Raw genomic sequence first — 249,006 nt, 5'->3', positions numbered from 1 at the left:
CTGTACATTGGATGTGTGTCTATATTTTCACAATGAGCCTTTACACCGTAAGAGAAACTGAATTCAAAGAGCCCAAAATGAAAACTGAGCAATTGAAATAGTTCTGCTCCTGACTTTTTGTTCAGCAAAAATGTGATTGTTTTGAGTTAATCTAAATGGTTATTCTTGGAAGCGGTTGAGAGGAGAGAGCAAGCAGTAGTCCAAGACTCCATCTCTATGTTCATGCCAACTGCTCTGTATGGATTGCAACAATCGATGCACCTGGGAGAGCCGTGTGTGAACGGTTCACGTGATGGATCCTGTCAAAACAGTCCACGGGAAAGAGACTTTATTGTGCCACTGTGAGAGCCTGACTTTCTATTGTCTCCAACAATGTGTGGGAAGAAAGGGCAGAAGAGACTAGGTCTGCCTAGAGACAGGAAGTCTCAATGGCTTTCAAATGGCCCTCAACGACCTCCATTGTGGAGCTGCAGGCCAGACCTGTTCCTGGCAGATGGATTAACAGTGGGAAGAGATGAGTTCTGCGTAGGTAGAATTCTGTCTTTTCCTTGAGCTGATGTGTCTAAACCACTGCAGCTGCACCACAGGAGGGCCTGTGATGGGCACTGTACTGGAGGGGCTCATGCAAATCAGCACAGCCTCCCTGTGTTAATGGGAGAGGCCACCCCGCACCTGAAGGGTAGAAAGGGACAGCAGTATTTTGAGTCCAGGTGTTGCATCTACCACAGAAGCCCCTGCTGGATGTACACCCACAAGTGAAGAACTTGGACTAATCCCATGAGACATCACTGGATCCAAGGGTGGTGATACCTTTCTTTCTTATCACCTCTCCTTATTTCCCTTTCTTCCAACTAAGCGTCCTTAAGGCACAAGTGACCAAAAGCTTTCCTAAAAGACTCCTTGATTCCAATAAACTGAACTCATCAGCCCTTTGGTGTTGGGTGACCTTTATTTACTCCAAGGAAATTTATGAATCAAGCAAGAACATCTCCATCCCCTCTCCCCACTGCCCAGGGTTGCTCAGGTGGTCAGTTGGTCTGAAGAGACAAGGCCTGCCTGGAGTCGGGAATCTTAGTGGCTGTTGATGGCCCTCAACTACCTCCTTTCCTGGAGCAACTGTCTTTTCTGATGTCTGATGCAGCTGGGCATTGCAGTGGAAGTGATGCCAAAATTTGGGATGTAAGAAAACCTTGAAAGCAGGGGGTGCAGGGGGACTCATGTCTTAAAGTAGCAGCTTTTTGTTCCTCAAATGCGGGCATGCACACTGGATTTCCCAGAACAGCCATCCATCTTTCTGTTGTGTCCTGGAAATAATCACCATATTTACATACCTATTATCTGTGCCAGTGCATCTCTGGTGGTGCCTGCGGGTCTCCAAGAGGTCTCTGGTGGTTTTTGAGGGGTCTTACATTAGTACTGAGTTTCCAGCAAACTCTGCAATCTCATAACTTGTTTTTGGCCTTGATGGGATCTAAGGATGGCTTTTAGGACACTGCTTCATTATTAAAGAATCAAGGTTCCTTCCCATCTGTTATTTGTGGTGAGAACATGTGTTTCTTGTCCTTGGAAATGCCTTCTGCACAGTGGCTCTGTTAGCAAATCTTGACATCCCCACTTCAGGCTTTTCAAAATGCCTCATCTACTGTTAAATTAACCCCTGATGTTTAAACATATTTGATTACAGCAATTACACACAAGAATGCAGACAGTTACAACTGTCATTCCTAGAGTCATAGAAGGGGTTGGGTTGGAAGGGAGCATAAAGATCATCTTGTTCCAATTAGTGTCCTCCACCAGGGGACACACACCGCCCACCAGCCCAGGTTGCTCAAGGCCTCATCTAACCTGGCCTTGAACACCTCCAGCACAGGGGCAACCACAGCCTCCCTGGGCAACCTGTTGTGGTGTCTTACCACCCTCCCTCAAAGCCATTGCCCTTTGTCCTATCACTACAAGCCCTCATAAAAAGTTCCCCCCACCAGCTTTCTTGTAGGCATCTTTCAGGTACTGAAAAGCTGCTCTAAGGTTTCTCCAGAGCCTTCTCCAGGGTGAAAGCCCAAACTCCCTCAGCCTGTCCCTTCAGGGGGAGGTTCTCCAGCCCTCTGATCATCTTTGTGGCCTCCTCTGGACCTGCTTCAGCAGTTCCATGTCCCTCTTGTGCTGGGAGCACCAGAATTGGACACAGTACTGGTGGGGGTCTCACAAGAGCGGAGGGGCAGAATCACCTAGCTCATCCTGCTGGTCACTCTTCTTTGGATGCAGCCCAGCACATGGCTTCCATCTGGGCTGCCAGTGACTGTTGCTGGCTCCTGGGGACTTTGTCACCACCTGACACCCCCAAGGCCTTCTCCTCCAGGCTGCTCTCCAGCCACTCCTCACCCAGCCTGGCTTTGTGCTGCACCTGACCCAGGTGCAGGACTTTGCACTTGGCCTTGTTGAACTTGATGAGGCTGGCCTAGGCACACCTCTCCAGCCTGCCCAAGTCCCTCTGTATGGATCCCTTCCCTCCAGTGTGTCAGCTGGGCCACTCAGCTGCTGTCATCTGCAAACATGCTGAGGGTGCCTCAGTGCTGCTGTCCATGTCACTGACGAAGATGTTAAACAGCACTGGGCCCAGCACCAACCCCTGAGGGACAGCACTTGTCACTGGTTTCCGTTTGGACATTGAGCTGTTGACTGCTACCCTCTGAGTGTGGCCATCCAGCCAATTCCTTATCCAGCCAGTAATCCACCCCTCAAGTCCAATTTGGTGACCAGGATGTCATGCAGGACGTTGTCAAACACTTTACACAAGTTCAGGTAGATGACATCAGTTGCACTGATGCTGTAACTCCTTCATAGAAAGCCACCAAGTTCGTCAGGCAGGATCTGCCCTTGCTGGAGCCATGTTGGTTCTTCATTTTCCATATGGCTTAGCAGAGCCTTCAGGAGGATCTGTTCCATGATCTTGCCAAGCACAGAGGTCAGACTGGCTGGCCTAGAGTTTCCAGGGTCTTCCTTCTTTCCCTTGTTGAAGATGCGGGTTGTGCTTCCCCTTTTACAGTCAGCAGGGATTTCAACAGACTGCCATGACCTTCCAAATATGATGGACAGTGGCTTGGCTCAGGACCTGTGGGTGAACCTCATCGGACCCCATGGGCTTGTGCACCCTCAGGTTCTTTACCTGGTCTCCAACCTGATTGTCACTTCCAGTGGGTGAATCTTCCTTTTCCCACTCCCTCTCCTTGCCTTCTTGAGTCCTTGCTGGTGAATACTGAGGTAAAGTAGTCACAGAGCACCTCAGCCTGCTCTGTATCTGTTATGACAAAGTCTCCATTTTCCTTTTGGAGATGCCCCACATCTTCCCCAGTGTTGTAGTTTGAGCTGGGTGCCCCCCTGGTGCATTCACTTCCTGTGTCCAGAAGTCCAGCCCAGAGGGATGGACACAGGAAATTGTGTATTTCCTACCATAATTCTTTGCACCACTATAAGATCCAGTGCGGGGTCTGGCACTTCCTCTTTCCTTCCCTCTCCGAGACTTGGTAACTGGGGGAGAGATCTCCCGGCCATGGGCCTGACTGGGCCCAAGGCCACAGGGGGATGGGCAGTCTCAGGCCTGGCCAGCTGAGACTAGCCCAGCAGAGGGAGGGGGAAGAAGGAGCCCTGGGGGTTTTGGATGCACCCTCAGGTGGGGATGGGATCTTTCTTTGTCACTGCGCTTTGGGTTTTCTGTAACATTCACTGCTTTCTATTTAAACTTTCATCACTTTTGCAATCCGTTTGCCTGAGTCGTTATTTCTGCCTGTGGTGGGGAGGGGACCTGCCCCAACCCATTACATTTTGGCGCACCAACGTGGGGCCAACTGCAGCTCGGATTGCAAAAGATGGAGAGTTTAAATTTAGTTCTGGGCGTCGGTTTGGGTTTGGAAAGTTGGGGCTCAGGTTTTGTGTTACCGGGGCGACTGTGTGAACTCCTGTGGACTGCAGAAGGATAGCTGGTGCGTGGCTGATGGCATGGAATTCCCTACTGTTGTTTGGGAACAGCGAGGGGTGGTTCTTTCTGTGACTTTCTGCCCAGGGTAGCTTAAGAATGCTCGAGTAGCCTAAGAAGGCGAGACCTGCCTTCTCCTCGTTCCCTGCGGAGCGGCAGGGAGTGGAGGAGGGGCAGCGGCAAGCAGAGCGTGGTCGGCCTGCGGCCGCTGCGGGAAGCGGACACCCGCGGCGAGCGGGCAAGCGACTGCTGGAGGTGACTCGGACTCTGCATCGCGGCGACAGAGACGGCGGGGGCCGGGCCGGGCCGCGTTCAAGCGGCGGCGGCGGCACCGCCCGAGCCGGGCTGCGTTCAGGCGGCGGCGGCAGCTGTAAATCTTTCCCTGGTGTTTTCGGACGTGTTCCGAAAATGGCGCCGAGCACCTGGCTCCGCCTCCCTGCTTCTTCAGCGGGCTGTGGCGCAGCTCCTCCCTCTGCCGGGGGTGGAGGTTGTGCAGCCGGATGCTGTCCTGCCTCGGTACGCGAGCGCCCAGCCGGGGGGTGCGGAGTGCCTCTGACATGCATCCGTGTAGCTTTGGTCCGCGTGAAAGCGGTTGGCTGCGGCACCCTGGATGGATTGAAAAAGGCAGTCGTGGAGCCGGATTGTTCCGACTGGCCTGCCCCAGGGGTGGAGAATTTGCCGCTGAATATGAGAGTAAAGGCTTGGCTGAGAAGTTGTGAGGTATTTCCAGGTGACCAGGATGTCCCAAGGAGTCCACAAGGAATTCACGCTGCAGGAGAAGGACTGCGTCGCTGGGAGGTTCCATCACATGAGGAAGAACAACTGGAATGGACTGATGCTTGAGCCTGAATGAGAGACTGTTTGGGTGGACGCCCAGATGAAGATATGGACTTCGCCGGACATGTCATCAGAAGTTTTCTGATCTGATGATGTGTTTGGGTGCAAGGATTATGGTATGAAATACAGGGGTGGCATGTTGTAGTTTGAGCTGGGTGCCCCCCTGGTGCATTCACTTCCTGTGTCCAGAAGTCCAGCCCAGAGGGATGGACACAGGAAGTTGTGTATTTCCTACCATAATTCTTTGCACCACTATAAGATCCAGTGCGGAGTCTGGCACTTCCTCTTTCCTTCCCTCTCCGAGACTTGGTAACTGGGGGAGAGATCTCCCGGCCGTGGGCCTGACTGGGCCCAAGGCCACAGGGGGATGGGCAGTCTCAGGCCTGGCCAGCTGAGACTATCCCAGCAGAGGGAGGGGGAAGAAGGAGCCCTGGGGGTTTTGGATGCACCCTCAGGTGGGGATGGGATCTTTCTTTGTCACTGCGCTTTGGGTTCTCTGTAACACTCACCGCTTTCTATTTAAACTTTCATCACTTTTGCAATCCGTTTGCCTGAGTCGTTATTTCTGCCTGTGGTGGGGAGGGGATCTGCCCCAACCCATTACACCCAGCCACCTTTTTGTCATTGATGTACCCGAAGAAATTCTTGTTCTCCTTTCTGTCCCTGCCCAAGTTTAATTCTCTCTGCCCTTTTGCTTTGCTAAGATGATCCCTGGCTGCTTGGACAATTTCTTTATAGTCCTCCCACATACCCCATTCTCAATTCCATTGCTTATAGACTCTCCTTTTGCACCCAAGTAAGTCGAGCAGCACCTTGTTTATCCATGCTGGCCTCCTGGCACTCTTGCCTGGTTTCTTTCTTCTTGGGATGCACTGCTCCTGGGCTTGGAGGAGATGGGCCTTGAATAATGACCATCTTCCTTGGGCCCTTCTTCCCTCGAGGGCATTATTCCATGTCTCTCTGCCAAGCAGACCCCTGAAGAGGATCAAATGTGCTCTCTAGAAGTCCAGAGTAGTGAGCTTGCTTTGCACCCTCTTTGATGCCCTGAGGATCTCAACATCTTTCATTTCATGGTAGTTGCAGCCAAAGCTGCCCTTAATTTTCACATCACTCACCAACCTCTCCTTGTTGGAGAGGACAAGGTCCAGCATAGCACCTTTTCTTGTGGGTTCCTTTACCACATGGAGGAGGAAATTATCACCAATGCACTCCAGCAACCTCTTAGATTGCTGGTGCCCTGCTCTGCTGCCCTTGAAACAGATACTGGGGTGGTTGAAATCTCCCATGAGAACCAGGGCTTGTGAACATGGAACTGCTCCAGTCTGCTTACAGATGGCCTCACCCACTCAGTTTCCCTGGTCCGTAGCAGCCTGTAGCAGACCCTCACTATGATGTCTCTTTCCGTTTAACCCTCACCCATAAGCTGTTTGTCAGCTCTTCATGTATCCCCAGGTGGAGCTCCATTGATGCCAGGTGCCTAGGGCAGCATGTCCTCCCTTTCTCCCCTTCCTGTCTTTCTTGAAAAGCTTGGAACCATCTAATCCCATGCTCCAGTCATGGGAGCCATTCCGCCATGTCTCTCTGATGCCAATGACATCACAGCCCTGCAGTCATGCACACGTCTGCAGCTCTTCCTGCTTGTTCCCTATGCTCCCTGCTTTAGTGTTCGGAGGAATTTAAGTTGGGGCTCTTTGGTGACAACGGAGATTGGAATCAATACAGCTGATCAGTATGATCTAGTATTGTCCCTTTATTGCTTCAGTGTTGTTCGATTATAATGCAAGCCTAGTACAGAGCAGACAGTAGCGCTGACAGGCTAGTAAGAAGTGCATAGAAGTGCGCAGTAAGAAAACCCTTATATAAAGTTGGAGGGCATTGCTGGCATGGCTTCACTGGCCCCTCATGAGTGACCACACACTACCACTATTGATTATTGGTTAAACTAGTAATAACAGGTGAGGTTGTTGATGCACGTGTGCATCCTGTTATTCCAAGATAACTCTCTGTATTTATAGCTCCCAGTGCCCTGCTTTGGTCACACAGTGCAGGCACAGCACAATTCTGCTATACTGCTAGCTACTTCTGCACCCATGCTGGACACGGCCTACCACCATGTCAGGCTCTAGGCCTACACTGCCAGATTGCTCACACTGCTTATTGCAACCATTACCACAGGGCTCCACTGAAGCTGATTTACTGACTGGGGCTCCCTTTTCTTGCTCTTTGTGGCCTCCTCTGGACCTGCTCCAGCAGTTCCATGTCCATGGGCTCTTTTCCCAGCCTGCTGTCCAACTGCAGGCTCAGGGTGCCTAGTGGTGTCATTGGCTTTGATGTAGGGTGGATCAAGGACCCCTTCCCCCAGCAACCCTACTTTAAAGCCCTCCTCACTACATTGGAAAGCTTGTGGCCAAAGATTTTTTCCCCTTCTGTGAAAGGTGCACCCTACCAGCCCCAGGTTTCGGAAAGGAAGTCCCATGGCTGAGATGGCGGAAGACATGCCCATGACACCACTTCCTCCATAAGTGATTGATTTTCCCAGTTGGATCAGACCTTTCCTCTTTCCCCTAACTGGCAGGACTGATGAAAAGACAACCTGTGCTCTCAAGTCCTTCACTGCTGCTCCCAGGGTCTTGTAGTCCCTCTTGATGTCCTTCAGATTGCTCACAGCTGTGTCACTGCCACCCACCTGAAACAGCAGCAGACAGCAGTCAGTGTTATGTGCAAGGTCTGGCAGACTCTCTGTTCTATCCCTGCTGTAGCCCCCTGGAAAGTAGCACACCTCTCTAATTTGTGGGCTGGGACACCAAATGGTGCCTCTGTGCCCCTCAGAAGAGTCCCCTGTTGCTTTTTCTCGGCACTGCAGTCGTTACACATCAGGGTGCTGATCCGGCTGCCTTGCTCAGGTCTGAGGATGTAGCAGATGGAGGCTCCTTGCCCCACTCCTCCATCTGCAGAGCCATGAATCCGTTCTGCAGCGATGCTTCAGGCTGTGAAGGAGGTTTCTCCCTCCTGCTAGTCTTTGCCCTCCCAAGTCGCCGTTCCCCAACCACGCTGGCTTTCCCTCTTTCTGGGGGTGCTGGTGGGGCAGTTTGGGGCTGTTTGGCCACGGGCTGTGGGTTGAGTGCAGTGCACTTGGATCCAGCTCTCTATCTCCATTTCTGCCCCCCTGATGCCAGGCAGCCTTCTGCCTGTTTCCGGCAGCTCAGCCCCGCGCTGCAGGAGCCCTTCCACCAGCGCAGCCCTTCTCCAGGCCGCTCTGCCGCCGTCTGCGCCCCAGGAGCAGGGTCCCAGAACTGCCCGCGGTCCGCAGAGCCGCGGCAGGGCGCAGGCACCGCGCTCAGCCCCCGCCAGTGCCGCAGCTGCGCCCGGCCCGGTGCCCGCGCCCCAGGTTCGCTCAAACCGCCTCAGCGCCGCCGGGGCGGGCTGCGCGCTGAGCCCGCGCGGGACCGGCAGCCGCTCCCTCGTGCCTCGATCCGGCGGTATCCGCACCGCCGGCGGCTGCGGCTGCGGCGGTTTCTGCGGCCGCTGCTGGGAGCGTGCCGCCAGCGCTCCGGAGCGGTGCGCAGGGGGTGATGCTCCGAGGACAAGAAAGCGCAGAGGGATCAGAGAGGAAGCGGGTACCCCATGCGAACCGAAGGGATACCGCCCACGGAAGTGAAAAAGATGCAATGTTTCTCCTTCACGTAAGATGTCCGGAGCACCTGGTATCACTGGGACTGACCGGCAACGCCTGATTCCCTTTCCTACGTCCGTATACGACAGATAGAGAGACGCCTAGGGTGCTCCATGACTACTTTGCCTCAGTATTCACGGTCAAGGGCTCCAGCTGCACCACCCAAGCTCCAGAAAACAAAGATGGGGAACGGGGAAAGGAAGATCCACCCACTGTTAAGTGAAGATCAGGTTGAAGACCATCTAAGGAACATGAAGGGCGGGTTGGAACTAGATGATCCTTGTGGTCCCTTCCAATCCTGACTGATACTACGATACTATGATAGAAGTTCATGGGGTCTGATAAGATCCACCCACAGGTCCTGAGCCAAGCCACTGTCCGTCATATTTGGAAGGTCATAGCAGTCTGTTGAAATCCCTGCTGACTGTAAAAGGGGAAGCACAACCCGTATCTTCAACAAGGGAAAGAAGGAAGACCCTGGAAACTCTAGGCCAGCCAGTCTGACCTCTGTGCTTGGCAAGATCATGGAGCAGATCCTCCTGAAGGCTCTGCTAAGCCATATGGAAAATGAAAAAGAGGTGATTGATGGTAACCAACATGGCTCCAGCAAGGGCAGATCCTGCCTGACGAACTTGGTGGCTTTCTCTGAAAGAGTTACAACATCAGTGGATAAAGGAGGAGCAACTGATGTCATCTACCTGAACTTGTGTAAAGTGTTTGACAATGTCCTGTCCCCCTGCCATGGGCAGGAACACTTTCCTCAAGGGCTCAAGGCCCCAGCCACCCTGGCTTGACACACTTCTAGGCTTGGAGCCTCCCACAGCTTCTCTGAGCAACCTGAGCTCACCACCCCAATGCCTTGACTGTGTTTTCCACGGGTGGGATACTTGCTGTTTACCCAGTAACACTTCACATCTTTTGAAGCTCTGTGCTGCTGCCAGCCCCAGAAGTAGCACACAGCTAGCTGCTCCAAGAGCCACCACTTAAAACACTGAGTAAGCTGAGACTGAAGCTGGTGTGTTCTGTCAGGAGACAGAACTGCTGGCAAGTTGGAGGCATGGATGCAAACAAGCATCAGCTGAGTGACAATGCTGCCGGTTGTCTTGGCTTGTACTGTTTCCAGTCATGAGATTCTATACTTAGAAGCATGTGTGAGCAATGCTGTAGTGTTGTTCCTGTTGACCATGAGAAGCCCTTTATGTTGTTTACTGATTCACGTTTACAACACTAGTAACTTCTGAAGCTTTTTTGGGGCCCTTTTCTGCAGGAAGAGTCTGCGTAATGCTGTGTACAGAGAATTTCTTTCAGGCTTGCTGTTTAGCTTCATCCAAAATCATTCCTGTTCCAAGAGAATAATAATTAAAACCCTTACTCATTTTATATAGCTTTAATTTGCTGTATAACAGTATAATCTTAACCAATTGCTTTATGTTTGTTGGTTTTTTTTCACTTCTAAGAGGTGGTAGAACTCCAAGACCTTCTCAATTTGTGGCAGAGTTTTTCTACTGTCCTTCAATAAGGAGTATTTTAGGAGGGTAGGGCTTTGCTTGTCTAAACTGCCCTGGTGTGGTGCAGAATATAAGATGGGAAGTGAGAGATAGAAGGTGTTTTCATAGAATCATAGAATGGTTTGCATTGCTCAAAGCCATGTTGAGCCTGACCTGGAATATCTCCAAGGATGGGGCTTCAGCTACCTCTGTGGGCAACCTGTTGTAGTGTTCCACCACTGTCATGGTGCAGAATTTGTTCCTAACATCCGATCTAAATCTCCTCTAATTTCAAAACATCGTCCCTTGTCCTAGGACTACAGGCCTTTGGAAACAGTTTTCAGGTCCTTAGTGACTGTGAACATCTGTGATGGCTTCTTGCCAGTTACTTCCCATAGTTACAACACAAATATGTGAATATGAGACAATGGGGAAAGTTATGCCTTGGATTAGTGTCTCTTTATGTGGAGCATTTCCTATCAGATGGTGTGATAGCATAGTGTCTGTCACCTTTCTCTTTGTTGCTTGTTCACCTTGCAGCTCCATCCAGCTATGACAAGTATTCATGATGAGGAATATCATTGAGTGCTCTTCTCACCTTTGCTTGAGAGGATTAGTAGCCAGATGAATCACAGAATCACAGAATACATCTGCTTGAAAGAGACTTCAATGATCACCCAGTCCAACCCTCAACCCAGCATGGAAGGGTCAACACTAAACCACGTCCCCAAACACCAGGTCCACAAGCTGCTTAAACACCTCCAGGGACAGTGACTCCACCGTTGCCCTGGGCAGAACATTCCAATGTTTGAGAATACATTCAGTGAAGAACTGTTTCCTGAACCTCCCTTGGTGCAGCTTGGACCCATGTCCTCTTGCTTGACACCAAGGAAGAGGCTGCCCCCTGTAGCAATGTAACTTGCCTCACTGGGTGAAAAGCTCTGTTCCAGTCTGCTGCTTGTGAAGCTGTCTGATCAGGTACAAGGTGCCAATAAATTGGCTGGAATTGATCCTGATGTACAGCCTGGTGCTGTTCCTGGGGTAGCTTTGATTGCGTTTGAGGGGCGCTGCTATGCAGTGAGAGGCAACAGTGGGAACCACTTCAAGGTGGGTACAATGCTTTTATACAACACTGTGCTGTGTCTGGGCTGGTGTGAAGGTGCTTTTGTGTAGTCAGAATGCTATCAGTAAAGCAGAACCCAAACAAAAGAAAGCCCAAACTACAGGAATTTGATATTACAGAATCTATTCCTTCTTTGGCTGGTAATTACACTTTGGCATTCCCATGCTTCTCTGCACTCCGCATTTCTGGAATCTTGTTGGTATATGCCAACAGGGTTCATGCCTTCATTTGTCACCCTGAATTAGGAGAACAGCAGTGTACTTCAACTCCTATACCATACTATACACTATGCCAGTGGAATAGTTAAATTTAACTAGTATTATTAAAAGGGTAAAGCTTTTATTTAGAGAAGACATTACTACTCCCAGCACTGATGTGTGGGAGGGGAACAAATACAAACAAATGCAGTTCTACATACAACGTGATCTGAATTTGGGTCAGTGAGCCAAGAAACGAAGGACTAGCTTTGATACCTTGATGACAAGAGATCCAGTTATAAGCTGGAAGTTGCAGAGTCAGCACATCATCCTGGCTGAATTAATTTTGGTGTGTTCTGAAAAAAAAGGAAAAGTACTTGCTAAAGGAGCTGAAAGTTGCACAATGTCCTTAGCACTAAGAGTGATTTGAAGTGATGGAAAAGTTGAGTATGTGCTGACGAGCAAAAGTTCTAGCTTACTTCATTTAGATTCTTGAAGTGATTCATCTGATGTAGGAAACTCTCATTTTAGAGGTGAATCATGACAGATAATGTGTTATGTGAGTTGTTAAAGCTCAGTGCTGTGAGTCTTCACTGGAGAGTAAAGAATAAATGTTTGCCATTGCCTGAGAAAGCTCAGTGTGGGTTTTACTCCTAATTTTCATGTATTGTGCCTTGTTCATGTCTCTTCTTCCACCTACTGCATAAACACAAGGTTTTAGTCCCATGCATTGTAGTCAACAATCTGCTTTCATAGCCACAGCTCTGCACCTGTAGGTGGGGAGAGCAGTGATCTGCTCAGCTGTAGGTTTATTAAGAATACTGGAATTTAATAAAATGTAATGCCAAACTCTCAGCTTTTGCTTTTCCAGTAGCTTGTAGTTGTTGGGAAAATATTCAAACACGAAATGCCCTCTGCTTCGGATGTTAAGTGAGAGGCTTCAGCTGAGTGACTGATACAAAGTCTCCACCTCATGTCAGTACATTATGGGGACTCCGTGTTAGCTTCGTTACTCTCCCCACTTAAGTATCAAAATAGCCTTGAAGTTCTTTAATATACTTTTTAAAAAGTACAGATCCAAGGAAACTTGAACAAACCCTGGAAGAAGTAAAATCTCCATCCTTGGACATTTTCAAAAGTAATCTGAGCAACCTGTGAGCTCTGAAGTCAGCTCCAGCTTTAAAGTTGGTCTTGCTTTGAGTGGGCAGGGAGGGTGGTGGGGCAGGTTCACTCAGAGGTCCTTTCCAACCAATCTTTCTGTTTCCAGTGCGTTGATTTAAAAGCAGGCTCCTACTGCTGTGGTTCTGTCACTCTCTTCCTTGATAAATACATCACTGTGCATCTTCAGGGATTCCTTTGTTTTTGTTTTGCTGCATGAGTGTGTGATTGAGGAGTGGAAACTTAAGAAAAAAAATAACTACAATTGTAATAATAAAATCTATCAGGAAGCATGAGAACATTTGGATTTCTGCAAGCCAGTTTGCAAGTGACAACTTATTTATTCTCAATCTGCAGCCAGAAATGACAAAGCCAAACATCTTCAAGTGTCCTATGCTCATGTACACAGACCAAGTGGATTCCTCTGCCCCCTTTCCCCCAGTGAAGCATTTCTGCTGGCATTTCACCTGTACTGTGGCTTTTCCCCCTTCCTTTTGTTCTCAGACTGAATTAATCACTCCTGTTAGTAGCTTCCCTACTGAAACTAGATTACTGGGCAAGTCACAACACTCTGTTGCTCACTACTAGAGTAAAGTGGAGGCAACTGTTCTCTGGTAGTGGGGGGTTGAACCTGTTCAGAGGTCCCTTCCAGCCCCACTGTGCTGGGATTCTGTACACAAGCTATGCAGCTCATCTCAAAACCAGAGAAGGTTTTAGGTTCTGTTCAGCTGCTCTTACTGGAGGTACTGACCAGCCTTTAGACCATAACTCAAGAGCAGGAGAAACAAAACATAAATATATATCAAATCTATAGAGTGTTTAGTAATGCAACCTAGTTGTCCTTGTGTGTAAAGCTCTGATAAACACAAAACTTACTAAAAAGCAAAACTGTCACAGGCTAAAAATGCTCATAAAAATATTTAATCCTTTGTTTTACACCCAGACAAAATTGGACCCAGAAGTTCTCAGTTGTCATATATATATGGTGAGTTTTCAGATACAATTTGCTCTTCATGGTGAGTTTTCCTTTCAGCACAAAGTATCTTGAAATTGAAGCTTTTGGCTGTGTAGTAACAGCAATTCCATAAAAATATTAGAGGTTGGAATAATGGCACAGACAGGACATCTTAGAGCTTTTCCAATTCATGTTGGAATTCTATCTGTGTCTTGCAGAAGGGTCAGAAATCCTCCCCACTAGCCCAATGCTGACATTTATAGAAGGTGTTACACCAATAGTGTGTGCTGCACCACAGGGTTGTTCTTCAAACTGCTGACAGTAAGCTAAAAGGAAAATTTGGCATAAATAAATCAACCCACAACAAACTAACCCCCCCACATACTTTCATAGCTACAGCCTCCAATTCGGCACCCAAAGGAACTTTTACTCATGCAAAAACTTGTAGTAGGCTAATGAAAAGTATTTGCATTACTATCAGTTGTTAAATTCTATCAGGACACCCAAGGAATGGTATTGTGGTGTGTGCTTCTGTGCTGGGCTCTGGAAGGAAACAGAAACAAGGATGAGGAGTATGAGCTGGAGGAGTGAGAAAGGGAGGATGGTTACTGCCTACCACAGCTGAGTACAGGGTGTGTAGAAAGCTGAGTTCCCTGAGTGTATTTAACCAACTTGTAAGTGCCACATTGGTGTTCTGTTAGTGAGAGTAAACCTTGCTATCATACAGATAACTCATCCCTAGCTGAGTGTCCATTCATCTACCTGGTGTGTAAATTGTCTACAATACACCTAAAGCCCACTACCAAAGTCCACTTGGGCTATGTGCTGTTGGAGGGCATCTGTAGCATGAGTGTTGAGAGATCCTGTTGAGCTGCATCTTCGGCTCAGATTTCACACTTGGCTTCGCGTGGGAAATCCATGGAGTAACAGGTGCTGGAGGAAACTTGTGTGAGAAATTGTTGCATTTGGCTTTTGCAAGGGGAAGGTGGGTGCTGGCATTGCTGGGACCGTGGGGTTCGATCCTTACGCTGATTGCCTGGCTGTAGTCTGTGTTGTGTAGGATGTGTATTGGGAGAGAAGTGGAGGGAGGGTGAGGCACTGAGGCGCCAGAGTTTGTCCCAGCCCTGACCGCAGCCAGCAACAGGCAGGACTGGGAATGAAGAGGGGTGGGAGCGTGCTTGGGAAATACAAAGGGATTTGTGGAGACATTTATGAATATGTCTGAGTTTGAGGTCTGTATAGGCTCAACTTGTGTGGTTATAGCGCACCTCTAGCGAATCTGCTCTACACCCAGCGCTTTGCCTTTATTTGATCATAAGCTGATTGTATTTGAAATTCAGCACTGAGCTCCCTTCTCTCAATGTGTTGACTCATACGTGATTACCTTGTCTGCAATGGCTTCAGGGACCCTTTGGATTGGGGGGGTGCCCCTGCTGATTTCGGTGGCCTGGAAGGAGGATTCTGGAAGCCTCTCAGAACACTGTAAGTGACTCAGTGAATATTACAAGATAAAGGCAAGGGATGGAGCTGCTGGCTGCTGTGGCTGCCTGTAGTTCTTGTGCACAAAGATCCGGGTAAGAAAAGGACTGTGAGTATTGTCCAGTTGGGTGGGAATTGAGGTCGTGGAATGGACAGTCCAGAGTCACGAAGTGAGTGCGGAGTCCTCCTAACCGCAGTTCCAATATCCTGCGAGGGACTTGGCTGGGGAAGGGACGAAACGGTTGCAGAGTGGACCTCGGGAAATGGGGCAGGGGTCAGGTAAATAGACCAGCCCTGGGAATCATGGGAGCAACAAGGGTACCCAGGGATATACCCCTGGACAGTCCTCTGGGGTTACAATTAGCATGTTGGAAGGATAATCCTAATACATGGGATAAGAATAAGACAAAAGTGATACATTATTGTATGGAGGAAGGGGCTAGAGAGAAAATGAGACCAGAGAATTTATTAGGATAGCAGAAATGAGGATTTGGGAAAGGGAAAATCAGCAGGGACCTCCAGGTGACCAAAATGAATGAATATTGCACCCTGATTAAGCAGCATCCAGGGGGCAAAATACAAATAAGACATTTGACGTGCATAGAGATGAGGAAAAAGCAAAAGCAAAGGCCAAAATTAAAGCTCCTCAGCCTTACTGGGACCAGGGGAATGCTCAAGCTGGAGGTACCGAATATTACTATAGTGGGAAAGTTGGGCATTTTAAATAAGATTGCCCAAGGAGGAAGAGAGATTTTAAGGGTTTTGAGGAAGATATAATATTTAGCTTATATAAGGAAGGAGCAGAGAAGTGATTCTGCAAGCTCAGATGAGTTTTGCACTGCCTGTTCATGGGCTTGCAGGCATTACCTTTCAAATGCAACAGCCTGGGGTTTTCTGAGGTGGTATTTTTGGTTTCTCCTCCCCTTTCCTGGAAGCTTTGCATGCATTCGTGTGCCAAGCATGCATAGGAGGGGGAGAGAGAAAAGTCATTGTATAAAAGTAGGACCCCAGAAAGAAATGTTAGAAATTTTAGTAGATACAGGAGCTGAACATACTTGTGTTACCAAGGTTCCTAAAGGGTGTGTGGAGAGTAAAAATTCTGTAAAGGTTTTGGGGGAAAAAGGGGAAGGGTTTAAAGTCCCAGTAGTTAAGGATGTTAGAAGAGAATAGAATAGAATTAACCAGGTTGAAAGAGACCTTTGAGATCATCGTGCCCAACCTATCATCCAGCAACATCTAATCAACTAAACCATGGCACCAAGTGCCTCATCCAGTCTCTTCCTAAACACCTCCAGTGATGGTGACTCCACCACCTCTCTGGGCAGCATATCCCAATGGCCAATCTCTCTTTCTATGAAGAACTTCCTCCTAACATCCAACCTAAACCTCCCCTGGCGCAGCTTGAGACTGTGTCCCCTTGTTCTGGTGCTGGTTGCTAGAGAGAAGAGACGAACCCCTTCCCGGCTACAACCACTGCTGGCTCATGTTCAGTCTACTGTCAACCAGTACCCCCAGGTCCCTCTCTGCCTGGCTGCTCTCCAGCCACTCTGACCCCAGCCTGTAGCTCTGCCTGGGGTTGTTGTGGCCAATGTGTAGAACCTGGCACTTGGATGTGTTCAATCTCCTGCCCTTGGACTCTGTCCATCTGTCCAGCCTGGCAAGGTCCCTCTGCAGAGCTCTCTGACCCTCTAACAGATCAACTCCTGCCCCCAGCTTGGTGTCATCTGCAAATTTACTGATGAAGGACTCAATCCCCTCCTCCAGATCATCTGTGAAGATATTGAACAGGCTGGGGCCCAGCACTGATCCCTGGGGCACACCACTGGTGCCTGGCTGCCAGCTGGATGTGGCACCATTCACCACTACTCTCTGGGCTCAGCCTCCAGCCAGTTCCTAACCCAGCTCAGAGTGCTGCTGTCCAAGCCAGGGGCTGACAGCTTGGCCAGCAGTTTGCTGTGGGAGATGGTGTCAAAGGCCTTGCTGAAGTCCAGGTAGACTACATCCAGAGTCTGCCCCACATCCACCAGGCATTTACCTGGGCATAGAAGGAGATCAGGTTGGTGAGGCAGGACCTGCCCTTCCTAAACCCATGCTGGCTGGGCCTGATCCCTTGGCCATCCTGCAAGTGCTGTGTGATTGCACTCAGGATGATCTGTTCCATGACCTCGCCTGGCACTGAGGTCAGGCTGACAGGCCTGGAATTCCCTGGCTCATCCAACCTGCCCTTCTTGTGGATGGGCATCACCTTGGCAGCTTCCAGTCATCCGGGACCTCTCCAGTGAGCCAGGACTGCTGAAAAATGATGGAGAGTGGCTTGGCAGCTCATCTGCCAGCTCTCTCAGCACCCTAGTATCACAGTATCACAAAGGTTGGAAGAGACCCCAAGGATCATCAAGTCCAACCTGTTCCAACAGACCTCACAACTAGACCATGGCACCAAGTGCCACATCCAATCTCCCCTTGAACACCTGCAGGGACGGTGACTCCACCACCTCCCTGGGCAGCACATCCCAATGACGAACGACTCGCTCAGTGAAGAACTTCTTCCTCACTTCGAGTCTAAACCTTCCCTGGCACAGCTTGAGACTGTGTCCTCTTGTTCTGGTGCTGGTTGCCTGGGAGAAGAGACCAACCCCTTCCTGTCTACAACCACCTTTCAGGTAGTTGTAGAGGGCAATGAGGTCACCCCTGATCCTTCTCCAGGCTAGGATGGATCCCATCCGGTCCCATGGACTGTGGGGATCCAAGCAGCTAAGGAGGTCTCTAACTACTTCCTCCTGGATCACAGGGGAACTATACTGCTCTAAGTCATAGTATAATAGATCTTAAGGATGCCTTTTGGGCCTGCCCATTAGCTGAAAACAATAGAGATATCTTTGCCTTTGAATAAGAAGATCCAATCACCAGGAGAAAGCAACAATGGAGGTGGACAAGATTACCCCTATGTATTACAGAATCTCCAAATTTATTTGGTCAGAACTTAGAAAAATAACTATTGTCATTTCCACAGGAAAAGGATGTTTTAATCACACAATATGTAGATGATCTATTAATCTCAGGAGAAGGGGAGTTTTTATATGAAAAATTAGTAGGAGATGATAACTTCATTTGGACAGGGGAAGACAAGGAGATATTAGAAACAATTAAAAAGGCTTTGACTACTGCTCCAGGTTTTGGCCTCCCTTCCCCGAGTATGTGGAGGGAGGGGTGGTTTATGGAGTGCTGACTCAAGAATGGGGAGGGTCACATAAGCCAGTAGCACACTTATCAAAGTTTCTAGATCCAGTAAGCCAAGGCTGGCCCGTGTGCATTCAAGCAGCAGCAACCACAGCACTAATGGTGGATGTCTTCACGTTATCTCATTTTACACTGCCTTGACCAGTAATGGGGGTATCAGGGGCTCTTTCACCTGGGGCAAAAATACCAAAAAGAGCCCTTGATAAATACAAAGACCAAGAAGGTTTTATTCTGACTTGCAAAGAGTTCCTGCTGTGCTGGCTCCAGATGTCTCTGTGATGTGGCTTGCTGCAGCCACCTGTATGCTGCCTCCCCTGTACTGCCTGTGCACGTGTCTAATGCCCTTCTCAAGAGTGGGGACTTGTTCCTGAAGCTGTTGCTCTGGGTTTCTGTGAGGTGCTGAACAGATATCTCCACAGAGGAAACTCACACCAGACCTGCCTGTAACAGTAAAAAGGGAGGAATGAAGTGAAGAGCCAGCAGCTCAAGGAGCAGGTTAGCACAGAGGTCTGAGAAGCCAATCAGCAGAGCACTCTGCTGCAAGCCCATGTTGTGCTGTCTTGGCTCTCACAGTGGCATTAGCAGCAAAGCAAGGTGCAGTCAAATGCAGAATTTCTTTCCCTGTAGCTGGCTGAGCTGTTCGGTGTGACAGGTGTGCGTGTGGATGCTCCACTGCTGCTTGCAGAGCTGCAGGTGCCTGCCCATGGCTTTAGTGGGGATTAATCACTGCAGAGGGCCTGGGGGAGAGTGTGTTTGTTCTGTGCTCCAGCTGTTGGGGCTGACAGTCACCCTGATTTAACCTGTTAACAGCTGGGGGCAAGGCAGAGTGTCCTCTCCACACATGCAGGGCAGGCCTTTCTTTTTCTGGAACCTGCTGCACCACAAAAGGCTTGCGGTGAAGACAGCAAGGCTCTGGCTGTAAATAAATCTGTTCAGGTTCCAGTTGCACAACCAAAGGTCAGCAAATGGGAAACATTGGTGTATGCAGTAATTGATGGGCTAAAAATGAAAAAATATTGGGAAGCACGTGGTCCAACAATTAATGGACAGTTTGGGTATACATTGGGACGTCACTGGGAAGGTCCCTTTCAGGTCTTGCTTACCACAGAGACTGCAGTATGGATGGCTGAGAAGTATGGACACATGTAACCAGAGTTAAAGGACCTATGGATCCAACCACTGAATGGAATGTGGTACCCCAAATGGAGGATCTGAGGATGGTTATCAGATGAGTTCCAGTATCGGAGTAGGAGTGGTAATGGTCCGTGCCTGAAAACATCACAAACTAGAAACAGGTTGGGAAGGGAAATTGGTAAAACCTCCCTGGACAAAGGAAGGGGACAGAATCCAAGCAGAGCATTGGTGGGGATTGAAGGAGGCAAGTCCAGGTAGACCTCTGTAACTGCCAGGAAGAAGATCTAGAACCATCACTGTGGGCAGCAACCCCTTAGGCCGTGTGAGTGGAGTTGCAAGTCAAACTGGACTCCTGATTCCCAGGATCAGCCACTTGGAGGGAGAAAGTTGTCACCCAGACATTGGTATATATACCATACCCCCTCCCTGTGTATGGTACCTATTAAAGTAAATATTCTCAGGCAAGGAGCATCAGTTGTTATCTTACTCCTTTTACCAGGAAGTTGAAATGAGAATTGTTTTGCTTGTTTAGCCAGGTTATGTAACTGTACCCCCCCACCTTTGAAGTGGTGGTGGTGGGGGATGACTAAAAGGGATCCTCTTGGGTGGATTTCTTAGGTTATTATGGCTCAAGCCAAACGTAGTAGAAAGAAGGGGAGGGATTGTGAGAAATTGTTTTATTTGGCTTTTGCAGGGGAAGGGTGGGTGCTGGTGGGTGCCAGCATACTGGGGCTGTGGGGTACGATCCTTATGATGATTGTCTGGTTGTAGTCTGTGTAGGATGTGTATTGGTAGAGAAGTGGAGGGAGGGTGAGGCATCGAGATGTCAGAGACTGGCTGGGTCAAGAGTACAAACTTTTGTCCCAGCCCTGACCACAGCCAGCAACAGGCAGGATTGGGACTGGGGGGGGGGGGCTGGAAGCATGCTTGGGAATTGTAAAGGGATTTGTGGAGACGTTTATGAATACGTCCAAGTCTGATGTCTGTATAGGCTCAACTTGTGTGGTTATGGCACGCCTCTAGCGAATCTGCTCTGCCCCCAGCGCTGTTTGCCTTTATTTGATCATAAACTGATTGTATTTGAAATTCAGCACGTGGATTCTGGTTTCACTCTGATCCTGACTTAAGTATCTTTGCTTTTAAATTCTATTTGCTGTACCAAATGTTCTCTCACAGGTATTATTAAAATCCCAGTGCCTAGCAATGTCTTGTATTTCCTCCCCTTTTTTATTGGTGTGTCAATTTCTAAGCTAGAGGAAGCCTTACAGAGGCCATTCAGCCTTTCATGTCGGTACTGCGCACCCGCTCGCACTGCTGAGCACCTCTGCCCAGCTCTGCCTGCTCCCGCGGATCGGCAAAAGTCTGAGCGATGGCAACGCGACCGATGTGCTTCGGTGATAGCAGCCGGGGGACTGGTACTGGCTGGCAGGGCACGCAAACAGGGCTGGCCACAAACCCGGCACCGGCCGAGCTCCTGCTTCGTCTGGCTGCGCCCCGGCTGGCAGCAGTCCCTGGCCCTGGGGAGCGAAGCCGAGCTGCAGCGAATCCACCGGCTGAGGCAGGCCCAGCCGAGCCCCGCAGAGGAAGCGAAGCCGCAGCGGGGCCGAGGGTGGGCGGAGCGGGCCCAGCGCCGCTGCTGGGGGCGGGCCGGGAGCGGGGCGCGGACGGGGCCATTCGCTCCCCGGGAGCGGGGGGGAGTCAGGCCCTGGCCCGGCGCCGAGAGCCCTCCGCGAACAGCGGGACGCGGCGGGAGCGGCTGCGGCCGGGCAGGGGGAGGCCGGCACGGGGTGGCAGGCGGCGCCGGGGCGGCGAGGAGAGGCGGGGCGGCGGGAGGCGGGGGGTGGGGGCGGAGTGGTTGGGGCCGGCGGCGGCCGCTGCGGCGGCGGGGTCAGTTCTCTGTAGTGTTTGCCGATCTTGGAGGCGTCTCCAAAGTGTCCTCGGGAAGCAGGTAACCGGGCCCGCGGGGGCGGCTGTGCGCCCTGCTGCTCAGCGGGGAGGCTGCGGTCCATGGGGGAAGCTGCGCAGGGCCAGGCCAGGTCGGAGGGGAGAGGGCTGCTACAGCCATGATGTCCCGAGTGTTGTACCGTCTTCCCCGCCTCCTCCCGCCGGGGAGAGGGCTCCGCTGGCCCTCGTTGCTCTGCCCCTGCATCCCCGCGGGGGCCGGGCGGGCCCGTCTGCGCCACGGCGCTGCCGGCCCGCTGCTGGCCCGCTGCTCTCCGGCGATACACGGCCGTGGAGGAGGCTCCAGCTCTGCCATCCACCGCGGGGCCCGGCAGCAGGCGGGGCACAGATGGGCCGCCACCCTGGTGGGCTGCGGAGGAGCCCCCGCCACATCTTCCCTTCGCCCCCTCGACTCGTGCTGCTGGTGGCCGCCGTTGCACCGAGGCCGGGCCGCGGCCAGCCGAGGCGGGCCGTACGGTGGAGCTGGACTCTGCAGGGTCTGCGCTGGGCCTGCCGCGCGTCAGACCTCGACCAGTGGTTGGGTGCGATCTGAGCTTGCCCCTCGTCCTTTGGCCTCCGCCCCAGCCCGGCGTGCCCCGGCCGGGCCCGGCGGCGCTGAGTAGGTGCGCGGCCTCGGAGTCGCTGGGTGGCAGCCGGCCGCCGCCGGGGCGAGGGCCGCGGGCGTGCGCCGCCCGCTCTGGGGCGCGGACTGCCCAGCTCGGCCCTTGTGTTGCTCTCGTTGCGCGGAGCTTGCGCTGCCGGCCCCAAACTTAGTCCACGGCCCCAAACTTTGCCAACAGGACCAGGCTTTCCCGTTCCCAAAATGGTCGGCCTCTCTTCCAGGAAGCCAGGGGCAGTGCAGTGGTTTGCTGGCCTTGGCCCCACACGGGACTGCCGTGGGGGTGGGACCCAGGGAGGCACCGCTGCTAACCGGCCTGGTCCGGGCATAGTTTTCAGGTGTCTGCCTTCTGGGAAGAAATTCCGTCTCGATCTCAGGCAGGCCTGAAAGTCATAGCCGTGCCCCGCTAGGAAGCTGCAGGGAAGGGCAGTCCTGCAGCCGAGCAGTTTGCCCTGTGGCGCAGAGAGCCCGCAGGCCGAGCCACTGATACCCAAATGAGAAATGTCCCCATAGTGCATCTGCTCGGTGTTGCCTTACGGCCAGCAAGATGTTTCTGTGGATACCAAGACGTAAGCTGCTCGGCCGTTCTTGGAATGCTCCCCGTGCAATTGCCACGGTGCTAAAAAAAAGTTCATGTTCTACAAAAGAGTAGGGGAAGTGCTGCTGTCAGAGCCCTACTCTCTGTGTGAAATGCTGTCTCGAGCAGCACCGAGGAACATAACACCAGTGAGTGGTGCCACCAGAGCACGGCACAGGACTCTGGTGTAACTAAGTGTAGTTGCTTACCTTTGTAGTGGCATAAAGCTGTGCAGGAGTAAGACTTTCCTGAGCTGTGTGTTAATTTCAGGTTAGCAATCTGCACCAGTGTAGCAATATTAATGTAAACTGTTTACTCAATACAGGAAGGTTCTGTCAGGTGCTATTGTGATGCTGCTGTCTCTATAAACTGCTGGTCTGACACATTGCTGAATGTCTGGGCTGTTTTTTTGGGTTTTTTTTTTGAAAGCCAGCAGCGTAAGATTTCCAGTACTGATTTCCAGTCTCTGAGCCTTCGAAAAATTAATGGAGGGAAAGATTTCTATTGCTGACAGCTAGGAACAGGGTTGAGACTGCTATCTTGTTCATAGTTTGTGAGGGAAAGAGACAATTTTACAGAGAACTTTTCAGCATCATTGCTTAGCTCTAACAGAGGCCATCATGGATTCAGGCTGTAGCTGGGAAGCCAAGGTCTTTTACGTATCTTTTTGCCAGCTTAAGATACCTTGTCCCCTCAAGAATTATGTCAAAATAAGAATAAACTTGAATATCGTCTTACATCCTGAGTTGTGAAAGTAGATTGTGAAGGAACTTCCTAATTTTACTTGTAGGAAAACCTGATCAGGGTAATTTAATTGACAGCTTAAATGCACATTAAGATCAATCACTTGCTTTCTTGGGGTCAAGTATCAGCCCTGATTTTCCTGCACAGGTTTATAAACACAGCTCTGCTTTAGATGTGTGTGAATGTTGGCAGGGAATCAAATACTATCTGTTTTATTTGTGAAGTGTCATGAAAAATGACCTTGGGGAGGTTGGGTGACAGCCGTGGCAAAGCAGATCCTCCAATTCCAAGACTACTTCTCCAGCTGTTAGCAGAGCTGCACCTGTTGAGCTGTCTCAACGGTTTGTTTTGACCTGACCAAAATACTTGGCTATTGATTTGTCTGTCTTTGCAAAGACTGAAAAACATCATTAGTTATCTCCAGTCCTTTAGCCCAAAATATATCTCCTAAAATCATACCACTGGGGAGCAGGTCTTACAAAGTGTGCAGGTTTGAGTGCGATGGGTTTTGGTTTGTGCTTCATAAATGCACCTGTGCACCTGCCCAGATTTTCTCGCAGAGGGGAGTCAAGTGTCTGCTTCCTCATATGGGTCACACTGAGGGAATGGGGAAGGACCTAACTGCATCTTTTCAGGATAACTGTAACTATGTAACTTCTATTAATAAGCCACTGAAGTTTCACTTTTCCTTCTGCTGACACTGATTTCCTATCAGCCACAGCAAGATCTAGAAGATAAGAGCTAGGCCTAATTTTGCCAGAACAGATTGCTTTGCATTTCTAATCTCTGGGTCAGGCATGGCCTGTATTTTTCACAATAGTTCTTTAATTTTCTATCTGTTCCAAAAAGAAAAAGACAAAGAGAACATCTCTCTTAAAGCTGCTGTGGGTACCAGTGTCAAGATCCACATGGGAAACCAGCAATCCCTGGTACCCATTTCTGCTTTTTTGCTGCTCAGCTGTTCGGTTGTTGATTCCGCTATGTTAAAAGCCTCGTGAATGCAACACATAAGGGTCTGAGCTGCTGGTGGTCCTCCTGCTCTCACTCCCTTTTGGAGCCAGCAGGCCAGATGGCAGCGGGGTTAGGGCATCAAGCACAAGGCTGGGATACTGTGAAGGCAGGTCAGGGAACAGGGCTGGCAGCTTCGAGCAGAGGAGGGAGGATAATGATGCAGGATGGGTAGGAGAGGTGGTGGGAGCATGTGCCAGACTCCAGGAAGACACATGCATAGCATGGTCAGTATAGGGACTTTAAAAGTAAAGGGCTCTGCCTTCTGGGGTCTGCTTGTTGTCAGCCACCAGTCATGGTTGGCACTGTATGAAGCATACAGGAGCTCAGTAAAAACCTGAGAGATGTCATCAGGTGTTCTGGAAACTTTACAATAAAAAACCCTGCTTGATAAACTCCCAGTCTGGAAAAGAAGTTGGAGAAGCCATCTCTGGTAGTGGGTCTATGTGCCTGTAGCTGCTCAAGCTTTCTCATACTTGATGGCAACTGGTTTTTGAGTTTTATTTTATTTTGGTTGGTTGGTTTGTTTTTAAGCTGGTAGCACTTGGGCAGTTCCCCAGCACTGAGATGTGTTCAGGGTCAGTGTGCTCACCTGTGTCATGCTGCATGCTTGCTTTGCTTTACTCAAGTGCACCTCTGTGTAGTACAGCACTGGTATGTTACAAATTTATTGATACTTGACCAAATAAAATCAAACTGAAATCTTTATTCTTTTTCCCTGGTAAACCATGCTGCTCTTTTTGCATATTACTTACTTGTTGGAAGTACTTGTGGCTCTGGTGTAGTCCTGTACGTGGACCATGGGCAGGGACACCTTCCACTAGACCAGGTTGCTCAAGGCACCATCCAGCCTATCTCAGCACTTCCAGGCTTAGAGCCTCCATAACTTTTCTGAACAACTTGTTCCAGTGCTTCACGGGAATTCCTTCCTCATGTCTCATCTGAATGGAGTGTCTTCAGTCTGAAGCCATCACCCCTCATCTTGCCACGCCATGCCTTTGTAAAAAGCCCTTCTCCAGCTCTGCGTGGCTCCCTTCAGGTACTAGAAGGTTTGAGCTCTCCCTGGAGCTTTCTTCAGGCTGAACAGTCCCAACTCCCTCAGCCTGTCCCCATAGGAGTGGTGTTTCAGCCTTCTGGTCATCTTCATGGCCTCCTCTGGACCTGCTCCAACAGTTCCACATCCTTATTGTGTAGGGGATTCCAGAGCAGGACAGTACTGCATGTAGGGTCTCACCAGAGCAGAGTAGAGGGGGAAGAGGCTAATTAGACTAACTAGAGATTGGTTTAAACTACTTGGAAATTGGTGCTTGAGCACAGATTCCCACTGGTGTTTGAGGAAGTTCCCAGTGACAGCAGCTAAGTAGAATCATAGAATTAACCAGGTTGGAAGAGACCTCCAAGATCATCCAGTCCAACCTATCCCCCAGCCCTATCCAATCAATCAGACCATGGCACTAAGTGCCTCAGCCAGGCTTTTCTTGAAGATCTCCAGGGAAGTGACTCCACCACCTCCCTGGGCAGCAGATTCCAGTGGCAAATCTCTCTCTGTGAAGAACTTCTTCCTCACATCCAGCCTGAACCTCCCCTGGCACAACTTGAGACTGTATCTTCTTGGTCTGGTGCTGGTTGCCTGGGAGAAGAGACCAACCCCCACCTGGCTACAACCTCCCTTGAGGGAGTTGTAGACAGCAATGAGGTCTCCCCTGAGCCTCCTCTTTTCCAGGCTAAGCAGTCCCAGCTCCCTCAGCCTCTCCTCACAGGGCTGTGCTCCAGGTCACTCACCAGTTTCATTGCCCTTCTCTGGACACATTCCAGTACCTCAACATCTCTCTTGAACTGGGGGGCCCATAACTGGGCACAGGACTCAAGGTGTGGCCTAACCAGTGCTGAGTACAGGGCAAGAATAACCTCCCTTGTCCTGCTGGCCACACTGTTCCTGATACCACAGCGTGTAGGAGTTAACCTGCTTAGTTGCTGGGAAAAGACAGGTTGGTGAGATGCTTGCTGTGGTTCCACACAGGCTGGAAGACTGTTTTTACAATCTTGCCCTGAGAACTGGAAGTGGTCACACTTCCAGTTTTGCTGCTTGCCAGCTCTGAGGAGGCTGTTTGCCTTCAGGCTGAGGGAAGTGATTTTGAGTGTAGGAGATCAGGGTTTCTGGGGATGTTTCTTGTAGTGGAAATGCTCACCTGTTGGAACAAGAAAAGTTCTTTAACAGTTGAGGAGGTGCCTAATTTTTATTGCTATACTTAGTTTCTTGAGTTTGGTAGCTATTATGTATTTGTGGTTTCTCATACAATAACCACAGTTAAAGTCCTGTTGTGCAGAAAGAGAAGGAAATACCAGTATGCTAAATGTGCAGATGGTTGTCAGTAGCTGGTTACCTGGGTAGGTTATGGCTTCTAAGTGACAGAGAACGTCTTCTGTCTTGCCCAGCTGGCCACTTGGGGTCAATTTGTAGCATACCCAGTTGTACTGATATAACATACAAATGAATCAACCAAGTCTGTAGGAGCTTTGGCTTTGTTAGACAAGATACAGAATCGTAGAATGGTTTGGGTTGGAAGGGACCTCCAAAGGTCATCTGGTCCAACCCCCACTGGGGCATCCTCAACCAGCTCAGGTTGCCCAGAGCCCTGTCAAGCCTCACCTATCTCCAGGGATGGGGCCTCAACTACCTCCCTGAGCGACCTGTACCAGTGTTCCACTAACCTCATGGTAAAGATAGGACAGTGAAGTTGGTAAAGGGTCTAGGGAATGTGTCTGCTAAGGAACAGCCGAGGGAACTAGCATTGTTCATCCTGGAGAAAATGAGGCTGAGATGAGCTCTCTACAACTCCCTTAGACAGGTGGGTGTTGATCTTCTCTCCCAAGTAACAAGTGATAGGACAAGTGGAAATGACCTTAAGCTGCCCTAGGGGTGGGTTAAGTTTGGTATTAGAAGAAGCTCCTTTGTTAGAAGTATTCTTAACCACTGGAACAGGCTGCTAACCACCTGTGGTAGGTTGAGAGAGGGCCTAGCTCTCCCTCCCCCACAGAGTAAGGAACCACAGCTAAACTCAGTTGGAGAAGCAAAGCTATATTTAATAGCATATATGGAATGCAGGTTATATATAACACAGTATATACAGTATTTTACAATATATATACAGAAATATACAGCAAAGAAAAATAACACAACAAAATTCCCTCCTCGAGAGGAGGGTTTCCCTCCCTGTAACCCCCTCTCTCACTCCCTACCTCCCTTTTTTCCCAAAAAGGGGTTAGAGAAAGAAAGGCAGTTAGTAAGGAAAGGAGATGTTATAAGGCTTCAAAAGCACATGCAGGAATTAGTTTTGCTTATCAAGGTCAGCTCCGGCTAGTGTGCTGCGAAGCAGACAGGCTGAGAAGCAGAACAGGCTGGAACGGCAGAACAGGCTGAAACTCAGAAAAATTCCATCTGCCCTAAAACTTAAAGTTGCATTCTGCCCATCTACCAATGAAATTCGTTTAGAATATCATGTTTTCATTTTGATACAAAAACATTCAGCCAGAGTGTTCCCAACACTGTCTCTTTCTTAAAGGCACAGCCTCAAATGGTCACAATCCACCCCTTCTAAACAATTTCATTGGCTGTTTGTACTGTCCATCCAATCTAAAACAATATTTACAGTTTGTAAGTAAAGTTCATAGTCCGTTCCAGCTATACTCAGATGTAGATGATTCAGAAGTCCAAGAAAATCAGAAAACAAGAAAATGGAAAACAGTTTGTCTCTCTGCACACAAAGCAAAGAAAAGGAAACAGGGAAACAGGGACTCTCAGTTGACTCAGGGCTCTCAGGGTTCTCAGGGTTCGTGCACCGTAGATTCCTCATGGATTCTTCCTCTGGGCACGATGTAGCTGTACAACAGTCTGAAATTAAACTCTCTCAGCTAAAGTTAAATTTCTTAGTGGAATGCACTGAATTTCACCATTCTCTTGCATTACCCAATAAGTATGACCAGGACCTTCAGCTGAAACCACCCCTTGGACAGGTTTAGCCTCTCCTGAGGGTGAAAATACCCAAACAGTTTTACCTAACAGGTTCTTTTCTCTAACAACAGGAACTCTGTCACCTTCTACTTTATGTAGCAGATCTGAATGTGCCGGTCCAGCTCGGTTCACTGAACCTCTACTAATCACCAGCCAGGTTGCTTGTGCTAAATGTTTCTCCCAGTTTTTCAAAGATCCACCTCCCATGGCTTTGAGAGTGGTCTTCAACAAACCGTTGTAGCGTTCAATCTTCCCTGCAGCCGGTGCATAGTAAGGAATGTGGAAAATCCACTCAATACCGTGCTCTTTTGCCCAGCTCTTTACAAGGTTGTTCTTGAAGTGAGTTCCGTTGTCTGACTCAATCCTCTCTGGAGTTCCGTGTCTCCACAGGATCTGTCTCTCCAGACCGAGAATGGTGTTGCGTGCAGTTGCATGTGGAACTGCATAAGTTTCCAGCCATCCGGTGTTTGCCTCTACCATAGTAAGCACGTATTGCTTACCAGAACGAGAACGTGGTAGAGTGATGTAGTCAATCTGCCAGGCTTCACCATACCTGTACTTGGACCATCTGTCACCATACCACAAGGGCTTAATTCGCTTTGCCTGCTTAATAGCAGCACAAATGTCACAGTCATGGATGACTTGTGTGATGGCATCCATGGAAATGTCTATGGATCTGTCACGAGCCCACTGATATGTTGCATCTCTGCCTTGATGTCCTGATGAATCGTGAGCCCACCGAGCTAAGAATATCTCACCTCGGTGTTTCCAGTCGAGATCAAGTTCAGAGTCCTTGTCTACTTGAGAAACTCTTGCAGCTAAATCTGCCTGATGGTTGTGCTGCTGTTCCTCAGTAGCTTTGCTCTTAGGAATGTGAGCATCAATGTGTCTCACCTTCACTTGAATTCTCTCGATTCGATCAGCAATGTCTTGCCACAGGTCGGCTGCCCAGATGGGTTTTCCTTTCCTCTGCCAATCATTCTTTTTCCAGTTCTTTAGCCAACCCCATAGAGCATTGGCTACCATCCATGAGTCGGTGTAGAGATAAAGCTTTGGCCATCTCTCACGTTCAGCCACGTCGAGAGCTAGCTGGACAGCTTTTACCTCTGCAAACTGACTGGATTCTCCTTCTCCATCCTTCGCCTCTGCAACTCGGTGTGTTGGACTCCACACTGCAGACTTCCACCTTCGCTTGTTCCCGACGAGACGACAGGAACCGTCTGTGAACAAAGCATACTTCTTCTCATCATCTGAAAGGTCATTGTAAGGAGGAGCTTCCTCAGCACGAGTTACTCTCTCCTCTGGAGGTTTAGTACAGTCGGTACCTTCAGGCCAACTTGAGATCACCTCCACCAGACCAGGTCTTTCAAGATTTCCCATTCGGGCTCTCTGTGTTATCAGAGCCATCCACTTAGACCAGGTGGAATCTGTGGCATGATGTGGTGTGGAACCTTTGCCTTTGAACATCCAATTCAAAAGTGGTCATCTGGGAGCTAACAGAAGTTGTGATTCAGTCCCAATCACTTCAGAAGCTGCTTTCACTCCTTCATAGGCAGCTATTATCTCTTTCTCTCTTGGAGTATAATTTGCCTCTGAACCCCTGTAACCTCGACTCCAGAAGCCAAGAGGTCGTCCACGTGTCTCACCTGGAGCTTTTTGCCACAAGCACCAGGTTGGACCATTGTCACCTGCAGCCGTGTACAAAATGTTCTTGATGTCTGGACCATCTCGGACAGGTCCCAGACCCACTGCTTGGACTACTTCTTGCTTTATCTGGTCAAAGGCTGCTTGTTGTTCAGGTCCCCAGTGGAAACTGTTCCTCTTTCGAGTCACATCATACAGAGGTTTCACAATCTGACTGTATCCAGGGATGTGTAGTCTCCAAAATCCCCCTGTCCCCCAGAAACGCAGGGTTTCTTGCTTGTTGGTGGGATTTGCCATGGTAGAGACTCTATTTACCACATCCACTGGAATGTGTCAGCGTCCATCCTGCCACTGCACTCCCAGAAACTGGATCTCTGTGGTAGGACCTTTCACCTTGTCTCTCTTGATGGCAAAACCTGCGTTCAGGAGAATGTCCATGATTTTGTTGCCTTTCTCGAAGACTTCCTCAGCAGTTTTACCCCAGACGATGATATCATCGATGAACTGGATGTGTTCTGGAGCACCCCCTTCCTCCAGAGCATCGTGGATCACTGCATGACAGATGCTGGAGCTGTGGATCCAGCCCATTGGCAGTCTGTTTAAAGTGTACTGGATTCCTCTCCAGATGAAAGCAAACTGAAAGCAAAATTCCTCTACTATGGGAATAGAGAAAAATGCATTAGCAATGTCTGTGGTAGCATACCATTTGGCCTCTTTGGATTCCAGCTCGTACTGGAGTTCCATCATGTCTGGTACTGCTGCACTCATAGGCGGAGTTACTTCATTCAGGGCTCGGTAGTCCACTGTCAGACGCCAGTCTCCATTCGGCTTTCGCACAGGCCACACTGGACTGTTGAAAGGTGAATGAGTTTTGCCGATGACTTTCTGACTCTCCGACTGATGAATCAGATTCTGAATGGGCAACAAAGAGTCAGGGTTGGTTCTGTATTGTCTGTGATGCACAGTCTGAGAAGCAACGGGCAATTTAATGTCCTGAATCTTGTGTTGTCCCACAACTGCAGATTCATCAGAAAGCTCAGGTCTGACAGACAGCTTCAATGTTTGTCCATCAACTTCTACAGATGCTACTCCAAAAGCCCATTTGTAGCCTTTAGGGTCCTTGAAACGCCCTTCTCTCGGAAAATCAATTCCCAAAATACAAGGTGCATCAGGTCCGGTCACAACTGTATGCTTCCTCCACTGTTTACCAGTTAGACTTGTATTAACCTCCACCTTACTTAACTCTTGAGATCCACCAGTGACTCCCAGAATAGTTATAGGCTCTGATCCCTGATAATTTGATGGCAATATGGTGCACTGAGCTCCTGTGTCAACCAAGGCCCTGTACTTCTGAAAGTGTGAAGTGCCAGGCCACTGGATGTACACATCCCAATAGATTCTGTTATCTCTATTACCCCTCTCCTCCCCCTGGCGGGAGGCAGGGCACCCCTAATTATGGGGAACATGTCCACAGGTGCAACGAGCACACTGTCCAGTGTTAGAAGTGGAGCCACTGTTGGAGCTACTAGAGTTGTTCTGGGGAACTGCAGAAGTAACAGCTACCCTTCTGGTATTGCTACCTCGGGTTCCCTCAGTCTCCTGAAAAGATCAGAAGTTTGTTGACCATCCCATCTGTTCATGTTCTCACCAAACTGATCACGCAGAGTTATCCAAATAGTCTTCCATGATTGCCTTGGTGGTCTGTTCTGGTTTGGTCTGTTTTGGAATGACCTCCTTGGAGGACGTCTGTTCCTCACAGCTGAAACTTGTATCCATCTGGAGGAAGCATTGGAATTATTCCCTTGTGTCAATTGGGATATGGAATTTCTGAATTTATCTTTCAGCTTCTTCATGCAATTCTCAATTTTTCCAGACAGAGTTTCAATGGCTGAAACCATTGAAACAGGTGTCATGCTATCATCCAGTTGTCTCAGTTGATCAGTGAATTGGCCAACCATAGGAGGATCTCCACCATAATTTCTTGCCACAATTCTGCTTGCCAGAATGTTTGCATAATTGGAAGGAGCATGTTTGATGAGCTTTTTAGCAAGACCAGTTTCTATAGGAATTTCATCAGGATTCAGAGATTCATGTTCACCATAGAGTATCTAACAGCAAATTCTCTCAGGCGTTTAATTCCCTCATCTATGGTAGTCCAGGGCTTAGGATTCCATGGAAGATCATCTCGGGAAGGATATCTCATGAGAACTGCCATTAAAAGGCAGATTAACATAACCGAGATTACAGATTAACATTACCGAGAGACCTGCCCAGATGTCTCTCTATTCCATTATCCTTCGAGAGAGTTCCTAGCTGAGCTGCTGACTTGTCTCCAACCATTAGAGCTGGAGCACCTGTATCGAAACATCTACCAAGCCAAGCTAGAAGTGGCTCCTTATCTGCTCTGATGTAATCCTTATGCACGTTTCTCAGCTCTTCCCAGGAAGAAGAACATTCAGAAATATCTTCTTCTTCTTCCTTTGCCTCCTCTTCCTCAACTTGTGGTCCAAATAATCTTTCTGTCACTCTCTCAAGGATCCCTTTAAGTTGAGAAGCACCACCACTAGCTGCTGTCCTACCAAGAGCTGCATCTCGATCCTCTGATGATCTCAATAACTCAGCTATATTTTTAAGACAAATTTTCTCTTCCTCCCCAGCTGAAGTACCTTGCTGTCTTCCCCCACCAGCTCCTGGATTGGCTTTGGCCTTTCCACCCCTTGTTGTTAAAAGTGCTACTTGCTTAACTGGAGCTGTGTTTGGGTTTACAGCTGCCTTATCAGAAGCTGATAAGCTTTGAGACAGATTAGCTGCTTTGAAGGACGCTTCCGCTCCTGCCATGGAAGAAAGAGGCAATGACTTTGCCTCGTTAATGGTGGCTGCCGGGGACGTGGGAGCCGCCATGTTGGGGGCTGCCGCAGCCCCTGGCTGCTTGCCAGAATCAGGAGCAGTACCGTTCAAAGCTGCCTTTCTGATTGACTTTTTAGCTTTATCTTTAACTGATACAGATTCTCTGCTCTCCTCATCACTAGAAGTCTCTGGGACAGAGCCAGAGTGGTGCTTCTTTCTCTTTGATCTACGCTTCATAATAAAACAGGCCTTAGATACTCTTTTCTCCCGGTACAGTGTTACTAACAAATACACATTAGTTATCACCAGCAGCAGGATTACACACATCAAGAAAATCAGCTTTGGATCCCAGCCATCACTTAAAATTACTCTTTCACCTACTGGAATCTTAAACTCCCTTATCTCAATTGGGAGAGTGCTCGAGGTTACATTCCTGTATCTTCTAAGCCAAAAGAATGCCAGGCACTGATCATATAGAAGCTGAATCCTGTACTTAAACCACAAATATAATTTTTGCATTGTATATTTACCTATTTGATCGATTATCAAACCCAGACAATATTTGTAGATCAACACACTGAAAATTGAAAAGAACAATTGCTTAAAAATCCAAAACACCTTCATGTTTGCTTCTCTGACTCAGGCAAGCAATAAATCAAGCTACTTTATCACAGGCCCCACGTTGGGTGCCAATAATGTGGTAAGTTGAGAGAGGGCCTAGCTCTCCCTCCCCCACAGAGTAAGGAACCACAGCTAAACTCAGTCGGAGAAGCAAAGCTATATTTACAAGCATATATGGAATGCAGGTTATATATAACACAGTATATACAGTATTTTACAATATATATACAGAAATATACAGCAAAGAAAAATAACACAACAAAATTCCCTCCTCGAGGACGGTTTCCCTCCCTGTAACACCACCTCCATCTCTGGAGGTGTGACAAAGAGGCAAAGATGTGGTGCTGAGTGCCATGGTTTAGCACCAGCCTTGGGAGAGTTAGAGTGTGTTTGATCTCAATGATCTGAAAGGGCTTTTCCAACCAAAAGGATTCTATAGGAACAAGAAGTAATTAAAATTTCTTGCTGAAATATGAGACGTTCTTTTTTTTTTCCTGTTTACTTTGCTTTCCCTCTTATGGTCCTTCTCCAGGCCTTGGTACTAGGTTATAGAGCTTTTTCTTTTTAGACTATGGAAAATATTTTCTCTGCTTTTTGTTGCAATCTTGTGTATCTGCTAGCACTTCAACCTGCCTGCTTTGAGCCATGCTCCAGCTGTGGTGCCTATGTCCCTCAAGTGGACATCACCAGTGGGTATTTTGGTTAATAGTATACTACCCAAAGGACATTCCCATCACCCTTAAACTATGTGTAAACCTTGGAGTTTCTGGTTCTCTTCAAACTCCACTGCAGCCAAAACCCTTTAGTCCTTTGCAACAGTCACCCTCACTACAGGTAGGCATGAGAGCACACTGCTGCAGTGGCTGCTGAAATCCATCTTTAATACCCTAGGTTTAATGCCATGCTTCCAAGTATTTCAAGCAAGGTGCAAACACCAACTTACCCATTCTGGACTTGAAATGAATTTGGGGTTTTATTTTGGTCACAGTACTACACTGAACTTTTCCAAGGCTTTAAAAACAACTCTGTTCACTAGGGATTTTGATATCTAGCACCAAAAAAGAAGGAAATTTTATTTGCTGTCATTGCAAATACTGTTTGCTTAAGCACCTCTTAGCTGACAGGAGCAAGGAAGGCATAGTTACTACCAAGTTAATATACCTAGTGTGTCCCCAGGATAGGGCAGGACAGAGCACTGCAGTGAGACAGGGTTAGCCAAGGCTAACCAAGTTCTAGCCAAGCCAAGTTCTGGTTCCAAAGCTGCCTCTCCTTTTCAGGTGTGTGTGTCTTTACAGGTGCGCTGGATTGCAGACCTCTGCTCTGCACCTCTGAGCTCAGCACTTCCACCAGAGCCTCTCTTCTGTGTCATCACAGCATAGATTTTGGAGGCCCTTTGGACTAGGAGCATTCCAACACCTTTCTGCAGGAGGTGAGATTTCATTAGGCATACATATGTGGCTAAACAGCACATGTTCTGTTGGAGATCCTAGAAAATTTGGTCTTTCTTCCCTTCTGAAGTGCTCTTTATTGGCTTGCTTTTGGTTTTGAAGGTAGTCTTAGCTTAGTAGTGAACAAATGCATTAGCTCCCTGTGAGTTCAAAAGCAAATTTGTTTTTTCAGTCTCAGTAAGGGTGCTTCCAGAGTCACAAATGCTGTCTTTACCCTGCTGAAGTTAATGGCCTTTGGAATCTTGAAAATACAGCTAAGTGGTGAGAAAGACATTTCTTTGAGGGACAGCTCAGTGCATAACCCCTCCATCCATTCTGTCTCCAGGTAGTCAAAAACCTATGCTGTTGTGGTCAGTGTTGTCTTTCCTCAGCTGTGCAAAGTTCTTAGAGTCACAGAATCATTTTGATTGGAAAAGCCCTGTAAAATCACTGAGTCCAACTATTCTCTAACTCTCCCAAGGCTGGTGCTAAACCGTGGCCCTCAGCACCACATCTCTGCCTCTTTATAACACGCCAAGGGATGGGCATTCCACCACCTCCCTGGGCAGCCTGTTCCAGTGGTTGAGAATATTTCCAATGAAGAGTTTCTTCTAATATCCAACCTAAACCTATTAATAAATAATAAGCATTTTCAACTTCCACTCATTTCTAGGTGTTAATTCCTTTTATTTTGATTCATTTCATATTACCACTGAATCCTGCCAAAGTTATGCTTTGTTTTATTTCTGGCTCTTCATCTGTGTTAAAATACTTGAAAAAAAAGTCCAATTTTAAGTCAGAGTGTGCTTACAGTTTTTCCTCTGCACTAGTTACAACTTCCTTTGGTGTGGGGAAACAAGCCATTCTGAATCCCCAGCTGGGTGGATGAAGAGCTCTAACTTGCTATCTTACCTTATGTATCTCACAGCTTTTTCTCAGTGTTTTCTTTGCTAACTCTGACAGGATCTGCAAGCATGTCACTAGGATTTTTTCCTCTTCCTGGATTGTCAACTGTAGTTCCTTCTGAAGATAGAGCTTTGTAATTTCTGCCCTTAGCATGGGCTCACCACAAGGAGGCGAGAGGTGACCGCTGTCCTTGTGTGCTGTGCTGTTGGTGATTCTTCTGGTTCTCAGGATGTTGACTGGTCTACATTGCTAGCTGCTTGCTGCATGTGGCTGGACTGTCTTTGGCTTTCTCTTAAACTCTTCTAGGCACATATCTCTTCCCATCTTATTAGAGCCCAGTGTTAGCGGCCCCAGGTCACCACTGGCTACATATGATCTGTCCACTTCCTTAATTTCTGGACTCTGTCTTCATTGTTGTTGAGCTGTGCTTGAGTCATAAATTTTGCAATGGTTCACGACCTTGCCCCCTACCATAGCATCTCTAAACTGTCCATTTTGTCCAGATTTTGTGCTTTTCTTCAGTCAGAGGGCTGGGAACTCTTGAGTCGAATACCTGGTCATTATTTTCCCTTTGTTCAGCGCCCGAGAGCAGCACTTTAAAGAGGGAGGAGGCTCTTCAGAGGCATTGCATCTGACAAGGTACTCCATGTCTGTGGGCAGAGGCCCCATTCTGTTCCCCAGTGGGCAGAAAGCTAGAAAGTTGAGCTGGATGTTGAAATTACCTTGTATCCCATGTCACAAAACATGTTCTGTGGGAGAGCTGAGAGAAAGGGGTATCTCCAAGAGTGATTCATGAACAGGAGATGGCAGTTTGACCCCAGCTCTGCCTGGGAGCGGCAACTTCTTGGAAGCTGGGTGAGACTTCAAGGTAGGCATTCGTCACTCTAGTTGTGAAGTGGTGTTTTTGTTTCAATACACTTGTGGAAAACAAAACACACAAACCAGAATTTTATCTGACAACAGACCATGATACCTGACACTTAGCCACTGAAACCACTTTTCCTGAGGATCTTGGAGCTGTTCATGACAGGGGAGTGAGCACACCATGAGGAGGGCTGGTAGCAGGAGCTGTAACTTTCGGCAGAGAAAATGATCTGCTTCTGCCACTTCTTCATAGTAGTTTGTCACAGGCAGACAAGGGAAACCAAAGTAATTTGTGAATTTGTGGAATGGCTCAGGTTGGAAGAGACCTTAGAGGCCATGGGCAGGGGCACCTCTCAACCTGACTCAGCTGCCCAAGGCCTCAGCCAACCTGACCTTGAACACCCCCAGGGAGGAGGCAGCCAAAACCTCCCTGGGCAGCCTATTCCAGAGTCTCACCACCCTTGTACTGAAGAACTTCTTCCTAAGATCCAGTCTAAACCTACTCTCCCTCAGCTTAAAACCGTTCCCATTGTCCTGTCTCTAGACGCCGTTATGAAAAGTCCCTCTGCAGCCTTCCTGTAGGCTCCCTTCAGGTATTGGAAGGAAGCTGTAAGTTCTCTCTGGAGTCTTCTTTTCTCCAGGCTGGACAACCCCAGCTCCCTCAGCCTATCCTCATAGCAGAGGTACTTGATTAATGATGTGCAGTTTCTAGTCAGGGAACACATTTTTTAGCCAAGAAGTCATTTTTACCTCTTCAGAACAAAATAACAGTTGGAGTGATTCCAAAATACTATTTAATATTAAGTATTTTGGATCACACAGTATTACATATTATTTAATATTTTGCAATTTAAAATCAGTCGAAGCTTATTTAGGAATATAACTTACAGGAATATTACCTGCTAGCTGCTAGCACAGATTGAAAAAAATGACAGCTTTTAGAAATACATAGGAGAGAAGTTAAAAAAGACTCGTTAGGTAAGAAGCTGGGCTCTTAGAAAAAGCTGTGATCAGGTTCCAGTACCACCAATAAGAAGCCAGTTCCAGCTTTGGTGCAAACCAGTCTGTAGCAGGTGTGTGTCCAGTCTGAGTTGTGTTTCTTTCATTTACTTAATCCCTGTCTGCACTTTTAAGGTGATGATTGATTGCTAAACTCATGGTTTAGGCTTCCCTTCTTTCTGGCTCTTCTTCTTAGGGAGAAAGCTTAGTAACCCTTTTTCACTTAACCTGAGGCAAATGTGGTTCTACCTGCCCAGCATCTGGGGTGATGTGACTACTGTGTGTGGTGGCCACCAAGAACCTTTTTGTTGTAGTGCTTCGAGTCTCAGTGGAGTACTTAAATGCTTGCACTCGAGTGACTTATCTCAGAAAGTGTAAATAAATAAATCTCTAACAATTCATTCCACATTTTTCTAATCTCAGCTTCTGTGTTGACAATTTCTGAGGTCACTAAATTAGTGACTTGTCTCCTTGAATGTCCTTTGATGTGTTTAGTGAGGGTAAATTTTGAGGTGGCCCTGGAAATTTGGCTTAACTTGTGTCAGTGTTTCCCAGGGTGTCTCTTGCCTGTCCTACTCTCCTTTCTTAAAGGGGCTGTGAGGACCAGGTGAGGTATTCTTTCCAAGAACATAACAGATAGGACTGTATTGCAGTGTCTGGCAAGAGAGAGGTTTTCAGTTTTGAAGAAGTCACAGGTAGATGACAGTCAGGGAAGAGATCTGAAGAGTTAAAACACTGGACAGCCAGCTTTTGTCCTTGGGTTAGTGGCTGCTCCCAAATTCGGTAGACTGACACAAGGAAGGGTATTGCCCCCTGGTGTGTGAGGTCCTGTGAGGTACTGCTTCTCATCTATAAGACTGAAAGGAAGCAATAAGTTTTTGGGTGTGGCTCAGACCATGGTGGGTTTTGGAGGTGGAAGGCCTTCCATAAAGGTGGCTCTGATGATCACTTTGTTGTTTCATGGTAGAGTTTCACATTTTCTTCTGTAACAAGAAGGTGTTCTGTCTAGGTCAAACTGATGGCTGTGTCTCAACCAGGTTCTGGCTGGATGGTTCTGAGTCTTTGCTGGCAGCATGAGGACTGGGTTAGCTCAATTTGGCCGCTGGAAATTTCCATGGCTTTTGGACCATCTTTTCTGTTTTTTGTACAGCAACAGCAAATGCAGAGAAACTTTCTGATGAGCTTATCTTTGTAAGGTAGCAAACATTGATATGAAACATCCCAATCTTTCCCCCTTGGGCTTTGTGTGATAAACATGTTGAAAAGTGTTGAGATGCCAGAGTGGCTTGGTTCCTGATGCAAGTGATTGACTTTCCTTATCTTTTAGGGTTTTTCTGGTATTGAAATCTTAAAGCTGATAATCCAGTTGATGTCCCCTGTCATTCAAAATGTTGTAATTAAGTTTCCCAAACTGCCCTAGTGCAACTGTCCCCATGCAGTGTTTGCTCTGGCTGCAGACTGTGCAAAGTATTTCTAGATGTTAACTTTTTGGTGTTTTTCTCAGCCTTTGCTGCAGCGATCTTTGGTATCAGTGAGGTTGGTTGGTGAGAACAGCAGTCCTTTTTTCCATCACAGAATGGTTTGCTTGGAAGGGACATTAAAGATCATCTAGTTCCAACCCTCCTGCCATGGATGGGGACACCTTCCACCAGCCCAGCTTGCTCAAGGCCCCATTCAGCTTGGCCTTGAACACCTCCAGGGAGGGAGCATCCACAACCTCCCTGGGCAACCTGTGCCAGTGTCTCACCACCATTGCTGTAAAGAATTTTTTCCTAATCTCCAGTCTAAATCTGCCCTCTTCCAGCTGAAAGCCATTGCCCCTCATCCTGTCACTACAATCCCTTATAAAAAGTTACTCCCCATGTTTCAGGTACTGGAAAGCTGCTCTAAGGTATCTCTAGAGCCTTCTCTTCAGGCTGAAGAGCCCCAACTCTCTCAGCCTGTCCCCATAGGGGAGCTGCTCCAGCCCACTGATCATCTTGGCTTCCTCTGGACCCACTCGCAACAGTCATGGTTCCAGATGAATACTACTAAAGTTTCTCTACATAGGAGTTCTGCTTCATCTTCTTCTGAAGGCTGTACTTCAGTCATTATGTGGCCATCCAGTACACTCAGGACCTGACCATAATTTCTCTGCAGAAGAGAAAACTACCTACTTGTGCAGGCTAGGGTGGTTCAGTGCTGCTCTAGGCTGTCAGTGAGCGCTGTCCTGGCCTGGGTTGCTCATCTCAGTGTTTTCAGGACAGCCTCACCGCTGCCAGGAAAGCAAGGGAAGAGCTGCATTCCTGCCTGTCAGTATGCTCCACTTCCTCTTGTTAGGAATTTCTGGGCTCTTGCCCGTGCAGATGTGCACAGTGACGGGCAGTGCCCTGGCAGCTGCGCTTTGCATTCCTGCTTGCAGAAGGCCTCGTCCTAGGCAGATTCGTTCGGAGCCCCTCTCTGCAGGGGCTCTTGGCCTTCTTGCCTGCTGGTTTCAGTGAGGTGTGCGAGCACTTGGCTCTGGAAGGCAAGCTTGCCAGTAGGCTTCACATAGGCTTCATTTGCCTGTGTTTTGGCATCTAGTGCAGCTGGAGATGCTCAGGCATCACATCTGGTCTTTGGCCACGTGGTTCAGCTAATCCTGAATTAGGAGGCCACTTGCTGATCACCTTGAGTAGCTCCCCAGGCTGGCCACGTGCTGTGTAACACAGTTATAGAGCCATAGAATTGTTAGGGTTGGAAGGGACCTCAAGGCTCATCCAGTCCCAACCCTCCTGCCATGGGCAGGGACACTCCACACTACGGCAGGTTACTCACAGCCACATCCAGCCTGGCTACAAAATCCTCTGCAGATGAGGCTTCCACCACCTCCCTGTGCAACCTGTGCCAGGCTCTCACCACCCTCATGGGGAGAACTTCTTACTAACAGCCAATCTGAATCTACCTATTCCTATTTTTTTCCATCCCTCCCAGTCCTATCACTCCCTGACACCTTAAAAAGTCCCTCCCCAGCTTTCTTGTAGGCCCCTTTCAGATCCTGGAAGGCCACAAGAAGGTCTCCTGGGAGCCTTCTCTTCTCCAGACTGAACAGCCCCAACTCCCTCAGTCTGTCCTCATAGCAGAGCAGCTCCAGCCCTCTGTTCATCCTTGTGGCCCTTCTCTGGACACCTTCTAGCACCTCCAGATCCTTCCTGGAACAGAGGCTCCAGAACTGGACCCAGAGCTCCAGCTGTGGTCTCAGCAGAGTGGAACAGAGGGGGAGAATCCCCTCCCTGGCCCTGCTGGCCACACTTCTCTTGCTGCAGCCCAGGCTCTGCTTGGCTCTCTGGGCTGCAAGTGCTCCCTGCTGGCTCCCTTTGAGCTTCTCCTCCCCCAGCACCCCCAAGGCCTTTTCTTCAGGGCTGCTCTCACGCCAGTTCCTGCCCAGCCTATATCGGTGCTTGGGATTGTCCTGACCCTGCTGCAGGACCTTGCCCTTGGTCTTGTTGAACATCCTGAGATTGTCCTGGGCCCAGCTCTGCAGCCTGTCCAGATCCCTCTGGATGGATCCCTTCCCTCCAGCTGCCAGCTGCACCACACAGCTTGGTGTCATCAGCAAACCTGCTGAGGGTGCACTCAGTGCATGTTGCCAACAAAGATGTTAAACCAGACTGGTCCCAGTACTGATCCCAGCTGTTGGAGCACAGACATTATTGCCATTTCACTGCCTTTCATTGTCAAGGGTTTTTCTAAGCCATCTGCCACGTGCAGCATCAGATGTGGCATGGGTCTTCTAGGAGCTTGTTGAAGCAGCAGCGGATGGAACATGCAGGTATCCAGATGGGATATTCTAGGACATGGCGCTGGTAAGCCATGGGTGAATTGCTGAGTTCAATACTGTATTTCCCTTGGCTCCAGTGGCAGTTTAGACACTTGCTTTAGAAACCTAAATTATGGATGACTTTAATCCTTCCCTGAATCCTGCTGTCTCACTGTACAGCAGTGCCATACCATGTTGGGTAACTCTTCTCGTGTGAGATAATGCTGTGCGTGTAGATGTCCTTGGGGATCACATTTCTCACACTATTTACTTGTGTTTTTAACTGGAGTGGCTTGAAGCAAGTTGCTGCATTCAGAATGTTTGGTTATTATGTTTGCTCTGTGACACACACAAAGTGTTCCAAGTTGTATGACTCTTACCTTGAGTGCAGGATAAGCCTTTTTGTAGCCTCCTTGCTAACACATCCTAATTAAACGCCAACAAAAATTCCCCACCTTTGACCATTTTGTTGAGTGAGAAGGTCTTAGTTTTCAGTCTCTGCTTCCAGAGTTAGTTGCCATAAGGCAACTAACTAATTTGGATTTGTTTTCCTCTCTTCCACATGACACAAAGCTGTTGCAAAGAGAGTTGTTAGAGAAGGGCTGGACTGGTAGCAGGTGTCACAAATATGTATTCCCCAGTAATGGGAGCCTGGGAACGAATTTAGAGCTCATGCTTCATGTAGCACCTCGTATTAACATAGTATTGGAAATTAGGGAACCCATATAGTTGCATGATGAAAGAAGTCTGTGGGAAACAGTTTCTAGCTTGGTCTTCTGAGTCTTAAGTCCTTTTGTTGCTTTATTTCCCTGTGCGTGTCCTGCTCTGTAATTCCAAAAAGGCAGTGGAGGTGACTGCTGTTTGAAGCAGCACCTGAAAACGATGAGGAGTGCACATGTGTCAGCTCTTCAGTTTCCTGGCAGATAGTTTTGGTTTTGTTTTATTTCCCCCCCGCCCCCTAAATACCTTCCTGCCTCTCCTCAGAAAGGTTCTAACAGATTGTGTACAGGAGTTGGCAAAGGGTGTTCCCCTCTGGCTGATAACTCTAACAAAACCAACTTGTGCTTTTTGGAAGTGTGATGAGATCTAATGCTCTGAGCTGGTGTTCAGTGCAGGTGCCTGGCCCTGTCTTGCTTCCCAGGGCTTTACCTGCAACTTCTGCTCCACTCCAAGAGCAGAGGAAGCTGCTTGTAAGACACTAGTATTTAGTCTGTCCTCAGAGGCTGGTTATGACACTCACAGGGAGGGGAGCTTTCTTAAAAGCTCTGCAGCTCCTTGCTTTTTGACTTAGTCCTTAATGTTCTGCATCAATTCACCTTCATTTTTGTGTGTTTTTGTCTTCATTTTTTAGTTATAATTTGTTTTATCAAAGCAACCAAAATAAAATTCAGTGATTCTTCTCCCTTATAGTTCAGGAAAGTAAAATGCTTTTAAGGACTAACTGCTCTTGCTGTCATTTATAGAATCATAGAACAACCACCTTGGCCATTAAATAGTGTACTGAAGTGCCATGTCTGCATGCTTTTTGAACACCTCCAAGGGATGGTGACTCCACCACCTCCCTAGGTGGAGGCAGCCTGTTTCAGTGCCTGACCACTCTTTCCATAAAGAAGTTTCTTTCTTAGAATAGAATAGAATTAACCAGGTTGGAAGAGACCTTTGAGATCATCAAGTCCAACCTGTTATCTAACACCACCTAATGGGGTGCTTGGTGCCGTGGGTTAGTTGTTTGGGTGGTGTTTGATTGGTTGATGGGTTGGACGCGATGATCTTGAAGGTCTCTTCCAACCTGGTTTATTCTATGTATTCTATGTATTCTAATCAACTAAACCATGGCACCAAGTGCCTCATCCAGTCTCTTCCTAAACACCTCTAGGGATGGTGACTCTGCCACCTCCCTGGGCAGCACATCCCAATGGCCAATCTCTTTCTATGAAGAACTTCTTCCTAACATCCAGCCTAAACCTCCCCTGGCACAGCTTGAGACTATGTCTTCTTGTTCTGGTGCTGGGTGCCTGGGAGAAGAGACCAACCCCCACCTGGCTACAACCTCCCTTCAGGGAGTTGTAGACAGCAATAAGGTCTCCCCTGAGCCTCCTCTTCTCCAGGCTAAGCAACCCCAGCTCCCTCAGCCTCTCCTCACAGGGCTGTGCTCTAGAGCCCTCCCCAACCTCACTGTCCTTCTCAGAACACCTCAACATCTTTCCTAAAGTGAGGAGCCCATAACTGGACACAGGACTCAATGTATGGCCTAACCAGTGCTGAGTTGCTAATTAGCTGGTAGCTGTGTCCAAAGTCCTGCTGAAATTAAGATTCTCTAGGGTAAGGCACTGTGAAAAAGAAAACCAAAGAAAAACAACATCAAAAAATCACATGCCCCAGGTTTCTGGAGATGAAGTGGTTGAGGGTGGGCTTCTGGGATTTGTGCTGAACACTGTGGAGGAGCTGAACTTGGGTGTGGGTTTGGCAGCAGAGCTAAACTGATTAGCAGGAGTTGAAAGGGCCAATTCCTTGCATTCACTCCAAGTCAGGAGTTTATGGCCCTCACTGTGCAGACATGGACACTCCTTCGATCTTCCTTTCCCAGGGGTGGGCTGGTTCAGTGGGGCAAACACACAGAAAGTCTTAGCTCTTTGCTGTAGGAGAGCAAGGACACAAGATTGCCCAAGCTGTGCCAGCAAGTCATTAGATCAGTTTGGCTGTTGAAACACAACAGCAAATTGGTGGAGAGGAAAATGGGGAGGATGAGCAGTGGGGACCATAAGTAGCATAGAATATGTAGAGAGACCCTTTGTCATTTCATGTGTACTTTGTCAATTTGGCCTATTTAAAATGTAAAAATGGGATACATTTTGTTGGTAATTCTAAGTAACCACCTGCTGACTGTTGCTTTAAGTCAAACTCCTGCTAAGCTGCTGCTGTGGGGCTGTCTCATTCTTTGATTTTATAGAAAAGAAAAGATTGAATTAATGGCTGCTCTGAAGTCAATGCAGAGCTGTGTGTTTCCTGTCATCCCTGAACCATCTGCTAGACATAATACAGTACAAAAATTACATCAAACTCACAATTTCTGTAGTGTGTTTTATGTTAACTGTACATATATGTAGAAATATTTACCCTAAAGGTGAGAAACAACACTCAAGAAATAACATTTTATCATCTCTGTTTTTGTGTAACTGAGTTGAGTGAAGTCATACCAGGAGAAAAGGATCACAGAATCATTTAGGTTGGAAAAGACCTTTAAGATCATAGATTCATGGAATGGTTTGGGTACTATAAAGATCACCAAGTTCCAAACCCCCTGCCGTGGGCAGGGATGCCTCCCATCAGCCCAGGTAGTTCAAGGTCTCATCCAGCTTGGCCTTGAATACCTCCAGGGAGGGGGCATCCACAGCCTTCCTGGGCAACCTGTGCCAGTGTCTCACCACCCTCACAGTCAAAAATTTCTTCCTAATTTTCAGTCTAAATTTGCCATCTTCTAGCTCAAAGCCTTTGTCCCTCGTCCTGTCAGTACAATCCCTTGTAAAAAGTCCCTCCCCAGCTTTCCTGTAGCCCACTTCAGGTCCTGGAAGGCTGCTCTGAAGTCTCCCCAGAGCCTTCTCTTCTCCAGGCTGAACAGCCCCAACTCTCTCAGCCTGTCCCTGAAGGAGAGGTGCTCTAGCCATCTGATTATCTTCATGGCCTCTGCACCCACTGCAACAGTTCGATCCAGATCATTATCGAACTCTACCAAGTTGGGGGCTAAACAGAGTCCCTCCGTACTAGAAGAACAGAAGATTGGAGAAATTAATTGAATTTTAAAGGTGAAAATAAACCCAAACCCTCCTTACTTGGGAAGTTGTTCACTCTATTAGGGGCCTGCAACCTGTACGGAGCATTAGCAAGCTGCTACCAAAAGCAGGAGTTGGTCTGGAAGCCCCTGCCCCCAGTCTGTTGTAATGCTGCTCCTGGCAGTATTTTCATCAACGGTATGGATAAAGCAGTGCACTGATTAAATTTGTAGATGCTGTAAGGCAGGCTTCTGGGAGACTGCAAGCATATTAGGACTGGAATTGGAATTCAATATGAGATTGAAAAATTGTTTTATCTTTTTGCCTTTTTTTTTTTCCTGTAAGGAAATTCAAGGAGGACAAGAGCAGTGTCTCATTAACTGCAGACCAGATTCACAAACAGCACAGGCTACAGCTTGCAGAAGAGGACTTGGGATCACTAATGTGATACTGTGAAAAACAGGCCCCGACCAGCATGCGTGAGCAGATGCGTTGGGTGTAAGAGATGGAAGGTGGCTGGCCTTCACTTGTTACCTTTGTAGAGCTCTCCACAAACACACAGTAGGTACTGTGTGTTACATGCCTGCACACAGAGGGGGTCTGGTGTGCTGGGTTGCATGAGGGAGCAGTGTGGCCATGTGCAGACACCCCACTGCACACACATTGTCACTTTCTGCACAGGTGAAACCCAGCCTTCTGACTATTCAGGTCATTAGTTTCTCCAGCTGTTGGTTTTCATACTGCTACTTCTTTTTCTGGTCAAGTATTGCTGCTGAATAGAACAGTCCTCTCTGCTCTTGATGTCCAAGGGAGCAGCCCAGGACTTTTCCCTGGAGGGTTGGGAGTGACTGCACATGGATCTGAGGGGATTACCTGCGGTGCCTGCTGGCCTCTGAGCTCCTGGTGTGGGGGGACTGTAAGAGCTTTTTGTCAGTACCTAACATTTTGCCAAGGAGCAGACTCAGCACGTGGTATGAAGGAGCCATTCCCTGATCTTGGTTTGTTTCAGTATAGACTTGGCCAAGGAATGTGTTGGCGATCACAGTCTCACAGTATAACCAAGGTGGAAGAGACCCCAAGGATCATCAAGTCCAACCTGTCCCAACAGACCTCACGACTAGACCATGGCACCAAGTGCCACGTCCAGTCTCCTCTTGAACACCTCCAGGGACGGTGACTCCACCACCTCCCTGGGCAGCACATCCAAATGACGAACGACTCGCTCGGTGAAGAACTTTCTCCTCACTTCGAGTCTAAACCTCCCCTGGCACAGCTTGAGACTGTGTCCTCTTGTTCTGGTGCTGGTTGCCTGGGAGAAGAGACCAACCCCTTCCTGGCTGCAGCCACCTTTCAGATAGTTGTAGAGGGCAATGAGGTCACCCCTGATCCTTCTCTTCTCCAGGCTAAGCAACCGCAGCTCCCTCAGCCTCTCCTCACAGGGCTGTGCTCAAGGCCTCTCCCCAGCCTTGTTGCCCTTCTCTGGACACCTTCAAGTGTCTCAATGTTGTTCTTAAACTGAGGGGCCCAGAACTGGACACAGTACTCAAGGTGTGGCCTAACCAATGCAGAGTACAGGGGCACAATGACCTCCCTGCTCCTGCTGGCCACACTATTCCTAATACAGGCCAGGATGCCATTGACCCTCTTGGCCACCTGGGCACACTGCTGGCTCATGTTTAGGTGGCTGTCAATCAGCACCCCCAGGTCCCTCTCTGTTTGGCAACTCTCAGCCACTCTGACCCCAGCCTGTAGCTCTGCATGGGGTTGCTGTGGCCGAAGTACAGCACCTGGCACTTGGATTTGTTGAATGCCATCCTGTTGGACTCTGCCCATCTGTCCAGTCGGTCGAGGTCCCTCTGCAGAGGCTTTCTGCCCTCTAACTGACCAACATCTGTTCCCAGTTTGGTGTCATCTGCAAATTTACTGATGACTGACTCAACCCCCTCATCCAGATCATCAATGAAGATGTTAAAGAGGATGGGGCCCAGCATTGATCGCTGGGGGACGCCACTGGTGCCTGGCCGCCAGCTGGCTGTGGCACCATTCATCACCACTCTCTGGGCTCAGCCTCCAGCCAGTTCCTAACCCAGCACAGAGTGTTGCTGTCCAAGCCACGACCTGACAGCTTGGCCAGCAGTTTGCTGTGAGGGACGGTGTCAAAGGCCTTGCTGAAGTCCAGGTAGACCACATCCACAGCCTGCCCCACATCCACCAGACGAGTCACCTGATCATAGAAGGAGATCAGGTTGGAGAGGCAGGACCTGCCCTTCCTAAATCCATGTTGGATGAAGAAACACATCTGGACAGGTGGAGAGAGAGAGAGTTAGTACCTGGTAAAGGCTTTAGGTGCTAGGTTAAATGTTAATTGAGGAAATCCTGATACCTGTGGATTCAGGGCTGACTGGATAAGCAGTGATTTTCTTTGGCTGATCTTTTGTTGTAGGTTCTTTTTTTTCTTATTTTTTCCTCTTGTCAGTCTTGGTAAGAGGCAGGAGAAAGAGGAATTTTCTCTTGGGGCTTAATTGATGTTATGTGCGCACTTTACTGGAAAAAAACCTATGGCAAAGGCTTACTGTGGAAGTTTGTGGCAAAGCCTTGGAAAAATTGGCAGGTGTGAATCATTATCTGCAGAGTAGTTATATGGAATTCTGTTCTAGATTGATCATTCTTCCTGCTGTCTTTTGGGCTGGGGCAGTCCACAGCTGAGTAGCAGACCCTGGAGTCAGGGCACATGGTTCTGCTCTGGTGACTCCCTTTGGCTGTGAGCTCTGTTTCTCCATGCATCAGTTTGAAGCAGTGTGTGGGGAGGCCTGATTTATGTGGATAGCTCTGTGACGCTGATATTCCAAAAGCAAAGTGCCCTGCTCATAATAATCTCCTTGTTGCAGTGATAGTCAATGGCACAAGTTAAGATGCAGCCTACAGCAAACCTGTCTGGACCTACCATGTCCCCTGTGGTGCTACCCCTACCAGTTACAGCTCCAAACACCCTGGGTCTGCCATCCTCAATGAACGGATCCGTTTCAGAATCAGCTGCCAGCTGCAGCAGTCCTACTGCCAGCCTCCTGGATCCTGAGCCTTCTAGCAACTCACCAGGTCAGTTGGTCTGGTATATTTCTTTGATGTTCAAATGAATATTTTTGATAATGTAGGGGAAAAAAAGTTAGGTCTTCAGGAGGATAAAAATTAAGAAAAGAAAGAAACTCACAGAAAAAAACACCGTTTTGGCTACATAGATTGTTTGCTAAATTAATTTCTTTAAACTGAGCTCTGACTCAGAGTGAAGTGTTGAGCAATGGGATAAAAGCTCAGCAAAGAGCATGTCTATTTTGTCAAATTCTGAGTACATCTTCCATAGAGAAGTTTTAGTAGTGCAGAATGGTCTCCAAGTATATTTCTCTTCCCTAGAACAGTGTGTCTTCAGGTTGCTTGGCAGAATTTGGTGTTCCCTTTGTAGCTTAGTAAATGCTGTAGTTTCTACACTGAACTGGCTGTAAAATACAGAAATGTTATTCTGAGAAATGAGGGAAGAAATGGCAGTGTGTATGTGTTAGGGATAAGTACAAAGAGGTTCAAAAAGAAATAACATCGTTAAAAAATAGTCAGTATGCATGGCCAGGAAAAGCAGAGCAAAGTCATCAAAGGAGCAGGAAGGCTGTCCTTTGGGAGTCCTCTGAGAGTGGTTTCTCCATTGTGACAAAAATCTCAACACCGGGAAGAAGCGAGGAGCATCAGGTGGGGACCACAGGGTCTAGCTGTATTATTTATCTTGCAGCCCTCATGTTACACACTTCTGCTTCCAAGTGCTGAGGAATCATTCTGAAAGAGCAGTCAGTTCCAGAACCAGAGCATTGCTACCAGTAACTTTGGTGCTGGAGAAAATGTAGCACATGTTCATGTCCTCCTGCACTGTCATCTTCTACTGAGACACTCTAGATGGGAAGAAGTGTATTTCTTCTGTTGCATGTCATCAAAGTGGTTGATGTAAAATGTGTGTTCTCCTGTGATTTGTGTGTAAATGGTGTTTAAAGGTTGTATTTAGCCACGTGCAAAAATCAGCGGTTTAGCCAAAGTGTTTTCTTTTCTGAGCATGCTGCTGCTTTTGCAAAGCTTTGCCAAGTGGTGAAGAATACATTTCTCCACAAAAACTTTACAGACTCTTTGTTTACAGCTCTTCTCCAAGATAACATGGCAAACCCCAAAGAGAAAACTCCAATGTGTCTGGTAAATGAGTTAGCACGTTTCAATAGAATTCAACCCCAGTATAAGCTCCTGAATGAAAGAGGGCCTGCTCATGCCAAGGTAAGGTCACAGTTTCAGGTGATGAGCCATACCTTAAATGCTGAACAGATGATGCCATAGTCTGGACAAGTGTGCTTGTAACCACAGCCATGTTTCCAGTGGGAAGGGTTTCTCACTGGTGTTTATTGTGCTTTCAGAAAGTGTGTCTGTATTTCTGCTGAAGCCCTGGGGATCATTTTGCACCTTACTTTGACTTCCACCTTTAAGTTTATATTTGTCAGGTTCTAGAGAGACCTTCCCAGGGGTATCACCACCCTTTCTTAATCATTGTGGAGCTTTTTTTTTTTTTAGCTGCATGAAGCCTTCTCCCCAGTCAGCATGGCTCTCATGACTGCCTCTGTGTTTGTTTATGGTTGCACAGATAACAACAAAGCTAGTTTGTGTCATCCTTTAAAGTGCTTATTGATAAGATTGCGTGTCCATAAAGTTGATTGGATCTTGTGTTATGGGACACAGACTTTATTGCTGGCCTTTCCTTTAAGTTCTGTGTAGCTGTAAGATTTACAGTGACACTAAGACTAGCATTAGAGTTTCTAGTAAATTAACAGTGAACTCTACTCACTTCTCATATCAATTTGGATATCAAACTTAATTTCTTAAGTACAAGTTAGGATGCTTGCAGATGACGGAGAACAGAGACACTCTCCTGATAATAATTTTCAGATGTAGTTTTGAATTACCTCTGTAGTTAGGAGCAATCTAGGGGAGGAGAAACAAACTTGAAAAACTCTTAACCAATTGGAGAATGAAGAACTGCTTTGGACTCAGTCTTTCTGGAGTGGCAGAGCTGTGTAAGACAGTAGGGTCACACCACTGAGTGATTTACTAATGTTTCAGCTCTTAGCTGACAGAATGTGTGAAGCAGAGCTGAGCTTGTCCTAGAAAGCATGACCTGAAGGATGTAATGCTGCCACTGCTCTTTGCTATTTAAGGAGCATCTCACATTGCTTTCCTCCTACACATAGTCTGTTCCTGGCCACTAGTGGTTTTCATGGTTTTCAGAGCCAGGTCTTTGTGTTGTGACCACAAACACTAGTAAATTTTTGTGTCCTTGTTTCTAGTTGTCTCTGGAAGTTTAGTTTTGATAACAGAGGTGAAATGGGAAACTAGCTGGGAGAGAGGTGGTGCTTCCTGACAGTAAGGCTTTCTAAGAGTCTGTCCTCCAGGGAAATTCTTCAACATAAGAAAAATCAGAAAGTCTTTGTTAACATAAAGGGTATTTTTGGGTACCTGAGTCAGACTGATTCACAGAATCAACCAGGTTGGAAAAGACCTCAGATCATCAGGTCCAACCTATTACCTAATACCTAACACCCCCTGACAACTAAACCATGGCTTCATATGCCACATCCAATCCTTTCTTGAACACCTCCAGGGATGGTAACTCCACCCTGGGCAGCACATCCCACTGGTCAGTTACTCTTTCTGTGAAGAACTTTCTCCTCACCTCCAGGCTAAACTTCTCCTGGTGCAGCTTGAGACTGTGTCCTCTTGTTCTGGTGCTGGTGTCCTGGGAGAAGAGACCAACCCCCACCTGTCTACAACCTCCTTTCAGGAAGCTATAGAGAGCAATAAGGTCTCCCCTGAGCCTCCTCTTCTCCAGGCTAAACAACCTATGCTGGTGGCATCTCAGGAAACAAATTTGAAAGAGTGGCAGAAGACAGTGGTGGGTGGTGCAGTGAAGAGGGAGAAAGGGTAAGGGATGTAGCAGAGTGAGAACAAACCCAAAGTGTGGTGGCCTTTGCATTTCTGCTCTAGCCATCAGGTAAATTACATTGGACATAAGCTTCCTTGGAAAAGTGGTGAGAAAGCTTCAGTCGATAGCAGAACTGTCAGCTCTGGTCTTGCAGAGCTTGAGTACTTCCTTGGCTGCTCCAGATTTTGGGTTTAGGCAGTTCTAATCCTTTAATTAAATTTCCACCTACTACTGTGTGTGGTTTCTTGCAGGAGTTTTTCTGTCAGATGTGCTAAGTAAGGTTAGAGCTCTGGCTATGGGCATTTCCTGAGCAAGCCCTTCATTATCCTGAATGTCTGTTTATTGCTCTAAGCACTGGGAGGAGAGTTAAAAGTAGCAATTAGTTATCGTATTTTTATTGACATTCAGGATTGTTCTGCTATAAAAATGCTGCACTGATACTTTCTTGCAAAATATAAAATAGATTAACTCCAGATCCAGAACCCCAAATTCAGTTGTTTTGATAATAAAGATAGGTGTTTATAGGTGATGCATATAATTATGGGTATTTAGCTCTAATACTTAATACCAGCTTAGCCTTCAGGTGGGGCTAGGGTTTGACAGAGTGGAAATGCTGAGACTATGCTGTCTCATCCCCCATGACTGCTCTGGAAAAGAAACAGCATGGGGACACGGGGACTTGCCCTGTGCTTCTGAGAATAACAGTGGGCTAAACCTCAAGCCTGTAGCTAAGACACAAGCCTGTATTTGAGCATTCAGGTCATATGCACTGAGTGCATGTGTATAGGGCTGAGTCCTGAGGCACACATGTGTTCATGTGCTTGTTTGCAAGTACGCACTGAAGGAAAACACATCTAAAGGTTGCCCAACATGCCCATCTTTGGGCACCTGCTCCTGGGTCTAGCAAGGTGAGATAATTAAAAACATTCTGGAGAACAGAGAATCAGTTTGCAGTTATCATTGCTTGGTTTAAATCTAATCTGTTCTCTGATAGCTGATGTTGACGTACTGGTATTTTGCCATTTGAAAGGCCAGGTGTTGCCCACTGCTAAGGACTCGCTGAGCTCTGAGAGTCAAATCCGGGAGTTGAATAGAAAGAGAGCAGGTTTTCTCTTCAGATTGGTCTATCTACGGTTATCATCTTGCCAGTTTTTACTTGTTCTTTGTCTTTGAAGATGTTTACAGTGCAACTGACTCTTGGAGAACAGACATGGGAGGCTGAAGGAAGCAGTATTAAAAAGGCCCAACATGCTGCTGCCAGCAAAGCGTTGACTGAAACCACCCTTCCCAAACCGACGCCTAGACCACCCAAAAATAATGTTAACAATAATCCAGGTATGACATTTTCCTCTCTGCATTAACTTGTAGAAGGGTTGGAATATTGTACCATTAATAAATCAGTTCAGCAAGATGTAAGTTCAGCTGGAGGATGAGAATCAGCCTAGCTCTCTTCTAGGTGTGATGGTACAATAATGGACCTCGGGTGAGTTTGCACAGGGCATTTTTAATGCAGACGCCTAAAATGGTTTAATTATAGGTGAATTTACTATGTTGGTGAGGCTCAGATTTGTAGAAAGTGGTTGTATGTAATCAGCAGGCAGCAGACAAGAAAAACCAGATGAAATTGACCATTATTACTCTAGTAAAACATTTTTTCCTGAAGAGTTATTTAAGCTGGGTTGGGAAATAGTCCTGTGCTGTTGCACTGAGATGTGAATCAGGTCAGGATTTGGCATGAGAATTTTGACAGTAGGTACCCTGCATTGTACGTTTGCTTTGATAGAAAACTCTGCTTTTGAAAAGGTCTCAGGTGACTTCAGAAACTGTTTTGTGACTAGTAGAAAGAATGGACATTGTTGTCCTGCATACCTCTGAGTTGCCTTCTGTGCATGCAGTACCTTTTGAGGTACACATCTCAGCCACATGCTCAGTTCTGTCTTCTTCAATAAGATAAATAACATATTCTTAAAAGAAACTGTCTTTAAGAGAATTCATTAAAAAGTATCACTGAACACTGTCGTTTTGCTCAAAGAAGGATGTGTTCTGTACGCATAGAATGCTTCTCTCTGTGAAAATGTTTTGCCTGTATGTGGTAGAGTCATAGAAGCATGGAATTGTTTCAGTTGAAAAAGACCTCCAAGATCATCCAGTTCAACCATCAACCTAACACCACCATGGCCATTAAACCATGTCCCCAAGTGCCATGGCCACAGGTTTCTTGAGCACCTCCAGGGATGGGGACTCCACTCCACTCTACTCTCTGGGTAGCCCCTGGCCACCGTTGCAGCAAAGAAATTCTTCCTAGTCACTGACATAAGCTTCCCCTGGCACAATTTCAGGCCATTTCCCCTTGTCCTATCACCTGATACTAGGGAGAAGAGACCAACCCCCACCTCACTCCAACCTCCTTTCAGGGACTTGATTTCATAGCCATACATAGTCACAAAAGAAGGGTCCCTAACCCACTGTGCAAAGGCAGGTGACACAGAGTGGAGAGATTTGCTCTATGTCTGTTGTGCAGAAATAGGTGCTAAATCACAAGTGCAGCCCCGTGAGCTTGTACAGCAGCAGTTTATGTACAGTTCTAGTAACAAAGGAACTGGAGAGGGCTGGTCACACATCAATGTTTGTACAAAAACTTCATCAATTACCCAACTAATTTTACTAGTATCTAATTCATTATGCTAAGGTGAACCCCCATTTGCATTTAAATACTCCTGGAGGTGTGGGTTTTGGTATTAAAATCCCCACAAGTTCTGGAGGGTACACCTCTTATTTTGACCTCTGTCCCTGTCTGCCTCTGCTTTATGTAAAGAAGTCGTAATGAGAAGTCATCTGCAAAAGCTGACACAATTTGATTCTCTTTAGATGCTGCTCTTGTATCCTGTGTCTCATTTCTGGTTAGTTAATTTTCAAGGTCATCCTGTCTTTTAGTCTTAAGTGCCTTCCATTCTTGCTATCCTGGTTCCAAACCAGTTCATGATATGCTTATTCATCCTGAAAGAGTTAAACTCCATCCTTTTGACATCTATTCCTTGCTCGAAAAAACCAGAATTGCTGGTAGAATTTTTTTAATAAGTATTGCATTAAAATGTTCATCATTTGGCATGTGAAGCCTCAGTGGCAGATGTTTTAAGGCTGGATTCATTTCAGCTTCTTAGGAAAATATGTTGAGAACACATTAACTCCTCTTTTTTGGAATTAGCTCATTTTGGATTTTCTTACAGCAGTGCAAGAGGGGAATGCTGCAGCTAAGTGTTATTTAAAACAAAACAGATAAGTGAAGTCACATTATCACTTTTGATTGGCATTTTGGAGAACACAATTCATAGATTTATAGAATTGTTTGGGTCACGAAGAACCTTAAAGATCACCCAGTTCCTGCAGCCCCTGCCATGGGCAAGGACATCTTCCACTAGACAAGGTTGCTCCAGGCTTCATCCAGCCTGGCCTTGAACAGCGCCAGGGAGTTCGCTGCCTTCACCATCCTCACTGTAAAGAATTTCTTCCTAATCTCCAGTCTAAATCTCTCCTCATCAGGCTTCAATCCATTCCCTCTCATCCTATCACTACAAGCCTGTGTGAAAAGTCCCTTCACAGGACTTTAACAGGCTTCCTCAGAGCCCCCTTCAGATACTGGAAGGCTGCTCTGATGTCTTGCTGGAGCCTTCTCCAAGCTTCACAGCCCCAACTCAGTCAGCCTGTCCCCATAGCAGAGGTGCTTCAGCCTTCTGATCATCTTCATGGCCTCTTCTGGACCCATTCCAGCGGTTCTCTAATTCTGTGCAAATGGGCAAGTGCCAGTTATTCCAATTCTGGCTTTCTGTCACCAGCAGATGGCTGCAGTTGCACTGGTTTCTAGTAGCTGGATTTTTAGTTGGTTAGACTGTTCCTGTTAGATCAGTAGTTTTTAGTTACAGTCTGAAGTTTTCAAATCTTGCAAAGAAAAGATTTTTCTAACTTGTTGTCAGATTACCAAATCTGCAGTAATGCCCGTTACTGCTTTCTTCTTTCTTGACGTTATTTGATGCTATTTGATGTTATTCTTTTATATTTATAGTTTCAGAAAGTTTCATATTGTGTTATCAGTGCTCTGGAAAAATGAATCAGCAGCTTGATTACAGCTCTTTCTCATTCACAGGTGAAGATTTATCTCCTGAAAGTGCATGGAGAATTCCCTGAGACAAACATTTGGGTGTTTGTTGTCGTTGATTGTAATTGAGCTGGCATCTATATTCCCATCTTTCAGGGAAAATGAAGTTGGTGCTTTTTTAAACTAAAGACCAAACTAATGTCATGCAGCTCACTCTGCTGCTCATCTGAGCCCTGCTTGTGTGTGTTTCTGTGTTTATGGTTTGGTGGCACATCTGTGGTTTTTTGCAGGTAGTATCACTCCGACGGTGGAGCTGAATGGGCTGGCTATGAAGAGAGGAGAACCTGCCATCTACAGGCCATTGGATCCAAAGCCAATTCCCAATTACAGAGCTAATTACAATTTCCGGGGCATGTACAACCAGAGGTTTGTACCTTCTGTTATTTGATTACTGGTTTGGGTTTTTAACCCTTTGCTTATCGATGTCTTCTAAATATTTATGAACTGCCTAGGTTATTTCAAAGTAATCAAGCTGAGGTTTTTCCTAAGAAGAGTCTTTGCTGCCTTATTTAGAAACAGGCATGATCCTCTTCTAAGAGAAGACAGATGCCTGACCATACCACAAGGAATAAAGGCATGGAAACTTACTGTCCCTCTGTCTTTAATGTCTGTACTGCAGTTACAGTCTGCAGCCATGGCAGTGAGGAGGCAGAGCATTCCTTGGGAGAAAGGTCTTGCTTTGCTTTGCTCTTGTGACAGGTGATTGAAAACTGTAGAATTAAACTTGAAGCTCTCTTTACTTAGAAACTGCATGTAAAATCAGGAGGGCTGCACTTTGAAAACTCAGGTTTCCATCTTTTTAAACCATTCTGCCTGGTCAGCTATTTCAGTTCCTCTGTGCTTGCTCAGGAAAAAAAAATCCCTCTTTTCAGAGCCCTCTCTCAATGCCCTCATTAATGTGGGAAGTTGGAGTAATCATTGAGGGTCAGCTATTAAGATTTTGGGGTTTAAATTACGAAATCCTTAAGGATTAAAAACTTTGAAACTCTAAGTGGGTTGATCAGTTTTCTTAATGGGCCACCCACACACTTCATTCTTCAGTATGTTCCAAATTTCTGGAACATCTTTGGTGTTTGTACAGTTTTAGTACAGAGAGAGAATACTATTGTAGCTTACTCTGAATTAAATGTGATTTGTATCTAATGCAACAGTCTGCAAGAAGCTTAAGGTAGTTTATGTATTAATTTGCAATTCCAAGAACTTCTTTCTCTTGAGATAGGTTTATTTCCCATTTCCCCTCATTTTTTTCACAGAGGAACTACACTAGGTCAGTTGATTTTGATCTCCAAAAGTGATACCAAGTGTAATCTGTAAAATGAGATCCAAAAAAACCTCCACCAACCCCAATCCAAAACAGGTCATGAATTTCTAATAGCATGTTGCCCTCCTTATAAAGGTTTGCTTAATGGATTCACTATTAATTTTTATGCATGTCATACTTACCAAGAAGTGTTTTGGTTCAAAATTTCATTCTTTCATTAGAAACTGGATTTACAACAATGTTTAAAAAGCAAGGAGTTTGAAATGAAAATGCAGCATTTCAGAATAGTCAAAGAAAAATGTTTCAGCTGACTTAAGCTTATTTTACTTTTCTCCACAAAAACTTCAGGGTTTTACCATTTCATTCTGATTATATTTTTTTTAACAGCAACAGCAGTATAATTAATACCTAGAAGTGTACAAGACAAACAAAAATAACCTGAAAGAAAAGTTTCCCATTGCAGAACAATGCTTGATTATTGCATTGCTTGTGTTAGATTTCTGGTTACTGCTGACCCAAGGCTCTGCTTACGTGCCTCATGGGCTGAAAGTTAACTATGGTACCTGAAACGAGTTTTGTTAGTGTGTAGACATCCCATTTTTAATTGAAGTGCTTTTGTAATGAGATGAGTTTGACAGATAGAAAGACTAGGCTGGCAAAAGTGCAAATTAAAGAAAAACATAAAATGGGGATATCTGGAATTGGGATTTAGTTAACTGAAACGTATTCGTGGCAGCAGAATCACGAAGCACTTAGCAGTTGCTGATCTTAATTCTTTTCACAGACAATGGTTAGTATGCTTAGTGCAATATCTGGGAAATTTCTTTCATAAGAGCCACGTTAGGATCTAATGGTGCATAAACTTTATACCTCTGGGCACATTTAGTAGCCAAGGGTGTTGAAAGGGCTTTAAACTAGGCTTGAAGGGGGAGGGGGTTAAACACAGCAGTACCATAGATGAACTGATGGAGACTGAGGGTGGTAAGCCAGAGACGGGTGAAACCAGCAGCCCAGCTGCAGTGCATGTACACTAATGCATGAAGTATGGCTAACAAACGAGGAGCTGGAAGCCTTGGTACAAGAGGAAAACTATGATGTCGTTGCCATCACAGAAATGAGGTGGGATGACTTGCACAACTGGAGCACTGTAATCAATGGCTACAGAATCTTCAGGAGAGACAGGCAAGGGGGGGGGTGTGGAGGAGTCGCCCTGTACATCACGTGGGCTCTGGATGTCATGGAAGTAGAGATTAAGGATGATCAGGTTGAGTCCCTATGGGTAAGAATTAGAGGGAAGGCCAACAAGGCTGACATCCTGGTTGGAGTCTGTTATAGACCACCCAATGAGGAAGAAGAGGTTGATTCATTTTTCTTTAAGCAGCTGGAGGCTGCCTCAAGGTCACTTGCCCTTGTTCTTGTGGGCAACTTTATCCTGCCAGACTTCTGGGAATTTAACACTGCAGAGAAGACGCAGTCTGGAAGGTTCCTAGAGTGTGTGGAGGATAGCTTATTTTCCTAGCTGCTCTGTGAGCCTACCAGCGGTGCAGCCCTGCTTGAGCTGCTGTTTACAAACAGAGAAGGGCTGGTGGGAGATGTGGGGGTCGGAGGCTGTCTGGGGTCCAGTGACCATGAGATAATTAAGTGTTCAATATAGAGTGAAACCAGGAGGGGCAGCAACAAAACCTCCACTCTGGACTTCCAAAGGGCAGACTTCAGCTTATTTAAGGAACTAACTTTGAAAGTTCCTTGGGAAACAGCCCTTAAAACCAAAGGGGTCCAGGAGGGCTGCAGCTGCTTCAAGAAAGAACTCTTGAGGGCACAGGAGCAGCTGTCCCAACGTGGTGGCAGATGAGCCGGCGAGGGAGACAGCTGCATGGGATGGGCAAGGAGCTTCTAAAGGAATTAAGGGGGAAAAGAGGGCTTACACCTGTGGGAAAGGGGGAGATAGCCCAGGAAGAGTTTCAGGATGTTGCTAGGTCATGCAGGAAAAAACTTAGGCAAAAGCCCATGTAGAGCTTGGACTGGCCTCTGTGTGAAGGAGAATAGAAATGTTTCTGTAAGTATATTAATGGCAAAGGAAGAGGCAAGGAGAACCTCCACTCTTTATTGGATGCAGAAGAGAATATAGTAACAAAAGATGATGAAAAGGCAGAGGTACTTACTACATTCTTTGTCTCAAGCTTCAATAGTGGGACAGGTTGTCTTCAGGACAAGTAGCCTCCTGAACTGGCAGGGAGCAGTATGCCCAGGTGGCCAAGAAGGCCAATGGCATCCTGGCCTGTATCAGGAACAGTGTGGCCAGCAGGATAAGGGAGGTTATTCTTGCCCTGTACACAGCACTGGTTAGGCCACACCTTGAGTCCTGTGCCCAGTTATGGGCCCCCCCAGTTCAAGAGAGATGTTGAGGTACTGGAATGTGTCCAGAGAAGGGCGATGAAACTGGTGAGTGACCTGGAGCACAGCCCTGTGAGGAGAGGCTGAGGGAGCTGGGACTGCTTAGCCTGAAGAAGAGGATGCTCAGGGGAGACCTCATTGCTGTCTACAACTCCCTCAAGGGAGGTTGTAGCCAGGTGGGGGTTGGTCTCTTCTCCCAGGCAACCAGCACCAGAACAAGAGGACATAGTCTCAAGCTGCACCAGGGGAGGTTCAGGCTGGATGTGAGGAAGAAGTTCTTCACAGAGAGAGATTTGCCACTGGAATCTGCTGCCCAGGGAGGTGTTGGAGTCGCTTCCCTGGAGATCTTCAAGAAAAGCCTGGCTGAGGCACTTAGTGCCATGGTCTGATTGATTGGATAGGGCTGGGGGATAGGTTGGACTGGATGATCTTGGAGGTCTCTTCCAACCTGGGTAATTCTATGATTCTATGATTTTTTTTTCTGTTCATGAAACAAACAGGCAAGGTGGGGCAGAGGGCCAGAACCTGTGCTTGCCTGTTTCAGAGTCCTTATGTCATTGATATATAGGTGGAGGAGTCACCATCCCTGGAGGTGTTTAAGAAACATGAGGACATGGCACTTCGGCTCATGGGTTAATGGCCACAGTGGTGTTAACTTGAAGGCTGGACTCAATGATCTCAGAGGGCTTATGCAGCTGAAACAATCTATGATTCTTTGATTCTCTAGAACGGTTTCAGTTGGTAGGAACCTTATAGATTCACCTAGTTCCAGCACACTTTCTGTTAGACCAGGTTGTGCAAGGCGCCATCCAGTCTGGCTCTGAACATTTGCAGTCTTGGAGTCTGGACTTCCTGGGCAACCTATTCTACTGCCTCACCACCCTTATGGGGAAGAATTTCTTCCTAATGTCAGATTTGAAGAATGTCTAATAATACTGTGACTAATTAATGGATAAGTAACTCAAAGTAAGCAGTGAGTAGGTAGGTATACCTGCCTTACCTGCATAAAGACACATGGACCCCAGAGCAAAGGGGAGATAGGAAAGCCATGCCATACAGTACTGGCTTGGGAGGGCTGTGTTAGAAATCGTGGTTCATTGTCTTGTTTTGCATTAATAGGTGCTGGTCCTGTGTGATCCCAGTGAGAAAGGCCCTTAAGCTCTGTAAGGTATCATTTAAAAGGGTATTTATTAGAGTTGAGGGTGTGAGACAACACCACAGATGCTGTGTCACCCTTTCAGATGTTGGGAGTCCTGAGATATGTAGAACAGGTCTGAGACCCACACACAGGGTGCCACGTAGACCTTGGCCACAGCAGAAGATGCACAGGACCCTCCTCCTCTGCCAGTTAGCATCCCTGTGAAGCTCCTACCCACACTCACCAGAGGGATGTTTGCAGGCAGATTCTGGATCTGTAACCATAGCGAGTGGGGCCCCAAATATGGAGCACATTTATTATGTTCCTGTGGTATTTTTTTCTGCCACAGAATCATGGAATTGTTTTGGTTGGAGAAGCCCTTTCAAATCATCCAGTCCAACCCTTCTCTAACTATCCCAAGGCTGGTGCTAAACATGTACCTCAGCACCACATCTCTGCCTCTTTGAAACACCTCCAGGGGTGTGGATTCAGCCACCTCCCTGGGCAGCCTGTGCCAGTGCTTGAGAACCCTTTCCATGAAGAAGTTTCTTCCCATGTCCAACCTAAACCTCCCCTGGTGCAACTTGAGGCCATTTCCTTTCATCTTAGTTGCATCCCCTAGTTGTATCCCTTCTTCCTGTTGTATTCCTTTGCGGGATTTTAGAAGTTGGTTAGTGGAATAGACTTGTTGGAGTTACCAAGTAGATGCACACCATGGAGACTGTTTAAAAATAAGATTGGAAAAATAATGTGGGTAATGTGCTGTGGTCAGCACTTTTCATTTTCAGCAGCTTCTGACTGTAGATGATAAGCTGTTACTAAAACAGACACAAAATCTCTTACCTGAGTTGGAAGCTGGTTTTGTCTTTTATACTGTGACTAAATTTTCTTTAGTGATCTCTGTTAAAAATATTGTCCTTTTCTAGGAGGTGAAGATACAGATGAAGATGAGGAGGTTGTATTAGGGAAATGTGATTCTGGCAAGATCAATGGCTTGAATTAAAAATCAAGTATTAAGTTCACCCTGGGGCTTATCTTCAGACCAGTTAAGTCTAGACTTTCAGGTGGCACAAAAGGTCCTTTTCATTACCTCATGGGAATGTGATCTAAGAGCTGCTGTTTGTGTGCAGAGGTGAGGGCTGGCTTCCATGTCAGGCTAAAATGATTTGTGTTGAGGTGGCAGTGATTCCTACTCCATCCTTTGTGCCCAGCCATTCCTGGCTCCAGCACTGGGCATGGAGCTGCTTGGAAGTGAATCAATTTGGAGGGGAAGAGAGAAGTTACTAGACTTAGAACTGTACTTAAAGACCTCTTCACCTAGTTATAGAAGAGCTTGTGCTCACCAGAGAGGGAGTAGAAGTGTGGTTGGAAGTTCAGGCCAGTTTCTGTACCAGCTGTATTTACAGCCTCACCAGTTAGAGTTTTTATAGAGTAGAATAGAATAGAACAGAACACAACAGAATTAACCAGGTTGGAAAAGACCTTTGAGATCATCAAGTCCAACCCATCACCCAACACCATCTAATCAACTAAACCATGGCACCAAGGGCCTCATCCAGTCTCCTCTTAAACACCTCCAGTGATGGTGACTCCACCACCTCCCTGGGCAGCCCATTCCAATAGCCAATCTCTTTTGGGAAGAACTTCTTCCTAACATCAAGGATCTCTCAGTTCCAGCAGTTTATGTAACAGAGAGGCTAAAAATGGTGAGTTTTCCATTTTGTACAGCTTCTTTTATCTCAGAGCTTTACAGACTGACTCTGGGGAAGGAGGTGCTGTTGCTCACAGGGGCTGTTTGCTGAGCGGCTGAGGCTGGACGTTCCTCAGCACACCATCTGGCACTGTTCAGTAAGGCTGGCACATGACTTGGAAGAGGCTGAGCCTTGAAAGAGGTTTGACAAATGCTGGCAGAGCTGAGGATGAAATGTGCATGTTATTCACCTCCTTAGCCAGTACTGGAACCTGTACTCCCTCACAGCCATGAATGTGCAGTTAGTTTAAACCAGGAAAAAAATGAGAACTGTGGCTGTTCAAATGAAAGCAGTGAAACAATAAATCAGGGCATGGATTCTGACTGCAGGGTCACCCAGCTTGCCTTGTCACTACTGGCTCCTGGGTTGGTTTGTTTTTTTCACTTCAGTTAGAATTGAAGAAAGTCATTCCTGAAGTTTAATTGTGCTGCAGTACTTTCAGTTACAGAATGTCTGTAAGTGCCAAAACAGAACTGGGGTCTTTTAGACTTACCTGAACTAAATGTTTTCAGCCAAGAAATAAACTAACTAGAAACTGAACAGCAGCTTTTGATGTTCTGGTGTGGAAAGGACTCTTAAAGAGATCACAAAACTCATCCCTTTGGTTTTTGGAGAATTCAGAAGTTACTAGCTTGTTACATAAAATTCCTTAAAATGTCTCATCACAATCCAGAGAGCTTGAAAAAGTTTATTAGAAGGCAAAAAAGAGAGTTTTCAAAATCAAAACCACTTGTGAAGCATAGGAATAAAGAAAAGCCAAAACAAAGACAAGGTAAAGAATGGAAATAAAGCCATTGCAGCAGTTTCTTGCTTGTTTTGGAGGAATTTGAATAGTGTGATAGTTTTACAAGCATGTCACACAAACTGATGCTGTGCCTGGGATGAATCATGGAATCAGTCAGAGAATCATTGAATAGTTTGGGTTGTTAGGGCTCTCCAAAGGTCATGTAGTCCTGCCCCCTCTGCACTCTGCGGGGGCATCCTCAACTAGATCAGGTTGCTCAGAGCTCTTTTGAGCCTCGCCTTGAATATCTCCAGGGATGGGGCCTCAGCTGCCTCTCTGGGCAACCTGTTCCCAGTGTTCCACCACCCTCATGGTAAAGAACTTGTTCCTAACACCCAATCTAAATCTGCTCTGCTCTAATTTCAAACCACTGCCCCTTGTCCTATCTCTTCTGGCTGTTGGAATCAGACCCTCTGCAGCCTTCTTGTAGCCCCCTCCAGGTACTGGAAGGCAGCTCTTAGGTCTCCCAGAGCCTTCTCTTCTTCACGCTGAACAACCCCAGCTCTCTCAGCCTGTCCTTGTAGAGTCAGCTGCAGCTTCTGAGCATGTGGAGAGTTTCTGTTGCACTGAGCCTTTGTGTTCATTTTGCATATGGTCTCTTCTTCCTGCACATACAGACTACTAAGACCCTTACCTTTTCTCCTTAGTGCAAAGACCCTTCCTCCTATTTCTTCACAGCCCTGCTGTTCTGAGTATGGGTGTTTTGATGTTATTGAATGCTTCTTCCCAATGCTGTTTGCAAGACCAAACTCGGAGAAATAGAGAAAAAACAAGTTCTTGCCTCTTGTGGAGCCAGCCAAGCTGCCTGTCCACAAAGCATCACCCTCCATGAGCATGTAGTTCCTACCTAGCAGGTAGGTGGCTCCCCTTCTGGGTACTTGAATTGCTGTGTGGGACTGTTTACTTAGGTTGAGTTGCTCCTGAAATTAAGTATATCAGCCCTGTGAACCAGTGCCCCAAATACTGAATTGGCACTATAAATATGTGTCAGTAAAAGGAAATTTGTGGGCAAGTCTTCATAGTGGACTAACATGTTCTCCAGTCTAATGATTGAGAGCAGAGTGTGTGATTGTTGGCTAAAAACCAAGGTTGCATGGGGAGCAAATGAAAGAAAATGGAAAGTTTGGGTTTTCTGTGAATGCTTTTTAAAGATTGAAGATGTGCATCAAAGAGAACAGGTTTGAGGCTAGTGTCACTTGACTTGCTTAGCAATGCAGTCTAAATCCTTACTTAATTTGTTTTACAAAAGTTACATAGCCCTAAGTGGGGGGGCGGGGGGGAAGAAAAATCCAGCCAGAAGAACAGCTGTGGAAGGCAGATTTTGAAGTGAGTTGCAGTTCAGGAAACAATGTGAAATCTGCTGAGACTACCTCCAGAAATGCATCTACATTTATGCAACCAAGCGACTTTCTGTACAGAAAGAGCATGAAGTCTGAAACTTTCCTGACCTTTAGGAGTCTTACTGCACTGCCTGAGTGCCCTATTTGCCTTCTGGCAGGAGACCTATCTCTGCATTAAGAGCCTCTTCCATTTGAGGCACAAGTAGTCCAGTACATAATGTACAGAGTTGTTGCATCTGAAAAACTTTTGTCTAGTACTGACTAGATCAGCCAATAACCCAGAAAAGGTAAAGCTCAGATTACTCCTGGAGTCTTTTCATGACCCTCGGCACATGTTGCTGAGTTCCAGTTATTGAGACTTTCTGCAACAGCAGAGGGAGGATTTTATGCACAGCTGTGTCCAAAGTAGATCTTTTTCCTAAGCGTATATGCTGTGGCAGATGTGAGGACACTAAGTTGCCTAAACGTAGGTGTCTAGGGGCACTTGAGACATACCAAGGTGTTTCAGACATCCACATGGGACTGGTAGATTTAACAGAAGACCTAGAGGAGACCTTTAATAAAGTGGCAGCTGAAGGCCAGACAAGATAGCCTAGAGCATTGCAGATGGGCCTGCGTAGCTATGTTTAGGCAGTTGAATGAATCTTTGAAACCAAAGTTCAGTCATCATGGCATTTCATATAACCCACCAGGACCCAGCTGTTCATGGGAAATGTGTGCTGTTCATAGATCTGTCCTATGTCATGTCATGTCATGTCATGAGGATGTGTTAGGAACAAGATTGCAGCTCAGGTGGTGCTGTGTACTGCTCTTTAGGCACCTAGGTGATATTTTCTGCAGTCCTGGTGGGGTTCAGATCCAAGCTCAGATGCCTCTCTGTCTTTGCCTGTGCACTAGAAACCAGTCTCCCATTATAATCACTGGAAGGTCTCATCAGCGCGGTCACTGCTCCAGTGCTCTTTGTCATGCCATGAGCTATGGATTTCTCCAGACCTTCACTGCAAGAGCAGCTTAGTTTCTACACATTTGCTAAATACTTAAATTCAGTCTTATGAAGACAGAGCTGAATTCTAGTCCGAGAAATAATCTGAAGAATGTTGGTCTGTGGTAATAGTGGGAGTCATTTGCAGTGGAAGCACTCGAAAGAGATTAAAATCTCTCCCCAGAGAGAAGAGCGAGAGAAAAATATCAGAGGAGCAAACTGTATAGGGACAATAGCAATCTCTGGGGAGTATGAGTTCTAAGGAGAGGCAGGGCTGTAAGCACTGAAATGCTTTTGTTTAAACTGTTGCTGCAAAGAGTTTTTATGCTGTGGACACCATGGACATCAGTGCTCTTGCTCTCCAGGTGAAGTGGGCCCTTGGTTCTAAAGCTTGTTGTTGAGCTGAGGAAAATAATCCCCTTGGTCAGGAGCAGTGTGGGGTGGTACTGGGATTTTTACATTGCTACAGCTGTCTTCTTCAGACTTCAGCCAGAGGGTGCAACATCCCTCCTCTAAAAAGGCCAGGCAGAGTTGGAGGTTCTTTGCCTGCAATTCCAGTCAGGGATGCAGTTTTGTCCATAAAATTTGCAGTTAATGGATTAAGAGGTGTGATGACAAAGGTGTTTACTGACTGTGTGCAAAAACTCTTTTCTGCATTCCTTGCCCTCTTCCCAGTCTCTTTGGACAATGGACAAAATCCCTTTTGGAAGAAATACTAAAACCCACTTGAGAATAGAAATAGAACAGTTTGGTTAGAATAGGTTACATCTCCTCACATTTTGTTCTGGGCCACAGGTTCTGGTTTCAGAGAGTTATAATTTTGGGAAGGCAAGAATAGTGCTAGGAGTATAAAGCAAATGATTTTTCCAATTAGCAATTGAATTGTTCAGCTGGAAAGGGCTGGTTCAGACCATTAGATGGCAGCATGAATTTGTTTTGCTGTGAGAATTGCTGAAGCACTCCTGCAAAAGTTGCCTTTTTCTGTTCTGAAACTTTTAATGACTTCACAATGTCATCATTCCAGCAGAAATCAATTAAAACCAGATTGCTGCAATTTTTGATCTCCCATTTGCTTCAAGTTTTCATCTGTAAAAATTGAGTTCATAATGTAATAACTTCAGTGGCATTTCCCCTTTTTATGTAAATCCAGTGGGAGTTTGTCAGCAGTGAAAACTGAAGTGTTTGCTACATCCACACAATTCTCTAAGTCACGTTTCTCAGGCTTCACCTAAAGGCATTTAATAGAATCACAGAATGGTTTGGGTTGGAAGGGACCTTAAAGATCATCTAGTTCCAACCTCCTGCCAAAGGCAGGGACACTTCCTGCTAGGTCAGGTTGCTCACGGCCCCATCCAATCCAGCTTTGAAAACCCATTCCTTAAAGATAAAGCCACTAAACCTGTGCCCCGTTTCTTACTAAGGATGCCTTCTGGTGGAGCATCTCTTCATTTGGAAGGGATTGAGTTTGTCAGCTAGCTGGTTCAGTTTGTACATTACCAGCTGAGACAGGATTCAGATCATGTCTTAAAGCAAAGTTTCATCTATCACACTTATTACCCTGTTAGTGTATAACAGGATGGTGCAGTAATCCACTGACAGACTTTTAAATGAGTTCTTTGTGCTCATCTTCTGCATGCTACATTTCACTTGCCCTGGCCTGTTTGTTCCCACTCTTTGCCTGCCTCCCACACAGACATACTGTTGTAAGGAAAGTGTTGCATACAGCTGTGCTCGGATTTTTCTTTGCTAGTACTTGTTTCTAGGAAAGGAAAAGGGAGAAAGTCAGTCCATTTCCTGTTGGTTTAAAACAGCAGAAACATCTGTTAGCCTGAAGAGAGTTTTCCCAAAAGAACAGTGGCAAGGGAGCTTGCAGGTGATGAGCTTTGCCATTGCCAGTAGCTATCAGATTAGACAATAGGATTAGAAAAAACCCAACAAATCCCTTAAATGACAGAGGGTATTTATACCTGCAGTGAAATTTTGGACAGCTAATGTTTAATTTCTCCAGTGTTTTAAATCATAAATCTGCATAGAGTGTCCAAGTCAATGCTCTTAACCTGGGAACATTAAAATCTTCTTAGCCATAGGTGTAGAGCATCCAGATACTTCACCACTCCTCATGCTCAAATGTAAGGTGTGACATTTTACACTACAGCAGCATTCTAAACTGCCTTCACTCAAGATTAAGTTTTTTTGTCAGTGATCTCTTGGTCCGATTTATAGAGGGGCTTCTAAGACCCTAATATTTTATTCTTATCTTGATTAATTTAATCTTCTCTGACCTCCTCAGACCACTTGCTTCCTTTTCAGTCTTCTAAGAGGGCTGACCTTTCCTTTTGTAGTCCTTGGTTTATGTTTTGGCTGTTTCTTCTGAAGCTTCCTTCAGTGGACAGGGTTATGGTATTTTTAGGCTTTCAACTTCCTCAAATCTTTCCTTGCTCTGGAGAATCATAGAATCATTTTGATTAGAAACGACTTTTAAGATCATCCAGTCTAACCATTCTCTAACTCTACCAAGGCTGGTGCTAAATCATGGACCTCAGCACCACATCTCTGCCTCTCTGAAACATCTCCAGGTATGAAGATTCAACCAACTCCCTGGGGAAGGTACATGTGGCTCCAGATCTGTCTCTTTGAGTTTCAGCCATGACATCTCTTGTTTTCACTCAGACTGAAAGCATAAAGGGCTTTTCTTCCTCATCTTTGATTTTTTTTAATGGGGAGTAGCCCTGTATGTTAAGGGAGTGTTTTGATTGTCTTGAGCTGAATGATAGTGATGATAGGGTAGTGTGTTCATGGGTAAGAATTAAGGGGAAGACCAACAAAGCAGATGTGGTGGGAATCTGTAGTAAACTACCCAGGATGAAGAGGCAGATAAAATACTCCTGAAGCAACTGGGAGAAGTCTCACAGTAGCTAACCCTTGTCCTCTTGCTTACCTGAGATCTGCTGGGAATACAATACAGCAGAGAGGAGACAGTCCAGGAGGTTCCTGAAGGGTGTGGAAGAGAACTTTCTGATACAGCTCGTAAGAGACAGTGACTGCTGGACCAGATGATTGCAAACAGAGAAGGTGGCAGAGATGCCACCTTGGACTTCCTGTGGGCAGCCTTTAAGCTGTTTAGGAGCCTGATTGACAGAGTCCCTTGGGAGGCAGGCCTGAGGGGCAGAGGAGTCCAGGAAGGCTGGACTTTCGATTATCTTAGAAGGCTTTTCCATCTGAAATGGGTCAATGATTCTATGATTGATTCTATGCTTCTGTGATTAACAAAGACTTCCCTTCCCCTGCCACATGTAGTGAGAGCTTCCTTCATCCATGTTTTCACTATCCTGATAGAATCGGTGTAGGGGAGCACAAAATGCCCTTCCTTCCCAACTGACCAAACTCTATCTCACTTCTATTTCACTTCTTTGCAGGTCTGATGGGAAGAGTTCTGCCAGCCCCCAGCTGCCCATGTTAGTACATCTTCAGAGGGTACAGAGATGGTAACTAGGGAAGTAGGAGAGCATGAATCATCTGTTAGTTGCTGAGGGGTGACTTGTTAAGCTGGAATAAGTGGGGCTTTTCAGTTTGTTCTTACTTTGAATCCTTAACAGCCAAGTTTACAATGACAGGTTAAATTGTTGACTGCCACTTAGTGTTTACATGCATAGATTCACAGATTCATAGAATACCAGGTTGGAAGGGACCTTGAAGATCATCTAGTCCAAACTAAGTGGGAACAGAATGTAGCCCAATGGACACTAGTTACTTCAGTTTGAGTTAATGTAGAATCCTCCCTGTGTGAACTTTGGGGTGAATTAATTCCTATGAAGTCCTAGGCCTGAGCTGATTTTGTTAATGTCATTTTTTATAGGCATTATATTACCAGTGTAAACACATAATGAAATTAAATGAGGAACTGCATTCTGTCATTTGCTTAATCTCTAGACTGGCAAGTGAGATATTTTTTGACAGGAATTTCTTCTGTAGAAAGAGAATGATGGTGTGATCAGAGCTGCAGGTCTAGGGAGGTTCTCCTCCTGCTCTGATCTGGTGAGACCACACCTGGAATACTGTTGAGCCCAGGTCTTGAACTGGGCTCCCCAGTTCAAGACAGACAGGGATCTGCTGGTAAAGTCCAACAGAGAGCCACAAGGATGACTCTGGGACTTGAACATCTCTCCTATGAAGAAAGACTGAGAGACCTAGGGCTGTTTAGTCTAGAGAAAAGAAGTCTGATATAGGATCTTACCAATGTCTATAAGGGTGGGTGTTAAGATGAAGATGCCAGGCTCTTTTTGCAGGTGCCTAGTGATAGAACAAGGAACAACAGATTTAAGCTGGAACACAGGAGGTTCCACCTCAACACAAGGAGACACTTCTGTATGGTGAGATGGCACACTGGAGCAGAGACTGCCCAGACAGGTTGTGGAGTCTCCTTCTCTGGAGACTTTCAAAACCTGCCTGGATGCATTCCTGTGTGACCTGCCCTAGGTGATCCTGCTTTGGCAGAGGGGATGGACTTGATCTGTAGAGTTCCCTTCCAACCTCTACCATTCTGTGATTCAGTTGTTTGTGTTCTTTCAATGGATACACAGCTGGCATTCCCAGTAACCATTCTGTGTGCTTGTAAAGATTAGTGAGTAATACAGTCTATGGGAAATTTTATGAGCTGAAGTCGATAAGGGTTTGAGATATTTGTCTTTTGGATGTCCGCTTTAACCTCTAAGAGTCCAGTGCATGTCACAGCTTTGTCATGTCTTCTCTTTTAGTCTTGTTGTTCTGTTCTATCATGGAAAAGAATAATTTCTTTCCCCTTGTAGTTACCTTTTCCTCTTGCTCAGCACCCATCTCCATTTCAGCATTATACACTTGACATTTCCCAATGCCTTAAGCTCTGGAGGCCATGCTCTTCTTATGTTCTTATTTATGCTATTTTTTGCAGTCAAGAATAAGTTGAAGCTGTGTTGAACATTTTCATTACTTAGTTCTTCAGCTGCTGGGTAAAAATACTTCTTCAGAGGCACGTAACATCTTGTTCTGTGCTCTATTCTGGATTTCAGTTGTTGTTTTTCACTTTTTTTTTTTTCTCCCTTAGTCTCCAATGTGCAGGAGGCTTTATCTCATAATATTTTCTTTTTATTTTATTTCTTCTTAGCTTTTGTTGTTGTTGTATTTCTGACACCAGTTTTTCTTTGGTTTGTTTTTCCTTTTTAAAAAAAAAAGGTATTTGGACTGGTGTTGAGACCCATCTGTCACTTGAAAAGTGTTTCTTCTAGAACTTAAGGCTGAAGGAGAGAAAGCAATAAGGGATCTGGACAGGCTGGAGAGGTGGGCTGGAGAGACTCTCATGAGGCAAAGTGCAAAGTTCTGCACCTATTTCTGGGCAGCCCTTGATATCAGTCAAGAGCTGGAACACTTCTCCTATGAAGACAGGCTGAAAGAATTTGAGCTCTTTAGCCTGGAGAAGAGAAGGCTCAAGGGGAGACCTTAGAGCTACAGTTCAATATCTGAAGGGGACCTACAGGAAGGCTAGGGAGAGACTGTTCAGAAGGGGCTTGTGGTGATAGGACAAGGGGCAATGGTTTGAAACTGGAGCAGGGGACAGTTAGGTTGGACATCAGGAGGAAGTTCTACACAACAAGGGTGGTGAAACATTGGAACAGGCTGCCCAGGGATGTGTTTAAGGCCCCGTTCTTGGAAACATTAATGATCAGACTTGATAGGGCCCTGGGCAGCCTGATCTAGTTGGAAGTGTCTCTGCTGACTACAGAGGAGTTGGACAAGATGACCTTTGAAGGGTCCCTTCCAACGCAATTGTGGTGAGAGAAGTTCAGTTCCAACCCCCCCCAGAAACCATGGCTAACTCAGTCGGAGAAGCAAAATGGAACAGAGCTATATTTTACAAGCAGGATGAAATGCAGTGCATCTATACACAATGTACAGTATTTACAGTATATACAGAAATATACAGCAAAGAATGTAACACAGAAAACCTGCCCTCCTCCAGCGAGGAGGGTCGCCCCAAAACCCCCTTCTTCCCCTTCCTCCCTTTTTTCCCAAAAAGGGCTAGAGAGAGAAAAGTAATTATTAAGGAGGAAATTCTGTTAAAGTGTATGCTAAGGGAAGGGGAAAAAAAATTAGTTTCTTATCTCATTATCTTGTTAGATCAAGGTCAACTCCAGCCAGCACAGAGGAAAGACAGCAGCTGCTCAGGCAGACTGAAACAGAGAGAACTGACTGAAACACAAACGGAACTAAAACTTAAATTTAAAGTTGCATTCTACCAATCTACCAATGAAATTAATTTAGAATTATCTTTGTTTTCCTAATTACACCAAAACATTCAGCTAGAGTGTCTCAGTAACTGTCCCTTTCTTAAAGGCATAGCCTAAAGTGGTCACAATCCACCCCTTCTAAACAATTTCATTGGCTGTTTGTACTGTCCATCCAATCTAAAACAATATCTACAGTTCGTAAGTTGAGTTCATAGTCCGTTCCAGCTATACTCAGATGTAGATGATTCAGAAGTCCAAGAAAATCAGGAAACAAGGAAACAGAAAACAGTTTGTCTCCTCACAGATGAAGTGAAGGAAAGGGAATCAGGGATACAGGGACTCTCAGTTGACTCAGGGTTCTCAGGGTTCATGCACCGTAGATTCCTCATGCATTTTTCCTTTGGGTGCAATGTATCTGTACAACAGTCTGAAATTAAACTCTCTCAGCTAAAGTTAAATTTCTTTGTGGAATACACTGAATTTCACCATTCTCTTGCATTATCCAATAAGTATGACCACCCCTCAGACAGGTTTAGCCTCTTCTGAGGGCGAAAATACCCAAACAGTTTTACCTAACAGTTTCTTTTCTCTAACAACAGGAACTCTGTCACCTTCTACTTTCTGTAGCAGATCTGAATGTGCCGGTCCAGCTCAGTTCACCGAACCTCTACTAATCACCAGCCAGGTTGCTTGTGCTAAATGTTTCTCCCAGTTTTTCAAAGATCCACCTCCCATGGCTTTGAGAGTGGTCTTCAACAAACCGTTGTAGCGTTCAATCTTCCCTGCAGCTGGTGCATAGTAAGGAATATGGAAAATCCATTCAATACCGTGCTCTTTTGCCCAGCTCTTTACAAGGTTGTTCTTGAAGTGAGTTCCGTTGTCTGACTCAATCCTCTCTGGAGTTCCGTGTCTCCACAGGATCTGTCTCTCCAGACCCAGAATGGTGTTGCGTGCAGTTGCATGTGGAACTGCATAAGTTTCCAGCCATCCGGTGTTTGCCTCTACCATAGTAAGCACGTATTGCTTACCAGAACGAGATCGTGGTAGAGCGATGTAGTCAATCTGCCAAGCTTCACCATACCTGTACTTGGACCATCTGTCACCATACCACAAGGGCTTAATTCTCTTTGCCTGCTTAATAGCAGCACAAATGTCACAGTCATGGATGACTTGTGTGATGGCATCCATGGAAATGTCTATGGATCTGTCACGAGCCCACTGGTATGTTGCATCTCTGCCTTGATGTCCTGATGAATCGTGAGCCCACCGAGCTAAGAATATCTCACCTCGGTGTTTCCAGTCGAGATCAAGTTCAGAGTCCTTGTCTACTTGAGAAACTCTTGCAGCTAAATCTGCCTGATGGTTGTGCTGCTGTTCCTCAGTAGCTTTGCTCTTAGGAATGTGAGCATCAATGTGTCTCACCTTCACTTGAATTCTCTCGATTCGATCAGCAATGTCTTGCCACAGGTCGGCTGCCCAGATGGGTTTTCCTTTCCTCTGCCAGCCATTCTTTTTCCAGTTCTTTAGCCAACCCCATAGAGCATTGGCTACCATCCATGAGTCGGTGTAGAGATAAAGCTTTGGCCATCTCTCATGTTCAGCTACGTCGAGAGCTAGCTGGACAGCTTTTACCCCTGCAAACTGACTGGATTCTCCTTCTCCATCCTTCGCCTCTGCAACTCGGTGTGTTGGACTCCACACTGCAGACTTCCACCTTCGCTTGTTCCCAACGAGACGACAGGAACCGTCTGTGAACAAAGCATACTTCTTCTCATCATCTGAAAGGTCATTGTAAGGAGGAGCTTCCTCAGCACGAGTTACTCTCTCCTCTGGAGGTTTAGTACAGTTGGTACCTTCAGGCCAACTTGAGATCACCTCCACCAGACCAGGTCTTTCAAGATTTCCCATTCGGGCTCTCTGCGTTATCAGAGCCATCCACTTAGACCAGGTGGAATCTGTGGCATGATGTGGTGTGGAACCTTTGCCTTTGAACATCCAATTCAAAACTGGTAATCTGGGAGCTAACAGAAGTTGTGATTCAGTCCCAATCACTTCAGAAGCTGCTTTCACTCCTTCATAGGCAGCTATAATCTCTTTTTCTGTTGGAGTATAATTTGCGTCTGTACCTCTGTAACCTGAACTCCAGAAGCCAAGAGGTCGTCCACGTGTCTCACCTGGAGCTTTTTGCCACAAGCACCAGGTTGGACCATTGTCACCTGCAGCCGTGTACAAAATGTTCTTGATGTCTGGACCATCTCGGACAGGTCCCAGTCCCACTGCTTGAACTACCTCTTGCTTTATCTGGTCAAAGGCTGCCTGTTGTTCAGGTCCCCAGTGGAAGCTGTTCGTCTTTCAAGTCACATCATACAGAGGTTTCACAATCTGACTGTATCCAGGAAGTAGTCTCCAAAATCCCCCTGTCCCCCAGAAACGCAGGGTTTCTTGCTTGTTCGTGGGATTTGCCATGGTAGAGACTCTATTTACCACATCCACTGGAATGTGTCAGCGTCCATCCTGCCACTGCACTCCCAGGAACTGGATCTCTGTGGTAGGACCTTTCACCTTGTCTCTCTTGATGGCAAAACCTGCGTTCAGGAGAATGTCCATGATTTTGTTGCCTTTCTCGAAGACTTCCTCAGCAGTTTTACCCCAGACGATGATATCATCGATGAACTGGATGTGTTCTGGAGCACCCCCTTCCTCCAGAGCATCATGGATCACTGCATGACAGATGCTGGAGCTGTGGATCCAGCCCATTGGCAGTCTGTTTAAAGTGTACTGGATTCCTCTCCAGATGAAAGCAAACTGAAAGCAAAATTCCTCTACTATGGGAATAGAGAAAAATGCATTAGCAATGTCTGTGGTAGCATACCATTTGGCCTCTTTGGATTCCAGCTCATACTGGAGTTCCATCATGTCTGGTACTGCTGCACTCATAGGCGGAGTTACTTCATTCAGGGCTCGGTAGTCCATTGTCAGACGCCAGTCTCCATTCGGCTTTCGCACAGGCCACACTGGACTGTTGAAAGGTGAATGAGTTTTGCCGATGACTTTCTGACTCTCCGACTGACGAATCAGATTCTGAATGGGCAACAAAGAGTCAGGGTTGGTTCTGTATTGTCTGTGATGCACAGTCTGAGAAGCAACGGGCAATTTAATGTCCTGAATCTTGTGTTGTCCCACAACTGCAGATTCATCAGAAAGCTCAGGTCTGACAGACAGCTTCAATGTTTGTCCATCAACTTCTACAGATGCTACTCCAAAAGCCCATTTGTAGCCTTTAGGGTCCTTGAAACGCCCTTCTCTCGGAAAATCAATTCCCAAAATACAAGGTGCATCAGGTCCGGTCACAACTGTATGCTTCCTCCACTGTTTACCAGTTAGACTTGTATTAACCTCCACCTTACTTAACTCTTGAGATCCACCAGTGACTCCCAGAATAGTTATAGGCTCTGATCCCTGATAATTTGATGGCAATATGGTGCACTGAGCTCCTGTGTCAACCAAGGCCCTGTACTTCTGAAAGTGTGAAGTGCCAGGCCACTGGATGTACACATCCCAATAGATTCTGTTATCTCTATTACCCCTCTCCTCCCCCTGGCGGGAGGCAGGGCACCCCTAATTATGGGGAACATGTCCACAGGTGCAACGAGCACACTGTCCAGTGTTAGAAGTGGAGCCACTGTTGGAGCTACTAGAGTTGTTCTGGGGAACTGCAGAAGTAACAGCTACCCTTCTGGTATTGCTACCTCGGGTTCCCTCAGTCTCCTGAAAAGATCAGAAGTTTGTTGACCATCCCATCTGTTCATGTTCTCACCAAACTGATCACGCAGAGTTATCCAAATAGTCTTCCATGATTGCCTTGGTGGTCTGTTCTGGTTTGGTCTGTTTTGGAATGACCTCCTTGGAGGACGTCTGTTCCTCACAGCTGAAACTTGTATCCATCTGGAGGAAGCATTGGAATTATTCCCTTGTGTCAATTGGGATATGGAATTTCTGAATTTATCTTTCAGCTTCTTCATGCAATTCTCAATTTTTCCAGATAGAGTTTCAATGGCTGAAACCATTGAAACAGGTGTCATGCTATCATCCAGTTGTCTCAGTTGATCAGTGAATTGGCCAACCATAGGAGGATCTCCACCATAATTTCTTGCCACAATTCTGCTTGCCAGAATGTTTGCATAATTGGAAGGAGCATGTTTGATGAGCTTTTTAGCAAGACCAGTTTCTATAGGAATTTCATCAGGATTCCTCTCTGACAGCAAATTCTCTCAGGTGTTTAATTTCCTCATCCATGGTAGTCCAGGGTTTAGGATTCCATGGAAGATCATCTTGGGATGGGTATCTCATGAGAACTGCCATTAAAAGGCGTGTCCACAGAGAAACATTACCGAGAGACCTGCCCAGATGTCTATCTATTCCATTGTCCTTCGAGAGAGTGCCTAGCTGAGATACTGACTTGTCTCCAACTACTAGAGCTGGAGCACCTGTATCGAAACATCTACCAAGCCAAGGTAGAACTGGCTCATTCTCTGCTCTGATGTAATCCTTCCGCACATGTCTTAATTCTTGCCTCGGTGCCAAGGTGTTTTGAATGTCATCCTCTTCCTCATCTGTCTCATCTTCTTGAAGTTGTTGTCCCCATGCTCCTGCCGCCACTCTCTTGAGGATGTCTTTAAGCTCAGAAGCATCTCCATTAGCTGCTGTCCTACCAGGACCTGCAATCTGCCCTTCTGGATCTCCATCCTGTGATGGTCTGAATAACTCAGCAATATCTTTAAGACAAACCTTCTCTTCCTCCTCAGCAGGCTCTTTTTTAGCAGAAGTTCCCTCATCAGCAGTGGTGTCTTGCTGCTCTCCCCCATCAGCTCCTGATCAGCTCTGTGCCTTCCATGTCTCTTATCTAAAGCTGCTACTGGATCTGTGTTTGAATTCACAGCTGCCTTAACAGAAGCTGACAGGTTTTGAGACGGAACAGCTGTCGTGGAGGACACTTCCGGTCCTGCTGAAGAAGAAGGAAATGGCTTTGCCTCTCTAATGGCTGCTGAGGACATGGAAGCCACCATGTTAGGAGCTGCAGCTGCCGCTGCCACTGCAGCTGGCTGATTACCAGAATCACCAACAAAGCAGCCTTCCCGATAGCCTGTTTAGCTCTATTTGCAACTGATTCAGATTCTCCATTCTCCTCATCACTAGAAATCTCTGGGGTCGAATTAGAGCTATGTCTTTTCCTCCTTGGTTTATGCTTAATAACGAAACAAGTTTTAGATACCTTCCTCTCCCGTATCAGAGCTACTAACAAGCACACATTAATTATCACTGACAGCAGGATTACACACACCAAATAAATCACCTTTGGATCCCAGCCATCGCTTAAAATTACTCTTTCACCTACTGGAATCTTAAACTCCTGTGTCTCGATGCAGTTACATTTCTGTATTTATTAAGCCAAAACAATCCCACATACCAGTCATAAGTACCTGCCTAAACGATCACAAATCAGTCCTAGTAAATACTTATAAATCAATACACTGCAAATTGAGAAGAGTAATTGTTTAAAAATCCACAGAATGTTCGTGTTGCTCTTCTGATCTGAGCAGACAATAAATCAAGCAAACTTTTGCCCTGCTTCTGGAAAGCAATTATGCAGGGCCCAGGTTGGGCGCCAAGAAATTATGTGGTGGTGAGAGAAGTTCAGTTCCAAACCCCCCACCCCCCGAAACCATGGCTAACTCAGTCGGAGAAGCAAAATGGAACAGAGCTATATTTTACAAGCAGGATGAAATGCAGTGCATCTATACACAGTATATACAGAAATATACAGCAAAGAACGTAACACAGAAAACCTGCCCTCCTCCAGCGAGGAGGGTCACCCCAAAACCCCCTTCTTCCCCTTCCTCCTTTTTTTCCCAAAAAGGGCTAGAGAGAGAAAAGTAATTATTAAGGAGGAAATTCTGTTAGTTTAAAGTGTATGCTAAGGGAAGGGGAAAAAAAATTAGTTTCTTATCTCATTATCTTGTTAGATCGAGGTCAACTCCAGCCAGCACAGAGGAAAGACAGCAGCTGCTCAGGCAGACTGAAACAGAGAGAACTGACTGAAACACAAACGGAACTAAAACTTAAATTTAAAGTTGCATTCTACCAATCTACCAATGAAATTAATTTAGAATTATCTTTGTTTTCCTAATTACACCAAAACATTCAGCTAGAGTGTCTCAGTAACTGTCCCTTTCTTAAAGGCATAGCCTAAAGTGGTCACACCAATGCAATCTGTGAATCTGAACTTACTGTGCAGGGAAGCAGCTTTATTACTAGTGCTATGTAGCTGGTTCAGTATGTTTGCTGTATTACTTATTAGTTTAATCCATGACTGTTAAAAGTATTTAACTTACCATGTCTGTAGCCTTCTAATCACTTTTGATGAGCAGCTGGTTTGTTACTGATGTAGATATTTACTGCAAATGGTAAACAAAGTAGTGGTATGTGCAGAGAGTAAAAAAGGAAGTACTTGTATCAGTCAAACGCTTGTATTGAGCAACTTGGAATCGAGAGTAAGCGATGTGGCAATACTATCATCATGTCATCACAAATTCTCCTGAGGAAATTCCACATTAGATAACGTTACATAAACTGAATCCCCCTCCCTTTTGTTTTTCACTCAGAAATGTTTTGATACTGTGACTGTGAAAACATGAGTTGATTTGTTTTATGAAGTTAGTTGTACTGCTTGAAGGAAATGCATAGTGTCTAGCCCAGGAAAAGGAGAAAAAGAAATGAAGAAAAGGGAATCAGCATTGACTTCTTGAAATTTTCAGACTCAGTGCAAAGCAAGGATAAAGAAAGGCATGGAAGTAAAACCAGGATAAAACTCACCACAAAGTTAGTGTATACAAAAGGTAGATCATGTCTGACTAATGTATTAACCTTGTATGTTATATGGTAACTCATTTTTTAGGTAGAGAGTGAAGTCAGTCTTACACTTGTGGGATTCAGTTAAGCATTTTATGGCAGGAGATAAAGACACTCATTACACTGAAAGAGATGGGGATTTGTATAAGAAATGTAAGGTGGGAAAGCAAAAGAAAAATAATCAGCAGTATTAAAAGTCAAACTTGGAGCAAGATTATTAAGAGGAGTTCTTCCAGTTATAGAATCAGCCTTTTCACTTATCTTTGTTAAAGGTGTTTGCACAAAATGTAAGGGTGCTTATGGGATCTAGAAGGCATTGTTGCTACACAGGAAGATCAAGATATGCAGGAAGAGGTGGATGGTTGTGAGGACTAGCATGTAAGAAATGGGATGAGACTAGGCTTTCCTCTCAAAAATGTGTAAGATTAAGACTTCATTGGTAATACCAACTCTGTTGTCACCTGAGGGTTCCTCAGTTGAAAATCACTGAATAGGAGCAGTGTCCAATATTATTAAATATATGCAACATCAACTAAGAAAAACTGATGTCATAGAACCAGAGGAGAGGCAGATATGATTTTTAATCTGTATTGAGCAAGATATTTCTGGTAAAGATGTATGAATATCACTATTCTACAGAGCCTTTCCTGTGGTATATTGGCTACCATTCTTGACTCATACTTCAAAACAGGAACAAGTATAAGGAAGAGCTGTGAAGGATCACCAGGATAGTGGGAAGCCTTTTATGCCGAAGACTTGCAGAACAAAGGTTGAGAGGGAGTAGGAAAGCTCACCTTGAAAGGTGATCTAGTTGAGGATGCCCCTGCTTAACTGCAGGGGTTTTAGACTGGATGACCTTTGGAGGTCCCTTCCAACCCAAACCATTCTGTGGTTCTGTGATTTGAAATAGAGAAGGTTTGGGGTTTCTAGGAAGTCTCTGTTGTTTTCTCAAGATTAAAAAAATGTTATTAATGTAACAGCTGCTTTTGACTCTCTGTTAATGTGTTTCTATCATATGCTTATTCTTTACAATTCTTACATAGTCAATTAAACATTTTGTTGCTTAGGGGTTTGCTGATCATAGCAAATATTATATAGAGAAAAAATATTAAATCATTCAGCATGAATGACTTCAGTTGTAAAGATTTGGGTTGCAGTTTGAACCAGTCTTTTGAGTGAAGGATCATCTAAGGGGAGGCGAGCACTGAAAAGTGATTACAGTAAGAGGCTATATAAATAAATAGCTGAATAAGCATTTCAGAAAATTATCCTTCCATCTAATAAGGTATGTCTGTGGCTAAAGGTGATAGGTAGTGCCACATCTTGCTTGCTTTACACTAAGAATGATTTTGGAGAAGGTGAAGGTAAACTGTAAGAGGACAGCCAGACTAAGGCAGGGCTAATGGGCTGTCCTTCTCAGGAGTATTTTGAAAAGAGAGCTTCTTTGTTCCCAGGTTGTGGTGTGGACCTGCTGACAGAGCCAAAGGGTGGACAGAAACAGAGGAAAGGTGGCTATACTGGATGTTGCCTTCTTCAAAACATAGAACTCATGTCTGTAAGAAACGCATATGGCTAAGGGACCGCTTAGAATAATAGGACATGGCTAGGGAACAGCTGCACTCAGCAACTTGCTCCCCTAGAGAAATCCCAAATGTTATAGAGAAAAAGTCATTCACAGCAAATGCAGTTTCATATACTCTGCACGATCTGCAGCTCTCTCCCTCTGCTCTCAGAGCTCAGCATTTTCTCTCCATCCATCCCTCTCAGAACTCACTGCATTTTCTATCCATCCATCCATCCATCCATCCCTCCATCCATCCCTCTCCTCTCAGAGCTCACAGCATTTTCTCTCTGTCTGTCCTCTCAGAGCTCACAGCATTTTCTTTCTGTCCCTCCACTGAGAGCTCACAGCCTTTTCTCTCTATACATCTCTCCACTCTCAGAGCATTTTCCTGGTTCAGCAGTGTCAGCAGGGCTGCCAGTTTGATTGAGATGGTATAGGAAAGGAGCCAGAGGGAAAAAGTGCAGAGAATGACCCTTTCAGCACAGAGCTGAGTTCGGAAGAATGACTTTTCTGTACCATATTGTATCTTGGATATTTGTAGTCCTCATCTTGGCCAAAATAGTCCCTCTTCACTTTGCATTATGAAATGGGAATAGAATGTAACTTCCTGTAACATTTGTGTAGTGGGGAAGTAATTTGCTTTATTTGATTTTATTTTTTTTGCATAGGTGAAAGATAAATTTGCCATTAGAATTTAGCCAAAACCTGATGGGAGTTTTTAATAGTGAAAAGGAGGCTGAATGTAAATGAACTTCCTGGTTTCTGTGAGCTGCAGCTTGATATATTTCCCCCCCACCTCCCCTCTATGAATAAAAGTATTTCTCAGCAACATTTATGCCATTGAGGAATCCAGAGAAATGCAGTGTAAACACATAATGTACATACTAATACTTTATTTGTCTTTGTGTGTGTTGATTTGATGGCGAAAAAGGAAGAGGCCCCAAGGGCTCCTTAGTATGCAATTAATATTTTGGCTAGGAAAGCAGCAGATTGTTTCAGTATGCTTACATGTTATGACATCATATTCCTGTAAAATTATAATGAAGAGAATTTTTGTTTGTCTCTGTGGCAAACCAAAATGAGTTTTCTAATTGTCAACAGACCTTGGTGATTTATTTAATTATAGTGGCGCCCACTCACAACAACTTAGTTAAGGTCTGTCAGCATTTCTGTTATGAACCCCTATTTTTAGGGATTTATAACTAGTTGTAAATAGTTACTCATTGCTGAAACTTGGCATTCAAGGTCACAGTCATAGAGCAAATATCCTTTTTCAGGTTGACTGTTCCAAAGTGATACCAATGGCATTAGGTAACAAGTAGAGATCCAGTGCTATGGAACTTAAAGGAAATGAGGAGAACCTGTTTTCCAGATCTCTTATTGCATAGAATCATAGAACTATAGAATGATTTGTGTTGGAAGGAGCCTCCAAAGGTCATCTAATCCAACCTCCATACAGTGACCAAGGACATCCTCCACTGGACCAGATTGCTAAGAGTCCTGTTGAGCCTGACCTTGAATTAATCTCTGGGGATAGAACCACAGCTACCTCTCTGGGCAACCTGCTCCAGTGTTCCACCACCCTCATGGTAAAGAATTTGTTTCTAGCATCCAATCTAAATCTGCTCTTCCCTAATTTCAGACCATTGCTCCTTGCCCTATCACTGCAGGCCTTTGGAAACAGTCCCTCTGCAGCCTTCTTGTAGCCCCCTCCAGGTACTGGAAGGCAGCTCTAAGGTCTCTCCAGAGCTTTCTCTTCTCAGGCTGAACAACCCCAGTTCCCTCAGCCTGTCCTTGTAGTAGAGCTGCTCCAGCCCCACGATAATTTTTGTGGCCCTCTTCTGGACCCACTCTGTCAGGCCTATGTCTGTCCGGTGTTGAGGGCTCCAGGAGATGGACACAGGAATCTCAAATGTGCTGAAGAGCCAGATGAAAATTGACTTGCTTTAATAGGTGGTATGTGACTGATTATTTATTATCCTTTGTCACTTTTTTTTTTCTCTCCAGTTTGGTTTTTTTTCGCTTCCAGTTGAATACATCATTTCATGTGTCTGGTGTCTTTTAGTCTAATACCTACCATTTGGCTGTATCTGCCAGCACATGTTCTGCTTGAGTGTGCCAGTATCACCCAGGTATCTTTTTTCACCTGAGGATTTTCTCCAAAGGAAGATCCTGGCCTTTGTAGCTGCTGTGTAGAGTGCAGAGAGATGCATGTTTTTTAAATGCAGGTAGTTATAAAGCTTACAGAAACCTAATGAGTCTGTCAGTGAGGTATTCCTGTTCAGAATCCTCACTCCTTTAGTTCTGTGGCTGACAGGGGCTGAAGGAGTGTAGGGCTGGCTGGTAGGTGTCCTGGTGATAGAGAATCTTGTGAGATATTACTGCATAATAATCAGCAAATGCTATATAAATGCTCCCAGGCTTGTTTGTGTTTGCAGTTCTTTTTAGTAACTCAGATGCAATATCTCGGGAAGGTTTGTAAGTGATCAGTAACAGATAGGATATTTTAACTCAATGTTTAACAGCAAGGCAGGAGTTCAGGATTAGTGGCCTTCTGAGCTGGGTGATGGGGTCAGGGAGCAGTGTGATGCCCTGGAAATCCATGAGGAATTAGTTGGGGACCTGCTGAGCCACTTGGACACTCACAAGTCCATGGGACCGGATGGGATCCATCCTAGGGTGCTGAGACAGCTGGCAGATGAGCTGCCAAGCAGTTCTCCATCATTTTCCTCCAGTCCTGGCTCACTGGAGAGGTCCCAGATGACTGAAACTGGCCAATGTGGTCCCCATTCACAAGAAGGGTTGGACGGAGGAACCTGGAAACTCCAGGCCTGGCAGCCTGACCTCAGTGCCAGGGAAAGTGATGGAGCAGATTATCCTGGCAGCAATAACTGCACCTGAAGGATGGCCAAGGGCTCAGGTCCAGCCAGCATGGATTTAGGAGGGGCAGGTCCTGCCTCACCAATCTGATCTCCTTCTATGATCAGGTGACTGCCTGGTGGACGTGGGGCAGGCTGTGGATGTAGTCTACCTGGACTTCAGCAAGGCCTTTGACACTGTCCCCCACAGTAAACTGCTGTCTAAGCTGTCAGCCCCTGGCTTGGACAGCAGCACCCTGAGCTGGGTTAGGAACTGGCTGGAGGCTGAGCCCAGAGAGTGGTGGTGAATGGTGCCACAGCCAGCTGGCAGCCAGGCACCAGTGGTGTGCCCCAGGGATTAGTGCTGGGCCCCATCCTCTTTAACATCTTCATTGATGATCTGGATGAGGGCATTGAGTCAGTCATCAGCAAGTTTGCAGATGACAGCAAGCTGGGAACAGATGTCAGTTAGAGAGTAGAAGGGCTCTGCAGAGGGACCTCGACCGACTGGACAGATGGGCAGAGTCCAACAGGATGGCATTCAACAAGTCCAAGTGCCAGGTGCTGCACTTTGGCCACAGCAGCCCCATGCAGAGCTACAGGCTGGGGTCAGAGTGGCTGAGAGCTGCCAAACAGAGAGGGACCTGGGGGTCATTCTGCCCCTGTACACTGCACTGGTTAGGTCACACCTCGAGTACTGTGTCCAGTTCTGGGCCCCTCAGTTTAGGAAGGAGGTTGACTTGCTGGAACGAGTCCAGAGAAGAGCAACAAAGTTGGTGAGGGGTCTGGAACATAAGCCCTATGAGGAGAGGCTGAGGGAGCTGGGGTTGCTTAGCCTGGAGAAGAGGAGACTCAGGGGTGACCTTATTACTCTCTACAACTACCTGAAGGGAGGTTGTAGAGAGACGGATGTTGGTCTCTTCTCCCAGGCAGCCAGTACCAGAACAAGAGGACACAGTCTCAGGCTGCACCAGGGGAGGTTCACGCTAGATGTTAGGAAAAAGTTCTATACAGAAAGAGTGATTGCACATTGGAATGGGCTGCCTGGGGAGGTGGTGGAGTCGCCATCACTGGAGGTTTTCAGGAGAAGACTTGATGGGGTGCTTGGTGCCGTGGGTTAGTTGTTTGGGTGGTGTTGGATTGGTTGATGGGTTGGACGCGATGATCTTGAAGGTCTCTTCCAACCTGGTTTATTCTATGTATTCTATGTATTCTATGTGCTGATTGACAGCCACCTAAACATGAGCCAGCAGTGTGCCCAGGTGGCCAAGAGGGCCAATGGCATCCTGGCCTGCATTAGGAATAGTGTGGCCAGCAGGAGCAGGGAGGTCATTGTGCCCCTGTACTCTGCACTGGTTAGGCCACACCTTGAGCCTTGTGTCCAGTTCTGGGCCCCTCAGTTTAAGAAGGACACTGAGACACTTGAAGGTGTCCAGAGAAGGGCAACAAGGCTGGGGAGAGGCCTTGAGCACAGCCCTGTGAGGAGAGGCTGAGGGAGCTGGGGTTGCTTAGCCTGGAGAAGAGGAGGCTCAGGGGTGACCTCATTGCCCTCTACAACTACCTGAAAGGTGTTTGTAGCCAGGAAGGGGTTGGTCTCTTCTCTCTAGCAACCAGCACCAGAACAAGAGGGCACAGTCTCAAGCTGCACCAGGGCAGGTTTAGGCTGGAGGTGAGGAGAAAGTTCTTCACTGAGTGAGTCGTTCGTCATTGGGATGTGCTGCCCAGGGAGGTGGTGGAGTCACCGTCCCTGGAGGTGTTCAAGAGGGGATTGGATGTGGCACTTGGTGCCATGGTCTAGGCATGAGGTCTGTGGAGACAGGTTGGACTTGATGATCCTTGGGGTCTCTTCCAACCTTAATGATACTGTGATACTGTGATACTGTAACTTCCCTGGGGTTGTTCCTTACATGAGCCTGCATCTTCAGGGTGCAGGGTCATTCAGTATTAAAACTCAGTTTAATCATTTTACTCTACTTTCAGGCTGTAATATTAGGATTACTTTTAAGGTATTTGTTAATAGGGTCTCTGTGCTCACCACTGAAAAGAGGAGGGTTTGTTTCGATTTGCCATGCTCTGTGTTGTAGAGATGCTGGTATCCTCCCAGATTTAGCCCATTTTCTGGGGATTTCAGGTGCTCCTTTGCACTTTCCTGGCAGCTTTCCTACTGTCAGTGCTTTGTTAACTCTGCTTGAGGCCAAGCAGAGCAAGAACAGTTTAATCAAAACCATGCAAAAGCCTAATCATTCTGCGAGTGCCAAAGAGCTGTGTGAGGCTCTGGAGCCATGGGCTGAATATCATTTTTCCATATTATCACATAAATAGCTCCCCAAACACTCTTTAAAAGAAGAGGTGGGGAGGAGGGACAAGGAGGGAAAAAGAGAGGGCCTGTTGTGGGACCTGAGTGTATAAAGTGGATTAAGGTTCATGTGCTTTCCTCCTTGCAAGGTAGGTCTGATCGACCTCTGATGCATGTTGGTTTTTCCTGAAATCTAGGTAGCTGCTAACAGCACTGCCACATTTCTTTTTCTTTAACAAGTACTGTGAAGCAGTGAGGTGGGATGTGCTATCAAGGGGCTGACTGCTTTTGCATGACAGAGCTTATCCTGTGCCACACTGCAGCTGATGGAGGCAGCCCACAGATACTCTAGTTCTAGGTCCTCCAAAATCACCTTCTGGGATAGTAGGAGGATTCCTGGGGAATTTTTTGAGGAACTTGAGGGTGCCTGTTGCTGCAGGGAAAGGATAGCCTTATACTATTGCCTACTGTTGGTCTTCATTGTGGGCACCAATGGTACTCTAAGGGGGCATATGGAGCACACAAGCAATACTTTGGTGATTGATTTTTACAACGTGATTGCTCTTTGGAAGAGAAAGAATCCACCTGACCAAGTGGGATAAGCATCTTCATCAACAACTTGGCTAATCTTATCAAGAGAGCTTTAAAGTGATGGAGAGTAGAGTTGACTAAAACTAAGAGAGGAAGTGATAGACCAAATTAGTGTGCAAAGACTTAAGGGTGAGACTGACAAGAGAAATCCTCAAACCAAGAAAACGGGGCTGAAGGATTCACACCCCAAGTGTATGCTGCATGTGTGTAGAGGAGATCCTGCAGGGCAGCATGATTTGAGAAGTCTTTATGGCCTGCATGGGAAATCAGTACATTTTAGTTCCTGTCTGAAGTGCCAGTACACCAGCATGGAGAATGAACAGAAGGAGTAAGAAGTCTGGAATCAGAGACTTGGTGGCATAACTCATAGAATGGAGTGCTGCAGTTGATGCTTGCAGGATCTTTAGGAAGGACAGGCCAGGATGGCAAGGACAGAGTGCTGTCCATTATGTGAGATAGCAATGGGGTGCATTGCCTGGCAATGAGTGATAAGGCAGTTGATAGTTTATGGCTCAGAGCTGAAGGGCATACCAGTGTGGACCATACTGTGCTGGGTGTCTCAAGAGGTAGATGAGATCTTTTTCAGGTAACTGAAAGAAAGTTCTCATGGGGGACTTTAACCAGCCCTGTATGTGTTGGAAGGACATCACAGCAGGGCACAACCAGTCCAGGACTTCTCTGGAGTGCATGAGTGACAACTTTCTGACATAAGCAGTTGAGGAATCACTGATGGTGGGCACTCCTGCTGGAGCCCACAGAGTCACAGAATACATTTGGTTATCCAGAGAGACCTGGACATGTAGAAGTAGGTGGACAGTAGCTTCATGAAGTTCCACAAAGGGAAATGCAAATCCCTGTACCTGGGCAGGAATAATTCTGTACGTCACAACACAAGAGAGGCCAACTGACCGGAAAGGAGCTTTGCAGAAAAGGACCTGGGGAAGTAGCCAGGAGAAGAGAAGGCTCAGGGGATCTTATCAATGTGTATAAAATACATGATAGGGGTAAATAAAGAAGGTGGAGCCAGTCTCATTTTGGTGGTATCCAGGGAAAAAGAGGCGCAAACTGAAACAGAAGAAATTCCATTTAATCATGAGAAAATGCGTTTTTTACTGTGTCAGTGGTCAGACACCAGAGCAGGTTGCCAGACAGGTTGTTGAATCAGCCACCCTTGGGGATACTAAAAACCCAACAGGAAGTGTCCCTGAGCAGCCTGCTCTAACTGACCTGATTTCATTAGGGGAGTTGGACTAGGGCATCTCCAGAGGTTGCTTCCCATCTCAACTGTTCTGTGTTATGGTGATAAACTAAGGGAAGATTTTTAGAGTAATCACATTAGTGGTGTAGAGGAGCCAGGGCCAGGTTTTATTTTCAGTATTCCCTAAAACAATGGTGCAAATCAAGCAAAACTAAGTCAAAAGGAAATGCTGATGTAGGAAGCGTTTTATGGAAACTAATTAAGTGAAGGGAAAGGGTGAAATTCTACCTTTCACTTGAAAATTGTCATTGTTTTTGAGGTAAACCTCAGTGAAACCACAGTACATATTTGATTGTAGATTTTGTCATATTGATAGTGTCTTGGTACTGTGTTTGTACCTTTTAGAAGCAAAGGGAAGCAGAAGGTGAATGCTGTATGTCAGAAGCAATGAAGGACAGTGGAGTGGGGTAGAAATGATCATTCTTGAGCTATCTGTTTCTTGGTTTGACAGCTGCCTTTTTAAAGAATAGCACCATAAAGTTTGAATTTCATTATGCCTAAAGGACATTTGTAATACTCTTCCAGAAAAAGTGGTCAAACTCTGAAAAGGTTTGCCCAGAGAAGCTGTGGAATCTTCATCCTTGGAGATAATCCAAACACCCTGGGCAATGCCTGGACAAGACGGTGTAACTTCAGAGTGGACCCTGCTTTGGATGCAGCATTGGACCAGATAACCTCCAAGAGCCTTTCCAACCAGAGTGATTCTATAATTTGATGAAAATGTTACATAAGCAAATGCATTTCCAGGCCTTAATAATTCCCTGTAAATGTGTTATAGTGCAAACAGGAAAGCAAAGTAAATACCTACATTTTGCCTGTCATAAAGGCAACTTAGCTCACCCCTCCAAGGCCCTATAGCCCAGAGACTTGTTGGAGCCAGTGTTAGGGTTTTTCTCTCTCCATATAAATGTATTTTTAGAATTGGGCACAAAGTTCAGGGATGCTGAAACTGGAGTGCTTATTCACACTTGGATTTGAAGTGTGCTGCTATGTGAACCCGTTCTATTTTGTTTTATGGTTGAAACAAATCAGTTACAATTTAGTGAACAGTCAGAAAGTCTTCACACACACACCGAAAAAAAAAGTCCAGAGATGAGAAAGGCAACGGCAATCTTTATTAATAAAGAGCCTTTAAGAGGAAGAAGGAAACTAGTGCTTTCTTTGCAGAGTTTTTGAGTGATTCTAGTTTTGCTGCAATGGGCCTAGCTTTTGGCCACACTCTTGGAATCCTGGCCTCTTGTGTGTTGCTGTAAAATATGTACAAGTTGTCATAAATGAGAAACCATTTCTGACAGGTCTGTGTTTTTCCAAGGACTACATCTCCAGTGTGTTAGAAGAGCCTTTGTTTGAGGAAGCCTAGGCTGCAGAGTGAAAAGTGTGAGGCACATTCCCTCACCTGTGTAGAACATGATCAGAGGGCTTTCTGGAAATGTTCTCTGGAAGGTTGCAAAATGCTCATTTTCAGTAGAAATTACTTACGTGGACAAGCTCCTATGTTGCCACAGTGCTGTGACAGAACTTCTGAAGCCCAAGCAAGGCTTTGCATCTCTCTCTTCATTTGATGCTAGCAAGAGGCAGGTTTCAGGGCCCTTGTGGCCAAGAGGGCCAATGGGATCCTGGGGTGCGTTCAAAGGAGTGTGTCCAGCAGATCCAGGGAAGTTCTCCTCCCCCTCTACTCTGCCCTGGTGACACCTCACCTGGAATATTGCATCCAGTTCTGGGCTACCCAGTTCAGGAGAGACAGGGATCTGCTGGAGAGAGTCCAGCAGAGGGCTACAAGGATGCTGAAGGGACTGCAGTAATGCCTGATGAGAAGAAGCTGAGAGCTCTGGGGATGGAGAAGGTTGAGAGGGGATTTAATAAATGTTTATCTGAGAGTTGGGGGTCAAGAGGGAGGGGACAGGCTCTGCTCAGTTGCACCCTGGGACAGGACAAAGGGCAATGCATAGAAGCTACAGCACAGGAGGTTCCAGCTCAACATGAGGAGGAACTTCTTCACTGAGGGTCACAGAGCCCTGGAGCAGGCTGCCCAGAGAGGTTGTGGAGTCTCCTTCTCTGGAGACTTTCAAGACCCATCTGGATGTGTTCTGTGAAACCTGTAATGGATTCTATGGTCCTGCTCTGGCAGGGGGGTTGGACTCACTGATCTTTGGAGGTCCCTTCCAACCCCTAACATCCTGTGAGCCTGTGAATATGGGGTGGGTTGCTACTTTAATAAGTGAAGATAGAGAAGTAGAATTGATGACCTGAATAAAGATACTGCTTTCTTTGAGAAATAATAGCTGTGTCAATTCATAGGAAAACATTTCATTTTCTGCTTGATATTTATTTTGGTGTCTTCCAGACATACTTGGGTAAACTGTGCCATTGTGTTTGGAAACTCTTCTGTAGGAAGGAAAAGTGGAAAACAATGTGGTGGTGATTGATACTTTTCTTTCAGTGCCCAGAAAATGCTTGGCTATTATGGTGCTGGAAGAGACCTTCTCCCTACTCTCTGTTATGCTTTTGGAAGAGAACTCCTTATCTGCTACAACAATTTCAATACTTAACTTTGAAAATGGGATAAAAGTACATTGTCCAGCTCCCTCACACTTTTAGCTGTCCCTAGGAGCTGAACTGTGGCATCAGGTTTCAGATGAGAGATCTCACAATCCCTCTTTCTCTATGCCACTTTCCTGGGGGACAGGAGCTGTCTCCTAGGTATGGCTTCCACTAAAGTTTTTGGTTCTCCTTAGAATTAGTCTTAAGATTCAAATCAAGAAGAGTGGAGCTGTGCTGTTGGGCTTGAAGTATAGTAGAGCACTGCAGAGCCCTGCAATTGTGGTTGAAGAGCTGATTGGCACATAGGAGCTGCCGTCAGACTTACTGATGGCCTTGCTGAGGAACAGTCCATGAGTTTGAGTGCTTGGTCTTACTCAGAAAAGATAGTGTTTTATCCTTAGCTATTGCTCTATATTAAATAATATTGATGGTTAAAATTCTTACATTGCTGTGTTTTTTTTCATCACTTCTTTCCAGGTATCACTGCCCAGTGCCTAAAATATTCTATGTCCAATTAACTGTTGGCAACAGTGAGTTTTTTGGTGAAGGAAAGACTCGTCAAGCTGCTAGACATAATGCTGCAATGAAGGCCCTTCAAGCTCTCCAGAATGAGCCTATTCCAGAAAAATTACCTCAGGTTTGTCTTTCAGAAAACTGTTCCTAACCTTCATGTTGAGGTGCCACACTGGACAATTCAATTGCCAATTTTTCTCTCTTTTAATCTTTGTATTAGCCTCACTGAGAAGTAACACTCACAAACCCTTAGGGTTATTTCTTTGTAATAACACCCTTAATGTGAAACTGGGCTTAAGTAATAAAACCAAGTAGCCATTGTAAAGGTGGGGTGATTAAGTGAATAATAAAATACAAATAAATAATTTAGGTGATACCAAAAGTGGAGAAAATGTTCATTTAATCATTAGCATAGCATAGCACAGAAGAGCATAGAATAGAATAGACCAGGTTGGAGGAGACCTTCAAGATCATCATGTCCAACCCATCAACCAATCCAAGCCACCTAAACAACTAACCCATGGCACCAAGCACCCCATCAAGTCTCCTCCTGAACACCTCCAATGATGGCGACCCCACCACCTCCCCAGGCAGCCCATTCCAATGGGCAATCACTCTCTCTGTATAGAACTTTTTTCCTAACATCCAACCTAAACCTCCCCTGGCACAGCTTGAGACTGTGTCCTCTTGTTCTGGTGCTGGCTGCCTGGGAGAAGAGACCAACATCTGCCTGTCTACAACGTCCCTTCAGGTTGTTGTAGAGAGCAATAAGGTCACCCCTGAGTCTCCTCTTCTCCAGGATAAGCAACCCCAGCTCCCTCAGCCTCTCCTCACAGGGCTGTGCTCCAAGCCCCTCACCAACTTCGTTGCCCTTCTCCAGACTCGTTCCAGCAAGTCAACATCCTTCCTAAACTGAGGAGCCCAGAACTGGACACAGTACTCAATATGTGGCCTAACCAGTGCAGTGTACAGGGGGAGAATGACCTCCCTGCTCCTGCTGGCCACACTGTGCCTGATGCAGGCCAGGATGCCATTGACCCTCTTGGCTGCCGGGCACACTGCAGGCTCATGTTCAGCCTACCATTGACCAGCACCCCCAGGTCTCTCCCTGCCTGGCTGCTCTCAGCCACTCTGACCCCAGCCTGTAGCTCTGCATGGGGTTGTTGTGGCCAATGTGTAGAACCTGTCACTTGGATGTGTTCAATCTCCTGCCCTTGGACTCTGCCCATCTGTCCAGCCTGGCAAGGTCCCTCTGCAGACCCTCTCTACCCTCCAGCAGATCAACTCCTGCCCCCAGCTTGGTGTCATCTGCAAATTTACTGATGATGGACTCAATGCCCTCATCCAGATCATCAATAAAGATGTTAAAGAGCATGGGGCCCAGCATTGATCCCTGGGGGACACCACTGGTGCCTGGCTGCCAGCTGGATGTGGCACCATTAATCTTAAACGTGTGTTGCCCATCCACAAGAAGGGTTGGATGGAGGAACCTGAAAACTCCAGGCCTGTCAGCCTGACCTCAGTGCCAGGGAAAATGATGGAGCAGATCATCTTGGGGGCAGTCACCGTGCACCTGAAGGATGGGACCTGGGGGTACTGGTTGACAGCAGCTGAACATGAGCCAGCAGTGTGCCCAGGTGGCCAAGAAGGCCAATGGCATCCTGGCCTGTATCAAGAGTAGTGTGGCCAGTAGGAGCAGGGAAGTCATTCTGCCCTGTGCTCAGCACTGGTTAAGCCACACCTTGAGCCTTGTGTCCAGTTCTGGGCCCCTCAGTTTGGGAAAGATGTTGAGTTGCTGGAAGGTGTCCAGAGAAGGGCAACAAAGCTGGGGAGAGGCCTTGAGCACAAGGCCTATGAGGAGAGGCTGAGGGAGCTGGGGTTGCTTAGCCTGGAGGAGACTCAGGGGTGACCTTCTTGGTCTCTTCAACTCCCTGAAGGGAGGTTGTAGCCAGGTGGGGGTTGGTCTCTTCTCCCAGGCAACCAGCACCAGACCAAGAGGACACAGTCTCAAGCTGTGCCAGGGGAGATTTAGGCTGGAGGTGAGGAGAAAGTTCTTCCCAAGCAAGAGAGATTGGCCACTGGAATGTGCTGCCCAGGGAGGTGGTGGAGTCACCATCCCTGGAGGTGTTCAAGAGGGGATTGGATGTGGCACTTGGTGCCACGGTTTAGTAGTCATGAGGTGTTGGGTGACAGGTTGGACTTGATGTTTGAGGTTTCTTCCAACGTTATTGATTCTATGATTGTGCCATGCATGTGATCTTTACAGCTGAAATTACTTGTCCCCAGTGTACCTGAAAATCTGTCAGAGCTCACTGACAGCTCCTCATCACGTCTGGTAGTTTTAGGCTTCTAGGCACTTAGTACCTTTTTGATAGCTAGCTTTCTGCCTGCTGTGTCTGTAAGTAGTTTATATTGCTACTTACAAATGAGTATGTTGTGTCATGGTTTGAAAAATCCCTCAGTCTTTGCCAAGTGAAATTGACAAAGACAATGGAATTGCCCAGTCAAATAAGCCAAGATGAATGCACAAGGAGGCAGTCATTTTTATTTTCTGATGACACCTCTTGAACTCTTGCATGCACGAAACATTATTAACAGTACCTTCAGTGTCTTGGGTGGTGATTTTTTTTTGGAAGAAATTTTCTGTATTCAAATCTTTGTTCTTCCTGCCTCACCCTGGATCTATGTCCCCCTTTTGATCCAAAGACTTACTCTTTTGTTTTGTTACTTTATTTTTCTGTATCGTGAAATTACCTTCAAAACCACTTACTAAAATAAATATTTTTTTTAAATCAAGAAAACTAATAGAAAAGAATATGTAAATTCTTAGGAGAAATCCCTGTTTTCTCATTAATTCCCTTCTTTTCTTCTTTGATTTTTCTTTTGATATTGGTTGATAGTGAATGCTTAGCACTAACCTGAGTGGGAATACTATTGAAACAGATTTTTGACAATTCTGTTCAGTAGTGTATTTCATCCATACCTCCAAGGTACCCATTCATCAGAGTGGAAATTAAACCACTAAGTACATAGGATACTAAGTAGCAGTCTGAAGTAATTAATGTAAGTAGCGTGGGTATGTGCCTGGTTTAGGCTCTTGAGTTTTCATAGTGTGCATATGGAATTTACCTAGCAAAAGTAGTAAAATCTTTAATTAACATCCTTGCCTAATTCAGTTCCGGTGTTTCCAGTATAAGAGGGACATGGAAGTGCTGGAGCAGGTCCAGGGGAAGCCATGAAGATGATCAGAGGGCTGGAGCACCTTCCCTATGGGGACAGAGACTTGGGGCTGTTGAGCCTGGAGAAGGTTCTAGGGAGAATTTAGAGTAGCCTTCCATCTCCTGAAGGGGGCTAAAGAAAGCTGGGGAGGGACTTTTTACAAGGGCTTGTAGAGAATGGCTGAGAGGCAATGGCTTTGAGGTGGAAGAAGGCAGATTTAGACTGGAGATTAGGAAGAAATTCTTTAGAGTGAGGGTGGTGAGACACTGCAACAGGTTGCCAAGGGAGGTCCTGGATGCCCGTGCCCTGAAGGTGTTCAAGGCCAGGTTGGATGAGTCCTTGAGTAACCTGGTCTAGTGGAAGGTGTTCCTGCCCACAATGGTGAGGTTGGAACTAGATGATCTTTAAGGTCCCTTCCAAGATTTTATGAATCTATGAATCTGGAAGGCTGACCAAAAAGCCACAGGGAGGAACTTGACACTGAGACACTGCAGAAACATGAGGTTCTATAAACCGTCAAAATTACTTAAATCTACAAATCTGTACAGGGAGATTTTTTTTATATCTTATCTGTTATATTCAGCAAAACAATACCAATCAGGCAGAAAATGAAGCTAAATGAATCTAGAAGAAATACCTTGCAAATTATCTTTGAAACGGGGAACAATCAGTGGTGCAATTTACATAAAATAATATGGAGTCCACTGGACTGTCACCAAGCCTCTGAGTCAAGAACATTTAGGTTTTCTAGCTGTTTCCTGGCTGGACCAGGTATGTATTCTCATGTAGAAATTAATGTTTAACATTTCTTGATTAATACAAAAACATCAGTTTAGAAAATCCTCAACTGCCTTTACAGTTTTAACTCCCTGCATTTTTTTCCACCAAAGGCAGCTGAGAGCCTAACCATGAGTTGGGGCAATCAGAGGCTCGAAGGCTTACACCTCAGTACTGAGCAATAAAGTTTCATGCCTTAGTCATATGAGTTCTGTAAGGAAGATAAAGTATGTTAACAAGTGTCTTGGGTCATTCCACAGCTGACACTTTAACTGTAAGGCCTTTCTGAGCCTCCTGTCTCTAGGCAGCAGAGGTGCTTTGGCAGGCACACAATGGCTCTTTGACAAGGCAGGTTCACATTCCTCTGTAACCCTGCCCTGTTTGCTGATCGCTTCTCGTTTCTGCTCATCTTATGCTCTTCTGCCTGCCTGCACAATGAGGAGTTAAGTTGGCAGTGTTCCTTTGCAGCAGTTCAGTGCCAATTGAGGATTTCTATCCTTAATTCAGTTTTGGAAAATTAGGGTATTTTGAAATTAAAGAGTAATAAATTAGAAGGTTGCTTTAAAGAAGCAGTTTATGAAGACCAAAAGGTAAACCCCTATATTTACATGGATCCCACTGCAGTGGAATTCACTGAGTTACTACTGGGACACAGGTCTAGATTGGTACCAGCAGGGATGTCCTTGCTCCTCTCTCTGCTTTCCTTGGAAACACAGTGGCAGTGGTGGGGGAAGAAAGACTCTCAATCTAGTCATGTACTTGAGGTCAGCAAGACTCCAGTGTGTACTGGCTGTGATCCAGACATGTTTTTTGAGGAATGGTACATCAATTACCATCCATGGCTCACCCAAACAGGTCAGTTCTGAAGGCAGCATAGTTTTACTGAGCTAGACCAAGTCCCATGGTGAGGGACACCTTCCACTAGACCAGGTTGCTCAAGGCCTCATCCAGCCTGGCATTGAACATCTGCAGGGAGGGGGCATCCATGACCTCCCTGGGCAACCTGTTGCAGTGTCTCACCACCCTCACTGCAAAGAATTTCTTCCAAATCACCAGTCTAAATCTATCCTCCTCAAGCTTCAATCCATTGCCCCTTATCCTATGACTACAAGCCTTTGTCCAAAGTCCCTCCCCAGCTTTCTTTAGCCCCCTTCAGGAGATGAAAGGCTACTCTTAAGGTCTCCCTGGAGCCTTCTTTTCTCCAAGCTGATTGTCAGCGTCCTTTACAAAACACAAATGTAACTGAATCCAACACTGAGTAAGATTCTCACAAAGGTTTTTTTAAAGATCAGTAGCATCCCACTCTTTATGTCTGATGCTCTTTGTATCTTCAAAATAGTTTTACTTTTAAAATAGTGTCTTTTAAGCACTGCTCAGTTGATTTTTCTCAGTGAACCTATTCAAATGCTTTGCCAATGTAATGAATACTTTCTGAATGATTTCAAGATTACTTTACATTTCATTATATGAGGTCTTATATAGTTTCATTCTAACTGCCCTGGTTACTGCTTTGCACTGCATCCTGTTTTTTTTCCGCAGGTTCTGTAAATTTTATGGATTTTAGTTTTGTCTGTAGCTCCAGATCAATGCCAGGGATGTAAATTGCTTTTTCAGACTCAAAATTTTGTAACCATTTCATGAGACGAAAAAGTGCTCCCAGTCTGCATGCTGTAGCTGACTGCTGGAGTTTTGGATGAGTTTCACAGTTAACTTGAAGAACCTAATGCCTTTTTAATGTCATTTTATAACTTGGGTATTTTCAGTTTGCAGCTATGCTGAAGGCTGAAGTTTTAGATCAAACTTTTGTTATGTAAGATGGGAACTCTGCAGGAGTCCACCTAATTCAGCACAAATTTCTTTGATGTTTACCTCCACTAATAAAAAATTAGGAGCCTGGCCAAAGTAACAGGGCTGTTGACAGACCCCAGTTTGAAAGTTTCAGAGCTTTGCTGTTTGAAAAGCAGCTGAAAGTGAAACCTCAGAGAACTAAGGAAGATGTGGCCTGGGAGACAAACACCAAAAGGTAGTGGTTGCAGAAGCTGATAACTCTCTGATTGATCCCTGTGCTGGTGGTTGTCTGAGAAAAAAGACTTACCAAAAAATGTAAAACAAAGCTGAATTTTAGCCAGAATAATGTTTGCATGTGCCTTTTGTTGTTTTCTCTCTTAGCCTCTTTAGTTGTTACGTTCCTGTGGATAAATAAATTATGGTCTGTGTTGAGCAAGCTGCTTTCTGCCACTACCTTTGCACACTGATTCTAACTTCCAGAGGCAGGTCAATGGGAGAGGCCTGCTGAGGACACCTGAAACCTGGTGACCCAGGCAAAGTGTGGGAGTGGCTGACTCAATTTCTTCTGAAGGAAGTAGTTTTCTGTGCTTTCCAAGAAGTACAGGAGAATTCTTCCTTGCTTGGAAGGGGCGCCCACAAAAAGATGCAGAAACCGGCCAAAGGATCTGCTTGAGCCTCCTCTGACAAAGGAAGTGTGTATTTTGCCATCTACCATCAATCTATTAATTCATGTGTGTCTTCTCTTTTATTATGAAGCCTCAGTGCAGTGTATGTGGCTTCACAGTCAGTGGCTGTCTGATAACGGTGTACTGAGATGGGTGTACAAACGCTGATTTACAGGAGTACTCCAAAGTCTTTGAGGAATCAGTGGAGAAGCATATTTTTTGTTTTCTAAACATTGTAATGTGATTATGTATTCTTCATTTTCAGAATGGAGAAGCAGGAAAAGAATCAGAAGAAGATAAAGATGCAAACAAGTCTGAGATCAGTGTAGTGTTCGAAATTGCTCTGAAACGCAATATCCCTGTCACTTTTGAGGTACGTCTTACCTGTTACCTGTTTGCTAAGAAAGTATTGAAGTGCCACTAAAGCTTATCAGTTCAGTGTTAAATTAGATGTTCTTTCATAAGGATTAAGACAAAAGATAGAATAGAATAGAATAGAATAGAATAGAATAGAATAGAATAGAATAGAATAGAATAAAATAGAATAGAATAGAGTAGAATAGAATAGCATAGCATAGCATAGCATAGCATAGCATAGAATAGACCAGGTTGGAAGAGACCTTCAAGATCATCGTGTCCAACTCATCAACCAATCCAACACCACCTAAACAACTAACCCATGGCACCAAGCACCCTATCAAGACTCCTCCTGAATACCTCCCATGACGGTGACTCTACCACCTCCCCAGGCAGCCCATTCCAATGGGCAATCACTCCCTCTGTATAGAACTTCTTCCTAACATCCAGCCTAAATTATATTTGGTTGCAAACAAGTGGATGGCAGGGAGACGGGTCAGTCACCTTCTGTGTAATGCTGTCGGATTAGGATCAGTAGCCACACTCAATATATTTTGAAATAATCTTCAAAACAGTCAGCCAGAGTCTTTGCTTTAACTGTAGGCATTCACCCACTACAAAAAGTTCCCACTGAGACCCTTCACATCTAGTGTGCCAAGCATCTTTTTATCTTCCACAGTTTGACACATCTGTCTCTGCTTAAGCTTTCATGATTGGTTGTTTTTCTTTCTCATTTCATATGGTTTTATTTAGGGACCTGCTTCTGACACCTTGGTTTACCTTAGGTAATACTGAAGGTTTGGACTAGCTGCAATGCTATCAATGAACTGAGCTCAAGAGAACAAGTTACAGTGACAGGAAGATTTTTCTGATGAGAAAGTTTTTATGCAAACTAGTTGTAAAAGTCTGACGTTGCAGTAGGAACTAACAGACTTTCCAGATGGTTTGTTTGCTTTTGGTGGTGGTTCTTGTTGGTTTGGGGTTCTTTTAATGCAGTAAATGCTGAACTCCTGAAGGTGATTTTTTCCCCTGCTTTTTTGTTTTACGTTTAAACTGAGTGTATATGAAGTACATGGGCAGTGCCTGTACTGGTGATGGTTATTTTGTCCAGTGTTTTTATTTGAAGTAGAGGCACATGTTTGCACGTCTGAAAAAATCTAATTCTGCTCTTCTCTAGTTTCAAACCATTGTCCCTTGTCCAATCACTCCAGAGTTTTGGAAACAGTCCCTCTGCAGCCCCCTTCAGGCACTGGGTGGCTGCTCTGAGGTCTTCCTGGAGCCTTCTTTTCTCCAGCAGCCCCCTCAGCCTGTCCTCATAGCAGAGGTGGTCTGGCTCTCTGATTATCTTCATAGCCCTCCCCTGGACCCACTCCATCATGTCCATGTCTTTCCTGTGTTGAGGGCTCCAGAGCTGGTTGGACTCAATGATCTTAAAGGTCTTTTTCAGCCAAAATAATTCCGTGATTCTAAACCTTTTTTCCCTAAATTCTCAGATTTGAATCCCTAACTTGATCTAGATCCCATCTGAATCCTATTCCACTGACAACACAGGCTGGTGGGTTTTTCTGGTTCTGTTTTTATTTGCACACTAGCAAAGGCAATTACTTATCTCGTGTCACATTCTTACAAGTTTAAAAGATGAAATACGCATCAGAATATGTTACTTTTGTATTAAGAAATGTTTTTTCATGTACTTGAAAAAACAACCTGATTTTGTATTAGCATTCTGTTTCATATATATGTGTGCACTTTTATATAGAGTAGAATTAACCAGGAAGAGACGTTTGAGATCATCAAGCCCATCCTATCATCCAACACCATCTGATCAACTAAACCATGGTACCACATGCCCCATCCAGTCTCTTCCTAAACACCTCCAGGGATGGTGACTCCCCCACCTCCCTGGGCAGCACATTCCAGTGGCCAGTCTCTCTTTCTATGAAGAACTTCTTCCTAACATCCAGCCTAAACCTCCCCTGGCACAGCTTGAGACTGTGTCCTCTTGTTCTGGTGCTGGTTGCCTGGGAGAAGAGACCAACCCCCACCTGGCTACAGCCTCCCTTCAGGGAGTTGTAGACAGCCATAAGGTCTCCCCTGAGTCTTCTCTTCTTCAGGCTAAGCAGTGCCAGGTCCCTCACAGGGCTGTTCTCCAGAGCCCTCCCCAGCTTTGTTGGCCTTCTCTGGACACCTTCCAGCAACTCAACATCTCTCTTGAACTAAGGGGCCCAGAGCTGGACGCAGAACTCAAGGTGTGGCTTAACCAGTGCCGAGTACAGGGTACAATGACTTCCCTGCTCCTGCTGGCCACGCTGTTCCTGATGCAGGCCAGGATGCCACTGGCCTTCTTGGTCACCTGGGCACACTGCTGGCTCATGTTCAGCTGCTGTCAACCAGTACCCCCAGGTCCCTTTCTGCCTGGCTGCTCTCCAGCCACTCTGACCCCAGCCTGTAGCACTGCATGGGGTTGCTGTGACCAATGTGCAGAATATATCTATATTAAAAAACTTTCATAAAACTGATATTTTAGGAACTCAGCAATTTCCCTTCTTAAGAAAATGATTTTGTCCTTTTTCGTCTGGTTGGTGTAGACATTCCTGTAGATTTTATTAATACTTTATGTTGCATATAAGTAGAAACATCTATATAATGTATTAATAAGACCACAAAAAGATTAAGGCCCTTAGCAAGGTTAATGTAGTCATATTTTACAGCTAGTCTGCATAGCAGTGGGCAAGGATGGATTAAGAAACAACTTCACAAAAGAGTGGGATGCACTGCGGAGCCAAGAAGTGGCCAACAGGAGCAGGGAAGAGATGGTGCCCCTGTACTCAGCACTGGGGAGGCTGCATCTGAAGTATAGTGTGCAGTGTTGGGCACCACAGTACAAGAAAGACAGTGGTGAGGTGGTTGAGTTGGTACAGAGAAGGGCAACAAAGTTGGCGAGAGGTTTGGAGAGCAGGTCTCATGGCAGAGGCTGAGTGATCTGGGATTGTTTAGCCTGAAGAAGAGGAGGCTGAGACATCATTGCTCTCTACAGCTACCTGAAAGGAGGTTGGAGCAAGGCCAGTGCTGGCCTCTTCTCCCTAGTACCTAATGATAGGACAAGAGGTCATGGCCTCAAGCTGCACCAGGGAGGCTGGACATTAGGAACAATTTCTTTGCTGCAAGAGTGGTCAGGGATTGGAACAGGCTGCCCAGGGAGGTGGTGGAGTCCACATCCCTGGAGGCGTTCAAGAAATTAATAGATGTGGCACTCTGGGACATGGTCTAGTGGTCATGGAGGTCTTGGGTAGGAGGTTGGACTTGATGATTTTGGAGGTCTTTCCCAGCCTTAAATGATTCTCTGATTCCAAGCTGTTGAGCACTGAAGGGAAGCCTGGCGCCAGGCCTGTCCCAGCTCTGGTGCAGGCCCTGCAGCTTCTGGTGGCTCAGCGTGGATCAGTGTCCCTGAAGCACTTACTCTCTACTCTCGGGGTGTACTAGTGGCCAGCTCTCAGGGAAGATGGGAAAATACTTCTGAAATGATGACCTGGAATTTTAGAATGCAAACATTCCTGGGCTGCAAAAGAAAAACGTTCTCTTGTTCTGGAAAATGTGGACAAAGTTGTCTGTCAGCTCTCAGGTTGTGTGTTTTTATTGGTGTATGCTGTGATAGTTGTATTTGCTGGTGCCACAAAGGAGAGCTTAAACAAGAAATACAAGCCCAAGGAGACCTCATTACAGTCTAACAACAAAACTAAATAATGCAAGGGACATGACCTTGATAAAAAGAACTGTAATAGAAAACATGTTATAATAATATTGAAGTTGAGGAGTTGAGGGTTTCTGCCCAGTAAAAATCCTGTTATTACACTAAGAAGGCCCTAGCACCTTCACCTGAGTTCTGTCACACTCAAGGCATTGCACTCCTTCAGCAAATGGCTTGCTGTCACTGAACCTACTGAAGAAATAGCTGTTTGCATTGGTTTTGAAGGTAACACAGAGAGGCCTGCCAGGTCCCTATCCACATATTATATGGATGTTTCCCTCATGAAACACAGTAGTGGAGCCTTTTCCCAGATGAGGTCTCTGATTCCTGGTTCATGTTGAAATTCATGAAAGATGCTTACATGAGGACATGGCTACCTTAGCACTTGCAGTGCTGTGATTGTTTGGTGAATGCAGCAGGTCTAGGGAGGTTCTCCTTCCCCTCTACTCTGCCCTAGTGAGACTACACCTGCATTACTGTGTCCAGTTTTGGGCTTTCCAGTTAAAGAGAGACAGAGATTTGGTGGGAAGAGTCTAACAGAGATCTACAAGGATGATTAGGGGACTTGAACATCTCTCCCATGAAGAAAGACTGAGAGCCCTGGGGCTGTTTAGTCTGGAGAAGAGACAGCTGATAGGGGATCTGATCAATGGCTATAAATATCTGAGGGGTGGGTGTTAAGATGAAGGTGCCAGGCTCTTTTTGGTGGTGCCCAGGGATAGGACAAGGAACAACAGCTGGAACCCAGGAAGTTCCACCTCAACATGAGGGGAAACTATTTTTGTGTTGAGTGTGGCAGAGCCCTGTAGCAGGCTGCCCAGAGAGGTTGTGGAGTCTCCTTCTCTAGAGACTTTCAAAACCCACCTGGATGCGTTCCCGCATGACCTGCCCTGGGTGATCCTGCTTTGGCAGGGGGGGTTGGGTTCGATCTCAGGAGGTCTCTTCCAACTCTTAACATTCTGTGATTCTGTGCATTTAAATTTCTTTACCATGTGAAGCACTTTGTAAGGGAAATAACTACTGGCCTGTTTAAATGTGCATTGCTGTTATATATGGATAGTTCTGAAAATACAGGTCTGCCCTATTTGCTGTGAAACACTGAACGTGATGGTTGAGTTTGCTTTGTCTAACAAACCTTCATTTGCTGTCCTCAAACGTGGTGCAGTCACTGAACTTGTCCAGATTATATGGAAACCCATCTAATGTCTTCAATAGCAGGAAAGCTGCATGAATAGTAAGTACTTTGCAGAGAGACTGTAGGTGATTTGACTCTATCTTACTTATTCTTGAAAGGTGATTAAAGAAAGCGGACCTCCTCACATGAAGAGCTTTGTTACACGAGTCACAGTAGGAGAATTCATTGCAGAAGGAGAAGGCAACAGCAAGAAACTCTCTAAGAAGCGTGCTGCAATGGCTGTCCTACAAGAACTTAAGAAACTTCCTCCTCTTCCTGTTATTGAAAAGCCAAAACCTTACTTTAAAAAACGTCCAAAAACAATATTGAAGGTAGGTGTCCACCTTTGGCAGAATTAAGAATGTATGCTCAGAATATAATAAATTTACTCAGATTGAAAATTAGCAAAGGCTTGCCTGTCATTTTCTCTCACAATGTCAGCTTGCTTACCTGTGCGAGTGTTGTGCCTGTTCTGTTGTAAATTCTGAGAGTGCTGTGAAATTCTCAAATAGAATGGCTTAGAAGGTGCTCAGCTTAAGAACTGAGCTCACATCACTGAGTCCTTCAGGGGTCCAGTTCAAGTCTAGTAGAGGATCAGTCCCTCCAAGCAGCTCTCTACAGCCATGAGAATTTTTAGCATCATCTCCTCTGAGATGCCCTACTAAGAATATGTGGTGTTTCTCTCACTGGTCTTTTCACTCTCCCCAGTTTGAAGAGGATGAGAGGTGTACAAAGTAGTAGAGGGAATACATGGGGAAATAGTGCACAGTCCAGCTTCCTCCCCTCATGGAGCTTGATTTAGGAGTTTTGTGGCTTCAGCTTCAATCTGATTTTTTAATGATTTGAAAGAAGGCCTAGAATGGGTTGCTATCTCAGCCTAGAATGTCACTTGTGAAGTGCCAGTGCTTTGGAGAGTGCAAAACTGGGTTTGGAAAATGTACAAAGGGTTCACTTCATCATCTTCCTCTTTCCATTTGCCTTCAAAACAGAATGAATTATTTTTTCACCCCCTCCCCCAGGACAATTAAGATCACAGTATCACAGTATAACTAAGGTTGGAAGAGACCTCAAGGAAAAGATACTCATCTCCTAATGAAATTCTGGGGATCTAATTCTCAAAAAATTCTAGGAAGAATGGAAGTTAAAAAGCGCTTTCCTGGGAAACTGCTAGCATTAATACAGCCTGAAAGCTGCCAGACCTGCAAAGGCTGCTGCCTCTGGCTATCTCATTTTCTCAGGGAAGGTGCTAAAGGTATAGTAATGCAAAAATCTCTTCTATTACCATGTACTGTTGAATATTACAACCTTAAACTGAGCTATCTAAAGTTGGCCATGTTAGAAGAAGATGTTTATAGAGCAGCCCCAACTCTGGCAGCCTGTCCACATAGGAGAGGGCTGGAGCACCTTCCCTATGGGGACAGGCTTGCTAGAGTTGGGGCTTTTCAACCTGGAGAAGAGAAGGTTCTGGGGAGAATATATACATAGAATACATAGAATAAACCAGGTTGGAAGAGACCTTCAAGATCATCGCATCCAACCCATCAACCAATCAAACACCACCCAAACAACTAACCCACGGCACCAAGCACCCCATCAAGTCTTCTCCTGAAAACCTCCAGTGATGGCGACTCCACCACCTCCCCAGGCAGCCCATTCCAATGTGCAATCACTCTTTCTGTATAGAACTTTTTCCTAACATCCAGCCTGAACCTCCCCTGGCGCAGCCTGAGACTGTGTCCTCTTGTTCTGGTGCTGGCTGCCTGGGAGAAGAGACCAACCTTTGGGCAGCCTTCCAGTACTTGAAGTGGGCTACGTGAGAGCTGGGGAGGGACTTTGGACAAGGGCTTGTAGTGATAGGATGAGGGGCAATGGCTTTGAGCTGGGAGAAGGGAGATTTAGACTGGTGATTAGGAACAAATTCTGTGGATGCTCCCTCCGTGGAGGTGTTTGAGGCCAGGTTGGATGAGGCCTTGAGCAACCTGGTCTAGTGGAAGGTGTCCCTGCCCATGGAGGGGCTTGGAACTAGATGATCTTTAAGGTTCCTTCCAATGCAAATGGTTCTCTGAATCTATGAAGTAACCCAGATATGTAGAAGGTTTTATTTTTTGAACACAGAAACTTCTGAAGTGCTTTTTTTGTGCCTGATCCTTCTCATTTAGCCTGCATGTGCTTTGAGTATCAAAAAACCTGACAACACTAAGTTCTTTTTGTTCCTCTATGTATTTATGAAGCTCTACCTTACAGCCTGCACTTAGCCTGCTCTGCATCTTGTCTCTGCCTAATTTCTTGCCCACACATTTGCCCTTGTGCAGGACATAGTCTTAGTTCTTTCATCTACATCTTCTCTAACATCTTCAGCAGGCAGGCTACATAGGATTTGTTCAGAGCTTTGTTAATATGATATTCCCCTCTGGTCTGTGCTTTCAGTTGCTGGTCATCTCTTTAGGTTCCAGGCCACTTGTCAGTTCCTGTTTGAGGAGCTCAAAGAAGCATGGGTGCTGATCTTCTCTTATCCTGAAAAAGCTTCATGAGAAGGAAATAGCTCAATAATAGAAAAACAATTCTATATTCAAATGGTATTTCCATGAGCAAGTTCTTTCTTTGTGTGTGATGTAGAAATCAGTTAAGTACGACTTCAGATAATTTTCTGGGGTTTTAATTTTTTCTTCAGCTCTACAAACAAATATTTTCACAGGTGTTTGCTCTGAGAGAGCATTTGCCATGAGAGTAATGACATTAAAAGGATTTCAGCTTTAGATAATTTGTAAGAACTATAGTTTAACACCTGTCTGTGTCATCTTGGACAGATTAGTCTCTCAGTACTTTTGTTTTCCCTCATCAGTTCAGTTCCTCCTCCAGCCATACATTTTGACATGATACTGTGAGAATTATTTGAAACACATGGGTGGCTCACAACAAAGAATCATAGAATCAATAAGGTTGGAAGAGACCTCAAAGATCATCAAGTCCAACCTGTCATCCAACACCTCATGACTACTAAACCATGGCACCAAGTGCCACATCCAATCCCCTCTTGAACACCTCCAGGGATGGTGACTCCACCACCTCCCTGGGCAGCACATTCCAATGGCCAACAACTCTCTCTGTGAAGAACTTTCTCCTCACCTCCAGCCTAAATCTCCCCTGGCACAGCTTGAGACTGTGTCCTCTTGTTCTGGTCTCCCCTGAGCCTCCTCTTCTCCAGGCTAAGCAACCCCAGTTCCCTCAGCCTCTCCTCACAGGACTCTGCTCCAGACCTCTCCCCAGCCTCGTTGCCCTTCTCTGACATGTTCAAGAGTCTCAATATCCTTCTTAAATTAAGGGGCCCAGAACTGGACACAAGACTCAAGGTGTGGCCTAATCCATGCTGAGTCCAGGGGCACAATGACTTCCCTGCTCCTGCTGGCCACACTATTCTTGATGCAGGCCAGGATGCCATTGGTCTTCTTGGCCACCTGGGCACACTGCTGGCTCATGTTCAGCCTCCTATCAACCAGGACCCCCAGATCCCTCTGTTTTGCAGCTCTCAGCCACTCTGACCCCAGCCCGTAGCACTGCATGGGGTTGTTGTGGCCAAAGTGCAGCACCTGGCACTTGAACTTGCTGAATGTCGTCATGTTGGACTTTGCCCATCTGTCCAGCCAGTCAAGGTTATGCCAGAGATCTTACCACTGGAGAGGCTTCTCTCTAGCTTTTCTACATAAAAGTATTTTGAGGGTGAATTCCTATGATGTGCAAGCTGAGTAAACCTTCCACACCTTTAGTTGCATTGTAGAAGGGATGGCAGGGATTCTGAGAAGGAAGCCAGAAGGCCAAGAGGCAGCTCCATATGGCAAATCTTTTTTTGTCCCCATGTAAATTTTGCCTTTTCTTAGCATACTGCATGTTAAGGCATTGCAACAACCTATTTTAAGGGTCATACAAACAGGGTGATGACATAACTGACTGATGAATCTGCTGATTTTCCCCATCCCCATAGGATCTCCATAGATAGATGGGGGTATTAGTAGCTTGCAGAAGCTAGGTAGGCACACTACCTGCAACAGGGACAGACCATAGGTCTGTTTTTTTGCCACAGTTTTGAGCTTGAGGATTCTTTTCTTCTGTGTCTTGATCAGAAGATAGGAAGAAATTTACTTATTCTCTCAAAGGGAGTAATTAAAAGATGCAACCCTGGTAAATGATGTATTGCAGCAGTGTAATAGTTGTATGGAGTCACCATCCCTGGAGGTGTTCAAGAAGTATGTGGCCATGGCATTTGAGGACATGGTTTAATGGCCATGGTGGTCTTTGGTTGAAGGTTGAACTCAATGATCTTAGAGGTCTCTTCCAACTGAGCCAATCCTATGATTCTATGATATGTGCTGAAATAATAGTGGTTGCTTTTAAATCTCTTGCAGACCGGACCCGAATATGGTCAAGGAATGAATCCCATCAGTCGTCTGGCTCAGATCCAACAGGCCAAAAAGGAGAAGGAGCCAGAGTATGTTCTCCTTTCCGAGAGAGGAATGCCTCGCCGTCGGGAGTTTGTCATGCAGGTATCATCTGCTGTCATGTTAGAGGCAGTGCCCATGCTGTGTCATCTTCAGACACAAGCTGAGTGGTGGCCTGAGGAAGCAGATCCCTCTGCTTTATGGTCAGTTACAAAGGCAGAATATGAAACACAATATCACAGAGCCTGTTGAAACTTTCCTTCTCTTGGTGAAACGAGGTTCTGTGCCTTCTAGGTGTTTTTCTTGTAGTGGCTTTATGCTTTTTATCCTCTTCTTATCTTTATTTCACCTGATGGTACCTGTCTTTATCCCCAAGTTTCATGATTGATTTACTTTTACTTGTCTTTTTGAAACAAGAAAAAAGAGATTTTTGCTATTGTTGCTCAGAGGGTTGCAAACAAAACAAGTATTCTGAAATACAGGTATGGATATCTCCATATTGCTCAGTATTTGTTGTTTAAAAAAATGTTGGTGTAAAATCTTTTCAGATTTTCAATTTCTTTGCAGCTTTGTTTGTATCTGCAACACCACCACAAAAGAACCCCACCCACAAAGCCTTCCATTGTGTGTTTTAGCCACTCCATTTAAAGGCTCCTGACTTAATACAGAAACAGTAGATAATTAATGCTTCTTTAATCTTTAAATTAAGAACATTTGGAAAGATTTGATAAAGGTGTGATATTTTCTTAGACAGCACAACAGCAGAGTGAGAAAGATTAGGAACAGGAAAGAATTGTGTTTTCCTTCTGGGGTAATTTTGTGCTGGAACAACATACCTCAGCATACTTTGATGACTTGTGTACAAACCATACCAAAATGTCACTACTGCTGGAGAAACGGAAGAAAAGCTCTGATGACATTAATTGGTGTTGTGTTCCCAAAGCTCTTCCCATTGTAGTTAGGACTTTAATCCTTGATGGAGGTTATAATAACAGCTAAACCAGAGAAACAGCAGCACATTGTTGTTAGAAATTATAATTTTGTCTCATTAAAGATTCCATTTTATAGCATCTGAACTTAGAATCATAGAATAGTTCAGCTTGGAAGGGAGCTCCAAAGGTCATCCAGTCCAACCCCCTCTACAGTCAGCAGGGACATCCTCCACTAGACCAGGTTGCCCAGAGCCCTGTCAAGCCTCACTTTGAATGTCTCCAGGGACGGGGCTTCAACCACCTCCCTGGGGCAACCCATTCAAGTGTTTCACCACCCTCATGGTAAAGAACTTGTTCCTAAACTTGTAACATACTGGTTGTTTTTTAATAGTGGTTTCAGACCTCCATAGAAAATAAGTTGATATTTGAAATTATTAACATTTCTGATTTATGAAGCAAAATATTTTTGCTTACTTATCTATATATATTTTTTTCTTTAAGGGGTATTCATGGTCATTGCTTATCTGCATCCTTTTCTCTCTATTTAGAATTAATAGGTATTTGAATAAAGAAAAATTAACGTTTTTAGGAAAATACATACATGATAACTTGAGGAAAGTGAATAATTATTGAATTGATTACTACATAAAAGAAATTAGTGCATGCCATTATTTAACAATTCCTGGGTTTACAGTTGCTCTTTTTAAATCTCCTTCCAGGCTGTCTCAGGTCTTTGACCTCTAAGGTTTCTTTTATTCATATCCCCTTGGCTTTTTTATACTTTTATTTATCTCTTTAATTTTTAACTCACTTTTGAAGTGATACTTTCTTTTAAGAGAGAATTTGGCAAATAAAATGGCTTAATGGGCAGACTGAATTATACCTTTCAAAGAGCTGTGAATATGGTAGAAGAGAAGAGCAGTGACAGTGCTGACATCACAAGGCAGACACCAGCTTGATAGCAAAGCTGAGGAATAAATTAGATCCCTGCTCTTTTTTGGTAGCCATTGTCTATAATTTGTCTTTATTTTGAGGTTTTAATTCCCCCTATCCCCCTAGTTCTGTGAAAGGCATCTGGTTTGTCAGAAACCCTTCATGCAGTGCAGATGACATGTCCAACCAGGAGCCTTCTTTCCTTAAAATGTTTTGATAAAATCTTGTCAGGTGTAAGTGCAGAAGGGAAAAAGCACCCCCAACCCCTCTGTCTTTGCGGTGCAGCAAAGCAGGAGGAATGCAACCACAGGTTTCATCTTTCTTTAGAAACCAATTCCATTTCAACCTCCAGGTCACTGCCTCTTGGTCATTCTGGATGCTCTCCCTGTGGTGCTGGGGAGCTGCTGCAGGCAATGCTCCTGTAAGAAAGAGGCAGTACAGATCCTGTTGCACATTTTACATTATGAAAGAGTGGGAGAGATGTTCATCAGGGAGAATCTGGTTGACACAGGCTGGTGGAAGAGAGAGACAGCTGTGTGCACTGAGATACAGAAAAATGTAGTGCTGGTATGAGTTTGCGGAACCTTCCAAAAAATCTAAACAAACTCCTCTGTGGGAAGTTCTGAGGTCCCCTTTTGCGCTGTTCTTGATGAAGATTGTGTCTTCATCAAAAGAGCTGACAGGTCAGTAAGATTATTGCACGGTGATATTAAGGAGTCTTGCATTTATTGTGATCAGGATCAATGTTTTCTTTTTAAGGTGAAAGTAGGCAATGAGATTACTACTGGAACAGGCCCCAACAAGAAAATAGCTAAAAGAAATGCAGCAGAAGCAATGCTGCTACAGCTGGGTTACAAAGCCTCTACTCCTCTTCAAGACCAGCCAGAAAAGGTGAGAACCAATTGTTACGAAGCCCACATTTTACCCTGGTCAAAATTTTTTTGTTGTATCAGCTGATGACTTAGTAAGAAGGGAGGCTGAAACTTGTGCACTCCTTGTTTTAGGGAGCTGCTTATCAGAAATCATTCCTTGTTTAGCTACAGCTCTATAACTATGCTTAGTACTAAGTGCATCCTCTGCTCCTGTAAGAGCAATTAAGACCAGAAATGGATATCCATAGGGCAGTGTATATGCAAAAGTGTACATGTGATGTGTGAGCCTATTTCTGCTTACAGATGGGGATGAATGTGCCTCTTGCTTTTATTCTACTTAGACATCTGTGAGAGCACCAGGAGGAGAAATAGCAATTTTCATACACAAAGTAGCCACAGTAGCCAATGCTTGTCTTCTTACTGCATGGACACTAAAAGCATTCCAGAAAATAATGACCTTTTCAGATTTGATGGCTGAGAAAGAAAATTTGTGTCTTTCTTTATGTTGTGGAGCATAAATACCTCTGTGTTGCAGGTATGTATTTCTGTGTTAGTGAATGTGCAGCTTTGCACTCCTCTCCTCTCTTTGAGTTTATTGACAGGAGGGTTTCTAACCAAAACTGAGTGCTAAGGTTTTGCCTTTTATATCCTGAAGAGATACTTGGTAAGCATTTGGCTAAGATGTGGACTCTGAACAGCTTCTGTCATATGCAGTCACTGTGTGCATCATGGCTTAAATATCTGCTGCAGCTCGCACCAGCTAGGCCAGGTCAAGAGAATCTTCTGCTGTGCTTTTCCAGGGACCTCATGATAAATCTGAGCATAGTATATGCCTCTATATCTATGTATCATGTCATGGTAGAATAAGGGGTAATAGTTTCAAACTGGAAAAAACATTGATTTAGATGAGACATTATGAAGCAGTTCTTCCATGTGAGGGTGGTGAGGCACTGGAACAGGTTGCTCAGAGAAGTTGTGGAGGCTCCAAGCCTGGACCTTGAGCAACCTGGCAGGAGGGGTGCCTGCCCATGGCAGGGGGGGTGAAAGTGGATGATCTTTAAGGTCCCTTCCCACCCAAACCATCCTATGATTTTGTGATTGTACAGATATCTTCTGAAACACCTTTTCTTTTTCTTTAAATGTGTGTGTGTGTGTGTGTATATCTATGGTGAAAGGAAGATAGTCTTTTCTATGTGTTCTGTACTTCTGGCTAGGAAAAGATAAATGCCATACTGATTACTTGGCTCCACCTCCTTCTGTTTCCCTCCCTTTTGAGAGGAGCAGCTCTGTGTGTGCTCTTCACTGATTCGTAGTATGCTATTCATAGTATGGTTAAGTTGGAAGAGACATTAATGATTGTCTGGTTCCAACCTACCCTCACACTCACCTTCACTACATTCTTTGCTGTATATCATGGTCATGTACAGGTGTGGGGTACTCTTAAACAAAGGAGATGACAGCTAGGTGGTGTTCTAGTGAAAACACACAGTGCAGTCATAGCCATTTGAAAAAAGGCTGATGACAGATTCAGGTGGTCATTCCTTTCCACCAGAGTGCTGAGACTTTGCTGCTGCAGCAGGTGCTTTCTTCACTGCCAATTTGGCCAGAGGGGATTTGAAATAAAAAGAATTTATTTTTCTAATAAGAAAATGTGGGGTCTTGTTCTTGGATTTTAGAACTGCCTGAACTATTTTTACTCAGTAATTTTCTGAGATAAAGCATGAAAAAATCAGCCCACAACATAGTTGCTTTGGAGAGCTCTGCCCAGTGGAAACCAGTGGCTGCACTGAAATCCCAAAAGAGAAACGAGCAAGGGGCACTGCTGCTTTGTTTCCCTACATTTTTTCGATTATTGCTTACAAGTGTGTGGTCCTTCAAAGCCAGGGCTAGCTACCTGCCTGCAGCTGTAGGGATCTGGGAGTTGACAGAACAGTGTACGCTGAAACACAGCAAGCAAGCTATCAGATCCCAAAAGTGTGAACTGCTCCACTGACAGGGAGCGGATCAGGATCAGTGTGGCAAATGGGAGCAGTATTCAAGATCACAGAACACATTTTTATGGATTTCTTGGAGGCAAGGGCATCAAACATCCAGAACATCTGGCTTTATCGTCTTTATATAACAGACCAAACATTTGCAGATACTCAAGTTCATGTGGATGAAAGCATTTTAATTCTCAGAATAAAGTGTGCTGGAGAAGAGGGGAAATAGCCCTCTTCCAATTTGAGCCCTGCAAAATTCCTTCCATATAAATTGCACAATAAAGATGTACCATTAGAACATACTTGTTTCTCTCTTTGAATCCAGAATGGGTAGACTAGTTGAGGGATCTGTTTGGCATCTAAATGGACAATTTTCACTTGTGTTGTTTTTGATGCTTTAAAAAAAAAAAGGCAACTAGATGTGCCTGTATTCCCTGTTTTAATGAAGGCCTGAGGGCGTTGCAAGAGCCTTGAATGGTGCTGATGGCAGCACAAGTATGCAGGTGACCCAGGTAATGTAAAAAAGTAAAGGCTCTGCTCTTCCTGCAGTAATTCCATTTCTGGAAGAAATTAGTAATGGTTGTACAGAGCCCTGAGGGATCATAGTCATTTGGGCTGGAAAAGACCCTTAAGATCACCAAGTCCAACCATTAACCCAACTGCTATCAAGTCAGCTGCTAATCAGTGTTCCTACACAGGGATGATGATTCAACCACTTTCCTGGGCAGCCTGTTCCAGTGACTGAGAATCTTTAAGGGGAAGAAATTGTTCTAATATTCAACCTAAACCTCCCCTGGTGCAACTTTCTTTTCATATCTCTTTCAGTAACTAAATGGATTCCTAGCAAGTAAACATTTTCAAATTACACTCAAAGTACTTTGTAGTGTTTATGCATTCTTTGATAGACAGATATTAGGATGTTCTTGGTTTAGAATATAATTTCTCTGTTGCCTCTCTATGTTTTTAGTTGAGAGCTGCTTAAAATATTTGTCTGACTTGGTACCACATTGAGTTAAGCCTTATCTTAGGGGAAACATTGGTATTTCAGTCTTAGGCAATAGTTGTTAATGTTTATTCATGAAGGCTACATTCCTCAAATAACCTATTTCAGACAAAAATTTAGATGTGCTAGCAAAGTTTTGAGAGGATATGTGGCAATCCGAAGTCATCCTCTTTAGAATCTTTCAACTTTAAAGGCTTAAAGGATTAGTTTGTTCTTTACTTACTTTTGTCTTTTTCTACCTGTTTCAGCTTGGAGAAAACAAGAGTTGGAATGGCCAGAATGTTGGGTTTCCTGAGCCAACAAGTAACAGTGAGTATTGCTTTCTAAATTTGTATTTATTCTTACTTCTTTTTGTCTCTGTGGGATTTGGGCTGGTGGAGTCACCATCATTGGGGGTGTTTAGGAGGAGACTTGATGAGGTGCTTGGTGCCATGGTTGATTAGGTGGTGTTGGATGATGGGTTGAATGCGATGATCTTGAAGGTCTCTTCCAACCTGGTCTATTCTATTCTATTCTATTCTATTCTATTCTATTCTATTCTATTCTATTCTATTCTATTCACCTGGCTTTTGTAAATATTTTAGGGGTTATGTTGCAATTAGATGAATTAACTCTTGAGTGTCCTCTGTGTGAGTGTAGGTTTGAATGGGTGCAGGAACAAGAAGATTTTTATTTACTGGCTGAATTATTGAATCCTTCAGGTTATGAGGGATTTTAGCAGGTCATCTAAACTGTCTACGCAAAGCTGGGCCAGTACAGAGTTTAGACAGGTTGGAGTCTCCTCCTCTGCAGGCATTCAATACCCACATGGATGAGTTCTTGTGTGACCTACTCTAGGTGATCCTGCTCTGGCAGGGGGGTGGACTGGATGATCTTTCCAGGTTCCTTTCAACCCCTAATATTCCGTGATTCTCCAAGGACAGAGATTCCATAGTTTCTCTGGGCAGCCTATTCCAATGCTTAATTATGTTTATATTTGAATTTTTCCCTTCTATCCTAGTCAGAACATCTTTCCTTTATTTAGAGTTGACATCTCCTGTTCTTCTGGTACATACCTATGTAATGTGCCTGGCTCAAACTTTTTGGGAACGTACTCTCAGGTATTGGAAACCTGTTCTTAGGTCCTCAGAGCATACAGCTGTCCTGGTTAGCCAAATAGATTTCCATCATCCAGTAATTCAGCTGTGTAGATCACAGCTTGGATGTCAGGATGCTGTGAGAGACATGTTAAAAGCTTGCTAAAGCCAAGGTAGATGATATCCTCTGCTCTCCCTTAATCCATAAATCCAGTCATTTTATCATAAAAGGCAAACAGGTTGTTGAGGCTAGTTTTTATCCATGGTAAATTCATGCTAATGGTTCCCAATGTCTTTTTTTTCTCCTTTGTGTGCTCACAAATGGCATGATTTTCCCAGAGATTCAAGTGAATCTGACCAGCCTGCATTTTTGGTTGAGGATGCTGCCTTTCTCCAGGCATTGGAGATCTGTCCTGATCTCTGTGACATTTTGAAGATACTATTATCTTCACGAGTGGCCTCACAGTGACATAAGCTGGTTTAGTCAGCATGATAAGGTATATCCCATTTGGTCCAATGGACTTGTATGGGCTAAAAATGTCTCAAGAGATCTCAGTCTCTGATCAGATTTTTCCGCTGTAGTTTCTGTCTTCATTGAGCCATGTCTACAGGCACAAAGCCTGGGAGACCTTCTTGGTAAAGACCAACTTGAGTTTCACTGCAACATGTAATGGATAGGACAGACTTGTGACTTGATAACCAGATTTTTGCTGTTTAGAGTGACAAAGATCATATGAACAGTACTTCCTTGACTTTCCCATGAGCCCTGAATTCTTCTTTAGAAGTGTATTACAAACTTTTTAAAGAACCCCAAACATTATCTCCTCAAGAAGGACACACCCTTGAGCTACCGTCTATCTTTTGCCTATGTGTATCTGAAGGGCATGGTGCTACAAGCACGTTCAAAAGGATTTCAGTGGTGTTCCAATATAGATGTGGTCTTCCCAGCCATTAGACCTGGTGAATGATTTGCTTTCCTACCCATGCAAAAGTTTGGTAGTGTTTAAAGTCATCTTGGATTCAGCACATGCCCTTATGTTTCCCTGAAAGGAAGGATTCCACAACATCTAAGAATTCTTATTAATTGCTTCCTTCCTATCACCATTCTTTATTAATACTTCTCGATGATTTCTGTTTGCATTGTCAAAATCTCTTAAGGGCATTTCCTATGAAACACCTTCAAATGTTAATGTACTGGAGTTTGAGACAGCAGAACAGGACCTCTAGCTTTTCTCTCCTATACTTGCAGTGACTTGTAGCAAAGATATTTATAAATTGCATCCTAACCATCTGTTGCACCAGCAAGAAGAAAACAATCTCTCTCCCAAGCTTCATTTGGCAAGAAAACTTTAGCAGTTACACATGTAAATCTGAATCTGGGGAGAACACAGAGGCAAACTCACTGAGCAGAAGGCAAGATCAACACAAAATACATATTAAACCTATGCTGACCAAAGAACTTGTTTTTTCATGGCTTAACCTGCTCACAGACTTTTTTTATGGCCACCACAGGCCATGCTACGCAAACAGGAAGAAGAGGCCAGCACCCACTGGGCTCCAGCCTCCTTTCATGTAGTTGTAGAGAATAAGAAGGTCTCCCCTTAGCCTCCTTTCCCACAGGGTGAACATCCTCAGTTGCCTCAGCTGCTCCTCACAAGACCAGCTCTGCAAACCCATGCATATAAGGGCAATATGCAGTTTGGATTTGTTCTGACCTTGAAACCCAGCTTTCAGTGGCCTTCAAAATCTGGTGCTCTGAGATTGCCACATCTACCATGAGGTAGTTCTTATTCAGGTTTCCAGTTATCTTATTGCAGGAAGACAACTGTGTCCTGGTTGGACAGTTTCCCTTTGCAGACAGGCCTTCTTTCGTTGTGTGCATACTGCACTGTGTTTCCACCTGAAATGATGTGAAATCAAACTCGAGTAGTAAAGGGAAGGCGCACCAAAATCCCGAGTCCTAACAGTTGCATGGATTAGTACAGATTTTGTTGTGCCCCTGTTCTGTAGTTTGTTTTTGCTGATAAGTACCCTACAGTCTGTATCCTCCTGCATCCTGACTCAATGCATTTTTGGTATTCCATATTAAATATCCTTGAGTATTAACTTCTTTTCCTCTCTGTCGTGTTACCTTTGCAGCGATTCCTGCAGCAAGCTTCACTTCTACTCACTGGCAAAGCTTCTTCCCGCAGGTTTACTTCATAGAGTGGTTTGGGTTGTAAGGGATCTTCAAAGGTCATCTAATCCAACTCTCTCTGAAGTCAGCAGGGACATCCTCAACTAGATCAGGTTGCCCAGAGCCTCACCTTGAATATCTTAAGGGATGGGGCCTCGACTACCTCCCTGGGCAATGTCTACCTCTCCCCTTCATTTCACAAGATGAAACAATCAGCTCTGTTTGGGATATCTTAGTCATTTCTCACATGTGAAACAGCAAGGACTTTTAGTGAGTTTTTCTCCCTGATGTTTCTGGAAGAGACTTTGAGACATTGTGGGCAAACCACCATCATGCGCGGAGAAATTGTCAAGGCTCCAAACCTGGATGTGTTCCAAGCCAGGTTGGATGGGGCCTCAAGTGACCTGGTCTGGTAGGAGGTGTCCCTGCCCATGGCAGGGGGCTTGGAACTAGATAATCTTGAAGACCCCTTTCACCCCAAACCATTCTGTGATTTGCAGCCCATACAGGAGATGTTTACTGTCAGCAGAATGCCCGTTTATCTCTCTGGATTTGACTTAAGCAAAATCAAAACATGAAACAAATCTGCAATCCTATTGCCAAGTGGTTTTGTATTTCTGTATGGGGCTATCACAAGCATCATACAGTGTGTGTGGTAGGAGAAGCTGTAGGTGACCTACGAAGAGCAAACATATACAGAAGGCAAAAGTAGCAGTGTTTTTATGTAAAGGGAAAAAAATGACCCTGACTGTTTTTATATGTTCCTTGCTCTCAATTTTCTATAGTTTTCCTTTATCTATTTCCAGGAATCTGGGGAGTCACAAAGTATTGAAACAGAGTAATAATGAAAAAAAAAATAAAAAAGATTCAGAGCAGTCCTACCTCTCTGTAAAGGACAAGCTCTGTGTTTTTCTGGCCTAACATTTTATTGTTAGGGATTCATGCATGACTTTACAGTCTTTGTTCTTCAGAGTACATCTGCTCCTGCTGTTTTTTCACCACCTGAAATCATAATCATTTGTTTGTGACATCACAATTAGTTACTGTGAAGATGATTCCATCGTCACCAACAGATGATGATGATTTCAGATGGTAAATAAGCAGCAGGAGCAGATGATCTCCTAAGGAACAAAGATACTTGATCTCATGCAGTTGTTCTCAGTAAGAAAAACTAAAGATGAGTGCAGAAGCAAATAAATATTCAGACGAGTTTCTCAAATCTGTGGTGAGGAATTCTGAGTACTTTTTCCCCCACAGTAACAGATCTTTTAGTATTATGAGTGATTAAGAATATGAGAAATCCAAAATACATGAAAATGGTGGTCCTACACACCCTTACTGTAGAGTTACATCCACATCCTTCTTTCCCAGTTATTTAGGAGAGGAATAAATGCAAATTAAGCCATGCCTTTATGGAATTTTACAGGCTAATACCTCTTCACTTTGTTGGAAACAAAATGTATGTGCAGGTTACGGTTTTGGCCCTCTCTAGTTTTTATAAAGATCTTTTTTTCCATAGTCCTCTCCATGTTGGCTTTTCAACTGGGGATTTGAGTGTAGGCCTCAGTAGATAATTTAATGCCCCTGTACTTACGTGAACAGTGACTGAAGCCTGCAGGTTGGGAATAAAGGTTTTGTCTTGTCTTTCAGATATTTTTAATTGGAGTTTATATGTGATATATTTTGCTGAACTGTGTATCTCTTCTGGATGTATTTCAAAGGTGGTTGTGCACATTTTTGCTAAGTACTGCTATTTTGTTGAACTTCACTTTTGAATTGCTCCTAAACTTTGCTACTCGTGCTAGGAGTTAGAGTGATACATACAAGTAGATAAAGTCCTGCACCTGGGAGGGATAATCCCACTACAGGTGAGGGTGACCTGCTGGAAAGAGCTCTGCAAAGAAGTGCTGGTGGACAACAAGTTCCCCATGAGCCAGCAATGTGCCTCATGGACAAGAAGGCCAGTGATCTTCTGGGGTGCATGAAGAGGAGTGTGGCCATCAGGTCAAGGTTCTCCCCATCTACTCTGCCCTAGTGAGGCCACAGCTGGAATACCGGGTCCATTCTGGGATGCGCAGTTCCAGAGATGGGGGTGCTGCTGGAGGAAATCCAGTGGAGAGCTGCTAAAATGCTGAGGGGACTGCAGTGTCTCTGTTAGGAGAGGCTGAGAGTCCTGGGGCTATTTAGCCTGGAGAAGAGCAGCCAGAGAAAGGATTTGATCAATGCTGATCAATGCTAAAGGGCAGGGGGCAAGAGGAAGGGGCCAGACTCTTTTCAGTGGTGCCCAGTGGTAGGAGAAGGGGCAATGGGCACAAAGTGGAACCCAGGAGGTTCCACTTAAACATAACGAAAAATTATTTGCTGTGAGGGTGCTGGAGCCCTGGAGCAGACTGTCCAGAGAGGTTGTGGAGTCGTCTTCTCTGGAGAGATTCCACCTGTACATAGTGATCCTGGGGTGACACGGTGTGGGTGACCTTGCTTTGGCAGGGGGTTTGGACTAGATGATCTCCAGAGGTCACTTCCAACCCCCACCATGCTGGGGTTCCATGATTCTGTGATCACTAAACATTTGTAGTCTGTCTGCTGAGTAAAGCACCCATGAGTGAAGGTGCAGACAGGAATTCTGGTGTTCCATGGCTGCTTTGCAGATTTTATATTCTGCATATTTTAGATACAAGTTCTTGACTCAGGAATTGTGCAGCTGTAAGAAGCGCAGTCTGGGCTGTGAGGCTTCTGGTTTGAATGCCCTCAGGCTGAGAAGGAACCCATGTCAGCTTTCTAGCAGGCTGCATAACTGCTGAGCTCTTGATATAAAATGTACTAAGAAAGAAGAGCCCCCATGCCAGCAGATAGCCAGCTCTGTGGGTAGAGGGAATATCAGAGAAATGCCCTTTGTGATTCTCCTGGCCCCTTGAAACTCCTCTGTGAATTACGTTTGATCCAGGGTGCCAGTCTGGTCCTTTGGAAAAGACAACACAAGAGAGAGCAGCACTGAGCTCTGGTTTGATGTTAGCTCTCAAATGCAGATCTCGTAATGTAATTCTGCAAGCAATCTGCATTTGGCTTGCTGACTACAGCGAAGCAAACTGAGCAGTATCACACAGTTAAACTCAATGTAATGTTCTCTTTAAATCTTTTCACTTTTTCTCTTTTTCCTACTCCCTTCCCCCTCAGCCTGGAACCCACCATGTCCCTCACTCTTAGTCTAGGACAATAATGTCCCTGAAGAACTGAATTACCTGAACTGAGGCTTTCTTGCTGCCAGAACCAAGGCTTAAATCTCTGTTCTTTCCTCCATCCCTTTTACTGTACATCAAACATTTTATCCCTATGACTTCCACTCCCCCACCACTTTCCCCTCCTCTGATTTCATCTTCACTCATACCTATGCCCTGCTTGTTGATGTCCCCCTTGACCTTCTACGCTTCAGCAACCTCTCTATCCTTGTCTAGTAGACTTGCACGTTTTTTCATCTCTTCTGTGTGTGGGTCATGCCTTTGTTTTCATCAATACAATTCTCATTCCCCTCTTAATCTGTTAATGAATAGTCTTGCCTGCACAAGTCACCTCTGGTTGCACTTAGGCACTCTCTTAATTGCTTCACCCTCTCAGAAATCACTTTCTTGCAGCTTTTACCAGCACCTTGATCTGCCAGCTCACTAGCTTGATTTGCTCCTGCTCCAAATTTGCTGATCCTCCTTCCTGATAAGAATGTTGTCCTTTCTTCTGTTCTTAGATTGCTGTTGTTTTTTTCCCCCCAGATCTGCTTCATTAAGATCTTAGGTTGTCTGGTAGCCTGATGAATTGTCAGAAACTCATAGCGCAGAGATTATCATCTAAAAACAACAGTGTAGATGTTTTGTCTGTCTATTGGAATATTTCATAGAGCATCCTGTAGAAATCCCCTGCTGCAAACACCAAGCCTTATTTTTACTAAAATCTTATGTTCCCAAGCAGGAGTAAAGCTGTGGGAGATTTTTAAAGGACTTCCCTCACATGAGTTAAACACCAAATGCTGCCAAAATGTGCACAATTTAAATCTCCTCTCATACTGCAAGTTCCTTCTTGGTTGTACAGCAATGTCCCAGTGAAATGAAGGATATCAAGGCCTGACTCCAGGAAGGACTAAATAGTATTTACTTCAGTGTCATGGTTATTTTAAGGTTAAATAAATTAGTATTTTAATGAGAGACTTTATGTAACATCAGTTTGTTTAAGGTCATGTAGATGAGATCTTTTGATTGAAGGACATTGTGTAATGACAGAACATTTTTTCATGTCTGAATATTGGAGTAGCTGGTGAGTTAGAAATACCAGAGATAGCTGTGTGAAGTAGGTAATGATTGTATCTTGGTATTTCCACCCAAGATTGTGTGGAGACCATTACTGACAACATGATGGCCACACTGTTTGCCTAGTCAATGGTTCCACTGACGTTTTCTGAGCTCCTACTGAGGTAATAAATAAGCATTTGAAAATATTTGAGTATATAAATAGGCTTCTATGGTGAGTGGAGCAGAAGATAATGTCTTTTTGTGATAATATTTACATTTTTTAGTCTTGTTATTGAAATAGTTATTTGGTTTTGTAAATTCTCTTTCATGCTCTCAGAGGATTTGTAATGGGCCACACTTCAGGCTTGTGAAGAACCCGCCAGTTGTGTGGAGGGATTACTGCATGTTAAAGTCCTCTGTGCCTCTTAAGGCTTGGTCTATTTTTACTTACATAATAGTCAAGTCAGGATTAGATCTGGGTCTAACTTTGCCTGCTTAGTGTCTTCCTACAAGATTTTGCCATGGTTTTTAAGCAGCACAACCTAAGAAGGCTTTGTTTGGTGACAATACAGGTAGTATAACCTGATGGAAAGCTTCTGGATGCTCATCAAGGATTTCAGTGAGTTTGAAAATCCTGATTATCTGTTTATGAAACATCTTTGCTTCATCCAGTACTGGGTTATTCTAAGTATCAGGGTATTAATTTATGAGCATGTCATGTACAGAATTATATCGTAGTTTACTTTGCACCATTGCACAAAGCACGCTTCCATTCTGGTGCCCCACTAAGGGTTGTAGTGCAGGGAGGAGCATGTGTTCCTCAGGGGTATTAGGTGAAACCATGCACCAGCTGACACTGCTTCTGATGCACCAAAAAGGAGAGATTTCCTCTAGGACAGATGAGAGCCTAGGGAGAAAGCTGTAGCTCTCAAAGAATCAAGTTGTGGTTTAGTCAGAGTGTACTGGTGGCCTGTAAACACAAAGTCAGGGAGTGACCTCAGACCAGGAGTCATTGAGTGAATGCTTATCAAGTAGGAAAGAGAACTGAGCACTGAAATATGTGTGTGGGTTGGCAATACAAGCCTGATCCTGTAGGTCATCTTTTGGAGTTGAATGATGAAATAGAATTTTTACTTTCTCATGTTTTCTGATATTCCTGACAGGATAGAAAATTGGAGATGGGCCACCCATGGTAGCAGTATAGACAGTGGTATCAGTGAGCATGCAGCAACTCTCTCAGCACTTAGAACTTTTCTTAGCTTAGCAGCACAAGCGTAACTTTTCACTGTCGCCATAGCAGCTAATGACATTTTGTGGCTCACTTGGTGGCTGCCGGCTGGCAGCCAGCCACTAATGGTGTCCCCTGGGATCAGTGCTGAGTCCCATCCTATTCAATATCTTTATTGATGATCTGTACAAGGTGATTGAGCCCATCATTAGTAAGTTTGCAGACAACACCAAGTTAGGAGCAGGTGATCTGTTGGAGGGTAGGAGAACATCCTTGACAGGCTGGATGGGTGGGCAGAGGCCAGTGGGATGAAATTTAATGAGGCTGGCTAAGTGCAGGGTTCTACACTTTGGCTACAACAACCCCATGCAGAGCTACAGGCTGGGGACAGAGTGGCTGGAGAGCAGCCAGGCAGAAAGGGATCTGGGGGTGCTGGTTGATAATAAGCTGAACATGAGCCAGTAGTGTGCCCAGGTGGCCAGGAAAGCCAATGGCATCCTGGCCTGTATCAGGAATACTGTGGCTAGCAGGACAAGGGAGGTTATTCTTGCCCTGTACTCAGCACTGGTTAGGCCACACCTTGAGTCCTGTGTCCAGTTCTGGGCCTCCCGGTTCAAGAGAGATGTTGAGTTCATGGAAGGTGTCCAGAGAAGGGCAGCAAAGCTGGGAAGGGGTCTGGAGCACAGCCCTGTGAGGAGAGGCTGAGGGAACTGGGGTTGCTTAGCCTGGAGAAGAGGAGGCTCAGGGGAGACCTTATGGCTGTCTGCAACTACCTGAAGGGAGGTTGTAGCCAGGTGGGGGTTGGTCTCTTCTCCCAGGCACCCAGCACCAGACCAAGAGGACACAGTCTCAAGCTGCACCAGGGGAGGTTCAGACTGGATGTTAGGAAGAAGTTCTTCACAGAGAGAGATTTGCCACTGGAATGTGCTGCGGTGTGGAGGTGGTGGAACCCTGAAGGGAAAGGGTTAGGGGATAAAACCCCAACTTCTCCAACATGTCCTTTGGAGACTGCTACAGCTGCTGGGAAAATGCTGACATTATACTTCAAGGGGAAGGCTCACAAAGGGTGGTTGGGCCATTGTTTTTCATGATTGTGCATTTGCCTGCAGTCTAAACTGTTGTGTCCTTGGCTAGTATGTGACAGCAAATGTGGACAGTGAGAGATGAAGAAATTTGTTCCTAGGTGAGACAAGACTTTGGCATTGGAGTGTTCAGAGACTTCAGAAGGCTGTGAGAAACTGTTAGCAATTACTGCCAAGGATGAGTAAGACATGGTTTTGGAATGTTAGTGATTAGATTGCCTAGCTAGCCTGTGTGTTTTTCCAGCACATTTGCCCACAGGTTTAAATAATATAAATGGAAATGATTTTAACATATTTCATGAAGTTAATGTCCAGCAGAAAGTGCAGTATTATTGATAGTATTCTAGGTCTTGTGACTGCTCATCATTACGGTGCTGCCTTTGGAGTATGGGATAAATAGTTAGTGGACACAAAAAGCCAACTATTTTGTAGCTGAAAGACTAGCAAAAATATGAAAATATTCACCTACAGATATTCCCCTCCACTGCAAATGTGATGCAATGCAAGCTGGAGCAGAAGATATTTCATGTGTGGGTGCCAGAGCCCTGGAGCAGGCTGCCCAGAGTGGTTGTGGAGTCTCCTTCTCTGGAGACTTTCAAAACATGCTGGGATGTGTTCCTGTGTGACTTGTTCCAGGTGATCCTGCTCTGGCAGGGGGGTTGGACTGGATGATCTTTTGAGGTCTCTTCCAACCTCTAAGCTTCTGTGATTCTGTTATTTCATGAAGGTGTAGAGTATAGTATCCCTTTGCTCCCATGATTTTTGTGGAAGTGCTTGTTTGAAAACTGCTGAAGACAATTTCTGAAGAGCTTTTTGTTCTCACACATTTTCCTTCGTTGACGTCATACTTCTTGTCTTCTGCTAACAGCTTTACTACTGTAGCTAAACTGTTATATAGATATATAGATGGATAGGTATATGTATAATACTGTGCTCTCTTCTATACTTCAACAGAGTTGAAATAAGCAGAAAACAGTGGGGAATGGGATTTAAAAAATCCTCATTAAGACATTAAAAAATGATAGATAGGTATGGTTAGTATTGCTCAGACTCTGATGGCCTTAAAGGTCTTTGCCACCCAAAACAATACTGTGTTACTCTTGCTGAAATTTTCAGAGGGCTCAAGTTTTTCTTGGATTTTTAAAGCAAATTTGTAAGATGCTTCATGAAATGCAGGCCCTGAATGTAAAAATGTTAATAGCTTGCAATTCTATTAATGTAGTGTCCAGAATATTGCTTTACTTTGTTTCCATGGATAATCAATGATGACAATACAATACCTGCCTCTCAGAGCCAATGTATGATTTAAATTAACTCCTGCTTAGAAAGCACTCTGAAGTCTTTAGCAGGAAGGTGTTGCATAAATGTACAAGGATTATTATTAATTTCACAGTATCACAGTATCACCCAGGTTGGAAGAGACCTCACAGATCATCAAGTCCAACCTGTCACCACAGACCTCATGACTAAACCACGGCACCAAGTGCCACATCCAATCCCCTCTTGAACACCTCCAGGGATGGGGACTCCACCACCTCCCTGGGCAGCACATTCCAATGACGAACGACTCTCTCGGTGAAGAACTTTCTCCTCACCTCGAGTCTAAACCTCCCCTGGTGCAGCTTGAGACTGTGTCCTCTTGTTCTGGTACTGGTTGCCTGGGAGAAGAGACCAACCCCTTCCTGGCCACAACCACCTTTCAGGTAGTTGTAGAGGGCAATGAGGTCTCCCCTGAGCCTCCTCTTCTCCAGGCTAAGCAACCCCAGCTCCCTCAGCCTCTCCTCACAGGGCTGTGCTCAAGGCCTCTCCCCAGCCTTGTTGCCCTTCTCTGGACACCTTCAAGTGTCTCAGTGTCCTTCTTAAACTGAGGGGCCCAGAACTGGACACAGGACTCAAGGTGTGGCCTAACCAATGCAGAGTCCAGGGGCACAATGACCTCCCTGCTCCTGCAGGCCACACTATTCCTAATGCAGGCCAGGATGCCATTTGCCTTCTTGTCCACCTGGGCACACTGCTGGCTCATGTTTAGGTGGCTGTCAATCAGCACCCCCAGGTCCCTCTCTGTTTGGCAGCTCTCAGCCACTCTGACCCCAGCCTGTAGCTCTGCATGGGGTTGCCGTGGCCAAAGTGCAGCACCTGGCACTTGGACTTGTTAAATGCCATCCCGTTGGACTCTGCCCATCTGTCCAGTCAGTTGAGGTCCCTCTGCAGAGCCCTTCTGCCCTCTGACTGACCAACATCTGTTCCCAGTTTGGTGTCATCTGCAAACTTGCTGATGACTGACTCAACCCCCTCATCCATATCATCAATGAAGATGTTGAAGAGGATGGGGCCCAGCACTGATCGCTGGGGGACACCACTGGTGCCTGGCTGCCAGCTGGCTGTGGCACCATTCACCACCACTCTCTGGGCTCAGCCTCCAGCCAGTTCCTAACCCAGCTCAGAGAGCTGCTGTCCAAGCCAGGGGCTGACAGCTTGGCCAGCAGTTTGCTGTGGGGGACGGTGTCAAAGGCCTTGCTGAGGTCCAGGTAGACTACATCCAGAGTCTGCCCCACATCCACCAGGCATTCACCTGATCATAGAAGGAGATCAGGTTGGAGAGGCAGGACCTGCCCTTCCTAAAGCCATGCTGGCTGGACCTGGGCCCTTGGCCATCCTTCAGGTGCAGTTATTGCTGCCAGGATAATCTGTTCCATCACTTTCCCTGGCACTGAGGTCAGGCTGCCAGGCCTGTAGTTTCCAGGTTCCTCCATCCGTCCCTTCTTGTGGATGGGGACCACATTGGCCATTTTCAGTCATCTGGGACCTCTCCAGTGAGCCAGGACTGGAGGAAAGTGATGGAGAGCGGCTTGGCCAGCTCATCTGCCAGCTCTCTTAGCACCCTAGGATGGATCCCATCCGGTCCCATGGACTTGTGAGTGTCCAAGTGGCTCAGCAGGTCCCCAACCAATTCCTCATGGATTTCTGGGGCATTACACTGCTCCCTGAAATTTAACATATCCATCATGGTTAAGTCAGTATTTTAGGAGCATTTGCAATAACTCAGCTCATCATATGCTGCAGATTAGTTATTTTAACATTTAGAAAACACAGTAATCTGGAGGTGTTCCAAACCATTGTTCCAGACAGCAGTTAGATATTTGGGTGGATCATGTAAAAACAGTGAAATGGCTGAGAAAGCATGTCGAATGTTTATTTTAAGTAATATTACATCAATGGAACAGACATCTGCAGCACCGGGCTTGATTTTAAATGTCTTTAAAGTTCTGTTAAGTTTACACTGTACAATGTTTTTCTAAAATCAATCTGGGGAGGCTGATGTGTTATTTCTTAACAAGTGTCCTGCTTTGCCTTTTGTTCCATTTTCATTCTCAAATATTTATAGGAAATCAGATTTGCAGTGGGCAGGTCTTAGAAGGTGGCAAACACCTGCCACCCCATTCTTGTTGCTGTTTGGTTTTCACAGTATCATCACAGAATATATCTGGTTGGAAGAGATCTCCAAGCTCCTCCAGTCCACCCCTTGACCCAGCACTGAAGGGTCAACACTAAACCATGTCCCTAAGGTCCTTAAACACCTCTAGGGATGGTGACTCCAGCACTACCCTGGGCAGAGCATTGTAATGTTTGAGAACCCTTCCAGTAAAGAAATATTTCCCAATATCCAGCATGAACCTCCCCTGGCACAGCTTGAAACCATTTTTTCCATTCCTGTCTCTTGCCACCAAGCAGCAGGGGCTGCCGCCTCCTTGCTCCAACCTCCCTTCAGGGAGCTGTAGAGAGCAATGAGATCTCCCCTCAGCCTCCTCCAGACTAAACACCCCCAGCTCCCTTAGCCCCTTCTCATAGGCCATGAGCTCTGTGCCCTTCACCACCCTCGTTGCACTTCTCTGGACACATTTCAGTACCTCAGTGTCCAATGTATTGAGGGGCCCAGAGCTGAACACAGTACTTGAGATGTGGTTTCACCAGTGTGAGTACAGGGGGATGATCACCTCCTGTTGGCCACAGTGTTTCTGATCCAAGCCAGGATGCCACTGGCTTTCTTGGCCACTTGCACACTGCTGACTCTTATTTAGCCAACTGTCAACCTATACCCCTAGGTCCCTCTCCAGGTTGCAGCTTTCCCACCACACATCCCCAAATCTGCAGCTTACTATGGGGTTGTTGTGATCCAGGTTCAGGACCTGGCACTTAGCCTTGTAACCTAACATCAGCTATCAGTATCTGTATTATCTGTTGTCATTATGATTCATGTAATCTCTTGTATGAGACCATTTGAAAATATGAGTAGTGATAAACCTTGGAGGTTTTAGCTTCAGAAGAAGGGTACAAAATCACAGCTGTAAGACTGGGTATAACAACTTTAAAGTGAGAAGTCCAACCATCTCCTCAAAGATAGATGGGGAGAGCAGTCAAGTGAGTAACAGATACATCTTTGTGAATTGAATAAGCTGCTGTTCCAGATTTCTGAAAGCATTTCAAAGCTAAATGTGGGACTAAATCAATTAAAAGATTCATCAGTAAGCAGTCTGCTGAGTCAGTAGGGAGGAAGTTCAATTTTCACGATGTGGTTGAAAATGAGGCTATTAATTACTGGTAATATTTTTTGAGTCTTCTCCATGTGGTAGATATTTTATTTAAAAATACTCCTTACAGTACTAGGATCAGAGGAATCCTTTCTGGGTATGTGGAAATTAATTTTCTTCTCTTTGAATGTATTCTGCATCTGAGGGGAATTTAATAACTACTGCAAATGAATTAAACATTGAACCCTTTGATTTCTCAAACAGGTTTATTATTCCTAGAATGAAATGCCATAAGGCCAGGGTTCAAACATGATGTTTTCAGATACATGCTAGAAGATTAAAGTATGCCATTAATAAGAAATTACACATTTCAAGCTCATTTTTCAATGTATTAATAGTAAGAAAGAGGTTTTGCTCTTATATCAGCAAGTTGGATACTTCTGCTTCCAACAAATCATAGAATCAGAATGGTTTGGGTTGGAAGGGACTTTAAAGATTCTTCCAACACTCCTGCCATGGGCAAGGACACCTCCTACTAGACCAGGCTGCTCAAGGCTCCATTCAGTCTGGCTTTCAACACTTCCAGGCTTGGAGCCTCCACAAGCATCTCTGGACAACCTGTTCCAGTGCCTCACCACCCTCATGGGGAAGAATTTCTTCCTAATGTCCCATATAAATGGAGCCTCTTCCATTTTGAAGCTATTACTCTTTGTCAAAAGTCCCCCCCCAGCTCTCCTGTAGGCCCCTTCAGGTATGGGAAGGCTGCTCAAAGGCCTCCTCAGAGTCTTCTCCAGGCTGAACAGCCCCAGTTCTCTCATCCTTCATAGCAGAGGTCCTCCAGCACTCAGATCATGGCCTCCTCTGAACCTGCACTAACAGTTCCATGTCTTTGTTGTGTTGAGGGCCCCGGAGCTGGACACAGGACACCAGGTGGGGTCTCAGGAGAGTGGAGTAGAGGAGGAGAATCCCCACTTTTGACCTGCTGTCTATGTTGCTGAGGATGCAGCCCAGGACACTGCATAATTCATTAGTACTTCAGTGCTTCATTGCCTATGAAAGCCAGCAAAATCCAGGCTTAGTTCTGCACATTTCCATGCAAAGGAATATCACCAAAACTGATCCTTTGAAGTAGCAGCTGTTTCTCTTGCTTTGTGGACCTCCAAACCATCCTTGTTGGTGTAGTGAATTCTGTGCTAACCACAATTTTAAAGTGCAGGTTTGTACCTTCTCAAAAAGAGTAAGGGAAGAAGAGGGTCACTTCCTACCTGCTTTAGTTTAAAATAAGTTATTTAAAGTACATGTGGGAAAAAGGTAGTGCTTCTAAGCACCTTGTTTTCCACAGCAAAATATGTTAATGGAAATTGTCTGCACATCCAGCCCCTTCCAGAGTAATAAGAGTGACCTTTGTTCTTCTTTTTTAGCACCAAAGGGAATACTCCATCTCTCTCCTGATGTTTATCAGGAGATGGAAGCAAGCCGCAACAAATCAGCCCCTGGCACCACCGTAAGCTATTTGTCACCCAAAGAAATGAGCCAGGCTTCCAGCTCTTTCTTCAGCATATCTCCTACAACAAACAGCACAGCCACCATTGCCAGGGAACTTCTCATGAATGGAACGTCCCCAACTGCTGAAGCCATAGGTCTAAAAGGAATATCTCCTGCTTCCCCTTGTTCTGCAGTGCAGCCTTCAAAACAGCTGGAGTATTTGGCAAGGATTCAAGGCTTTCAGGTATGGGAGGGGGAAAATGAAGCTCTTCAGCCAGAATCATAGCATTGCCATCAAGGTGTCGCTCTTGCCCTCACGAATGTGGGCATGCATGTAACTTATCTTGTAAAATTATCTGGTGTCCAAGGCAGTTTCTGGGTCCAGGAGATACAACCCTGCACCAATATACGTGTCCCTCCTTCTTTTTGTTCCTTCCTTCCATTCACCTTACTGCAGGCCATCTTTGTCTCCTTTGTTTATTGTCCTTAAATAATTTCAGGCTTAAATTATGCTTTTTACCTGCACTTCTTTGAGATTCTTCACCTCTTGGCATTACAAGCTTTATGTGCTGCTCTGGCATTGCTCTCTCTCTTCGACTCTGATCCAGAAGGCACTGACTCACCACCTTAATGTTGTGCTTATCTTCTGGGCCGGGTGGTTAAAGCCTTGACTCTGCTTCCCACCCTGCACCCCTTAGCTGTAACTTATAGAACAACATTTGTGTCAGAAGGTGCGGCCTAGGAGCAGATATGGTGTCAGAGCAATGCAGAATGTTTTTGACATCCCAGTCAATATAGAGAATGTAAGATGATCCCTGCTGGGTCAGTGCATGGCTCCTTCAGCTCTGTTAACCTGTACCCATCAATGGCCAACACCCTGCATTTCATGGGGCAGAGGCAGCCTCTGTACTACATCCATTCTGGAAAGTGGGAAAAGGAAGCCTCTTCCCCATCACCGTTATATGCAAAATTACACACCTGTATGGGCAGTAGCTGATTGGACTGTGTTGTACCATCAGGGGATAGGGCCATCTGTGTAGAAATGCTCCTGTCACAGGTTTGTGGTTTGGGGTTTTTTTCAGAGCTGTGAATTTATTTAGTTGGAAAAGTCAGTTTCGTATATTCTAGCTTATGTCTTTTGATCATGTAACCAAATTCTGGAAATGGGAGGTTTCTGTTGGTGTTTTTTGCATGCCTGATAAAGATTTTTCTCATCAAAGCCCATGTAATTTTAAAAGTATGCAGTTGTTGGAAATGATTTTAAAAAGGCTGCTAGAATTGGAGAAAGAGTGTGGGATGTTGTGCTGGCATGAGCGGGCCGGTGACATGACAGCAGTTACCACCTGTTGTGGATTGAACCTGATGCTGTTCTTCTCTGCAGTGCACATTCAGCTTCCTTTCGGTCTTCATTTTTAAAATGCAATTTTTGATTCATCAGTTTAAATGTCTTTTAGTGCAAGAAAAGTTAAAAGCCTGAGCCTCACCATAGCAGAGTTAAGATGCTACTGGGAACTCAGTTCTCCTGAGTTCCATTTGTTACCTACCTGCAGTAGGAGCACATGAATTCTGACAAAACAAATTCAATTTGTGAAGTGTTCGCTGCTTGCTGCCACATCTTGTCAGATTGCTTCTGTCTACTAGTAACACTTTTATTTCCATCGAACTGATGCACACTTTATGTTACTATTTGGAATCCTACTTGCCTACAGTATGTGGTTACTGTAAAATGATGAGTTATGCTTGTCCTGGGTTTTGTTTTCATGATTTGATTCTAGATGCTCACATAGAAATTGTTTTGAAGAGTTCTTACCTTGAGCCAAAAAATATAATCCGTTTAATTCATAAACCAGACTCCAATGTCTTACTTGGCCCTAACCAAACCCAAGTAGTCTGGCAGAGCACCTCAGTTATTACCACTGGGGTGCTGTGTGTGTCCCATCCCCTGAGCAGGCTTTTGAACACCTCACTTCAGCAGCCTGGTGTGGGTGTGAAACCGCTGCTGCTGGCTGGCTGAGCCAGGTGGACCAGGGGAACGGCTCGGTGGCCTGGCAGGTGCCTATCGCAGGTCTCGTCACCATTTCAGCCTAGAAACCTCTTTGTGTTTAAGAGTTTAAAAGCTGGTTGCTTTGCAGGTGAACTTTCTCAGGCATATTTACTCAGTAGCAAATGAGTGCATTTGCAAACAGCTGTCTTGTTCCATGTTTCCTGAAAGACCCAAAATGATCTGAAATTGTTAGCATGTATTTGTATTCTGGTCTGGATGATAACCATCCTGCTGTCTTTCATTGAAGAACTCATACATTCTGTTCTGTTACAATGTATTTTTGACTTTTTAAATGAAAAAAAAAATCAATAAATGCTCATATGATGTTTAATTTGTAAGTGTAAAAAAAGGAATGTTATTTGCTTATTTGAATGTTTGGGAGGGGGTTAACTTCTTTAGCTGCAGGGGGCATGTCTTTAAAATGTGGTTCTTTAATTTACAAACTGTTTGTTTGTGATCTCAGCCATGTTCTGTGGTAGGCCCTTAACAGTTGTTGGGATCAATATGTGGAACAGTACTGAAAAAATGCTTGGATCCCACTATTAGGATGTGCATTTCTCACCACTAAGACATGCATTTGAGCAAGGTTCCAGGGAAGGTCAACCCTCAGTGGGTTTCAAGGAAAGACCTGAAGTTTTGGTCTGATCTGTATGGAACTGCAAGTTTCTTGGAGCAGGTCAGATTTTAAAAAGCACCCAGTTCCCATGTTCCAAATTGACAAAGGCAATATGGATGCCAACAATAAGTCATTTAAAGCTGCAGAATCATCTTAGGGGTTTTCATGAACACCTGTGTGCAGGTTTGGTACCTGCCTTCCACTTCACTTGTAAGCCCGGGCACCCTGTACAGAGTTTAGCGAATTGAGGCTGTTGCCTCACACTGTGAACCCCTTCCCTGAAGTCAGTCATACCTTGGAGGTCTTGGTCCTGTGCTGTGTTGTGTGATGTAGACGACCTCATGAGCTGTGCTTGTGGTTCTGGTGTGACCAGTGATGGTACTTTGCTCAGTGACCACTCACTGCTTTTGCTGAAGGCCATAGTCATGGGAGGAAGAGCAGGAAGGGGCTGGTCTGGTCTCTCCAGGCTCTGGGAGTGTGTGAAGCTGCCATCAGTTGTAGCTTAGGCTATGCTGGGGCCATTCTTGGTCTCTCTCAAACTGAGCTGTGGCTGCTAACAACTGCAGCACCACACAACTGCTGCCTGGCTTCCCAAACGAAGGACAGGGGCGACCCTCATAGCCATCCTGGCCGAATCTGTGAAGGTTTGTGAATTCCAACTCTCCTTTTCCCCGAGATCTCTTTCTCTAGGACCAGTATTAAATTCACTATCAGAGCTTGTTGACAATGTTCATGATATTTAAGCAGTTCCTGGTCTTTTTAGTAATGAAGAGTTGGGGGCTGCAACTCTTCCTCAAGCAAGTCTAGGCACAGTCATGAAAATCAGATTAGAGCTCAGTGGGAATTTTTAATACAAAAGGAATTAAGAAGGGATTGAGGAGTAAGCCTAAAGGAAGTAATTGGTTTGTAAGTTACTATCATCACATCTTTCATATCTTGAAATTCTGGTGCAGTTGCCTCTGTTTTCCTCCATCAACATTTTGTGTGCAAGTATGCTGACTCATTGACGATGGCTGAAGTAACAACTTCAGTGGAACAGTTCTTTTCCAGAGCAGGTCATGATTAAGAAATGGTGCATGCTTAGTTAAACTAAAGTTCTTCTGACTTCCCTAGGCGGAAGCAGCTTTCCTGCTATTAGTTCTTGTTCATTGCATCATACTTAATTTCCAAGAGGTCTCTGGGACATTAGTCTTGACATTAGCTATTTCCCTTCTTCTTTCTTGCCTCTGAAGCTGTTTTTATCTCAGTAAAAGCAACATCTTAGCCCCTTTTCAGTCTATCCTTTTCCCACAGCAAGCAGGATCTTTTTCAGCTGAAGGTTCGTTGGTCTTTGCCGGCACGCCACACTATTTCATTTTTATGATCTTCAGTATCGCTTAGGGCTGGAAAGCGGAGACCAGATTATTTCCTTGTACAAGTTGTATCTCTGAAGGCAACAGATTGACACAGTAGTTGTGGATTTGGGTAGCAGGACTTTCCCATACACTTGCCATGATAAATCAGGAGAAGGCTAGAGCAAGGCATGGACCAGATGTTTGAGCTCTGAATTAGCTTTGACCATTGGAAGAGTGCATAGATACGAATTGTAAAGTTAAAAAGGAAAAACAAGCCAACAGGAAAAAACCCTCCAAGCATTCCCCAGTGGCTCCAGATTAAAATAGCTACAGTCAAGGGAGGTATAAGACTTACTAAATTGTTCTGGTGAGTAGAAGTTAGCTGAAAGCATTCTGAGGAATGCACAGTACCACATCTGATTCTGAGCTGAATCTCCCTGCTGGGGAGGTCAATGGGAAGAAGTGACAGCAGACTGTGAGGGAAGGGAACGTTTCTGGCTTTGCAGCAGCACATCTCAGTAAACCCAAAACATCACTTTTGAGTCATGAATGGCTGATGTGATTTTCCTCAGATTTCCTCAATTCACTTTGGAAGAGAGAAAAAAACCCAAAAATAAAACTTTATTGAGCTTTGAGGGTACTAAATCTATAATGATTAATATAGGTGTAATTAGAGTGTTGCCAGAGAAAGTCCACTTGCAAAGTTCCCTGCAGATAAACAAACTCAGAGGTATGCTTTAGCAAGTCTTCAGCTAAAGCCAATGAGGGAGAGTGTAGCAAGTGCTAAAAACTAAGATGTAAACCCAGATGATACTGTTCTGTCCTTAAACTTGCTGGCTGCAGAAAGGTTTGTGACCACTGCCTCCTTGGGACTGAAATCCCAGCAAATGGGCTAGTTTAGGGAGAGAAAAAGTCTCATTGGTCATTCAGTGTGTAAAAAGGCAAACAATAATTAATGGAAGCTTTTGCAATGCTAACATCAGGCCTCTTGGCAGCATCCTTATCAGTGGGTTTGAAGGCCATGGCAGCAAACTGGTTTTATAGAGACGTGTCTTTGAAGATCTTGTCTTGAAAAATTAGGGTATTGAAAAAGAAGCCATTCATAGACTACTGTTAGATGACACTTCTTGAAATCAGGCTGTTAAAGCAAATAGTGTTTCATCCACATTTGGGGGGATAGAATTCTATAATTCTCTGTAACTGTGCATCCAACCCCCACCCCCAGCCAAGGCCTTGGAGACTGCATTCCCAGCAGGATTGCTTGGGCTGCAAATATTAGTGAAATTGTTCAAAACAATAGAGTACAGTCAGGCCTAGAGAGAGCTGTGTTCAGCTGCTTGTCTTTAGTGTTAACCCTCAGAAGGGCAGTGGGAACTGAGTACTTATTGTTGAATACAAATGTCATCGTGAAACCCCCTTGAAGGAGCTGGAGAGTGGCCATGCAGCCGTGTGTTACCAATACCTGCTTCTACATAACAAGCTGTGCAATTGGGCTTTTGGTCCCTGTCCCAGCCTCTTCATCAAGTTTATTAATACTGCACCTGCTTGTTGGTCAGGGGGGTTTCTGTACCAGCATGTGGAATGATACTGCACTCTAGTCATGACTGAAATCTGGCCTTTTGCAGATGGGTGTTCAATAGCCAGTGCCATCACCTCAGCACTGTATCTTGCCCAGGAGAACTATAAACACCGATAGAACTGGTTGTCCAAGTCAGTATCTCAATTTCTGTCTCTTCTGGGTACTTTTTATGTGGTTTTTATTCTGAGGCGTTTACACGTTCATCAATTACCAAGCTACTGCCTGATGTTTAAATTGCTTTAGAGTCCTGCTATTGGTTAACCCTGGGGGGAGCTTAAGCCCCACAAGGCTGATTTTTCACTCCCCCAACAGTGGGAGGAAGGAAAGAATTGGAAGAGCATGAGTGATAAAGCTGCTGGGTTGAGATAGACAAAAGCTGTGTGTGCAAGCAAAGCAAAGGAGGGGATTCACCCACTGCATCCCACTGGCAGGCATCACGTCTAACAGTTACTGTGAATGCCATGGCACAGGGTGTCCCCCTTCCTCTTCCCCAGCTTTTATCAATGAGCAGTGTGCCATGGGTGTGGGATGTCCCTTTGGTCAGTTGGGATCAGCTGTCCCCTCCCAACTGCTTGCCCATCCCCAGCCTGCTCACTGGTGGGGCAACATGAGAAGCACTAAAAGGCCTTGATGTGGTGTGAGCACTGCTCAGTTGTAGCTGTGAAAAACTTCAGCCCAGTCCCAGTAAAAAACTTGTACAGCTTTACACCAGGCAAGAACTGCTCAGCAGCAGCTAAAACACAGGGCTGTTATCAACAGTGCTTGGGTCACAAATCCAAAATTCAGCACTATACAAGCTGCTATGAAGAAAATTAGCCCCAGACCAAACCAGTATAATCTCTACCCCTTAGCCATTCCATGTATTTCATGCCCAGGTCCCACCCTTCCCATGCTCTGATATATACACAGATGTCATTCCCATAGGCTATCCCTTTGCAAAGTCCACAAAATGCCCACTGAGTCCATTTAGTCCATGTTTGTCCCATGTCATGGTGGCATCTCAGCACTGGAGTGTTGTATTTTTGCAGAGGGACCTTGACCGACTGGACAGATGGGCAGAGTCCAATGGGATGGCATTTAACAAGTCCAAGTGCCAGGGGCTGCTCTTTGGCCACGGCAACCCCATGCAGAGCTACAGGCTGGGGTCAGAGTGGCTGAGAGCTGCCAAACAGAGAGGGACCTGGGGGTGCTGATTGACAGCCACCTAAACATGAGCCAGCAGTGTGCCCAGGTGGACAAGAAGGCAAATGGCATCCTGGCCTGCATTAGGAATAGTGTGGCCTGCAGGAGCAGGGAGGTCATTGTGCCCCTGGACTCTGCATTGGTTAGGCCACACCTTGAGTCCTGTGTCCAGTTCTGGGCCCCTCAGTTTAAGAAGGACATCAAGACACTTGAAGGTGTCCAGAGAAGGGCAGCAAGGCTGGGGAGAGGCCTTGAGCACAGCCCTGTGAGGAGAGGCTGAGGGAGCTGGGGTTGTTTAGCCTGGAGAAGAGGAGGCTCAGGGGTGGCCTCATTGCCCTCTACAACTACCTGAAAGGTGGTTGTAGACAGGAAGGGGTTGGTCTCTTCTTCCAGGCAGCCAGCACCAGAACAAGGGGACACAGTCTCAAGCTGTGCCAGGGGAGGTTTAGACTCAAAGTGAGGAGAAAGTTCTTCACTGAGAGAGTCGTTCGTCATTGGGATGTGCTGCCCAGGGAGGTGGTGGAGTCCCCATCCCTGGAGGTGTTCAAGAGGGGATTGGATGTGGCACTTGGTGCCATGGTCTAGTCATGAGGTCTGTGGAGACAGGTTGGACTTGATGATCCTTGGGGTCTCTTCCAGCCTTAGCCATACTGTGATACTGTGTTGTTTGGCACAAAGGTAAGCCCAGCTTGGGTCACTGCTGTACTTCCACAGCTTCTTATGAGGCTTGTCCTCTGCTGGTTCAGATGGTACCTGCTGTAGTACTTCTGTAATATGCAGCTCAGCTCCTGGGCTACAATTTAAACGTATATCCATGGCAATCTGCTTGGCCCTTTAGACTAGGCCATCATCTACTGCAACAAATTCTCCCCTTGCCCCTTCTCCAGTGGGGTCTTATCCACCAGTCCCTCAGGGTGTCTATACTTCAGTGTGAGCTTGTCCACAGGCCAGCATCCCTGCTCCAGCATGACCTTACCCCTAGGGCACAGGCCCCTCAGAGGAGCACACACTCCTGCAGGGACTACCCCATGGCCACAGACCCTTCTGGATGTGCAGCTATCCATAGCCACATAGCCTGGACTGTAGTAACAGCCTGTCCAGCAGCAGAGCAGCAGCAATGCCCTAGCCTTCTGCCAGCCTGTTGCTGTTATCAGTCTGTTCCCAGGCAGATAAGGAGAAGAGGAAGCAGCAGGAGCAAAGCCCAGCTGTTAACAGGCACTAGACTCTTATCTGCAGTGAGGCCAGCTGCCCCACGGCAGGGACTGGAGCCTGCCAAGTGGTAGCCAAACTGCTGCACGTTTGGTCTGGCCCTGATCAAACCTGCTGCTGGCTCACACCCCTCCTGTCCCACACCGGGTGCCAGAAGGAGCTGCTGTGTTAACCCTGGGGAGCAGCTCAGTCCCACTCAGTCACTCCCCCTCCATGGAATGGGAGACAGAACCAGAAGGCTAAAAGTCTGAAAACCCAAGGGTTGAGATCAGAGCAGTTTGATAGGCAAAACAAAGCAAAATCTGGGATTCTTTTACTGCTCTCCATCAGCAAGAAATTATTCAGCTAGTTTGTTTCAGCTCCTTGAAGGGGGCTACAGGAGGGCTGGAGAGGGACTTCTGATGATGGAGTGACAGGACAAGGTGTGATGGCTTCAGACTGAAGCTGGATTTAGGTGAGTCATGAGGAAGAAATTTTTCCCCATGAGGGTGGCGAGGCACTGGAACAGGTTGCCCAGGGAAGTTGTTGAAAGCCAGACTGAATGGAGCCTTGGTCTAGTAGGAGATGTCCCTGCCCATGGCAGGGGGTTGGAAGTAGGTGATCTTTAAGGTTCCTTCCAACATGAGCCATTCTGAGATTCTGTTTCCTGAAAGCAGGGCTCTAGCACACATAATGATTATCTGGAAGACAAACACTGTTAATTCCAAACTTCCTCCTTCCTTCCCTTATTGCTGAGAGTGGCATCATATAGTCTAGGGTATCCCTTTGGTCATACGGGATCAGCTGTGCCAGCTGTGACCCCTTCCAGCTTCCTGCCCACCCCGACCTGCGCACTGGTGGGGCGATGTGAGCAGCAGAGAAGGCCTCGATGTTGTGTGAGCACTGCTCAGTCGTAGCTGTGAAAAACATCAGCCCAATCCCAGTAAAAAACTTGTACAGCTTTACAGACTTCACTGACATCTTTCCAGCTGTGTGCCACTGGGCAGAAGCAGGAAATAGAAGAGCTCCTTTTTCCCATGTGAACTTCGAATTCTTGTGCTCTGAAGGAAACTTACACCCTTTTATCAGGGTTTTTTTTCTACATCACCTCCCCATTTGTTGAAGAAAACTACTATTTTGGTTGCATTAACAGGGTAGGAAGTTCCCTTCAAGGAAAGGCAGCACTTTATTAAGCTGTCAGCATTTTATTAGCAATTTTAGAGGCATCTCTGATTTGAACAAAACCAGGCTACCTGTCAATTGAGAGTCTTTGTCTCTGAGAAACTCACACATGTCCTGCTACACTGAAAATCGACTTGAGGTCTCGTGGCTGTTGTGTAGGAAAGGCCTTCAGGATCTCCAAACCCTAATTTGTACATGATTAGCCCAAAGTAAGAAAACATGTTGGGAATGTGAAATGAAGGGAGAGATAAATCAGCACAAGCTGATAGCAAGGATTGTTCTCCATGGGAAAACCAAAGCACTTGGACTTGATTCGATTTTGGTTTGTAAGAGGTTTTTCATCAACTAACTGCTGAGGGAAGATACCACAGGCTGATGGCAGTGACCCAGGGTGGAAGTACAGAAGTGGTTTTATTAGTTTCCATTTGTTTGAGAAATGATTCTGTGAACTGAGGACCATTAAGTCCATATTACCCTATAGCTGACCTCAAAGGAGGTAAATGTAGTGGTAGTCATTCTGCAAAAGAATAATGATAGGAACCATTCTTCGATCAGTACCCATACGGTACTGCAAGTCTAGAAACCATATTCACCCACAGAGCATAGTGCAGGACGGAATATTTGCTGCAGGAGGAATGTTTCTGAATTCAGTACCTTGAGTGCTGGATTCAGCTTTGGGACCCTCACTGCAAGAAGGGTATTGAGGGGCTGGAGCATGTCCACAGAAGGGCAACAAAGCTGGTCTGGAGAACAGAGATGGTAAGGAGCAGCTGAGGGAACTTGGGGAGAAGTCTGGAGAAAAGGACACTGAGGCGAGATCATGTGGCTCTTTACAGCTACCTGAAAGGATGTTGGAGTCAGGTTGGGGTAGGCCTTCTCCCTAGTAAGAAGTGACAGGACAAGAGGAAGTGGCCTCAGGTTGCACCAGAAGAGGTTTAGGTCAGACATTAGAAGAAACTTCTTTCCCGAAAGGATTCTCAGCTGCTGGAACAGGCTCTCCAAGCAGGTGATTGAGTCCCCATTCCTGGATATGTTTCAAAGAGACAGAGATGTGGTGCTGAGGCTCATGGTTTAGCACCAGCCTTGATAAGAGTTAGAGAATGGTTGGACTGGATGATCTAAAAGGTGTTTTCCAACCAAAACAGTTCTGTGATTCTGTGAATTCAAGAGTATGCAGAATTAGCAAATCAGGCTTCAGAGGGCAGCAGATATCCTGACACAAGGTCTCCAACAACCTGGGTTCTGGCTAGAAAACTGTCTAAACTGTCTGTCCTCTAGGTTTGCCATCACTGCTGTCTCCCTCTTGCAAGAAGGAAAACCCTTTATTTCAGTGCTGCTGAAGCTTTGCTCTTGCCTCCAGAAGCAGCCAGGGTCTCCTTTATGGTTTCATTTTCTTAAAGGAAGGAAGGTAACCAGAGAACGGCTGGCTAGTGGCAGTGCATGGCTCCCCAGGTGTGGGGTGCGTGTCACCTTCAGAACAGTGTAGCTTCTTGCAAATAACCATTAAAATCCTCCCACATATTCCTGTACACAACTTGGTCCCTGGAAAAAAAAAGTGAATTCTATTTTCATAACCACTTTTAGAATTTTGAGGGCTTATGTATGAGAAAGTTTATAAGCTGTCAGGATCGCTCAAAACACTGCAGCCAGCTCTAAAGGCACCGGCCCCAGTTCCCTGCCAAAATATTTCTGACTAAATCCTAATGTGACTTGATAACTGAGCTACAAACCATGGCTTGGAACACCACCAAAACTTTGAAAGGCTGGAAGTTTCAGCTGGCAAAAATGTGTAGGTGCAAGGGTGAATTCACAGGAGACTGGGGTTCAGCTTTAATTATCATGAGGGAACTCGGCTCTCAAGCAAAAACCCTTCAAAAGAGAAGCCACAAGAAAGGTGAGGAAGGAGGAAAGAGGCAAATTGCAGTTTATTCCCCTCATTGTGACTTGAAGCTGAGGCTTTTCAGAATATGGAGCAGGGCGAAGCGGGATGATTTTCAGAGGTGAAATGATTGTGTCTTGTTTTAATTCAAGAAGAGAGATTCTCCCTGCATACTGCCCTGTGTCTGGGCTAGTGCACAGACTCCTTGGCAAGCTCAGGTAGCCAGGTTTGTACAAATAGTTTTTGTGCTGATCCTGTTCCCTCTCCATTAATGCAGCTTTGGGGCTTTCCCATGTGGTTTGTCAAGAGAGGGTACGTAAGGCTTCACTCTCCCCTCCAGTGACAACCTTCATGGTCAGAAGGAGTGCATGAGAAAATATTCCCAGTGGTGCTTTTCCTAGAGAGTGATCTTGAGCACAAACTATTTTCTCTCTCCACATTAACCAAATTCCTCTCTGCCTTCAGTCACTTGTTCAGGATGATACCCGAGACACAGGCTCCTCCATAGTTGCTCTGTAACATCTTCATCCTCTGTGTACTTTGTTAGCAGGACACAACCAGCCTCTCCTCCCTCCTCTTTTTAGGCCGTGGGATGAAAGAAGAAGGTGCCAGGGGTGCCAGTTTCCCCTGTTTCATTTAACTGAATTATAACATTATTTTTGACTCCTCTCCCTGAAAATATAATTTTAACCTGAATAATTGAGAGTGAATGGATCAGAGGCAAACAAGTTATCTGCGCAAAACCCACGTCAGGTGTAACATTATTTTGTAGTGCTTTGCAGTGTTTTATGTTGGGAATCATTCATTTGTTGTTTTTAATCATGTTTCTCATCTTCATTTTGGTGGGGGGGGAGGTTGTATTCAGTGTTTTAGATCAGTGTACTTAAACTACTCTCTGGTACATCTACAAAATAATACAAATCTTAGTTACAGAGTAGAGGAAGTGAGCAGGGGAGCAGGGGACTCTTCAACATCTGTGGGAGTTTTTAATGGAATCCCAGCATGGTTGAAAGGGACCTCTGGGGGTCAGCCAGTCCAGCCCCACCTCCCAAAGCACAGTTGCCCATAGCAGGTTTCCCAGGATCACTATGTCCAGGTGGGTTTTGAATCTCTCCAGAGAAGGAGACTCCACAACTTCTCTGGGCAGCCTGCTCCAGGGCTCCAGCACCCTCACAGGAAAGGAGTTTTTCCTCATGTTCAGGTGGAACCCCCCAGGTTCCAGTTTGTGCCTGGTGCCCCTTATCCCGTCACTGAGCATAGTCACTGGAAATAGTCTGGTCCCATCCTCTGGAACCCCCGCCTTAGCTTTTGCTGGGCATTGAGCAGATCCCCTCTCAGGCTGCTCTTCTCCAGGCTCAACAGCCCCAGGGCTCTCAGCCTCTCCTCTTCACAGAAATTGTTCAGGTCCCCCAGCATCTTAGTAGCTTTTGCTTGACTCTGCATTATTTTCTTTTCTCTCTTGAACTGGGGAGCCCAGAACTGGACCCAGTATTCCAGTTGAGGCCTCACTAGGACTGAGTAGAGTGGGAGGAGAACCTCCCTTGTGCCCTGTCTCCTGATTCCACCTTCCCTATCAGACAAGCAGGTCTTGATTGCCAGCCATTGAAAACAGGGGATGTCTGGGATGTCTGGGATGTCTGGGATGTGCTCCACAGAAACACTGTCCTTGTAACTGCAGACCTCTGTGAAAGTTGAGCAGGCAGAGGGTAAGCAGCAGGTAGTACTGATGCTCCTGGCTGCTACTGTGGCAGCAGTGGTGGTAGCTCATTTTCTCTTTGTTAGAACCGTGCATGACATCCAGAGGGAGGGAAGAGCTGGGTCTCCATTGCCCATGACCATGCTTTCCAGATCTCCTGCATCCCAGGACCTCTGGATTCAGAAGATAGCTCCATAGGGTGAATAAAAGGACATGCAGGGGTCTTTCCTTTAGATGACAAGTCTGGTTTGCATTTAGCAGGTATTTTATCTGTTCACTTTGGGAACTGTATCAGCTAATTTTTTTCACTCCTATTTGTACTTCACGTCTTTCTGGATGTCAAGTGTCTGCCTTTAGTCAGGAATGTAAAATACTGCCCTGGTAACTGTGACAATGCCTTTAGTCTGCTTGTTGTTACTTATTTACGGTGCAGTAATGCTTTATTTCTTAGTCTAAACCCTAGGACTGCATTTTAATGAAGATTTAAGACTCCATTACAGCTGCTATTCGAACTGTGTGAGAGGGGAGCATGTTGGAATAGCTGAAGATTCACTGCTGAGCTGTCAGTCTTCAGGCCACCGAGTGTCTTTCCCCTTCTGTGCAGTAGCTGGGGTGGAAGCATTGGCCCCTGCTGTGCAGCAGACACAGCAATTAATGAACCTGAAGCACGCTCATGGAACCTGTGTGTTCCTGACACAATGGTTGTGTTATATATCACAGCCCAATGTACAGGCCTTTATCTTTCCTTAATGATCTAGCAAGGGGGCTTTGTCAAATGTGGGTGTTTTTCACGCACTCCTTAGATTTGTTCTACAGGGGGTGACCATTAGAAACATCTGAGGGGCACGCTGTTAGCCAGCTCCCTGCTGAGATGAGTAAAATGCTGTATTTGGTAATCGCACTACATCAAGGAGCTCCAGCTTTGCAGGAAGCACTTGGATTCAACACTTTTTTCCCCTCTGATTTTTCATTTTTTTTCTTTGTTTCTTTTTCCTGTTTTTCTTTTCTTTCTAATTTTTATCCCTCTTCCTCCCCTGTTTTTTTTACTGTAAGCCTATTTTTTTCATCTGGGACAATCTTTTTTTCATGTCAGTCTTGTTTTTTGTATCTCTGACTCAACTTCTCCTGAAAATCTTCGTTCACATAACAAAGTTTTCCTACATTTATTTATTTAGGTAAAATACATTCAGTCGCAAAATGGTATTTGGAATTTCTCTCCTGCTACTCCATGTCTGAAGAGAACAATCTATTATTTGTTTGGAAAGATATACGGATAACACAAGGATTCTCACTTTGAAGTAGTAGAATACTGTACTCTAAAAGCTCCCCAAAACTGGCTTTGAGCAAATGGTGGAAATGAGCAAATAGCTTTGATTGATTTCTGTGCCAGAAGTGTGTTTATTCACTGATATGCACGAGGCAGAGTCTGAGCTCAAACAAACACTATCATTTCATTTTTTATAGCAGATGACATGGCTAACAGTAGATGAGCACCAGAAAAAGGAAAATAAAAGACCAAGATGGAAAAGACAAACCTTTCACCAGGAAGCTAAAGGAAGAAAAATGTTTCACAAGGCTCTTGTCCAAGTCAAAAGTCCTGCTTTGACATCTGGATTTGTAAAAAACTTGGAAGTTACTCTGTAAATTCAAAACTAAATTGGATGCTTTCCCCTTAAAGGGTGGATTTAATGCCATCCTTTGTTCTAACAGCACACTCCAGGCTTGTCAATCCAGAAGATTTGTGCTTTGCTGAATATAATGGCATTTTATTACCTAGTTTATTTCTGTCTAGCAGTCTGAGACTCCTGCTGATGCTTCAACCTGAGTACGTTTAGGTTTTGAAACATGAACTCCAGCGTCACAGATGACTTCTTGCTGTTGCTGGTTCATACTATGTTTTAAAATTATTGGATGTTCAAGCAAGTGTTTGGCCAGACAGAAGTTGCGTTTCAAACTGTGAACATCTAAGCAGCAGTGTGTGAAAATAGTAGCCTCTATTTTTGCTCCCCTCAGTCTCTCAGTAATGCACAGTTAGCTTTTTTTCCTGACAGTAGTTTAGCATAGCCTGTTGTGGAATCATATCACAGAGTGGCCTGAGTTGGAAGGGACCTTAAAGGTCATCTAGTTCTAACCCCCTGCCATGAGTTCCAACCTGCCACTAGCACAGGCTGCTCAAAGGCTCATCCAGCCTGATCTTACGCACTTCTCTAGTTCCAGTGCCTCACCACCCTCATAGCAAAGAACTCCTTTCTAATATCCAATCTAAATCTACCCTGCTTTAGTTTAAAGTCATTGCCCCTCTTCCTACCACTACAAGCCCTTGTAAAAAGTCTCTCCCCACTTCTCCTGTAGCCCCCATTCAGGTACTGGAAAGCTGCTATAAGGTCTCCCCTGAGCATTCTCTTTTCTAGTCTGAGCAGCCCCAACTCAGCCTGTCCTTGTAGAAGAGGTCCTCCAGCCCAGCACATTATAGTAAACCTTAACTACCATGTAGTAGTGTAACAGGTCTCACACCTTTTCTGCCCTTGTTTGTACAAAACGATGGATGTTCAAATTCAGAAGTGCCCACTTAAGACCAGCAGACTACCTTGTGCTTGAAGTTAGGACACTTTATTTACAGAATAATTTATGCAGGTTAACTGTGGCTATCACTTGCAAGTGCACATTGGAATGTTTTACTGCCAGAGAAATCCTGCAGTGTTTGTGAAATTTCTATCAGAGCACTTGCACCTTGGAGAGACAGGACAAAGCTAGATTCAAGAGACAGCTTTATGTAAATATAAAAGAAATGGGAAATGTCCTGCTTTTGGAGAAACATTATGATAGAAGTAAACTTTAATGTAATTTCATACATGGTTTCAGGCAGTGTAATTTCATTTTCCCTTTATAAAGTAACATATAAGGTTGAGAATTTTGGCTATGCCATTCACATTCAGTTGTAGCATTGTAAACATTCATCTTATATCTTTCTTTACATGAAGCTATAAATGTCCAGCAAAATATTTGCATCTCTTCAGTAATTTAAAATATTAAAAACAAGGGCCAGATTTCAGCATTGCTCTCAGATGGTTTCAGACCTCTGCATACATTTCCATATACATACACCAGTCAGTAGTGTAGATAGCTACTCATAGCTACTCCTGTGTGCAGCTTCTTCCTGACTGAAGCTATCTGTGAGGGGATATAGGGTTGCAGCTTGTGTGCCCATGGAAGATGAAAGCCTTCATGTATGAGGAAATTCATGGCATGTGCTTGTGGAAAAAAAGACTTCTGGAATGTATTTGGTGATGTTGCTGCCCGGGATGCACGTCGTGTTTGACATGTGGAGGTTTCATGGCCATGCCTGCACAGCACATGGAGTGCTTAGCATTCCTGAGCTGGTTGCAGAAGGTTTATCTCAGGTACTTCACAGATGGAATTACCCAGGAGAGAAGCTGGCAGTGCTGTCTGCTTTTTCCAATAAATGAGCAGGCTCATGGAATTGCTGCCAAGATCTTCTTGTTGTGGCACTGCTTCGTGTTGTGTGTATCTATACCTCAGAGGAGAGTTATCTGTAAACCACTTGGTCTGAGGCTGGAGCCTTGCATTTTGCTCAGAACTTTGGACAACCCTTACTAGGGACATCTGTATTTTGGCTGTCATTTTCTAACCAGATCCTAATGCTCTTCTAGAAAATCTCCGTTTATGTGCTATTCAGATAAAACATTCTGAATGTTAATGAACAAACTTTCACTGCTCTTTAATCCTCCAAATGCACACAGCTAATTTCTGAGTGCCCCCTAACTGCCAAAAAGAACTCACAACAGAACCAACCAAACAAAATGAAAAGACACAAGCAAGCAAAAAACAAACAAACAAACAAAACCCCACAAAAAATAACCAAAACAAGACAGAACTCTTTGATTCTTTGATTTTTACTCCCATAATTTATGGAAAAGGAAAATAGCCATTTGTGGTTAGCCCAGAGACCTTAATGAAGGGCCATAGTCCCAGCACTGCCATTCACTCCTGCCAGTGCTGAGTCAGCTTGGATGAGCCATTTAATGTCTGCCCACAAAGTGCCCTTACCTGCAGAGATAAGCTATATTCAAGCACTCTTGCCTCTTAAGGCACAGAAGAGCATTATTGTCATCAGGGATCTCCACAGGTGGAGCACTTGGCCAGCCTTCAGTCAACACTCCTTGGTCGCAGATCCTGAATCTAGTATTGGCTGTGCCTTCCCTGCCTTAAATGATGGGATAATCTGAAACCAGTTTTGGAGACATGCAAGTTCCCCCCATAGCTGGTCTAAATAGCACAGGCAATTAAACTGAAATATTACTGCTGGCCAAAAACCTCTCAGCATCTGCTGCTGTTCAGGCTCTTTCATAACTGTTTGATTACTACCATTTCTTTCTGAGTGCCTGGTTTGGACATTCTACTCAAATAGGCAAGTATCCACTCTTGTTTGGCAAAATAACCCCAAACTTTCTCTCACAGATCGTATTAGAAGAGGAAAGGAATGAAATAGAGAGTTTAAGAATGTAGCAGTTGGACTGATAAATATAACAGAAGAAAATCCACTCTAGGTGATCCTGCTCTGGTGGGGGTGTTGGACTAGATGATCTTCGAGGTCCCTCCCAACCCCTAAGATTCTGTGATTCTGTGATTCCTGGAAAATTGCACATAGGCATGCCAGGTGGAGAGGGCATTTGAATGTCTTTGCTGGCTGCATGTATCTGTGAACCAACCTCCTGGCTGAGGAAAAGCTGAGGGAGCTGGGGCTCTTAAGCTTGGAGCAGAGGAGCCTGAGGGGTGACCTCATTCATGTTGATCAAGATGTGCAGGGCAGTGTCAGGAGGATGGAGCCAGGCTCTGCTCAGTGATGTCCAATGCTAGGACAAGGGGCAGTGGGTGCAAGCTGGAGCTGAGGAGGTTCCATGGGAACATAAGAGATAACTTTTTCTCTGTGAGGGTGCCAGAGCCCTGGAGCAGGCTGCCCAGAGAGGTTGTGGAGTCTCCTTCTCTGGAGACAATCAAAACATGCTGGGATGTGTTCCTGTGTGACCTGCCCTAGGTGATCCTGCTCTGGCTGGGTTGGACTGGATGACCTCTGGAGGTCCCTTCCAACCCCTAATGTTCTGTGATTCTGTTACTCGATGAAAGGACAAACTTTTGTTCTGTCCCCCATTCAAAGTGCTTTTTTGTGTGTTTTATATTACTCTTCCTATCATTAACATAGGAGATGTTTATTTAGGTTCAACTGAAGAGTTTCTTCAGGTCAAGAGCTAATTAGAGGACTGTTGCCTAAGAAATGGCAAAGTAATGCTTTGATATGTTCAGGTGAGGCCAAAAGTGCACCATGAAATTCCTTTGGGAAAGTTAAGCCGAGAAACAGAGCATAATTCCAAATTTATTGCAGTTTCAATGTGGGACTCCAAAGGGTGTGTGGGTCAAATCTGTGGTTGCAGGTAGTAGTGACCTGTAATACCAATCAGAATTTTCCCTCTGGATATCTCCTGGCCTTTCAGCTTCTTAGCCTTGCTTCATTCCAATGGACATTAAAAAGTGTTACCTTATATTCCTATGATTCAAACATGCTATGCAGTATCCAAACATGCTATGCAGTTCAGAAGGTGCCTCTTTTCATCCCTCCATGTGCACTGGGACACGTACTTTTCAGTGTCACCAGATTTTGCCCCTTTTGCTTTGTCATGTTTGCAGGACCACATCATCTTCTTGCTCTGTTCCTCCTCGTCACATTCCCAAAACACATACTACATACTACTTACTAGCTTGCAACCAGATACCACAGTTGTGGAAGCTTGCTAAGTCCTTGTCATAACAGTAGTTCCTGACATTTACAGAGCTTCAGTTTATATTTGCAAGCCAGATTTCATACCTTCATACCTCTCCCAATTAATCAAAGTTAAACCATTGTATATGTGAAGGGGCCTCTTGTGGTTTCTAAGTAAGCAGTATGGCTTTTCTGGCAGAGAGCCATGAGCAATTCAGTAGGCACGTATTGCAGGGGCTGAGAGCAAGAGAGACAGGGATAATCCAGAAAGCATCCAGAAGGGCTGAGGGAAACCAATATTTCTATACACAGGACAAGAATTTTGCTCTCTGTATCTTGCTTCTGGCCACAGCCAAGATATATCTGTGTGTTGTCAGTAAATACAGCACCGACTTGGTTTTCTTCTCACAGCCAGTTTTGCGCTGGTTTTGCTTCAGCTGAAGTGCTCCCAGTTTGCACCTGTGGCAGAGAAGAGTTAGGCACAGGGGATTTAGTGTGCATGGCACACAGTTAAGTATCATACATGTCACTACATCATTGCCACAGGAATATCTCTAATAAGGTTCCTAGCTGTCTTCAGAAATAATAAAGTTTAGATTTGTAGCCTAAATGTCAAGATGAGGCTTTATCATGGAACCTTTGCCTGAGACTTGTAAATAGATACTAGCATGAAAGGTCTGTCTCCATCAGAGCTGATCTCTCTTTCCATCTCTGACAGGGGTCATGTAAATTACCACCATAAACTGAATTCCACCTCTCCTGCAGAACAAAGTGCTTGATCTGCCTGTCTAGAAGCCAGGGAGCTGTTAATATTTCCATAATTCAGCATGAGTGGCAACCTGTTCTTAATAATGAAACCCTGGCAGCATTTAATTTCATTTTGTCTCAAAGTACTCAAGTTCGTCCTTCCTTCAGGAGGTTTAAGGGGAATCCTTCATGTCAAAGCACTATCTTCCTCTGTATTTCATGCAAGATTCAGGTTTAGCATGCACATCTTGACAGCAGTAGGGAATGAGTTACTCTTGGAAAAGAGTATCTTAGACATCCCAAGAAGAATGTTAATTCTTCCCTACTTTATCTCTCATTTTGATTTAATTACAAAATCGTATTCCAATACACAGCAGTAGCCCTGTGCAAATAGTTAGTGGATGCAATGGAAAAATGGAAACTGTTACTGCCAGGTATTTGGGATTATCATGGTTTACATGGATGTTTTATAACTTCAGCAGCAAAATGCTGTTAAAAATATTATCTAGGCTGGAAACTAGAGCTGAAACTAGATTCATAGAATTATACAACCACAGGAACTGAAGAATTCAGCACTTCAAACACTATCCAACAGACATATCACAGAACATTTGTCCCCAGTTCAGTGTGCGACTACCCAGGCTATATTACATGCTCCTTGTTTGATAGCAAAGATGAACTCAATGTAAATGTTTGGAATTCTTCTTACAAACTTGTTGGAAAGGGGCAGTATTTTAGCATGCCTCCCTTGTGCAGAGCTGGTGTTTAGCAGATCACGTATGTTATTCTGTTATAGGTACACTACAGTGATAGACAAAATGGCAAAGAGTGTATGACCTGTTTGACACTGTCTCCTGTGCAGATGACTTTCCAAGGTATCGGGAGCTCCATTGAAGCCAGCCATGACCAGGTATAATACCCTCACCCTGCACTCCTATTGATTTTATTAATATCTAGTAAGGCCAGAATGTCAGCATTAGTAAATTTAAGATTGCCACACATCTTGTGCTTTTCATATGGTGTGTTCTTGTCACTGGGATTTGCCAATCTTGCCATAAGAAAGTCCTGATTAGCTCTAAAAAGTGACCTGAAAAGCAGATAAAACTATACTGCCTTTGGCCTAGTTTTAAGACATAGTAGGAAAGGCTGAAGAGCTTGCTTTGGGTTTAAAGTGAGATGTAAGCTTCCTGCAAAGATTTTCTTTGATTTAAGTATGTATCAGGTCTTGTCTGTCCTGATTTTTACAAGAAGGTTAAGGGTAGCTGGAAAAGCAGAGATAAAGCCAACATCTCTAGGCATCATCTGTCACAAGAAACTGGCATTTGAGAGGGGAAAGGGATTTTTAACCAGAGTAAAAATCCATTTTATCTGGCTGTTCTTAAAATATTTAATTCAAGCCACTGGCAAAAAGCCAGGAGAGAAAAAAAAAGTCTCGATGTCAATTACTCAGCACCCTGCTACTTCAGATTGGAACTGAAGGGGACTTCCAGTCTAGCCCTCTTATTCTCCAGCACTCTTATGGATAAGAGCAAGACAAGACATGGATACTCCAAAAGTTTTAAAAGCAAAAAGGAAACAAGTAGAAGAAAACTTTAAACCAAACCTTGCACCTTTCAGTTCTTCAGTAGGCTGGAAAAAGTATTACTTTTATTTGCCTCTGCAGACCATTTTAAATTGCACTGTGCACGCTCAGGGTAAGAAGGAAAAGTCGCCTTAAGATTTATCAGAATCAGTTACTTTTGGGGAACAGTTTCAGACACTCTTAGCCATTTATTTATTATTATTATTACTATTTAATTGCAAGATTCTAAGTTAGTCGTCAATATAAACTAAGCCCGTTAGTTACTTACGTGGTAACATGAGGATACTTCCTGTGCTTAAGCATTTGGTGTTTCACAGCAATGCAGAACTGGGGTAAGTCAAACCAGGCTTTGACATTCAATTCTCATTTCATCCAGCAACTTGTTTATACTGCTCTGAAGTTGTTCCATTTTGCTTGCAGTAGAGATGTCTTTGTAAAAATTAGTTATAACTCAAATACAATATTTAGACATTTCAGTGAATTTAAGGTGGTCCTTGTCAATTTGGTAACAACTACATTCTGGGCTAGCAGCCAGCTTGGCCTTTGTCTTAGCATTTATTTAGGCTGGAGTATGATATGTAAACAAAAGAAAGACTTTGTAAGCAAAAAGCACATTTAAGCCATCTGAATAATTATATATTTAAGACATCTAAATGAAAAAGTGTTATTGAACCTGCAAAGTCAAGCACCTAGAAATCAGGAAATTCCTGATTATGTGCAGCATTAGTCTGGTCCCAAGTGTAGCCATTCAGTGCTCCAAACAGGATGTGATTCTGGGAGCAAAAAACCACCAAAAGCTTAAAATCATGTAGATAAATATTGTATCAGAGCATGTGCACAAATAGGTCGAATTAACTTGTGTCATTTCAAAGTTAGGATTTCCTAATCTTTCTTCCATTTTGAAGTTCTAAAACTCCTCTTGGTCAGCTTTAGTTGTGTGATTTTCCACAAGGCTCTTAAAAAGGAAAATGTTTTGACTTTGCATGATAGGCTGCTTGAGGCAATACTGAACCTGTATCACTTGTCCAAAGGCTTCACCTGGCTGAGAGCATAAGAAAATAATCATCTAAAAGCTGAGTGGGGCACAAAATAGAGCCATATACTGGGCTTAATTCACAAATTTCTGCTCATCCCCTTCCTAATCATCAAAGGAATTCCATTTTCTGGGGAAGAGGGATGCTATTGACTGATAAAGGTGGTGGCAGGACTGGATTGAAGCATTATTTGAAGATTCATATATGAAACATACTGTACCACCTGAATAACAGGAATCACCAGCAAGCAAGCAAAAAGCACAGGTGTTTGTCAGGCACTGTAATTAATTAATTAATGACAAAATTAGAGCTTTTAACAGACTAACTAAAACAAAAGATCCTCTTTCTTTCTTGCTCCCATGTGATTGATGTGAATTTGCTTGGTGTGCTGTTGTTTCCTTCCCAGCAGGTTTATTTCATACCATTATTCTTCTTAGAAAAATAGGAGACGGAAATGCTTTGTTAAGCTGAATTAATCCACAGCTTAAAGTACGAAATGCAATGAGTGCCACGCAGACATACACTCTAAAACTTCAGTTCTAGAAACTCTTCTGTAACTCACCTAATCTGTTACTGTTAATTAATCTGTTTTGCATTGTATGGTAATTAGGGTGGACTAATCACCTAAAAGCCTGTGATCTCAATAGAGATGTGGATTTGTGGCAGCTAGGACACCGGTTTGACTTCAGGATCTGTGCCTATGAAGAGTTATTCTCGTGTTCATTCTATGATGTAGATGCTATCATTTCTAGGTTTTTGTTAATGGAAAACTGTCTGAACGAGGCTCTGGAATAGTTTATGGAAAAGTAGTAAAACCTATTCCTGGAATCCCAGAATGGATTGGGTTGGAAGGGACCTTAATAGATCATCCAGTTCCAACCCTCTGCCAAGGGCAGGGACACCTTCCACCAGCCCAGGTTGCTCAAGGCCTCATCCAGCCTGTCCTTCAACACCTCCAGGGAGGAGGCAGCCACAGCCTCCCTGGGCAACCTGTGCCAGAGTCTCCCCACCCTCACTGCCAAGAAGTTCTTCTTAATTTCCAGTCTAAATCTGCCTTCTTCCAGCTCAAAGCCATTGCTCCTTGTCCTATCACTTCAAGTCCTTGTCAAAAGTCCCTCCCCAGATTTCTTTAGGCCTTCTTCATGTTTTGAAGGTCTCTTTGGAGTCTTCTTTTCACCAGGCTGAACAGCCCCACTTCTGGCAGTCTGTGCTCACAGAGAGGGTGCTCCAGCCCTCCTTGGTGTGAGAACTTCTAATGACAAAGCTGTACACCACATTTGTCACTGTATCATGGCAGAAGAACCTCAGCTGGCCACATACCTTGATCAAAAAAAAGAAACAGAAATGGAGGAAAAAACCCCAACAAAAACAATCAAAAAAGCATACCAGGTTCCCAGAGGCATCTCCAGGACTATGTAAGACATCTCTCTACTTTTGTGTGTATGATGGAAGACATCTCTCTACTCACACCCACTGGGAGATTTGTTAGCCAGCAGATCCCAGTGTGGTTACACCCTTACACAACCACATTGTCTTGGTTTGGCAAACGTGCCCAGAATCGACACAGCAGTTTTTCAGGTCTCTGCTCTTTTCCTATCCTGCCTGGGGAGCTTTCATTCTTCATATCACTTTCAGTTGTGATTTTAATGAGTTTGAGTAATTTTCCCCCACATGCTTAAATGTAAGCAGGTTGAGATTAAAATAACCTTTTCATACTGGCACACTAATTAGTGTGTGTTTCAAATGCCTGGTTGACAAAAACATCTCCTTTGGGCTGGAAGCAGTTTTGTGGAGGCAATTGCTGGCCCTTCATTTTTCTTTCGGTAAACAGTAAAAAAAGGAAACATTCCTAAAGTAGCCCTGCTGGGTTTTGCACTCAGGTCTGCCAGCCTCCAGCAGAAATTTCGTGGGATTTAGAATATTTTTTTTCCTGATTTCTTTTTCTCTTTTCCATTCTCTAGTATCTGACTGTTACTGTGCATTTCTCCTTCCTTTATGGCCACCACTCTTCAGGGTTTTATTTGTTTGTTTGTTTGCTTTCTTTTTCCAGAAGAACTTAGCTACAAGCTTCTCTTAGTTAAAGTGGTCACCACTTTCTAGTGGCTTTCTGAAACAAACTTGAGTTTGTCCTGAGGGATAATGAATCCTGGTGGTTTTTACCTTGCTGTGAGACTGGAGGCCCTGTTTCTCAGGGTGTAAGGTGGACCTTAGGCACACAATGTGAATGAATTGAATGCTGATGATATAAAGTAACAGGAGAAAACCCCACATAGTTCTGTTTGTGTCACCAAGAAAATTCAAAGTGTGATGAGTGGGAGACAGAAAGGGGAAAAAAATCAAAAACAGGAGGAAGAAACAAGCAAAAATAGGTGGAATGGAGCAGAAAAGTGAGAAAGTGCAGGGCAATGGGGCAGTGAATGTCTAAAGGCTGTGGAAGTGGGATAAAGAGAGGAAGTTAGAGCTAAGTGGAAAAGTGCTAAAAAGCTGCACCTAAATGAATAAAGACATCTTCTCTACTGATTGGTGTGAAAGTCAGAGCTTGGCTTCTCAAAGACACTGGATTGCTTGCTACTGACACAACTGAATATCCTTCAGCTTTAGTGAACTGGGTTATATGAAGAGGTCTTGGAATCCTTGAGCACAGACCAAGAACTCATAGTTAGAAGGTGTGATGCTATCAGAGCAAAGTACTGAAGGAAACAGAGATGTCTTTTTTCTAGTCAATACCATCAAGTTCTTAGAGATATGCTTCATTTAACACACTTTGTGGCACTCACTTGTTAGTTGGGTTAAATTTGACAGGCTGTGTCATACAGGATGGCCTATGACAGAGTTTCAATCTAAGAAGTGACACTTCTGCTACATCCTGAAGAAGCCAGCATCAAACTCAGCTTCCCTGTTACATATGTGTGTTGGAAACTTGCAATGCTACCATCTTTAGTGGCTTTGTAATAATTGCTGCTTTTCTGAACTCTTCAGCTCTTAAGTGGCTGTAAGAGCTCTGCTTCATGGGTGTCATAGCCCTGTGGGTGTCATAGCTGTGAAGAAAACCCTGGAAAAAACATCTTGGGTGCATTCTTAAGACTTGCTGGACAGCAGGCAAATTGAAAGCATAAAGATTCATCTTTAAATAAAACTATTTTAAAGACCATTCTGGTGATGAGGAGAAACAGATTTGGCTTATATTGGGACTTCTGAATGTTTGCCATGGAGTGCTCTGCCTGTAGAACTGAATTTTTAAACCCCAGTGACTGCCTGTTCACTGAGCACTGACCCATTCTCCGCTTAAATTTCAGGAGACAGCTCTAAGAGCAGAGCTCCTCTATTTTTTCTCCCTTCCCTTCCCTTCCCTTCCCTTCCCTTCCCTTCCCTTCCCTTCCCTTCCCTTCCCTTCCCTTCCCTTCCCTTCCCTTCCCTTCCCTTCCCTTCCCTTCCCTTCCCTTCCCTTCCCTTCCCTTCCCTTCCCTTCCCTTCCCTTCCCTTCCCTTCCCTTCCCTTCCCTTCCCTTCCCTTCCCTTCCCTTCCCTTCCCTTCCCTTCCCTTCCCTTCCCTTCCCTTCCCTTCCCTTCCCTTCCCTTCCCTTCCCTTCCCTTCCCTCCCCTTCCCTCCCCTCCCCTTCCCTCCCCTTCCCTCCCCTCCCCTCCCCTTCCCTCCCCTCCCCTCCCCTTCCCTCCCCTTCCCTTCCTTCCCCTCCCCTTCCCCTTCCCTCCCCTTCCCCTTCCCTTTCCTTCCCCTTCTCTCCCCTCCCCCTCCCCTCCCCTCCCCTCCCCTCCCCTCCCCTCCCCTCCCCTCCCCTCCCCTCCCCTCCCCCTTCCCCTTCCCCTCCCCCTTCCCCTTCCTCCTTCTTATCTCTTTCTTTCCTTACTTTAATACTCTTGGATGAGTTTTTACCATAGTCCTGTTTTTGGAGCTAGCAATACTGCCCTTTTTTATGTCAGTGGCTTCTGTCATTCACTTCACCCAGCAGTCCCAGTGAGGTGTGCAGTCCAAGTGAATACAGTGAACCTTCAGCACTTACACTTTCAGTCTGGGCTTTCTTAATCCCATTCATTACATTTGTGTTATATATTAGGCCATGTTTTTAGAGCTCTCCTCTACTTTATAGCATATAAATCAAAATACTTCTATTTTCTAGGGCCGACAACAGTTGTGTAATGTTGTATGTAATCTACCAATATTAGCACTTTTATTTTCAAGGATAAAATTTGGTGGAAAGAGAATAAGAGGGGACAGGAATTGCAGAAGTGGAAGAGCTACCAATGAGGTAGACTTGCTAGGAGAATCCAACAGGGAGGAGCTGCACTGAAAGATGTATGTCATGCTCAGCAGGTTCAGAAATCGTTGCTGGAAAGCTTGACAGACAGCAGTGACAGGCAAATTGAAATGTGGTTTGTAGCAAACCATCATGGTCAACCTGGAAAAAAGCACTGCTGGGCAGGTTCAGCAGGTGGTGGTGATGCCTAGGGGTGAGCAGCTCTTGGTGCCACTTAAATTACAGCAAAAGTGGAAGCAGTTCTCTAGGGTCTAAAGAGTCTGGATTTGAGTGAGGTGCTCAGGTTACTTGGGACATTGAAAATTAAGGTTTAAGAAGAACTTTACCTTGTAAGACTGGACACATGTGAAGGTCCACATCTCTCTATTTGTTCTGGTCTGAGAACTGCTTGTAGAGTGTTCTCAGGAGGCAGCATCAGGGGATTTCTGCCAGGCAGAGTGGCTGACTGAAAACAACCCCCCCAATAACTAATGGTGTAGTCAGTGAGTATACAGAGGATGAGAATTTGTTCAATGCTGTAACTAAAAAAGATGAATGGAATTGAGGTTTTCTTAAGATGCCTTTACTGGTCCTACCATAATTTCTCCTTAAAATAAATTTTGTTCTGAGGCAAAACTGGTGTCTTCTAGCTGTTCAGGCTTAATTCACAGTGGGTGTTTGTGCCCTGGACATAGCCAAACCCAACAAAATGTTAGGACTTTCTTTTTTAAAAGACATGTATAGCTTCTTTGGGCTGGTGTTGTATGCTCCTACCTCATCTTGTAGGAACATCTCATGTGACTAGCTCTCCTTCTCCTGCCAATGTAATCTGCTTGGCTGCTGCCTTCTCCTTTTGATGACTCCATAACCTCCATTGCGGGTCAGGCATAGCCACAGCAGAGTGCCTGGTGCTCCAAAAGAGACAGAAATAGAAACTGTGTTTGATATGCAGCACCACTCTTCACTCTTCTCTTGTTGTACTGGGAAATTTATGCCTCTTAGGTTCACACTGCAGTTGGAGTCAACCTATCAGGTTTTAGCAAGGCTCGCTAGGTCCATGTCTGCGGTTTGGTACTTTTTCCTCATCTGCTGTGCTCTCCAAGCCCAAGCTTTCTGAGCAGTTTTCCAATGTGATTGCCTCTTGCTGAAGGTGCAGAGTGGTATTTTTCAGTGCTCTGTGCATCTGTGTTTGTTTACACAGGACTGTCAGCAGGATATGAAATGCTACCGCTGCAGTCGCTGGGTATCCTACATGCTTGGCATGTAAATGGTGGCAAACAAAGTGCATGCTTTGGGGACTGTTTCCTGTTGGAAAATAAAAAAATGGTGAAATATCCTGGTGACAGCCACACAAGAGTGGTGAGGGTCACAGAATCATAGAGTGATTGAAGTGGGAAGGGACCTCTAGAAGTTGTCTAGTCCAACTACCATACTCAAACAGGGCCATCTAAAACAGCATAGCCCAGCCTGTATCCAGGTAGCTTTTTAATATCTTCAAGGTGGAAGACTCTGCCTTGGTTAGTCCTTTCCCTTGACTTCATCTCCAATCCTGGCTGCTTCCTGTGCCACTGAGCTGGCAGAAACTAACTCAAGTTTTTAGCTAGCTAATGAATTGGACTGATCCTTAGAGGAGTACCACATCTGTAAGAAGGAAGACATCAGGATCGTTCAGCCAAGAGGCTGAACCTGCAGCAAGCTATTAAATCAATTTACCCACTTTGTAAGATGTCAACTTGAAGAGGATGGGGCAAAAATTAAGTGATTTTCTATAGAAATGTTTGTCTTGTTTAGTAGCCTTAAATCTGCTCATTGTGCAGTAGTGTGTTGTGACGTGAAGAAGAGGCCAGGAATGCACACAGAAGGAGGGAGGAAGAGCAGGGTTGTAGCATCCCTCTAGAGAAGTGCAGCTGTTTTGGAGCTGCACCCTGGTAGTTGCTGTCATTAAAATACCTTAGCAGGCCTTCAGCGCAGCGTAGCATGTGAAAGTGAAAAGAAAGGCATTAATGACACACAGCGAGCCAACTTTCCACGGACCACAGGCCAGCTGCTCCCTCTCCTGAGTTTGCAATCTGTTTCTGGTTTGCTTTGTTTTTCTCTTACTTTAGGCTCGGCCGGCCAATGGTGAAATGTAAAAATCATGACTCTCCTTGCTGCCCTGGCTGTTAAGGAAGGGAAATGCTGGAAAGGAAAAGGTATTGAAGAAGTTTGGGAAAGCTGAAAGTGTCAGTTAGTTTTATGCCTTGTCACACTGCAGCAGGAGATTCAACCCACTTGCAGTATCAAGAAATCTAACAGCTTTTTCCCTGGCAGGGAAAAATGGCAGGAAGAAAACAGAGATGGGTTCTTCTCCTACTCAGCAGTTAAAAATGGATAGACATAACACCTACCAGATAAAAGATGATGACAAAGATGGAGGCAAAAGTGAAGTGGGAAGAGACCCTGCTAATAGCTTGTCTTGCAGCTGAGATTGACAAGGACATCTTGACCCCTGATGGGCAGCATTTAATAGCTATGTCCATTTTAATTTCTGAAGTCTTCGAAACCTTTTGAATTAGCACTGACACTCAGTCAAACCCAAGCTGCCTGCTTTGTAGGCACCTTCACCTGAGACAAAGAAAGGTATTAGCGAAATGTACACCCAACCTTGTTGCCCACCCTCTACTTGTGAGAGTTACTCCCTGGCATTTTCCACACACTAATCAAATTTATGCTGTGTCTGGTGTTGATGCGTGTTTAACCACTGGCCATTCAATGGAGTTGCTTAACACACTAATTATATAATTGCCATTTCAAAATACATTTCCTTACCCATTCTACAAGACAAAATAATGATTTGCACATGTTGCATCTGAAGAACTGTTTTGCCAGAGTTGTGTTTGCCACCTCATTTTCCCACTTCTCTTGAAATAGTGTCACATGGCTGGTACTATGCATTCACCTAGCACGAATTAAGCTTTGTCCTTTTCATTCTCATACTTATCATACAAACCCTGCCTCTGTGCAGTGCAAGTAGAAACTAAATTTGACATCCTGCTCCTCTTTATTTCAAGGATTCTCTTCAAGAAGCTAGGATCTGATAATAAATGTTCTAGCAATAGGCTTAAAGTGAAATGAAGGAGGTGCAGTTTTGGAAGCAGTAGCATGGGAATAGCCAAGCTTACGTAGCGTGAAATACAATGGGATGTCACAGCTGAGTGCTCCTCTCTGGTACCACTTCGGCTTCATCAAATTGGTACAAATTTCCTCTGTCTGCTCAGAGTTTAAACAACTTTCCTTCTTTTTGAGATAAATCTACCCAAGATAACCAGCCCTGTGCTGGGCTAAGTGCTTCTGTAAACTTGGGGTGTCTTCCAGCACTACAGTCCCACAGCAAATCCTGTCATCTCTTGTGTCTGCAGAACTCATTCATGTTGATAAAGATGTGCAGGGTGAGTGCCCAGAGGCTGGAGCCAGGCTCTGCTGGGTGATGCCCAATGCCAGCACAAGGGGCAGTGGTGGAAGCTGAGACAGAGGAAGTTCCATGGGAACAGGAGGAATAATTTTTTCCCTGTGAGGGTGACAGAGCCCTGGAACAGGCTGCCCAGGGGGGGTGTGGAGTCTCCTTCTCTGGAGATATTCCAGACCTGCCTGGATATGTTCCTGTGTGACCTGCCCTAGGTGACCCTGTTCTGACAGGGGGTTGGACTCAATCTTTCAAGGTCCCTTCCAGCTCCTAACCACTGTGATTCTGTGAAGTCCTCTGGACATAGCCTGGTCTGCGCTCTTAGTGCTAAAGCACTTTTCTCAGTTTGTTGCAGGTAAACTCATGTCTCTTCTGATCAGAGGTGGGATTAGCAGAGGAACAAAGGGATAGTTTTGTCAGGTAATGGGAAGAGTATCAAAGCAGTCATGCAAGCATGCTCAGTGCAGAGTGCATGTCCTGCCCAGTTTAAAGTTCAGCTCCAACTTTACTCTCTTAGCTCTGCTGCCTGTAACACGGATCAATGCCTTTTGGGTCTGGATCTCTGCAGAGCATAAGGAAGTTGTTTAGGAGCACTAAATGTCAGTTCCTAAATGTCCATGGTGCTACAACATCCTGCTTTCTTCCTTTGATGATTTTATAAATACCCCACCAAGACAGAGCTGCAGACTTACCCTAGCTTGATCACTGATGCTTCATCTGAGCAAATGAGTTCAGTTTCCTCTTTCACATGGTTGCCATGGATGTCCTGATGGAAAGTGTCAGACATCCCCAGGAATAAAGGTGTTTATATTCTTTCCTATAATTAATTTACAGCATCTGAGCCCCTCTCTTGTCTCCCAAACTCCTTTCTTGTACAGATTGTTTGTGGTCACACTGAATTTCTGAGATCATTGAGTCAGAACATCCCACTGTATGAGGCAGGAAGGAGTCACCAACCAACTTACTCTCCAGAGCATCAAATGTGCAGTTTCAGGAGTTCTCTGTGTGTACTATTGGACTTATGTTGCCCATTTTGTAGCCGTTGCAGACCATCTGTGTTCCAATGTTAATGCTTCATTCCAGCAAGATCCTTCACATATGCTCAATGTAAGACAGCTTCCAAGTAATTCACTCTCTCAAGGACCCAGGACTTGAGATAATAAACACTAAAATGGAGGAATCAAGCAAAACCAAAAGAGTGAACTCAAGTTAAACTTTAAATCTTGTATGTATTTCTTCATCTTCATTCTTTCTCTTTCCCACCATTAGAGAGACTGTCAGACCTAGTTTTCCACAGATCCCAATGGCTGTACAAATAATTGATTTTACAGTCCAAAATCTCCTCTCTCATCCTTTATGCCCCCCAAAAAAGAGTTCAGATTGGTCCAAAATAAAGAAAAAAAATGCTTCTAGCCAAAAAGAAATAGATAATTGTACTTGGGCATTGGCAGTGAAAACAAGGGAAGTGGCTGAGACTCACAACTGGTGGGAAAGATGCTGAATTCTTTTACCAGTGGTTCATGCACAGTGCAGCAAATGTGTATTTTATTCTGTACCTGTCCCCACAGCAGCATGAATCCTCTGTGGGACTCCTCTTTGTGCTACAGTGCAGCACAGCTGGGTAGCCACAGGAACACAGAGTGGTGACCACAGAGTAGCCATCTTCTTTGGATCACTCAACAGTGTGCTCAGTAGAGCTGAAGGAGCAGAAGAGTTTGGGGGAATTGTCTTTTTGGAATACTTTATGAGATGACATTTGGGGTGCTGTCCTGAAGGGGGAAAAGAAGGATTTGGATCCTCTTGGGAGTCAAAGAGCCTTAAGTTGTGATTTCCCTCGGTCCAGTATCAACCATCAAGTGACTCTTGACCTTTGGTGTTTACTACAGGTGGCCAAAGCTAAGCAAACCATACCAGATCCCTTCAGAATTTCTACAGTTAGAAGTTTTAGAATTAACCAGGTTGGAAAAGACCTTTGAGATCATCGAGCCCAACCTATCACCCAACACCATCTGATCAACTAAACCATGGCACCAAGTGCCTCATCCAGGCTCTTCCTAAACACCTCCAGGGATGGTGACTCCACCACCTCCCTGAGCAGCACATTCCCATGGCCAATCTCTCTTTCTGAGAAGAATTTCCTCCTAACATCCCAGCCTAAACCTCCCCTGTCACAGCTTGAGACTGTGTCCTCTTGTTCAGGTGCTGGTTGCCTGGGAGAAGAGACCAACCCCCACCTGGCTACAACCTCCCTTCAGGTAGCTGTAGACAGCAATAAGGTCTCCCCTGAGCCTCCTCTTCTCCAGGCTAAACACCCCCAGCCTCTCCTCACAGGGCTGTGCTCCAAACCCCTCCCCAGCTTTGCTGCCCTTCCCTGGACACATTCCAGTACCTCAACATCCCTCTTGAGCTGGGGGGGCCCAGAACTGGACACAGGACTCAAGGTGTGGCCTAACCAGTGCTGAGTACAGGGCAGAATGACCTCCCTGCTCCTGCTGGCCACACTGTTCCTGATGGAGGCCAGGATGCCATTGGCCTTCTTGGCCACCTGGGCACACTGCTGGCTCATGTTCAGCCTACTGTCAACCAGTACTCCCAGGTCCCTCTCTGCCTGACTGCTCTAAGCCACTCTGACCCCAGCCTGTAGCTCTGCATGGGGTTGTTGTGGCCAATGTATAGAACCTGGCACTTGGATGTGTTCAATCTCCTGCCCTTGGCCTCTGCCCATCTGTCCAGCCTGGCAAGGTCCCTCTGCAGATCTCTCTAACCCTCTAACAGATCAACTCCTGCCCCCAGCTTGGTGTCATCTGCAAATTTACTGATGAAGGACTCAATCCCCTCCTCCAGATCATCAGTGAAGATATTGAAAAGGATGGGGCCCAGCACTGATCGCTGGGGCACACCACTGGTGCCTGGCTGCCAGCTGGATGTGGCACCATTCACCACCACTCTCTGGGCTCAGCCTCCAGCCAGTTCCTTGGCAGCTTCCAGTCTTCTGGGACCTCTCCAGTGAGCCAGAACTGGTGAAAAATGATGGAGAGTGGCTTGGCAGCTCATCTGCCAGCTCTCTCAGCACCCTAGGATGGATCCCATCCGGTCCCATGCACTTGTGGGGATCCAAGCGGCTGAGGAGGTCTCTAACTATTTACCCCTGGATCACAGGGGAACTATATTGCTCCCTGCCTCCATCTGCCAGCTCTGCAGGCTAGCTGTCTGGAAGACAACCAATCCTGCTGTTAAAATTTGAGACAAAGAAGGTGTTAAGCACCTCTGCCTTTTCCTCATCTTTAGTTACAGTATTCCCCTCTGTGTCCACCAAGGAGTGGAGGTTGTCCTTGCTCTCCTCTTGCCATTCATGTATTTGTAGAAGGATTTTTTGTTGTCCTTCATAGCAGTGCCAGGATAAGCTCTAAATGGGCTTTAGCCTCTCTATTTTTTTTCCTGCATGACCTAGCAACCTCCTTACACATTCCATGGGTCACCTCTCCTTCCTCCCAAAGATGGTATCTCCTCTTTTTTCCCCTTAATTCACCCAGAAGCTCATTGCCCATCCAGGCTGTCTGCCCCGGGGCTCATCTCTGGCACATTGGCACAGCCTGTTCTGAGCCTTCAAGAGTTCTTTCTGGAAGCAGCTGCAGCCCTCCTGGACCCCTTTGTTTTTAAGGGCTGTTTCCCAAGGTACCTTCTGAATTAGTTCCTTGAGTAACCTGAAGTCTGCCCTCAAGAGATTTTGTTGCTGCCCTGCTTGGCTTGACTGCACATTGAACGCTCAATGGGGTCCATGGTCCCTGGACCCCAGACAGCCTCCAAGCACCACATCCCCACCAGCCCTTCTCTGTTGGTAAAAAGGAGGTCAAGCAGAGCCTTACCCCTGGTAGACTCACACAGCAGCTGGGATAAAAAGCTCTTCTCCACGCACTCTAAGAACCTTCTAGACTGCCTCCTCTCTGCTGTGTTATTTACAGATGAATTGCAGAATATCTATCCCAAGGCCAGGAGCAGCTTTAGCCAATGCAATCTTGCTTTTTGCAGTGTATTTGTATATTGCAGGCAGAATACGCTCACCTTACCAGCCCCATCCCTGCCACCAGTATGTATCCAGCTGGTGGTGGCATTGTCCACACCTACCAGCCATGGTAGGTGTGGACAGCTCAAGGTTGGAAGTTGCCACACCAACCCAAGCAGGTACTGCTAGGTCAGGTTTAAGGTTGGTGTCACTGTGTATGCCAGCAGTACCCATAAAGTCATCTTCTTTGTCCTTTGTGTAATTCTTCAAAGCATAACCCACAGACAATGAGAGCTTCCCTTCCCCAGCATTCAGCTCTTTAGATGTCTATCAACAAGCTTTAAATTGGCTCCAGGAATCGTAAAATTGGGTTACATGACGTCGATTCATGAAGGCCATCCTGGCATACATTTAAACCTCTGCGCTTGCTGAATATCTTGCGTTGGCGTCTTGACAGACGAGTGCCGAAGGTGCAACTCCCTGCATGGGGCTCTGAGCAGTCCCCCTCGTGCCTCAGCTATTGACATGAAAAGCTCACCTTTCGCTGATACTGGCTATGGGACTTATCCCAGTAAAGATTTTAGCTGGTCTGGGGAGTCACAGAAAGCCTGTACAGCCGTTCCTTCAAACCAGCAGGCTGTTTGCAGAGCCAGTTTGGCTCGGTAGCCAGTCAGAACCGCTGCCTCGGGACAGCACCGCTCGCTTTGTGAGTTTCTGCTTGGCTTTTTGCCTTGCTTTCGGGGTTTAGCGGGTCGGGAGGACTCCTGGGGGGCAGGGGTTGAGGCGGGCTCGTGCTCTCGTGAGCGTGCACGGGAGAGAGTGCCTGACGTCAGCCGCGGGAGATTTAAATCCCGGGCGGGCTGTGTGCGCGGCGCCAGTTTGGCTCGGTAGCCGAGAGCCTTTCGGCTGCTTGTTTTTGTTTTCACTCATACGCTGCACCATGGTCATTACTCATACCAAGGGTAGAAAAACAGCGTCTACCCAGACAGAGTTGTTTCTCCAGCATGCTGCTCACACCTGTGTCAGGTTGTGAGCAGGTGAACTTTCTCCTCAGCCTGGTGGCTGAGCTGAAGGATGAAGTGGCCGAGCTGAAGGAGGAGGTTGTCTAGGCTGAGGTCAATAAGGAAAGCGAAAGGGAGTTAGATTTGTGGGAGAAGGCTCTGCAGATCTCCCCTGCTGAGGGACGGGCCCCTGAAAACGGAGAGGGATGGACACGGGTCCCTGCCAAGGGTGGCAAGAGAAATCCACCCCGGCCCTCTCCTCCTCCTCCGCTGCCCTTGCATAATAAGTATGAGGCCCTGCAGGCTGAGGGCGGTGGGGATGAGAGGGCTGAGGAGCAGCCATCCAGAGGGGAGATCAAGGCCAAGCAGTCCCCGCCGGCTGTAACGACCAGCTCCGGGGAGCAGCCTAAGGCCAAGCCTAAGGCCAAGCAGTTCCCACCAGCTATAACGACCGGCTCCACAAAGAAAAGGAGAAGGGTTATAGTTGTTGGGGACTCTCTCCTGGGGGGCACTGAAGGACCCATATGTCGTCCCGACCCATCCTACAGGGTGGTCTGCTCTCTACCTGGGGCGCGGGTAAGGGACATTGCAAGGGGAATCCCCAAGCTCATCAGTCCCTCTGACTATTACCCTCTGCTGGTAATACAGGCTGGGAGTGATGAGATCGACAGGAAGGGCACCAGGGCAATTAAGAAGGAGTTCAGGGCCCTTGGACAATTGATTGATGGGGCAGGAGCTCAAGTGGTGTTCTGCTCAGTTCCCTCAGTGGCAGGGGAGTACACTGAGAGGAACAGAACCCACACCATCAACAAGTGGCTCAGGGAATGGTGCCAGCGGAGGAACTTTGGTTTCTTTGATCATGGGGCTACTTTTACGGCACCCGACCTGCTGGGTCCTGATGGGGTGCAGTTATCTAGAAGGGGCAAGAGAGTCCTAGCACTGGAGTTGGCAGGGTTCATTAGGAGGGCTTTAAACTAGGTCTGAAGGGGGTGGGTGAAGACATCGGTCCCTCTGCAGAGGTAAGAGTAGGGCACAAGGCAGGGTCAGTTGAGAGGTGGGGAGCCCAGCTGCAGTGCAGGTACACCAATGCAGGCAGCCTGGGCAATAAGCAAGAGGAGCTGGAGGTCCTGGCCACCAAGGCGACTATGATGTAGTCACCATCTCAGAAACATGGTGGGACAACACGAACGATTGGAGTGCTACACTGGGGGGCTACAGGCTCTTTAGGAGGGATAGGCGAGGGAGGAGAGGAGGAGGGGTGGCTTTGTATATTAGGGAGTCACTTTCTGCCTCAGAACTTGAGGTGGAAGATGAGGGAATTGAGAGCCTGTGGGTTAAAATCAGAGGGCAGCCCAACAAATCTGACATCCTGGTGGGAGTCTGTTACAGACCACCCAACCAGGATGAGGAGGCTGATGAATTATTCTACAAACAACTGGAGGCTGTCTCAAGATCATCAGCTCTTGTCCTTGTGGGTGACTTCAACCTGCCAGATATCTGCTGGGAACTTAATTCAGCAGAGAGGAGGCAGTCCAGAAGATTCCTGGAGCGAATAGAGGACTGCTTCCTGACGCAGCTGTTAAGCGAGCCTAATCGGGGACAGGCTCTGCTTGACTTGCTGCTCTCCAATAGGGAAGGGCTAGTGGGAGATGTGACCGTGGGAGGCTGCCCAGGGTGCAGTGACCACAAGATAGTGAAGTTTTCAATCTGCAGGGAGATAGGGAGGAGCACCAACAGAACCTTCACCTTGGACTGCAGGAGGGCAAACTTCAGCCTCTTTAAGAAAATTATTCGTAAAGTTCCCTGGGTACCAACCCTCATGAACCGAGGGGCCCAGGAGGGTTGGAGCTGCTTCAAACAGGAGCTCTTGAAGGCACAGGAACTGGCGGTCCCCATGTGCCGAAAGATGAGCCCAGGGGAAGGCTCTGGGCCTGGATGGACAAGCAGCTCCTGGAGGATTGAAGGGGAAACAAGAGGCTGTATCACCTTTGGAAGGAGGGGAAGGCTTCTCCAGGTGTGTTCAAGGAAGTGGTTAGATTATGTAGGAATAAAATTAGAGAGGCAAAGGCCCAGTTGGAACTGAAACTGGCCACCTCTGTGAGAGACAACAAAAAGCATTGTTACAAATATATCAACACTAAAAAGAAGGGCAAGAAGAACCTGCACTCCTTAGTGGACCTGGAGGGGAACACTGTGACCTAAGATGAGGAAAAGGCTGAGGTCCTGAATGCCTTCTTTGCCTCGATGTTTAACAGCAAGGCAGCAGTTCAGGACGAGTGGCCTCCTGAGCTGGGGATGGGGTCAGGGAGCAGTGTAATGCCCCAGAAATCCATGATGAATTGGTTGGGGACCTGCTGAGCCACTTGGACACTCACAAGTCCATGGGACCGGATGGGATCCATCCTAGGGTGCTGAGAGAGCTGGCAGATGAGCTGACAAGCCGCTCTCCATCATTTTCCTCCAGTCCTGGCTCACTGGAGAGGTCCCAGGTGACTGAAACTGGCCAGTGTGGTGCCCATCCACAAGAAGGGACGGATGGAGGAACCTGGAAACTCCAGACCAGTCAGCCTGACCTCAGTGCCAGGGAAAGCGATGGAGCAAATTATCCTGGCAGCAATAACTGCACCTGAAGGATGGCCAAGGGCTCAGGTCCAGCCAGCATGGATTTAGGAAGGGCAGGTCCTGCCTCTCCAACCTGATCTCCTTCTATGATCAGGTGACCCGTCGCAGGCTGTGGATGGAGTCTACCTGGACTTCAGCAAGGCCTTTGACACCATCCCCCACAGCAAACTGCCGGCCAAGCTGTCAGCCCCTGGCTTGGACAGCAGCTCTCTGAGCTGGGTTAGGAACTGGCTGGAGGCTTGAGCCCAGAGAGTGGTGGTGAATGGTGCCCACAGCCAGCTGGCAGCCAGGCACCAGTGGTGTCCCCCAGCGATCAGTGCTGGGCCCCATCCTCTTCAACATCTTCATTGATTGATATGGATGAGGGGGTTGAGTCAGTCATCCAGCAAGTTTGCAGATGACACCAAGTTGGGAACAGATGTTAGTCAGTTAGAGGGTAGAAAGGCTCTGCAGAGGGACCTCGACCGACTGGACAGATGGGCAGAGTCCAACGGGATGGCATTTAACAAGTCCAAGTGCCAGGTGCTGCACTTTGGCCACAGCAACCCCATGCAGAGCTACAGGCTGGGGTCAGAGTGGCTGAGAGCTGCCAAACAGAGAGGGACCTGGGGGTGCTGATTGACAGCCACCTAAACATGAGCCAGCAGTGTGCCCAGGTGGCCAAGAAGGCCAATGGCATCCTGGCCTGTATTAGGAATAGTGTGGCCAGCAGGAGCAGGGAGGTCATTGTGCCCCTGTACTCTGCATTGGTTAGGCCACACCTTGAGTCCTGTGTCCAGTTCTGGGCCCCTCAGTTTAAGAAGGACATCGAGACACTTGAAGGTGTCCAGAGAAGGGCAACAAGGCTGGGGAGAGGCCTTGAGCACAGCCCTGTGAGGAGAGGCTGAGGGAGCTGGGGTTGCTTAGCCTGGAGACAAGAAGGATCAGAGGTGACCTCATTGCCCTCTACAACTACCTGAAAGGTGGTTGTAGCCAGGAAGGGGTTGGTCTCTTCTCCCAGGCAACCAGCACCAGAACAAGGGGACACAGTCTCAAGCTGTGCCAGGGGAGGTTTAGACTCGAGGTGAGGAAAAAGTTCTTCACTGAGCGAGTTGTTCGTCATTGGGATGTGCTGCCCAGGGAGGTGGTGGAGTCGCCGTCCCTGGAGGTGTTCAAGGGGAGATTGGACGTGGCACTTGGTGCCATGGTCTAGTTGTGGGGTCTGTTGGGACAGGTTGGACTTGATGATCCTTGGGGTCTCTTCCAACCTTGGTTATACTGTGATACTGTGATACTTCAGACTACTCCCTAACGATTTCATCTCTCACGTTGTTTTGAGTAATAGAGGTGATTTTTTTTTCTGGCACAGCATGCTGCATGGAGTTAGGAATTGAGGAGATTTTTATGTTGTCGCATTTGGTTCAATACCCTGTTGTCATTTATGCCAAGTGGTACAATAATACACTGTCAGTCATTTAGGGGCCAGTTGGATGAAGCTTTGTTCGTGTGAGTGGGGCTTCCCAGGGTGCCTCAGTTCATCAGTGCGGATAATACTGCAGGAACCTGGGGCTGGGGGTTTGGAGTGTGCCAGAAAGCGGTATCTTTCTTTCAGAATTCAATCAAAAATAAGCAGGAACTGGGGTGTAGAGCTCTTTGTTGTCATCATGTGTCTGTCCACGTTTGCAAGGAGAGTCAGGTAAAAGGAAAATAATGGGAAGGAGCATTGGCTGCAGTTTTCTGAGCTGCAGAGTAGTTAAGCAAGGAGCTATGGATTTGAGAGGGAGTTAAGGAAATTAAAAGGAGGCATCAGATGTTGGCTTAAAGCCCCGTTTGCCCTTACAGAACAAAAGTATGAGCACAGAATGAGTCTGCCACGCTGGCAGACACACGATTTAGCCATGCCAAAGCACTTTGAGGACGTTTGCAGACATTTGCAAGTTTTTTTAGCCCTCATGTAGATGAACTGGATCTTGTGAAGCCTTTGGAACTCTCCTGGTAAGTAACATTTAACCCCCTTGTGCTCAAACAGCCTTTCTCAGGCAATTAGGTGTTCTTCATTGGAGGCCAGTTCAAAGATTACTTGTTGCCTTTGTTTAGCAGAGGCTCAACTGCTGCAGCTTTCTGGTCCTTTTTAAAAGGCAAACAGAGTTTACACAATAAAAGGGGTTTGTTTCTTATTCTTTTTCTTCTTCTCAAATTAATTATTTTGAAATATCTCACAGATTACATCAGTTTCTTACTTGCATTCATGTTGCAAGATGGTGACCATTGTATGTTGCTAGTGATGCATTAAATTAGTTGTTTACATTACAACATCTAAACATATTAGAATCTTTTGTGTTTGTCTTCAAAGATTCCTATTCTAATAAAGCTCTCTGAAACAAGTAAGGTTGTCTTTTTTGTTTAGTTTATGCATCAGTGGAGAACCTAAAGGTCTGCAGCCTGTAGCCATCCCTGTCTGTGTTTAGCAGAGTGTAAGGAAATGGTGTTTGGGACTATATCTATTTTCATTTACAAGGGAAAGTTACACTTTGAAATGAATCATTTGGCATTTAGAAAAGGTAACACCTGAGAAAATGTCAATGGGAAGAGTCGACATTCACCCTCTTTCCTTAAAGCCTGTGTTTTGATGTGACTTTTAATGAGAGTGAAAAGAAAGTGTGTATAGTGTGCCGAAAAAATAAACATTTTGGCTGCACCCTTCCAATTTCTGATGGCTTTGTGTCTCTCTTCAGGTGTTTCTGAGGGTAAAGTGATAGAATGCCAACATTCAGCAAACAACACTCTTTGGAGTTTTTAAAACTTTGCAGTCTCAGTTTTGCTAAATGAATGTTGTAACAGAGACAAAAATGTGAAAAATAAAAGGAAAAGCTGACAGCTTTAATAGACTTGGAACTGCCTGTGAAGTAACCTGCACTGTTGAGGGAAGCTCAAGAAGATGTTTTTAGCAGCAGGGGAGCTTCTTGAAGGGTCAGCTGAGCAGTGGATGTCCACACTTTCCCTTCAACACACTCTATTGTAGTGCAATACATTTCCGTTCTTCATCTAGAGAGAAGTGCTCTCATGCACATTTTAGGTCACACCACATCTGCCTTAGAATCTGTGTTTCATTTTGTTTAGACATCTTCCTATCTTTACCGTGCTGGCAAGTTGTGAGAGAACAGCAGGGGTTTGTTTACCTGTCAAAACCCAAAATAACTTGCATGAAGACAATGACCAAAGGAAATGGTCACAATTATACTTTCTGTTAGTGAATGTCACTGAAAGGAAGAGCAGCAAGCTAAGTGTTAACGTCAGAAGCAGATTAATTGCTGTGTACAAGGTAAGCCCTTCAGGATAACAAGCCAAGAGAGCTTCATGCTTAAATACCCTCTAGAACATGCAGCAATGCAAGAGCCACTGAGTTATAGTAAGACTTGGGAAATGTGACAAAATAAGCAGTGGAATGAAGAGAACAGTCCTGAAACCAGTTGGAAAACCAGGAAGTGTAGAATTTGATGGAATTATGAAATATCTTAAGGAACATCTTGTTTCTGATCATGACTCCACTGTGAGAAAAGTGATAAGGAGTAAATTGGCTCTTTTCAATGAACCTTCAGCTTTAGACAAGGTAAGTGATGAAAAGGTACTGAGGACTGTTTTGATTACATAAAAGTGTAGCGTTTTTAAGTGTAAGGTTGAAAACAATAAATTTAAGATCTATTCTTACTCGCTTGAAAGATTTTTTTAATGAGAGGAAGGGTGAAAAGCTGTGAAAGAGTTTGGTGTAACAACCTGCCAGAAGTTGTTCCAAAGGTTATCACTTGCTGAGATACTTAGGCAAGATGCGTTCCAGTAGCAGCCTAAGGATGCTGCCATCGATAGTAGCACTCATGGTATCTGAATACTTTGAGTAAAGTTAAAGGTTAATCACAGAACTTCAAAAATACTGCGGACTGTGAGCCACAGTCTAAAGTACAAATTAAAGCCTAGGGGGACAAAAATAAAGGCTGCCTTCCAAATATACCCTCCAATTCTGGACTTCTTATGTTAGATTCCTCAAACTATGGTGTTCAGAACCAGAAGGCACCCTCAGCTTTTAAGCAGATGCATGCTTTATCTTTTGCTTGCGGTTTGCCCATTCTGTTTATAAAGACACCAGATGAGTTTCCACACCACTGGTTCATAGAATCATAGAATCATAGGTTGGAAGAGACCTCAAAGATCATCAAGTCCAACCTCTCACCCAACACCTCATGACTACTAAACCATGGCACCAAGTGCCACGTCCAGTCCCCTCTTGAACACCTCCAGGGATGGGGACTTCACGACCTCCCTGAGCAGCACATTCCAATGGCTAACAACTCTCTCTGTGAAGAACTTTCTCCTCACCTTCAGCCTAAACTTCCCCTGGTGCAGCTTGAGACTGTGTCCTCTTGTTCTGGTGCTGGTTGCCTGGGAGAAGAGACCAGTCCCCTCCTGGCTACAGCCTCCCTTCAGGTAGTTGTAGACAGCCAGAAGGTCTGCCCTGAGCCTTCTCTTCTCCAGACTAGGCAACCCCAGCTCCCTCAGCCTCTCCTCACAGGGCTGTGTTCCAGACCCCTCCCCAGCCTTGCTGCCCTTCTCTGGACATGTTCAAGTGTCTCAATGTCCTTCTTAAACTGAGGGGCCCAGAACTGGACACAGTACTCAAGGTGTGACCTAACTCAAGGTGTGGCCTTCTTCATGAAGAAATTCTGCCCAAATATCCCACTCCTGTGAACATTTTCATACTCATGCAGGTCTGCATAGGAGTTGTCCCATCAGATGAACTGATGGCTGGTGTGTACCAAAGTATCGACAGTGAGACATGCAAGTTCAACTGGTGTGAGTAGAGGCTGATAGAGGTAAAATAGACAATGTAGATACATTGCCTGGCTTTAGTGTCTCATCTTTGTTTCGGCTAGCATATTGTCTAAGTTCAGGAGCGGAAAACACAGCATCTCTAAACACACTCATACCAACAACTGATGTTCCTACAGTTAGTTTTGAATGCTCAAATTACGTGAAAGCTGCAGTTTCCAGGCATATCATAGTTTTTTGTAGTAGAATGAACAATTTGTATTTTGGACTCCCTTTTCTCTTTCTGTCTTTTACAAGTCATTGTAGTTGGTACTTGCGTGCTCATTGCTCCCTGCTGGCCAAAAGGGACTGAAGGGGAAAATTTTATTCAAGATTTTAGAGAAAGAGGGGGAAGGAAGTATAGAAATGTAAAGGTTTTGTTGCTGAATCACAGGAATTCACAGCCCATGTCCTAAGAACAGATAGGTGTACTGGATTGTATCTTGAAGACCCACAGTGTCTCATAGATCTCCTTTTTGGCAATGGCTCTTACTTCTCTCTGAGACCTCCCTTCTAAAACCTTGTTCCAGATTGCAAGTGATGTTACAGTTGAAAGAGCAGCAGCACAGAGTATCAAAGGCTGGTGCTTGACTGGTGGGCTGAGCAGCAGTGCAATTTTGACAGGGATAGTCTTTATCAGATGGAACTAGACTCTCAAGCACATGTTATATACCTCTAAATGTTCTGATCACATTCCCCGTTTCAAGTAGAAATTGGAAGGTAAGCAAGCCATGTTGCCAGCGAAGAGTGGTAGAACCAGGTGGCATGCTTTGGGTTCTATTACATGAAGAGGTCAGAAAAGTCCTTTTATCATAGAATCATAGAATCAATAAGGTGGGAAAAGACCTCAGAGATCATCAGCACCTCATGACTACTAAACCATGGCACCAAGTGCCACATTCAATCCTCCTCTTCTCCAGGCTAAGCAACCCCAGCTCCCTCGGCCTCTCCTCACAGGGCTGTGCTCCAGACCCCTCCCCAGCTTTGTTGCCCTTCTCTGAACATGTTCAAGAGTCTCAACGTCCTTCTTAAATTGAGGGGCCCAGAACTGGACACAGTACTCAAGGTTTGACCTTACCAATGCTGAGCACAGGGCAGAATGACTTCCCTGCTCCTGCTGGCGACACTGTGCTGTGTGATTGCACTCAAAATGACCTGTTCCATAATCTTGCCTGGCACTGAGGTCAGGCTGACAGGTCTGGAATTCCCTGGCTCATCAAACCAGCCCTTCTTGTGGGGCCAAGGCATCACCTTGGCAACTTCCAGTCATCTGGGACCTCTCCAGTTAGCCAGGATTGGTGAAAAGTATTGGAGAGTGGCTTGGCAGCTCTAGTCCTAGCACTAGAGTTGGCAGGGCTCATTAGGAGGGCTTTAAACTAGGTCTGAAGGGGGTGGGTGAGGAAATCAGTCCCTCTGCAGAGGAAAGAGTATGGCACAAGGTAGGGTCAGTTGAGAGGTGGGGAGCCCAGCTGCAGTGCAGGTACAGCAATGGGCAGCATGGGCAATAAGCAAGAGGAGCTGGAGGCCCTGGTCCACCAGGGTGACTATGGTGTAGTCACCATCTCAGAAACTTCGTGGGACAACAGGCACGATTGGAGTGCTGCACTGGGGGGCTACAGGCTCTTTAGGAGACACAGGAGAGGGGGAAGAGGAGGAGGGGTAGCTTTGTATATTAGGGATTCTCTCTCTGCCACAGAACTTGAGGTGGAAGATGAGGGAACTGAGAGCCTGTGGGTTAAAATCAGAAGGCCTAACAAATCTGACATCCTGGTTGGAGTCTGTTATAGACCACCCAACCAGGATGAGGAGGCTGATGAATTATTCTACAAACAACTGGAGGCTGTCTCAAGATCATCAGATCTTGTCCTTGTGGGTGACTTCAACCTGCCGGATATCTGCTGGGAACTTAATTCAGCAGAGAGGAGGCAGTCCAGAAGATTCCTGGAGCGGATAGAGGATTGCTTCCTGACGCAGCTGTTAAGTGAGCCTACCAGGGGACAGGCTCTGCTTGACCTGCTGCTCTCCAATAGGGAAGGGCTGGTGGGAGATGTGACCATGGGAGGCTGCCCAGGGTGCAGTGACCACGAGATAGTGAAGTTTTCAATCTGCAGGGAGATAGGGAGGAGTACCAACAGAACCTTCACCTTGGACTGCAGGAGGGCAAACTTCAGCCTCTTTAAGAAACTTATTTGTAAAGTTCCCTGGGTACCAACCCTCATGAACCGAGGGGTCCAGGAGGGTTGGAGCTGCTTCAAACAGGAGCTCTTGAAGGCACAGGAACTGGCGGTTCCCATGTGCCGAAAGATGAGCCCAGGGGAAGGCTCTGGGCCTGGATGAGCAAGCAGCTCCTGGAGGATTGAAGGGGAAACAAGAGGCTGTATCACCTTTGGAAGGAGGGGAAGGCTTCTCCAGGTGTGTTCAAGGAAGTGGTTAGATTATGTAGGAATAAGAGAGGCAAAGGCCCAGTTGGAACTGAAACTGGCCACCTCTGTGAGAGACAATAAAAAGCAGTTTTACAAATATATCAACACTAAAAAGAAGGGCAAGAAGAACCTGCACTCCTTAGTGGACCTGGAGGGGAACACTGTGACCTAAGATGAGGAAAAGGCTGAGGTCCTGAATGCCTTCTTTGCCTCGATGTTTAACAGCAAGGCAGCAGTTCAGGACGAGTGGTCTCCTGAGCTGGGGATGGGGTCAGGGAGCAGTGTAATGCCCCAGAAATCCATGATGAATTGGTTGGGGACCTGCTGAGCCACTTGGACACTCACAAGTCCATGGGACCGGATGGGATCCATCCTAGGGTGCTGAGAGAGCTGGCAGATGAGCTGCCAAGCCGCTCTCCATCACTTTCCTCCAGTCCTGGCTCACTGGAGAGGTCCCAGGTGACTGAAACTGGCCAGTGTGGTGCCCATCCACAAGAAGGGACGGATGGAGGAACCTGGAAACTCCAGGCCTGGCAGCCTGACCTCAGTGCCAGGGAAAGTGATGGAGCAGATTATCCTGGAGGCAATAACTGCACCTGAAGGATGGCCAAGGGCTCAGGTCCAGCCAGCATGGCTTTAGGAAGGGCAGGTCCTGCCTGACCAACCTGATCTCCTTCTATGCCCAGGTGACTGCCTGGTGGATGTGGGGCAGGCTGTAGATGGAGTCTACTTGGACTTCAGCAAGGCCTTTGACACTGTCCCCCACAGCAAACTGCTGGCCAAGCTGTCAGGTCGTGGCTTGGACAGCAGCTCTCTGAGCTGGGTTAGGAACTGGCTGGAGGCTGAGCCCAGAGAGTGGTGGTGAGTGGTGCCACAGCCAGCTGGCAGCCAGGCACCAGTGGTGTGCCCCAGCGATCGGTGCTGGGCCCCATCCTCTTTAACATCTTCATTGATGATCTGGATGAGGGGGTTGAGTCAGTCATCAGCAAGTTTGCAGATGACACCAAACTGGGAACAGATGTTGGTCAGTCAGAGGGCAGAAGGGCTCTGCAGAGGGACCTCAACTGACTGGACAGATGGGCAGAGTCCAATGGGATGGCATTTAACAAGTCCAAGTGCCAGGTGCTGCACTTTGGCCACAGCAACCCCATGCAGAGCTACAGGCTGGGGTCAGAGTGGCTGAGAGCTGCCAAACAGAGAGGGACCTGGGGGTGCTGATTGACAGCCACCTAAACATGAGCCAGCAGTGTGCCCAGGTGGCCAAGAGGGCCAATGGCATCCTGGCCTGCATTAGGAATAGTGTGGCCAGCAGGAGCAGGGCGGTCATTGTGCCCCTGTACTCTGCATTGGTTAGGCCACACCTTGAGTCCTGTGTCCAGTTCTGGGCCCCTCAGTTTAAGAAGGACATCGAGACACTTGAAGGTGTCCAGAGAAGGGCAACAAGGCTGGGGAGAGGCCTTGAGCACAGCCCTGTGAGGAGAGGCTGAGGGAGCTGGGGTTGTTTAGCCTGGAGAAGAGAAGGATCAGGGGTGACCTCATTGCCCTCTACAACTACCTGAAAGGTGGTTGTGGCCAGGAGGGGGTTGGTCTCTTCTCCCAGGCAACCAGCACTAGAACAAGAGGACACAGTCTCAAGCTGTGCCAGGGGAGGTTTAGACTCGAGGTGAGGAGAAAGTTCTTCACCGAGCGAGTCGTTCGTCATTTGGATGTGCTGCCCAGGGAGGTGGTGGAGTCACCGTCCCTGGAGGTGTTCAAGAGGGGATTGGATGTGGCACTTGGTGCCATGGTCTAGTCATGAGGTCTGTGCAGACAGGTTGGACTTGATGATCCTTGGGGTCTCTTCCAACCTTAGTTATACTGTGATACTGTGATCTGCCAGCTCTCTGAGCACCCTAGGATGGATCCCATCCAGTTCCATGGACTTGTGGAGATCCAAGCAGCTAGGGAGGTCTCTGCTGGATTTCAGGGGGATTATACTGCTCCCTGACCCCATCTACCATTTCAGGAGGCCAGTTATCTTGGAGTCCTCCTGCCTTACTCTTGAAAATGGTGGCAAAGAAGGTATTTAGTACCTCTGCCTTTTCCTTATCTTTAGTTACAATAGTCTACTCTTGCCCTCTTTTTAGCATTAATATATTTGTAAAAGGTCTTGAAACAAACACTGAGAGTGCACCACTGTAGATATTAACACTAGAACCTTGCTAAAGAAGGTGTTTCAGAGTTTGCAGCTGAAGTTTCCATTGCATTCCTTGTCTGGTGGAAGACAGAAAGGCTCAATATCAGTCTTAGCCTGTCTGAGAGAGCTTGTGTGCCTTTTTTCTTGTCTGATCATCCTCTCTACCTTTCACAAGATCTTGGTGTTATCTTTGTTACTTTTGAGATGTCCTCTCTGCAAATCTCTCTCATAGGTTCTGCAGCCCCACTCACAGCTTTGTTTGTGAGCAGAGGCAACTTAAGATTCTTTAGTCTTGAAATACAGGGAAGATTTTTTCTGGCCTGGATCAGAAATAGTCTGACCAGCAGGACCATAGAAGAGATCATGTCCCTGTACTCACCACTGGGGAGGCCACACCTCGAGTTCTGTGTTCAGTTTTGGGACTTCCACTACAAGACATTGAGCTGCTGGAGCAAGTCCAGAGAAGGGCAATGAAGCTAGTGAAGGGTCTGAAGAAAAGATCAGGTGAGGAGCAGCTGAGGGAACTGGGGTTGTTTAGCCTGTAGGGAAGGAGGCTGAGGGTTATTGCTCGTTGCTCTCTACAACTACCTGAAAGGAAGTTAGAGCAAGGCAGGAGTTGGTCTCTCATGGTCTCTTCCCCCAGGGTGAGGAAATGGCCTGAAAGTGTGCTGGGGGAGGTTTAGATTGGATGCTAGAAAAAAAAACTTCTTTGTTGCAAGAGTGGTCAGGCATTGGAACAAGCTGGCCAGGGAGGTGGTGGATTCACTGTTCCTGGAGGTGCTTAAAAGTAGACATGGCACTTCAGGACATGGCTTAATGGCTGTGGTGGTGTTAGGTCAGCAGTTGGACTCAGAGACTTTAGAGGCCTTTTCCAACCAAAACAGTTCTGTGGTTCTATGATTATCTACCAGGGCTTGTGCTAAACTATGTCTGTCAGCAGCACATCTCTGCCTCTTTGAAATACCTCAAGGGAGGGAGATTCAACCACCTCCCTGGGCAGCCTGTTCCTGTGGTTGAGAAACCTTTCAGTGAAGAAGTTTCTTCTCATAGCCAACCTAAACCTCCCCTGGTGCAACTTGAAGCCATTTCCTTACAAACTACCTCAGAGGAAAAAAAAAAAAAGAAAAAGTACTGCCATGCTGTCTGTGCAAGGCAGGAAGTGATGCATGGATTTTAAGTTCATACTTACAGAATCACACCAATTTTTATGTCCAATTACAGAGCACTGCTGTGAGTAGTTACCATGGATTCCCAGGGGTCACTTGTAGATAAAGTCCCTCTGTTACATAGCATTTACACAGCCTGGCTCAGGCATCTGAGCACGCACTTAAACAACTTGTCACTGGGGTCTATCCTGTAGAAATTCATAATCTGGGTGTACCTCAGATACACAATCAAATTGTATTTCACATTTGAAAGATGGCTTGATATAAATTTCCCCAGGACAATGTTGGGCTCTTTCCCCCCCCCTTTTTTTTGTTTTTGTTCTGGTGAAATCTGAGCTGCTGTCTTTAATTGCGTCGTGTTCTGTTTCAGTAACTCAAGCCAGGGTGCAGGTGGTACATGCAGTTTACTGATGTTAGAGATAGCATTTAAACAACTCCATGCTCTAAGGTAGTATATCAGAAGTTTTTAAATTGAGGGTGACAGGAGCTGGTGCTGCACTTTCATGTTGTCCAACAATGTGGAAGAATTTTGACATGCAGCTGGAGTGATCAAACTGCAGCAGTTTTACTTCATCTGACGTGAATTCCAAAGGTATTAATCAGATGCTACATTGGGAGAGTTTGCCTTCCTTAGGGAGTTTGTGTAGAAAGTTTGATATGAGCAGGCTCAGGAACTCAAAACTTGCACAAAGCTGCTGTATTTTGAGGCAAATGCTGTTTAATTTGTGGGCTGTAGTTCCTACAGGAACTGTTACTATGGAGGTGAAGCAGGCTGCCCAGAGAAGGGCAACAAGACTGGTGGGAGGTCTCGAACACAAGCCCTATGAGGAGAGGCTGAGGGAGCTGGGGTTGTTTACCCTGGAGAAGAGGAGGCTCAGGGGAGACCTTATGACTGTCTACAACTACCTGAAAGGAGGTTGTAGTCAGGTATGGGTCAGTCTTCTCCCAGGCAAGCAGCGACAGAACAAGAGGACACAGTCTCAAGCTGTGCCAGGGGAGGTTTAGGCTGGATGTTAGGAAGAAGTTCTTCCAGCAAGAGAGATTGGCCATTGGGATGTGCTGCCCAGGGAGGTGGTGGAGTCACCATCCCTGGAGGTGTTTAGGAAGAGCCTGGATGAGGCACTCGGTGCCATGGTTTAGTTGATCAGATGGTGTTGGGTGAGAGGTTGGACTCGATGATTTCCAAAGTCTTTTCTAACCTTCTGTTGGAATTCTGCTGAATTCTGTGATTCTGATTCTGGTCTGCCCACATTGGTTTACAAACATACTTCTTCCACTGGTACAGGAAGAGACTGGCCTGAAAATACAGAAGATTACCTCAACCCATCAGTATTTTTGTGTGCTTGTAATGGGCAAACCCGGAGAACAAAGCAACAATAGGAAGTCCAAAGTAGTTTATTGTTTATTAGTTGGTTCTAATTCACATCATTTATGACATGATTTGTACAAGCTTAGTAAGTGTAGTATTTACTGTTTCATTTCTTTTTCACAGAAAAGCCAAGGAAAAAGTCTCTAAATCATGGAATTGTTTTGACTGGAAAAAACCTGTAAGATCATGGTTTCCAACCTTCAAGCTAACACCACCATGGCCATTAAACCATTTCCCAAAGTGCCACAGCCACACATTTCTTGACCACCTCCAGGCATGGGGACTCCACCACCTCCCTGGGCAGCCTGTTCCAATCCCTGACCACCCTTGCAGGATTGTTTTTTTCTCCCTAATCTCCAACCTAACCCTCCCCTGGCACAATTTCAGGCCATTTCCTCTCCTTCTATCACCTGATATTAGGGAGACGAGACCAACCCCCATCTCACTTCAACCTTCTTTCAGAGAGCTGTAGAGAGCAATGAGGTCTCTTCTCCAGACTCTGTTATATTGCTTAATACTGATGAGGCTCAAGGAGCTTTTCAATAGGGTAAAAACTGTACAGAATGTACATATTTCTGGCAATACCTGTATTTATTCCTTCAGTATTCCAGCAGCTGTGACCCATAAGAGTTAATGTAGGAGTCATAAAAAATACGTTTCAAAACATAACAAAATTAATTCAATTAAACAAACAAAAAAAAAAAAGCTGAAAAATCTCATGACTGAAAGTTAGCTATTAAAAAATTAATCTTTCTGAAAACACCTTCCTGAGGTTTTAATGTAAACTTGGTTGGGGTTTTGTGTTGGATTTTTTTTTCAGTTACTAGGAAGCATTTCCCTCCATTTATATGTACAGTAGGGTCTGTCATGTGAGCGATGCCTTTTTCTGACCCTGCTCCACGGAGGGACTCGCAAGAGGCTCCGCATCTAGTAGTCTTGGATAATGATCTGAAAAAGCCGCGGCTGATGGGTTGGAGTTTGCAGAGATAACAAAGGATTAAACATTTCCTCGCTGCCGTGGCACAGTTCTCAGCCTATCCCTGCCCGCTCACTCGGCAGAGAGATGTCTCAATAGCAAAGCTGAGGTTCAGCAGGGAGCTGCTCGGTGAGAAACAGATCCGTGTCTCCCATCAGCAAAGCAGCATCCCGAGCCGTGGGGATTTGTGTTGAACAGAAGCCTACAGGGGAAGGATTCTGGTGTGTGATTGAGACACCTGTTGAGAAAATAGGCAACTATTGACAAGTCTGATTCATGACTGAGTGACTGCTCTGCTAGTCTTCACATGATCCCCACCGAGAGCGAGCCTCGACCGCCTGCTAAACGAGGGCTGTTTGAAGTTTCTTTTTAACATTTCCAAGACGTTAATTCAGCAGGACGTCTCCACTGGGGTTCTCGATGTCACCAAATCAGCAGCTGTTGAAATCCATTCACTTCAGCATGAAATGTTTGCATAAGTCTTCCCCCCCCCCCCCCCTCCGCCTTTTTTCCCCTTCTTTCTCACCCCCTCCCTCGTCCCACCCCCCTCCCCCCTTCCCTTTATTTGTGACAACAGCAAAGTAAATAAACCCCTAAATGTCCTGCAATACTCAACTCATGTATGTGTGAGAACAGCTTCTGGTCACAGTTGTAGCTGCTAAGGCAAAATGTTTATTTGTAGAGAACGCTAACAGGCAGGGTGGTTTATTATGATACACAAAAAATACTGATCTTAATAGACATTTCTGTGACAATTTTCCAGGGTAAACAGTCAGTTAATTCTTGTACCAGCTGTTGAAGTAGTGTGACAAGCGTTTTGAAATGGAATTGTCTTTGTTTTTTTGGTTCCAAAAAAGCCTAAAAGCAAATGTTTCCTCATTTTGTTTTATTTTTTTTCAGTTAGTAAATGAACTGGCTGTTTCTCGGGTAGGAAAACATTTCTATCTGACTCACATTTCCCTGAGCAAACAGCCTGTATCACAGAATTCGTTTAGTTTGAAAGGGAAACAGAACAAGGCAAGACATGTAAACATATTACAAAGCTTACTTTGATATTTAAATGGTTTTTTTTTCTTCTTTTTTTTTTTTCTCTTTTCTTTTTGTCTCTTCCTGACCATCTGAAAAAAGGTGTGGTGAATGTAGTCAGTTGTAAATAGAAACTCTGTTTTCAGTCAGCTTCATTGTTAAACCTGGGAACTGCTGACCACATAGGAAGACTCCCGGTTTGAGCCATCCCTCCTCTGTTTATTAAATCTGTTAAGACTTAAGTGTATTTTTACAAGTTCATTAATGTATTCCATTCCCTCTGATGTCTTTTTTTCCCACTATTATCAGATTTCATTATATAGGAGGAATTATCAGATCAACCCATTATAGAGCCTGAGCAGCGTTAAGTCTGATTGGAATTTGGGCTTCCCTCCGTTTACAGGGGGAATATTGTGAAAATCAGACTCTCGGGTTTCAGTGGGAGGCACAGGGCTGCACAGCATCCATTTGTCAAATTGATTGCACCTCAGCGAGGCTGCATTAGCTTGTCTTTGAACAGAAGTGAAATCCTAGGCGAAGCTCCCCTTTCTGACATTTACACTAACATCCATCCTCTCAAACCCAGGCCTCAGAGAAAAAACAAAGTGATGGCACAGTATAATCAGTCACTCAGGTTGTTTGTCATCTGTTTTCTTAAGGAAATGACTTTTAAGTTGGTGGAGCAGAAAATTGAAGAAAATTAGCCAAAGGTTGTTGGAGAGGCAGGAGGGATTTCTAAAAACTGTAGATCTGGGAAGAGAAGCTTGCCTGTGTCTTGCAAAGAGAAAGGCAGTTGCCTCTGGCTTTCAGTTTGGTGCTAACATAGTGCCGGCATACCCCACATGACATCATTCAACTTTTAAGGATGCTCTATTCATAAAGTTGACTTGGGCTGTAAATGCACAATAAAATGCTGGTATGCACATTTGCAGCTTTTATATCAGCCACTGTGTCTTATGAAGCTGAATGCTCCAGTAATTTGCACTCTTCCACATGTCAGGAAAGCTGTCTGTGTACCCCAGAAATGCCAAGCTGGAAAGGCTGTGGTAAACAGCACCATGAGGAGGCTTGTCAAGGTTTTGAGAATCAGAGAACTCTGGTGGGTTTTTTTTTTTGACTCTGATGCAAATGGCAGCAGTGAATCACAGAAACAGTCAGGTTGGAAAAGACCCTTGGGATCACCAAGTCCAACCCAAGCACAATGAAACTTGTGCAGCATGCTTGCCAGGGTTGCTGCAGAGTTAGTGGTGGAAACAAAAAGAAGATAAAGGTGCACAAGGCTGAAAGCACCACATTTAACATGCTCCTTGCTCTCATCTCTCTCCCTAAACTTTTCTTTGGAGGGAAGTTTTTAATTAGAGATCCTTGGGTTGAACTTCAGTCAGTAAGAGAATCATGTTTGCCTTGTGTATCTGAAAGGAACATTTTTCAGTGTGGCATCTTTTTATAGGAGGGTTGTGCAGCTATTTTAGATTAGAGCAAAATAGAACATTCCTAGTTTAAAATAAAACCTGTGTGCTCTCGCAGCAAGCTGGTGTGAATTTTGATTTTGTGGAGTTATTTTGGAACAGGTTACGCCTTCTAAGGGCTCTCCAGACACGCTGTAAGTGATGTGACTGGCATCTGCCAAATGTGCTTTCTCTTCTCTATTTTCTCCATTTTCCCTTCTGCCCAAGGGAAATTGCCTGTGGTCTTTATTCATTTATATGGTGCAGACATATTAGTCTGAATCTTGCAGTGCAGTGATAGAAATATTACTGATCTTGGGCGAGAAAACATTTTAAACATTTTTCTTATATTCCTTTTTTTCCTTCCCTTCCCTTCCCTTCCCTTCCCTTCCCTTCCCTTCCCTTCCCTTCCCTTCCCTTCCCTTCCCTTCCCTTCCCTTCCCTTCCCTTCCCTTCCCTTCCCTTCCCCTTCCCTTCCCTTCCCCTTCCCTTTCCCCTTCCCCTTCCCCTTCCCCTTCCCCTTCCCCTTCCCCTTCCCCTTCCCCTTCCCCTTCCCCTTCCCCTTCCCCTTCCCCTTCCCCTTCCCCTTCCCCTTCCCCTTCCCCTTCCCCTTCCCCTTCCCCTTCCCTAGAAATAGAGGTACAAAACAAGTCAGGTTGTTAAATTGCTGCATCCTAACATGCCTTGGAAACCCCCTGCAGAGAGGGTGGACTGGATGACCTTTGGAGGTCACTTCCAACCCACACCATTTTATGATTCTATGATTCTAGATGATATGACAAGACCAAATTCTGCTGTTGCTTTATATCAATGTGCTAGCACATTGTCACTTAGAAAGAGAAAGGAAATGTAGGGGGAAAAGAAGAGGTTAATATTTTAAATACTATGCAAAGCCTATTTTTATAATTTTAAAGAACAACTGGAGTTTGCAGCCAGTTCCATTTTTCAGTCAGTATTAGATTTTTCATGTGCCTCTTGAAGAAAACGGAAGTTGGCTTCACAGTCTTCAGTATGCTTCAAATGGAATAGCTTAGCTCAATAGAGATGTTGTGTACACTAAAACCAGTCAGACATGTGTGGGTCTGAATGATAAGAGCATAAATGAATCCATCTTCCTCCTTAAAACCAGATCTGGATAGATCTGAGAATGGAAGGGTTTTTAAACACAATGAGTGAAACTCTATAACAAGTTGCAGATTATATAAATGTTAAGCACACTGCTCATGCGACTCAGGTTTCATTAAGACATATATTACTTGAGGTTGTGATACAAAGATGCTAATGGCTACATTTTACACTTCTTTTCCTCTTTTATAACCTAATGTTAACATTTAGGAATTTGGGAACTTGAGAGCCCTAATAGATCAATCTTGATTAGTTTATTTTTCTTTGTAAAGATTTTGATAGCCTGGCAATGCTTTGAAGGAGTATTCTTTACTTCCTATTGTGGGGGATGAAATACCATTGCACCCAGTTTCTTCCTCTGAAATAGTGAAAAACAATTTAGGTAACTGAATCTTTGATGAGGGGACCTTACATTGGAAAGTCTGGCACTTAATTGCCCTTTTCCTCATAATTCTTCCATGTTTAACCTCAAAGGTGATTAAAAAAGTTACATCTTAATTGCGTAGCCTCATTCAATCATTAGCACTTTGCCTTGCTGCGATTTATTACACCATTATTTCCCTTAACCATCAGTGAAGATGATGCTGAATTTTATATTAGCCAAGTGTCCGTTTGTGATGAATGTGGTAATAGAGGATTTTATGCTCGCTCTCTCTTTTTTCTTCCCCTTTTTTTGCCCCTGCTTTAATATTGGTGTTGCAGATTGGGGGTTTAGGTACAGCACAACTACTAAAGTAGTTTAGAGGATGATGTGGCTATCGCCTTGAGAACCTGTGCTGGAGATTTATTTGCAAATGTGCATCAGCAAGAGGCAATAGTAGCAGGGCATTCTCTGACGTGCTTCTCTCTAGCTGTTTTCACAGCTTTCTCACGCACCGTTTTCCCCTTTGAAGATAGTAGCTGGACTTCCGTTGTGAAGAAAGCACTGTGGTCAGATGGACTAGGAGGTGGAGATACGGGCACAAGGGTGCTGTGCCACAAATGCTGCCACTCACTTTGGGCAAGCCACTCTGTAGATTTCACTTCCCTTTCACAGCAGTCTTCTGTAGGTTCCTACATTCTTAAAAGTGTTAAGGATTCCTGCTGCTAAGGGTACGAAATACCAAAACCCCCAAGTGTCTGTGCAGGATCAAGGCAGATTCATCACGAGCCTGTTTCTTGTTGTGTTCTCTGATTCATTTGGATAGATGTTTAAATGTGCCAGGAAGAAAGCATTGAGACCCTTTGTGCTACTCTGTGTAATGGCTATAATTCAACAATTCGCAGCTTTTCCATACCATTCCTATGCAAGGCCTCAGATTAGAACTGGCAGCTACTGGCATCTGCTGCACAAGCTTTTCTGCTTGCAGAAAGCTCAGGGTGATTGCAAGGTTAGTTTGATGAATACTTCAAGCCAGGTGTGCTGACACCAATGCCAAAACTGTGGTCCTGCCTTTCCCTGACTCCTGATTTCTCATTCCTGAGCCTCTGCCACACTTTCCTTTAAGCTGTTGCAGCTGTTTATCCTGCAGTCAGCAAGGGAGATGAGGCTGGGGGAGGACAGGACTGCAGCCTTTGCTTTGCACCACTGCCATAACCAGCACAAGTCTTGGTTTGTCTGCAGACTCTGGACCCAGCTGGGAGAGTTGGTAAGCAAACCAGGAGGGTCTCCACAGCATTCCAAAAGTGTGAACTTGTGATATGCATCTTCAGGTGACATACCCCAGAACCTGGTGAATGTTGCATCCTTTCTTTAAGGTACAGGTAAGCTCATCTTAGCAGCAATTCCAACAACAGCAGCCTCCATCCTAATCTCAGGCACATTTCACCTTCTGAAAGTACATGTGGGGACAGTCAAGCATTTGAATTAGGTGGAAGAAGAGTCTGACTGGATATTCAATTAGTGTCTGTGGAAGCTGGGGATATCTGAAAAGGAAGGGGGGAAAAGCAAGAGAAAACCAAAGCAAAAGGCTCAAGGGAGGAAAAAAAAGTGACATTAAGAATAAAATAGTTAGATAAGCACTGTGACAGTCCCACAAAGGTCTGAGTGCTGGCTGAAATGGCTTCAAGAAGGGATGGCAGGCATTTCTTCTTGTTGTGGATCTGCTGCATCCAAGGACACAAGTGAAGTTGGGGGTGGGTGACTTTGCAGGTGGATTTATTTTATAGATTTTTTTTCCCCACTAGATATGCCTAAAGGATGCTTAACTTCATAGTTTTCTCCTGCTGGAGACAGCCCTCAGGGGCTCAAACTTTGGCTAATCATTTATGTCAAAAGGGTAATAATAATGCTGTAGGCCATGAATTAGAAGGAGACCCTGGGGAAAGCATGACCCAAAGCAGAAGTAGAAAATAACTATGCAAAACTCTGTAATGGGATCCTCTGAAGCTGAATTTGTGTTCACCATCTAATACAAAACACAGCTCCAGAAGTGTGTATTCCTGTTCCCTGCTACAACAGTGAAACCGCTGTGGAGTTACTGTAACACTGTGGTTGAGCTAATCCCATTACAGAACCAGATCTTGGTAACAAACAGTTCCAGGTACAATCCAAGGATTAGGAATGTTTAGATTTGTTTACTGAAAGGTGTGGAGGGTTTTTTTCAGTCCTTCCCCGGGCTGAGAGGAGGTTGTATGAGGTGTGTACCTCCTGCCCTTCAAAAGAGAGACCTGCTTATTGCGTCTCCTTTTTTACTGGTGTGTCTGTCTCAAATACTGTACCCAGAAAGCTGATACTGCTCTGCTTGTGCTGCAGATAGGGAAATGAGGGATGAGGTTGCTCAGCATCATGCTAAAAGTCAGCCACCATGCCGCTGGACAACCTGGAAGTATAAATGCTGGTGTGGTGCTCTCCTTGGTGGGCTCTGCTGCTTTGCAGGGCATATTTAGAATTTGCCTTTCTTTATCATGAAACTTTGAATCTGTGATGGGCCGCATTTGGAAAAGGTCTGCTGTTTTGGGTATGCCCATCTTATGAGTGACATTAGACAGGAATGGGATGAGCATGTGTGTAGAAATTGTGCCACACTGCATGTACAGGCAGGACCATACTAAGTTTGCATAGGTAATCTCATCACCATGCCTCCATTTTTCAGTTTGTGTCTAATCAAGTGCTTGAAGGTCTGTGATCTGTAACTGCCTGAAAAGAGGTTACAGCAAGCTGGTTGTTGGTCTCTTCTCCCAGGTAACAAGCGACAGAAGACGTGCCAAGTTGCACCACTGAAAGGATTCTCAGCCACTGCAACAGGCTCCCCAGGCCGAATCCCCATCCCTGGAGGTGCTTCAGAGTGGCAGAGATATGGTGCTGAGGGACAATGTTTAGCATCATCTTTGATAGAGTTAGAGAACAGCTGGACTCAATGATCTTACAGGTCTTTTCCAACCAAGATGATCCTATGATTCCATATTGTAGGTTGTCTATTCCTTTCCTCAGACTGTGGCTGTATTGGCAACAGGCAGATGATGTCACTGCAGACACCTGGTTAACTTGGACACATCATTTGGGTAACTTCATAGCTGACAGAGGAGCTGCCCAGAGATGGCTCTGAGGACACATTAAGCATTTCGAACCTCTTTTTGTACTGTAGAATCAGTTCAAAATGTGTACAACAGTATCAGAGCAACAGGGAGGTGGTAACATCCACTCATAGCCCAGAGTTTTCCTTGAATACATCCCACCTGCAGGCAGAAGCAAAACACTTTGTGACCGGGAATGTTTGCCTTTTCTGCCCAAGCCATGTGTCCAGAGAGACCAGAACAGAAAGAGAGAGCGTGGTAAAAAAGGAGCGCAGAGAAGACTGATCCTCTACACCTGTACTGGCACATAGGGGAAGAATGCGAGGGATGCTGGAGATCTGAGCAGAGCACAGCTATGGGGCCTCAGACTGTGCCTTGCTTTAGCCTCTGCTGCTGAGCAGAGGCTCTGAGCCAGGGACAAAATGTTCGGGGACTGTCCTCTCTGATACATCGAGATTTCTTGACTAATTCACAAAGCTTTTGGACCCCTCTTTCCCCCAAACACACACAAAGCCAATGGTGCTGTAGAAGAGAGTTTGAGAAAGGCCATAAGGAAAGCTGCTTACTCCAGCCTTTAGACAGGCATTTGAAAGCAGTTGTGATTATTCCCTATGTTCAGGGAGTAACTGAAGGGAATGAAGCTTGCCCCTTAGTTTGTGCAGAGTTAATGCACTGCAATGATTTACATCTTGTCTCTCTGTTAGGGTTTCACTGCCATATTTACATTGTCATAGCAATAAAGTTGTTTTGCATATGGCCTTTGATGGGGAATAATACCAAGAAAACAGAATACTTCATGATTTCATTATTTGTGTTCTTTGCAAGAATAATTACAGGATCATGCCAAAATCTTATCAGAGCATGAAAACATCGCATGCCAAGAGTGAGGCTATTAGAGTGGCATACCATCTGCTGACAAGATTCTCTTCTGGAAACTCTCTCTTTGCTGCTTTACTCTTAGTGAGATAGAAGTATACGAAGTGTAGTTATCAGAGTGCATTAGTAAGAAGAGAGATCTGCAAGTGACCTGTGATTATAGATGCTTTGGTTTAAAGTTACAGAGAAACTGTTCAGACCCAAGCAAATGGTTTCTGAAAAATCAAGCCCTGGGCAGATGTTTGAAAGTCAGCTTGCACTGGCACAGCTACTCATACTAATAATTCCCTAAATCATCACCAGAAAAGTTTTAGACTCAGTTACTCATCTGGAGCACTTCTTGATTCAAAAGTTTGCAGGTGAATAGGGAAAACTGGTGATGAAGTTATTCCGAGTAATCAAACAATCTGAGACACTGTAAAATTCCTGGCTCAAGTCCAGCACAGAGCCACAAAAATGACTAAGGGAGTGGAACACCGTCATTAAGAGGACAGACTGAGGGTTCTGTAGCTTGGAGAGGAGGAGATGAAGGAGTGACCGCATTCGTGTTGATAAAGATGTGCAGGATGAGTGCCCAGAGGCTGGAGCCAGGCTCTGCTGGGTGATGCCCAATGCCAGCACAAGGGGCAGTGGTGGAAGCTGAGGCAGAGGAAGTTCCATGGAAACAGGAGGAAGAATTATTTCCCTGTGAGGGTGACAAAGCCCTGGAACAGGCTGCCCAGGGGGGGTGTGGAGTCTCCCTCTCTGGAGATATTCAAGACTTGCCTGGATGTGTTCCTGTGTGACCTGGTCTAGGTGACCCTGCTCTGGCAGGGGGGCTGGAGTGGATGAGCTTTTGAGGTCCCTTCCATTCTGTGATTCTGTGAAATAGATCTATTACCTTCCATTAGATCTTAAGCCACAAACTACTACTGGGTTATTTTTTTCATAAGTGCTTTTTCTATCAAATTAATTATTCCATTCCCAAACAATAGATTTCACTGTCTTCAGCAAAATGCACTTTGGCATGGTGGATATACCTTGACCTTCAGGTTTGATTCACAGCTTCATCTGAAGAATTTTTGTACACTTACTGCCCTTCAGGAGGGACTTAAAAGGATTTATCTGTAGATGCCTGAAGGAGCAATCATTTAGAGTCATAAAATCATTTTGGTTGGAGAAGTCCTTTAAGATAATCAAGTCCAGCCATAATCTAACTCTACCAAGGCTGGAGCTAAACCATGTCCCTCAGCACCTCCTCTCTGCTTCATTGCCACACCACAAGATGGGGATGGGAATTCAACCACCTGCCTAAGGAGCCTCTTCTGGTGGTTGAGAATCATTTCAGTGGTGGAACTTGAGGCCATTTCTTCTCATCCTATCACTTAGAATCATAGAATGGTCTGGGTTGGAAGGGACCTCCAAAGGGACCTTGTTGCTTTGGAGAAGAGACCAAGGCCCACCTTGCTCCAGCCTCCTTTCAGGGACATGTGAAGAGTCAAAAGGTCTCCCCTCTACTCCAGGCTAAACAACCTCAGTTCCCTTAGCTGCTCCTCACCAGACCTGTTCTCCAGACCTTTCATCAACTTCATTGCCTTTCTCTGGACCCATTCCAGAGCACAAAGTCAGTTTGGGTATCTCAGCATCTAATGTGTCTGAGAAACAATATCAGCAATATCCCACCAAGGGCTAATCTTCAACATTTTTAGTGGTTTGCAGAATTGATTTCTCAGTCCCAAGGTAATTGTCCATATCATGCAAGTGCTGCAGACCTTTATAGCCAGAAGCTTCCGTTTGAGAGCAATCCAAGACACAACACCAGAGTTTTGTTTCCGAGTTCTTTTTGTGAAACATTTGGCTCCAATGCAGAGGTAGTTTTCATGAGGTTCTTTGAAACTCTTGCTTCTGAAAAGGGTGTAATTTTTTCTGTGTTGATAGTTCATTTTAACCCCAATTCTAGCTAAAAATTGCCACATAAACTTTTTTGGGTTGTTTTTAGCAGAGGGCCCATAGCCACGTTTTTGTCTCCCAACAGAAGGAATACTTTTTTGTCTTTAAAGTAGCTGTGTTTGAGTAGCTGTATAAAGTAAGCCTCATTAAGGTGCCACATTGAAATAATCAAGATTTTTCTTTCATATGTGAGCCCAAGTATCTTGATTCTTATAATGTTATTGGCAGAGGGAGCAGGACATGGCTTTACATAATCAGCCAGGCTATGACTATCTAAAAGGTAGCACAACTCCAAGCTTATCTTTTGGTTTGGGTTTCTGTCTTCAGTATTAGTTAAGAAGTCCCCAGTGATGATGACCTCTCCAGACCATATTTAGCAGCAGGTATTTCCTGCCCTGTTACCATTCCTCCAAAAGTGGGAGATTGCAGTGTCCTTTGGTTTCCTTGGCTGTTCACAGATTCAGGGATTCACAGATTTCAGGGAAGGGACCCTGAAAGATCACCTTGTCCAATCCCCCTGTAGTCATCACATACTCTTTCAGCTAGGTCAGGCTGCCCAGGGCCACATTAAGCCTGATCTTGAATGTCTTCAGGGATAAGGCCACAAAAACATCCCTAGGCAGTCTGTTCCAGTATTTCACCGCTTCCTCCTGATATCCAACCTAAATCTCCCCTGCTTCAGTTTCAAACCATTGCCTCTTGTCCCATCACCACAAGCCCTTCTGAGCAGTCCCTCCCCAGCCTTCCTGTAGGTCCCCTTCAGATATTGAACTGTAGCTCTAAGGTCTCCCCTTGAGTCTTCTCTTCTCCAGGCTGAACAGCCCCAATTCTTTCAGCCTGTTTTCATAGCATAGGTGCTCTGATCATCCTGGTGGCCCTCCTCTGGACATGATCAATGCTCATCATTGTTCCGGCTCCTTGTTCACTAGAGCATAACCTCAGGCAAAGTGAGAGAGCACATTTACTGGTCTGTTGAGATGCTAGCCCTAGAGATGTGATTCCCATGGCTATTTGTGTCCTGAGGAACAGAGGGCTCAAAGAGAATGAAATGCATAGGACAGGTCACTGCTTTAGTTGTTTTCTTCTTTAAGATCCATAATGATTAAGAAACAAAATGTCACGTAACTAAAAATTGGTACCATATTTGTTCAACATAGTGATGTTTTATCTTGTTAAAAAGAGCCCTTTATGGCCACTTGAGGATAGTATGGGAAAAGATTTGACTTGCAACTCACCTGCATGAATCTGGCTTGGCTTATGAGTGGTTCAAATACGATATCTGCAGAATCATAGAATTTAAATCATTAAGACTGGACAAGACCTCCAAGAGCATCAAGTCCAACCACCAACCCAACACCACAATGCCCACTAAAGCATGTCCTGAAGTGTCTGCATGTTTTTTGAACACCTTCAGGGATGGTGACTCCACCACCTTCCTGGACAGCCTGTTCCAGTGCTTGACCACTCTTCCAATAAAAGAATCTTTCCTAATATCCAACCTAAACTTCTTCTGGTTCAATGTGAGGCTGTTACCTCTTGTTGTGTTACTTGGGAGAAGACATAAACCTCTACCTCAAGCCAACCTCCTTTCAGTGAGTTGCAGAAAGTGAGGTCTCCCCTCAGCCTCCTTTTCTCCAGACTAAACAATCCCAGGTCCCTCAGCTGTTCCTCACAGGTTCTGTTCTCCAGACCCTTCACCAACTTTGCTGCCCTTCTCTGGATGCTTCTCAACCACTCTCTGCTCCAAGCCTGGAGCATTGCATGGAGAATCCTCCTGTGAAGGAAGCTGCAAGTTGTGGTCTGGGTAGGCAGGCCTGCACTGCCATCTCTGCCAGCAATGCCATGCTGGCACCATGTGGAAACATAACCTCATAGTGGCAGGTGAGGACATCAGTGGAATGTGGGGCTTCCTCCTTGCCAGTGCTGTGCTTGCATGAGGAAGTAGTGTGAAACCTTCATCTTGTGCAACCTCTCTCCCAGGATAAGGTTGTGCAAGTGAAGCAGGAGCCTGCCCCAAACCCCTGTGTGCAGGCTCTTCTCTTTAAGCTGTGTGGCATATACACGGAGAAAGTGGATGCCAGGGGAAAGGATTTGATGCACTTCACTCTTTCTGTCACAGGTTCTTTCCTACAAACCTGCTTATCTCAGAATCTCAGACTGCGAGGGTTTGGAAGGGACCTCTGGAGATCATGTAGTCCAACCACTCCACAGGGCCTCCCAGAGCAGGCTGCCTAAGATTGTGTCCAAGTGGGTTTGCAATCTTTCCAATGAAGGAGACTCCACAGCATCTCTGGGCAGCCAGGTCCAGTGCTCCAACACCCTCACAGTAAAGAAGCTTTTCCTCATGTCCAGATGGAACCTGTGTTCTAGTTTGTGCCTGCTGTGCTGTGTCCTGTCACTGGGCACTGCTGAAATGTCTGGCCCTATCCTCTTGCTTATCACCCTTTAGCTCTTGCTCATCACCCTTTACCTCTTGCTGAACATTGAAAAGATGCCCTCTGGGGCTGCTCTCCTCCAGGATAAACAGCCCCAGGGCTCTCAGCCTTTCCTCACAGACATGCTCCTCAGCTTGACTCTCTGCAGTAGTTTCTTGTCTCTCTTGAACTGGGGATCCCAGAACTGGACACAGTACTCCAGATGTGGCCTCACTAGGGCAGAGTAGAAGAGACAGAACCTCCCTTGACCTGCTGGTCACACACTTCTTGACTGACTCCACATTTCACCCATCTTTTCTCTTACCACTTCAACTCCTTGCTACATTTTCCCATGCAAGTTTTTTTTCCTTTGTAAATGATGTGAAGCAAATACCCAATGTTATCTTGAGTGCTGACACAGGAGAAGGAGAGGAGCTGTATTACAGCTCTGTTCATTATTCTTTCCAGAGAAAACTGCTGGGTAGGTCAATTTACTTGGCACTGTGCATCACTAATCTTGACTTGAGGCCTGCTGTAGATACACAGCAGCTGGGGCTAATGTCTTCATGCATGGCTGCAAGCAAGCCAGTTAATTTCTGTTTGTTGAGAGGTAGGATTCAAGGAAATTTTTGTGTTGAATGAAAATATTGTGGGGCTGGTAACAGGTGAATAAGCAACACTAGGTAAGAAAACCTGGAATTACTATCTGAACTATGAAGGGCTAGATTCCTTGACAGAGAAGTCACAGTTTTGTCTCCTTTACAATGGCTGCAGTTTAGCCCTAAATCTTCAAGTAGGAGAACTAAGGAGAAAAACTGGCTTGACAGACCTTGTTTGGGAGAAGCTGCCCAGCAGAGAAGGACCTGGGGGTCTTGATTGACAGCTGGCTGAAGATGAACCAATGTGTGTCCAGGTGGCCAAGAAGGCCAACAGCATCCTGGCCTGCATCAGTGTGACCAGCAGGAGCAAGGAGGGATTGTCCCCCTGTGCTCAGCCCCAGTAAGGCCACACATTGAGTCCTGGCCATGGAGTGACACACCATAGTTAGAGGGACAGTGTGCTAGTAAGGGCCCTCAACTTATGCTGGTGTATGTTGGGGACACTCAGCACAAAGTCTTACAGAGATGAGCCAGGTGGTCATGAGGTAGTAGGAGCCAGCATGGCAACATCCACAAAATGCCTCAAGGGAACTAAGGGGTGTTCCTCCAAGAAGGTGATATGACTGGATTTTAGGAAAACAACATTCCAGCTCTTCAAGGAGCTAGTCAGTAGGACTCCCTGGGAAACAGTCCTCAGGGACAAGGGAGCAAAGCAGAGCTGGCAGATCTTAAAGGATGCTTTTCACAGAGCATAAGACATCAGGCAAGGAAGGCCAGAGACCAGCATGGGTGACTTGAGATCTGCTAGTCAAAATAAAGAGCCAGAAGGGAATGCACAGGCAATGGAAGCAAGGACAGGTAACCTAGGAGGAGCATAAGGACACTGCGCAGTTGTGTAGGGATGGGGTTAGGAAGGCTAAGGCATGGCTGATGCTCGACTTGGCAAGGGGTGCAAAGAATCATGAGGAAGCCTTCTACAGGAACATCAACCAGAAAAGGAAAGGCTAAAGGAAGCGTACCCCACTGTTAAGCAAGACTGGCAAGCTAGTAACAGCAGACAAGGAGAACGCTGAGGTTCTCAACAACTTTTTTGCCTTAGTCTTCACTGGTAGCCTCTCCTCACACCTCCCAAGTTGAAGGACCACAAGACAAGGACCAGAGGGACTAAGTCCCTCCCACTGTAAGGGAAGACAAGGTTCTTGCTGCAGATAAAATAAACAAGAAATCATAAGAGCAGAAAATGGAATCCAGGTCTTTCTTCTCCCATATGAACATTTATAGAGTCAGACAGCTGTCTTCTCTCTTGCTGGCAACCTTAAGTCATTGCCTGCACAATGCCACAGCCTTAGCGTGAGGAGCAGAGCACACCCCCAGCCCGGGCTGTGATGTGGGCAATGTGTGAGAGAAATAATCCGAGGGGATAAAATCTTCACCCCACTCCCACCCCCTATCTGTTTAATTTCAACCGTCTGCCATGGGCAGGGATACCTTCCATGAGGTCTAGGGCTCCAGAGTAGAAGAGCATGCTTCCGAGCACCGTCATATTTTATTTCAAGACTTTCTTCGTAATGCACAGGCACTGAGAAGACGCGGGAGACTGAGGCTAAGAAGGATGCCACATAGCATCCTTAGCTGGTATTACAGTCAAAGTCTCTGTGTTGTCAAACCACCGAGAGAAGTCGCATTTCATGAATGTTTTCCCAAAGAATTGATAAAAGGCTATAAAAAATGACAGTGTGCCCAGGACAGAAACCAAACAGAATGCATCCTATAGATGTAATTTCCATAAAATGTATCCCCACTGGTAATTAAAAAGGCTTCAGTCTGTTTCCTCTCAAGCTTTCCTTCTCAAAGCACTTTCCTGCCAAATCCTGTGTTTACTGAAGCCCTTATGTGGAAAGCCCCCTTCTCCTCCCTTGCATCCAGTGAAGCCAATAAGCTGTGCCTCTTATGCTCCCAAAACTCTCTGCTCAGCAGAAATTAATCCACTCTCTTTGCCCACTTTTAACACATGTCCCTACCTTAAGCCAGGAGAATGAACCTTCCTACCTTTTAATGCTCACTGGAGGATTGACAGACAGATGGTACTTCTCTGAGTTCCATTAGTCATTATGTAGCTTCACACTAAAGCTAAACTGAATTGCTAGCTGCTGATGCAAGAGGTGGTCTCAGCCCTTTCTCACCATCTCTCTCCCTGCAGCATGGTCACCCTGGCACCTGGCCGCACAGGACTCCTTCAGAGGTCTAGGCCCAGAAACAATGAACCCTGTGGAAACATGTGACTAGATTTATGGCTGCCTGGGGCATTCATCTGGTGCCCATGGTGGTGAAAGACTGGGGCCAGAGCACATGCCTGGGGTGGGAGGGAGGAGAGAGATAGGACAGCGGATCTAGGGAGCAAGTTAGATTGGCCTGGCCTTCTTGCCAAGCTAACCTCAGTACTCTGTAGAGAGCAGCATGACTGCACTGTTCCCCACCAAAGCTGTGGTGCCTCTTGGGAGCCAGCTCATACAACTGAAGTGACTTCCCAATGGGTTGTTTCTAATGCAGTTTCCCAGGCACGGTTGCATGGTTAGTGGTGGTGCACCATGGGCCTGAAACACCACCCATTGTCTTGGTGCAGCTCTTCAGACTTCTAGGATGAATGGGATGGGCAAAGTGATTGACATGAAATAGAACTTCTTTTTTTTCCCCTGGCAAATCAGTTGTAGGCTGACATTTGTAGCAGCATGATTAATGGAGCAGTACAGGGCCTGGAGTGGTGATGGGGGAGTGGAGTGAGAAGGAGAGAAGAGCTGCTTAAGCAGATACTGGCCCCAAAAGAAATATTTTTATAACTATGGTTGTAGTAAGAGTTTAACATAGGGTCTCCTTTATCTAAAATGTAAGGGATATTTGGTCGTGGAGCAGAAGGTCTGGGTTTAATCATACTGCCCACATGCCACACTGTGAGTCATTGTGAGAGCCTCGAAGAGTCGCAGGGTCATGCAGTTTGCTCCTCGTTCAAAGTCAAAGTGGGTGCAACTCTGAGCCCTGAGTGTCAGGTATGATAAAGCAGCACTCTGACCAAAACTGGCAGTAACTTAATCGTAGAAGTTGTTTCTAGGGTTTGGAAGCATATTGAGGGCTAGTTCTTCATGCAGTGTGAATGGGAGAGGAATGGGGTTGGGGGCAAGAAGGGATATGCACCTGTTAGGGAGCATGCTCACCTTGCCAAGCTGGAGCAGCCAGACTGGGTAGATGACAGGACAAAGCTGGACCTGCACAGTATTGTAACCATATATGGACATCCTCATTAGCATCTGAAGGAGTTATGCATACATCAGCATCTTCTAACTACATCTCTGTGTCTTCTCTGCTGCTGGTTATCAATAACTGCTACTGTATGCAGGGCCAGTGCATTCTCAGATTCTCAGCAGGGGATTACTGGAAAGGAAGGAGGAGGGCAGCAGGATCAGTCCCACAGAATAACAGTGATGTTTTAGAAACAGCTTTGAATCATTTGGGTATGGAATATGTTGTGGCTGGCTCTAAAGTTCTCTGCTGCCTTTCAGAGCAATTCAACCCCTTGCCATATGCTCCAACCTGCCTTTTTTTTTGTTTTTTTTTGGTGGCTGTGGGCTTTGTGCAAATCTTCAGGGTGACTTGTAGAACTGTTGTGAGCATATTGGGTGTTTGCAGGATCGGGGATGAAATGTGCTCAGCACCCCACACTGGCCTCAGCCCCTTGAACTGGAGTGCTCACTACAGTAGGTTCTTAAGTGGACTGCATGGTGTTAGCTCCCTTGGAAGGAGACTGACTGCTGCTGTCTTGTGCTGCTACCCAGACCTGTAGGGATTGACAAACTTTTTCAGAAGGAATTCCTTAGTGCTAATTTGATCCGCAGCATGTGAAGGAGGAAGCTTGTAATGAAGAGCAGCCTGCATGTCAAACCTGTAGGGCTTGTCATTGGCACCTCAGGTCCTTTTGCAGAGGGTAAAACAGTCTGTGTCAGTGCTCCCCATTAGCCACCCTTATTTTCAGACAGAAACTTGACTGTCACTTCAATTTAGCTGCATCGTTTCCTAACATGCAACGATGTGCAGGTTTTGTTTTCCCAACTGTAGAGTGTGTAAAGGCTTTATGACAACACCTAAAAATTTGGTTCATTTGTAAATGAAAGCTGGAATTTCACATTCATCCTCTTTCTTATGACCATTCAAAACAGACACATTCATACATATAGATAAATAAATATATACATATATGTATATAATTCTGTTCTCCCTGTTAAACAAACTTTATTCACTTCATGCTAATTGTGGGTAACCTTTTAGTCAGAACAGGATCATCTCAAGTACTTTTAAGTTATGTCTACAGAGTATAACTGCACATTACACAACACGTTAAAAGCTTTGAATACTTCAAACATGTAAATATTCTTTGTTACTAAAAGTTTGCTTTCAAGTACTGGGAGCCCTGATCTTTAATTTAGGATTTTGTTTCATTTCTAGCTGTCTCTATTAATAAGTTTGAGGCATACAGCTCCAATCTGTATCTCAGTTACCTTCTATCTAAAAAAATGTTTCACTTCTTTCCCCTGCAAAACTCTGAATTTCTAATTATGGAGGGGGGATGTTTATCATTGTTTGAGGTGTCTGTTTGACAAGCAGTCATGCAGAAATAGTGCAATGTGTAGGCTCCCAGTATAAATAGAAGCAATCATGATCCAAACTGTGGATAAGTAATTAGAATAATAAGTGGAAATAAAGAAGCTTTGTCAGTTTGCATTCCTGTTTCTGAAGCAGCTAAGGGCAAGTGTAGGAACTGATCCTTATCTTTATTTTTTTCCCCCCAAAATAAGGATAAAATTGGATTTAAGAATAAGAGTTTACCATATGAATTCAGGTTTATGGAGGATATACTCTAGACTGTCAAAAATAGAATGCCTAAGGCAGATTTGCTTCTAAAGAGAAGAATACAATAAAGCGTAGGGTTATACTGAATCTGAACTGCAATATAGTATGAAATAGTTTGGTTCAGTAATTCCTGGATTGTTACATTCAGATTTTCAGTCACTGTGGTTCTTTGCTGATTAAAAACCATAACGAATCCACTGGTCAATGCCAAAGACTAGTCAAGGTAAGGGTCTAACTTTTCTTTCTGTCTGATCCTTTCAAAGCAAGGAGATAATAATTTATGCTCATTAAAATGGTGTGGTGTGTATTTCAGAGAAACGATTGGAAGTAGTGACAGTGACACTAGCCTCAGCAAACAGTGACCAGCATGTCTATGTAACAGACCATAGCTGACTAAGAAGGCTCTGGAAAGCTGCTGTCTTCTCAAGTGTTTTTCGCTGTCTGAACTAGGATCTAGAGGATGAGGTCAAAGAAGACTGCACATGGCTCATACAGTCTCCAGTGTGGCTTAATCAGCCTCAACACTGCTCTACATGAGAGCAGAGCAATCTAGTCTTCTGATTCTCTGTTGTGGAACCAAATAGACACAAGAGTCTTTTTTAACTATTCTGTGCTACAGGTTTGTAAACATTCTGAAGCTAAAAAATAGGCAGACAAACCCCGTTCTCTTCTGGTACTGACAGCTCTTACTTGTAGACTGGTTTTATAAATAACTCCAGGTCGTCTGATGTCTTATTCACATAAAACGCGTTGGCAAAGTTTGGTGTGAGTTGGTTCCATTTCTTCAACTTTCTTTTTTAATTCTCTTCCCCCCCTGTACTATCCCATGGAAGCATTTATATATTTTTTAATAATTTTGGAATTTGGAAGTTTATTCATATCTCCTTAAGCATGTAATAGTTCAGGGAACACATAATCCCTTTTAGGCAGCAGCTTTTACAACATGTGGTGGGTGTCTCTGAATCAGCATCAAATGTTGGCATCTCCACTTCCCTCTTCATAAGAACTAGTGAGAAAGAAAATTTTTCAAGCGAATGTAAAGAAGTAGTGCTTCTTTCCTCAGGGGAACACAAAAAAAGGAAGGAAACCAGATTTAATATTAAATGAAAGAAGATGCTTTTCAAAACCATCTTCAGTACTTCCTTCAAATTTGAAAAGGAATAAAAAAATTCTCATTGAGGATGGACACTGTTAATAAAGAATAATGACACTTGAGTATGACTTGTCATAAGACAGAACTCCTTTGCCTGTGTATTCCTAATGTGATTTGATGTGTTGGATTTTGTTAATCCAACCTTGGATTCAGGATATCCTGTTCCTGTCAGGTCTAGAAAATTTACAGTCTGTATGGGTAGATTGATAAGATGTCCTAGCTCCTGCTTTCTCCAACTTTCTGATCCATTTGATATAACTACAGGCAAAAATATTTGAGCTCACTCTTTAGAAGAGCTTTTGAGCTCCTGAGGCTGGTATACACTCTGGCTATATCCCAGCCTTAGACTGGGATAAGAAGCAGGAGACCAGCAGCCCTTCCTCCTGCCTTGCCTCCACCCTGAGTTTCCCTGAACATAATCCAAGCGCACGGGGCAAGGGAGGCATTGCAGCAAGGACCCTGGAGTGGGATTTTGCTCCTGTGGTGTTCAGCAGATGCAAACTGAACTGCTGCAGGACAGACCCTGGGAGCAGTCACCGAGGTGAGTGACATATACGGGGTATGGCCCTGAACGGCTCTGCCATTCTATGGGCCACAGCCGTGCTCCACTCTGATATTCACGTTTCAAATCATTCCAGTGTATCCAAATCTTCCTCCTCCACACTTCAAATCCCATTGTTCAGCACGCTGAACTCGGCAAGAAATAATTCAGGGAAACGCTTGAGGCAATGGAATGTAAAACTTAGCAAGGTCCAAAGGCTTCTGCTCATAATGGGACCCCAGTACCACTTAAATTCATGGATTACCTGATCCTTCATTCTTCTTAAATGGGATGTTTATGAAATAGAAAATCCACAGTGCTTTAGCTTTCAGGAGCTTAGTGGGAAGAGCCTCTGATACTATAGGCAGGTATAACCCTCATCTCTCTTGCCAAGCCTCCCTGGTTGGAGTAGCAGCCTGAGAACAGATCACTTTATATAAAATAATAACTTTGGGGGATTCATGGCTTTGGCCTTCCCAGATTATGAGCCCAGACACAGAAGTCTTACCAAAGCAATGGAGCCTTCAGAAAACTTTTCCAGAGGCAGGGCTGGATGTCTAAACTGTTTTTCCATCCCGACTCAGAGAGTGATTTTTCTGGGATCATGTATCAATAAATAAACTTTTAGCTAAGCTATGGGAACAAAACCAAGTGGTTTTGGCCAGTAATAACATCACAGTTGAGTGAGGATGATGCAGAAATCTGAATTTTCACAGCTTCATTTTGTCTTGTATTTCTAATACTCTATTTCAAATTAATGGAAGATATCTTATCCCATTTTTGTTTTAACTTTATTTCACACATTTTTCATCAAAGCCACAACATTTCTCAGTGCTGAAATCAGTGTTTTCTGATAACTTAATTTGATTTTCTGGATGCATCCGACCTACATTTCTTTCCATACTAAATGGAAACAGAGTGCAGGGTATTTAATGTTGTGTCATTGAAACAGTGCAGGCTGCTACTATACAGTTAGTAGTATGTGAATTTTGAAATTGAAGTGAGCTGGTAAGCTGATAAAGGAATAAGATTCTATTTAGGCCTCTAAACTAGGACAGATTCAGGAATAGTCATTGTTTTCAGACCTAAGTAAGGCCAACCTCATTAATTTCACACAGTTTGAGTGTTTTGAGAAGCCTTTGTTAGGGTGGTCTGTGCAGATAACTCTTTGTAGCATTGATCCTTGGAAATCACTGATTTTTCAAATCCTGAAGCAAGCAGAGCATGAGGTTTGAGACAAGGCAAGAAAGACAAATCAGTTTCATCTAGACCCCTATTTTTAAAAAGAGCAGCAGAAATTCAGTGAGGCATAACTCATGTTTTAAGGATTTGTCTGTCTTGTGTGGAGTCACTTCTTATACAGATCTTTTATTTTCTTGAAAGAAATGTAGCGTGGTTTAGAGGAGATGAGCATTCATAGCTCTCTTGATTGTCACAGGATGCTTAAGTCAGGATGTACAGTTGGTTTTGCTCTCTAGCTGAGTCTGGTGAACACCCACATGGGCTGGAGCAAAGGTGCTGGCAGTTTGGGCACCTGCTTTCATAAGCTGAATTCAGTACCTTTTATGTCTTCATTGCTGCCTAGCAGTATCCTGGGTCTAGCTGGGATGAAGTTAATTTTCTTCACAGCAGCCCATATGATTCAGTGCTGATAATGCACCACGATTGTGGCTGTTGCTGAATAGTGCTCGTGCAGGGTCAAGGCCTTCTCTGTTTCTTAGTACCAACGGAAGTAGGCTGCGTTGTGCAAGATGCTGGGAGGCAACAGAGCTGGGGCAACTGACTCTAACTGGCCAAGGAGATATTCCATGCTATATAGCATCTGTTCAGCAAAGAAACCAAAAAAGGGTTTTCCAAGGTAGCAATCAGAGAGCAGCTCAGCAACAGTCTGCTGGTGGGAGGTGCATCACTTGATTTATCTCCTTTTTCTTTACTTATTAATCTGTCTTTAACAACCCAAACTTTTATTTTTCCAATTTGCTCCCCCATCCCACTGGTTGGGAATGAGTGAGCAACTGTGTGGAGCTGCCAGCTAGAGTCAACCCAACACAAGCAGGCAAGATCTCATTGGACAGTTTCAGACATCTCAGCTCAGTAGAATATGCTTCAGTTTTGATAGTTACACTGCTGGCAATACTCAACTTTATTCTCACATCATAACGAAGGCATGGACTAGTTATCCCTTTGTTTTTCTTTTCCCATTTGTTAACTGTTTTGAGAATGCATCAGACTAAATACACGCAGCCCAAGACTTTGTTCTCATAGGTATTCCTTAATCTGGCAAAGAGGTGTGAGGAGGGCATGGATCTTGGCTCAAAAAGCAGGGTCCACATATCTAATCTGACAGAAATCAGATAGCCTGCAGCGTTGTCTTGGCACATACAAATAATTTTCAATCCTATCATTACTTCACACAGAACTGGAGAGAAGGGCAGCAAAATGTGACCTTACCTTTTATTTTTGTTCTCTGTACATCATTTCCTGAGTTATCCTGAGAAATTTCTTCCAGTACATGATAGACTTGTAAGTTGTAGAATACAATGGGGTGAGCCTATCTGGTTCCACAAAGTCCATCCTGACGCAGCCAACTACACAATTATTCATCAAGAAACGAGGGGTCAAAGCCACACTGACAGAATGGAAAATTTTAGCCTAAAAGTAACTAACTGATCGTGGGTTATGTAAGATGGGCAACTGAGTAAGTGTTCCCATTACAGTACTTGGCCATGAATGCCACGGGTAATAGTAAGTATGAGTTACAAGGTACATCCTCGTGTATGGCATTGGTCAAGCTGATGCTGGAAGAATTTATCCATTCCTGATGTCAGCATTTTTAAAGGGATATGGAAACACTGAGGTAAGTTCAGAAAACAGCCACAAAAAAAGTATTTGCTAGAGGAAGTGGGAGGAAATGCCTTCTGGTGAGAGACTTGAAAGCTCCTTTGGTGTAACATCTAAAGGAAAAAACTGGGAGCTGGGCTGACTCTGTCAAAGTACTTACAAACTAAAAACCACTGGTTCCTATGACACTCTAATCTAGCTGAGAAGGATGTAATAAGAACCAACAGCAAAATTCTGAAGGTACACAAATTCAGATGACAAAGCAGTTCTGAGCAGAAAAATGCTTGTCTGTGGAAAGAAGCTGCTTAATGTCTCTGGCATTCTGTAGATCAGGACGGAATTTCTCTGGTCAGCATACAAGGACAGCACTATGGCAGCAGGGCATATGGGAGGACAGACTAGACCAACTCAGATTCTCTTCTGGGCTGATGATTGGTGAACCTATGTGGTTTAGAGCTATGGAACAAAGAAAACTCTCACTGACCTGTAACTTTCATCACTGGTCCAAATAGCACAGACCAGGCAAATCAATGCACATATTCAGAGAGGGAGAGCAGCTAAACTGAAGGAAGTTCATCAGTTCTGGTGCCAGCCCATTTTCATAATCAGGTGTTTGATGAAAGCATAGGAATTAATTCTGCTCCCATGGCATGCTCAAGGATGGGACCAGTCTTCTTTTGGTGGTGCCCAGTGACAGGACAAGGGGTCATAGGCACAAACTTGAGCATTAGAAGTTCCATCTAAACATGAGGAGGAACTTCTTTAATTTAAGAGTGACAGAGCACTGAAACAGGCTGCCTGGAGAGATTGTGGAGTGTCCATCTCTAAAGACATTTAAAACCCTCCTGACCATGTTCCTATGTAATCTTCTCTAGGTGAACCTGCCTTGGCAGGGGAGTTGGACTCAATGATCTGCAGATGTCCCTTCCAGACCCTACCATTCTGTGATTCTGTGATACCCGAGGGTGCTTATTTTTGAAACTGGTGATTCAACCAGGTCACTTTTTCACTTCTCCTCGGGGTTTGGAGTGGTGAATTCACTGTGTTTGCACTAGTTTAGGTCTGTCTGCCTCCTGTAGAAGCAGTTTCTTTCTATGATGACGTGTTCAGAATAGGAAAGGAAGCCAGGAATTTGGTTTCTGGTTCATACAAGCACAACTCAGAGCAGCAGGTTTTCAAATCAACACAACCAGGCTCATGCTGTGGCTTGTCTGCCATTGTTTTTTTCAGGGAAGGCAGGAAAAGTTGCTTTTAAAATTCTGAAGTGTACCTCAGTCCCTGTTCTTATCACTTTTATTCAGTGCCAGGCACTACGGTTTACTCCAGAGTTCTTTCTCCATCTAACAAGTTACTTTCCATTGCTAGTATTCTTTCAGCATTGGGTAGTTTTCCCTTTTTTTCAGTAAAACGATGGTGAATACTTTCCTGTGGGTACTGTTCCTTACCACAGTGTGTGTTTCCTTCCACAGTATTTTTCTGCTTGTCAAACGGGACTATTTTTGCCCATGTTTTCAGGCTCCATGAAAGCTTGAAATCTGCAGAGAAAAAGTTAAATAAAAGCTCTCAAAACTATTTCATGTCTTAACTCAGGCTCTGAAGCTGTGGGTTCAAAGCCCATCTTAGATCTTGAACAGGCAGGCAGCAACATTCAGTTTGTATATTCCCTGATGGATGTGGGAAAACACAGCCACAGTTTGTGCTTTTTTGTTGTTGTTGTTGTTGGTTTTGTTTTGTTTTAATCCACTGGAGGAGTTCTCTCTTTGTTCTCCTTGTTCCCTACAAAAAGATATATTGTTTTCTCCTGCAATCTTAAAGTGTCCCCTGCATCATAGGGGAATTTCTCCTTAAGCCACAGAGCAGTGCAGTATTTTCCAGTGGCCCCAGTGCAGGCTTTTCTCTTCTTTTCCACTTAGTGATCAGAACCCATTAGCAAAGCTTAGCATATCCAGACCTTGGTCGAGTTTGTCTAGTTCCATTAGTGCAAAACAGGGCTCTGCATTGTAGAGAGGACGCTCCACTCTCATCCAGCATTCTGCAGAATCCCCTGGTGCTGCCTTTTCTTTCCATATACACTGAAGAACCTCACAAGCTGTTTTAAAGATGTCTCAGGCCACTGCAGGAATGGACAGAAATCTCCACAACATGGACAGGTAATATCCTTCCATGATTTGTAACTACTATGATTTGTAGCTAATAGGATTTGTAACTACTACGCTGCAGTTTCAATACCCAAAGCTTCCTTGTAAACTATAAAGTCATTAAAACATCTTGATTACCTTTCAGACACCTGCACTTCCAAGCTGGGCTAGTTTTATGGGTTTCCCCAGATTGAATGTACAGAGAGAGGCATTTCCAGAGATTGACTCATCCCACCTATCTATTCAGGGTAGGATAATCACCTTCAAGAGATACCTGCCTTCTTCTGCTTATGGTAGACTATGACCTTGGCAAGCCTCAGCCTTCATCTTTGAGTGTGTGCTTGATGACTTCAGGGTTAAGTGAGAATGGATCCATCCATGAATTGCTATCCTGCCATTTCTTCTCCAGTCAACGATCTATTGGAGGTTTCATTAAAGTTTCTGCTGGTTATGAAGCAATCAGCTTTATAAATAGAGATAGTTCCCAGCTGTGCAAGAGTGTCACCTGTAGTGATGCACTCCAGCACTTGCAGACATCTTGCAAAGTATGTTTCTGAGAGAAAACACCTTTGCAGATCAGACATGTCTGGACCCAGGTAAGGGGTACATGGAATTCAGGACCCTGCAGGGTGATTTTTAGGGGTTGTGTTCTTGTTCTGAGAAGTCCAGTTCCCAGCAGTTGTTCCTCTCCAAAGAAGGTCAGAGTTTTGTTAGCTGGAGGCTAGGCACAGAAATCTAGTCATACTTAGCTCCAAGAGAATATATCTTTCACTGCTGGAAGAGACAGTTAGGAGAGGATGGCTTTAAATTAGAGAAAAAAAATTTCCAAGTGGAGGGACAATTTAAATTCTTTAACCTCCACTTGTGTTAGCTGCCTCTTGGCTTCTAGTGTATGAGAGCTTCTTGGCATGTGCCCTGCCTGGGGTCGAGTAGGACGTGGGAGAGATTGTGCTTGGATGTCTGCAGTACTACCACTTGGGGGGGAAATGTGTAGCATTCCAACAGATATAATTAATGACAAGTGTTGTTGTCTTTCTCCTGTGCCATCCACCCACTGGCTGCCTGGTGCTGACCCCTTGCTGTCCTGCTGACCTCTCCAAAGTTTATTTTAAAAAGGCATCCTTGCTTTCCCAAACTTTTCAGCTTGGCTTCCCTTGGGCTCTTGTTCAGTGCATGCCCAAGATTGTGCCTGTGTCCACTGCTCAGCAATCAGACACAAGTGTCTCCATTAAAGGGATGATTAATGGAACCTTCTTTGGGAGTGGGAGAGGGAGAAGTGGGGAATACAAGTCAAGAAATGTGTTAGAACTGAACAAAGGAACTTTGTTCCTTTGTTTCAAAACCAGCTTACGTTTGAAGTGTGCTGCAAATTGCCCTGGTCCTGCCCACCTTCATGAAAAGCTGCACTTCTTTCTGCAGCAGTGGCCTTGAGAGATGGTCCTACTTTCAACCCACTTAGGAGTGACCACATTTAACAATGCCACCAGATGAATTGGTTTCTGTGTTGGCTGATGCAGTAGATACAGGGATTAATGCTGTGCAGTGCAGGTGTATGGAATTTTCTACATTTAAATGCAAAGTAATTAAACAATGTGAAGGACTGAGGAGTATACAGGGATCCAAACTGGCCCTTATGAGAGCACAGCTGTCCAGTTAGCCCTGCCTAGTAGCATTCTCCACAGAGAAAACTGCATTCTTCATTTGCATGATGAGGAGCATACATCAGATTCTGTTTCACCTCACTTCACCCTCTGCTTAACCTTTTCGTGTTGCAGGATGTTGTTAGAGGCAAAACTCTTATTTCTTCCACTTCCATTATACTTTGTGCTAGCTGTTGGGTGCCCAGGGATAGCACCCACCCTGCCAGCTAAGCCACCCTGCAGACAGACTAATTTTTCACTGCTGAGGGGAACTGGTGAAAGACATGAATGTGGGATAGTGAGAGTAAAAATCTTGTGAGGAGGCTAGGAACTCTGTGCTGCCTCTTCTCCAGGGAATGAAGGGCTGGAGCTTCTAACACTGCCAGACGGGACCTTCCACAGCACTTTACAAGCAAGAAGCTTTGTTGCTTTCCAGGAGAAACCAAGGCTTTTGTTGCTTGCTTTTTTCAGTCTACCAATGTATTAGGACTTTTGCAGAGACAGCAACAGAAGATGTTATCTTCCCACAAGCTAAAGAGCATAGGCACCTCCCCTGCCTGCCAGACTTTGATGTTCATCAGAAACAATCAACTCTGCCTACCTGGTGAGTTGTTATTCAGCATGTGCACTTCATATTCTTTGCGGACTCATTTCACCAAGGCCAGAGCTTGATCCTGTTGCCAAATCAGAACTGGGCAGTTGCACTGTGCTGCAACAAGGAGGCTAAGGCACGGGGCTGGAGCTGCTCTTTTCTGCTCAGCAAACCACATCCAAAAATATCTTGCCATCTGCACAGCAGCCACACCAACAAAACCACCACCAGCAACAAAAAGTAAGCCCATGTTTTCTTCATTAAACCAATTCTGCACATGCTCCGGCCCTCTCCTGCAGTCAAACCCCACCAGGCACTACGAGCTTGTGAAAGGCTGGCACTGCCTGGGACATCCACGTGCCAGTGCCAAGGGAAGCCCTTGCTCCTCCCCTGCCCAGAAAAGACATTCTGCTTTTGTGACATCTGGGCCACTGCAGCTCCTACAAGAAGAGGGAGGTTTGCTCTTGTCTAGAAATCATTAACAAAGTGAATGTGTTGTGTAGTAAAACATCGTGAGCCCGTAACTGCAGTACAAAAACTATCAGCATCCAATTCTGATGATTGACTGAAAACTCCTTCCTGGCCATCTGTATGAAGGAACAAACCTGGTGTGAATGCTGCCAAAGATACTTTCCTAATAACGAAAATGTCTTCATTTTAGTGCAGTCTTCTTAATAAAGTCTTTCACAGGCTGTTAACTGTAATGATGTTGGGATTTTTTTTTCTCCAAGATGATTGAGTTTTCATCAATGACTGTCTTCATTTATTTATACAGGGAGTTTTTTTACTTTGTTTGAATGATTGATATTAATCCACTCTATTGTTAATTGTTGCACCCTTACTGGAGAAGCCTAAGGAGCTTTGTCAGTTCACTACTACTGCTTTTGTGGTCTTTTGTGTGATTTATACCCATTGTTGATATTAAGTTTCAATTCAGTCAATCATGGCTTAAAGACAAGAATGAAGTTGTTAGGGAAATATAAATGATTGACCAATTTGCAGGGGTTGTTGATGTTAATGAGTTGAGTTGCTTTGCCACAGACATGTCTGAGTGGTATAGCCAGAAAGAAATGCCGCTGCTTTTCACAGCAGTTGTGGAAGGGAACCTGTTTGTAGCATACCATTAGTGTCTTACTTGAGTAAAGCATTTTTCAGCCTTGCAGCATCTCAAATGAGTAGAAGCAGGCCAAAAATAGATGGATCGTAGATTCTGCCTTCACTGCAGCTGGGTCAGTCCACTGCTTTAGCATCCTTGGTGTTGTGTCTTGCATTTCCTGAAGCCTCATCTGGGAAGTATCCACAGATTTACATTTCCAAGGCAATACCTATGAAGAGAGAGCTGGCCATACTCTTCACATCTCTTCTAGACAGGTACATATTTTCCTAGATCTAGGAATATTTCCTTCTGTCTGTCAGGCAAAGAAAAAAAAAAAAAAAGCTACAGGAAGAAACCAACTACATTTCTGGGGTAGAAATATGGTCTAGAAACCCACTGCATTTTCCTGAGAGAACAGGAAAGATTGCAGCAGTTGTTGTTGTTCTTTTTTTTTGGTGTGTGTAGTCCATAGGAGAAGAGAGATGCTGCCTGGAATATGTGTTTAAAAAGATGTTCCACATAACAAATAACAAGGGCAAAAGGGGTTTCACAGAGGAGCAGGCTGAAGTGCAGTAGGCACTGGGATGCATTAAGAAGCTTACTGTTGGTCCCAGTCACCTTTTTTTTAGCTGGGTGTTTGTTGCAGTTTAGTAATGACACACAAGAGAGCTCAGTATGGAGATTAAGTTGTCTTGTTTCTCTAAGTTTTAAGCAGAGTATTCCTCATTTACAAGGAAAATGGGTAGATAAAGATGAACGGGTTCCTTACTAATGGCTGTTGCTGGGACTTGCTTTATTTCTTGTCAGAACCACTGTAGCGCTGTCGTTTGCAGGCTAACATTGTTTTACCCTGCAGTTTGGATGATCTTCTCCAGTTGTATAATCACAGAGTAGTATGGAGTATCTGTGGGTGGGTTTAAGAGATTTTCTAGGTGCCTTTATTTCAGAAGTTTGGCATCCAAACATTCTATGATTTGTTTATACTGATTTCATTGAGAAGGAAAGACTAAATCTGATCTCCTCTTTATTGTAACTTGATAGCACGGCAGTTATCACAGGCATGGTTTCAATTAGGTCTTATTTGTGCTTGAAGAGTATTACTGTGTAATGTGCATGGTTATGGGTGTATTTTCTCAGCTTCTGTTTGCAGCCTTACAAAGCTGGTGTCTCCTTCATGCTCCACTTGTATTTTTGTGTGACAGCTAAAAGTATTAAATTTGTAGTGCTGCAGGAGACTGAGCAGAATGTTTTAGTCTCTACTGCCACTTAACATACACTAGTATCTGCTTTTACTGTGGGCTTGATTTTAAGTAACTGGTGAATTCCCCTATATTAGACAGTTTCAATGCCCAGCTGGACAGGGTGCTGAGCCATCTCATTTAAACTATATTCTTACCCTGAAAAGTTGGACTAGATGATCCTTGAGGTCTCTTCCAACCTGGTTTCCCATGAATCTATGAATTCTACTCCGTCATGGCAGAGTAAAACTGCCTGGAAGCCCTGTGAACGTTGGTTTATTTGTTCTGCAACAGCTGAAACTTGCCTATCACTGCCCCTGGAGATTAGATTGCCACCTGGGAGGCAGGACATGTGGCTTGTTGACCTAAAGCTAAGGAATCTAAAATCCGTACCTCTTGTACTCTGGACAAGTGTTCTCACATCCATGACAAAAAGGGGAGTCTTGCCTCCACCCTCTTCTCTGATGAGATCAGTGGGCTCTGTTCAGGCCTGTTGAAGAGCTGAGGAGAAGACTGTGCATCTGTAGACACTAGCTGACCAAGCTGCCAGGTCCTCTGCATGTACTCCTGGCTTTGCACTTGAGCTACACAGAAGAGCAGGAGTCCACCTCTGGGCTTAGAGTACCTCATTTCCTGTCTCTCCTCTTCACACTGAATAAAGAAACTGAGTACTTAACTTCAGACCTTTGATTTTTATCCCAGGGACATGCTATTTAAAACTTTGCTCTTGTAGTGCCTAATTTGTAAGCCCCTGAATTCTTCATTGAATCTCACCCTGACAGCTTATTTTGTAACTAGCAAAATTTGGAATAAGCTCTTTTTGACAGCTTCAGTTAATGGATTTTAATAATAGATGCTAGGATGAAATGATAAAATAGCTGTTAGCAGAGCTTCCAGACTAAAAGCCAGTTGTTCAGTGAAGTTGTTGGACAGGTATCTCTATTTTTGAATGTAACTGTAAATGGAGGAAAAGCAGGTCCATCGCTGGAGAGTTCAGTTAATCAGTCAAGGAGTGTCTGCACTGCTGAGCTGCCAGTTGGAGAGGTTCCTGAATTTAAGAAGTCAGAGTTCTTGAGGAACTGGTTCCTCCTTCTTAGTGTCTCTCTTGAAGCACTTCCTAAGCTACTAAGTCCATGAGGTATATCATTGCATGTAGGACAGCATTCAGGGGGATGCCTGAAAATGCTCACATCATCACTACTCATCTGTCTACCTGCATTGCAGTAGCAGCCAGAAGTAGGAGTTAATGACTGGAGAGAAAACTTGGGTGCAGATATCCAGTTCCTACTTAAATCAACAGACAAATGGCAAAAGAAGCTGAATCTGAGGTTTTCCATTGAAAAGGGGAGCATCAAGCAGTAGAAAAATATAAGATAGTCCAATCATCAAAAGTACAGCTGCCACTTCACAAAATGAACAGGAAGGTAGCTGGGACTGATTTTGAGTGAAGGCAAACCCTTCATTTTACCATGCATTAGCCAAAGAAATGGTTGAATTTGGGTGTAAAATAGCAGTACTGGACTAGGCAGGGGAAAAAATATGGATCACAAGAGTTTTCAGCAATGCTGCCAGTTAACTTGATCAGTGCAGGAATGAGTCACTGAAGGCAGGTTATTTTTTTATTTCACCTCTAGGATATACCAAACTCTCCTCACAGGGTTTTGAGGTAAAAGGAGAAGCAATGAAGTTGTGATACTGCTCCTGTATAAAAAAAGGCAGGTTAAAATATTGTACTTTAAAAGAAAAAGTTAAAAATATGAATATAGACTTGAAAAGGGATAGTGGGGACACAAATAGTATGGATTTTTTTGTTGTTGCTAGAAACCCAGGGCTTTCCTTTCCTTCTTTGTGGCACTTGGAAGGTATTCTCACAGGTGAGAAAGAAAGCATAAAGCTCCATCTCCCCTCTCCTGTATTAAGGGTCTAGACAAAGCACAGATTGCATTTCAGCCACTGCATTCAGCAGGATCTCTCAACGTTTCCAGATATTTTCATAATCCTCTGATCCAAATAGTAAGTTGAAATTTCTACACCTAGTCTAAAATTCCTTTTAAATCTGTGGAAGAAATCATCTTTGCAAAAATCAACCTGGTTTGGCACTCACCAGACACTTACTCTTCCCAAACCATGGTTTTATTTTGCAGTTCAGCTCTAATTCCAATGACTATAAGCTGGGATTGCTGGACACTACAGTCTAGTGAGGAGTTTAACAGCAGGAGCAACAGGCCCAGGTTAAAAATTCAGTGACCAGGAACAAATGTGCCCTTTATTTAATCTCCTAGATGTAGCTTATTTGCTTTAAACTTCTCTCATTTAGCAGAAAAAAATCTAACCTTACAATGTCTTCTTAATCACAGTTACTTTCAGTGGGACATACATGCTCTATAAATTAAGCTAGCACAGAAGTATTCTTTGGACTTGGAGACTGACAGTTAACTATTAAATGGCATCTAAAATACCTGGCATTGCCTCTGAGGAAGGAAAATGGCAATGCCTCTACTGAAAATGCAAAATCAAATTTACACCACAAGTGATGGAAACGTACTGCTTAATGTCTTGCAGGCAGGAGCTTAGGCTGAAAAATACTGAGCTAAAGTGGATCTCCAAGGTCACACAGCAGATTAGTGGCAAAGTCTTTTGAATGACTCAGATTTTTCAGAGAAGCACAAAGTTGTGGTTGGAAAAGATCTTTGAGATCATTGAGTCCAACTCATTCTCCCCCTGTACACAGCACTGGTCAGGCCACACCTTGAGTTCTGTGTCCAGTTCTGGGCTCCTCAGTTTAGGAAAGATGTTGAGATGCTGGAACGAGTCCAGAGAAGGGCAACAAAGCTGGGGAGGGGTCTGGAGCACAGCCCTATGAGGAGAGTCTGAGGGAGCTGGGGTTGCTTAGCCTGGACAAGAGGAGGCTCAGGGGAGACCTTAGTGTTGTCTACAACTACCTGAAGGGAGGTTGCAGACAGGCAGGGGCTGGTCTCTTCTCCCAGGCAACCAGTACCAGACCAAGAGGACACAGTCTTAAGCTGTGCCAGGGGAGGTTTAGGCTGCATGTTAGGAAGAAATTCTTCATAGAGAGAGTGATTGCCCATTGGAATGGGCTGCCCGGGGAGGTGGTGGAGTCACCGTCATGGGAGGTGTTCAGGAGGAGACTTGATGGGGTGCTTGGTGCCATGGTTTAGCTGATCAGATGGTGTTGGATGATGGGTTGGACTCGATGATCTTGAAGGTCTCTTCCAACCTGATCTACTCCTATTCTATTCTATTCTATTCTATTCTATTCTATTCTATTCTATTCTATTCTATTCTCTTCGCCAACTCTACTAAGGCTGGTGCTAAACCGTGGCCCTCAGCAACGCATCTCAGCCTCTTTGAAATGCCTCCAGCAGTGGAGATTCAGCCACCTACCTGGGCAGCCTGTTCCAGCAGCTGAGAACCCTTTCAGGGAAGAAGTTTCTTCCCACTTGTCCTGTCACTTGTTCCTGTGGAGAAGAAACTGATTCCACAAAACACATCAGGAGCTGAAGTGTTTTCATTCACTTTGAAAGGAACTAGAGACCTCTTGGTTTGGTTTTGACATGGAAGAACCACCAAGTCTACAAATATGCCACAGCAGGCACATTCATTGTCCCAGTGATTATGTATGGCACTTGCCTGTGACATTTTGACTGGAGAGTCTGTCCTAAGCCTAGAAAACCTTTTCTGAAAACAGACACATTCTCACAAAAGTGTTATTTCTTGATTTAGTGGTTTTCTGAGAAATAATTTTGACCACCTGCCCTCCTCAAATGGCCTATCCAGCTGGTCACATGTGTCCCCCAGTCCCTTCTTTGAGGAGCAGCAGGATCTGCAGCATCCTCATGCTACTTCTGATGTACTTCTCAAATTTTGGGTCTTGACATAAAAAGGCTGGAATGAAGAATATGGTGTTGTGCATACCCAAGTGAAGGCAGGGAGCCAACAAAATGCTGTTGTAATTACAAGTGAACATTCTTGTATCATAAAACTGCAAAGAAAAAGCTATAAATCAGAGCTGGCCTGGTGGTCCCTGGCAGCAAAGCACAGGAGATTTAAGCTCATTCCCTGAGCCGGCCAAGAGTGGGATCCTCGTGGAGACAGTGGCTCATTCCAAGGGAAGGGCATTCCTCATGTCTCCTGAGTGACAGTCATGAAGCACTGATTTTGATGGGAGTCAGATCCAGCCTTCAGCTCTGCAGGAGTGATAATCTGAAAAGTGCTGGCCATTGTGAAAAATAAAGTAAGCTGGGAACCAGAGGAATGTTATCTTCAGGAGCTCTTGTGTGTGTGTGTTTAGGAGCCTACAGCTCTGTGTTAGGGATGTGCTTTGTCCATGTCCTCTGTTTGATCACATCTTGTTCTACTGGAGTAAGATTGTCCTTCGATTCAGGTAGCTAGCTTCACTCTTCTGTGTGCTCCCCCATGACAGCAAACTGTGCTAAAAGCCTTCTGTGGGCATTAAGAAAATGTAAGGAAATTAATACTGTCCAGAATGTCTCTGTTGAAGTTCCTGTCACTGATGAACACAAACTATCCCTTCAGTTAGAAGTGGGTTTTTTTCTTTTGTCTTGGAACATTTGTCCTTTTTTTTTTTTCATTCCAGTGTGTCATAAGGAGACAGCTCTTTAAAAATCATTGATTTGCCTGGATAATTTCCTAATTTCAGCAATAAGTAAGTTGCAGGAAGGTAGGAAAGTATTAAAGCTGTCAGCATTGGGCAGTTTTCTTTAATACAAGCTGCACATGGCTGTTATTTCCTGTCTTTCTGAAAGATGTGGATTGAGCTGAGCCTACATTCACAGTTCAGGAGGAGCAGAATAAAATGATCAACTGCTGTCAAAATAAAACCAAAATTGAGAAGAAGCATAAAAAAAATCCTGACAGTGTACAAAAGATTACAGCCAAACAACCCCCTGTTGCACTAACAGCACTTGCCCAGCAGCAAGAGTCAGCTGCTGGGAATGCCCAATTCCCCATCAGGTTGGTAAGAATCTATAATTAATAGCACATTTAGAGGCTCTTCTGTAATGAAGCCACACTTTAATCTGCTAGCCTGATTATGGAGGAGGTGAAGGAGAGAGGGCAGAATTGCAGAGTCTGGCTTTGCAGAGTATATTATCTCCCTGTTGATAGCAGTGTGAGACCAAGGCAGAGAGCTTTTTTTCCAGAACCAGCCCCTGCAATGGCTGGAGAGCTGCAGTCCTGGAAGGTGAAGAGCTCTTTCTTGAACAGATATGACTCCCTCCAACTCTGATAAACTTTCCCAAAAGATGAGGGAAATCTATCCCACACAGGATGTGCTCAGCACATTGAGGGACTGAGTTAGTAATGTCCCTGATAACTGTGGATACTTCATTGTAGGAGTCAGTTTTTATTTAAAAGTTTTAATAGGAGTATGCACATCTGTCTTTATACCCAGCAGCTTTTCTGGCCCACAAGAAGTCCTCTGTGAGTTTCCCCAACTGAGCTCAGTGGGATCTCTGTCAGCTGCAAGATTTATGTCATCTTTTTCAGTCCTGAGAACTGTTCCTTAAGCTTTTCACATCTGGATTTAATTGGAAAGACATTAAAAGACATTAAGTGTGTTGGAAAAGCATATTTTAGAGAAGATCTTTATAGACACTTCCATTAAAGGAGCTGATGGCTGTAGGTTAAAATGGGATGAGGACAAGCCATCAAGCAGTTAGGAAGGACAAAAATGACATTACAAACTCTTTCAGATGAGCAGTTCTGCCTGTAGCTTGACTTCAATCAGGACAAAAATACCAGTTAATGCAGTGTAAAAATACTCTGAAATCAGAATTAGAAAAAGAAAACAAAAAAGCCTTGGGGAAACCTCCCACTTTCTAATTACAGGCCATATATGCTAATTTCCATGCTTTTCATTGTCAGTCTGGACATGGCTCTTTGTTGGACCTGTGTGCAGGCTTGCAAAATAGAACTTGGAAACCGAAGAGGTTGGAAGTATCCTGCTCTGAACGCTGATACAGGAGCAGAGTTACACAGAAGCAGAGATACAACAGTTTGGTACTTGGGCTTCGCCACAAATGCTGTCATGCAAGAATCTACAGCCCTGCCTCCTGCTTTGTTCCAGCTGCAAAGTGGTGCTTGCAGAAGCCAGTGGGCAGTCCTTTGTAATATCTTACCTTCATCTTCAAACTAAAGTCTGGAGTCACGTTTTGCGCTTAAAACCTAAGGTAATGGTCTTGGTATGAGAGAAGAAGCATTCTTCTATTGAAAAATAGCTAAAAAAGAGGAATCTTGTATTTAGGAAATTACTTACTCCCATGTCTAAATATTGGGGGGGGGGGGGGCGGGCTCTTTAGAGTATTTCAGCAAAATGAATTTGTGAAAGGCTCTCACCTGTCTTCCTTTTCTCCACTATGGCACAGAAAGCGTTCAGCATTAATGGGAAGGTTATTGCTTGCTGGGTGATAGTGACAGGAACAAGGCATTTCAATTGAAATTGTGGCTGCAGTACAGACTGCTGTTTTCTATCATGAAACATATATCTTATTTTTCAAACCTCTTTCTGCTGCCTTGGCCCATGACAAAATGCATGTAAACTAGAAAAAACAACTCTTACTTCTAGTGCCTGACCTTGGGCCAGCCCTTCACTCATGCACTTTCTTCACTTCAGTTTCCTACTGTTCAAAACCAGGAATAATAAAACTACCTCTGGTCCTTAGTGCCATTTTGTCTCATGAAGGGGAAGATACTTGCAAGGAGAGGTACAAAGGATTTAGACTCTAGTGAGCGAGTTGTACAAACTCAGGTGACTAAGTGGAAGAATAAACACGTTGAAATAAATGTTGGGCAACACTTAATAGTTTGAACATTTTTGTGTGCTGATTTTGGTGTGGATCTTTGAGAAGAAGATCTTTTAATATCCAAATTTGGGCCACTCTGCATGAGCAGCTGCCTAAGAAAACCACTGAAATAACAGAATAAATGCTTATAGCTGATTTGAATACTTGACAGTTTAGAGCTCATTCATTTTGTTAAACAAGTTCTGGCTACTAATTATATGGGTTAGGCCCCATTCTCTGGTGAGGAATTAAGTAGGCTTTGCCTCTTTTATGGACTGCTAGCCACGTGGTGAAAGCTGTGGTAGTGATGTTAAAACCAGGATGGAACTGTGGAGATCAAACAGATGAGGACAAGTGTCTTTTACAGAATGTTTTAGAAGTCCTCATGAGCTCTTACACAGCTGAGAACCTCAACCCACTTATTGAGAGACCAGAAGTCAAAATCTCCTGCAGTACAGATAGGGTTAATGACAGTGGACTTGTAAATCTATGGCCTTGATGCAGAGAAATGTCCGTAAATAAATAATTAACCAACCCAAACTGTTCTGAGAACACAGCTGACAAGGATATTTTCCAGCCTTCAGTGATGAAAGAGAGAGTGATTCATGGCCTTTCTTCCCTGCTGGTGCAGGATTCTGCCTGCCGCTCTGCATTCTGCTGTTTGCAGTTTTAGGTTTAAAGCCACAGGTTTTAAAACTCCTATAATATTTGCCTGCAGCTTTTTGGCCGTGCCTAAGGCCAGTTGGATGATTTAAACCTCTGCCTACCCATGTATTAATTTGCCACCTAAATGCTCTCATCAGCAGTCTCTAATTATTGAAAGCCTGAATGTGTACCTCCTTCTGAAAGTTGGTGTGTAAGAAGCTTTTGACTCAGGATACGAAATCAATTTGAGACGATCTGTTTTCTGGTGACATTCTGTTGTCCATATCTAGTGTAGGCACTTGGAGATTTTATTATTTAAATAGATTTGTCTTTATGCTGCTAATTAAAATGCATGATTCTCTGTTCTTTCAGTTGCAACAACTGAAGAAAAAAATTAAAAGGAATTTAGAAACAAATTTAAAATAACTCCCAGATTTTTAGGCCAGAACTGAAAAATGCACACTGAAAAGATAGAAGTCACCTGACACAAAGAGGCTTGATTAGAATTTATTTTAACTGCTGATACTGGGGCTGAATTCAGACATACCTCACTACATACTGGTATTAAACCTGAAAGCTCTTTTGAGGTTGTAGAATCACAGAATTGTTTTGATTGGAAAAGCCCTTTCAGATCACTGAGCCCAGCCATTCTCTGTCTCTACCAAGGCTGGTGCTAAAGCATGTGCCTCAGTACCACATCTCTACCTCCAGGGATGAGGATTCAACCACCTCCATGGGCAGCCTGTTCCAGTGCTTGAGAACCCTTTCAGGGAAGAATTTTCTTCTAATGTCCAACCTAAACCTCCCATGGTGCAACTTGAGGACATTCCCTCTAATCCTAAATGTTTATGAAGAAGTGCCAACTTGCTAATTTCCAGCATAGATTGCCACAGCAGGAGGTAGTTAGAGATCTCCTCAGCCGCTTGGATCCCCACAAGTTTGTGGGACCAGATGGGATCCATCCTAGGATGCTGAAAGAGCTGGCACATGAGCTGGCCAGGCTGCTCTCCATTATTTTTCAACAGTCCTGGCTCACCAGTGAGGTCCCAGATAACTGGAAACTGGCCAGTGTTATCCCTATCCACAAGCAGGGCCGGTTGGATGAGCCAGGGAATTCCAGACCTGTCAGCCTGACGTCAGTGCCAGGCATGATTATGGAACAGGTCATCTTGAGTGCAATCACACAGCACTTGCAGGATGGCCAAGGGCTCAGGCCCAGCCAGCATGGATTTAGGAAGGGCAGGTCCTGCCTGACCAACCTGATCTCCTTCTATGCCCAGGTGACTGCCTGGTGGATGTGGGGCAGGCTGTGGATGGAGTCTGCATGGACCACAGCAAGGCCTTTGACACCATCCCCCACAGCAAACTGCTGGCCAAGCTGTCAGCCCCTGGCTTGGACAGCAGCTCTCTGAGCTGGGTTAGGAACTGGCTGGAGGCTGAGCCCAGAGAGTGGTGGTGAATGGTGCCACAGCCAGCTGGCAGCCAGGCACCAGTGGTGTGCCCCAGGGATCAGTGCTGGGCCCCAGCCTGTTCAATATCTTCACTGATGATCTGGAGGAGGGGATTGAGTCCATCAGCAGTAAATTTGCTGACGACACCAAGCTGGGGGCAGGAGTTGATCTGTTAGAGGGTTAGAGAGATCTGCAGAGGGACCTTGCCAGGCTGGACAGATGGGCAGAGGCCAAGGGCAGGAGATTGAACACATCTAATTGCCAGGTTCTACACATTGGCCACAGCAACCCCAGGCAGAGCTACAGGCTGGGGTCAGAGTGGCTGGAGAGCAGCCAGGCAGAGAGGGACTGGGGGTACTGGTTGACAGTAGGCTGAACATGAGCCAGCAGTGTGCCCAGGTGGCCAAGAAGGCCAATGGCATCCTGGCCTGCATCAGGAACAGTGTGGCCAGCAGGAGCAGGGAGGTCATTCTGCCCCTGTACACTGCACTGGTTAGGCCACACCTTGAGTCCTGTGTCCAGTTCTGGGCCCCTCAGTTTAGGAAGGAGGTTGACTTGCTGGAGTGTGTCCAGAGAAGGGCAACAAAGTTGGTGAGGGGTTTGGAACACAGCCCTGTGAGGAGAGGCTGAGGGAGCTGGGGTTGCTTAGCCTGGAGAAGAGGAGGCTCAGGGGTGACCTTATTGCTCTATACAACTACCTGAAGGGAGGTTGTAGCCAGGAGGGGGTTGGTCTCTTCTCCCAGGCAACCAGCACCAGACCAAGAGGACACAGTCTCAGGCTGCGCCAGGGGAGGTTCAGGCTGGATGTTAGGAGGAAATTCTACACATAGAGAATGATTCCCCATTGGAATGGGCTGCCCGGGGAGGTGGTGGAGTCGCCATCATTAGAGATGTTTAGGAAGAGCCTGGATGAGGCACTTGGTGCTATGGTTTAGTTGATCACATGGTGTTGGAAGGTTGGTTGGACTTGATGATCTTGAAGGTCTCTTCCAACCTGGTTAATTCTATTCTATTCTATTCTGTTCTGTTCTGTTCTGTTCCATTCTATTCTAAAAGCAAGTGTTTTGATAGCACTTGAAAACCTTTCTCCTCAAAATTGAGAATATGTGAGGAGGGAGGAGGAGTTGGAGAGGATACAGATGTCCCATAGAGTCTGAGCCCTATACAGATCCTATTGCAATTCTTTCCTCTCTTATTCCCACCCACTAGTAAGATCACAACCTAAACTTGGCAACCAGACCAGCCTCTCCACGCTGGGTTAGTCTCTTGTATTAGTGGTGCATTCACTAAGTTTGACTTTCTGCATTACTGATTAAAAACTTTTTAATTATTTTTAAAATCAGGTGTTTTCAGCATGGTTTTCTCTCTTTCTAACTACATCCCTGGAGACTTTCAAGATCAGACTTGATGTGGCCCTGGGCAGCCTGATCTAGTTGGAAGTGTCCCTGCTTACTGCAGGGGAATTGGATAAGGTGTCCTTTGAGGGTCCCTTCCAATCCAAGGCAATCTGTGACTCTGTGAAAATCTTGTGTCACCCTTGAAGCAACAGAACTGTCTCATCCTAAATGACCTTGCAGCATTTTCTCTGGCTTTTTGAGGAATGCTCTGCTGTTCATGGCCCCTGGAATGCAATTCTCTCTACTGTTAACTCAGGCAACCCCTTTACTCCAGCAGATAGTTGAAGATGAATACCTGGGGAAATAAAATTCCATCTTGAATACCATCTTTTGCTCTATCCATTCCTTGGAATATTGAGGGGCAGGTAGGAATGAGTGGACATGTCTGTCAAAACTGGTGGAAGAAGGTGACATGCATGCTGCTTTTGACAGAAGATCTGCTGAACAGATTGGAAAAACTGCTCAAGAACAGTTAATCCTTTCTTTAGATTACCCCCAGAAAGCTGGCAAGATCAGGCTCTTCGTGGATTATGTGTCATTTCAGTTCTGGCTCCATGAGTTGCCTGAGGGTACTGTTAACTACTGTGTGGGACTTGTTCTAAGCTCCATCTGTGAATCATCACTCTCTGAAAGTAGTGGGCTCCTGTCCTCCAAGCTTCTCCTCTTGACAGGTGCAATCAGTAGCCTTCGTTGTAGTGCCTATCAGGTGGCTCTGCCTTTGTGCAGGGATTAATTTGGTTGGAAAATGCTATTTCCAAGGAAACGACATGAATTAATCAGATTATGTCCCTGTGGTTTTTATGCATATCATAAACTGTGGGAGGAAAGGGCTTAAAGTCATTTAATTAAGGTTTACATTGTGCAGTGTGAAAAGCCCTTCTGAATTTAATTTTTAAACAGATGTTAAAACTGGTTCACATGAAATCTTATCAAGCAGGGAAAATGGCACATTGAGAGGAAAGGGGCAGGAGTTACTGCTTGTGATCTAGTAAATCCATTTACACCACGAGGTGTGGGGAAAAGGACTTTGTTTGCAATACCCATCACCTGGTTTTGGCTTGGATTTTCTATACGGAGACTGTAAATCCAAGAGAACTAAATGACAATTGTAAGGAGTCAAATTTTAGCTGCTTTGTGTGTGTCAAATGTCATAGAGTCATAGAATGGGTTGGGTTGGAAGGCACTGTAAAGATCATCTAGTTCCAAACCCCCTGCCATGGGCAGGGACACCTCCCACCAGCCCAGGTTGCTCAAAGCCCCCTCCGGCCTCGCCTCCAGGGAGGGGGCATCCACAGCCTCCCTGGGCAACCTGTTCCAGTGTCTCACCACCTTCACTGTAAAGAATTTCTTCCTAATTTCCAGTCTAAATCTGCCCTTTTCCAGCTCAAAACCATTGCCTTTTGTCTACAAGCCCTCATCAAAAGTTCCTTCCTGGCTGTCCAGTAGCCCCCTTCAGATACTGGAAGGCACAGCATTCTCTTCTCCAGGCTGAATAGCCCCAACTCTTGCATCCTGTATCCATAGCAGAGGTTCTCCAGCCCTGTGATATCTTTGTGGTTTCCTCTGGACCTGCTCCAACAGTTTGATGCCCTTCTTGTGCTGGGAGCACCAGAACTGGACAGGGTGCTCCAGGTGGGGTGTCATGAGAGCAGAGTTAAAGGGGCAAAATCACCTCACTCATCCTGTTGGTCACACTTCTTTTGAAGCAGTCCAGGACATGGCTGGCCTATCTTCTCTTGGTGCATTTTTGTATGCATGAGATTTTTAGTGTGGACAAATTAAAGCCAAGTGGAAACTTGGTCAAAAATTTCTTCATCAAGAGAACTCAAACCCAATTGCCAAGAACAGTAATTCTGAAGACATACAAATTTACATAGTCCTCAAACTCACCTCTTGAGCTGTGGTATTGTTGTGATTATCTCAGTAGCCTTCAACTGTGAAATTTAAATCCACATATTAAGAAGCCATGAAGTGCATCTGATCACTGCTTCAGCCACCTTTGTTGCAGTGTTGTTGCACAGGTGATGCTGGCTTTTGAGGCCTCAGTTGTCAGGGTGAGGGCAAGAGCCTTTTGACTTGGGAGGCTTTTCTACTTTGGAGTTACAAACCAAATGAGCATGGATTGTTTGAAAATGCTCTTGCTACCAATCCTCTTCATGCATTTCCTCTGCTTGTGTCTTGGCTTCTGGCTTGCAAGTGAAATGGAGGCCCAGAACTAGAGCTATCATTTTAATCTGACATGCAAGCATTTTGTCAAGCCTGAACTCAGGCACAGCCATATTCTTTACCATGAGGGTAGTAGAACACTGGTATAAGTTGCCCAGGGATGTGGTTGGGGCCCCATCCCTGGATTTATTCAAGGTGAGGCTCAAGAGGACTCTGGGCAACCTGATCTAGTTGAGGATGTCCCTGCTGACTGCAGTGGGGGTTGGGTAAGATGACCCTTTAGAGGTCCCTTCCAACCCAGACCATTCTACGATTCTGTGACTCTGTGATTCATGTACATGGCCTGTGGCCACAGGCAGTATGACCACAATGAGTCCCTTCATTCTGCAAACTCAACCTTGAGCTAAGACCCAGCTACTAAAGACAGTAAAATCTTGTCCTTCATGACCTCTCTGGACCCTGACTTCGACAGCGTAGTTGTTTCTGCCCATAATTTTATGTCTTCAGAAAACACTGGTTAAGGCCAAGCTGAAGAGTGGGTTTTGTATGTACTTAGAATACTGATGTTAGGAGACATATCACCAGTCAGCTAACAGTGTCAAGCAGTGTGTTTATTAGGATTGTCTCAGACCTCCTTGGTAAAGTCAACTGGAAGGGCCACAGAGAACAACAAACTTTTACAGTTTTCATCTTGGTGAAATAATCTGCAAAGTTAACACAGATTTAGGAGGAAGAACACAAACCACATACTGTGCTAAAACAAACATGGGAGAATTTTATCGTGAGGATGTGGTCTTACAAGCACGTGGACTAGCAAAGTGCCTGTCTGCCCTTGCTAAAAGAATGATCTAATGTTAGCAGATTGTCATTCTGAGACACTTAATCCCCAGAGTGAGAAACAGTTTCAATGCTCTTTTACTAATTGCCAATTGACTTGAGGAAAGCTAAAAGCTGGCTGGAAACATCCATCCCCATCCTGAGACGTACTCATAGTAATCCTGGGAACGGCAGCCAAGATAAACAGCTAGCGGTGCGGCGCATCCTGTTGGCATCGCGCTTTTGGCACTGTCATAGCTACGGAGAACACAAGCGATAGGAGAAATGTGTAAGGACATCTGTTCTGTAACCTGTGGGGCTTCACTCACAAAACAGTTGTAAAATCTTCTGGAGGAGAGGAAAATTTCTCTCGAGCTGTGCAGATGCTCTGTTGTAAGAGAAAATATCAATGGAAGGAAGTGCTGAGCCTTTGAAAGAGGAAATTGTTTACCAAATTCACTGTCAAATGTTCCATTCTCTTCTTTCCTTTTCGTTTAACCTGACTTATCTGCTCTTCATAAGTTATTTTTAAGCCAAGTGGTGTAAATCTGCTGGGACTAATAGAATTGAATCATGGATTAAATTAGCCTGGTGTCTGCTTGTAACTCTTCTTTGCTGCTCTGTGTCACTCTGCTGACTATTCAGGTCACAGCCTCTCAGCTACCAGCTTCCTTCCTGAATCCAGCATCTTCATGTCTGTCGAGGGAGACGTTAAGGACATCTACTGAGGTCCAAATTACTGTTTACTTAGCGGGTTCTCTCTGCTGATTCTTCCAAATGTAAGCAGGCTATGGGGGAAAGAAAAGGGGGAGTTTTTAAGCCACTGCAAGGTGCTCTCTACTATTCTTCTGCTGCCCTTCAGGCACAAGCCATGAAAGAATCTTTTCCACGTCCAGTTTTAAGTATGAAAAAAACTTTCTGGAAATTCAAATGCTGTTGCAAAAGTTGGGACATAAGTAGTTAATCTTTCCCCCCACAGGTATCAGGTGGGGAAAATGGCATGGTTCCATCAAGAAGAAATCAGTTCTTACATAAACCTGGAACACTTGAGGAAACTGGTAGATAAAGAGGGAGTGTGAGGTGTAGGAGGTTGGGAGGACCTGGGAAAGGAAAGTTTAGCACTGGGAGTATCTAGGGGACCTCAGTGGGAGGACATTTAGGATCAGGAAAGAGTAGGGGTGGTGGAAGGGGGAGATTTGTGAAGAAGCAAACATGATTGCATCTGCTGTAAAAGAAGTCAGTGCCCTGGGGTGGATAATAGAGGGAAGAAGACCAGAGGAACTGGAGTGGCTTGGGAAAGCTGTGGGACTGAGGCAGATGATGTGGAGCGTGGGGGCTTGGTACTGAGAAGAATGGGGTTTTGAAGAGATCAGCTTCCAGAGCAGCATAGGGGAGAAGCCCAGCCACAAGGGTTGGTGTGAAGGCTGGCTCTTCAACAGTGCTGACACCCTGGCACCTCTGCTTGGAAGATCAAGGATACAGGTAGAGCACCGTTTTCCTGCCACTTGCCCCCTCTGATATTTGCTTTCAGAAATACAGCTGATTTGATATCTTTCATACTGCATTTTAGTTTGGGAAGTGCAAGGCTTGAAGAAGGGTGAGATGGAGAAAAGAGACCACACCACATTGCAAGTGTGGATGTGTTGTTATTAAACACCCTGAATGATTTTGTGTTTCCTACAGTTGTTCCATATTGACTTCCTCAACATGCATGCAATAATGATCCATGCTTCCAGGCTAAAAGTTCATTACTTTAACTTGTGCTACATCTCCCCTTGCTGCTAGAAGAGAAGAGATGCCCTCATGTTCTGTTTCTATTGAGATAGTGGCTAATATCTTTCTAGGAATTTCCAAAGCAGTGTTTCTGGAAAGCAACCCTGTGAGCTGCTCTGTAATTTATGTGGTATGCCTTGCAATGGCCAGGTCTGTGAGTAAAGCAGTAATAACTAACAGATGTACTCAGATTCAGAGCAATTCCAGAAAGGAATTAGGAAGTTTGGGTTGGTCCAATTAATCTCTCAACGATTTGGGGATTTCAGTGACCACTGACCAAGATCAGACTGTTCTGCATATCATAGGACCAACCTGTGATCTAATCTTGAATGAAACATGACTTGGCTGTACTTCTTACCAGGGCCTCTTTGTCCAAGGCACTGCACAAACAAATAACCTGAACAAACAGTTCTTCAACAGTGAGTTTACAATTCACACGTCAAAGCCGGAAGCTAGGAGTGGATATAAAAAAAGTAAACAAGGTGGATTCAAAAACAGATGAGGTGGCAGTTAGGCTGTGTAGGAGGAGCAGATGGCTCAGCTTCCTTCTCTCCTTGCAGTGCTACCTGGTAATGGAGATCCTGGTTGTTTTACTAGAGTATCTCAGGAAAAATAGATGTGAGAAGACGGGAGGTTCTTGTGTGCCAGTTCCTAACCACTGAACTCTGGCTCCCATGGTTGCTAACCCATGACAAACTAAAGTACAATACAGAAGCAGCCCTGTGCAAGGGAGCGCAGGAGCCCAAATCACTCCCCTTCCTAACACCATCAGTAGTGCTTGCATTGTGATGAAGAGGACCCCAGGGAGAGGAGAAGACAGAAAATGGGATGAAGAAATGTGTTGGGTTACTGGAATATACAGAGAAGTTGAGAGTAGATGAAAACTCTTGTTGCCACTGGGAGATATTATTTTGGTTGAACAAACAGTGGTTTTGTTGTGCAGTCAAGATCAAGGATGGAAAGGCTGATGGTGATTAGAGCTTGTAGTTGAGAATGCATGTCCAAAAGAGTAAGGGACACTATGAAGTGGTAGAGAAAGAGCTGTCTTAAAAAACAAAACAAAACAAAATAAAACCCCACAAATATATCAAAATGTCAAGAAAACCAGAAGAAATGAGGAATGGGAGAATTAATTCATTGGGGAACTCAATGGGCAATAAAAGTGAAAGATCCTGTAATGGAAGAAGTTGTTACTGAGGGGAAGCTGACCCTTAGACCTGTAGCCATAGCAAGGAAAAACAATAAAAAGAAAGATGTTGAAGATGGTGGGGGGAAATTATGTCAATGGATGGGGAAAAGCAGAGAGCAAGTTAGCTGTTAGATACAGGGAGTCCAGAACACTTAGTACAGATAGAGTGGATGGGTAAGTTAACAGTGATCATCTGAGGTCTACCAAGACCCTTTGTATGATGTTTGGCTTTTTAATTGTTTTATAGGGTAAAAAAACATAAAACTTCACTAACTAGAGAAATTTCACCTTCATGCATTATGGAGGGGAGTACCTTTTACAGCTTTAGCTGTACCCATTACTATAGACCAGTCAAAGGATCATAGATTCATATAATGCTAGGGGTTGGAAGGGACCCCAAAAGATCATCCAGTCCAAACCCCCTGCCAGAGCAGGATCACCCAGGGCAGGTCACACAGGAACACATCCAGGTGGGTTTCGAAATTCTCCACAGTCTCTCTGGACAATGTGTTTCAGAGCTTCAAATCCCTCGCAGCAAAGAAGCTTTTCCTCTTGTGTTCCAGACTGTGTCCATTGCCCCTTGTCTTATCACAAGACACCGCTGAAAAGACACTGAAACCTTCTCTTTGGCACCGACCCTTCAGATATTTGTAAACATCAATAAGATCTCCTCTCAGCTGTCTCTTCCCCAGGCTAACCAGCCCCAGGTCTCTCAGGCTTTCCTTGTCAGACAGATGCTCCAGTCCCTTCATCATGCTTGTAGCCTCCCTTGGACTCTCTCTAATATATCTGTGTCCTTCTTGAACTGGGGATCCCAGAACTGGATGCAAAACTCCAGATGTGGTGTAGGACAGTGTAGCAGGAGGAGGAGAACCTCCCTCGACCTGCAGGCCACACTCTTCTTAATGCACCCCAGGAGGGTGCACCAATCTTGGATGCCTGTTTTTCTACTTGAGGGCAGCCTGGCAATTTCTGCACTTGCAATTTCTGGCAATTTTTCATTCACTCAAATACACATTGTGTAATAATACTGAAGTTGTATGAAAAGACCTTTCAAGGCAGAGAGAATCCAGGCAAAGAGCTGGTACAAAAGCAAATCTAGTTGTTCATTACAATGGCAGCTCCTGTTCCAGAGAGAGTCCCTCTTCTCTGGGAGGAATGGGAAATGAGGATAGGGAGGTGGACTTTTTCTGTCCCAGCAGTTAAGAGGAGAACAGCTTTCAGTTTTCTTCATAGTGTTTGTTGCCTCACTGTGAAGAGCAGTGCCATAGGGCCTGCACTCAGTCCCACTGTTTGAGATACTACCTTTGATGACAGTGTTTGTGCAAAGTTACCCTTTCCCCCCTGAGTGCATCCTAGGTGGCAGTGACTTTTCAATTCTGCTTTACGTTTCCCCTTCAAGACAGAACCGACTTCAATTGTTTTATTGTGTTTTCCAAGCCTGAGTGTTTCATAACCAACCTTAAATGGAAAAAAATAAAGCACTTGGCTTTTGCCAAAGCACTTAGGAGGGAGAGAAGAAAAATGTTGAGTCGTAAAGTGAGACTTGTGAAGATGAGAGGGAAGCTTGTCAGTAAAGAGTGTAGTTGTATGGAAAATGAACAGCTGAAAACTGATCATTCTCCTCTTCCTGATGCTTCTTCATCAACCTCTATTGGTTCACCCTCTTTGGCACACCTACCTGTGAATGAGGCATCGGTCTGCTGCATTGTTCCAGATGTGTCAGTTGCATCCTGCTGACCCTCTTGTTGCTCACACCTTCTGCAGTCATCTGCATGACAAGAATTTGGCCATAGGAGCTCTGGAAAGCATGGGGTTTAGGAAAGCACGTGGGGAAGCTGGAGACACTTGGCAGACCATAGAGGCAAGAATCCTAGAAGTATCTCATGGTCTTTGTGTAGCTGATGAAGCTTGCATTAACACAAATGGAAGTCACAGAATCACACAGAATCACAGAATTAACCAGGTTGGAAAAGACCTTTGAGATCATCCAGTCCAACCTATCACCCAACACCATCTAATAACTAAACCATGGTACCAAGCTCCTCAGCCAGTGTTTTTTTTAAACACTTCCAGGGACAGTGACTCCACCACCTCCCTCGGCAGCACTTCCCAATGGAAAATCTCTCTTTCTGTGAAGAATTTCTTCCCAACATCCAGCCTAAACTTCCCCTGGTGCAGCTTGAGACTGTGTCCTCTTGTTCTGGTGCTGGTTGCCTGGGAGAAGAGACCGACCCCCACCTCACTACAACCTCCCTTCAGGTAGTTGTAGTCACCCACAACTCAGAGGGAGAAGACATCCTCAAGCAGAGGATGTTATGTACCCACTCTGTTAGTCCTGCAGTCTAAATGGCTTCACTATACAGGAAATTACTTCAGTTTAGCCTATCAAAACACACACCTTCTTCCACTCTGTGTTCATACCCTTGTGCCTGTGGCTTTTATGACAACTCATTTTTCCCCTAGGCAGCATTAAGTGCCTTGAAACAGTTTTCAGAACAAGGGCTGGATCCAGTGGAAGGGGCTCTGAAAGTTGAAAATGGATCACATGAGAAGTAAGTACCGCTGAAACCCATTGTAATGCCCGCGTGGCATGGGAGATAAGAAATGGTAATTCAGAGCTTAGCTGCCCTTTGAAACTTGTGCAAAACTATTTCCTCTGTAATTTATAAGCAGTTTGTGACAGTTTGAGGAGATAAACAAGATTTCAGGGTTAGCATTACTGATGATGCTTAGCAATGAGCTACGAGCTATAGTCAGTCCTCCTATGGCAATCCTAAAGCAAAGGATTTTCTCTTTGCTGTGTGGATTCTCTCTAAGCAGCATAACATGGATTTTGTCAGCCATGTGGGAGCACATGATATTGCTTGCAAACAAGGACAGATACCAGCCAATGAGCCCTTGTGTCTGCAGGATTAATTTTACCCTAAAGAATGTGAAGTTCAAATTGCTTTCAGGTCTTAAAAAGCACTCTTGCATGGAGTATTAGCTTGAGAGGGCAGACAATAGCAGTGAGTTTCACACTGGATTGCCGATTATTTCAGATTTTGGGATTGCCTGTCCAGTACAGAGATTTGTGTTTTTTTGTCCAGCTGCTAGTCTGTTTACATAAGAAGGTAGTCTTGTGTTACTAAATAAATCAGGAAATAATAGAACATAAGAAGTAGGACTAAAAGTGGCATTTGGAATTTTCAATAGATGTGTATCGTGGCTATTTCTAAGCTAATTTAATCAGAAACATTTTTTCATATGATCTCATCAGCCTAGTATTTGAACATAAATATTGTTGTTTCACTTTAAAATGTTACCTTCCACAGTGACCTTTGAATCTCATGTGCCATCTGGTAATAAACATGTCTTAAAGATGTGCAACCCCGGACCTTACCACTCTTGTTAATGTATTAATCTTTCAGACAAGTCAAGCATCTGGGAGAGAAAGCAGACAATAAGCAGACTAACTCAGGCACCATTGCTCAGGACTGCAAGGATTCAAAGGCTGTCATCTAGGAGCTTCCCAGCACCCACGGCTGCCACTGCATCCTTATAAACCTGTCAACACGCACTAGGGTGATGTGTATGGGAAATGAATGACTAATGCCATGGCTGGAGTCCTTTGTGAGGCAGCACTATTCTGGCACAGGAGATAGCATATGTGGTACTCTGTATTCCACATACAACCCCCCAGCACTTCCCTTAGAACCTCAGATCAGAGCATAACTACATTGCCCAGAGGCAGAAGAAGTCTAATTGTGTTACTGGAGGTTAAAATAACAACTAATTAACAAAAGGTGTTTTTAAAAAGTTTGAAAATAAGGTGTTGGGGGGTGGGGGAGGAGGGGAAGCTTTACAATTGATTAATCTTGAGGAAAATGAGTCAGCCTTGGTTGAGTTATACAATTTTTTCGTAGTGTAGTTCTGAGTTCAGCTTACTGTTTCCTAAATAATGCTTGGATATTTGACAATTAACCAATGACAGTGCTGTGAGACTTGTAGCTGGTTTTCTCCATATCTAGTCATACAGCTTATCTTTTTATGCAGGCATTATGTATTTTTCATCCTATATATGAATATGTATGACTTTAAGATGCACTACTGAGAGTTGTATGCACGCAGAAGTTTCAATCGTGACAAGCATTTGCCTAACAGGAGCCGGTGATAGCTGTGGTCAGCCTCGATATACTCCAGGAATAAAGCAGATATGGCCTTGATTTTCCTTGCCATCATCACTTAAAGAGGCGACTCTTCCCCTTTCAACTCTGCTCTGTTGTGTGAAGCACATCTACAACCCCATTCTGTGTGTTGCACCAACCCACCACCTGCATCAGCTGTGTGTTTTTAACCTCTGCATTCGGACCAAGAGCAAAAGGTAAGACTGCAGCAGTATCAAGATGAGGATGCAGACTGTTGGTGTAAAGATCATTCTTTTGTGAAAGGAGTGACAGCAGGGAGATCATCTGTGGCTGCTCTGTACCAGAATGTTTCTCTGAAGTGTTTGCCCAAATGCAGTAAAACCACATCAATTCATGTGTACAATGACAGTGTTGTCTCTTTCTTTATTATTCACAGGCAGACAGCTAAGAGAATGTGGTAAAAAAATAATATAATTGCAAACCAGCAAATAGTTGGCTCCCATGCCAAAGCTGGGGTCCAACCTACCTTTCCCTGTGCCACCACCTTCTGCAAACTGACTGTGTTAGACCATCTGACATTTAAGCCATTTATTTACCCTTTTATTTTATTTTATGTAATCCCAGTGCCATAAGCACATAAAGCTGCTCCCCGCTGCCTAACAGTCACGACAGCATTGCACAAGGTTTTAGAAGCATACACACCAGGGTGTCACAACCCAAGTGACTCATGCAGGACAGCAGACAAAGAGCAGAGTAAGGAAATGGTGCAAGGTGCATTGATTCACCTCTGTGACAGGCTTTCAGGGTAGTGTGCATCATGCTCTTGCAGAATCAATGGTCACTAAAATTTTGGAATCTTTTTTTCTAGTTCATGGTTCTCATGGGTGTGATTCATTCACTTCCCAGCTGATAAGGAGCCTTTGTGCTAAAAGTTTGCACAAAAAGAGTCTGACTCCACTAAAGAGTCAGGAACAATCTGAACCTTTCAGTTCCCACAGAACTGAGGGATTTCCAGACGCATTTGGCACCTGACAGACTCAAGTTACTCAGGCAGCAGCAGACAAAAATAATTAGCTCCTGCACACCGTCTTTCTCAGGGATACGCTACCTGCCTAGCAAGAAATCAGAGCAGAAATTCTGCTGCTCCTTCACCTCAGCAGGCAGCTCAGAGAGCTCAGGAACAGGCTCAGCCTGTGCTTCAACAGTGCCTGCCAGTATGCAGAGCACAAATAGCATGGGGAGGGGGAAAGGAAAAAAAAAAAGGAAAAGGCAAACTCATTCCCTGATAATTTTGTCCTGAGGGAAAGAAGCTGAACTTGCTGGGGATTATCTGACAAGGATACTGGCAGTATGGTCTCCCTGGCATTAATAGAACGTCTGTGGTGTGTTCCCTGTCCCACCACTACAGAGAAACCCTTGTACTGGTTTGCACAGAAGCTCAAAGTACAGCTTGATGCTTGGTGCCATTCCCTAGTCACAGCCACAAAAATGTGCCCAGTATCTTCAGATCAATTGCTTTGTTGCAGGTGGCTGCTGCACTGAGCTCCAGGCTTGCTCCAGTGCATGTGGACAACATCAAAGTGATGCTCACCTCACTCTAAAAAAACAAATTGCAATTAAATGCATGCAGCCAGCTGTCTAGGCTACAGGATGTCTGACTCAGTCCCTCCAATCAAGACACCAATAAGGGGAGACCATCTCTAGGAAACTGTTTTCATCTCAGGTCCTGTTGCTGATCAGAGAGAGCTTAATTCTGGGCTGACAGAAAAACAGCCCCCCGCCCCATTTGGGGGACACAGTTTTTCTCAAAGCTATAGAAGCATGGAACAGATTGAGGCAGGAAATCCATATTGTAGCAGGATTCCTCTTCTCCCAGTGCAAAGGTGAGTTACAGTTGTTCTGATCTTAAGTCAGAAAGGGCTGTGCAGCTTGAGGTAACATCCACATAGGTGGCAGTTTTAAAGCACCTCCCAAGCCACAGGTGAACAGCCTCATGGACAGGCTCCAATAAAAGCTAAGACAGAGCTTTTCTTGGCATGAATCTGAAGAAAGATACCCTACAGCTATGGGTGAAATCACAGAACCTCTGTCTAGAACTCAGCAAGATAACCAGACCTGAACTCTGTGATGTCATTTTGATGTCACTAAGGCAGCCCAAGGCTCCTGTGATAATGCAAAGGTTTCAATCTCTCCACCTGCATATCATGCATGAGAACCTTCCTAAAGGAAATCCTGCAGTGTTTGCACACACAGATCCAGAAGTGCACCCTGAATGTAGTTTGTCTTACCCCTCGTGACCTCCCAAGAGACCAAAGACAAGTCTTGCATCAGAGATGTTGCAGCATCCAGTGGATTTGGCTCTGATCTCTGATCTTGGTCCACAGCTATTCCTCTTAGTTCCTGATCTGGTAACATCTGAAAGCTGCTGGGGAGGGCTGAAGTCCAATGATCTAAAATACACTTTATTTTCTTTCAGTAACCTGACTTTGTTTTTTTCCTCCTGATTTTGCTTCCTAAAATTAGGTCAGAGTTTGTAAGCAGGGGCACATGGAACAGAGCAAACTCTAGATCTAGTTTTGTTTAATAATTAGCTGATGATGGACACTGGAAGAATAATGATATGTTTAAGCATTATTATCAGTTCTAAATGGGTTGAGTTTACTTTCTTGAGAGCAGTCACTCGTTTGTGTTGGTGTTTTTTTTTAACTTATGTATTACTTTATTTCTTTATTAGATTCTACATTCTTTGAGATAGAGACTTTGTCCAGCTTCTGTTTGCAAAGCACTGAGACTGTCTGAGATCTCTGCTTAACATGAATCCCACATCTCTCCTCCTGGATCTCAGAGCACTTTCAGTGACAAGCAAATACCACATTTTACAGACGTGGTTTGGGGATACAAATTGGTGCTTAGGAAGAAGGAAGGGAAAAGGAGCAAGGCTTAGGATTGGACCTTGATCAGGAGGAATAATTCTAAAAAGAAAATAGAACCCTCAGGTGTCCTCTCAGAAGATTTTCTCAACACTTTCTAGGGGTCAGTGAACTAAGAACTTGCACAAGAAATGGCTCATCAGCTAGCTCCAAAGGATGAGAATTTGCACAGCTACACTTGGATCTGAGTTACCATCTCCAGTTGCATGTTGGATTGCCAACAGCTTTGGAATTTCTGTTCTTGCCCTTACACACACACGTAACACTGGTTTCCAAAAGGACAGATGTGCTGCTTCCAGCAAATGCAAAATGCAACGGCACGGGGCCTGCAGAGCTGGAGAAGAGGGTGCAGATTACTGTGCCCAGCCATCCCAGCATTCACCTTCCATTCAGAGTGGAGCTGAATTTCCCCCTCAGCCAGAATCCCCACTGAATTCAAGACCAAACTGTGCTGGCATATGATCTCCCCTGATTAAAGTTATAGGATAGAAAAGTTTTAGCACTTGGCAGCTTCATTTTTAAATGGTCTTTGGGTTCCAAGTGGAGAGGAACCTCAGGAGATGGTGTTCCCTCTGCCAGCTCTCTCCTCTGAAACATGAGGAAAGGGCTGAGCCACCACAGATTTTTAAAACTCAGTAGGGGAGTAGGTGGAATGAATGAGTGCAGGACTTTGGAATCTCCTCTTCCTTGGCCTGAAGTGACAATGAAACAGAACCCTTCCTAAAGCACACAGAAAGCCCTGATCTTGCTGACAGGACCTTACTGCAGCACTTGCATTGGTGGTGGCTGGCTCCATGTTGTTCTTCTCTGTGGCCTGCTCCAGTTCCCCACAAAACTGCAGAAAGTTTGCCATTTCCTGCAATGCGAGTGGAGCAAAACTTTAAAGCTGGATTTGTTCAGTTAACGGGCAGAGGCTTGGGGACATTTGTTTGTGTGCGTCCAAACTCTCTGTAACAAAATGACACGTCCAGCATTTCCCCACTTTCAGCTGCACCCAGAAGCAGATAAGATTTTCTTTGGTCAAAATAGGAATAGCCTTTGCAACCCCTGAGAAAAATCAGAAGATGATGGTGAAGGCAGGAATTGTGTCAGAGCCCTGTGTTGGCCAGCAGGCCTTCTGCCCTGGCATGGCCACACCTGGAATATCGTGTCTGGTTCTGGGCTCCCTAGTTCAACAGGGACGTGGAACTACTGAAGAGAGTCCAGCAGAGGGTCATGAAGATGCTGAGGAGACTGGAGCATCTCCCTTCTGAGGAGAGGCTGAGAGACCTGGAGATGGTTAGTCTGGAGAAGAGCAGCCTGATCAGTGACAGAATAAGAGGCAGTGGGCACAAACTAGGACACAGGAGGTTTCACTTAAGCATAAGGAAAAACTTTGCTGTGAGGGTGCTGAAGCCCTGGAGCAGGCAGCCCAGAGGGGCTGTGGAGTCTCCTCTGGAGACTTTCAAAACCTGCCTGGATGTGTTCCTGCACAACCTGATCTAGGTGTACCTGCCTGAGCAGAGGAGTTGTACTCAGTGATCCCTAGAGGTCTCTTCCAGCCCCAGCCACGGAACTGTGCTTCTTCAATGATGATTTTTGTGTGTTTTGTGGGGATGTTGCTCTGCAGCTGATGAGGATAGTGGCTGTCCTTCACCAGCCTTCCAACTCAAACAGGGGAAGTTATCTGCTCTGAGCAATAGTGCTTGACACATTTGGCATAGCTCCCCAAGAAGATCCTCAAAGAGCTGAAAGGAGAGAAGCATGTACTGAGCTACCTCTGTCTTTTCCCCCTTCTCCAGCCAGCAAACCTCAAGCTGAGGGGGTAAGGCACCATCAGGAAGAGACTTACAGAAGCATGGCTTCCCCACTGGGTATTTACCTCTTGTGCAGGTTCCTTTCTGTTTGTAGCTACATTCCTGAGGCATGAGGTGAGCTGACCAAGTGTGTGCTTCAGCAGATGAGACATGTGTGAAGTGTCTTGGTGGTATGATTTCTATTATTCCACATGAACAGCCCTGCCTATCGTTTTTGATCATGCAGCTTGTTTTTGGCTTCATGCAGTTAGTCATGGTTGGTTGTGCACTTTTGTGCTCAGTGTTTTAACTCCATAGCACTGCAGTACAAAGGAAACTCAAAAAACAACAATGAAAATGTTTCTAATCTGTTCTTAATTAAATAGACCTCAATAACTGATTTATGAGAAGAGGGGAAAGCAAAGCAGAGTGGCTGCTATACTGAAAATAGGACTTAATTAAGGGTCGAACTCTCCTTTATTTACAATAAATAACTGTGAAGTTTTACCCAACAGCAGACAATAAATGAGAGGAAAATTCACCTGGAAGAAACAGTTTATGCCTCTCACTGAAATATATTAAAAACTATCTTTGTGCCTTAAAACAGATCACCTAAGCTTGCTTGTTTACTTTTGTTTGTGATTACATATGCAGCATAATTGTATTTTTTTTCTATAATCTACTGGTGCCTGTTTGCAGTGGCCAGGGGCAATTGTGAGCAAGTCAGTGTAGTGTTTTCAAAAGGCCTGCTTCCACACCCTGCCCCATCCCAAATTAAGCTGGCCTGGAGATAGACTTGGTTTGTTTTAATTCATTTAGGTTTAAACATAGGAGGTCTTCACAGGTGATGCAAAGCAAAGAAGACATATTTACATATGGTGCAGAAAAAGAAATCAAAATGTGACATCCATCTGTGCTGCAAAAATTGAAATACTTACTGCCCAAAACTGGATTTTGTAAAAACTGAAAGACTGAGCTTCATCCAGGAGCTGCTGAAGAGTAGATGTTTGTCCCTTGGCTTCAGTAGAACCTGAATTTAATCCAATACTGTACCCCCAAGCTAGCTAAATGTATGATAACCCAAGTACTTAAAATGAACTCTCTTGCCTTACATTATCATAACATGACAATTAACTGCAAACCAAACATGCCTTCTTCCTATGTGGAAACAAACAAAGTAAAAGGGGTGCAGAAATGCTTGCTTGTCCGTAACTGTCTCCTGATCACCTTTTACACTCAGCCTTGTTAATCAGGTCCACACTTGTCTCGTCACTAGAGCTGCTGGTGATTGAAAGCTCAACCCCAGTGATGTCTTATCAAGTTGGGAGTTGTGCACAGATGCCCTGGAAGTAGTGCAGGTAGGCATCTGGTAAGCAGCAACTACAGTTCCCATGGATGATACATAGGAGGAATAAACAATGAAATGAACACAGGAGAGAAATGGTTCCTCAGAAAAGTCAGGTCACCAGGCCCAAGGCTGTGCAGGCAATTTATGCAGCTCACTTCAACAATGCTACTCCTGTTATTGTGAAATACTTGTTGGCTGTGATCAACACAATGCAGGGAAAGATGTTGCTGCTACTTCAGTGTTTTCTTCTGACTCCTATCAAAATAACCCAAGGCCAGAATTTTGATAGCATTGACCTGGTTACAATATACCAGAAAAGATGAGACTTTCTGAGGGATTCTGAAAATCTGATTCCAGCTGGACACAATTATCTTTGGTATCACCTCTAGAGTAATTTTGAAACTGCTTTTGGAACCATCAGATCTCTCACCCTATTGTGAAGACTTACTAAAGTAAGTGGCTCGTTGAGGAGAAATACTGTCAAGACTTCGTAGCCTCACGTAGAGTCACAGGTCATAGAATCATTTTGGTTGGAAAAGACCTTCAAGATCATCGAGTCCAACCACTCTCTAATTCTATCAAGGCTCACAGTAAGCCATGGCCCTCAGCACCACATCTCTGCCTCTTTGAAACACCTCCAGGGATGGGGCTTTGACTGCCTGCCTGGGCAGCCTGTTCCAGGGGCTGAGAACCCTTTCAGTGAAGAATTTTCTTCTTATAGCCTATCTAAATGTCCTTTTGTTGCTAAGATATTTATTGAAGCATTTCTTGTTGCCTATAACAGCTGAAGCCAGACTAATTTATATTTGGGATTTGGCCCTTCTAATTTTCTTTCTGCACAGGCTCACAACAACTTTGTAAGTCTGAATGTGCTGCCCCTTATTCCAAAGACCATAAACTCTCCTTTTTGCCCTTAATTGCAACCAAGCCACTCTATTCAGCCAGACTTTTTATGTAAACAATTTTGCAGCAGATTTTGCAGGCATCTGAAGGGAAGTGCAGGAGACTTCTGTCCCTTCCCTCTGCTTCAGTTGCACTCTTCACTGCTGAATTTGCACAAAGGCTGATGCAAAAGGTTCCACACAGATTTTCAGAAAGATTGTGAAAACATTTTGGTGGGAAAAAAGTGTATGAGAAATCAGCTGCTCTGTTTTCCTTTCTCTTTTAAATTTGGGTTTATCACAAATCCCTAACAAACTCCTCGCAAAGAAACCATGGTTTGCTTGCTTTCTGCAACCAAAAGTCCTTCACATTTTGCTTCAGCTGAAAAAGAAACACAAAATAGCTGGGAAAAGGGACAGTAGTGACATTTCTGAATGGAGTTCAAAGTTTTAGAGATGTATATATATAATTTTCTAATAAACTTATTTATATACATACAAAAATTTATAATATACATATTGGTATATATATACATATGCATTTAGAAGAGAAGGCTTCAAGGAGACCTTATTGTGGCCTTCTGATATTTGAAGGGGGCTACAAGAAAGCTGGAGAGGGACTTTTTAGGGTGTCAGGGAGGGATAGGACTGCGGAGAATGGATCCAAGCTGTAGGACATTTAGATTGGATGTCGGAAAGAAGTTCTTCCCATGAGGGTGGTGAGAGCCTGGCACAGGCTGCCCAGGGAGGTGGTGGAAGCCTCATCCCTGGAAGTTTTTATGGCCAGGCTGGATGTGGCTGTGAGCAACCTGCTCTAGTGTGAGGTGTCCCTGCCCATGGCAGTGGGGAACTAGATAATCCTTGGGGTATTTACAAACTATATGTCTTATACCGTTCTATATCCATACTATGCTTAAATATTCTCTTTGTATTTGTCTGCTTCTGTATATTTGCCCGGATTCAAACCACATATGTTTGTGTGAATGTGTCTCTGTGCTTTTAAATGTATGCATTCAACAAATCTATCTGCCAGTTTGAAAATAGGATGCTATCTTAAGAAGCACCTACATTCTAGATATACAAATATTTGTGTCTTTCATGGGGGCAAACAAGATATGGGAAAAAATCTCAGTGCACCCAAGATTAATACAAGACTTCTTGAAGTTCACAGACAGCCAGCTTCTCAAAGCAGAAGATTGCCCAGGTAATCACAGAATGTTAGGGGTTGGAAGGGATCCTGAAAGATCATCCAGTCCAACTGGATGCTCACTGAGCAGAGCCTGGCTCCATCCTCCTGACACTGCCCTGCACATCTTTATAAACATGAATGAGGTCACCTCTCAGGCTCCTCTGCTCCAAGCTAATAAGCACCAGCTCCCTTGGCCTGTTCTCACAGGGAGATGGTTCACTGCCTTTAGCATCTTTGTGGCTTTGTGCTGGACTGTCTCGAGCACCCTGAGGTCCTTCTTGAACTGAGAGGCCCAGAACTAGACACAATATTCCAGATGTGGCTTCACCAGGGCAGAGTAGAGGGGAGGAGAACCTCTCTTGATCTACTAACCACAGCTCTTCTAATCCATGCCAGGATGCCATTGGCCTTCTTGGCCAAAAAGGTACATTGCTGGCTCATGGTCATCCTTCTCTCCAGCAGGACTCTAGGTCCTTCTCCTCTGTGCTACTCTCAAATTCTGGGCACTTTCATGACCACATGAAATATTTCATGCTCCAGACACTTTGGGACTCTGAAGCTGGGTTATCCCTTTCTTCCCAAGGAGAGATATGCTGTCCTTGCAGACTTTCAGGAATTATACCAGTTTGGGCAAGATACAAAGTAGTGGTGGAGGAGGAACTCCTGCCAACAAATACCTGCTTTTGACTCAATAGCTAAGACTGGAGATGAACATCTTCCTCTGCACCTTTCTTCAGAGAACATCCCTGAGCCTCCGAGGTGTCATCCATCTCTCCAGCTACTCCTCTTCATTTTGGACAGATCTATTCAGCACTCACTAAATCAGTGAGAAAGGAGAAAGGAGAAGTATTCCTGTTACCTGGGCTTTGGGTACTTGCAGAGTAGGATAGCAGGAGCCTGGCATTCTAAGCTTTTTCCCTAAACCGGATAATCAAGAGGGAGCTATCCACGTTCACTGCCCTACTGTCAGAACCACCGAGTACTAAATTATTCTGTACAAAACAGAATTGTTTCCATGGAGAAAGTAGCCCACTGACATCCATGCTTTGGTGGCTAAAGCATTCTTTGAAGGCATTCCTTTACCTGTTAGTCAAAGACATTGTCGGTGGCACAAGAACTCCGAGCAATCTCACCTTGTGCATCTTGTATCTCAGTCTGGTCTGCAAAAGCAGGTGAACAGCACAGCAGCTGAGTATAATGGACAGGGACAAGTCCCACCCCCACCCCCACCCACCCCCAGAAGGAAACAGAAGGAGAGGGAAACTGTCTTCCTTCATGCTGCTGCACCTGAGTGATGAACTTCTCTCTGAGCAGCAAGTGATGTTGACACACTTGGTATCTTTAGAGAAAGGCTCATTCTCATGGATTCTCGGAATCAGAAAGCCAAGAGGGACCAATGTTCTAACAGGAACCTTAGGTGTATTTTCCTTCTTAAGAGCATTTTTTTAAAGGGAGTCTTCTGCTTTTCTCTGTAATCCAGAAGTTATATTATAGTGTCACACAGAGCACCAAGCTTCTGTGGCCTCACAACTCCAGTTTTGAGTGTGTGTTTCCTTTCCCTGGTTTAATCTTCTGGTTTTGTTTTATAACTTGGACCCATTCAGCTTCACCCTGTCATATTTCAGAGAGAGAGAAGAGTACAATAAAATTTGAGAACAAAAGTGGTGAGTGCATTGGAAATAAAATTAGCAATTTTATTTTATTGCTTAAGGCCTTTACCAGGGAACAATTTGTGCACCATTGCTGAAGGCAAGGAAATCTTAACACAAAAACAGTCAACAGTTTGATACAACCCAGACCTCCTGTGTTATGCAATTAAAGGTTAGACAGGGTGGTAAGAGCTTTAATTCACCTTTGGGAGGTATTCATTAGATTTTGGATTAGCTCAAAATATGCTTCCTGTGTGTTTCTTGCCAGGTGAAGGTTCTTCAGTGTTTCCTCTGGTGCAGAGGAAGAGAAAATATTTTCCCAAAGTGAGGTGAACTCCACAAACCCTGGTATACTATCAGGAGGCTTTCTCTAAACTCCCTATTTCTGTGATTTTCTTCTAGCAGCCAGGAAAGGCAGTGGAAGGAATTCCTACACATGCTAGTTTGCTGTGTGTTCTGGCATGGTTAACAAGTTCTGTAGCACCGTGCGTGTGCATGATTCCTTGCAGGCAAAAGATAATATCCCCCATGAGCTTGCAAACCAAGTGGCCCAGCGGTGCAAACACTTCTTTAGCTTTCTTAGGATGTACTACCTGTCAGTGGGCTACTAAAGGGGCTGGTAAGTGCTCTGCTGGGTAGGAAGTGTTTGCAGGATTAGGCTGTAGTTAAGCCATGAAGTGATGGTGGGTGATGTGGGAAAGGAGAGTGAGAGTTCCAGCAGTAAGGTCATGCTGCTGCTTTGGTCATAATGAAGGTGTCAAGGGTTTAAGGCATTTTAAACATTTTATGTTATTTGTGAGGGCGTTTTTAGTGCCTTATTTTTTTTGTGCTCCTGTTACCAAGAAGGAAAAGCTCAGCTTTATAGTCCAACAGAAGAAGTGAGCTGCTGAGGAGGAAAACTGTCTTAGAGTGGGGGGAGAGGCAAAGACAATTCCATGACAAGAGGACTCCAGAGGTAAAGAAGAATGCACAAGAAGAGATGCTGACCATGTGCTCAGAGAGTCTCCATCCTCTGCTGCAGCTATCTTATGTCCACTACATCCCTGAGAGCTTTTTTTTTGTTTGTTTCCAGCTGAGGGGGGCATTTTCAGAAGTTTCCCAGTGCGTTTCTAGCTCTTGGCAAGACCCAGAGACATCTGTGACATTTAGCCGATAGCCTCCTTAGTGAAGGGAAGGTTGCCAATGGATCCTTGTGCAACTGTTTATGCTACAAACCAAAGTGTACAACTGCCAGTTTCACTTTTACAGCACAGAGAGCATTTTTCCTTCTTAATTGAAAGTGTGGAACACAACAGAGCTTTTAAACACAGAAAACAACCAGCTGAAACAAGTAGTAAGAGAGACATCAAGGATGACAGGCAGTGGGCCCTCTGCCCAGTGAGACATGCAGTCAAGACATGTCCTATTTTTAAAAGCAACCTACAGACTTTAGGAAAAACATAGGATCTGGGGGACGGAGGACATGTTTCATGATTGCAAAGCACTTCAGAGAAATACATCCATAGGGAAAGAATGCTGCCTTTGGAGTAAAGGCACAGAGGAGCTGTCGGAGTGGGGAGAGGCCCCACAGAAAGCCAGTGGGAGCAGAGGGCTGAGTCACTTGCCTGGTCCTTTTCTGGGAGGCATTTTCAGGAGTTGGCTTTTGAACAGTGGGGCTGTATGCAGTGGGCACAGCAGAAATGGGGCAAGCAGCAGACTGGAGCATCAGCTCCTCCATTCCACCCAGGGCTGTATGAATGGCCCAAGCGGCTAGAGAAAAGCCTTGCCTTAGAGGGGGTGACTTAGGAGCCTGCAAACTCCCTACAGTTTTGCTTTTCTGGCAATGCCAAGAGGTAAAATGAAAGAAACAGAATGACTGGGATTAGCAGGGAAATTCAAACAGGAGGTCAGCTCTCATCCACTTTCTGCAGCATGAATATTTTGGGTTTCCAGCATTTTTGGGGAACCAAATGTGTGCCACAATGGTTAAATGTATGGAGAGACACCAGTGCAGTGAGAGTGGCACTCGCTCAGGAACAGGCATCACCAGCCCTCACTTTTCTGAATATCCCTCAGCCTAATTCCTGTGTGATTTGTGAGCCTTTTCTCCTTCCTGAGCTGCTCTGTGATACATGGCTAAATCAATGTCCATACTTTCACTTTTTAAAAACTTTTTAACTAATTCTGACAGATCACAGAGAGCCCTGGAAGCAGATATGTGTAGGCAGATGCATAAATTATGGAACTCAGACACCTTAAATGTTATTTGCCCTTTTTGGCATTCAACTGGCTCCAGACAATATTGCTGTTTTCTCTGACAAGTTTCACATGTACCTGAATTTTTATACTTTGCTAGGAATATGCTTTGAACTGTTGTGGTGGTTGAAATTATCCCCCAACCAGCTTGAGAGAATTACTCTCCAAAGTAAAAAATTGCCAGGCTAGCTCAGAAGGTTTTGGAAGCAAATGAATCTACATTTACAAGCAAACTAAAATCTAGAAATATGGAATGCAATGAATATGTACAAAATGTACAATATGTATATAGCTACAATTTATAAGTAACACAGAAACTCCTCAGACTCCCCCTGATGGATCCAGGGGACCCATTCACCTCCTTCCCCACCTCCATCCCATAAAAAGAGAGAGAGAGAAGTTGCAAGAAGCAACAGAAGAAGAAGAAGAAAGAACTGTTTGTGCCTCTGCTCTATATCCCCCTTAGCAATCCAATGAATTATATAGACCTTATCATTATTTTCCTTTTACATCCAATGGTAATTTATTTTCAGTCTTTGCAGCCAGGGACTAACTGTAACAACTGTACAAGAAGAACTGGTGATGCAAACAGCCAGATCTTCCTGACTGAGGGATCTTCCCATGTCACAGCCATAAAGCTAACCAGAAGATGGTTTGGTTCTGAGCTTGTTTTCCTTCCTGTACAGAGAGTTTTTCGTGGAAGAATCCCTTACGTATTTACTCAGTGCACCTGACGCTTGAAATGAGGCTTTCAGTGGTGCAAGGTACTCCAGGCTGTCAGTCACAGCAAAAGGAGCCATTGTCCTCAGAGATGATTAGCAAGCCTCTCCCCTGGCACAGGCATGCTTTCAAAGTTGCTTCTGTGCTCCATACTTCACATGCGTCACACACTTCAGCTGCAGCGCGCACAGAACAGCATTAGATGCACCACCAAGCAGCAGTCAGGCTCCCTCCTGCCTCAGCCAGAGGCAAAGTCAGGGGGGGCTGCTTCATGATTCTGAGTGGTGGCTCTCAGCAGTTGCTGACTCTCAACAGGTGATTAATGTGCCTGAGTCGCTGATGACCCAGCCTAGCATTTTATCAGTTGTAACCAGGTACTCTGCAGGTGCAGTAGGTTTGACTGAGGAGGCAAATGGTGCTTCCTACTCAGCAGATGGCTGGGTGCCCCTGCTGACAGTCCTGGGAGCAGCACGGCCTGGTGACACAGCCAGCAGCCAAGGGGAAGATTCACAGGCAATGATTGTCCTCACCTTTTTCCTTCTCACCCTTACGAATTCTTCATTCTCTCTTAAGAATAAATGTGACATGGCAAATGCAGCCTCTGAGTACATTTTGGCTTCTCTTAACAGGATTGCTAGGCAGCTTCAGAACTTTGCACTAGGTTTTGCACTGAATTCTCAACAGAAATCTGGAGAGATTGCATCTCAAAAGTGTACTTAAGGAGCAGATGCTGTCTGCATGTCCTTTAGCTACCATTGCCCAGCAATTCCACAGATCCCTTTCACTTGTGACACTGAAAACATGGAGCAAGCACACAAATGAATTACCATACACAGGCCTATAATTAGGTACGTCATTAACTTTGCTGAGTAGTTAAGGGGAAGGGGCTTGTTTGACATCTGTTTAAAAAGTATCTCTCTCTCCTCTGAAATCTGGATATAAAAACCCCAGATGTGGGCATGACTGCCTTACATATATTACTGGGTTTATTTCCCTTGAATTAACCCAAGACAAGCATGATTCAGATAGCAATAGAATGTTGTGCAAAAATGTGCACAGCATTTTTTTTCACGTTCCTTTTCCTTCCCATTGTAAAGCGTGAATCATGTAAAAACCATGAATCACAGCATTTTGTTGCTCTAGGGCTTTTATTTTTTTTCACCATGACCCTAAAAAACTACCTAAGGCAGAGTAATTATGCCAAACAGTATGGTAAATTCTTCTGTGAAAGTTAGGTGTTGATCCTACACTTGTCACTGTGCAACCATGTGGTCATTTGCTTCAATGTCCCTAGAACATCTGTGGTGGCCAAAGTATGATTTTAGAACCCAAACACACACCCACACATCACATTCCCACTGAATTTGTATAGATCTATATTAAATGTTTCATCATTAGCCTTAGCTAAGTGGGCATTGTCTTAAAAATGTGAAAGCAAGCTGCATATGAAATAGCTTAGAGCAAGACCCTGATTCACAAACTCTTCAGCAGAGCTCTTTCACCTACTCAGGAGCTCTCTGAAAGGTTGTACTGTGAGAGGACAACAATAAGGTAGCATTAAACCAAACCAAACCAAACCCCCAAACTCAAAGATTTCAGGAAACAAAACAGCAAAAAAAACCCCAAACATCCCAAGCGGAAAGATTTCAGCATGTGGGAAGCCTTCTAATACTGTAGCTGAGTGGTAAAGTAAGTTAATATTTCTACATAAGTCTTACTTTAGATGCCACATTTCTTTAGGGTGATGACCAAGATTTTGTGATTTCCAATCAACCATTTAGCAACAGTTCTTTTAATAGCTTTTTGCAAAACCAGCATGGGATAGCAGTACAAAAGTACAGTTGAAAACAAAGGGACCTGGACCTGAGTGGGTTTTTCGTTTGCTTTGGGCCACCTGAAAGGATGTTCAGTTAAGTCGGAGGCAAAGACCCCGTGCAACATTCTGGGTTTGGGGTTCACTGTCACATCCATGAGGAAAAGATGTAACATTCACAGAATCACAGCACGGTAAGGTTTGGAAAGGACATCTTCAGATCATTGAGTCCAAGCCCCTGCCAAGGCAGCTTCACCTAGAGAAACTCACACAAGCACACATCCAGGAGAGTTTTGAATATCTCCAGAGAAATAGTGCTTCATGTACTTCTTGAACCAGGGAGCTCAGAACTGGACACAATACTCCAGATGTGGCCTTACCAGGGCAGAGAAGAGTGGGAGGAGAACCTCCTATGACCTGCTGGCTGTGTACTCTTCTTGATGCACCCCACTAAAGATCAATGGAGGAGGCACAGCATAAACCAACAGGAGAGGATGAAGGGGAGCTGTTAGCTACCTTGGCATCCAGGCTTCCCATGCAGGCATTGCAGAGGGTTAAGCTTTCAGCGTGGGTGCTCTGAGTCACTGCCTGGAGGAGCTCAAGGGGTGATTATACAGTGCATTATCTGCACAGGAGTGCAAAGGAGATCTAAAATTCAGGAGCTGAACATGAATACTCCCCAGAAGGCATGGAGTTCACCTTTCTTTGTGTTTGTCACTGTCCCTACTGCCCCTGTGAGCTCCTCCAAGCCATATCATAGGCAGCCAAGCACCTTTCTAATTTACATCAGTCAGAAACAGCTGCTATCAGTGACCAGACTGAAATTTCTCTAGCAGTGGTAAAAGATAAGTTATATGAGAGGGAGAGGGAGAGGGAGAGGGAGAGGGAGAGGAAAACCTAGAAAGGAAACTCCCCACTAAGGACTCTCATCTATCAGTTTTTCTTTAGCCATGCTTTCACATTAGCTAAATATCACTTATTTACACCTGAAGAAGTTAAATGATCTTGTTCCCATGAACTCTCTTACAAAAGCTGTCCTGGACTGTGATTTATATAGAAGTAGCTGCTCTCTTAATTTTATTCACAATAGCTCCATTCTTACCATATGAACCTACTTTGTCACTATTCTCTTTGATTTATGGAAGATTTCAAACCACCAAAATAACTATCCCTTTTCTTTTCATTAAAGCTAATCCCCACAAAGACACTTTCATCTGCTGATTAGTCATGCTTCAGTGATCTTCGCTAACCAGAGGCTAAGTTATTGATGTGTTAAAGATGTAATCGCAGAGAGTCAAGCCCACTGCAGATCACTCAAGTGTTGTGTGACGGTGTCAGGGTTTGGCGGTGTCTTGCCTGAGTAGCACACACACACTCAGCAGACCTCTTCCGTCAGGCCACAGGCAAGAAAGAAGATGTTTCAAGTCTACACAGACACACTGCATTACTGATCATGAAGAGGAGGGGCAGGGATTTCCAGAAGACTTCAGAGAAGTGGGACTCCCACCTCAGCACGAACAAAACAAAGTAAAGCAACACAGAACTCTGAAAAATTTATCACCATGGATTCTACTTCTCAGACCTTGTCTCATTCAAATATTTGCTTAGAAGTAATCTACATCTAAGCAAACTCTTCTTGCATCTTTTCTTGCTTAGACAGTTCTGACCACCATGAAACAAGACTTTCTCCCTGGCCATTGCCTTGGGTTTACATTTAAACAACAAGCTGTCATGACAAGCCCATGTGTTCCCATGAAATATGATCATCCCAAATGGTTACCTTTATAGATATGCTAAGAAGAGTAAGGACTCGTGAGCCTCTACACCCTGGTTTGGAGCTAACAGAAGTCCTCAAGGCTAATCCACCACCCAGCAAAGCAGCTTGTATTGTGTATCAGAAAATGGAACGTTACAAATCAGAACCTCCCTGCCTGTAGCCAGCACCTCTCTGACACATCTGTAATTAGCAGCTACATGACACATGTTTCAGTTCAACAGAACACACCTTTGTCACATGTACATCACTTCCTCAGTTACAGGCACATTCATGGCTGATGTTCACTATCTTCACCCCAACAGCTTTGTGCTGTGTAAGAAATTCAACAAGAGTGAGACCTGCTCTAAATCCTCACTGGCTTTACAACTGGTGTGCAGAAGTCTCCAAATAATAATCATCTTAAATCTTGTGTAGTCATTATTTAGGGCAGAAGGGGATGACAGTATGGAGACCCCTACGCAGCGGTTCAGGAGGGTTCTGTCCCAGCTGACACCATCATAACAGGCTGGAAGATGGGCTGGCTCTGTATGGCCACTGAAGTGTCTCTGCAGGAGCCCTGAGCCCACTCACAGCCCCATTAAACAAGTGGCCAGGCACTGATTGCACTGATTCACTTGTCTGCTTTGTCCCATGTTCCAAACTGCTGCATGGATGAGCCCGAACTCCTTTATCATGCTGTTAGATGAGCTGCAGGCTGCTCCAGGTTTGCACCCTCTGTTCCATAGTCTTAACAGGACTTATGTTTGACCTGGATCAGTGTGGCTGTACGCCTTCTGTGTCCTCTCTCATTCAATCTCTAGTGCTTTTGTAGACTTGATACTCATTTCCAGGCTTTTCATTTCCTGTGGTAACAGACCCTGATGATGCTCCTTCTACCCCATTCACTCTTGTACTCACAGCACTCCTTTGTGTCACTGGTTTTTCCCCACATGGTTTATGTTTCACCCCGTATTATGTCACTGTCCCTTATTTTGCAGCACAAACTCATCAGCTGTCCTTGCTGTTTAGTAAGTTCATGAGCCAGCTCAGAATGCCCCTTTCCCCATGGATATTGGCCACAGAGCAGTGTGTACAGGGTTCGTGGCCGCCAGCTTTCTGCCTCTTTTCCAGCAGCTGCTTCTTCATCTGGTGTATTTCTGGACGGATGGTGTCCAGTTCCAGGGCAAATACTGCTCCTCTAGGAATGTTCTTGGAATCCTGTGGCTGAGCTCAGTATGCAAGCTCAAATACACTGAGCATATATAAATTGGGCCATTGCTAATTTGTGCTGGAAAGTCCCTCTGAACACTGGAATATGGTAGGAACATAAATCTCAGATTATCTTTTCAGTTGAAATGACTTCTTCTCACTTGTTTTCTTTACCTTCTGGCTTTGGCCAGCTAAGACTGATGACTGCTCCACACACCATATGAAAGATTTGCTCCATCTAGACATAAATATGCTTGGGAGTGCAGCTGAACTCTGTACCACAACTGGAGTTGGTCCTGTACATCACCTGCTGGATGATGCCCTCTGAGTCCTGCGCCAGCCGTTTGTTCGGTCCTGCTACTGTAGTACAAGAAGCCAAATGGGTCTATCAAAGTTGTACCTGTCACATACAGTAGGGTTTTGTGTTATCTGTAGTTGGGACAGTCTGACTTCAGGGTGTATGGCAAATGAAAAATAAATTTCTTTCAATGCCTGAGCTAGGTCAAGTCTGCTTTGATTCATGTCATCATTAACATTTGCTCAGTGGTTGCACATTTAAGGTAAAGATTTAGTTCCTATGCTTTGTGCAGCCTAAATGGAAGACTTAAGAACTGGAATTTCATTTTGAGATACCTTTATTTCTTCACTTTTGGAAAATGATAAATTACTGTGAACAACTGATCAGATTAAAATGTACAAAATCACTCATGACTTGTGCATGTCAAATTCCAAGGCAATGAAGCTATTACTAGTGAAGAATGACAGCACAGATGAAAAATATGTTTTCACTGTGACCTGGCAGTTCACTGACTCAGAGGCAGCCTATCTGCACCAGATTTGTGGAGCAAGCCAGAATATTTCACCCAGCTGGGATGGATAATGCTGACACACAGGAGACAGAGCCAATAGTTGTATCTCACAGAGGCAGGAACAGCCTCAGCATAACTAACAGGTGTTGTCTTGGTCCAGAGGCTTTGGATGGCCCCAACCTAGTTGCATTCTGATGAAAATCAGTGGAGTTTGCATCCACATTGACTGTCCATGGACCTCTGATTGACTGTCCATGGACCTCTGATTGACTGTCCATGGACCTCTGAGTAGGTAGGTACCGGTTACACTTTGTGTGGCTCTTTGGGTGACCCTAGGTAGGGAACTGCTTGAGAGAGTCCAGCACAGAGCCACAAAGATGCTGAAGGCAGTGGAACATCTCCCTGCTGAGGACAGGCTGAGGGAGCTGGGGTTCTTTAGCTTGGAGAAGAGGACACTAAAGTGTGACCTTTATAAAATGTGCAGGGCAGTGTCAGGAGGATGGAGCCAGGCTCTGCTCAGTGATGTCCAATGCTAGGACAAGGGGCAGTGGGTGCAAGCTGGAGCAGAGGAGGTTCCCTGGGAACATAAGGGAAAACTTTTCCACTGTGTGGGTGACAAAACACTGGAACCGGCTGCCTGCAGGGGTTGTGGAGTCTCCTCTGGAGACATTCCAAACCTGCCTGGATGCATTCCTGTGTGAGCTGCCCTAGGTGATGCTGCTCTGGCAGGGGGATTGGACTGAATGATCTTTCAGTGCCCCTTCCAACTCCTAACATCCTGTGGCTCTGTGTCAGAATCTCTGAGACATAGAGGCTTATTCTAGGTACATCCACACTCCTGAACTTTCTTGCCCACCAAAGCATGGGAGAGGCACATTCACTCTTCCTAATGAATCTCCTGTCATTGGCTGGGAAAGTGTTAGGAGGATGCTACTAGCCAGAATTCTGTCAGGGAGATCAATAACAATTTGACAACATAAACACATTCGGGTGCCTGGCAACCTTCTTTGGTCCTATTTAATGTGCTAACACAGAAATAGCCAGCATGTCCTGGATTTTATTCTTCCCACTATATTACACAAAGAAACTTAACACCTTTTCTTCATTTGCTAGGCTAAGAGCTCCCAGATTCAAGATGTAATTACTCAAGGGCAGCAATTCCTGGCTGGTAAAAGAAAAGCTTCTGGACAGCATTTCTTTGGGCATTGGTGTTATCAACACTTGCTCTTGTGCACACACACAGAAAGCAACCATATGTGAGAAAGGATTTGTGGAGAATCTGAGTGACAGCACAGATATTTGAGTTTGTTTTTCAGGGCACATCCAGCACTCAGTGATGTGGCTGAAAATGGGGACAGGTTCAGAAGTCTATGGGGCCAGAATGTGGGTCCCACCTCCTCTTCACGTTCTTCACACTCTTTGGCTGTGCACAGCATTGAGACTCTGGCTGTTGTGCAGACTGATGGAGAAGGCAGGGTGAATCACACTGTGGCACAAATGTGGTTTTTATTCCAGGATGTTCTTTCATCAGAGGAGTTCACAGTGGCTGGTTAGGTGTAGGGAGCCTGAATCTGATGTCATGCCACCTGTATAATCTCTGCTGTGGTGAACTGCTGGTGAATTCCTCACTTTCACATGCCTTGAAAAACAGCTTATGTGATTTCAGGCAGGCATGCTGAGGCCTTGCTGCTGTAAGCACTACAAGGTAGGATAAGCCATCTCATTCTTCAGCAGCGGCAAAAGATCCTTAATGCTAAGTCAGGTCCATGAACGGTAGCAGAGGTTTTGCCTCTTTATTATTTGCTTCTTTATTAAAATTAGTAAGAAAGGTACAAGCTATTCTGTTTCTGCCTCCTCTACTCTGATGATTGCTTGGAATCACCTGCCAGAATAATTAGTTAATTGCTGAAGAACCTTACATTGCTTTTCTCAGCAGGTCTCATATCACATACAAGGCAGAAATTTGCAGGATGGCATTCCAACTGGGGCTGGGAAAGAAAATAAAACATTAGCATTAGATGAATTCAAACCAGTTCATGTAGTTCATTTCCTTTACTAGTGCTCCACCACCCACCACCCCATCTGGCTTTGGATTCATCCTGTGAAAACCCAGCTGACTGTGCAGGACACGCCACACATTCACAGGGAACAGAAATGTGATAAAATTCAGTTCTTATCTTCATGTCAAAGGGCCCCAGGCTGTGGATCACAAATGTAAATGAGTGCAGCTGAATGCTTTTCCACTTTCACTTTTGTTTCCACCATGGGGTTTGGAGTGTCACATTCTGTAGTATAACTTCCCATTTCTAGACACATATAGATGACACATGGCCACTTTCAATAATAAACCTAAAGAGCAGGGACATTTCCTTTCAGCTTGTTGGGACCCTTCTTAACCTTCAAATTCCCATGAGAGCTGGGGAAAAGAAAACTTTTATTTCTCTTCAGCCCCCCTCCCCCAGTGACTACACTCACCAATGCAAAATAAAAGCTTTCCTTCCAGCTTCACACAACCTCAAACACCCTGACAAAGCTAATGTTTGAGGAGCTGTTTGCTGCTCCCACTCTCCTGCTTACATCATACAGGAAACCTTTGCAGGAAATGAACAGTCAATCAGCCTACTTCTCCCTCAACACCTTGGGCTTACAAGACTAAGACAGAAGGCATACAGGGGAGAGCTAAGGTGGGGTAAGAGCACTGGAGAGGCAGGCCAGATGCTAATAAATCTTGATTTTCCGGCCTGGCACAATGGTCAGTTTTCTTTCTGGAGAAGCTTCTGTCAAATACTCTGGGTTTCACTGACCGGGATGAAGATGATGATGATGCCCAATGACAGCACAAGGGACAGTGGGTGGAAGCTGGGGCATAGGAAGTTCCATGGAAACATGAGGAAAAAATTTTTCACTGTGAGGGTGACAGAACATTGGAACAGGCTGCCCAGGGGGTTGTGGAGTCTCCCTCTCTGGAGATACTCAAAACCTGCCTGGATGTGTTCCTGTGTGACCTGCTCTAGGTGACCCTGCTCTGGCAGCAGGTTTGGACTGGACAACCTTTTGAGGTCCCTTCCAGCTTCTAACATTATGTAATTCTGTGAGGAAGATTTCACTCCCTGGCCCACACAGGGGCTTGTCATTCAGGGTTGTGTAGACTGACTCTGCTTTGTGTCTGTGTCACCCCCATGGGCATTTTTGAAGGAAAACAAAAAAATGGAATACTCCTCTTCCATTTCATATGAAAGAATGGTCTCCTGGCCCTCTCAGCACCATACCAATGTGATATGGTCCAGGTAGACTCACCCCAATCCTCTTCATCCGTGAACAGAAAACAGCTGACACTGTCAAGACGAATAAAAATTGGGGAAGGCATTGCAAGCAGGGGTAATGAAAAGCTCTTTTCTTCTTTGGTCCTTAGTCACCAGAAAGAACAGACAGATCATTTTGAAGATGAGATTGTGCAGACCAAAGCACCTGTACAAGGAACACAGGGCCTCCTCTACAAGAGCTTCTTTCAGAGATGATGCAGAACAAGGAAAGACTTTCTGTGGTTCCTGTGTCCTGTCCCTGCCACTACAGTTAGTTGAAAGCTTTTTAGATCATTTTGGTTTTCCTTACTGCTAAAAACACAAATACACTGAAATGGATTTCTGTTGAAAATATTAAAATGCTAAGTGGAAATGTATTGGTTCTGACTCTCTCTCTGCTTGCCTGCTTGCCTGCCTGCCAGCTAAACTCTCTTCTAGCTCCCTCGGCAGGTGTAGGACTTCTGTCATGCAAACCTTCCAGTTTCAGGACTGCAGTGCTGGGTTGACCTC

The 249,006-nt window shown here is 45.2% G+C and overlaps 1 protein-coding gene across 5 annotated transcripts; it reads left to right on the top strand.

Moving 5' to 3' along the window:
• The first annotated feature begins 21,106 nt into the window (after positions 1-21,106).
• On the top strand, positions 21,107-226,992 carry STAU2 (staufen double-stranded RNA binding protein 2). 5 transcript variants are annotated; one of them, XM_054167443.1, is made up of 15 exons: positions 21,107-21,198; positions 47,896-48,103; positions 49,179-49,309; positions 52,181-52,340; positions 55,389-55,524; positions 89,563-89,722; positions 96,313-96,420; positions 101,446-101,658; positions 105,727-105,864; positions 108,384-108,515; positions 111,730-111,790; positions 127,268-127,575; positions 147,351-147,464; positions 225,217-225,305; positions 226,164-226,992. In XM_054167443.1, the coding sequence occupies exons 2-15, from the start codon at positions 47,905-47,907 to the stop codon at positions 226,255-226,257; spliced, it is 2,043 nt and encodes a 680-aa protein (XP_054023418.1). In that variant the 5' UTR covers positions 21,107-21,198; positions 47,896-47,904; the 3' UTR covers positions 226,258-226,992. The 5 variants fall into 5 exon arrangements, with proteins under 5 accessions (XP_054023418.1, XP_054023419.1, XP_054023417.1 ...); XM_054167444.1 differs by lacking the exon at positions 21,107-21,198 and adding an exon at positions 45,298-45,505; XM_054167442.1 differs by lacking the exon at positions 21,107-21,198 and adding an exon at positions 45,298-45,519.
• Positions 226,993-249,006: the final 22,014 nt, after the last annotated feature.

This window comes from Dryobates pubescens, chromosome 14 (assembly GCF_014839835.1).
Source record: "Dryobates pubescens isolate bDryPub1 chromosome 14, bDryPub1.pri, whole genome shotgun sequence".
NCBI classification, from domain to species: domain Eukaryota; kingdom Metazoa; phylum Chordata; class Aves; order Piciformes; family Picidae; genus Dryobates; species Dryobates pubescens.
The sequence above is the reverse complement of the archived record's forward strand: the minus strand, read 5'-3'. Positions and strand labels throughout refer to the sequence as shown.

What these genes read in the sequence shown, in the direction of transcription:
- STAU2 (XM_054167443.1), top strand. Translation starts at nt 47,905, where the DNA reads ATGGCACAAGTTAAGATGCAGCCTACAGCAAACCTGTCTGGACCTACC. An exon ending in TCCTGAGCCAACAAGTAACA is followed by an intron (nt 111,791 to 127,267) that starts GTGAGTATTGCT and finishes CTTCTTTTTTAG; the next exon opens with CACCAAAGGGAATACTCCAT. An exon ending in GAAAATGGATCACATGAGAA is followed by an intron (nt 225,306 to 226,163) that starts GTAAGTACCGCT and finishes TTAATCTTTCAG; the next exon opens with ACAAGTCAAGCATCTGGGAG.